General features: G+C 38.9%; 1 protein-coding gene across 7 annotated transcripts; it reads right to left on the minus strand.

Annotated features, from left to right (window-relative positions):
- Positions 1–18,907: 18,907 nt before the first annotated feature.
- LOC101421007 (zinc finger protein 709-like) lies at positions 18,908–229,962 on the minus strand. 7 transcript variants are annotated; one of them, XM_071215939.1, is made up of 10 exons: positions 229,826–229,962; positions 228,033–228,088; positions 227,654–227,696; positions 200,337–200,394; positions 182,360–182,421; positions 162,135–162,220; positions 160,384–160,510; positions 153,596–153,685; positions 152,968–153,059; positions 148,020–152,515 (listed from the first exon to the last, which is right to left on the minus strand). In XM_071215939.1, the coding sequence occupies exons 6-10, from the start codon at positions 162,165–162,167 to the stop codon at positions 150,476–150,478; spliced, it is 2,382 nt and encodes a 793-aa protein (XP_071072040.1). In that variant the 5' UTR covers positions 162,168–162,220; positions 182,360–182,421; positions 200,337–200,394; positions 227,654–227,696; positions 228,033–228,088; positions 229,826–229,962; the 3' UTR covers positions 148,020–150,475. The 7 variants fall into 7 exon arrangements, 6 of the variants coding, with proteins under 6 accessions (XP_071072040.1, XP_071072039.1, XP_071072038.1 ...); XM_071215938.1 differs by lacking the exon at positions 227,654–227,696; XM_071215937.1 differs by lacking the exon at positions 227,654–227,696 and having other exon boundaries at positions 200,337–200,490.
- Between the last annotated feature and the right edge of the window lie 15,853 nt (positions 229,963–245,815).

Consider the following 245,815-nt stretch of genomic DNA (forward strand, 5'->3'; position numbering starts at 1 on the left):
TTATACTCACTGCAATGTATTACCATTAACTTTATTCATTTCCACATATTTACAGGAAACATTACTAAAAACACTACATATATTAAGCATAAGCTCCCCTTTTCCATCAATATTCTGTTTCCTAGGGGAGATCTAAAGGGTATGGGATTTTTCTTGTTGGAGCAATGAAAATGATCTAAAATTGATGTGAACTTTGAATGTTGAAATCACTTCCCCTTTTAAGGCATTCAACTGATGGATAAAGTGTCACTCATTGCTGATGGCAATCTCTCTGACTGACGTAGATGTAATCAGCTATCTATTCATTAAACTCACTGGTGATTAAAGTCCATAAATGTCCATGTATTACAATGAGCCCAGTGCTTGCTTGAACAGACAACTGAGCACAATTACCTGGCTGAGTTGACACATGAGCCTAACCATCACAGTCTCCCCTTTGACAACTCAGCAACCATACACATTATCTTACACCATACTTAGTCTCTAAGTAAAAGCAATAACAGACATGCCTACATATATATTTCCACCTAACAATGTTTAACTCTCCTGCATATGACCGGAAATGCATTGATTCCCTACAGAACAGGGTGCAAGTCCTTGCGTAATAGTCACATCCTTAAATATTATGACACAAAACTAATACAGTGTTTCATATGATAGGGAAAGTTTGGAGAAGAAAACAAAAAAAATTCATTTTGTATACATATGCAATCATACTCATAAAACAAGGAAAATTCATGACTATTACACTCTTCCTTTCTGTAACTGGTCACATGTTTGAAGTTCATATTTATCACTATCTTCTTCCATTATCCATTCTAGCATTCCTATCTCTAAGCCTTTGAATTCCCTCTTCTACTGTATATCAGGGCAAACCAGGCATCTCAACCTCAGATGTACTAGACCATCTTTGGTTCCATGTTTTAGTCAGTCACTCAAACAGTTAGAGACCTTTCTAATCCTTCAAGCAATAGCACTGAACCCAGAATTTCTGCCTAGTGGGACTGTTAGAGGTTTGCAATAATTAACAGGTTGTAGCTCAGTTCCCCCTGATATGCACTGGGGAAAGGTAACCCCCTTCCCCATAAGTCTACATGTCTAAAAGCATGGCACTTCCCCATAGGTTAAGAAAAGAAACCATACAGAGACAGGAGTAAAGGGAGATGGAGACCTTCACTACCTGTGTATCAGAGGAAGATGGAAACCTTCACTATCTTCATATCAGAGGGAGATGAAAATCTTCAGTACCTGCATATCAAAGGGAAATAAGGAAACCCTTTACTCTCTACAGATCAAAGAAACACCCACTCCACCAGCATTCCAAGAAAATGCAACCCCCTCACCCATGACCCTCTAGCCATGCAAGGGAAATTTTTCACTTCTAGGGCTTCCTATTAGCTCCTGCACCTCACTTGGACCCTCCATCCCCTCCCGCTGACTATCATTCCCCACCTTGGAAAGTTCTGTATATATTCAAATCCCCCCCCCCCTTCCAGGAGTGGGCTGAAGTCTGTTCTTCAGACCCCCTCTGTCAGGAGAGCTTCTCAATAAATTCTCTGCCTGTGGTCATATCAGTCTCCGTGTCCCCATGAATGCCATTTTTCTCCAACATTTGGTGCCCAAAATGCAGGACTGGGGTCATATTGAGACTGATTGACTACTGAGGAATCTCCCCTATGCCATAGCTGAATGCCCATCCAACACCGGACATCAAATCTTGGCTGAGTGATTTAAGGATTTCTCCACTGGAGGATCCTGCTGTCCTTCTCTCTCTTTTTCTGTTTTCCAGGACACCCCACTGGGAAAACGTAGTGCTAGATCAGGATCCTCACTATTCCCCAAGGGCCACAGTAAGCAGTATGCCTGCATCCTTGTGGGAAGAATCCTCTTGGTTCCAGAGATGTCTGGCTCCAAGTGCAGGTTCCCATTCCTTGGAGATATCTGACTGATTCAGGGATGCCTGTCTCACTTAGAATCTCCCCCATCCTAAGATCCTTAGCCTCACCCAGGCCACCTAAAATGGAGAATTCAAGTTCGTTCCCCCAAAACCACTTCTCTGGGCTGTCTCCTTCACAACCTTAAACTCTGTACCTGAAAGGAGACATCAGACCCCAAAAACCTCATTTTCTATTCGACCTCTGTGTGGCCACAATACCAATTGAACAATGAAAGTCAATGGTGAAAAAATACACTTTTAACTCCCAAGTTCTCCAAAACTTAAAGAACAGTATCCAGAGCAGTGGCAAACATGCAAGATTCCTTATGCCCAAGGCTTCTCTCATCTTTGTATCTGCCCCTCCCTCCGAACAGAAACCTCTTCAAAAGCTTTCTCTTCCTCCTTTCTGTCCCCTAAATCCCTAAAAACCTCAACTTTGATCCAGCTGATCAGACTCTTCCTGTGCTTCCTCCGTATATTCCTCAGACATCAAGTCCATTCCCACCTTCCTCTTCCTCTGACTCCCCTTCTTCCCCTCTGGTCCTCACAGCCTTCTGCCCGGGCTTTCTCCCTTCCTCATACAAGTGCCAGAGCTGGAGCTTGCCTCCATTCCTCACCCCTCCTTGCCTTCTGTACACAGAAAACCCTTCTTCAAACTCAGATCTCTCCAATAACATCCCTCCTTCACTGCTGTATGCCTCATCAGCACCCCAACTCACTCCATCCTCCTCCAGTGCCCACACATGTCCCTGTGAACCCACTCCCTTCTCCTCATCCACCACCCACTCACACCCAACTCCCCACTCTCCAGAATCCTTATCCAGCTCCTGTCCTCCCTCTCCAGGAAGTGGCTGAGGCAGAAAACACATCCCCTTCTCAAGATGATCTCTCCCAAATCAAACACCTTCTTAAATCCTATTCCTCTGATCCCTCTCAACTTACTAAAACTCAACTCTCCTTAATGATCCTTCCTTAACCTACAATTGCTTGCCTCTTACAAGTAAGCTTTCAGCTGACTTCTAAATCTAAGTATATTCATAAAAGGCAATAATCCAAAATATGTGTGCTAAATATCTATCTACACTGTTAAAGTTTAACTGCATATATTGTGCTCAAATATTCCTAACTTTACTGATTACTAGCAAACTTTGTTTCCAAAACAAGTTTGCATATTACAAGCAATACTAATTCCAAAAAATGAAATTTTGAAGGCAGTAAAAGTAGCCATACCAAAGGAGTATGAATTATGAGTCAAATTAATAAACTTTGTGTTTCTTTCTTCGTGTCATAACTCTTTTTGTGTTTGTCTCTTTGTTCACTGCCAGAGTATATTTTAATACCTCCAGATGATAATATTAATTCCTACAAGAGCTCTATTCAAATGATCAAAAATTAAGCAAGTGCTTATATTAAAAAACAGGTATGAGTTATGAAAATTACATCTTAAATAATAAAATTGCCACAAATCTCTTCATAAAAAAAATGGTTCTTGCCTAGATTAAAATGAAATTTATTTTTCTTCATGGAACAAAATGTAAGATATTTTAAAAAGTGGAAAATTTGTAGGAGTGCTGACTTAAATTTGATGTTTTTTCAAAAAAGTGTGTTTTGTCCTAAGATAAGATGGTTGGTTTTTGTAAAACCAGAATGGAAATATGGAAGACAAAACTTGAATGCATATGGCGAGTTGTAAAAGGAGTTGTGGTAGCATTGAATAAGGGAATGTGTTCTGTGAAGGTGGAGTTTGTCTTAAAATTATGTAACTATATTCTACATGGTTATGAATAGTTATAAAAAGTTTGTAAAAACATTACTTAACTGAAAATATTCAAATGGTTAGTTACAAAAAATCATTATTAAACAGAAACTGAATTGATGATTAATAGCCACCTCAATCTACATATTACAGTAGTAATAAGCAAAAAAATAATTTTAATTCCATTGGAAATCTTAAGTTTTCATAAAATTATTTAAAAAGTAGTTTTTCCTGCACTGCTAAAATAAAATATCTGCTAATTAATGTAATCATGATAATTGCATGTTCTAGAAATTTACTTTGAGACAATTTCCAAAATCATTTTAATAACTTCTGTATGTAGGGTGTATACAATGTGTTTTATTGCTAAGGAAAAAGATAATAATTTTGTCCTAAAATAGAACAACTGGTTTATCTTAAGAGCCTGAAATAGGCAAACAATTTAAACAAGCTACAAAGTCCTGATTGTCTATCACATTCTTAAATGGTGTTTAGTTAAGTAAAACAAAAAACTGTACCCTCTGCTTTAACTGATGAAGTATAGTGTTTTATCATATTATTGGAATACTAAAAACCCTTCATCCCTCATTTAGCTTAGATATTAAAACCATTGTATGTGTTATTCAGAAAAAGTTGTGCCTGGAAATGAAAGCCCTCCTCCCAGCAGGCTCCTTTTAAAACGATAACACTAGCTCAAGCAGTAAGGGGATGAATCTTAACTTAACCTGTAGATTGGATGTAGCCAGTACCAATATTGGCTTTGGGTGGGGTTTGTGGCAAAGGCAACTTTCTAAACAAATGCCACTTGAGTTTTAGTCACAAGTGTAAGAAGAAAACAAAGTGCAAAACAAGAGCAATGAACTGTTATTAGCTGCCCTCTGTGGAGAAGAGAAATCTGTGGAAGAACATCTGGAACAACTGCCAGCAGTGACAGGTAAATGACAATCTTGTCCCTGCCCCCTCCTCTAACATCTCTCTTCGGACTGTTAAGGCAGATGCCTCAAGAAAATCCAGAGCCATACCATTAAAACTCAAAAAGCAGCAGGGTGGCTCACTGAAAAGGCAAACATTGTGGATAACAGACTTTGTACTGCCTAGGCCAGCAGTTCCAATTGCCTGTCTGTCACCAGCAGCTCATGGACATCACCCACAAGTGTCCATTGTTCTCATTCCAATGACTGTAACAATTACCTCATTGGATGAAACATACTGGCCAAGTACAGACTCCAGTAGCAGGATGGCAAGTGGATTACATCAGTTCAGTTCCCTCCCTAACTCAGAAGGGGGCAAGGTATGATTTCAGTGCTGCAGACACTGCAATGGGACTCTTGTAACCTTGTAACAAAATCTTTACAACAATGGACTAAGTTTAAATTACAAGTTAAAGTGCCAGCTGCTCTAAGCCCAAAAGGGGAAGTAATAATAATTTGTTATTGCCTATGCTTCAGACTATATACTGGGAAAAATGTGGTCATTTTGATCACCATAACTGGTCTATGCAGCTGGTTGGGAATCTTAAATATATAAATACATAAAAAATCACTCAAAACACTGTTATGAAACTACAAGTTAATAATTAAATTCTCTTATTCCACCTAAAACTCTGTGTATAAGCCCATCAAATCATGTATCTCATTGTCAACCATTAATGCCATTGCTTAATGTGGAATGTATAATCTTATTCTTTTTCCTCAGATTCCTGGAGACAATAACCTCACAGCCCACCCTAAATTTTCTGATTAATTCCTATCCTTACCACAATTATAACTTTCCTTCTCCTCCTATCAGCAGGACCGCACATCTTCCATGCAATAACTCAGTTTATCCAGACAACCATCCAAAATGTCACCCATGATCATGTCCATGATCTTCTCCTGTTGCAGGAATATAGTGACAGCCGCCAAGCCAGAAGCCAAAATATCGCAACATCAAAAGAGAAACAATAACTAAATCCCAAAATGCCTTTCTGCTCTCCCTCTCCACCCAACCATATCAAAAAATGTTGAGAATTTTAAGTCTCCCCTGCCCTGATAACAGATAACAGATGACTCCAAACCTCTACTCCTGTCCCTAATCCAACAAGATGTATTAAGCATCTGTGCAATCATAAATGAAACGTTGTTTTTACATTAATAGAACTGGTCAGGTAAAAGAAAATTTTAAAAGTCTTGAAAGGAAACATAGAAATTGTTCAGAGAGGCCAAAATAATAACTGGAAATCAATCACGGCTATCCTCATTCCTTTCTTATTTTTCTTCACCCTTGAAATCAATCCTTTTACCCATTATAACACCATTACCAATGGTATTGCTGCTGCTGCTTTTTGGTCCTTGTCTCATACAGCTTCTTGTCTGATTCATACTCTGAATCACACATTCAACAACCCAGGATGTAAATGGTTTCTTTCTGCTGCGTGAACAACAATATCAACCCTTGAGGGACCTGAACCACAGCCCACAGTACAGTTTGGAAGGGAATTTATTTATTTAATTTTTTTGGGGCCAAACAAGCATTCATTCTTTTATTTCAATTTCTTATGCTCTTTCTTTTTTTTTTTCCCATATTTTTTTAAATTTATTTTTACAAATTACATTAAAAAAATACGAGGTCCCAATCAACCCCACCGCCCCCACCCCCCACTCCCCCACATCAACACTCTCTCCCATCATCTTGACACATCCATTGCACCCAGTAAGTACATCTCTGAACATCATTGCACCCGGTAGTCAATGGTCCACATCATAGCCCACACTCTCCCCGTTCCATCCAGTGGGCCCTGGGGGGATCTACAATGTCCTGTAATTGTCTGTGAAGCACCACCCAGGTCAACTCCACGTCCCGAAAACGCCTCCACATCTCATCTCTTCCTCCCATTCCCTACACCCAGCAGCCACCATGGCTACCCTTCCCACACCCATTCCACATTTTCTCTGTGGACATTGGATTGGTTGTGTCCATTGCACATCTATGTCAAGTGGGGGCTTAGATTCCACATGGATACTGGATGCACTCCTCCTGCTTTCAGTTGTAGACACTCTAGGCTCCATGGTGTGGTGGTTGACCTTCTTCAACTCCATGTTAGCTGAGTGGGGTCAGTCCAATAAATCAAAGCGTAGGAGCTGAAGTCTGTTGAGGCTCTGGGCCTGGGTGTCATATTATCAGTCCAGAGATTCAAATCCCCTAAATATATCTTAAACCCCAGCACCAACTACAATTCCAATAAAGTAGCATGCAAGTCTTGTGGGAAGAGATCCCCTCCGAGTCCAATTCAGTTTCATGTAGAAACACCATCTCCAAAGAAGGGCCATCTGCCATGGCAGTGAACCCCATCTGCCATGACCATAGAACCCGTGGGTCTCTTTATCCCTCAAAAGAACCAATACCTGGGGTTGTATCTACTTTATCTGTCTCTTAGACTCTGCTCAGTTGTGCATAAGGGCATTCCTTCTGACAACCTCCAGACTCTTTTTCAGAGACTCATAGCCTTATATTCTCATTTCTCCTTTCCATTTCCCCCTTATATTAGATCAAACAGCATTTTGAAGTCATGTTATTATATGTAGACAGGGATATTCTGCTGATCCGTATTGAACCTTTAATTCAAGGTCATTTTCTAGTTGCATCTTCAGCTGGTATGTGGTAGTGATCCCTCGGTGCCAGGGAGGCTCATCCCCGGGTGTCATGTCCCACGTTGGGGGGAATGCACTGCATCTACATGCTGAGTTTGGCTGTGAGAGTGGCCACATTTGAGTAACATGCAGGCTGTCAGGAGGAAACTCCCCGGCACAGTGCTACTCTAGGCCTTGTTCTTATTGCAGATGTATAGGCTCAAAAGCATAGCCATTAGTATCAGGAACCCACTGTTGGGCCCTCCTTCCTTCCTGGTTCTTGCCGTTGCCCCTGGCGGACTGCCGCTGCTCCCCAGGGTCCATGTCCGTGACCCCCCGGCCAGGCGCCCAGCACCCGCCCCAGCTGTTGTTTTTAATCATTTCCACTATGAGTATATCTAGACATTACTATATACCCTGGGCATATGCCCTGTATAACTCCCTGTCAGCCATATATATCTTATCAATAACATCCTATATCAGTATTCCTCCACTGCCATTGTTGAACCACTCTGTGATCCAAAACTTCCTGTAAAGTGAATCCCAACATAATGTCAGCTTCACAAGAGTCTTAGATCACCGAAATTCATATAGGAAGGGAATTTCTTTACCCCACCCCTTGACAGCAGAAAGTAGCCAGATTGAGCTGACACCCCAAATCCCTTCACCCTCCCATCCTGCCCTGTACTGTATACCCCAATACCCAGGTCTCCCAACATATATATACTGATAAACAAAGTGTTAGGACTGTTAGAAGTTTGCAATAATTAACAAGTTGTAGCTCAGTTTCCCCTGATATGCACTGGGGAAAGGTAACCCCTTCCCCCATAAGCCTACATGTCTAAGGGCATGACACTTCCCCACAGGTTAAAGAAATCACATAGAGATGGGAGTAAAGGGAGATGGAGACCTTCACTACCTGCATATCAGAGGAAGATGGAAACTTTCACTATCTGTATATCAGAGGGAGAAGAAAATCTTCAGTAGCTGCATATCAAAAGGAGATAAAGAAACCCTTTTCTCCCTACAGATCAAAGAAACACCCACTCCTGCAGCATTCCAAGAAAACCCAACTCCATCACCCACTACCCTCTAGCCATACAATGGAAAATTTTCACCTCTAAGGCTTCCTATTTGCCCCTGCACCTCACTCAGACCCTCAACCCTCTCCCACTGACTATCATTTCCCTGCCTTGAAAAGTTCTGTATAAATTCAAATCTACCCTTCCAGAAGTGGGCTGAAGTCTGTTCTTCAGACCCCCTCTGTTTGGAGAGCTTCTCAATAAAATCTCTGCCTTTGGTCATATCAGTCTCCATGGAGACTTATTATTATTCTAGCAATGGAAAAATCATCATTGATATAAAGGCAGTGGCCACCAGAAGTTCTGAGGGGAGGAAGAAGGAAGATTAAGTGTAATATGGTGACATTTTCAGACATTGGGTTTGTCCTGCATGACATCACAGTGGATACCAGCCATTGTATATTTTAAGTTACAAAATTGTGCAGGACAAAGTGTAAAGTATAATGTAAACTTTAGTCCATGGTTATTAGCAATGCTTCAATATGAGTTCATAAATTGCAACAAATGAACCAAACTAATGATGAATGCTGTTAATGTGGGAAAGAAGGGAGGAGGACTAGAGAGGGGGGAATGTGGGACTCCCTTATAATATATTTTTTATTTTTTTATTATTCATTTTTTAAAAATATTACATTTCAAACATAGGAGTTTTGGGTATGTTGCCATCACCAGCTCCACCACATCATCCTCCACTTCCTAATGGGAGTCCATTTATTTGTTGACTGAACTGTAGTATTTTCCCCAACATATTCAAATGCAAACATTAGCTGTAGGTCTCTGGGCTGGGAATAATATGCTATTGTTAGGTATATATACCTTTTGGCAGTTTTGGGACATGATTTATCAAAGCAAAATGTGATGATCCTGAAATCTTTACAACAAATAATTAACTGTTGGACTAAATTTCCGTATCTGCTTGGGGCCTACATTCAAAAAGTTACTCAGATTGGGATAGACAAATCAAGAGAATGGGTGTTTCTGGGTAGACCAAGACCAAAAGTTATTTTCCCATTACTTGTTGGAAGAAGGTGCCACTACTGTCCTGGGGCCACCCTAATGGCCATGCCTTGGTGAGAATGGTCATCTTAAAAGATGAGTTGTAGCAGTGAAAAATTGATCAAAGTATCTGTAACTAAAATCATCTGCAGAGAAGTGGTTTACAAATTGAATTTGAATAAGACCTTGCCTAATATCCAAGAAATACAGTTTGCTTTTCTAAAACTTAAGCAATGATATGTTAATGTTTCTTTTGAGGAAACTTAACAGAAATGGCTATCTTCATTGGACAGTTCTAGGTGGTTATAATATGTAAGGGCATTCTTTAAACATCCAGTAGAACTTGTGTACATCCTGGAGAGCAAACATATCTCTATAATATTGCAGTTATTTCATAGTTTCTTCTATTCAAGAGATGCTGGATCCCTATATTAAGACAATTGCTGTATTTCAGTGTCTGATACAGAAAGAGTGACTCATGCCCAGCTATCAGTACCTGGACAGATGCAACCATTTAAAGAGAAGAGAAAGCCTCATTTATTTTTGCTATTCTTGGATGCCACATGGCAACTGTTAGAGTAATAGCCAGCTGTGTTTGAGTTTTCTAAAACTTCCTCATTGGTCCTATACAACAGTACCCAAATCTCACTGTTAGGCATGTTCCTATTCAACTCTCCTCATCAGTGGATGAAGGAAACCACAAAATTTGCTATAAGTGAAAATATCGAATTGGGTAATTTTTTAAAAAAAGGCTTAAAACTTCATTGGTTTGGGACTGGTGTCTTCAGTTTATAGCAAAGGATCACACCTTTTTCTATAAGGCCTATATATTGGTAAGAGCATGACTTATATACAGAATGGCTCTGTGAAATCTTTTAAATGGATGAAGAAAATCTACAGCTCCACACTAAGAGGACCACTGTCCTCATTCAAAAGTGGACCCCTCAATGACAAAGAACTACTTCCAAGGAGAATCTCCTAATATTAATATTGAGGCCAAAATTGTGGGAAGATGGCATTGGATTAGGTAGGCAGGCTCAATTTTCTCACAAAAACAATGGAGAAAGAGCCAAAAGCTATCCAAAGGACCAACTTTGGGTGTCATTAGACCAGAACATTGCTTCACAGCTCCCATGAGAGTGAGATACAGAGAGATTAAGACCTCAAAACAACAAATGTGAGTTACCAAACTTTCTTGGCATCTGGCATATCCAAGATATTAAATTGGCTAAAACCCCTGGTTCACTGCAGCTGACTAAGAGGGGAACAGGCCTAATCCTCCCTGTCAGCTGTTACAAGGAAAAAGAGAAGGGGTTAGAGAAGCTTTGCTTCAGTGCATTCAACCAGTACAGCCTGCTTTCAGCCCCAGCTTTGGCTAGTCCAAAACAAAGGAAATGAGATTGAAAGAAACACCTTCATGGAAAGCTGCACTGACAAGCACTATCTACAGGCAGATATGGAAATAGCGTGGACAAAACTCCTTTGGTTCTCTCTGTACCTTAACTCCTGGGAGAAAATCTGCACCCCATTAATGAGTCCCTGGCATAAATTTTTTAAAGACTTATTTTATTTATTTATTTCTCCTCCCTTATTGCCTCATACTTGCTGTCTTCTCTCTATGTGTTCTCCTGTGTCTGCTTGTCTTCTCCCCAGGCAACACCAGGAACTGATCCCAGGACCTTTCAGAGTGAGAGAGAGTCACTCCATCTCCTGTGCCACCCTGCTATGTGGTCTGCTCTGTCTCCCATCATCTCTCCTCTGTGTCTCTTTCTTGTTGTTTTATCCTGCCACACCAGCTCTCCATGTGGGCTAGCATTCCTGCATAGCCCAGCATTCCTGTATGGACCAGCACTCTGCATGAGCCAACACTCTGCTCAGACCATCTCTCTGGTCAGGCCAGCTCATCTTTCACCAGGAAGCCCCAGGAACTGAACCCTGGACCTCTCACATGGCAGATGGGAGCCCAGTTGCTTTAGCCACATCTCTTCCCACTGGCACAATTTTCATAACTTAAACTGGGCAATTTTAAAGGCTTAGATTAAGTTGAACTGAATAGCAAAGAAAAGATGTGGAAAAATAAACAATAGGGAAGAGAGAAAAACTGGATATCAGAGTAAATTCACCAACATATTAAAATGCCTAGATATCAGTGAAAAATAACAAGTTAGGAAACAGGATGAGATGGCCAAGCCAAAGGAACAAACCAAAGATCCTGAAGAGATACAGGATATAAGAAAGTTAATCAAAGATAATCACTCAATCCTCCTAAATCAATTCAAAGAATTGAAAGAAAATACGATTAAAGAAAGAAAAGATATTAAGAAGGCACTGTATAAGCATAAAGGACAATTTGAAAGCATGAAAAGGTTTGGAAAAAGACATTATCCAAAAGGGGGAAATGGTAAATACAAATGATTTTTTATAGCTAAGAGATTTCAAAGTGAGTTGGGAGGTCATTCCAGAGGTTACAGTTATGCAAGTCCCATGAGGATCTCATTGACTGCCACAGTAAACATTGTCTTAAGTAACAGGGCTCCTGTGGGCTGTAGAGACATGCAAAAACTATAAGCAGGGCAGACATCTCAGGAATCTGGCACCCTGTCAGTGGGCCTTACTTCAGAATTATTCTCCCCACTGTAACAATGAGACTCATTTATAGAGTCTCTACACATGGCTCTTCTGCACATTTTATTTGAACCCATAATTGGAACTATACTTGATAAATATATGTATCAGAGACTTAAATCGTTAGTCTGTCCATGTGCCAGTTGAGTCCTAAATATCAGCAGAGTTGCAACACCTACTTTCCAGTTCATTGGACTCACCCAAGACAACTAACAAAGAGATGATGGACAATGCCCATTCCAAGGAGGAGAGAGTGTCTGCAACTGCAAACAGTTCTATCCATCTGTCCTATGGGATCTAAGCCCCCTCTCAATTAGAAGCAGAGTGGGCATCACCATCCAAAAAATCCTCAAGATTGAAGAATGAACCCTGGACTAAAGGAGACTTATTATTATTCTAGCAACGGAAAAATCATCATTGATATAAAGGCAGTGGCCACCAGAAGTTCTGAGGGGAGGGATAAGGAAGATTAAGTGTAATATGGTGGCATTTTCAGACATTGGGTTTGTCCTGCATGACATCACAGTGGATACCAGCCATTGTATATTTTAAGTTACAAAATTGTGCAGGACAAAGTGTAAAGTATAATGTAAACTTTAGTCCATGGTTAGTAGCAATGCTTCAATATGAGTTCATAAATTGCAACTAATGAACCAAACTAATGAAGAATGCTGTTAATGTGGGAAAGAAAGGAGGAGGACTAGAGAGGGGGGAATGTGGGAATCCCTTATAATATTTTTTATGAAACATTTATGTAACCTAAAGCTTCTTTAAAAATAAAAATAAAAATAAAGAAGGTGTTATTGGAATGAAAGTCATGAAAGATGCATTTTAAAATACATTAGAGGCACATAAGAGCAGATTTTAATTGCTCAAAGCCAGAATTAGTGATTTCAAAGGTAGAACATTTGAGCTGGAAAAGACAGGAGACAGAAGTAGAAAAGAGTGGAAAAAATGGAACAGTGTCTCAGGGATTTGAATGACAATGTGAAATACACAAACATTCACATTATTGGTTTTCCAGAAGGAGAAGAAAATGGAAAAGTTGTAGAAAGAATATTTAAGAAAATAATGACCAAAGTTTCCTGCCCCATATGAAAGATGTAAATATCAATATCCAAGAAGGACAACATATTCCACACAGAATAAATCTGAATAGACCTACCCTGAGACACCTAATATTCAGAATGAAAAATGTCAGAAATAAACAGAGGATTCTGAAAGAAGTAAGAGAAAAGCAAACAGCACATACAAGAGAACCGTGATAAGATTAAGTGCTGACCTCATCACAAACCATGGAGGACAGAAGGAAGTAGTAGGATATATTTAAGACACTGAAAGAGAAAATGTGCCAGCCAAGAATTTTGTATACAGGAAAACTGTCCTGAAAAAATGAGAATGAGTTCAAAGTTGTATTAGCCAAAGGGATGCTTATGCAAAATACAAGAAATTGGTTGGTTTTTATAAAGGGTATTTATTTGGTGTAGGAGCTTACAGATACCAGGCCATAAAGCATAAGTTAATTCCCTCACCAAAATCTATTTTCACATATGGAGCAAGATGGCTGCTGACATCTGTGAGGGTTCATGGTTCCCAAGTTCCTCTCTTCCAGGGTCTTGCTTCTCTCTGGGTTCAAGGTTCCTCTCTTTCCAGAGTTTGCTTCTTCCTGGGCTCAAGTTTCCTCTGTGAGCTTACTCCCAGGGCTCTAGCTTAAGGCTTCAGCATCAAACTCCAACATCAAAACTCCAACATCAAAAACCCTCCACCCTGTCCTTTGCCATGTCTTTTATCTGTGAGTCCTCACTCCTCGGTGCTCTAACAATGTGGCCCAATCAGAGCCCTAATCATAACTTAATCGGGCCCAGGTACAGACCAGATTACAAACTTAATCCAATATCTAGTTTTGGAATTCATAATCATATCAAACTGTTACAAAAGTCTTCACAGGCAAACAAATATAGATAGAATATGTTACCAAAGGACCGGAATTATTAGAGCTATAAAGGGAGAGTTACAGTCTGAAAGGAAAAAATAAAAACAAAGGCAAGAGATTTTGAGAAGAGTGTAGAAATGAAGATTTTTAGGAAAGGTAAATTAAAGTGTAAAAAGATATATACATACATATGAAAAAAAAAAGCCAAAGAAAAAAATGGGTGAAGTAATGCCTCTATAGTAATAACATTGAATGCTAACATCTTGAACTCACCAATCAAAAGATATAGAGTGACAGAATGGATAAAAATTATGAACCATATATATTTCCTACAAGAAACTCTCCTCAGACAAAAGGACAAAACCAGATAAAATGTGAAAGGTTGGAAAAAGATATTCCATTCAAATACTAACAATAAAGATGGAGTAGTGATACTAATACTGGACAAAATCTATTTTAAATGGAAAACTGTTTACAGGGGTGAAGAAGACCATTATATATTAATAAAAGGGGCATGTAACCAAGAAGAAATAACTATATTAAATATTTATGCACTTAACGCAAGTGCCCCAAGATACATGAGGCACATACTTGCAAAACTGAAGAGAGAAATACATGTCCCTACAAAAATAGTTGAAGATTTAAATACACCACTCTCAGTATTGGATAGAACATCTGGAAAGAGGATAAATAAAGAAACAGACAGCTTGCATAATATGATAAATGAACTTGACCTAACATCTATAGGGCATTGAACACCAAAAGTGCATGATATACTTTCTTTTCAAGCATTCATGGATCCTTCTCCAAGATAAGACAAATGTTGGATGACAAGACAAGTTACAATAAATTTTGTGAAATTAAACAAAACACTTTCTGTGATCATAAAATATGAAGATGGAAATTGATAATGGATGGAAAAAATTTCATAAATATATGAAGATTAAACAACATACTCAAATATTCAGTGGGTCAAAGCAGAAATTGCAAGAGAATTTAGCAAATATCTTGAGATAAGAAAAGGAAGACAGAACATATCAAAATCTATGGGACACAGCAAAGGCAGTGCTGAGAGGGAACTTTCTATCCCTCAATGCTTACACTGAAAAAGAAGAAAGGGCTAAAATTGAAGGTCTAACTGCTATCTGGAGGAACTAGAAAAAGAACAGAAAATTAATCCCTAACCAAGTTGAAGAAAAGAAATATAAAGCTCAGGGCAGAAATAAATGAAATTTAGAAGAACAGTAGAGAGAATCATCAAAACCAAAAGCTGTTTCTTTGAGAAGATCAGCAAAATCGACAAACCCTTAGCTGGACTGACAACAAAGATGAGAGAAGATATAAATTTTAAAATTATAAATGAGAGGAAGGAATTTCCACTGACATCACAGAAATATGAGTGATCATAAAAGAATTTGATGAAGAACAGTATGCCAAAAAACTGGACAATGTAGACATGGTGGAAAAATTCCTAGAAACACTTGAACCACCCACACAGACCCCAGAAGATATAGAAGACCTCAGTAAACCAATATCAAGTGAAGAGATTGAAATAGTCATCAAAATCTTTCCCAAGATGAAAACCTCAGGCCTGGATGGCTTCACAGTAAATTCTACCAATAATGATTGCTTACATCAGTCTTGCTCAAACTCTTCCAAAATGTGAACAGAAAAGAGTATTACCAAACTCATTCTATGAAGCCAACTTCACCCTAGTACTAACCAGATAAAGATACTATGAGAAAAGAAAATTACAGAGCATCTATACTGAATGTAGATGAAACGTTCTCAACACAATATTTGCAAACCGAATCCAAAGCACATTAAAACAATTATATACTATGATCAAGTGGGTTTTATCCCAGTTATTCAAGGGTGGTTCGACACACAAGAAATTTATTAGTATAATAAAAGAAGTTGACAAATTGCAAAAGAAAAATCACATGATATTCTCAATTGATGCATAAAAAGGCACTTGACAAAATACAGCAAACTTTCTTGATAAAAACACTCCAAAAAATAAGAATAAAAGGAAGTTTTCTCAATATGGTAAAGTGTATATATGAAAAACCTATAGCTAGCATTGGACTCGATGAAAGATTGAACTCTTTCCTCCTGAGAACAGGAACAAGAGAAGGATGCACACAGTCACCATTATATTCAATACTGTGCTAGAATTACTAGCTAGAGTAATTAGGCTAGATAAATAAATAAAAGGCACCCAAAATAGGAAAGTAAGAAATAAAACTTCCACAATTCATATATGGTATCATCCTATATCTAGAAAATCCTGAAACATTCACAACAAAGTTACTAGAATTAATAGACAAGTTCAGCAATGTGGCAGGGTGCAAGATTAATAGGAGAAAATTAACAATGTTTCTACAGACTACTGATGTGTAATCTGAGGAGGAAATCAGGAAAAAAATCCATTTATAAAGCAAAAAAATATTTAGGGATAATTATAGCCCAGGACAAAAAGGACTGGTATTTAGAAAACTACAAAACATTGCTAAAAGAAACCTAAGAAGACTTATATAAATAGAAAAACATTCCATGTTTGTGAATTAGAAGACTAAATATTGTCAAGATGTCAATTCTTCCCAAACTGATTTACAGATTCAATGCAATTCCAATAAAAAATCCCAACAGCCTTTTTGCAGAAATTGAAAAGTCAATTATCAAATTTATTTGGAAGGGTAAGGGGCCCCAAATAGCCAAAAATATCTTTAAAAGGAAGCATGAAGTTGTAGGACTCACATTTCCTGACTTTAAAGCATATTACTTAGTTATAGTGGTAAAAACAGCATGGTCCTAGCATAAAGACAGATATATTGACCAATAGAACCAAACTGATAACTCAGAAATAGACCCTCATACATACAGTCAAATGATTTTTTACAAGGCTGTTAAGCCCACCCAGCTGGGTCATAACAGTGTATTCAAGAAATGGTGGTGGGAGAACTGGATAGCCATATCCAAAAGAAAGAAAGACAAAACCTATCACACCTTAGACAAAAATTGACTCAAAATTGAACGAGGACCTAAATATAAATAGTAACATCCATAAAACTCCTACAAGAAAATGCAGGAAAATATTTTCAAGTATTGTGGTAGGTAGTAATTTCTTAAAACTTATACCAAAGGCATGAGCAAATAAAGAAAAGAATAGATAAATGGGACCTCCTCAAAATTCAACACATTTACACCTCAAAGGTCTTTGTCAAAAGGGTGAAAAGTCAGCTGAGTCAATGGGAGAAAGTATTTAGCAATTATATATCCAATAGCCATTTAATAATCATGATATATAAAGAGATCTTACACCTAAACAATAAAAAGACAAACTACCTGGTTGAAAAGGGGACAAAGGACTTGAAAAGGCAATTGTCCAAAGGAGAAATAGAAATGGCAAAGAAACATATGAAAATATGTTCAACATCACTATCAATTAGGGAAATGCAAATCAAAACTCCAATGAATTATCTTCTCATACTTATTTGACTAATCATTATTTAAAAACCAGAAAACTGTAAATGTTGGAAGAATTTGGAGAGATAGGAATGCTTATTCACTTTGGTGGGAATGTACAATGGTACTGCTAATGTGGAGGACTGTTCGGCAGTTACTAAGGAAGTTAAATATTGACTTTTCATGTGATCAGGCAATACCATTGCTAGGTATATTCCTAGAAAAATTGAAAGCAGTGCCATCTACCTACAGATGTTCATAAATGCCTTATTCACAACTGCCAAAATTTGAGAACAACCCAGGTGTTCATGATGAATGGATAAACCAATTGTGGTGTATATACATGATGGAATATTACTCAAATAAATTTGTGAAGCATATGACAATATGGATGAACTGGAGGACATTATGTTGAGTGAAGCAAGCCAGGCACAAAAGGAAAATATTGTATGATTGTGCAATTTGAACTAAATATATTATGTAAAGTCATAGAATTAATGAGTATAGGTCACCAGAAAATAGAATAATGGTACAGAATGGAAAGCTGATGGTTCATCAGAATTGGTTAAAAGGTTGTTTGTCAATCTTTGGAAATTAATGAAAATGGTGAGAGCACATCATGCTGTTCAAGACTAGCAGAGCTATTATATGGGTATGACAGTGTTTGAAAAAGAAAGCCTAAGGACACTTATATTACTAGAAGGAAACATAAAAAAATGTAATGTGGGACTGTATAACATAGTGAAACCTCATGTAAAATATTAATATGAGTGATATTGCATATATAAGACAGTCTTTATAAAATATAAATACAAATAAACTAGACAGAAGGAAATGGAATTGCATATATGTATAGCAGGGGAAAGATAGAGGGATTGAGATGATGAGTTTTCTTTGGTTGGTTGATTTTTTTAGTAGTATTATTACCTGAATAATAGAAGTGTTTTAAAATTGATTGAAATGATGAATGCACAGCTATTTGATTATACCAAATACCATTGATTGTACACTTTTGATGGGCTGGAATAATAGAAATGTTCTAAAACTGATGGAATTGATGAATGCACAGCTATGTGTTTATACCAAATACTGTTGATTGAACACTTTGCATGGGTTTATGCTTTAGTAATATGTACCAATAAAATCAACTGTTTAAAAAAGTGAAACACATATATAAACACTCCACACATAGCTCTCTTGGGTATTCAGATTCTTAACAAGTATCATTCAAATTGTTTTTCTCAGCTGTGTTAGGGTAAAAGGATGAAATTTTCTTAGCTTAATAAAGAGGAAAAGGGAAGCTCTCTCCCTTTCTCCTTCCTTAGATTATCTCCTAGTAGACATAAAAAGTCCAATAACACTGAATTTTTATTTTACACTGCAATGTCTTGGGCCATCGAACCCTTGGAATTGTAAACACATACTTCCAAAAGTAATTCCAGGGTCACTCATGAGTGTCCTAGTTTACCAGGGCTTTGACGACAAATAACACATACTGGTGGGTTTAAGCAAAAGGAATTTATTGCCTTATGATTTTGAAGGCTAGGTACCCTCCATCAAGGTATCCACATGCCATGCTTTCTCTTAGACTCTCTAGTGTTCTGGTGCTAGCTTGCCAGCAATCCTTGGGTTTCTTTAGCTTGTAGATGCAGCTCTGGCTTCTTCTCTGTGTTCCAATTTTTGCTTTTAAGGACTTCAATCCTATTGGATTAAGGTTCAATATCATTCAGTTTGGCTTCTCCTTAATTAATATCATATTCAAATATCCTACTTACAAATGGGTTCACAATCATTCCCTGGGGTTAGGACTTAAAATGTCTTTTGTTGGGAACTAGATTCAATTCCAAGCACTGAGTATACAGGTGACAATCACAAAATGCAATCATTTATCTCCCAAGGAGATAAGAGAAGCTTTCATCGTTCTCATTGTATGAAATTCTGTTCAGACATAGCAATCACTGGCATGCTAACGTACATACATGTAAACTTGATCATTCTTAACCAATAATAAATTGTTTTCTTTCTTTCTTATGTAATGGTATGGGTTTTTTATTTGTAAATGGACTGTTTTATTTCCCCTGCATTTGATAAGAAGGTATGAGTGCAGTGCCTTCAAATCAAACATCACACATATGAGTGATATAGAATCAGAATGTCAGATCCAATGAACATTATTTCAAATCATTCTAATATAAATGTAATCGATTTTACTTTATAGCATTTACTTTTCTTTTTTAAAAATAATACATCATTTTAATTACAAAAACAAAAAACTGAAGCCAGACCCTCTTCAGCAGATGAAGAGCCAGGAGGACAGCATGGAGCAGTATTTTAGGGAATGGATTTCCAAGTCTGTCTAAAAGCATAGTGTTCTTCTGTCACAGCTCTCTGAAGCACATGTAAAACTGGAAATGTTGCTATCTCTGCTGGGTTTCCAAGGTGCAGATCAAGGGCGGTGGCTTGATCACTGCCTTCCACAGACTTTCCCTTCTGGTGGACTAAGTTGACCTGCTTGGCAGGACACCCCAGCAGCACAGGAGTGGCCCTTTACAAGACTATTGTGCAGAGCTGGAGCAGATCAGGATGTGCTTCTGAGGCAGCAGCCCTCAGGAAGAATCTGGGACACTAGAGTACCTCTCATTTTCATTTCCATTTCCTCCTGCAGGGAATCTATGCAGATGAAGCATTCTAGGAATGCAGTTACCAAAATTTTAAGTGTGCCAAAATGTGGTTATCTACTGAGACACTAGTAAATGAGGACTAAATGTAGAATGTTCTGAACATTTGGAAAGAAGCTGTTAATTTCTTTCCTCTGAATTGAAAGTGTTAATTTAGAGATTTGAAGTTCTAATAATTTTATGTGTAAGAATAATAGTTGAAATTCGTAAGTATTTAAAAACCTGTTGAGTCATATTTCCTTCAAATTTTTAAAATATGAAGATAAAAGTAAAATTTTTGGTTTTGATGTCTTTCTGTCATTACAGGTCTCATTCATTTTAGGGGATTTGCAGGCAGAGATACTCCTATTATTACTGTGGTAGAGCTAATTTGTTTTTATTGCTGCACTTATTATGTCTGCATCCATTTTTTCTGTGACCTACTAACAGTTATCCAGTCCATGGTCAGATCAACAATCCAGAGAATCAGACAGCAGAAAAATGAACAAGTTAGTGATTAGTATTTTTCCAGAAACAACTGCTAATTACTCAAAGTCTAGTAGGTTTTCTTGGTTTTCTGGTTACTTTCTGTTCTCTCTAATGGGATTCACCTGATGCAGGTTCAGTGTTTCAAGGATGTACTTTATTAGTTTAGATCACTTTTTCTGGGATTTTAGATCACTGTTTAAAATCATGAGTTTTTGCTTTCACTTCATAGGACTAATTTTAAAATTAAATGCACAGTGAAGTTTAAAGGATTTCTGTAGATAATAAAATTAAACTTAGAAGTGCTTTTAATTTTGAAATTATGGTAAGAATAAGAGGTGATTTTTCAGTTTTCAAAAACAGGGTATTAAAAGCCCACTGCATATTGGAAACAGGCTTTACACAGGAGGCTGCATGCCAATAGCAAGGAATCCCCAAGGTCACATTTCTCTGCTTCTGGAAGTCACAGAAGACCCCAAAGGGCTTATGGGTGTGATTTCTAGAGACTCCTGGATGCTGACCTTCTGGCTGAGAACAGTGGCAGGACTGAGAACAGCCTCCCTCCAAATACAGGTCTCTGTGGGAGGCATTTGGGCTGGACTATGATTATGTCAATATTTCCATTCTGGTAAACTACCCTTGGCATTTTGCGTTGGAAATAATGTAGACCACAAGACAGATCACTTGCACAGAATTCCCTCTTCTCTCAGGTAAGATTACTAACACTAAGGAATCAGAACAGAGAAGAGGAGAAATAAAAATGCACTTCTCAGAACACTGCTGTAGCAGGTTTTTATAGTTGTGAATTCCAAAAATAGATATTGGATTATGTTTGTAAACTGGTCTGTACCTGGGCAAGATTAAATTGTGATTAGGGCTTTGACTGGGCCACATTAGTAAAGTGTTGAGTCTGCACCCCTTGATGGGTGGGGATTCACAGATACAAGGCATGGCAAAGGACAGAGTCGAAGAGTTTTGATGTTGGAGTTTTGATTTGGAGTTTGATGCTGGAGTCTTAAACTGGAGTCCTGGGAAGTAAGCACACAGAGGAAAGAGAAGCATACCCCAGGAAGAGAGGACCTGAGCCATGAGCCATGAGAAGAACACAGAAGAATAGAAATGGCTACTTATGTATGGCAGAAACCCTGGGAAGAGAGACAAAGTCATTTGCCAGATAGTATATAGCTGACCTTGGGAGAGAGGCAAAGCCTAGAGAGCCTCATAGTCTAAAGCTGACCTTGTGAAGAAAACAGAGGACCTGAGCCCAGAGAGAAGCAAGACCTGGAAAGAGAGGAACCTAGGAAGCCTGAGCCCTGGCAGATGTTAGCAGCCATCTTGCTCCAACACATGGAAATAGACATTGTTGAGGGAAGTAACTTAGGCTTTATGGTCTGGTATCTGTAAACTCCTACCCCAAATAAATACCCTTTATGAAAGCCAACAGGCTTCTCACATTTAGCATCAGCATCCCTTTGGCTGACTAATAAAAATTCTATATTTTTATAAAAAGTGAGAAAAGCCACCCACCCAACCCCATTCCTCACTTTTGGCAGCAATATTAAGAGGAGAATGAGTAGAAGACACAGGTGTCATCTTAGTCTGAAACACTGTTATTTTCAAAGTGTTTTGGGATCCTAGCAAAAGTTGGGAGAGGCAAAGCCTAAGCTTTTTACAAAAATGATGTTTAGCTTCATTCTCTCCCCACCCTACTCTCTGTTTAAAAGATAGATGTTTTCAGATTTGGTTTTCTTGCTTAGAGTTTCTGAAATTTCCATCTTGATTAAGATTTTAAATATTTTTATAGTAAAGTGTCCAGGTAGCTTATTTCATTGTCTAAGACAAGGTTTTTTTAAAAAAAATACCATGTTTTACCTTTATGTGTAAAGGAGAGATGTTTCTATTTGAATTATTTGTCTTAAATTTTGTATGATAATGTCTCTGGATTAAAGAGATGGGGATTTTAATTAAAAACTCATCTTGATTAACCCAATGTTTCTTCGAACTTGTTGCCTAGAAAATAAGGATTATTACCAATGAATACAAATAGCATTATTGTCACTAAACATTTTATAGTCCTTGATTGGAAACTAGCTCCAATCCCCTAAAAGTATAGCAACATATCCTGCCACTGAAAATGTAATAGTTCTCCCTATTTCATTTAGCTGCTTTTTTATTACAGATTGTTCAAAATTCATTATTGTTTCCTGATTTGGGAATTTGTTTATACTTTTCTTCCCTCACACATTCATTTCAACTCCATTAGTAATTACTTTATTGATTTACAATTTTTAAAAATATTAAGTACTATGAATACTGTCTTAAAACAGATCTGCCTATTTTTGTATGATAATCATATGATGTAAAATATATTTGTTTTATTTTTGTTGGCCAATTGTTATACCATAATTATTGTGCCACATTTTATTATGCATTATACGAAAAACAACTCTAGCAGCCTTAAATCCTGCACCATGTAAAGCTGCTTGGCAATACTGTTAGCAAGGAGAACATTGTGGTGAAGAAGTAAGTGGCTGTACACTGTGCCAAAGAGAGCTCAGCACTCCACACCCCACTGCCTGTGTATGAAGCCTGTGATGGGGGCATGCCACCTGGTAGCTGATGGTTTTAACTTTATAGTTTGAATTTAAAGATGTATTATATCTTACTGTTATTCTCTGATGAAAATCAAATTTAAAAGCAAAAATGTCCAAATTTTTTTAAGGAAAGGATATTAATTTTTACTAAGAATGAAAACTATTCGATATATTCTTCAAAAAAAATCTACTTTCTCTAGCAGTAACATCAAATTGTTAAAACATGATTTTGAGGGAAAACAAAAACCTTTGTTTCTAAAACTTATTATGACTTGAGTGAAAGTAGGATAATCAGGAAGATAAATTGTTTTGTGCTTCAACAGTTATGAATGTGAAGGAGATTTTGAGTGCTAAATAAAATGTCCACAGGGAAAATAATTCTATAAGCAATTCAACCTCAGTAAAAAAAAATTATCCTTATCAATCCTAATGGGTCTTCATCTGGGAAGTATACCCCTGTCCCGTATTTCTGATGGCATTAGCCCAACCCAGGATCTCACTGCTACAGAGGACATCATCCCAGACAATAGTTTCCAAGCCAAAGAGTTCACTATTGGAGATCACTTACCCCAGCTACCTAAATAATTAGGAATCCCAACTACACCTGAGCTGGGAGAGTCTCACCACCCATGAAAAACCTCAGACACCCTCAAGTTTTCAGTGACTCTTCACACTGTCATGTCCTGTTTTAAAAATTGGGACCCACCAGACTGATTTTCCAGATGGTGTAGCTTGCTTGCCCTGTGACTCAACCTTGTTTGGTGATACCTATAAAATTTGTAATTTAATTTATGGCTCCTCATGCTTGTAATACTAATTTTACCATGTTAAGTACCTGTGGGACCCATTCCAATAAATCCAAATTGCCTCCAAAATTAAGGTTCCACCTAATATTACCTCTCTTGCTAACAGTTAGTCTTACTGAGATATCCATGCTATGTGCTTTCCTGGGTAAAACATGAGAATTCGTGCTATCTATTCATGTACCTCTACTCTCTTTTCCTCCCCCATTGTCATTATTCATCATCCATATTCTCTCCTCAGTCTCTCCCACCCTAACAATACCTGCTATACTTGCCTTCCAAAAGACGACATGGCAAATTAAATCCAAAACTATAACCCTAGTCCTTCGGATATTTACAAAGTTGTTCAATCTATACACACATGAACTGAACTAGGTTCTTATTCATTGAGAAACCACAACTGCTGGATTTGCCATTGTGTGGTTTCCAAACCTTTATCCAGCCCATATCTGCTTCAGAGATGGAAAATATTAGGAGATTAAAACCTCATCCAAACTGCCACCTACCCTGAATCTATGCCCATCTCTTCATGGCAACTGGTAATTGCTGCCATTTTTCCCAATATGTAGCACATGTAAGTGACCTAATGGAAACCTCCACACTCTTTTGGTTAACTTTTATGCCACATTCCCAGGCATGGCTGTCCTGAGGGAATAGGTTTATTTTTGCATATACTTGAGTCAGGAATGAGTCTGAACAAGTCCTAACTCCCACTAACTCCCAGAAGCTTATGATATGTGTCAAGCACCATTAGGGATACTTACAAGGAAATTCCAATTCACAGCTGCACACATGTAAGAGATGGGCATAGAAAAGGTGGCACGAGTATCATCTAAATTTGTGTACTAGTTCAGAGGTCAGTGTGAAGATGGGAGAGATTTGTAGATTTTTTTCACATAAGTGAAAATTAAATGTTAATGTTAAGCAATTTTATTTTCTATACATTATGTCATGACATTATTTCTAAGTATCTTATCATAGATGGATTATTTGAGTAATTTGAGTTAAAAAGAAAATATAACCATTTTCCACATCATTAAATCAGTTTCCAATAAATGTACAAACTTACCTAAGTTCAGATGAACTCACACACTCCAGCATTTGTTGTGGGGGTAAAATGCAAATTCCTAAAATTGTAAAAGAAATAATTTACACTGACCTTATTCTTATACAAAAAATTCATGCCCATTATTAGTCCATTTTGAATAGTGGTACATTATGCATTTTACAAAATTAGGAGAAGAAAAGAAAATGCATGCAACATTCTTATAGTTATCCCTCTATTAACCTTACCCTGCACTCTTGTTACTATTTGATGATATTTCCTTTCACCTGTAAGATATCTTTCAGTATTTCTTGTAGAAGAAGACTTGCAAAAAAAAAAAAAAGAGGTTACATTTAAAATCTCAGAATGTGTTTACTTTATCCTATTTCTTAAAGAAAATCTTCCTGTTTTGAAATAATATTAAATTACAGAAGAAATGTGCACATTGCAAAAATCATTCAGCAGTCCCATGTTCACTTCTACCAGCATCCCCTAATTTTAACATTTCATATAACCATGGTATCTTTTTCAAAAATGAAAAATCAACATTGTTACATAATTACAATACTATGTACTAAACTACAGAATTATTCAGTTTTCACCATATTTTGAATAATGTTCTTTCTGTGGTTCAAGCATTCAATCCAGAATGTGGTGTTGAATCTATTTATGTTTTTTTAATTTCTAAAGAACTTTAGATTACATAAAGTCTACATCTAAAATACAGGGGATTCCCTTATACCCCACCCCCTACACTTTCCCCCATTAACAATATCTTTCATTAGTGTAGTACATTTGTTCCAGTTGATGAACACATTCTGAAGCATTGCTACTAACCATGGACTATAGTTTACATTGTAGTTTTTACTTTGCCCCACTCAATTTTATAGGTTTTGACAAAATTTAGTGTAATGGCCTTCTCCATCATTTCAATATAATGCAATATATTGTCCCCAAATGCATTCATTACAATGTCCGCAAAATGCTTGCATATTATACCTATCCTTCCCTCCCCCTTCAGAAACTCTGGAGGCCACTGCCTTTATATCAATAGCACAAATTCTTCCATTGCTAGAATAATTATACGTCCATAATTGCTTCCCTCCTTATGTTTGTTAATTCCTCAATCTTGAGGATTTGGGGATGGTGATGCTCCCTCTCTTTTTGATGGAGAGAGGGCCTAGAACCCATGGGGAAGAGGGAAGGAATTGTCTTGCTTGCAGTTGTGGATACTCTATTTTTTGGAATTGGTGTTTTCCACCATCATCCATTTCATTGTTCAGGGTAAGTCCAATTAACTGGAGAGATAACAGGTGCTTGTGGGATGAGGGAACATCCAGTGAAAAGTCCCAGATGCATGAAGCATAAAATCCTTAGGGAATAAGTGAAGTTCACTGTGCCTGCAGAGGTGAATGTGAGTCAAGAGTCTTGTGAAGACTGATGCAACAGAGTTGAGAAGGGGCAAGAACAGATGCATTGCACACTATGTAGAGGCTCAGCAAGGCTGCTTAGCACATGAATGTGAAGTAAGGAACAGAATTATTTTCTCCAGATTGGCAGGACAGAGTATCTCAATTTTCTTCCTTATCAAACCCAGAGTTGCCACAGTTATCCACAAGCACGTAACTTAACCTGAGGCTGAGAAGATGCACATAGGTGAACTGAAAGAGTCCAGAAGAAAGGAAAAAGAAATACTCCTACAGACAAAGAGGGACACTTAATAACAATAAAAGATCAAAATATAAAAAAATAAAACAATTGTAATTATATGCCCACTTAGTTCCCAAGTCTCAAAATACCCAACGAATATATCCAACATTGCATAATAGCTAATGGCAGGCTGCATGCCTCCTCTAGAAGCTGCAGGAAGATAGTCAGGCTTGCTAGACCAAGGGGAAGCTGCAGGGCCACAGGGATGATCAGAGAGGGCAGCTGGAGAGGGGTGGCACATCTGGGTAGCAGGGGAGTGGTGCAAAGCTGGGTCATCATTCCAGTGAAAGGGCATCATCTGGGCATCCAGGGAGCAGCAGATCATGGGGTTATTTGGCCAATGATGGGATGCACAAATGGACACCAGGTGAATGGCAGGCTGTGGTGCAATCAGGCCTGTGTAGAGGTGCCCAGACAGGCACTGGGGGAGCAGCAGGCATGGGGAAATTAGGTCAGAGAGGGTGCTCAGATGGGCAGTGGAGGAGCAACTGAAAGTAGGGTAATCTGGCTAGAAACAGGGGAAATAGCCAGAGGTCAGAGGCTTGAGGAGGCCTGTTATTTTTTTCTCTTTCCTCTTCTGGGTACCTATTGAGAGGTGGACCACAGGGTGTTTAATTGGTGGGTATGGGTGGCTAATGAGGAGAATAGCCAAAAGACTGATGAAACAGAGACATTTGTTTCTCATTTATTTTTTCTTTCTTCTTTATTACCTTTTTTTCTTCTTTTTCTTCTCTTATTTTTTTTCTTCCCTTTCCTATATTTCTTCATTTCTGTTTTCCTTTTTTATCTTTTTCTTTTTTCTTCATTATTTACTTTTCTTTCTTTTTTTCTGCCTCCTTTTTTCTTCTTTTATTTTTTCAGTTGAATACAATCAACTCTAAAATTTTAGAAGCAGTGGAACCAAGTGTCCAAGAAGACACTTATCACAAGACTAAACAAAAATAAAACTCTATACAAGAGAGAGAAACACCATCAGAATAAACCCATTAAGATAAACCAACATCTAGACTACACAAAAATTTACAATCCGTACTAAGAAACAGTCAGACATGGTCTAGTCAAATGAACAAAAAAGCAGTAGGGGATACAGAATATGGAACAACTAATCAAAGGTGTCCAAACAAATCTAAATTAATTCAATGAGATAAGGGAAGAGAGAAAGGATATTCAGAATACATCAAGAGAGCTTAATAATTAGGGCACGAAAGGCTTAGAGAAAATGGAAGCCTAGAAATTTATCCTAGGACATCTGAGAGCTAATCTAACTTTTCCCAGAGTGAAGACATCACAGTGTTTTCTTGCTTGTTGACTAATTAACTAATACATTTATTTATTTATGTTATAAAGGATGTGTTGATTGGAGTCAGCCAAGGAGAGGTTATTGCTGACAATTAGTAATGGGATTGGAAGCCCAGTTCAAAGGAATGGGAGAGATTAAGTAGTTCCAGGAAAAGTGAAACATTTACCCCAGAACTTTGCTCTTAATGGAAGGAGACAAAATTTGGTTAATAGTAGTAGAGGAACATACAGTTAAGTGAGGCCATCTCTTATTTTTAAGATGCGTTGTATTTGAGCATGCTACGGTATTGATGAGAAAAACCCAGACCAAGAGACATCAATTTGACCTTGCAATATAGTTCATGAGACATACTGTTCATGGCATGATCTCTCTAGATGTCTATTCACATAAAAGAAAATACGTAATAGATGTTATATGGTGTGGCCATTTGAAATTACTTTATGAGTCTGAAAAAGAGTAAAACTGTATTTGTAAATTAATCTATTCTTCTGGGTGTGATATAGTTTGATAGCATTAAATTCAGTTGAGAGGGCTTGGATTAGATTACTTGTTATGATTATTTTAGAGCAGGGATTCATAGCTAGGGGGACGTGGACCCTGGAGGGGTCTGTGGAAAGATTTCAGGGGGTTCATGAGTGTGGATTAATTTTGAATAATCATAAAATTTAATTTAAGGACATGTCAATGTCATCAAACTATCTGCTGCTGCATTCTGAGAAGGGCCCATCGTTTTAACCTGATTGGCAAAGGGGTCTGTAGAACCCCTACTCTAGGGCATTTTATTGGACTACATCAGTGAGGTGGGACTCAGGTTGAGTCCTCCCCTCCTGGGTCTCATAAAGACAGCCACAAGAAGAGATCTGTCAATATTGATCCTGCCTTGTGACAGAAAGGAGAAGGCTTAAACAGCTGATGCCCCTGCAAGAGATCAGCAATTGGCTTGATAGCTTACAGGTGAATTTGGGAAAAGAGCTCAACAGCCAAGACTGAAATAGGAAGCCCAAAGAGACAAGTATTATGCCATCCTGCAGTTGAAATCAGGAAGAAAGGAGAACAGTTGAGCCTGAGAGAGGAAGCCCAGAGGGATAGGAGAAACCAGGAAGAGATCACCTGCCATCTTGCTTCAAAACATGGCAGCTGAATTTGGTGATAAACTAAATCTTATGCTGCCTTGGCTTGAACTTTTCAGAGTTTTGGGACTTTAAAATTTGCCCTAAATAAATCCCCATTATAAAAGCTAACAGATTTCTGGGATATTGTATCAGCACCCCTTTTGACAAATTAATACATATAGGTTATACCAAAGAACTTTCCTTTGAAATTCCTTCATTTCTGATGAGACTGAATATATCTGTGGCTATTTGCTGATTACTTCCTCTACTGCTCTTTGTGCTCACATCCTTTGCTTTTGTATGCTAGGCTCTGAATGCTTTCACTCTTGTTTTTATGGCATTCATTCAAACAAATAATTCAAGTTTTTTCCACCACCATTAATATTTACCACTTAATTATTTTATGTATGTATAGAGGTATTTGGGAGAAATGTGTGAAAGGTTGTAAATTTTAGGTGGTCAAGTCTATCAGTGTCACGTTATTTTCTTTTTGTCAATTCCTTTTCTAATGTAGAAAGTTTTTCTGCACCCCTTGTGTCAGTGCTTTTTAGTTTTCTTTGTGGGTTTTTGCATTTAAAAGAAATTTATTGAAGTATATCAGTCAAACATAAGCATAAATAAACATGCATAGACAATACAAGTATAGTAATAGCTGTGAACTTATAAAACAAACACACATAACATCTTTGAGGGCTCTCATATCTCACCATACCACCAGTACCTTGCATTCTTGTGAAACATTTTTAAGTCTTGACAAAAGAGCATCCTTAAAATATTACTACTAGCCAAAGTATTTTCTCCCAGCTCATCCTGTTATTATTAATTTTATATCACTTATTCATGAAAATACATATACAATAAGTGTATAGTAAAAGTTGTGAACTTACAAAGCAAACATGAATAACATCATACAGGAGTCCCATATATCAACCCACCACCACCTTGCATTGTTGTGAGACATATGTTACAAATTATGAAAGAATGTTTTCAAAATCTTACTATTTAAATACAGTCCTTATCTTATATTTGGTGTAGTTTCCCCCTACCCACCCTATTATCACTTTTTAAAAGTACTTTTATGACAGAATTTGTGAACTTATAAAACAATCATGCACATGTGCAGAATTCCCTTGCAACACCCCTCTATAAACACACCACATCATCATGGAACATTTGTTACAAGTTATGAGTTAATATCATCAGATTATTACCAGATCCATAGCATATATTTGGCAGATAGTTCCCATACTCCCCCATTATCAACACAGTATATCTTTGGCATTAATGCAAGAATATTACATTATTACTGTTAACCACAGTCATGCAGTAGTAGTTTCCTCATGTTTCTCCACATTCCCACCACCTTGCTATAGTGATATACATCTGCTTGATCTCACAAAGAACATTTGTGAATTTGTACCATCAAACGCAATTCTCATCCACCTCTGGGTTTACTGTGCAATTCAGTGCCTAGATCATTCTCTAGCTTTCTGTCAATTGGTATTTACATCTCTAGACAACCATTTTCAGCCATCTTCCCATTTATAAACCAGCCGTTACTCACTGTGTTTTACCATCAACTCTACATTTCCACATTTTTACAGTAAAGCTAACTAAAACTTCTACATACATTAAACACCAGCAGTGCATCTCAGTCCTCCTCTTCTCTCCTTTAAGAATCCACCACCTACTTCAAGGCCTTGAAGATATTTTTCCTACATTTTCTTCTAGAAACTTGATGGTTCTTGCTTTTTTTAAATTTTTTTTTATTCTTGCTTATATATTTAGGTTCGTTGATCATTTTGAGCTAGTTTTTGTATAAGGTGTGAGATAGGGGTCCTCTTTCCTTCTTTTGGCTATGGATATACAGATCTCTCAATACCGTTTGTTGAATGGACTGTTCTGCCCAAGCTGGGTAGGTTTGACAGGCTAGTCAAAAATAACTTGACCATAGATATGAAGGTCTGTTTCTGGTTCCATTGGTCTATGTGTCTGTATTTATGCCAGCACCATGCTTTTTTAAAAACTGTAGCCAGGTAATATGATTTAAAGACTGGAAAATAGAGTCATCAAACTTTGCTTTTCCTTTTAAAGATGTTTCTGGCTATTCCAGACTGCTTATACTTTCAAAAAAGTTTGATAATCATGTTTTCTATTTATTCAAAAAATTCTGATGGACTTTATTGGACTTGAAATGAATCTATGTGTCAATTTGAGTAGAACTGACATCTTAATGATAGTTAATCTTCCAATCCATGAATATGGAATGTGCTTTCAGTTATACAGGTCTTTTTAAATTTCTTTTAACAATGAGTTGTAACTTTCTGAATACAAGTGCTTTACATTGTTGGTTAAGTTTATTCCTGAATATTGCGGTTTTATCTGTCATATTTTTTCATCACTCTTTTGAGACTTTGTTACTTTTATTGATATAATCTTCATTTCTATACTCTCTTCCAGGCCTCTCTTTCCTGTCTTCTCTTCAGGCTCTAAAACACCCTTTAGTATTTCTTGTAAAGCTGGTCTCTTGATTACAAACTTTCTCAGTTTCTAGTTAGCTGTGAATATTCTAATATTGCCCTCATTTTCGAAAGACAAACTTGCTGGATATAAGATACATGGCTGGAAGTTTTTCTCTTGCAATATCCTAAATATGTCACACCAATGTCTTCTTGCCTCGATGTTTTCTGATGAGAAATTGGCACTTAATCTTATTGGGGATCTCTTATATGTGATACATTGCTTTTCTCTTGCTGCTGTCAGCATTCTCCTTATCTTTGGCATTTGACATTCTGATTACTATGTGTCTTGGAGTTGGTCTATTCAGATTTATTCAGATGAGAGTATGTTGTGGTTTTTGGACATGGATATCTATATCCTTCAATAGGGTTGGAAAATTTCTACCATTGTTTCTTCAAATATTCCTTCTGCCCCTTTTCCCTTCTCTTCTCCTTCTGGGGCATCCATGACACATATGTTTGCACATCACTTTCTGTTATTGCCCTGAGACCTTGTTCAAGTTTTCCATTCTTTTCTTCATCTGTTCTTTTGTATGTTTACTTTCAGAGGCCATTTCTTTAAGTTCACCAATTCTTTCTTCTGCCTTCTCAAATCTGCTATTATATGATTCAAGTGTATTTTTAATTTCATTTATTGCACTTTTCATTTCCATAAGATCTGCTATTTTTCAAATTCTTCTTTGTGCCCATTCAATGTCTTCTTAATATCCATAATATCTTTAACCATCTCATTGAACTGACTAGGGAGATTTGTTTCAACATCTATGATTAGTTGTCTCAACTCCTTTATGTCTTCTGGAGGCTTATCTTTTTCCTTTAACTTTGCCCTAGCTTCCTCTTTCTTGGTGTGGGCTGTATTTTTTTTGTCATTTTGGCATCTGGCTTACTAGAGTATTTATTCTTAGTGCAGTTTCTCCCTTTCATTGGTGGCTCTCTTGCCCTTTCTCCCATGCTGGTCGTGTAGTAGGAGTCAAGGATGTAGTTGGTGCTGTAAGCTGTGGAGGTTCAAACTGCCCTCATTGCTCCAGGGACCCAGGAAACATCTCCCAACTTTCTTCTTTTCCAGGGGTTGGGTCAGAGCCTCAGCTGTGTGTAATAATCCAAGTAATGCAAGACTAGACTGTGGTTGCCCAGGAAGGCTGATAAATCTTCATGCCTCTTTTTTCCCTTGTCTGGGGTGGTGATGTAGCTGCAGGTGTGGGCAGCAGTCTTTGCTGTGCAGGTCCAAAATGACTGCAGTTACCTTGGTAACTTCTGGCTATTCAGTCTGTTCTAGCTGAATATACCTTCGGTTGTCTGGAGAGGATGGTACAGGGCCTGCCAGCCTCCTCCCTGTGAGAGGTGGAGTTGAAACCTAGCCTAGGGGTACAGGCTGATCTGGGTGAAAGAAACCAGTCCCCATAGTCACTATGATTTTCAGTAAGCCCAGCTTCCCGTCTTGTGGGAGTTGGAGTCAAAATGTGGCTGCTGGCCTCTTTTGGATTTGGATAAGCTCAAACTTCAGTTATTCTTAGGGTTATAATTTAGCTTGCTGAATTTACTAATTAGTAGCTGAAATTATTGACCAACCTTCTCTTCCTCCCCTGTTTTTAGGAATTCAAGCTTCAAACTCCAGCCACAGAATAGCTCCTGAGGTGGCTCAAGCCACCAGAGTAGGATGATCACCAGCCTTCATGGTGTGGCCTGTATTTTCCCAGTAAGGCTTGTGCAGGTTCTCCCAGCTTCCTCCCTGCCAGAGATGCGGCTGGGGCTTATGCTAGAGCTGTCTCCAATCTGGATGGAAGAAGCTGGTCCTTACCAACACTGTGATTTTCAGTCTACCCCGCTTCCTTTTGCACCAGAGGCAGAGTTGAAATGGTAGCTACCAGCTCTGTCTAACTTGGACAGGTTCACTCTTTAGCTGTTTTAAGATTGTACTTTAGCCTGCTGAGTTTATTAATCAGTAACTGTAGTTGATGCCCAACCAACTTTTTCTCTCCCATTTTTTGGAAGTGGAACTTCCAATTCCAGCAGCAGAATAGCTACAGAGGCAGCTTTTGCTACCAGTGAAGGACAGGTACAAGCCTCCAGGGATTGGAATGCTCTACTCACAAATCTTCTCTGAGTTGGGCTGTCTCCTTCCATTCTTTCAAGTATGTTGCAGGATGCTCTTCTGGTCTTCTGGAGCCCCCAAAAGCGTACTTTAGTTAGCTCTGGGTGATTATTAACTGCCCTGTAGCACGAGCTGAGTCTAGGGGTCCTTACTTAAGCAGCTCAATCTATTTGTTCTTTTTTTAAAGAATTATTAAATATCTTTTGCAGCTAAGTATTAGCTGCACCTCTACTTGAAAACACTGTGGCAGGGGTTAGAGGGCTGGTGTGGGTGGGAGTGGGGACGGGTTGTGGGGATGAATGCGGGGGTGGGCTTGGTCAAGGTTTTCAGATGCATGGGGTGACTTCTGGTAAGCCTGGGCTGCATCTCACTGGCCTCTGCTCCTCAGATGTTCATGTTCACAGCATTGTCCTTATATACTGAGGTTTAGGGGATGCCAAGTTTGGCACAGGTTTAGAGATGTTAAAGCACCTGGAGATAGTTTTGTGGATTCAAAATTCCATTTGCACATTACCAAGTTTTGTGGATCCAAAATTCCATTTGCACATTACCAGACAGAGCAAAACTTTTTTGGATCTGTTGTGAAACTGAAAGAATACAGCAGTATACTAAAAAGCTTCTTTTTTTGTAGCATTTCTAAAGGTTGCTTATTAAAATATTTGGTGAACAGATATTTATGATACAAATAATTTCTCATTTAAATTTTTGTTTTAGAAAAGTGAAAGTATTGAATGCTTCAACTAATTTAGTCTTCATATTGAACATTGCCTCTATGGATATTTCAAACTGAGACCCTAATAAGCCCATTGGAAGATCTGTGCCCGTGGGTTAGATTTCTTAGCTGTGGGATGCAGTGTAGGTTGGACTAGCTTTGCTCTACCTTGGGTACCTTCTACTGTCAGGATCTTCAGGTTTTTCCCTTTGGCTGCTCAAACACCCCAGTGAAGTCTCCCTTGCCTAGGTGGTCTGGGCCACCAAATTCTAGGAAAAGAATTCTGAGATCTCAATATTAATAGGCAAACTTTCACTTAATACACCCTTATTTTCAGTATTGATCCCCTGCTCTCAACTATGCCTACGGATCCCCAGCTACCATTCCCTTTTTCACCTTCTCCAGAGAATAAATCTCCAGTCTGCTAGTACAGGTATGGTGTGGCCTGCATTGTGGGAGGGGATCCAGAGATTCAATTGCTTCTTTTTTTTCTCTCTCTCTCCTTATTTTTTTAAAATGTTACATTCAAAAAATATAAGAGGTCCCCATATACCCCCCACCCCCTTCACCCCAATTCTCCCACATCAACAACCTCTTTCATCATCATGGCACATTCATTGCATTTGGTGAATACATTTTAGAGCACTACTGCACCACATGGATAATGGCTTACATTGTAGGTTACACTCTCCCCCAGTCTACCCCATGGCAGGACATACAATGTCCAGCCTCTGTCCCTGCAGTACCTCCAGGACAACCCCAAGTCAAGAAAATTCCCCCACATCATATCTCTTCTTCCCTCTCCCTATCCTTAGCAGCTACCATGGCTACTTTCTCCACATCAAGGCTACAATTTCTTCCATTATTAATCACAATAGCTCCATAGTAGAATATCAGTAAGTTCACACTAATCCATACTCTATTCCTCCATCCTGTGGACCCTGGATGGTTTTGTCCACTCCAGAATTTCAATTGATACTCTTGTTTTTATTTTTTTACTCCTTCCTACACCTCCATTTCTAGATGTACTTTGTGCTGCCCATTTCTGAGGCTTTTATTCTGTGATATAAGCTGGATTGCGTTTTAGCCTCTCACATTGAAGTTTAGGGTTCAACTGTCTTGATCTTCTAAATCAGTTACCACTTGCTATTTGCTTTTCATCTTCCAACATTTTATTGCCAATTGTCTCCTTTCCTTTTCTGTGTCCCTGGAAAGTTTATGTCCTTAAAAAATCCCTGTCACTGTCATGTCACTGGAGTTTGGAGAGGGAGCAGAGGCCAGAATCACCTCTAGCTAGTCAACTTTTAATTGGCAGTGTGTCCTCAGTCCCTAGCACAACACATGGTAAGTGCCCAATAAATATTTGTTGGCTGAATAAAGTATAAATTAGCATCATGTTCTTACTTACCTTTGCTAAGGAAATGTTAGAAGCCCTTTAAATTGAAATCTCCTTGGTTAAGATATTTACCATATCGCAGTATGCAACTCACAAGCCCATCTGAATTATATATTAAGCAACATTGTATAGTGAAGAAAGTTGGAGTCTAGGTACTAGGAACCACCAGTGGTCCAGTGACCTTGAACAAGCCACTTCTGTTCTGGAGACTTCTTCACCTCTCCTGTAAAATGGCCTTCTTAAGTGCCTTGCTCCATGCCTAAAGCTTGGGAAACTTTTCTTTGAGGTGTGACTCAACATCAAAGCAACAATTCTTAGAAAATCAATGTTTTATTAAGCTGAAAGTTAGCCTTCACACTTGAATTGCAAAATGATCCCTAATTAATGCTCTTCAGTACAAAATCTGTGTTTAACCTGACTTGATTCTTAGAGATAGCAAAACCATTTTAGTTAAAAGAAACTAACATTAATCAATGAGGATTACTGTGTACCAGTGCCCCTCCTCAGTCAGGCTGGCAGACTGGGAACTTTGGATGTTTTTCAGAATATTTGCAGTATATCTGTCAGTGCAGACCCTGTGCTAAGCCATCCACTTTCACCCCTTCACCTCATCTCTGCCTTGCTTCTGCCCTGGTTCAACCTCAGAACTGATTTGTTGCAATGCATTCAGTAAAGGAGACCAGATGCTAACACAACTCTTTCAGTCTCCAGAGTAGAAATCCAGGCAGCTCCATGAGCAACAATTCCATGTCCCCTAGGTTCACCTCGAGCAGCCCTCACTTTAGCAACCATTCCTTCTGGGCACTGCCAGCGCATGCGGGACCACCAGAGGCGGAAGAGCCTTCCCACCCCCGCACGTGGCTCAGGAGAGGGCGGGGCCTGAGGGATGGCGCCCTAAGTTTCCACCCGCGATGCCCAGCGGCGTGGTACGTGCCACCTCCGTGTTGCTGAGAAGCCGAGTGCCGCGGTAGGCGAGCTGGTGAGCGCCGGCGAGCTGGTGGGTGCTGGCTCCTCCCCCGCCCGCTCCCCTCCCTCCTGTTGCCGAGGTGGAGCCGAGCCTGAGCCTACCCAGCCAGGGTCTTAGCCGCGCGGTGGGCGCAGAGGAGGCGGCTGCTGAGGGGCGCCTGCGGGTGATCAGTCTTGAGGGGGCAGCCGCGATGCTAGGACCCCGCTGAACCTGTCCGGTTCCTCGCACCGGGAGCCTGCCGGATAAGGCGGTCCGAGGCAGGAGGCAGCATGTGGAGCGGTGGGGACCCGGGCAGCTTAGAGGGTGAGGCCTGGAGCACCTCCATGATCTCAGGCATGAGCCGCCCTTCCCAGCCCACCACCGGGCTGGTGACCAGTGCCCTGGGCTGACCATGCTGCACTGCGACCCCGACCACCTGCTCTGCCCCCTCAGCCACCTCAAGGTCACCCAGGTGGTAGGTGCTGGGCGGGGTCCCATATACTGCGCGGGAGGATAGCCAGGCACCTTCACTTCCCATTCTCCCTTCCGAGGCACTGGCCTTGCTGGGCTTGGCCAAGCATAAGCCACGTGGAGCCAGACTCAATCTCCCACACCCCTTCTTTCTCTCAGGGTCCCTAGGTCACCCTCCACCTGTGCTGGGACCACACCCCTGCCTGGAGCTTCAAGGGTGCACTTCCTACCTGAACACCTGCCCCTGGGTCTGCCTCTCCACCCCCACCTTCTTTACCAAGGGCTTGTTTCCATTTTTGGCTTGGTGATGCATGAAACCTGGTGCTGGGCTCCTGTTGTCCCCAGGGCACTAAAAATCTTAGCAATTTGTGGCCTGTTTGTGGGCCCCCACAATCTCCACCCCCACCTCATGGTCTTCGTGTCTGCTTCCAGCACTGTGCACTGGGTCTTGTTTCCTATACAGTGCCTAGGAAAGTGTGGGGCATATGGTAGTCACAACAAATATTTGTGGAATGGAGTATAGCTTAGATGCAGTGAGGGAGCCTAGTCAGCCCACAAAGATTCCAGTTATATTGCAGAGGTTTGATTCTTCCTAATTAACCTAAAGACAAAATAGGCATCCTTGAGCCCATCACCCCAGCACAGTGGCTGGCACAGCCCAATTGGTACTCAGAGCGAAATCACTCTAGGAGGGCAGCCAGTGTTGGAGGTAAGAGAAACAGAGAACATTCTATTGGACTTGTCCATAGTAGAGCCATTTCTCAGGGACTTTGAGCTCTACCCCTGTCTTGTGGTTTTGTAACAGACCTCTCTGGGCATTTGCTTTGTTCTTTTGTGGGCATGGCATGCTCCAGCTCTGATGTCCATCAACAAAACTTCTCAGTGAGAGAAGCCATTTGCAACAAGCTGCAAGGTATGTGCATTTTGCTTCTTCCAAGCATTGGTCATCTTGTGCTTACTTGAGTGCACAGATGAACATGCATTGGGAATAATATAATGTGCTGACACCCTTTAAATAAAGGTCTCAGTGTTTTTAACTTGCAGAATCATAGAATGTTTTATATCTCTCCTGGGTGAAAGGGTAATTTTGAAGGACTCTAAGGAAAGACAAATGGAGGAGGTTATCCCTCTGTGGAATTTTTTTTTTTTAAGATTTCTTTATTTTATTTCTCTTCCTCCCTCCCCCCCCCCCGCCCCCCACCCCCCGCCCCCTGCTCCGTTGTCTGTTCTGTGTCTCTTTGCTGCATGTTTTTCTTTGTCTGCTTCTGTTGTTGTCAGCGACACGGGAATCTGTGTTTCTTTTTGTTGTGTCATCTTGCTGCATCAGCTCTCCATATGTGTGACGCCATTCCTGGGCAGGCTGCACTTTCTTTCACGCTGGGCGGCTCTCCTTACAAGGCACACTCCTTGTGTGTGGGGCTCCCCTATGCGGGGGACACCCCTGCGTGGCAGGGCACTCCTTGCACGCATCAGCATTGCACATGGACCAGCTTCACACAGGCCTGGGGTTTGAACCGCGGACCTCCCATGTGGTAGATGGACGCCCTAACCACTGGGCCAATTCCCCCTCTGTGGAATTTTAAACTGACCTTTTATAATAAGCTGGAATGAGCTTAATGATGTATTGGTTTGGTTGTTAGGTGTTGCTATTAGCAAAAAGAATGGGGGAGAGAGGCCCAGGTGGAATACAGGGCTTTCAGTAAACTTGCTTTGTTTAGGTTGTGGCCTTTTAAAAGTAAATAGAACTTGGCACTGGCAAAGTCGAACCAAACTGTCATATAAAAAATATTGAAAGACAGTAGTTTGTACAAACTGTTACCCGCTCATTGCTGGGAGTTTGTCATTTAAGGCCAGGGATTGAATCCCATGGTTTTCACTCTTGCCTCTTGGTAAGGTACTATTTTGCTGTAGAGCTTTACTTTTCATCTGGAAGAACTTTTGGACCCAGATCCCAAGATCCTGCCTGACTCGGCAAGTTCTATAATCTCTAGAATTTTAAAAGTGAAAGGTTATGCCTGGGTGAGAGAAGAGAAGGGCCCTGCTTAAAGGGTGTGGCAACATAAACAGCGTTTTGTGTGCTTGGCTTTTCAACATTGATAAAAATCAGGGGCTTAAGGGGACAACCTGCATGCCCCTCCCCAGGAAAACTCCAAAAACTGGATTCTAAATTTAAACTGGAAAAGAAAACAAGAAGTCATTATAAAATGTTTCTAAGGTGCTAGTAAGTTGAAAATTGTATCAAGAAATAGAATATTTCTAATTCTAGTGCTGTATCTTTTTAAGAAAATTTTGACATTTTAAAAATTTAAGTTTTTAAAAGATTTTTTGCATGTGTGATTTTTGGCCTATTACAATTTGTTGATCCTTGATATCAAAATGTGTACTGTATACCAGCAGCCTCATCAAGTTCTGAGAGTTCTGAGAGCCTCACCCCAGACCTTCTGAATCATAATAGGTATTTTAACAAGGTTCCTTATGTGATTCACGTGCACCTTAAATCTTGAGAAGTATGGTTCTTTATGTTTTGTGCTAAAAATCTCACATGGATGCTAGCCATCAGCTCTGAGCCGTTTACTAATCAACCTCAAGGCTGAGATTTTTCTGTAAAAGTAGTATGCATCTCCATCGAAGGATTTACAGAGGTTCTTAACCTTTTTTGTTCCATGGACCCCTTTGCCAGTCAGGTGAAAACCACAGACTCCTTACTAAGTCAACACGACGCTGTGTGTTATTTAATAAATATATCACACCTGCACCAAAGATGTTTTTTAATTTAAATTCAAACTCATGGACCCCTTGTTAAGAACCCCTGGGGATTAAAAGGATGAGATAGCATGAAAAAATAACACATAGCTTCTTAAGTAATTGGTGTGTAGTATATGTTATTGATCCCTGTTGCTAATTAATATACTGTCTCTAAAGAAATGTGATGAAAATATCACCCAAATCATTAATATATACTTAAATTAAGGATTCTTTGCTCCCTAGTGATTTAAAAGTTAAATCGATATTTTAAATGGGATGTTATTTGATAGTAAAACTAATCTGAAATATTATGAAAACTAATCAGTGGGATTACATAGATTGTATCTTTAGAAAGTGAAATCCATACTTGTTTCTTAGTTGGGAGGATGTCTATTATGGTTATAATGCATTAAAAAATAGAAATATATTTTTTGTGAAAATGAGTTAAACTACTGATTTAAATGAGCTCCTTCTTATTCATGAATATGAATTCTGTGAGCTTCTTGTTTTTTAGTTCCCATATATGATTTTATGAAATAGTTAATGTAAGTCTTTGGTTTGAAAAATCTAGGTTCTTATGGTTATTTTTATGAGCTCATTGAAAGCAGAGTTTTGCTTTCCAAGGGAGGACTACTATCATATATAGTATGCTAAAAGGACAATGTGAAAAGGGGACAGGCCCTGGATTGGACAAGACTTTCTGAACAACAACATTAATAGCCATCATTTAGTGTGTGCTTACTCTACTCTTGTCCCTTTATGGATGAGGACATTACACAGAAGCTGTAAGTCATTTAAGGTCACATTGCTAGTGGAGGAGCTGGGATTTGAACCCCGACAGTCAGGTTTCAGTATGCTCATCAGTGCCTCTTGAATGCATCATTTTGAATTGTTCCACAAAGCAGTACAGGAGACCCTGAGCCCAAGGGGTTCCTGTGACCTTTGGACGGGCAGCCTGGTGGTGTATGGGTGAGTTTTCAAGCACTGAAGTGATAGAATTACAATGGTTTCCATTTCTCTGTTGGTGTGTAGTGCTCCTAGGTGTGCAGCTCCACAGCCACCAGGCTTGCTGGCTTCTAGTGAAGGAGAGTACAGGCCTACTCAAAAGTACCAGGAGCAGAATCAGCCTTTCATTTTGGAAAGGGCCCTTCAGGGAGCTCTTGTTGCTTCAAATCCAGTTCTTGGATGTCTCCCGTTACCTTCTGCCATTGCATTTGTTCAGGAATTTTTATAACATAAAGCCAGGTAGTAGGAGATGCTTTTAGGATTCAGATGTTAGTTCTCTTGGTTTTGATATCTTTTAATCTCATGTCAGCTTCCTCAATGGTAGAATATAGTAAGCAATGGCTGAGTTTTTAAGGGATTGTAAGGAATAAAGGGTTAATGTTTGGTAGTGGTTACTTAGCTAATTCAGACAAATTAGAATATTTTCATTGCAGGGTTGTGTAATAACATATTTTTTATTTATTAGAAAACTTGTCAGTTTTTCATCTCCAGCCAGTCAATACACAGTCCCTGAGGGGTTACTGCTGGCTGGGGAAGTGCGGGGATGGGTGAGGACACACATTTGATGTAGGTGAGGTTGGGCCTTCACTGCTTTGGATTCTCAGATCCACCATAAAATGGCTTCAGGTAATGTAGGGGTCCCCAAAGTAGTGTGCAGGACTCAACTATAGCCATGTTGCTAGGGAGGATCAATGTACACAGAGATGAGGGTGTGGTCAACCATGTCTGTACCTGCAAGTAAGCAGAAAGGAGCTGATGTCCTGATAAGAAGAAACTCTAAGAAAATCCTCCTCACAGAACTTCTTGCTTGAAGGTCCCTGCTCTGAGAACAGTGACCTAGTTAACTGCTTTAAATAAAGCTTGTGGTGCCAGCTCAGCGCCTTGGCTTTGCCATCAGTTAGCTCTGGCCCACCTGGTCCCCTCTAAACTTGTCTTTGTTTCTGTGTGTCTTTCTTAAGCTCCCGTCACCTCCCCTCAGTTTCTCAGTTCACCCTCACAGGTTGCAGCAAGTGATGCCCAAACAGGGACCTGAGTACAGAGGAAGGTAATGAGAAGGCAAGGAGTCTCCCTGTGAAGAGTGGTAAGTAAAGGGAGGAAGCACTGGGTGTAAAATATGGAGAATCATGGTTTGTTGCAGCATAGTTTGTATCTCCAAATGTTGAAAGCTGTGTTAGCTGATAGAGGTTCAGAAGTGACTACCACACAATTGGGAACATTTTTAGATTTTGTGCAACAGACCTGCCCTTGGTTTCCCGATGAAGGCACCGTAAATGAAGAGACATGGTGGACGGTTGATCAATGCCCTTGGGACCATTACACTGCTGAAGGGCCACAGTGCATGCCAGTGTGCACCTTTACTTTGTGGGGTTTTATAAGGGATTCCTTGGATCCTCTGAGGGAATTGGAATGCAAACCTACGGTTGAAGCTTTAGCATCCACAGTTAATAAAGGGTTAAAGGAGTCCTCTCTGCTGCGAAGGATTCTGAGGAAAAGGGGGAGATTACCATGCCGTTGGGCTCTGGATTAGGAGGGCTACAATGCCAGATGTCTCAATTGTCTGTACAGGATCAGAATTTGTTAGCTGCAGCTCTCCCTTCTGCCCCTGCAATGCCACGCATGAAGCAGAGGCTCCTTTGGTATCCCCACTGTAGCAAGGGCTGCCTACAGCATATCTTGCTGGGGAAGACATCACAGGGTTCCAATTGTTCCCTGTAAGAGCACCCAGACCCTAATAATCCTGGTCAGGTCTTGCGCTCTCATGACCCCATTCCTTTTAAATTGCTGAAGGAGTTAAAATTGGCTTGCAGTACTTATGGTCCTACTTCACCTTTTACCATGTCCCTTTGGAATCTGTGTGTACTGACCCTTTTTGCCCAAAGAACTGGGCAGTTTTTGCTAAAGCCTGTCTTTCTGGGGGGCATTATTTAATATGGAAAATTAATTGGTTTGAGGAATCTAGTGCACAGGCTGACAGCAATGGAGCACGTGGTGTGCCTTTCTCCATGGAAATGCTTACAGGCACAGGCCAATATGACCCTCTCCAACAGCAGTTGCTGTTTGGGCTTCAGGCCTACCAACAAATCAGTCTCTGCACCTTATGTTCCTGGAGACAATCACCCTCACAGGGAGGGAAATCCTTAGAATTATTCAAAATCATGCAGGGACTGGAAGAGCCTTATGCTGACTGTGGCCCACCTTTTTAAGGTGGTAGGGCAAGTGATCACCAATCCTGAAGCTGGGGGCATCATGGTAAAAAAGCTTGTATTTGAAAATGCTAATGCAGCTTGCAAAGTGCTATCAGACCTTATCAAAAAGCTGCCACCATCACCATCACAGACTACATCTGGCTTTGTGCAGATATTGCTCCTTCTGCAGTTTTAGTGACTGCTCTTAAAGCCACCATCCAAAATTCTCAGCTGGTCTGTTTTTAGTGCCAACAACCAGGACATTTTCATTGCAATTGCCCTTCTGCGGCTTTGTATCCTTGCCTTTTGCCATTGTGTCCATAAGCACAAGTACCTAGCGCTTGCCCTTGCTGCCAGTGAGGCAAGCATTGGGCAAATGAATGCCAGTCTAAGACCACTGCATTGGGACAACCTGTACAGCCACCAGGAAATGACTTGTGGGGCCAACCCTGGCCCCACCAAATAGTAGGGGCTCTAACTACCCCACCTATTCTGATCCTGAAGCAACACAGCCTCTGCTTGGAAATAGCCATGCCCAGTTTACTTCCTCCAGTTCCTGATGACAAAGTATCAACAACGTGGAAATCAGTTCCACTGCCTGATGGGTATTTACCCCTGAAATGGGATCTCAGATTGTTCCCACTGGTGTTTGGGGTTTTACACCCCCAACTACCTATGGGCTAATTCTTGGTCTCCTTCCTTTGGCTGTAAAGGGAATAATTGTTCTTCCTTCATTAATCACTCCTACTTATACTGAAGAAATTTGCTTAGTAGTAACTGTTACTTCTATTGTTGCATTACAACCTCATAATGCTCTTGCTCGCCTCACTTTGTTTCCTGGTACTTCAGTTCTTCATCCCTCTGATTGTTCACCAGACGCTTATTGGACTTGGTTAATTCAGGCAGAATGGCCATTACTAATGCTGCATCTAAATGGCAAGGCTTTTGAGGGACTAATAGACACAGGGGCCAATATATCTGTCATCGCCCAGCAGCACTGGCCTGCAACGTGGCTGGTGGAAACAGCATCAGGTACCTTACAAGGGGTGGATACCATGTATCACCCTTTCCATAGTGCCCAACTCATTCAATGGGAAGATGAAGGAGGACATAAATGTTGGTTTCAGCCTTTTGTCCTGCCAGCATTACCTATTAATTTATGGGGACAAGACATTCTTTCTAATCTTGGCCTTTTACGTGTTAGCCTATTGTCTGCTGTCATGCAAATGAAGTTGGAACAGGGCTATGACCCCAAACAGAGCCTGGGAAAACAACAGGGTTTGTTGGAACCTGTGCAAACTCAGACTCATCCTCCTCGATGGGGATTAGGGTGCCCACAGTTCTAGCTGGGGTCACTGATACTTCAGCCCAGCCAACTGCAGCACCCATAGTTTGGCTAGCCAATGAACCTGTCTGGGTGGACCAGTGACCCCTTACACAGGAGAATTTAACTGCTGCAGAAATGCTAGTGAATGATCAGAGACCTGCTGGCCATCTCTGTATAACTTTTAGTCCATGGAATACTCCCATTTTTGTCATTAAAAAGAAATCAGGAAATTGGTGGTTGTTACAAGATCTGCATGTAGTAAATAAAACCATGCAAATTATGGGTCCTTTACAACCTGGACTCCCAACTCCAACCACTATTCCTTTACAATATCACCTTTTGGTACTAGACCTAAAGGATGCCTTTTTCACTATTCCCTTGTACCCTGCCGACCACCCCCATTTTGCCTTTTCCTTGCTGAGCCCTAATTTTCAACAACCTTAACACCAGTTCTGTTGGATCGTACTGTCTCAAGGAATGACCAACAGTCCTGCTTTCTGATAAGCTTTTGTAGCTAAGGTACTAACCCCAAAGCAAGAAAAATGTCCTTCTCCCAAATTATTCACTATATGGATGATATCTTATTGGCTTGTGCAACAGAAGAACAGTTGATTTCATTTTTTGCAGACACCTAACAGCAGCTTATGCAGTGGGGACTGCAAATTGATCCAGAAAAAGTTCAGAAAGACTTCCCTTTCTCTTACTTAGGCCATCTAGTGGAAAAGCTCCAAGAAGTGCCATAAAGGCTGACTATTCATGTGTCACATTTAGCTACTTTGAATGATTTCCAAAAATTGTTAGGGGACATTAATTGGTTGTGACCCTCTTTGGGACTAACCCATTTATTTGACATTCTTCAAGGACACACTGATCCCATGTTCCCACTGACACTGTCACTTGAAGCTGAGCTTGCTCTACATCTCATGGAGCAAAAAATAGCAGACACCCAACTAACATTCCCTGATATTACCTTGCCTGTTGAATACTGATTTGCGCCACTACTTTTTCCCCTACAGGTGTTTGTGGCAATCAATAGGCATTCTGGAGTGGATTCACCTGTCTCATAGTCCACAAAAAAGTATGCTGCCCTATAAAGAAGAGGTTGCCACACTTGTCACTAGGGCCATGCTTATGCAATTCAGTTACTTGGCATGGAACCCCAATGGATTGTTCTTCTGTGCTCAAAAAACAGCTTGATCAGTTGATAATGTTCTCCACCCCTTGGCAGTGTGCACTGGTGCAATTACCAGAACAAGTTAACAATCATTATCCATAACACCCTCTATTATGGTTTCTCTTGTTAACTCCTCTTATGTTTTCCAGTCATACTTCTGACTGTCCCATACCTCATGCACATACTGTCTTTACAGATGGTTCCAGTTTGGGTCAGGCCACCATTGTTTCATCTTCCCTCTCTCACATCTGGCAAGTGCCTTACACTTCTGCTCAGTGAGTGGAGCTCTAGGCGCTTTGTTATGCTCTGCAATATTTTCTGCACAAGCCACTAACATTTATTCGGACAGCACTATGTGATTGGCATAGCCCTGAAAATTGAAACTGCTTATTTAAAAACAATCCCATCTGAAGAGCTTTTTGTTCTGTTCTCTGATTTGCAAACTCTTATCTGCCAATAGTCTCTTCCCTGTTATTTTGGCCATCTATGTGCACACACGTCTTTACCTGGACCCCTGATGGAAGGTAGTGCCCAAGCTGATCATTTAGTAGCCCCCACCTTTGACAGGGTTTCACAAGCCCAATGCTCTTATGCTATGTTACATCAAAATACAAATAGTTTGTGGAAACAATTTCAGCTACCCCGTGAACAAGCCTGGTAGTTTGTAAAGCAATGTACTAACTGTCTTCCTTTCAATTCTGTCCCCACTGTTGGAGTTAATCCCCGTGGCCTGTGCCCCAATCACCTCTGGAAAATGGATGTCACCTATTTTGCCCCTTTTGGCTATGTTCAGTGGGTTCATGTAATTGTAGATACTTACTCCCATTTTCTCCATGCTATCTGCCAAATGGGAGAAAGTGCACGACATGTTATCAACCATTGTTTGCTAGCATTTGCAGTTATAGGTTTGTCCCATCATGTAAAAACTGATAATGCTCCCGCTTATTGCAACCATGCACTGCAATGTTTTTTTTCCTCCTTAGGGTATCTGCCACTCAACTGGCATTCCATACAATTCAACTGGACAAGCAATTGTTGAGAGGACCAAACTCACTCTAAAAATGCAGCTCTTAAAACAAAGAGGGGGGAAATGAGGAGGCAGCAAGGAGTCCACAGCGTCAATTAGCTGCTGCTTTTTCTACCCTTAATTTTTAAAATTGTGATGCTTCAGGGACCCCTGCATCTGAACAGCATTTCACTAGGACCCTGTAGGAGGCAAAAGGGCATGTTATGTGGAAGGATCTCCTTATGGGCCATTGGCATGGTCCTGACCCTGTGTTATTATAGGGCCGAGGTTATTGCTATGTGTTTCCTGAAACAGCAGATCAGCTGCTGTGGGTTCCTGATCATGCAGTCCAGCCAGCCACAACACCAGCAACCCTGCCCTGAGCTGAACCAGAAGTTTCAGAAAACCAAGAAAAGGGCCATCAGGATGCTGGGTAAGGAGGCGGGGTAGTTGTGGCTGCTGCAGTTAACTTGTGCCCAAGCATCTTATTCCTATTGGATGTTTTTTCCCAGGCCTCCCCTATTGCACCCGGCCACTTGGTATGAACCAGAAGTTTCAGAAAACCAAGAAAAGGGCCATCAGGATGCTGGGTAAGGAGGCGGGGTAGTTGTGGTTGCTGCAGTTAACTTGTGCCCAAGCATCTTATTCCTATTGGATGTTTTTTCCCAGGCCTCCCCTATTGCACCCGGCCACTTGGTATGACCCACCTTTGCCTGTGTTTGTCAACGATACTGCCATGATAGCAGGTTCATTGACAGATCGTATCAAACCTCATGTTGTCAACTCATTTAACTACAGTGGCCTCACAGCCAAAGTACCTCTTTGTTTTCCCTCCTGGGAAACTGTGGGTTGTCTACCTACCTAGCAGGAAAATCAGACAGCCGATGGAGGCAGATGTGTAGCCAATGGCGCTGGCCCATGGGATGTCTATAAATATATTCAAACTGTAAACAAATGGGGATTCACTAATGATAATCCAGTGTCCATGCACCATCAGCCCCCATTGCCAATCTGTGCTAAAAGCACTTATTTAAAGTTTAAGCATTTTCCTTCTTGGGTCTCGTGTGCTTATGTCACAGCCTGTACTCATAACATCTCAGGAAGCTTGGTACTTTATATACCTGGGTGTATCATGCAGACCCCCAGCATCCAAACTTTCATTATATGTCTGCTGGAGGTTTTGTTGCTAAAGTCATCACTTCTCCAAAGTTTGTTTTGCAGGATAAGCTGTGGCAGTTGGTTGCTGTGATCCATCATATCAATTTCACAGGTGTTGGGACCGCAGACTGTGGTCTCCAGTTTCGATATGGATTGAAAGCCTGTGTCCCCAGCCTATATGCAGTTTTAGCAGACCATGTAAATATTTCTTTTCAGGGTTTTTACTATGTGGTAGAATGCTCCCTCTATAATCTTACCAACTGCATTACCACTGCTAACTGGGATGATGATCTACTCATTGTCTGACAACCTAGCTTTGTCATGCTCCCAATGACCCTAGATGAGCCCTGGTGTGATGACCCTGGGGAATGAACATTGTAGTTCATTCAGCATGCAGTAGGGTTACACTGCTGTAGAGCCCTCGGCCTGATCATTGCCAACACTGTTGCCCTCATTACCATTATGGCCTCCTCTGTAGCCACCAGTGTGGCCTTAGCAAATAGCATTCAGACAGCTCATTTTGTAAATGATTTGGCTAAAAACACTTTGCCAGCATTAGAAAATCAGGAACATATCAACTGAAAATTGGAAGCAAAGTTAAATGCATTGGAAGAAATGGTCCTTTCTTTGGTAGATCAGTTGGAGACATTGCAGTACCATGTATGGCTACAGTGCCATCCATAGGACACATTTGTTTGGATGACCTCTGTCCAATTCAGTGAAACTTCCTGGAATTGGATGGCAGTGAAACTGCAACTACAAGGGGTATGGAATCATGAAAAAATTAGCATGGATTTAAAACATTTGCACAATGAGATCTTAGCTCTCCCAACTGCTCATCTGGCAGTTAGGGACCCCAAACAATTGGTTGAGAACCTCCTATATACTTTACATGATTTCAATCCTTGGAACCTGTTGCAGCATGGCTTTTGATATTTAGCAGGCCTTATTGTCTGTGTTCTTGTGTTGTGGTGCATGTTTTCTCTATTTTGCAGCCAAACTCACCAAGCACTCTGACATTTGCAAACTGAAATGACATACCTTAAACTCACACAAAAGGCTCAGCATGGCCTCTGATTGCTCTTGTGGCACCCCATGCACAATAGTCTGTAGCTGGCTGGTACTCAATGACAGGAAAGAGTTTCAGAGGAAACCAACCTAAGACAGGCACAGCCAATGTCCAGGCAACAAAGAAAAGGGGGACCTGTAGCGGTTCCTGAAGTAATGTGCGGGACTCAACTATAGCCATATTGCTAGAGATCAATGTGCACAGAGAGGTGAGGGTGTGATCAGCTGTGTCTGTACCTGTGAGTAAGCAGAAAGGAGCTGATGTCCTGATAAGAAGAAACTCTAAGAAAACCCTTCTCAAAGAACCTCATGCCTGATAGCCCCTGTTCTGAGAACAGTGACCTAGTTAGCTGCTTTAAATAAAGCTTGTGGTGCCAGCTCAATTCCTTGGCTCTGCCATCAGCTAGCCCTGGCCCACTTTGTCTCCTCTAAACTTGTCTTTTTTCTGTATGTCTTTCTTAAGCTCCTGTCACCTCCCCTCAGATTCTCTGTTCACAAGGGCAGGTCATGCATGGTAAGTCCCATGTGCCCTTAGGAAGAACTTCATCTTTGGGAGTTGTCTTTCTGATCAGGGATTTGGAATCAAGTAAATCCTAGCCGAAAAGAAAGGTCATAACCAGTCTTCAAGTTTTATGATGATTAAAATAGTAAAATTATCATCCAAGACCTTGGAAAAGGGAGTGTTTTATAAATTGCCCCATTATACCCACTACCCATGGAGACAGTGTATGTGTGGGGGATTGAGGACATGGGCTTTCTGTTCACTTATCATCTGTGAGATTTGGGGAGGTTTGAGGATATCGGCTTTCTATCTCTTATCAGCCATGAGATTTTGGAAAGCTGCTAATTCACTTCAGTCCTCAAGCAGCTCTCTTCACTTGTAAATTGGGGATGATGATAATACTATCTGTGTCTTACAGTGCTCCTGAGAGTTAAATGAGCCTACCTGGACAATCTCCTTTTTTTTTAAAGATTTATTTATTTATTTCTCTCTCCTTCCCCCACCCACCCCTGTTGTCTGTTCTCTGTGTCTATTTTGCTGCATCTTCTTTGTCTGCTTCTGTTGGTGTGAGTGGCTCGGGAATCTGTGTTTCTTTTTGTTGCATCATCTTGTTGTGTCAGCTCTCTGTGTGTGTGGCACCATTCCTGGGCAGGCTGCACTTTCTTTCACAATGGGCGGCTCTCCTTATGGGGTGCACTCCTTGCGTGTGGGGCTCTCCTACGTGGGGGACACCACTTCGTGGCACGGCACTCCTTGCGTGCATCAGCACTACACATGGGCCAGCTGCACATGGGTCAAGGAGGCCCGGGGTTTGAACCGCAGACCTCCCATGTTGTAGACAGATGCCCTAACCACTGGGCCAAGTCCGCCGCCCCCTACCTGCACAATCTTTACCATAGTGTCTTGCATACCAAACTATCAAAACCTCTTTAGGGGTGTAGAATGTATAATATCTCTAGAATTATGCAAATTGAGGAACTGAGGCCTGAGCAGAAAAGAGACTTTTCACTGTGTAACTTTTCCTAACTTTTGAATTTTACACAAAATACGGGTATATTGCATTCAAAATTAACTAAAATATAGCTTGTTATTATCTCTATCTTAATACAGATTAGCCTTAAACCTAATATATTTTCCATAATCATTAATTTTTCATTTGTTATCCTTACTTTGTAATGTGGGTGTCCTCGGGAACAGAAGGGAAGAAGGATTAGATAATACCTCTTGAACAAACTTGAATTTGATACTTTCTTATTCAATAACTTTTCCAGTAAAAACCAGACATTCTACAAATTCATTGAGGAAGAATCTAGAATAAAGACTACCAGGGGATGAAATGGGGGTAGGGAATATGGAATAAAGGCTTATAATAAGGAATGTATTTGGAAAGATAGAAAAGTTTTGGTAATAGATGATATTGATGGTAGAACAACATAGTGAACATAATTAGCATTGAGTTATGTATTTGTGGTTAAAAGAGGGAGGTTTTAGGCTGTATATATGGTAAAGACAAGCAGAAATTAGGCATTCCTCTGATGTAACACAATAGCAGGTGCTTATATTTTTCTTGAAGCAAATGGTAAAGTTGAAAGGATTTTCCCTATTTTATTTACCTATTTATTTACTGGGTCAAATAATTGTGACATAGTAAGTCCCAATATTTTTGTTTGGAAAATAAGATCACTTCTTTCCCAGGGCCCATGCTGTGTGTACAAGTGGAGTAAAAAGAATGGTGAGATGAGATTGGATTCATTAGCAGGTGAGACTTCAGTGGACAGAAAAAAGGATAGCCTGGAAGAGGTGAAGAGTAAGAGAGCAAAACACCCCAGGTATGGGGAGTGGCTGCAGCATCACATGAGGTATCAAGAGCCAATTTAAACTTTGAAGGACTCATTTCATAGGCTTTGACAAATACATTGTGTCTTGTATCTGTCATTGCAGTATCATATAGAACAATTCCAATGTCCTAAAAATGCCCTATAAAACTATAAAACTGTACTGTACAAAGTGAAAACCATAATGTAAACTAAAGACCTTGGTTAGTAGCAATGCTTCAATATTGATCCATCCATTGTAACAAATGTACCTCACTAATGTAAGAGGTTATTATAGGGGGAATTGTGTGAGTGGGTAGGGGGTTTGATGATGGGGATTTAACAAAGGATCTCCTGCAAGGGAAGCAGGTTCACAACCACTGAGCAATATCTACTACCCAATGAGAGTTGGTTTATGCATTTGTTTGTTTCTTTGTTCTAGGTGGTATGGTGGATTGAACCTGGGACTTGTACATGGGAAACATCCTTCACCACTTGAGCTCCCTCCCCTATATTTTTTTAAACTTTTTTTATTTTAAAGGAGCTTTAGATTACAAGAATGTTACATAAAAAATATAAGGGATCCCTACATGCCCCACTTCCTCCCCTTTCCACACTTTCCCACATTAACAACATTCTTCGTTAGTGTGGTACATTTGTTACAATTGGTGAACACAAATTGAAGCATTGCTACTAACCATGTATTATAGTTTACATTCTGTCTTGCACAATTTTGTAGGTTCTGGCAAAATATACAATGGCCTGTATCAATCACTGCAGTGTCATGCAGGACAACTCCAATGTCCTGAAAATGCCCCCATATTACCATATTCTTCCCTCTTCCATCTTTCAGAACCTCTGGTAGCCTCTGCCTTTTTATCAATTTAAGAGTTCTTCCATTGCTAGAATAATAAGTCTATAGGAGAATAGATAATAAGTCTACTTTAGTCCATTGTTCATTCCCCAATCTTGAGAATTTTGGGATGGCGATGCCCACTTTTTCATGTAACTTTTCTGTACTCTAAAACTTCTCTAAAAATAAAGTTTATTCTTAAAAAAATTAAAAAAATAAAAGCAAAACATTAAAAAGAAGAAAAAGAAACCAAGATCTAGTGCTAGGAAGCTCATTGCTATTGGGTTGTCATTGCTTACCTTTCTCTGTGAACAGAACTAAGGAATATGTGAATATTTATACAGTATATGTATATATATCTCTCTATATAAGTATGCACATAAGACAATTACCTCTGTATTCAATTACATATATATCTGAAAAGACAGTCATTGTCAAAGAGAATAACAAAATTGTCTCTTCAAAAACTGAACATTCAGTTAAAGGCCCTTTGCTAACCACTCTGCATAGTCAGTTCAATTAATTTAGGCTGTTTGAAAATTAAAATGTTTAAAGGCATTTCTGGCTCTTTACCAAATTTAAAATATTATCATAGTTATTATTATTTTACTATAATGGCACACATAGAATTTGGTAAAATACATTTACAGAACCTGCTTAGTGAGAATTAGCATGGGGATCTGTATCCTAAATGACCTCCATCTAGATTCTAAGTGTCCCTTTGCCAGTGGTTGAAATGGACCTATAATTGCTCCTTGGGAAAGTTAAGGCACTGTTTCCAGCTGCTCTCCTGGCCATCTCCACATGGAGAGAATGACCTGTTCATGCACATTTTAGTTCATTCTACAAACCCTACCTGAACTAAACTCATGATCAAGGGGTGTGAACTGCCCATAGTTTGCAACATGATATTTGCATTTTGCATAGTTGTCAAAGCAAAACCCCAAATGCTCTCCTGACCAGTACTTATCAAATAAAAGAAGTAGTAGTTATACAGGTTGGTCTAAAGCAAGGCAGCTTTGCATATCACAATCCTTGAAAAAATAATAAAAATTTCCCTCTCACCATCATAATCTGCTTCTTCCCCTTTATTGTTACATTGTTGTTTATATATTATGATAAATGTGCTATAGTCTTTTTTCTCTAGTCCTGCTGGAACCTTTAAAAATCCTTCTTAGGGAAGCGGACTTGGCCCAATGGATAGGGCATCTGCCTACCACATGGGCGGTCCAAGGTTCAAACCCTGGGCCTCCTTGACCCACGTGGAGCTGGCCCATATGCAGTGCTGATGTGTGCAAGGAGTGCCGTGCGATGCAGGGGTGTCTCCACATAGGGGAGCCCCACATGCAAGGAGTGTGTCCCATAAGGAAAGCCACCCAGTGTGAAAGAAAGTGCAGCCTGCCCAAGAATGTCACCACACACATGGAGAGATGACACAGCAAGATGATGCAACAAAAAGAAACACAGATTCCTGGTGCCGCTGATAAGGACAGAAGCTGTCACAGAAGAACACACAGTGAATGGGCACAGAGAGCAGACAACTGGGGGGGAAGGGGAGAGAAATAAAAAAAATAAAATAAATCTTTAAAAAACCCTTCTTAGACCAGATAGCCCATTGGATTCCTGCCTACATGCATATTATTGTGGTCTTTTGTAGTCCTGAATTTATGGAATGGGTAAGCAGAATGAGACTGGAAGCTTGGGGTTTGGAGATGGACATTTCTGATTTGAATCCTACTCTAGTCTGGAATCTTCCTCTTGCCATCAGTGTGACCACTGACACTTCCCCTGAAGGCTCTAAAGCTCAGTTTTCCCTTCCATCTGTAAAATAGGGTAAGATGACTCTTGACAGGGTTACAGAGACTATTAAAGGAATAATTCATGTACAACCCTTAGCACAGTGCCTCAACCAAAGTAATTGCTCAAAATACATTCAAAAACTATTTTAAATTAATTTTTATTGCAACTTGGTGTATTGTCATTGAACTGCCTGGGTTAATACTATATGACGGAGCTCTCCTAGTCACAGTGGAGATGTTGCCAAGAATGTTCATTCATTTGTTTATTCAGCAAGTATTTATGGATGACCTGTTTTGTGCCAGGCATAATTCTACTTGCTAACAATAGAACAATGAAAAAAACAGGAAATAATCACAGTCCTGAAGGAGATTTTATTCTCGGTGGAGGTGGGATATAGAAAATGTATATGGGGAAATGGACTTGGCCCAGTGGATAGGGTATCTGTCTACCACATGGGAGGTCTGCTGTTCAAACCTTGGGCCTCCTTGACCCGTGTGGAACTGGCCCATGCACAGTGCTGATGTGCGCAAGGAGTGCTGTGCCACGCAGGGGTGCCCCCATGTAGGGGAGCCCCATGCACAAGGAGTGTGCCCCACCTGCAAGGAGTGCACCCTGTAAGGAATGCGTCCTATAAGGAGAGCCACACAGCACAAAAGAAGTGCAGCCTGCCCAGGAATGGCACCACACACACAAAGAGCTGACACAGCAAGATGATGTAACAAAAAGAGACACAGATTCCTATGCTGCTGACAACAACAGAAGCAGACAAAGGACAAGCAGCAAATGGACACAGAGAACAGACAACTGGGGCGGGGTGGGGAAGGGGAGAGAAATAAATAAAATAAATCTTCAAAAAAAATGTATATGTAGATTATTTAATACATGAGAAGTTAAGAGTATTATGGAAATAAAGAGAGCAAGGTAGTGAGTGTGGGGAGTGCTGAGGAGGAGAGTATATATGTATATGTGTGTATATATATATATATAGTCTTATTTCTTTTCTTATCTTTAAAGATACATAGGTCACACAAAATGTTATATTAAAAATATGAGATTACCATATACCCCAGCTCCCCACTTCCCCACTCCACCCACATAACAACATCTTTCATTAGTGTGGTACATTCATTGCATTTGCTGAATACTTTTTTTGACCTATTCATTTATTTATTTATTTTTGTTGAATTTTTAAAAAGATAAATAGATCACAAAAAATTGTTACATTAAAAAACATGAGAGTAGCAGACTTGGCTCAATGGACAGGGTGTCTGCCTACCACATGGGAGGTTTGCAGTTCAAAACCCAGGCCTCCTTGACCTGTGTGGAGCTGGCCATGTGCAGTGCTGATGTGTGCAAGGAGTGCCATGCCACATAGGGGAGCCCCACGCTCAAGGAGTGTGCCCCATAAGGAGAGCTGCCCAGCACGAAAGAAAGTGCAGCCTGCCCAAGCGTGGCGCTGCACACATGGAGAGCTGACATAACAAGATGATGCACCAAAAAGAAACACAGATTCCCAGTGCTGCTGATAAGGATAGAAGCAGTCACAGAAAAACACACAGCGAATGGAAACAGAGAGCAGACAACTTGGGGGGAGGTGGGGAGAGAAATAAATTTTAAAAAATAAATCTTTAAATAAATAAAATAAAACCAGTTTGAGTGGAATTTCTCTTTAAAAAAAACATAAGAGGTTCCAATATACCCCACTTCCCACCCCCACCCCCCCCCCCCCCCACTCCTCTCACATCAACATCGCTTTTCATCAGTGAGGCACAGGTGAATATATTTTTTTAACTCAACAATTTTTTGTTTACAATTGTTTTCTCAAAAATTTTTTTCAGTTTTTCTCCCAGCTTTGTTTCACTTCATTTTTTTAACAGCTTTTCTATTGTGTTTTTTAAAAAGATATATTGATCACACAAAATGTTACATTAAAAATATAAGAGTTTCACATATGCCCCACTCCCCACACCCCCAATACTCCCACAACAACAACCTCTTACATCAGAGCGGCACATTCATTGCATTTGATAAATACCTTTTGGAGTACTGCTACACCACATGGATTATAGTTTACATTGTCGTTTACACTCTCCACCAGTCCATTCAGTGGGTTATGGCAGGATTTATAATGTTCTGTGTCTGTCCCTGCATTCAGGGAAACTCCAAGTCCCAAAAATGCCCCCATATCACACCTCTTCTCCCCTCTCCCTGCCCTCATCAACTCCCATGACCACTGTCTCCACATCAATGATACAGTTTCTTCCATTGCTAGAGTCACAATCATTCTGTAGTAGAATACCGGAAAGTCCACTCTAACTCATATTTATTCCTCTATCCTGTGGACCCTGGGATGGTGATGTCCTCTCCACTTCTAAATCAAGAGGGGGCTTAGATACCACATGGCTGATTGATGTGATTCTTCTGCTTGCAGTTTTAGACTCTCTTGGTTCCATGGTGTGGTGGTTGACCATCCCCACCTCCCTGTTAGCTGACCAGGGTAAGTCCAACAAACCAGAGAGTAGATGTTGCACTCTGCTGAGGCTCAGGGCCTAGCTGGCACATGGACATTCCAGAGATTCAAGTCTTCTGGGCATAGACCAACCCCAGGACCAACCACACAATCATTAAAAGTGACAGAAGAGGCATGTGTAGAGAAGTCAAATCTGAGTCTAACTCCATCACACTCAGGAGCACAAATTCCAAAGTAGGGACCACTGGCAAGGCACTGACTCCAGAACCATCTGTGGTGATCATAGGACCTGGGTGTCTCTGTAGCCCTCAGGAGCACCACTACCTGGGATTGTATCTACTTTGGCTGTCTCTGAGATCCCGCTGAGATGTGCGTAAGTGTGAGCCCTCTGATAACCTCTGAACTTATTTTGAAGTCTCTTAGCCATATAAACTCATTTTTCTTTATTATCTCCCCCTTTTTATTCAAGGTTTCTTTCTAGTTGCATCACCAGCTGTTGCTTGGTAGTAATCCCTTGGCACCAGGGAGGCTTATCCCTGGGAGTCAGGTCCCATGCTGGGGGGGAAGATAATGCATTTATATGCTGAGGTTGGCTTACAAAGTGGCCACATTTGAGCAATGTGGAGGCTCTTGGGAGGTAACTCTTAGGCATCCTGCAGCTCTAGGCCAATTTGAAATTTCAAGCACATAGGCTCATAAGTTCATATCAAGGGCCCATCATTGGGCCATCCTTCACTGGTCTTTGCCCTTGCCCTTGGGGGATTGCTGCTGTTCCATTGGGGAATGTGACAGAGCTCCCCAAGGATGAGAACTCAGCACTCCCTCAGTTGTGTGAAACCCTACCCACCATGTCAATACACTATGAACATTTGAACATATCTGTGTACCCTATATGCATGCCCTGGAGAACTGCCACCCACTCAAATATCCCCCATCATTGACACCCCTCAACAGTGGTCCTCCCCTGCCACAGTTTTTCTCCTCTGTGATCGATAACTTCTTCAAAAGTGAAGCCTAATATATTGCCAAATTCAATTAATAGGAAAATGAAATAGTAATGATATGTTTAAAGATTAGAATTAAAATACATAATAATTTAGAAAAACTAAAATAATAAATTGGGATACTAAAAAATGAAAAATATCATAAAATTTTTTTCATGTTTTACCTTTCATCACTATAATGGGTGTTGCCCTGTATGTACAGTGGCAAGGCAATGTATTCCATTTCTTCCTCTTTTTTTCATTATGTCTTCATATAAGTTTTAGGTCACAGTAAAGCCACATATAGAATATATGGGACCTCTGTATACCCAACATCCTCTCCCTTAAAGGTTGTCAAAGAGGGCATCACCAAGAAGGGTCACTTAAATAATATTTGAAGGAAGAATAAGTGAGGTATGCAGATATCTTGGGAAGAGCATCCCATAAAGCCTTTGATGTGGGAGTGTGTTCCTGGTGTTTTATGGGAATAGCAAGGGCACTAGTGGGGCTGGAGAGCAATTGGGTGGTTAGTCAGTGATATAAAAATACAAATGTAAGTAAGGAATGGATTAGGAATTGTGAACCAACAGCAAAGTATAAGTAGATGCCTGGAGTCTTCTTCCCATGGGCCCCATGGAATGTTTACTGGGGTCTGGTCTGTGGGAAAATGTGCTTGAAGACCATGCCTGCAGGCACAGTTAGCTATGGCAAAAGTTTCCCATGCACAAGTTGCACGATTGGCAAGAGTTCTGAGATTCAGAATCCCTTAAAAGGGGAAGCCCCAAAACTGCCAATGGAAGTCTCACCAGGAGAGGACTCACTGCCTGGTATTGTATTTTACCCAGGACCTGGTGTTAGGAGCTGTTGCTAGTACACTCTATCCAGGTGTTTTCTTCCAGTCAGGACTCTGGTTGACTGTTGAACAGGACTTTCCAGCCTTGCGAAATACCAAATATTGAGTTTTCCCCTGGTTTGGTGAGTGTTTGTAAATATACTCTCTCTCTTTCCTTTGTACTTTCAATTTGGTTTAGTGCATTATATTGTGAGTAATCAATAAATGTGACTATTGGATTTTTCACTAATGTGGGATACAGATTGCTAGGCTTTCATGAGCAATTGTACATATACTTTTTATTTATTTATTTATTTTTATTGTATTTTTTGAAGATACATAGATCACAAAAAAAGTTACATTAAAAAATATAAAAGGTTCCCACATACCCCACCCCCTACCCCACCCCACTCCTCCCACGTCAACAACCTCTTTTATCATTATGGCATATTCATTCCATTTGGTGAATACATTTTGGAGCACTGCTGCACTGCATGGATTATAGTTTATATTGTCATTCACACCCACATCCAGTACATTCAGTGAGTTATGGCAGGATATATAATGTCTGACATCTGTCCATGCAATATCATAGGACATCTCCAAGTCTGAAAACTGCCTCCACATCACATCTCTTCTTCCCTCTCCCTGCCCTCAACAACTACCGTGGTCACTTTCTCCAGATGAATGCTACCGTTTCTTCCATTACTAGTCACAATAGTTCTATAGTAGAATAAAAGTAAGTCCACTCTAATCCATATTTTGTAATATACTTTCATCTTTCTTCTTTGTTGTCTAATTAACCCATTTCTCTTTGTTTTATTTTTATTACTCAATTACTGTGATTGTTTGACCTAAATTCTTATAGGTATTCTCCATTTAGCTAAATAAAGCTCTTTTAGTTAATATTCTGAGTTTCTGCCTCTTCCTTCACAGAACATTTTGGTGTAGTCAGCAGGATTCACGCTAAATAAGGCCCTTGATAGTGAAATCATGCTTGTAAAACATCATTTTGCTAAAGAGTTAACTAAGATAATGAAAACTTTATGACAGCAACTCTTCAAATCCCCTACTGCCTACATGATGATGTGGCTGTGGGCTGATGGGGGTTGGTAGAATTAAACCACTGGATGAGTAGAAAAACTTAGCAACATTAATGTTCTCTGTTTTGTTTCCACACTAATTCTAACTGGGCTTGTGTTGCCAGATTGATAAAATTAGCAACTCTGTGAAAGTAAGGAAAAAGAAAAAATGCTAGCAGCTTTGGTATAACTGCAGTTAAAAACATATCACAAAACTGAAAGCCTGTAATGCTTGTGTAAACCATAGAAAAGTTTCAGTGGGATGGTTGTTTGACAATGTTTTAAGTTTTAATCTCCTTTTATTCTGATCCAAATTTTCATCAAGGGGTTAAAAGCAACTTTCAGTTTTGAATCAATAGCTTTCCTGAACTTTGAGCCTAAGTGTACTCCTAAAGAGTAGTAATCCAAAATATACATGTCAAATGTCTGTCTAAACTGCTAAATAAGAGCTTACCTGATGCTGCTCAAGTAATACTAACTGGTTGCTGGTGACTAATAAAAGTGTTTCCAAGAACAAGCTTCCATATTACAGGCAACATGAATTCCAGAAGAAATCTTAAAAACAGTAAGATCAGAGATTTGAAATGAAGGAGGACTTGAAGGCAGCCATAACAAAGGAGAAAGAATAATGGATCAAATTAGTAAACTTTATGTTTCTGTTGGTCTTAATTATTTTTGTGTTTGTCTGTATATATTTTGTCTGTGTATATTCAGTGCCTGTGTATATTTTGATACCTCTGGATGGTAATATTAAATTGATAAATGAAAATTCTTAAAAGAGCTCTATTCATATGGCCAAAAGATTAAATAAGAATTTTCTGCATTTTAAAAAAATTGTTTTTGCCTACATTGAAATCAATAGTTTATTTTTCTTCACAGAATGGGATATGGAATGTGAAACGTAAATGGATATTAAAAGAAGTAAAAGTTTATAGAAGTGTTGACTAAAATTTGATAAATTTGTTTAAAGGAATGTTTTGTCCTAAAATAAGATGGCTGGTTTTTCATAAAAGAAGAATGAAAGTATGTAGGACAAAATCTTGAATGCATATGGCAAGTTGTAGAAGGTATTGTAGAAAGTTGCATTAAGTAAGGGAATGTGTTCTAGGAAGGTGAAATTTGTCTTCAGATAAAGTAACCATAGTCTAAGTGTTCAAATGAATAATTATAAAAGATTATAGAAGCACTGTTTAAAGTGAATTGATAATAATAACAAAAAATAACTTCATAATGGGAAAACCAGTCAGCAGCCAGCCTCCCCTTCCAACTTGCCTCTAAAAGACTGTTTATAGTGTTGCATATTGCTAAGTATTTAAAATGAAGAAAAGTTATGCTTGCATATAACCAAATTAAATAATTGTTCTGACAAATTTGTTTAATTTTGATGTTTAATGGTAATTGTATATTGTAAGAGGTTTGCTTGGAGACAGTTTCCAAGTAATTTGGGTAACTTGAGTATGTAAGGTATATCAAATGTGTTTTTATTTTTAAGGGAAAAGAAAGTAATTTTGTCCTAAGATAAAATGACTGCTTATTAAGACAGAGTAAAATGTGGAACAAAACCTAAATGAATACAGAAAGTGGAGACGGGTCATGGAAAAGGAATTTTTTAGGTTAAAGTTGAGTAAGATTTGATGCATCTATCTATTAAGATTTAAAAGCTTTACTATTAAATAAGATAGTGAAGCAAAACTAAAATTTTGCCCTTTTTATGTTAATGTGACAAAGTTTCTCAAGTCATTAGTCTGTTTTAGTAAAATTTTATAAAGAAATTTTCTCCTAAATACTCCTTATACAAAGAAGAAAGTTGGTTTTATCAAAATAGTTTCTTGTACTTTAACATTATCATTTCCTTGGTTGTTTAGGAGAAACAAGATTAACACTTTTAAAAGCACATAATGGTCAAACCTGACAACTTTTAATGTTTTGCTTTCTCACAGTCAAATCCTAAAAAGTATCTTTTTATTTCAAATTAGTGTGAAAGATTTGTTCTTTCACCGTGAAAAAAATTGAAATAATAAAATGGTTGTATTCATTTAATATAAGTTGAATGAAAGTGCTTAGAAACTGTTACAAAGGAGTTTCTTTAACCCTCTGTTACACAAAGTTGTATGAGTAAAATGCTCATATGAACACTTAAAGAGTGTATAAAATTCCTGGAATTTTAACAATGTTTTGAAAACTATCCAGTTATGTCACTGTAATTTTGTTTTAGAACTTGCTAAGGCTTTCATTAGTATCTCCTTAGGCAAGTCAAGCCCACCCCTTCACCTTCATGTGACAAGCCAAAGGGGGATTTTGCAGTGCTTCCCCAAGACTGTGTGCCTAGCCTAACCACCTTTCCTGTCCTGGTGGCAAATAATCTGGCTGTGTGGAAGAATCCTGTGGCTATAGCTCTACTGATGACATTATGTTAACCAGTAATCCTTCAGAATTAAAAGAAGCATCAGAGACAAAGGTATTTTATCCTGAGAGCTGCCAGGATGGGCAAACAATTTGGACAAGCTACAAAGTTCTGGCTGCTCTGTCAAATTTTTAAATGTTGCTTGGTTGGGTAAGACCAAAACTATACCCTCCACTGTAATTGATAAAGTACAATGTTTTCTCACATTCATGGGGTTTGTAGTATTGTTGGAGTACTGGAGATCCTTCATCCCTCATTTAGTTCATATATTAGTTCATCCCTCATTTAGTTCATATATTAAAACTATATGTGCTACTTGGGAAAGGTCTTTCATGGGAATAGGAGGAACTCCAGCATGTTGCTTTTAAAGAAGTGAAGAAGGCTTTGGCACCAGCTTAAGCAATAAGGGAGTGGAACATTGACTTTTCCTGTGAATTGGATGTGGCCAGCACCAATATTGGCTTTGGGTGCAGTTTGTGGCAGAGGCAACATTTTAAATAAATGCCTCTTGAGTTTTGGTCAAAATTGTGGAAAGGAGGTCAAAGAACAATACAGCCCTTTAGAGAAACAAATATGTTCACCATACCAAGCCCTGTTGCAGGTGAAGGGCTTACCCCAATAGTGTCCAGTAACTCTGACATCTGTGATCCCTATCTAGTGAGTATTGCAAATACCAAAAATGAGACAGGAAAAATGGATTATTGTGAGCCACCCATTATTCAGAAGAAATATGTGGGATGCCTATCAGCAGTGGCAAGTAAATGCCTTTTATGTCCCTGCCCACTCCTCTAATACCCCTCTTGGGATTGTTGGGGCAGATGCCATCATGAAGATCCACAGCCATGCCATTTACACCCAAGAAGCAGCAGAGTAGCTCCACCAGAAAAGCAAGCATCATGGATACCCAGACCTTTTGGTATCTAGCCCAGCAGTTCTAACTGCCTTTCACTCTCCAACAGCTCAAGGACATCACCCATGTGCCCTTCATGCTCACTCCAATGACTGTGACATTGGTCCCCTCCCACTCTCAGAAGGGGCAATGTGTGCTTTCACTGCTGCCAGTACTGCATTGGGACTCTTGTAACCAGCCAACTACCATTTTCTCCTTAGAAAATGAATCCTTACAATAATGAACTAAGTTTAAATTAAACACTATGAGTTGTGGCCCTAGGTCCAGTTAAGATTCTAACAGGAAGACTAGTGCAGGCATTGAGATTACAAGTTAAAATGTCACTACACAGCCCAAATGTGAAATAATAGTAATTTGTTGTTGCCTATGCCTCAAACTATTAAAAATAGGGAAAAATTAGGTCATTCTGATCATGCTACTGGCCTATATAGCTTTGCTGGTTGAGAATCTTAAGCCCATGGGAAATAAATGTTATAAAAAACTGTTATAATGTCACTCTAGCCCTTAGCTACTGATCTGTTATCTGATTGGTTTGTTCAACTGTCTTGGACTTGGAAGAGTTTATTCATTAGATGTCTGCTAGTTTGAAGTCTTATTATTTTTGTTGTCATATAATCTGTAGTTATGGGTTATGTTTTAGATACTTAAATGCAAATCATAGCTCTAATAATGCAACACATTATGTACTTGAATAACTTGTGAAACACATAAATGTATATTGTTGAATGTATATGTAAATCTCTTGTTTTAAGTTTGAAGAATCCTGGGACTGAAAAATGTATTGGGAAAAAATTTAGTTAGTATTGTTCAGAATGGATAAAATGATGACTAAATTTTCTTTTCTCTTTTTCTTTACAGGTCATATGTCTACTCTTTCTATGACATTTGATATGTCTGTTGCTGCCTTTATTTCCAATGACATTTGGGAAACATGTCTGTTGTTTTATACTCTTCTTTTTCCCTTTTATTTTTCTTCTCTTTTCTTTCATTAATTTTTAGCCTATTTAGTTCCCAATTCTTGGGACTGAATGATATAAATATATAAATGTAAGTAAGGAACAGGTTAAAAATTGTGACATTAATTTTTATGCTGTTTGGTTCCCAGCTCTTGAGACTAAATGATATCAAAATATAAATGCAAGTAAGGAATGGGTTAAGAATTGTGAACCAACAACAAAGAATGTCCAGGTGCCTATAGTCTTCTTCCCACAGGCACCAAGGAATGTTAACTGGGGTCTGGTCAGTGGGAGGATGTGCTTGAAGGCCGTGCCTGCAGGCACACAGATAGCTATGTCAAAACTTTCCCATGCACAAGTTGCAAGATTGGCAAGAGTTCTGAGATTCAGAATCCCTTAAAAGGGGAGCTCCAAAACAGCCAGTGGAAGTCTCACCCAGGAGATGACACTCTACCTGGTGTTGTATTTTACCCAGGGAGGGGCTTTTGCTAGTACATTCTACCCAGGTGTTGTTTCCAATCAGGACTCTTGTCGGCTCTTGAACGGGAATTTCCAGCCTTGTGAAAGACCAGATGTTGAGTTTTCCCCTGGTTTTGTGAGTGTTTGTAAATATACGCTCTCTCTTTCCTTCATACAATCTAGTTAGTTTAGTGCATTATATTATGAGTAATCAATAATTGTGATTATTTGACTGTTTGTCAATGTTGGATATAGATTGCTAGTCTTTGGTGAGTGATAGTACATATACTTTCATCTTTCCTCTATGTTATCTAATTAACCTATTTCTCTTTGTTTTATTATTACTCAATTACTGTGATTCCTTAATCTAAATTCTTACAAGTATTCTCCATTTAGCTAAATACTCTTTTTTTAGTTAATATTCTGAGTTTTTGCCTCTTCATTCACAGAAGGTTGAGATTTGGGGTGGAGGAAGGTGAGACTGGGGTGCTGTGGGGAGTAGAGCCAACTTACTCTGGGCCATTTCACCTCACTGTTGCTGAATGAGGCTGGAGTTTTAGCTCCTTGATACACCCAGCTGATACCACACCTACAAAAACAAAGCACCAACTCACACCACATCACTCCAGCTTGTTCCTGCAACTGGAGTGGACATTCAACTGCCTGTTCAGTCCCACTAAGACTTGGGTATTTTTTCCTTTGGAGCTTGAGTGGGTGGGTATTATCAAAACAGTATTTTTGTGCCTTTTCCTTGTCTTTTGGCTGGAGGGGCAAGCCTCTTTTTCTGCAGCAGTTGGTTCTGAGTTCTGGGCCTCTCTAGCACCCTGTTTGGGATAGATGGAAGGCACAAGGAACAGTTTTCATCAATTCCTGAGGCCCTTAGCCGGCTTGAGTTTTTCTTTCCACCCTTTGGTGTCTTCTATGTTTATTGTTATTATGCCCATGTTTTTTGTTGTAAGAGAGAGGACTGGTGAGGAATTTGAGTTTGACATCTTGAATGAGCCAGAATTCTGATAGTTGGATTTATCAAACTGTCACTTTTCAGACTGAAATGGTGTGATGTCTGAATGCCTGAACAACATGCACAATATAGAAGACATGGTCACTAAGGGTATAGCCTTTGTTCCAAGCTAATCTCAATTAGGAAGCACTGTCAATTTCACTCAAATTTCAACTACATTTTCAAGGGCCCAACACTACTAGATGGTGTTGAGGGTCTTGATTTCTTTTCTTGGCTTCTACCTGTAGGATTTCCACTCAGCATTTCTTGTCCTCTCTAGTTTTAGAAAGACCAGGAATGATAACAGTGGATGTAGGGAGGGAGGCGGCCCCTAGCCTAAGCTTTTTTCATGACTTATGAGGGATGTACAGTTGACCACTCAGGGAATTTCTCCAAGATCATCTGCCCTTGGTGCTTGCTTTTTGAAACAAAAGATGCTTCTGGCTATGAGTCTTTTGTTTTTCCAGGACCCAGAAATACCTCTTAAGGTTTTTTGTTACTTACTGCAGAAACTTGCTCCTTTTTTCAAATAGTTTTCATGTCAAATTTTCTAGGGGCTGCTCCAGGATGAACCCTGCCTACATCTATAAAGAAGTACCTACCAGACCCTTTAAACCTGCTGTTTTCTGATTAAAGGTAAAAAACGTTATTTATGTTGTTTCTCAGGAGTCCGATACAAAGCTAATTTTGATCTCAAAGAGGCAACATGATACAGTGATTAGACCCATGTAATATGAAAACAGAAAGCCTGAATTTTTAATTTTTTCTTATGTTTAAGGACACTTTAGATTACATAAATATTATATAAAAATTCAGGAGATTCTCATACACCCCAACCCACCTCCATTTTCCCCCAGTAAAAACTTATTTCATTGGTGAGGTACATTTTTTACAATTGATGAATACATGTTGAAGTATTGCTATTAACCATGGTCTTTAATTTACATCATAGTTAACAGTTTGCACTGCACAATCTTATAGGCTTTGATAAAATACATAATGGCTTGTATGCGCCATTGCAATATCATGCAGCACAATTCTAATAGCCAAGAAATACCCAATGTTACACCCATTCTTCCCTCTCCCCTCAGAACATCTGGTGGCCACTGTCTTTATATCAGTGATAGAAGTTATTCCATTTCTAGAATAATAATGTCTATAATTGAGAAATAAGTCAACTTTAGGCCTTTGTTCATTCCCCAATCCTAAGTATTTTGGGATGGTGATGCCCACTGTTTCTGATTGAAAGTCAGCTTAGATCCCATGGGCAGATGGATGGAACTGTCTTGCTTACAGTTGTGGATACTTTGGTTTATTCTGGATGGGCATTGTCCATCATTATTCTTCTGTTAGTTGTATATCCAGTGAACCAGAGAGTAGATGTTGCAACTCTGCTGAGATTCTGGGCTCATCTGGCATAAAAACAGATGAAGTCTCTGGTACATATAATTAATGAGTATTGTGTAATAAATGGGCCAGAAGATCTGTATGTAAGAAAATTATAAATACATCTAATTCTGATACATTGGGGAAATGAATTATCTTTTATTCCAAAATAAGGCTCACTGATGGGGTGCTGATTTCCTGGGGTTTCTGCCCTATCTCTAGTGTCTAGATATTTCTAGAGCCCCCAAGAGCCTTGCTGTTAGAAGTACTATTTACTGTGGCATTCAGCGAAATCCAGTTGAGACTTGCATATGCATAATCTCTAGAATGACCACCTGATTCACTTTGAAATCTCTTAGCCATAAAAATTCATTTGTAGTTAATATTTCCCCCTTTTCATCAAGGTCTTTTTCCAATTGAACTGCTATTTGCCACTTGGTAATAATCCCTTGGTGCCAGTTAGACTCATCCCTGGGAGTCATTTCCCATTTTGGGGTAAAGTCTTGATATGCTGAGTTTGCCTTAGAGGTCACATTTGAATAACAAGGAGAGTTTCAGGAGATGACTCTTAGACAATGTGTATGCTACATTAAGTCTCAATTCACACGTACAAGGTTCATAAGTACAATCATCAATATCAGGCTCAGCATAATGGTCTGCCCATGTACCTGGGGGATTCTTGCCACTCTATTGGAGACTGTAGCTGGACTTCCTAGGATGGGTATTCAATATTCTTTTGGTTATTGTGTGGTTCTCCACCCACAGAGACAACACCTATTGACTATTTGAACATATTCACATGCCATAGAGCAGAGGTTCTTAAACTTTTTTGTTCCATGGACCCCTTTGCCATTCAGATGAAAACTGCAGGCCCCTTCTCAGAATGCAGTGACAGAGTTTATGACACTCAACATCAGTATGCCTTTAAATTAAATTTTAGGATTACTGAAAATTACATTTTAAATATTTTACATAATTTCATTACCTGATAACCTAACACAACTCAACAACTATTGAAATGGCCATTTTTAGCAAGTATTTAGCATTTTTTAAAGATATGTTATAAGTGTAATGTGATATGAAATGAGTAGCACTGTATTTTATTGCATACATTCTTGAAATAAATGTTAGATTTCAGTTAGAGGTCAGAGAAAATAAAGATAATAAGTTTCTTTTATTAAATTCAAGATCATAGACCACTTGAAATCTTTCCATAGACCCCTTGGGTATCTGTGGACCACTGGTTAAGAATCTCTGACATAGAGGAATGCCCCAGGTACACCTCTCCCCATAAATATATCCCCCAATGCAGTGACCCTCCCCTGCCTCAGTTGTGACCCTACAGCAATCCAAAACCTCCCCCAAAACAAAGCTAAATATTAAGGAAATAAAAATAAATAATTGGATTAAATAAAACACCAAGATAAAAACAAAAAATATAAAATAAAATAAACATTTTTATTGTGTCTTTCATCAGTATAAGATCTGTTGTCTTTTATATACAGTGGCAATCCTTCCATTTATTCCCCCAGTCTCTTATGGGTTTTTTTGTTTTTTGTGTTTTGCTTTATTTTCAAAGAAGCTCTAGGTCACAGAAAAGTCACATAGAAAATATGGGGGGGGGAGGCGGGGTGAGATGGCATTGGAGTAAGTGCAACCATATCATCTCTCTTATAAAATAAGGTCTGAATGTGGACAAAATCCTGCCTGAGTGAGCTGTTTATGGGAACCCACAAAATAGGAGGCTCTGGACATCGATCTGGAGAGAGTACAACAAAAAGAGTGATTGCTCAATGTAAAACTGTGGGTTTCTTGTGCTTGTGACTGAAGCTGTAGGAAGGCTAAGTTCCACCCTTAGTGCAGGAAGCTGGGGCATTCCCCAAAACACACCTTCCCCAGACCCCACATTCCATGAAACATGTGTTCCCTGAACCCATGATCACCAAACCCATGTTCCTGAACCTCAATTTTCCCAAACCTGTCTTTCCCAAACCCCAAAGCCCTGGCATTTTCCAAACCCTGCTGGTCTTGAACAAACTTTGAGAGTGAGAATGTTCTGTTGAAGTGCACAGAGGGGTCCAACAAGTACGATTGTCTGGACCACCCCCCCCCACCCCCTTTTTGAGCTTTGAGGAGAAACTAGGAAAAGGTGAAAGGTAAATCTGCTGAGGCAGCCTGATTTACCCAAATTCCCAGGGATAAGGGAAAATTGGTCTGGGCAGAAGTGGAGTGAGGCAATTAACTAGTCCTGTGCAATAACATAAGGGAGGATAACAGTATGAAGGGCTTGGCAGGCTTCCAAGAGCATACTTAAGGTTTCTGGTAAGGTGTGGGTGCTCTTTCTCAGAGACTTAGAGTCATTATTTTCTGTAGTGAGTTGGTTCACCAGGGTCCCATTTGAATCTCAGAAGAGAACTCTCACATGGGCTTCCTGCTGCCCTGGGAGAGAGGAAAGTGAGGAAGGTAGAGAGGGGGAAAGACAGATTCCTAATCAGTTTATTCAGTTGCAAAGAGTCAATCCTGCCTCAGGAAGGGGATACTTTTTGAAAAGCAGTTCAATCCAGAGGGAGGGTTTGGCTCACTGGAGGAGTTTCAGCCTTGAATGTGCAAGGTCTCTGGTTCATTTCCTGGCTCCTCTTAGAGTAGTGACCCACTGGGATATTAAACATGTAGCTGACACTTTGAGAAAGGGAAAACAGAGACACTATCCTTGTATTAGCTTCCCTTGGGTCCCATATTTTTCCTAAAAAAGATTACTTTTGTTACACATTTTACTCACTAAAACCCACCTCAGAATCTGCAGGGAGAATGCTTCAGGGTAGATGATTGATAAACACCAGCAGCCTGACCAGCTCCACAGGGGTTTAAGAGGGAAGTCTCATTTTTCTTACGGTTTGGTTGACTTCTGGCTTAAGGGCTTGTCTGGTATTTCTTTGTTTGTTTGCTTGTTTTATTGTCTTTCCTTCATCTTTAAACCCCCACATTCTTTTTCTTTTTTTTTCTATTAGGTGCTCCTGGCTTATTTCATTTTAAAATGAACAAAAATGTGTTTATTCTGATAAAAAAGAATGAAGGTGAAATTAACACACTCTCCAATAAACAAAAGCAGAATCTGTTACCACTAGAATTGCCCTTAATGAAAGGCTAAATGGAGGCCTTCAGGCTGAAAGAAAAGACCACTACACAGTATTTTGAAACAATAAGAAGATATAAATATCATTGCTAAAGGTAACTACATAGGTAAAACATCATTTATTATTGTACTTTTTGTTTGTAACTGCTTTTTTCACCAAGACTATCAATAAGAATAATTAACAGAGAAACATATAGATTATGTACAAAACTGTGATCAAAACAAACATTATGAAAAAGCTAAAGAGAAAAGGGAGGCAGGGCAAGGTGGCATCAGACTAAGTACACCCACATCAATTTTCCTCTCCAAAAATGGCAGAATGAGGACAAAATCCTGCCTGAGTGAGCTGTTTTAGGAACTCAGAAAGCAGGAGGCTTCTGCACATCCATCTGGAGAGAGTACAAAAAAAAAAGAGTGATTGCTAATGGTGCTGCTGACAGTGATTCTTGTTTGCTGTGCTACTTTCTCCTTGATTTCCTCTGTTCTGCATGTACTAATTTTGGCTACCAAAGTTATCTCTTTTCCTTCCTACATCTTTCTGTCTTCCACCCTCTGTTGTTGCTCTTATATTCCACCATTCTTGTTTTAGCCCCAATTTTTCTGGCTTATTATTTCTAAGACTTCTATTCTGATTTCAATCTTTTATTAACTCTTTATGTTTTTGTCCTTTCTTTCTCTTTCCCTCTCTCCTGATCATGCTGGCCTTTTAATTCATACTATATTCTCCTCCATATTCAGTTTCCCATCTCATTGTAGGTACTCCACTTTTTTATTCCTGTAACTTTACATAGCTTACATGAGTTTAATATTCATTCTCCTAGTTCTTCTATGGTTCTTCTGCTAATATTTACTATCAATAATACTATTATACTTTTTCTTTTCTTACTTCTTTTGCTTTTCATGGCCCTAATCTTTTTCCTTCAAGGAAACTTAGACAATAACAAGGAAATGAAATAAGAAAAGCCAAGTATCAAAGATAAAACCTAACAAACACAAAAACCACCTAAATAAAACTAGAGACTAGATGGAGAAGTTACTCAACTAAACAAATCCAATCAAAATAAAATGATGACCAGACAGCAACAGAAAATTACAAACCATACTAATAATCAGGAAGACATGGCCCAAACTAAAAACCAGGAAGAGGAGCGGAACATTGAAAAACTAATCAAAGCTCTCCAACAAATATCCTGGACCAACTTAATGAGGTAAAGGAAGAGATTAAGGATATTAAGAAAATACTTGGGGAGTATACTGAAGAAATTGCAAACATACACAAAAAGATAACAGAGGGAAACGGACTTTGGCCCAGTGGTTAGGGCGTCCGTCTACCATATGGGAGGTCCGTGGTTCAAACCCCGGGCCTCCTTGACCCGTGTGGAGCTGGCCATGCGCAGTGCTGATGCGCGCAAGGAGTGCCGTGCCACACAAGGGTGTCCCCCGCGTGGGGGAGCCCCACGCGCAAGGAGTGCGCCCGTGAGGAAAGCCGCCCAGCGTGAAAAGAAAGAGCAGCCTGCCCAGGAATGGTGCCGCCCACACTTCCCGTGCCGCTGACGACAACAGAAGCAGACAAAGAAACAAGACGCAGCAAATAGACACCAAGAACAGACAACCAGGGGAGGGGGGGAAAATAAATAAATAAATAAATCTTTAAAAAAAAAAAAAAAGATAACAGATATAGTGGTGATGAATGGCACAATCAAGAAATAAAAAATACACTGTCAGTAAATAACAGCAGATTTGAAGAGGCAGAGGAAAGAATTAGTGAGATGGAAGACAGTACATGTAAAATCAAACAGATAGAAGAATAGATAGATAAAAAGATAGAAAAAATCCAACAGGGACTTAGGGATTTGAATGAAAACACAAAATGCAAAAATATACATATTATAGGCACCCCAGGAGGAGAAGAGTAGGGAAAGAGGACAGAAAGGGTGTTGGAGGAAATTATGGCAAAAAACTTACCAAACCTATTGAGGGAGATGGATGTACATGTACACAAAGCACAATGCACCCCAAACAATATAAATCACAACAGACCTACACCAAGACATATACTTTTCAAACTATCCAATGCTCAAGACAAAGAGAAAATACTGAAGGCAGCAATTGAAAAAGAGAACCATCACATACAAGGAAAGCTAAGTAAGATTAAGTGCCGATTTCTTATCTGAAACCATGGAGGCAAGAAGGTAGTGGTATGACATAGTCAAGACACTAAAAGGAAAAAAAATTCCAGACAAAAATGCTCTATCTAGCAAAGCTGGCATTTGAAAATGACAAGAGTTCAAAATATTCACACATAAACAGAAACTAAAAGATCATGGCAATAAGAACCTTGCCCTTGAAGAAATAATACAGGGAGTTCTACAGGAAAAAAGAAAAAACAGAGAGACAGAGTTGTAGGAGAGTGTAAGAAAAACTAAAAAGACAAAAAGAGAAATAAAAACAATATATGACATACAAAAAACCTAAGAAAATATGGCTAACATAAGTAATTCCTTGAAATGAATAACATTTAATGTTAATGGATTCAATTCACCTGTCAAGACACACAGGTAGGCAGAATGGATAAGGAAATATAACCCATCTATATGCTGTCTACAAGAAACCCACCTTAGACCCAGGGATTCAAGGAGGTAGAAAGTGAATAGATGGAAAACAATCTTACAAACAATAACAAAAAAAGGACAGGAGTAGCTATACTATTATCAGACAAAATAGACTTTAAATGCAAAACTATTGTGAGAGACAAAGACAGACACTACATATTAGTAAAAGGGGTAATTTTTCAAGAAGAAAGAACAATCATAAACATTTATGCACCTAACCAGGTTACCTCAAAATACATGAGGCAAACACTGAAAAAACTAAGTGGAGGAATAGATGTCTCTACAGTTATAGTGGGGGACTTTAATAGCACCATTATCATCATTAGACAGAACATCTCAACAGAGAATTAATAAGGAAACAAAGAATTTGAATAATATATTAGAGGATATGGACCTAATAGATATATACAGAACACTACACCCAAATACAGTGAATATACTTTCTTCTCAATCAGTCATGGATCATTCTCCAAGACACACTACATGCTAGGCAAGAGAGAAAGTCTCAATGATCTCAGAAAGATTGAAATCATACAAAATACCTTCTCTGACCACAGTGGAATGAAGCTGAAAATCTGCAAGGAATAGAGACCCAGATTAGGCATCATGATATGAAAGTTAAGCAACACACTCTTGGAAAAACAATGGGTCAAAATGGAAATCTCAAAAGAAATCAGTAACTACTTTGAAAGTAATGAAAATGACAACACTATATCAAAAATTATGGGATGCAGCAAAAGCTGTCCTGAGAGAGAAATTCATAGCCATAAATTCATACATTAAAAAAGAAGAAAGAGCTAAAATCAAAGACCTAACTGCATAGTTGGAGGAATTAGTAAAAAAACAACAAACTAACTCCAAAGGAAGAAGAAAGAAGTAACAAAGATCAGAGCACAACTAAATGAAATAGAAAATAAGAAAGCACTAGAAAAAATTAAAACACAAGCTGGCTCTGTGAGAAGATCAATAAAATTGACAAATGCTTAGTTAGACTAATAAAGAAAGAAAAGGGAGGAGATGCAAATACACAAAATAAGAAATGAGAAAGGGGATATCACCACTGACCCCACAGAAATAAAGATTATCATAAGAGCATAATTTGAAAAACAATATGCCAATAAGGTCAATCTAGAGGAAATGGTCAAATTTGTAGAAATGCAAAAGCAGCCTACATTGATGGAAGAAGAAATTGATGATGTCAAAAAACCAATCACAAGTAAAGAGATAGAATCAGTCATTAAAAACCTCCCAACTAAGAAGAGCCCTGAGTCAGATGGCTTCACAGGTGAATTCTATGAAAGATTCCCAAAAGATCTAACACCAGTCTTCCTTAAACTGTTCCAAAAAATCAAAATAGAAGGAACATTGCCTAACTCATTGTATAATTCCAACTTTACCCTAATACCAAAAGCCAAACAAAGACACTACAGAAAAGGAAAATTACAAACCAATCTTTCTCATGAACCCAGATGCTAAAATCCTCAACAAAATAATTGCCAATCATATTAAACAGTATATCAAATGAATTCTAAACCATGACCAAGTGGGTTTCATTCCTGGTATGCAAGGATGGTTCAATATGAGAAAACCAGTCATTGTAATACACCACTCTGTAATAAAGAGATCAAAGGGGAAAAAAATCACAAGATCATATCTATAGATGAAGAAAAAGCATTTCACAAAATACAGCAACATTCTTGATTAAAAACACTGCAAAAGATAGCAATAGAAGGAAACTTTCTGAACATAATAAAGGGTATATATGAAAAACCCACAACTAACATCATTCAGAAAGGTGAAATCCCAAAATCTTTTCCTGTAAAATCAGGAACAAGACTAGGATGCCCACTATCTCTCCTCCTATTTAACATTGTGTTAGAAGTACTTGCTGAAGCACTGAGACAAGAAAAACATAAAAACCTTCCAGATTGGAAAGGAAGAAGTCAAAATTTAACTGTTTACAGATGGCATGATCCTACACAGAGAAAGACCTGAGAAATCTACAGCAAAGCTTCTAGAACTTATTAATGATTTCAGTAAAGTCACAGGTTATAAGATCAATGTTCAAAATTCAGTAGCATTTCTGTAAACCAATAATGAGCAATCTGAGGAGGAAATCAAGAAAAAAGTACAATTAATCAAATAAAGATATCAAATACATAGGAATAAAGTTAATTACAGATGTAAAAGATTTATACACAGAAAACTGCACAACACTGTTAAGGGAAATCAAAGAACACTTAAATAAATGGAAACATAATCTCTCTTCATGGATAGGAAGACAAAATATCATTAAGATGTCTATCCTAACCAAAGTGACCAATAGATTTAACGCAATCCCAGCATTTATAATGAACTGGAAAACCTAGCTATGAAATTTATTTGGAGGAAAAGAGGCAATGAATAGCAAAAGACATGTTGAAAAAGAAAAATGAAATTGGAGGAATCACACGACCTGACTTTAAAACATATTACATTGAGTGGGGAGGTGTACCCTCATCCTAGGGAGGCTTGATATTCTCAAATATAAGGAATCGTGTCTCTTGAGAGAACTGATGGCTCACAATGGGTGAGTACAGTCTAGTGTGTCAAGTCCTCAGCATTGTCACAAGTAACTGTGAATTTGGTCCTTCAAGCAGTGAAGCTTGGTTGTCACTGTGGGCCATGAGGGGAGGAGGGTGAGAGGAAGTGAAAACATGGAAGCAGGGTAACTGGGGGGCAATAGAAGTGTTCAATAAGATGGTGCAACAATAGATAAAGGACATATTAAATTTCACCAAAAGTATATAAAAGTATAAAATGTATAAAAGTCTAACATGAACCATAATGTGATTAAAATTTAGAAAATCATACAGTCTAAAACATAAACCACAATGTAAACCAAAATGGAACCATGTTTGGTAGCTATGTTTCAATATCTGTACAAGAACTGCAGCAGATATAACTTGAACATGTAAAAAGATCATTGCTGATGAAGGGGGGAAAGGACTTGATGTTGGATATATGGGAGTCCCATATATTGTACATATGACTTCACTGTGATCTACAATTTTTTTGAAGAAAGAATCAAAAATTTAAAAAATGGATGTAGGCACTGAGGAAGGAATGAAAGAAATTACCTTGCCACTGTACATACAGGGCAACACATATTAACAGTGATGAAAGGCAAAATGTCAAAAACAAAATTTAATGATATTTTTCAGTTTTTAATACCCCAATTTATTTTTTATTTTGTTTTAGATTCTCTAAATTAGTGTGTATTCTATTTCTAATCTTTAAACCTATCATTACTTTTTCATTTTCCTACTAAATGAATTTGACAATATATTAGACTTCATTTTTTGAACAAGTTTTGGACCACAGAGGGATTCAACTATGGTAGGGGAGGAACAGTGGTGTGGGGTGTTATTGATGGGGGACTCGTGGTGGGGAGGGAGTTATCCAGGGCATGTATATAGGGTATATAAAAATACTCAGTTATCCATTGGGTTATTTCATAATAATTACAGTTACAAATGACAAGTGAGGGAGTGCTGAGTTCTTAGCCAGAGGAGCTCTGTCACATTCCCTGATGGAATAGCAACAATCCCTAAAGTACAAGGGCAAAGTCCAATGAAGAAGGATGGTCCAATGATGAGCCCTTGATACTGATGACTGCCTATGAGCCTGTATGCTTGAAATTTCAACTAGGCCTAAGGTGCAGGGTTACCTCCTGAGAGCCTCCATGTTGCTCAAATGTGGCCACTCTCTAAGCCAAACTCAGCATGTAAGTGCATTACCTTCCCCCCAGCATTGGGTATGTTTCCTGGGGATTAACCTCCCTGGCACTGAGGGATTACTACCAATCACTAACTGGTGATGCAACTAGAAAAAGACCATGAATAAATGGATGAAATGGTAAAGACAAATGAGTTCATATGGCTAAGAGTCTTCATGAGGTCCTCAGAGAGGTCTCACTTATGCACACCACAGTAGGATACCATAGACAGCCAAAGTAGATACAAACTAGGTACTGGTGCTCCTGAGAGCTATTGAGAAACACAGGTTCTATGGTCATGGCAGATGGCTCAGGAGATCAGTGCCTTGTCAGAGGGCCCTACTTTGGAATTTGTGTTTCTGAGTGTATTGGAGTTGGACTCAGATGTCACCTTTCTACACATGCCTCTTCTCTCACTTTTACTGAACCTGTGGTTGATACTATGGTTGGTGTATATTCAGAGGACTTGGCTCTCAGGACATGCCAGCTGGGCCTTGAGCCATAGCAGAGTTGCAAACTCCTACTTTCTGGTTCATTGAACTTACCCAGGTCAATTAACAGGGAGGTGAAGTTGGTCAAACACCACACCAGTGAACCAAGAGTGTCTACAACTGAAAGCAGGAGAATCACATCCATCAACCCTGTGGGATTTAAGTCCATTCTTGATATAGAGGTGGAGTGGGCACCATCCCAGAGTCCTCAGGGTGGAGGAATATAATATGGATTAGAGTGGAATTACTGGTATTCTACTATATAACTATTGTGATTAGTAATGGAAGAAATTGTAACATTAATGTAGAGAAAGTGGCCATGGTACTTGCTGAAGACAGGTAGAGGGAAGAACAGATTGATGAGGGGACATTTTGGGGAGTTGGAGTTGTCCTAAATGATATTGCAGGGACACATGCTGGACATTATATATCCTGCTACAACCCAATGAATGTACTGGGGGAGAATGTAAACTACAATGTAAAGTACAATCCATGTAGTGCAGCAGTGCTCCAAAATGTATCCACCAAGTGCAATGAATGTGCTACAATGATGAAAGAAGTTGTTGATATGGGATTAGTAGGTGGGGTTGGGTGTGGTGCATATGGGAATCTTTTACATTTTTAATGCAACATTTTTTGTGATCTATGTATCTTTTTTAAAAAGGCAATTAAATTTTTAAAATTCCAAAAATAAACTACTACAAAGCTACAGTGGACAAAATGGCGTGGTATTGGCAAAGGATAGACATACTGATTAAAGGAACCGAATTGAGAGTTCTGATATTGATCCTTGCATATACATTCATCTGATATTCAACAAGGCCACCAAGCCTTCTCAACTGGGAGAGAATGGCCTCTTCAATAAATGGTGTTTGGAGACTGAATATCCATATGCAAAAGAATGAAAGAGGATTATCATCTCACACCTTATACTAAAATCAACTCAAGATGAATCAAAGACCTAAATATAAAAGCCAAGACCGTAAAGACCTTAGAAGACAATGCAGGGAAGCATCTACAGGGCCCTGTATTTGGAAATGGATTCATGAACTTCACATCCAAAGCAGTGAAAGAAAAAACAGATAAATGGAACAGCCTCAAAATTAAAGCCTTTTGCTCCTCAAAGGAGTTTATCAAGAAAGTGAAAAGACAACCTACCCAATGGGAGGAAATATTTGGCAACCATATATCTGATAGGAGCTTACTATCCAGCATGTATAAAGAAATCCTATATCTTGAAAATAAAAAGACAAACAAGCCATTTTAAAAAAAAAGACAAGAGATTTGAACAGACCTTTCTCCAAAGAAGATATACAAATGGCTAAAAAGCATATGAAAATATGCTCAACATCACTAGCTATTAGGGAAAGGCAAACCAAAATTACAATGAGATAGCATCTTACACCCATTAGACTGGTGGCTATTAAAAAAACAGAGGACTAAAAGTGTTGGAGAGGATGTGGAGGAATGGGAAACCTTATTCCCTGCCGGTGGGAATGTAGAAGGATCCAGCCATTCTGGAGGACAGTTTGTCGGTTCCTCAAAAAGTAGTTATAGATTATCCATAAAACCCAGTAATTCCACTGCTGGTTATATACCCAGAAAAACTGGGCAGCAATGGGGGGAGCAAGTGAACATGAGAGATTGTTATGTATGTGTTTGAAATTATAATGTTGAGAAAACTCTTTAGAAAAATATAATAAGGAAGGGTTACTGTTAAATGTTTTTTGACTTGGGGCATCTTGCACAGGGTGCACCTGGGGCAGACTTCTAGGAAGTGTGTGTGTGCTCATCTTTTCATAGTTTGTTATATCAGTGGGTGGAGACCCATACAATGGGCAGGAAGGTGTTATGCCCTCATCCTGGGGAACCCTGATGTTCTCAAACAGAGGGGAGTTTGTATCTTGAGAACATGGGTGGTTCCCAAAGGATGAGGGCAGACTTGTGTGTCAAACCTGCAGCATTGTTTCAAGTATATATGAACCTTGTCCTTCAAGCAGTGAATCTTGGTTGTCACTGTGATCCCTGAGGGGATAGGAGAGAGCAATAGAATAGCTGGGAAGGGAAGTGACTGAGGGACAATGGAAGTGTTCTGCATAATCCTGCAAAGCTGTATACAGGTCATATTAAATATCATCCAATTTTATAAAGGTGTATATTAAAAAATGTGAACAATAATGCAACCAAAAATTTATAAAATTGTACAGTCTATAAAATGTAAACCATAACGGAACCATAGTTAATAGCTATGTTTGAAAATCTGTACATCAGCTGCAGCAAATGTAACATCCACATGTAAAAAGATCATTGCTGGGGAAAGGGAAAAGGGTTTGATATTGGGTATTTGAGAGTTCCCTATGTTCTATGTGTGACTTTACTGTGACCTTAAACATTTTTGAAGACATAGCAATAATAAAAAAAGGATGTAGACACTGAGGAAGAAATGGGAGAGATTGCCTTGCCACTGTACATAAAGGGCAATACCTATTGCAGTGATGAAAGGCAAAATGTCAAAAAAAAAATTCTTATACATTTCATTTTTTTGTCTTTATTTATTTTTTAATATATATTTCATTTTTTAATACCCCAGTTTATTTTATACTTTATTTTAGTTTTTCTAAATTATTTTATATTCTATTTCTAATCTTTAAACTTATCATTATCATTTCATTTTCCTATTATATGAATTTGAGAACATATTAGACTTCAATCTTAAAAATTTATTTATATATTTATTTTCCCTCTTCCCCTCCTCCCACCCTGATGTTTTTGCAGGTTGTTTTGTCTTCTCTTCTCATTTTCTCTCCTCTAGGATTGACTGGTGTTTGATCCTGAATACCTCTTATAGGGAGAGGTTCCCTGTCAATTGCACCACATCAGTTCCTAGATTCTGCTGTGCTTCACCTTGACTCTCCCCTTGTCTTTCTTTTGATGCATCGTTATCTTGCTGTGTGACTCACTTGCATGGTACACTGGCTCACCATGCAGGTACTCATGTGGGCACTTGTGTAGGCACTGGCTCACAACATGAGCAGTTGCACATTCCCTGACTTGCCATGTGGGTATGCTTTTTCTTCTTCTTTTTTCACCAGGAGGCCCCAGGGATCAAACTCAGGTCCTCCCATATGGTAGGTAAAAGCTCTATCATTTGAGCCATATCTGCTTCCCTAGACTTCACTTTGAGGAAGTTTTGGATCACAGAGGGGTTCAATTATGGCAGGAGGAACACTGATATGGGGTGTCATTGTGGGGTATGCATGGATGGGAGAGCATTCTCCAGGGCATCTATATAGGGTATATAGATATGTTCAGATAGTTATTAGGTATCGACATAGGGGTTAGAGTTTCACAAGACAACTGAGGGAGTGCTAAGTTCCCATTCTGGGAAATCTGTTGCACTCCCCAATGGAGCACTTGCCCAAGTACAAGGGTAAAGACCAGTGAAGAAGGAAGGTCCAGTGATGGGTCCTTTATACTGATGACTATGCTTATAAGCCCATGTGCTTGAAATTTCAACTAGGCCTAGAGCTGCAGGGTGCCTAAGAGTTACCCCCTGAGAGCCTCCATGTTGCTCAAATGTGGCCACTCTCTAACCCAAACTCACATGTGAATGCATTATCTTCCCCCTAGCGCAGGACATGACTCCCAGGATTGAGCCTCCCTGGCACTGAGGGATTTTTACCAAGCACCAGCTGGTGATTCTACTAGAAAAAGACCTTGAATAAAAGGGGGAAATTGTAAACAGAAATGAGTTTATATGGCTAAGATACTTCAAAATGAGTTGGGATGTTATCAGTGGGGTCATACTTATGCACATTTCAGCAGGGTCTCAGACACAGTCAAAGAAGATACAACCTCAGGTAGTGGTGCTCCTGAGGGCTACAGTGACATCCAGGTCCTATGGTCATAGCAGATGGCTCTGGAGTTCAGTTCCTTGCCAGTGGGCCCTGCTTTGGAATTTGTGCTCCTGAGTGTGATGGATGTGGACTCAGATGTGAGTTCTCTATACTTGCCTCTTCTGTTACTTTTACTGAACTTGTAGATGGTGTTGGGGTTGGTGTATGCTCAGGAGACTTGAATCTCTGGACTGCCCATGTGCCAACTGGTCCCTAAACCTTAGAAGAGTTGAAATACCTGCACTCTGCTTTGTTGGACTTACCCATGTCAGCTAACACAGAGGTAAGGCTGGTCACCTGCCACACCAGGGAACTGAGAGTGTTAACAACTGCAAGACAGAGAATCCCATCTATCAGCCATGTGGAATCTAAGCCCCCTCTCAATTTAGAGGTGAAGTGGACATTGCCATCCCAGTGTCCTTAGGATGGAGGAATAAAATATGGATTAGAGCGGACTTACTGGTATTCTACTCTAGAAATATTGTGACCCTAGCAATGGAAGAAATTATATCATTGATGTGGAGACAGTGGCCACAGGAGTTGCTGAAGGCAGGGAGAGGGAAAAGAGGTGTGATACTGAGGCATTTTCTTGTCTTGGAGTTGTTCTGAATTATATTGCAGGGACAGATGCAATATAATTATAAACTATATATCTTGCCATAACCCCTGAATGGACTAGAAAGGAGTGTAAACTACAACATAAACTATAATCCATGCTGTGTAGCAATGCTCCAAAATGTACTCATCAAATCCAATGAACGTACCACAGCAATGGAAGAAGTTGTGGATTGGTGCATGTGCTTGGCTGAGGAGCCAATGTAGTAAATCTACCATCTGTGGGATTATGTCTGAATGTCTCTAAGTCAGAATCCCTCTCAGGCAGAATGATGGTAGAGCTGCAGAGCCTCAGTTGGCTTCAGATAGCTGGTTCCCCATCATCCCCATTAATGGGCTGTTATGCATACCCATGAATGCAGGGCCCCCCACCAAAGCACTGGGACCTGGTCCAGTGCATAGAGCCCCTTGCCCCAGGAAAAGGGGCATGGTTGGAAAGGGGGCTGCCCCCTCACCCATCATGCACCACATGTTCATGGGGATCCTAATGCTAAACCACTCATAGATGACCTACTTCTGGGTTGGGATTTCATATGTAGCAGAGCAGCTCCCTCACTGGGATCTATTGAAAGTCAGTCCTTGACACAATGGTTTATAAAAAGATAAAAATAATTTTAAAAAATGAAAAGAAGTTGTCAATGTGGGAGGATTGGGGGGTGTGGGGAGTGGTGTATATGGGAACGGCTTATATTTTTTAATTTACCATTTTGTGTGATCTATGTATCTTTAAAAAATAGGGAAATGGACTTGGCTCAATGGATAGAGCATTCGCCTACCACATGGCAGGTCCATGGTTCAAACCCAGGGCCTCCTTAACCCATGTGGAGCTGGCTCCCATGCAGTGCTGATGTGCGCAAGGAGTGCTGTGCCACACAGGAGTGTCCCCCATGTAGGGGAGCCCCACATGCAAGGAGTGTGCCCCATAAGGAGAGCTGCTCAGTGCAAAAGAAATTCCAGCTTGCCCAGGAGTGGCACTGCACACACAGAGAGCTGACACAGCAAGATAACACAACAAAAAGAGACACAGATTCCAGGTGCCGCTGACAAGAGTAGAAGTGGACACAGAAGAACACACAATGAATGGACACAGAGAACAGACAACTGGGGGGGAGGGGAGAGAAATAAAATAAAAATAAATCTTTTAAAAAAATAAATGTTTAAAAAGAAAATACAGAGGATTCCCTATACTAAGTTCCTTCCCTCTCTTCCACACACATCTATTAATAGCATTTTACATGTGCATGCTACGTTTCTTACAAATATTGTACAAATACTGAAACAGTGCTACTAGCCATATTCCATGGTTTACATTAGCGTTTGCATTTTGCAGCATACACTTTTATGGGTTTGGACAAAATTTTTAAAAGTCTGTATCTGTCATTCCAAATTCATGCAGAACAATTCCAATGCCCTAAAAATGGCTTATGTACCATCTATTCTATTCTTCACTTTCCTTCCCCTCAGAACCTATGGCAAACTCTTTCAAATATTGAAGAATAAAGATCATAATTACATGCAATAATATTGAGGGCTTGACATATTGGTCTGTTTTCTTTTATTAGGTAATGCCTATGTTCTTGAGAGATCCTTACCCCTCTAATTGAGAATCTAGTAGGATGCCACAGGATGGGAGATTAATATTTTCTTGTATATTGAGTAGGTCATCACCCACTGTGATAACACACTAAGATAAGATGAATACTTTCATAATTCATAGAAACCTGTGCCCGTTGTGTGAATTATCCTGCATATCCCACAACAGTACGTTATCCTGCCAACAGTACATTCCCACCATTGTCATTTTAACCACAGATCTACAAATCCCCAGAGTTCATCTGTTCCTTTAGCCCTCACCCAGGCCCATGGATAGTCCAACCCAACCCCCACACTATTCACCTCACATTCCAGCACCATTGAACCCAATTACATCACTGCATCACTAACACCATCATCCACTGCCCAACTATCCTTTTCCATCTTATCATAAATTTTGTCCAGTTAAACATCAGCTTACAACCCTCTACTCCTTTTCTGTCTCCTGATAATCTATATTCCATATGCTAACTCTATGAAACAGAGTAGGCATCAACATCTTCAAATCCTCAGAATTGGCGAATGAACAATGGACTAAAGTTGACTTATTATTTTTCCATTATAGACTTATTATTCTAGCAATGGAAGAACTTTTATGATTAATATAAAGGCACTGGCTACCAGACATTCTGAGGGGAGGAAGAGGAAAGAATAGATGTAATATGGGAACATTTTTGTGATATTTGAATAATATTGTATGACATTGCAATGATAGATACATTTTGTCAAAACCTATAAAACTGTGTAGGGCAAAGTGTAAACTATAGTCCATGGTTAATAGCAGTGCTTCAGTATGTGCCTATCAATTGTAACAAATGTACCACACTAATGGAAGTTGTTGTTAATGTGGGAAAGTTTGTGGCAGTTTGAGATTATTAATTCCAAAAGGAGATATTGAATATCTTTGTAAACTTGTCTGTGTTCCATTTGAGGAATTAAGTAAACCAGGAACTTATAAGGCAGGATTGGAAATGCAGTTATGCAGGAAGAACCTGTGGAAATTCTTACTGTCTGAAAGTCTGGAACCCTGCTTCCTGCATGCTAAACCAACAAGCTTTTTGTGACTGCTATATGAACAAAACTACTGTCAGCTTGGACTAAAAGGGACATGGAGGGGAAATATGGAAGGGAAAACAGATTTAGGAGGAAAACCATGGAAACTGAGGTCTGAAACTAAGACATCATCTTGGGCCAAGAGGGAAATCCTACCCATGTGTACAGAGAGGGTGATTTTACCCAGTAGTTGAAGAGGGTAGATATTCCAGTCACTGTCCATGGAGAGTTTTGCCACTCCAGGCTACAGATAGTGTGGAGCACATTCCCCAAGGGTTAGGGAGGGTGAGGCCAACAGCCCATAGGTCTGAAAGGGTTGGCATGTCCCCCATGGATTAGGGATGAGCAGGTCACCAACTTATTTCTCTGATAGTGTTGGGCCTGTATGCCTGAGATTAGGGAGACTGTTTTCACCATACTGTAATAATGGTGTTGAGACTGTACCCCAGAGATTGGGGAATGTATGGTGAAAGCAAGAAAATGACTATTGGATAAACCTGTGGAAAGGCTGGGTCCCCATGATGCCCCATAAAGATGGATTCCAAACTTTGAAATCCAATGGAGTATGCCCTGCATATTTTCAGAACTGTTCTGGTCTTGCCACTTATGTTTTCCTTCTAATTTCTCCTTACTACATTGCAAATGTTAATCCTTTGTCTGTGCCTCTGAATATTGGAGTCAGATAAATGGTGTTGGTTTCACAGGTCTACAGTCAGAGGGGACCTTGCCCTAAAACAAACTGTATTTCTATTAAGTGATTGTGATGTGATTTTGTACATAAAAGTGTTACTGATTTAAGGTTTTTTGAAATATTGTAGAATCTTTTTGGAATTCAGAGGGTGGAGTGTGGCAGTTTGACATTATATATGAATTAGAAAAAAATGTTGATTATGTTTGTAAACTGGTGTTTTCCTCTGGGAGTGATTCCCCTTTGATGGTAATTAAATTCAGAGGTTTCACTTTTACTTTATTAAATCAAGATTGTGGTTTGACTAATGTGACTAATGTTTGAGTTCCTGCCCCCTTTGTGGGCTCTATAAAGGGATGCTCAATCAAGGAGAAACACACAGCAGTAGATACATAGGAAAAGAAGACTACAGTGGATGATCAACAGCTCCATAGACATGGTAGAGGCCCCAGGGAAATAAGCTGTTTGCCTCATAGTTTACAGCTGACCTCATGAAGAGACCAGAGCAACTGAGCTTCACACTCAGCCTACAGCTGGAGATCAGAAGAAGCTGGGTCCATGGAGCCTTAAAAGGAAGAGGAAGGCTGAACCCTCACAGACATTACCCACCATCTTGCTTCAACACATGGCAAAAGACTTTGGGTGAGAACGTACCTCTTATGGTACCTTGGGTGACTCTTTAGGGCCTTGTGACTGCAAGCTTCTACCCCAACATAAATATCCTTTATAAAAGCTAATAGATTTCTGATACTTTTTATCAGCATCACTTTGGCTGACTAAAACAGTGTAAGAGGGGGATGGGGTGTGGTATAAGGGAATCCCTCTCTACATTTTTTTAACATATAATTTTTTAAAGATTTATTTTTATTTATTTCTTCCAACCCCCTAGTTGTTTGCATTTGCTGTGAGTGTTTACTGTCTGCTGGTGTTCTTTTTATAAAGGAGGCAACAGGAACTGAACCAGGGACCTCCCATGTGGGAGGGAGGAGCCTAATTTCTTAAGCCACTTCCTCTCCCTGAATCCCTATATTTTTAATGTAACATTTATATAATCTAAAGTTTCTTTAGAAACAAACAAAAAAACGATAAAAGAAAAATAAGATAAGTGGATGTGGCTCAAGTGATTGAGCTCCTGCCTACAACATGGGAGATCCATGATTTGGTTCCTGGTGCCTCCTAAAGACAGTGAGCTCGCATGATGGGCAGGCATGGCAAACTGACTCAACAAGATGATGCAACAAGAGACACAAGAAGAAAAACATAATGAGAGACACAACAAAGCAGGGAGCAGAGGTTTCAGGTGTCTTCTAAAGAAGAAGAGCACGACAGTGAGCTGATGCAACAGGCAAGCACAGCAAGCTGATGCAACAAGAGACACAAGAGGAAAAATAAAATGAAAGACACAACAAAGCAGGGAATGGAGGTGGCTCCAGTGATTAACCTCTTCTGTTCCACATCAGAGGTCCTGAGTTTGGATCCTAGTGACTCCCAAAATGTTGGAATCGTTGACCTCAAGGGTAGTGGGAATGAAAGACAAAGAAAAGACTGGGATCAGGGGGTCTAAGAGACAGTCTCATTATACAAATTTATTGCTTCAGAGGGGCTTCTATATATACCCCCACATATGTGCAAACAAGCAGCTACATGTAGTTAATCATTAATATTACCTATAACCTACAGAATTCAGTCAACTATTATTTCAAGTTACCCATCCATCCTAAGGAACTAAAAGATCTTATCTTGGATTACAAACTCTAGATGTTTCATATAACTACGAAGTACATATGTTCATTATTCTTGTAGCCCATGACAACTTCGTCCTGCCTGAGTGTTCTTTCCCAACACTCCCAACTGCCGAACTTCTTACATTGCAAGCATTACCAGGGAAACAGCATGTCTTTCCATATGAGATCACTATGACTTAGTTTCCGACACCATAGAAAAAAGGAAGATGAACAGACACAGCAAGTGCAAAACATGAGGGGGTGAAAAGAAATAAGAAATGAAAGTAAATCTTTAAAAACAAAGAAAAATAATGCTTTCCATTTGAGCCCCAACTTTGTGTCCTTCACATTTCTCTTGCTTTTATAGATGAGGAAAAGATGGTTCACAGGCTACTGTGCTCTGCAATGTATATATGGAATAGAAGTTAAGGTTACTCTCTGAAAAAGAAATTTACAAGAAATTTTAAAAGGATAATCTTAGCCATCTATGGTATATTTGTTTTTTTCTTATGCTAACAAATTATCCCAAAAATAGCAATATAAATACACATTTATTACTTCACACAGTCTTTATGGGTCAGAAACCTGGGAATGGGTTAAATGGGTAGTTCTAGCTCAGTATGTCTCAAGAAGAAGTTGGCCAGGGCTGCAGCATTTGAAAGTTCATTTACCCATATTGCAAGTTAGTGCTGTTTGTTGGCAGGAGGCCACAGCTCCTTGCCACATGGCTGTCTCCACAGGGCTGCTTGAGTGACCTCACATGAGAGCTGGCTTCCCCCAGAGCAAATGATCCAAGAGAATGAAGCACAGAGGAAGCCACAATACCTTTTAGACCTACTCCCAGAAGTTCAGCCTTAAGTTAGTCATTAGAAGGCAGCACAAAGTCTAGTCCACATGCAAGGGGGAGGGGAGGAGTAGCCAAGAATTTGTGGGCATATTTTCAAGCCACCATATATGGGAATGTCAATACCAAAGTCATCTTGGTTATATGATCAAGCAGTTTGGGGAATCCTTGACACTACATTGAAATGTGTCCATCATCAAGCAAGGTGAAATCTCCATAAGGACACTGTGTTCTGTTTGAAGAAAGAACATGTTAACAGAAGGGGGCTAGATTCCAAGGCATAAATGGAAGGAAGGCCCAGAAAGCATGAGTTTTTGATAAAAGTACAGGCATACTTGGTGTTAGATAGGACCTATCATGTCTGGATGAACTATCTGACAAGATCATACATTTCCTTTGGGTAGGGGATACCCTCAGCAAAAATTGTTTACCAGTGCCCCTAGGCAGTAGACATGAGAATTTCAGTAAATATAAAGAAACAATTCATTTACTATCAACTACTTGATAATTTTGGAGAGTGATTTCTGTGAGTCACTCTTTTTATAACAAAACAATTTTATTGATACATATTAATAAAGCATACAATTCATCCATAATGTATAATCAAGCTGGTGCCTTTAGAATACCTCCTCTTGACAGTCATTCAATAAGCATTTACACAGTACTCCCTGGGTACCAGTTACAGTCATGTACTGTCTGTGTTCTCTTGGTGCTTAGAGCTGGGGTGGTGGTAGGGATCAGCATGATGACCTGGAAAATGATGGTACAGAGATGAGGACTGCTGCTATGAGACCATGGAATGGTACCCATTCCAGAGGGATATAATTCCAGGTGGTCTTCTGGGAGGAGATGATGCCAGAAGAAACTCACCAGGAATTGTCCAGTTGGTGGAATGGATGTGTTGGGAAGAGCATGCCTGACTCGTGGGCCATGTGAAAATAGGTGTGCTAGGTCAGGGAATGATGTTGGGCTGTCATGTGTGGGAAAAGGCACCGCTTTTCTCTGCTTGGTCAATCCCCAACTCCACTCACAGGACCTTCAGCCCACTCATGCACCACCCTGCACCCAGGTCCTCAGCTCCCTTCTTGGAGAAAGCATACATCCTGGTTGCACTCCAGGAGTTGAGTTCTGTCATTTATACAAAAGTCATCTGAAGACCAAACTCTATCATGGGGTTAGGTAGAGCACTAGTCTCCAGGCTAGTGTCTTGGAAAGCCTGGTCCCAAGGAGCTTGCTGAGCTTGGGTACAGAATCTAGGAAAAGTGAGGCTGCTCCTCCTGTCCTCTGCCAAGTGAATCTTGCCCCAGGCAAAGGCCTCCATCTCCAGATCTCCACTGGGGTCCACTTCTAGGAGCTTCTTTCTGCTCCATCTTGCAATCTCCTTGAATGTAGGGCCTGCAATTTTGCAATGTTCCTGTTGCACATGTCCCATCAGGTCAGGGGCAGCAAGCCCTGGAAAATTCTTCCTGGCTGTGAACTATAGGTCATCAAACCACCCTTGGATCACCAATCAGGAATAACACAACATCAGTCCTCTACAGGCTCTGCTGTGTCCTCCTGATGAACATTGCATCTGCCCACAATGTGGACTCCAGTGCTGACAAAAGAGCAAACATCAGTGCACAGAGAAGAATGGATAGGGACTGGCACAATCTTTTCCATTGGTGGCCAACGGGACGGTGCCTACCTTCCCAGGGGGAATAGATTGCACCTATCCTTGTATTTCATATCTCCATTCCAGTGAAATTGATTAACCTCTACCCTCAAGAACAAGAACTGGGACAAGGCAACTGATCCCTAACTCCTGCCTCATCTACTTGCCAGGCAGACAAATTCACCATGGGTCTCCACAATCCCTCTGGTTCTTGGACAATGAGACCCCCACCCACCTCCTCCAATACTGAGCACACACTACCATCTGCAGCACAGTGGAACTGGGATGATGAGGAAGCAGGTGACAGGGTGCAGGGACAGGTGCCTGTGCTCATCTCTGGCTCTGCCTCCCACTGACCAAGGAAACTGGGCTCTGACTCTGAGTCACCAGCTTTAGATTCCTCATCCTGAAATGGGGACAATAACCCTCTGCATAGAGTCATTCCCCAGGTATAGGGATGGAGGCCCAAGAAGGAAAAGGTCTGCCCATATAAATCAAGTCATAGTGGCATAGGCATCTCTAGAAGAGGGTGAGGTCAGGGGGCCACAAACAGGTGCTTCTGAGGATTCAACTTTGAGTATTTCTTGAATTTGACTTAGAGTATTTGCTTTGTTTCATTTTTTGTAGTTGTTTTGGATATTTATTAAATATTGTCTTTTTTAAGCCTTTTTTTCTATGTCTATAATTTTCCCTCCAATCTCTTGTCATTTCTTTTTTATGTAAAAATCTCTACTTCTTTATATCACCTGCCTACAGTTTGTGGTTTCTTTGCTTTCAAGCTTTCAGACACCCTAATTGCCTCTCCTTCCACTTCCTCAGATGCTGGTAGTCAATGTGCCTTGTCACCTAGATAGTATACAGGTGTTGTTGGTGGGTTTTGGTGATGCCAAGCTAGTTTTGTTTGCTTCTATGGAACACAAGGATATTTTAAGTTATGTTGCTACAGTAACTATTATCACAACCATTTTTCCCTGGGTTGTCTTTTCCTGCCTCTCTTCCACCACTCACATTCACACAAATACTGACCAGCCACAACCAGCCCTCAGTCATTGTTTGAATGAAAAATATCCTTCTCGAAAGACTTCTGGTCCACTCTTCCTTCAAAGAGGGAGGTTAGAACCCAGCATTACTAGTTCTTCTTTGGCCTTCTCTCCTGGTTAGAGGAGGAAAATTTGTGAAGTAGTTTTAAGTAATGGTTTGTTCATATTACTTCCCCTTTTGTTTTGTTTTTGTTTTTGTTTATTTTTGGTCCCTCACCAGCTGGGCATAGTTCCCTACCCTTGATGATTTAGTTGCCCTGATGGAACAAACTTTTTTTATTTTGGGGGAGTGAATACTCCCTACCATATAGGTGACAGGTGACTCTCCCTTTCCCTACCAAACTTTCCTCTTAGCGAAATTCCCCTTCCTTCCACTTGAAGTGTTTTGCTCACCTGTAATCCTATTATGTATCTGAGTGTGTGTGTGTATATGGAGGGAGTGGGATTCTTTACAAATTTCTGTGGTTTGTGGCTTTTTCTTCCATACATTAGTTCCCACCACCGCATGTCCAGAGGCCATTGCCTGGCATTATCGCATGCTGGGATCATTGGGGGAGGGTAGTGAGGCTCATCACTGTTCTTTGTTTTGGAGATTCTTATGTTTGCATCAGTAGTCCACCCTTACAGATAGCTGAGTATTCCCCTTGCTCCATGGCTGCTGGTGTAAAATGAACTTTATCTCACCATTGGTAAACAGTAATAATAAACCCAATTAAAAAAAAAAAAAAAAGGAAAAAAAGAAAAATATCCTTCTCACTTATATCCATCAAAAATATTTCCTGCCTATATTTCAATGCCTTGCTACATGTCATAATTTCCTGGAAGCCTTCCAAGATATGTGTCCTCAGGCAAGGCTGCTTGTCTATTTAATGAGTTCCCACACAACTCAGATGGAAATGCCTCTGATAGAGCACCTATCATGCCAAGAACTGTCCTGCCTGTTTCCCCACTGGACTGTTAGCATCTCAAAGCAAGAACCAGAATCATTTTTCCTGTTAGCACAGTGACTGGTCCAGGACTCAGATCAAAGCAGGTACTAAGTAAAGCTCATCTTAAATGATTAGATTTTCCTCTATCCTGGTAGATCTGTTCAGACCTAATTTGTGGCAAAATTAATATTGTTCTTACCTTAAAGTTTAAAGCCCCTTATGCATCACCAGAGTCTTTTTCACACTGCACAGTCACCTTTCCTTTGTTATTATGGTCCATTTTCAGACTTGCTTAAGCACTGTACTCTCTGCAATTTCCATTTGCCTATTTGTTTGCTATGTGATAGATTTACACCCATCAGTCTGTAAAGTAATCAAGGGCAGAGGCCAAGATTTACCTTCTCTGTTTTCCTATCTGTGGCCCCAATTTCTGGCATAGAACAAGCACTCAGGAAAGGTCGGTTGCCGGAGAAATAAAATGAGAGAAATACTTTTCTCTATTCCTCTTGGGGATCTGCTGGGGACTGTCCCTTTACACATTTGGTCCCCAAGGTCCCTGGCCAGAATTAGTATTTTTTGAATTAATATTAAAAAAATAAATAAAGACAAAAAAAGGGAAAAAAATAAAGGGTATTTATATGGGGGATGAGCTTACAGATATCAGGTCTTAAAGCATAAGTTACTTCCCTCACCAAAGTCTATTTCCACATATTGGAGCAAGATGGCTGCCAACATCTTTGAGGATTAAGGCTTCCTGGGTTCCTCTGGGCTCAGGGCCTCTGTTTTCTCCACAAGGTCAGCTGTAGACTATAATGCTCTCCAGACTTTCCCTCTCTCCAAAGGTCAGCTGTAGACTATCAGGCAACCAGCTGTACAGTCCTAGTGCTTTATAATTTATAAATTGCTTTGTAAATCCACTGTATGCTCTTAATTGAAGGGCCTTGTGAGAAGAGTAACTCATTCAAAATAACACAGTACATAAAGAACCAAAACTTAATTCCCTGCCTGGAATAGAAACAGAACTTAATATGATATTCAAGTATAGGGCTTGCTATTTACAAAAAAATAAATATTACCCCTACCCAGTAGTTAATTTTGAAATCTTTTATACAAAAAATTCTATGATCTTCTCATACCCTCAAACATATCATAAAAAAATAATCCCTGTCTCATGCGGTCCCATAAACCCAAGGAAGCAGTGGCTAGTGGCTCATGCTGGGTTTGAGATTGACATTCATGGGCCTTGCTGGGCTCTTTCTCCCTCATTTGTTGGACATTTGATTGGGTGTAAACAGCCTCTTCCTTCTTTCCCAGGGGTGAAGGACTAGGGCAGGAAAGCATTCACTACTGGAAGTTCCAGATGATAGAATGTTTGGTCCAGCCTGAGAAAGGCTAAAGTGTGGTAAGGCAATGATGGGATCCCTGGGAACATCATGGGTGGGCATTCATGAGCCCAAGGAGGGTGCAGTGTCTCCAAAATCAATGAGTGGTCCATTGGAGCCCAGGTCAGCATGCCAAGAGGCAGGGTCATGCCAGGCAGCAGAAGTTTGGGGGTAAAACTAGAGTGAAGGGTAGACACAGACTGGCTGGTTGTGAAAGAAGTGCTCACCTGGCTTGACATATTATGGTTGTGGTTAACTAATCCACCTGATGAACTACACTCAGGAATGGTGACCCTTAAGCTGACAGAATGAGGTCCTCCTAGTAGTTGCCCATTGGAAACTTGAACCCCTTCTTATTCCTCTGAAAAATGGTTGATTGAGTTCCTTTATTGATTTTGGTCCCCATGGTCAGAAGGAAATGATAGTCTCCTGATAAGTCCATTACATAGAAGACATTGGCACTCTCAGGGATCTTTGGCTCTGGTGGAGATGAACAGAGGTACAATTAGATGTGTTACCAGGGCCTCAAACTATCCAACCTCTTCTGGCCCCCATTAGGGCCAGTGTTCTTGGAGGATGAGCTCTGGAGTTCAGTTACCACCCAGATGCTTGATGAGGATGGAACCAAGAAAATGGCTATTGAGTAAGCCTGTGGAAAGGGTGGGCCACCATTAGGCCTTAGGGAGAAGTCTTACAAATGACTCTCAGGCTTTGGAATCTAATGGAGTATGCCCTGCAGTTTTTCAGAACTGTTGGTGATAAGTGACTCATGTTTCCCTCCCAAATTCTCCTTGTGGTAATGCAGATGTTTATCCTATGTTTGTCCCTTTATACATTGGAAACAGATAAATCATTCTGTAGGATTCACAGATCTACAGCCAGGAGGGAGTTTGCACCAAGGCAAAATGTATTTCTATAAACTGATTGTGACATGATTTAGTACTTCTTAGCCTTGCTACTGATTTAAGGTTTATTTTTAATATGTAATTTCTTTTTGGAATTCAGAGCGTGGAGTGTAGCCATTTGATAATATTTATTAATTCCACAGAAAAATATTCATTATGTTTGTAAACTGATCTGTTCCTCTGGGCATGATATGCTTCAAATTGTATTAAATTCAAGGTTTTATATTTACTTGATTAAATCAAGATTAGGGCTTTGATTTTTTTTAAATTAATTTCTCTCCCCTTCCTTCCCCACATTGTTTTCTCTCTCTGTGTCCATTCACTGTGTGTTCTGTGTCCGCTTGCATTCTTGTCAGTGGCACTGGGAATCTGTGTCTCTTTATGTTGAATCATCTTGCTGTGTCAGCTTTCCATGTGTGTGGTGCCAATCCTGGGCATGCTACACTTTTTTTGTGTGGGGAGGCTCTCCTTGCTTCGTGTACTCCTTGTGCATGGGGCTCCCCTGTGCAGGGGACACCCCTGCATGGCATGGCACTCCTTGTGTGCATCAGCATTGCATGGGCCAGCTCACCTCATGTATCAGGAGGCCCTGGGTTTGAACCTGGACCTGCCCTATGGTAGCAGATGCTCTTAAATCCGTTGAGCCAAACCACTTCCCATGGCTTTGCTTTGACCACATCAGTAGGATGTAACTCAGTTTGAGTCTCTGCCCCCTTGGTGGGCTATATAAATGGACACTCACTCAAAAACACACACAGAAAAAGATACAGAAGAGAAGAGAGCTTAATCATTTGGTCCTACCATGTGACAGGAGAAGTCTTGAACAGCTAAAGCCTCAGGGAAAGAGACAAGCCCCATGCTAGAAGCTGGTCCCATGGAGCCCTAAGAGGAAATAAGGAAACAGAACCCTCAAGGACATCACCCAAAATCTTTCTTCAACAAGTGGCAAATGACTGTGTGTAAAATCAACCTTAACTTGGACTCTTTAGGGCCTTGTATCAGTAAGATTTTACACAAATAAATAAATACCCTATATAGAAGCCAACAGATTTCTGATATTTTGTATCAGCACCCCTTTGGCTGACTAATATAGAACTCTAAATGGAATTCACTCCCTGAATTAAGGGCTTCCTTGGGACAGGTGGTGGGGGGGAGATATGTGCAAGACACTGACCACTACCCTTTTGGCAGGTCTGTGTCAGATAGCTTCATTCCGGGGAGTTCTATGTAGTACTGGGGCCACCCACCTCCCTGCTGCTCTCTCCAACAAGCCTCTTGACTTAGTTTGTTCCTTTGTAATTGATTGCATGAGCCTGTAGTCCTCTTGATTGTCCTTCTTCAAGCTGTCCTTCTCCATGGCTTTGCAGGTCATGGCTGGAGCCCTATCTTGTCAGGTCAGCTGGGGAGTGTCAGAGGACAGGCCATCAGGACTAGGGCCCTCAAGTCAGTCTCCTCAAGAGCAGTGATGGAATGCCTTTGTAGCTGTGTCAGCACTGAGGAAAAGACTTTTAGCTTCCAGTCAGGGCTGGATTAATAGGGGACTCACTGACTTCTGATGCTTCCCTGGAATGAGGAAGCTCTTCTCCAACCATTTGAACTCCCATCTCCTATAAGAACTGTCCCCTCTGTCTCACAGTCCCTCTCCAGAGGACTGAGACCTCTCCCTTGAATTCCTGGCCTGCACAGCTCCTATGGTCTTCAAGAGCCCCAAAGACACAGGTCCAACATAAAGGACAGTGTTGGAGATGAATGTGGAAGACTGGACTGGTGTCTGTCTCTTCCTGCCACCAAACCAGGCATTTCTTTGCCCAGGGAATATGCTCTCTGGAACAAGCCCCACCAGGATGACAATATGAATGAATCCCAAGAATAGACATCTAGACCCATCTTGAATATCAAGAGGGAGGAGCAACTGGATACCCATGGGCCTACTAAATGTTGGACCTTGCTGTGGCAGGTGACAGATATCACCTGTCTCACCCCAAGTGCCTTGGCACAGGCAGAATTTTGATCATATAATTCACAGTTTAGTTACCACCCCCTAGCTCCAGGTGGCCAGAGAAGTGCAGAGCTGGGTGGGTGTGTAACATAGCATATCAGTCAGTGTGTGTGGGAGGTGATTGTGTGGTTTGATCTTCGATCTATCCAGGATCAGGTCTCCTCACTGACATGACCTCGAGGCAGCCACTTCTCTCTGCAGCTGAATGTCAGCAGCAAACCCTCTCTGGCTCCCCTGCTCTGTCCCACATAGTGGATGTGAACTAGCCTCTATCTCCTTTCTGAACTCCCTCATTTCTCCCCACCCCAGTAATTTCTCCTCTGGCCTCCTTACTGCTCCTCAGGTGGTCCAGGTGCATGCTGTGCTAGGGAATTTCTAAGCCATCTCTTCCCTTCTCAGTTCTCTGGGGCTGCCAAAGTGAGGTTTTCCAAGGCTCTCTGACCTCAACATGAAAGCTTCAGATTTCTATCCACCAGTCTCAAACCTGACCACCTTTGAGCCAACAGTCTGCTTCTGGATCTGATTGTCTGTCCTCTCCAAACTACTAGCATATCAGCTCCAAAAGGACAGGTGGGTACTTATCAATCAATCCTCATTCACTCACCGACCCAGTTAGGAGCCCCAGGACTGCCACCTTCCTGGGTCACCAGGATGCTCTTGTTATTGTTGCTGTTGACCATGTCCAGGCTGATGCAGATAATGCAGAAGTCACTCATCTTTCTCTTATAGAGCAGCCCAAAGCCTGAATTTCTGGGGGGGTTCAGAGTGGCCCAGGTATGGCATGGGCTGAAGAGGAGGATGTACTGGTAGAGGCTGAGGTGACACTGGACAACTCTAGGCATGAAAGCGGGTCAATTTCTCAAACTATGAGAGACAGCAGGATCAGGAGAAGCCATGGAGCCTGGAGGAGACCCAAGACTGATTGTCTCCAGTGGGCTTCAAGAAGTTATCTTTCAAAGTGGGAATCCTCCACCCCTTTTTTGTGTGTGTGAGCACTGGGAAAGGATGACCAGGGGACAGGTCTGCAGGAAGAAGTTATGGGCAGGCACCTTTTTCTTCTGCCAATCAGGGGATATGGGGTCTAATCTCATGTGGATTGCCTGATCTTGGTTGGAGGCATTGGTAACATATGAGGGTAGTGAGGCAGCTGCATCCCCACTGGTGAGGTCAGAACCACACTGGAGCTGGACATGGGAGTGGGAAGTGGCACTAATGCTGGGCATGGTGCTGGGTCTCTGGAAGCTGGAAGGAATCGTGGAACACCCAAATCCTCCATCAGGACTCCATCCACACTCCCATGCTCCCACTGCCCTCTGGGCTTAGGAGCCCTTGCCATGTACTCCCTCAATCCACAGGAGACATGGGCACCAGCCTCTGGAGAAATCACTATCATCCAATTTCTTTGAGGGAAAACAAGGCCTAGAATGATGGGGGACTTCATCCTGTCACAGAGCTGGTAGGGGGTGGATCAGGAACCCTGACACTAAACTGCCAATTCCCTGAGCCCTCTTTTAGCCCAAAGCAACATCTAGCCCTAAGGCAGCCACACTTGCCCACCGTGGACTGGGAACACATCTGGGAAGTTTTTGGCCTGGAGTGTGTTGTTGGCTGGCAAGACAGGTGGTAGCTACAGGGCAGATGTCTGATGAAAGACAACCAGAAACCACATCTCAGGGTTCCCTCCCAGAATCACACCCCAGCAATTCCCTCCCAGAGTCTCATCTGAAGGAGAAGTTCCAGAGCCCCAAGGGACTCCAGGCCACAGGTTGGAGAATGCTGGCTGCAGACTCTCTGGCCCTGGATGAAAGGTAGAGTGTGCCCAGCTTTTGCCCACTTTCTGCCCTGCCCTTATCTCTCAGTCTCATTGATCTGCTCCAATTCCCCAAACCAGGACCAAAATTATTCATCAGGTAATAGGTGGACATATGTGCAGTTTGAATGTAGGACCTTGATCTGAGAAAGGACCTGGTATTCCTGGGATGGGGGGGGGGGTTGATAGATATGAAGCCTATGTTGGTCTGCTGACCAGGACAGGGACTGCTGCCTATGTTGGGGTTTTTGCTCATATGGGGCCCCCTCCTCACCTGCTATCTCATCCAATACTTATCTGTTCTCAGAAGAGGGGACATACAGCTTCTCCTCCAGGAAAATGTCCCTGGTGCTACCTCCTACCCCACCTCAGAGTGGCAGGTCTACCTCATCTCTCTGAATAAAACTCTCCCCTTTATAAAGTAGAATGCAGATGGAGCAGTGAAATGTCCTGATCAGATAGGTCTTTGATTCCCCCTCAACCTGCCCCCCGTCCTTGCAGTGATGCTCACAGCTAGCTACTCACCTTCCTCCTTTTTTAAAATAATAGATCATTCTTTCCTGTAATACAGACAACCCAGTTTCATCAGAAGAGGTCCCTCAGGCCATGATCAGCTCCACTCACCCATAATCATGTGTACTACTGGGAGGACCCACCTAGAGACAGGCCAGAACTACCAGAACTAAGATCTATTCAGATTTGGGGCACTAGAGGAGGAGGACCTTGGGCAGAGGTTAAGGGAACATCCATTCAACCCTCTGTAGTGACAGAGGAAGAGACTATGGGATCCAGGATGAAGAGATTACTTGGCCAATCCCACACTTTCCAGCCATGGAGGGTGTCAACCTCACTCTCCCAAGGCCATACCTGATCCAGAGGCCATGCCCAGCTCAGCCAGAGCCTCATTCAGTTGTGCAGTCAAAAGGGGATGCATCTGTTTACTCATCAGGAAACTGGACATGATACCTCCAACTCATAGAAGTGACATGAGGCCCTAATGGACCATGTGTTTCCAGGGCTGAGAGCTCAGGGCTCTGGAAGGTGTTCTTTCTCCAAAGCCTCTTGTTCCTAACTCCACCCCACCCAAACCCAAGGCCGACTCACATCTACATAGTCCTGGAGAGATGAGTCAAGCATGGCCAGTTCCTTGAGAAATGTTCCCAGGTAAGAAACAGTGCCCTGTATGACAGTAAGTCACATCAGGTGGGGAAACTCTTCAGACACAGACTCACACACCCCACCCAGATATCCCACTGGGAGCTTCTTGAATCTTCACCACTTCACTCCTAGTAGCCTTCAAGCCCCAATGTCCCAAATATCACTTCTAGTTACATAGAAAGTGGAGTGCACTTGATGTTTTGGGTGCCAGCCTTGCCCTGCTCCATCATGGCTTCAAGCACACTGCACCTCAGAGAGCAACCTTCTGCTTCTCAATGGGCCAGGCCCATGAAAAGCCTTCATTAGCTCTATCTCTATCATTAGACTGCTAAGATCTACTAAATAATTGGGGGATATGAGGCCTTCAGAATTAGAAACTTGCCACTGTCATCAGGTTGGAGAATGGTGAATCTGTGATTTAGACACAAGTCATTGTACCCCAATTCAGGGAATGGCTAAGTTGGGGAGAACAGATTCCAGAGAAGATCTCCACAGCTCCACTATGCTGAGCAAAGTTCCTCATTACATTCATCAGTGTCAACTTTTCTGCCACCAGCTTAGGAGGGAATATCAGGTAGTGAGCCTTCACTCATTCAACTCAATCTCCAGTGTCTCAGATGAGGAGCAAGAAGACTCTTGAGGTGAAAGTAGGGCCTGGTATGGATTTCAGATCCCAAGGTTCCAGGGGAGGTGGCATTGGAGCTACTTCCAGTTCTGATACTGGTACTACTGGTTGTGAAAGAACTAGCTGCATCTCTGTATTTGGCAATGACACAACTTCTGGAGTTGATGTTGAGATGGGGATAGAGTTGCCTCCAGCTCTTGACTTGGTGCTTCTGCTGATGACTCCAGATTAGAAGCCTTCAATAATTGAACCTCTGGAGGTAGCAGGGGAGGTGGCACCAGAGCTTCAGCCAGTTATGTAAATGATGTTGCAACTAGTTATGACACAGTCTCCACCTCTGGAGCCAGCAATACATATGGAAGTAGCACTGGAGGTAGTGTCAAAAGTGCCTGCAACTCTTCAGTAGGCCTGATGTCTGGAGCCAGATATGGACATGGCTCTGGAGGTAGCACATAAACGGTTAATAATCCTGGGTCTGACACATAGCAGGAAAAGGAAAAAGATGCAACCAAAAGATTGGCTTCCTATTGGTCTTCCCAAATATAGGAATGATTGCACTGTCTTTATCAGTAGCCCAACCCAAACATGCCACCCCCAGGAAGTCTTTCCAGATTGCAAAATCACAGGTTAGTGGTCTGAATTACTCTTTACTTTGGGCACAAAGGCAACCTCTGGAGGTTCCTCCTTGTGTGATCCAGCCCCATCCCCTTCCCTGCAGGTTAATGTGCACTCAGCCCCAGGACTCCCCATCCTTTGTCTCTGTCTCACTGAGCTACAAATGTTCCAGCTGAGAAAGGAGAAACTTGAGCACTGCTATCCAGGGCAGACCATGGCAGGCTCACCTGCACAAAGGCTACCACCTGCTTAAAGCAGGGATAGTCTGGGGCCTGGATGAACTTCTCCAGGTATATAACCTGCCAGGCACACAGGGTGCAGGAGATGGTGCTGAGGGAGGGTGAGCAGCAGAGTGAGAGGAATGGCCATTGCTGCCACATGGCCCTCTGATGACCACCCTCCCATGGCAGGGTCCGATGTCAGAGAAACCAGACATACTTCTCTGTCTCCCCTGAACCCCTACCCACTGAAACATAACCTCTATGAGGACAGGGAGTTATTCTATTTCCTCTGCTAATTGCACAGCACTGGCACACAATTTCAGCTCCAAAAAAATCTGGCCGATGAGGGACAAGAGCAGTCTTCCTGCCATAGACTGTTTTGGTCCTTTCTAGCCCCTTAATCAGTTATTCTTACACTGAGGTCACACCTCTTTCTGTGCAATCCATGTTTGGGACTTATCTTGCTCCTGACACCAACCCCAGCACCCCTAGCAGCTAGGTTCACAGGACTGAGTATTGAAGCTGAATTGTGAATGGCTGTCTCACCACACCTCTGGATCTGGGTCCCTAATGTGCAGTGAGGTGGAGAGGCAAGCAGATCGGGAATAGAGCCTGGGTGGGCCTGGAGCATCCCAGGGTGTCCTCTGCACCCTGTGTACTAGAAAACTTCCATAAATCTCTTTGCATTCTGTTTTACTGCAGGGAATTCTCTCCCAGTCTCTGTTTTCCAGTGGGAATCACAGGATTCAAGGTTCTGTTCCTTTCTTCCTGTCACTGGCCCAACACTCCACATTCTGTCTGGGAAGGAGATCCTCAGTCCTCAAACAAAGCTCCCTCACTTTTTCAGACATTCCTGGCATCCTCCAGCCTCATCACCAAAAGTATGGTCATCTCCATATCTGGAGGAGACATTAGGGGGCCACCTGTGTATACCTGGGTGCATCTCCTGTTGCTATTGTCTAGTGGTGCTGTCTAACTACTTGACTAGAAGGGAATTCCAGGTGTGCAAAGACTTTTCCAACTTTGTTCAGTAAATTCAGCTAAGTGCCTTAGAAACTGCCTTCACATAAGACACACTTCCTAGATATTTGTGGAATGAAGGAGACCTGAGCTGCACCATCATCAAAAAGAAAGGGCAGGAAGTGGATGTGGCTCAACTGATAGAGCAACTGTCTACCATATGGAGGGTCAGGGTTCTATCCCCGGGGTCTCTTGACCCATGTGGTGAGCTGGCCCATGCACAGTGCTGCCATGTGAAAGGAGTGCTGTGTCACACAACTTGGAAGGGTGCCCCATGCACAAGGCTCCCACAAGGAGAGCCACCCCGCTTGAAAAAAGCACAGCCCACCCAGGAGTGGTGCTGCACAGAGAGCTGACTCAGGAAGATGATGCAACAAAAAAAAAGAGACACAGTTTCCCAGTTCCACTGGATAATGCAAGGGGACACAGAAAAATACACAGCAAATGGACACAGAGAGCAGACTATGGAGGGGGGGGCGGAGGAAATAAATAAAATAAATCTTAAAAAAAAAAAAAAAAGAAATGGGGCCCCTAGCTCCTCTTCTAGCTGCCAGCAATCCCGCTTCAGGGTTTTTCAAGTATGGGACCCACATAGGTGGACTCTCAAACCTCCTTTCAATGGGAATTTGGGATTCCAAAAGTCACTTTGAGGCTGAGCTTCTCCAGGTGGAGAGGAATTTACCACACATGGACAGGCCATCCCCCAGTACACTCTTTCTGCAGAGCAGTGACAGGGAAGCACCTTAAAAGGCTTAGCTCATTTAGTCTTGACAAGGACCCCATAGGGTTTGTGGGAACATGGTCAATGGGTTTGGCAGATAAGGCTCAGCTCTCACTAAAACAATGGAGAAAGAGCCAAAGGGTGCCCTGGTGACTTGCTTTGGGATTCAGCAGACCAGCACACTGTTAACTCCCAAGGGAGTGAGGAAGAAAAATGTCAAAACAGCAAGCTGTGAGTTATTAAACCTCCCAGCAACAGGGAAGGGCTCCCCTCCCCCACCCCCAAGATATTAGTGAGGGTAAAACTGGTGAGTTGTATCTACCTGAGAGGAAAGCAAGCATCTTCCTCCTTGCCAGGTCCTTTGGATATATATAGAAAGAGACAGTGCCCTGAGTCATCTAGGAGGGCACTGGAAAGAAAAAGAAGCCAAGGGAAAACTGTGAGTTTCTCACCCCTGTAGCTGGAAGTGGTACATACATAGTGCCCTCAGGATAAAGATTCTAGGAGAACTGCTGGCTCCCAGCTTTGAATGGTGTGTGACAGCAGATTCCCTGGGAGGAACAAGGGTCTGGAAGGGTGGAGAGTGGTTTCTTTGCAGTGAGTTTAGCCAGCCCAATCCCCTTAAATATCAGAAGGGACTCTGAATCAACAGGGATAGGAGAGGGAGATCTCCTCTGGCAGGCTGTCAAGCCTAGCTGCCTAGATAAAGAGTGGATTTAAATCAGAGAGGAGGCAGAGACAGGCAACTGATCAACGGGACTCTGGTAGACTGAAAGGAATCTAATCTTCATGAGGGAAAGGGGCAGATAGCTGCCTGAAAGGCTTACTAACCTAAGGAGACATATTAGTTCAATGGAAGAATTCCTACTGAGCATATACAAGGTCCCTCATTTGATTTCCAGCTCTTCTTTGAGACGTGATCCACCATTATCAGGCATCCAGTTGAAACTTTATGACAGGGAACATAGAGACATTCTCTAGTATTAGCTTTTCTGGGAAGTCTAATTTTTTTCTAAAAGGTTGATTTTTTATTTTCCTTATTTTACCCACTAAAATCTGTTCAAAACCTACAGAGGGCAGGCTGCAGGGTGATTGATTGATGAATACCAGCAGCTGGAGAAGATGCTTAGGGGTCTAAGAGAGCAAGCTGTTTTTCCGTGTTTATTTCTGTTTTGTTTTTTTAATCTCATTCTTTCTTCTTTTTAAAGACAAGTTGCTGATGTCTTGTTAGTTGAGTTTCCCCTTCCTTTGTTTCTGTTTGTTTTTTCTTTTGTTTATTGATTTTCTCTAGATAGGATATTTCTTTTCTTTCATTTTGTATCTTATATTTTCTGTTGTTTGTTCATTCCACCTCTTTTTGTTTGGTTTTCAAATTTCTTGTTTTTATTTCTCTCTCTTTTTTTTCTGATTACTTTCCTTTTTACTTTTTCTCTTTTCTTTTTTCTTTTCTCCTTTCATATTTTAAGCCTTTTAATATATTCTCTCTGTATTTTCTATTCTGTTTCTTATTACATTGTATCTATTACACTTTTCTAAACTTATTTCTCTATACTTAGCATAGCCAAGAACCTAAACAAAATCCGGTGACAGTATGAATAGCTATACTAATATTGGAAAAAAATAGATTTTAAATTCAAAACTATTGTAAGAGACAAAAAAGATGGACACAAAATATTAATAAAAGTGGTAATCTATCAAGAAGGAAGAACAATCATAAATATTTATGCACCTAGCTAGGGTGCCTCAAAATACACAAGGCAAATACTGAAAAAATTAAGTGGAGAAATAGATGCCTCTACAATTATAGTGAGGGACTTTAATATACCCATTAACACCAATAGACAGAACATCTCAACAAAAAATCAATAACAAAACAAAGACTTTGAATAATACATTAGAGGATCTGACCTTATAGACATATACAGAACATTGCACCCAAACACAGTGGAATATATATTCTTCTCAGGTGCACATGGAACATTCTCCAGGATAGACCACGTGCTAGCCCAAAGAACAACACTCAATGAATTCAGAAAGATTGAACTTATACAAGTAATTTCAATGTCCAAAATAGAATGAAAATGGAAATCTGTAAGGGACAGAGAACCAGATTAGGCACAACAACATGGAAGTTAAACAACACACTCTTAGATAAACAGTGGGTCAAGTAGGAAATCTCAATAGTAATCAGTAACTACCTTGCAGTGAATGAAAATGACAACCCAACCTATTAAAACCTATGGGATGCAGCAAAAGGAAATTCTTAATCATATTTGCCTATATTAAAAAAAATAAAGAGCTAAAATCAAAGACTTAACTAGCACCTGGAGGAATTAGAAAAAGAACAACAAACTAACCTCAAGGGAAGTAGAGAGAAGAAAATAACAGACTAGAGCAGATTCAAATGAAATTGAAAATAAGAAAGCACTAGAATAAACAAAACCAAAAGATGGTTTTTTGAGAAGACTGATAAAATTGACAAACCACTAGCTAGACTAACAAAGAAAAAGAGAAGATGCAAATATATAAAATAAGAAGTGAGGAAGAGGATGTCACCACTGACCCCATAGAAATAAAAAGTATCATAAGAGGATATTTTGAAAAATTATATACCAACAAGGTGGATAATTTAGAGTAAACAGACAAATTCCTAGAAATATTTGAGTAGCCTACATTGATGAAAGAAGAAATTGATGGACTCAACAGACCAATCACAAATAATGAGAATTGGTCACAAAAACCTCCCAACTAAGATCACGGGACCAGATGACTTCACACAGGAAATTCTTCCAAACATTCCTGAAAAAACTAACACCAATCCTGCTTAAACTTTTCCAAAAAATGAAGTGGAGGAAACATTGCCTACCTTATTCCATGGTGCCAACATCACCCTTATATCAAAATCAAAGCTGTCACAAGAAAAGAATATCATAGATCAATTTCTTTAAAGAACACTGATGCTAAAATACTCAACAAATACTTGATAATCATATTCAACATCACATCAAACAAATTATACACCATGACCAAGTGGGTTTTAATCCCTGATATGCAAGGATGGTTCAACATAAGAAAATCAATGTACCATACCACATAAACAGATTGAAAGGAAAAAATTACGTGATCGTGTGTACAAATGCAGAAAAGCACTAGAGAAATTTTAGCACCCTGTCTTGATAAAAACACCACAAAAGATAGGAATAGAATGAAACTTCTTCAACCTGACAAAATATGTATATATAAAACCAATAGGTAACATCATATTCAACAGTTACATTCTAAAGGATTTCCCTGTAAGATTGGGAACAAGACAAGGATGCCCACTTTCATTGCTCTTATGTAACATTGTGTTAAAAGTAGTTGCTCAAGCACTTAGGCAAGAAAAGTTATAAAAGGCATCTAAATTGGAAAGAAAGAACTAAAAATTTCACTCTTTGTAGATGACATTATCCCGTGTGTAGAAAGCCTTGAGAAATCTACAACAAAACTTCTAGAGCTTATAAATGAATTCAGTAAAGTTGCAAGTTACAGATCAATTTGCAAAAATCAGTAGTATTTCTGTACACCATTATCAAGCAATCTGAGGATGAAATCAGGGGGAAAGACCCCTTTTTACAATAACAACCAAAAGAATCAAATACCTAGGAATAAAATTTTTAAAAAGATGTAAAAGTCTTATATGCAGAAAACTACGCAGCACTGTTAAAGGAAATAAAAGAAGAATTAAATGTATTGAAGAATATGCCCTGTTTATGGATAGGAATACTAAAGCTCATTAAGATGTCAATCCTACCCAAACTTATTTACAGACTTAATGCAATCCCAGTAAAAATTACCACAGCAATTTTTATGGAATTGGAAAAGCTAACAATGAAATTTATTTGGAAGGACAAGGGGCCCTGAAGAGTCAAAGACATACTGTAAAAGAAAAAAGCAATCAGAGGAATTTCACTACCTGACCTTAAAATATACTTCAACCCTACAGTTGTCAAAACTGCATGGTATTGGCATGGGATAGACATACTGACCAGTGGAACTGAAGTGAGATTTCTTATATAGCTCCTCAAATATACAGTCTATTGATATATCAGGAAGCCACCAAGGCAACTCAAATTGGAAAGAATGGTCTCTTTAACATAGTACTTGGAGAACTGGGTATCCATATCCAAAAGATTGAGAGACAACACCATCCCTTACCTTGTACAAAAATTATCTCAACATGCATTAAAGATCTAAATATAAAAGCCAAGACCATAAAGGCCTTGGAAGTTAATGTAGGGAAGCAGCGACAGGATCTTGTAATAGAAAAAGATTTCATGAGCTTCACATTCAAAGCATGAGCAATGAAATTGTTAAAAATGGATAAATGCGATGTCCTGAAAATTAAAAACTTTTGCACCTTGAAGGAGTTTGTCAAGAAAGTGAAAAGACAGCCTACTCAATGGGAGAAAATATTTGGTAACCATTTCTATGACAGGAGGCTCATATCTAGCATATATAAAGAAATCCTACATCTCAGAAATAAAGTCAACCCATTTAAAAAATAGGCAAGTAATTTGAATAGGCACATTTTCAAAGACGAAACACAAATGGCTAAAAAGACAGGAAAAAATGCTCAACATCACCAGATATTAGGGAAATGCAAATCAAAAGTTCAATGAGATATCATCTTATACCCATTAGACTGACAGCTATTAAAAAACAGAGGCCTGATGGGGTTAACTACCAGGTCAGATGGCCCCTCGGAAATGGTGTTTATGTGTGATGAATCTGGACTCAGATGGGATCTTCCTTCATAAGACTTTCATGCTAATGTGCTGGAGGTGCAGTTAATGTTGGGGTTTAAGATATATTTAGGGGATTTGAATCTCTGGACTGGCAAGGTGATAGCCAGGTCCTGAGCCTCAACAGACTCCAGCACCTACAATCTGATTTATTGGACTTACCACACTCAGCTAAGATGGAGTTGAAGAAGGACAACCACCACACCATGGAGCCTAGAGTGATTACAACTGAAAGTGGGAGGATTGCATCCAGCATCCATGTGGAATCTGAGCCTCCTCTTGACATAGAGGTGCAATGGACACAACCAATCCAATGTCCACATAGAAGAGGTGGCATTGGATTGGGAAAAGTGGACATGGTGGCTGATGGGTATGGGGAAAGGCAGGAAGAGATGAGAGGTGGAGGCGTCTTTGGGACATGGAGCTGCCCTGGATGGTGCTTCAGAGGCAATCACCGGACATTGTAAATCCTCACAGGGCCCACTGGATGGAATGGAGGAGAGTATGGGCCATGATGTGGACCATTGACTATGAGGTGCAGAGGTGCCCAAAGATGTACTTACCAAATGCAATGGATGTGTCATGATGATGGGAACGAGTGTTGCTCAGGGGGGGGGAGGGGGAGAGGTGGGGTGGGGGGGGTGGGGTTGAATGGGACCTCACATATATATTTTTAATGTAATATTATTACAAAGTCAATTAAAAAAAATGGAAAAAAAAATTCAAAAAAAAAAAAAACAAAAACAAAAAACAGAGGCCTTCAAGTGTTGGCGAGGATGTGGAGGAATGGGAACCCTCATCCTCTCTGGTGGGAGTGTAGAATGGTGCAGCCATTGTGGAGGACAGGTTGGCAATTCCTCAGAAGATTAAAAGTAGAATGCCCATATGATCCAGCCATCCCATTGCTGGGTATATATCCAGAAGAATTGAAAGCAAGTATTTGAATAGATATATGCACACTAATGTTTATCGTGGCTTTATTACAATAGCCAAATTTTGGAATTAACCCAAATGCCCTTCAACAGATGAATGGATAAACAAATTTTGGTATATACATACAACAGAATATTAAGCCAGCTGTAAGAAAGAATGTAGTATTAATGCACAGGATAACATGGATGAATCTTGAGAACCTTATGTTGAATGAAACAAGTCGGGCACTGAAGGACAAATATTTCATGACCTCACTAATAAGAATTAAGCAAGTTAGCAGACTTACAGAGCTAGAGTCTGGAGGCTAGGTTTACAGGAAACAGAAAAGTAGAAGAAGGTTGTGAGCCAATGACCATATGGGCAAAATATGTGATAAGGTGGAAGTGTGTAGTGCAGGTGTTGACAGGGGCACAGTGATACTATTCAGTTGGGTGGAGCAGGTTTGTAGGGGTGAGCAGTGTGGGTGGGACTCTCCTCGGAACTGGGGATAGGGTTGGGGGAGGGGACAGGTGAACACTGGGGATTGGCAAGTATGTGGTTGAAACTACAATGTTAGGAATGCACTCTTGGCAATATTGCAAGGGAAGGTTACTGGCTTAGGGTGTTGGATGTGGAGGGCATTCAAGAGAAGGCACAGCTGGGGCGGGCTTCCAGGGAGTATGTGAATGTTCATCTTGTCATAATATGTTATATCAGCGGGAGGAGACACACATAATGAGTGGGAAGTTGTGCCTCCTGGGGAGGCACACTATGTTCTCAAGTAGAGGGATGGGAGTCTCTCAAGAGCATGGGTAGTGGGTAATAGGGGAGGACAGACCAGTGTGAGCCCTCAGTGTTGTTGCAAGTAACTATGGAATCTTGTCCTTCAAAGAGTGAAGCCTGGTGCTTGCTAATGGGTCCCAAGGGGAGGTGGAGGGAGTAATAGATGGAACAGGAGGCATTTGGGGGCAATGGAAGTGTTCTAAATGATCTTGAAATGATGGATACAGGCCATGTTAAATTTCATCAAAATTTATAAAAGTGTATGGTCCAAAATGTAAACCATAACGTATACCATTGACCATGATTGGTTGTTATGTTTCAATATTTGTACATTAGTTGTAATAAATGCATCATCCACATATAAAATGTTATTAATAGTGAAAGGGGGAAAAGGGGGGGAATGATGAGTATATAGGAGTCCCGTTTATACTGTACATGACTTTTCTGTAACCTAAAACTGCTTTGAAGACAGAATGAAAAAAGTAAGACACTAGGGGAACAAATGAAAAAAATTTACTTTACATACAAGACAACAGATCTTACAGTGATGAAAGGCAAAATGTAAAAAAAAAATTAAATATTTTCCATTATTTTTTATTATCCCAAAATTTTTTTATTAAAAAAATTATTAAAATTATTTTAAAAAATTTTTTATGTATTTTCTTTCTTATTTTTAAAACTATCATTCTTATTTCCATTTCTTATTCATTGTGTTTGGCTGTTTTATTGGCTCCATTTTCCAAGAAGTTTTGGATCACAGAAGGATTACAGCTGTGGCAGGGGAGGATCATTGGTGCAGGTTGTCAGTGATGGGGGATATACATGAGAGGAAGTTCACTTGGGCACATATATAAGGCAAATAAATGTGTACAAATGTTCATGGTGCATTGTCACAGTGGGTGGAGATTCACACAATAATTGAAAGAATATAAAATTCACATCCTGGGTACCTCTGCCACATTCTCTATTGGAATAGCAAGAATCCTCCAAGTACAGGGGCCAAGAATAGTGAAGGAGATGGTCCATTGATGGGCCCTTGATGTGGATGTCTGTGCTCATGAACCTTTAGTTTTGATATTGAAACTTAGCCTAATATTATAGGGTGTCTCAGAGTTACCTCCTGAGAGCTTCATTATTGCACAAATGTGACCTCTCTGTAAGCCAAACTCAGCATATAAATCCAATAACTTCCCCACAGCATGGGCCATGACTTCCAAGTATGAGCCTACCCAGCACCAAAGGGTTGCTACCAAGCACCAACTAGCAATGCAACTGGAAAGAGACCTTGGCCAAGGTGAAAAGGTAAAGACAAATGAGTTTATAAGGCTAAGAGATTTCAAAGTGAGTTGGGAGGTCATTCCAGAGGCTATGTTTGTGCACATCTCAGCAGGATCTCATTGACAGCCAAAGTACATCCCCATGGAGTGGGGCACTTGAGGGCTCTGGAGACATCCAGACACTATAGTCAGTGCAGAGGCCTCGGGAATTTGGTCCCTTGCCAGTGGGCCCTACTTTGGAATTTATGGTCCCCAGTGTGACAGAGTTGGACTCACTTTTGTTTTCCTTACACATGGCTGTACTGTTTCTTCTATTTGAATCTATAATTAGTACTAGAATTGGTAAGTGTACATCCAAATACCCCAGTTCACCACACTCACCCAGGACAACTAAGAAGATGATTGACAACAACTATACCAAGAAATAGATAGACATACCAAGGAACTTCAAACGAGAGTCCCATCCATTAGTCATATGGGATCAAAGCTCCCTCTCAATTAGAGAGGAAATGGGCATCACTATTTCAGAATCCTCAAGACTGGAAAATGAACTATGCACTAAAGTAGACTTATTGGTATTCTACTATAGACTTATTTTGGTTCTACCAATAGAAGATATTATATCATTGATGTGGATTCAGTGGCCACTGGAGGTTCTGTGAGCAAGGAGAGGGAAAACAAGTGTAATATGGGTCATTTTCAGGACTTGGGAATCATCCTGAATGAAATTCTAATGACAGACACAGACCATTATATATTTTGCCATAACTTACAGGATATTGTGGGAGAGAGGGCAAAGTACAATGTAAACTATTGTCCATGCTTAGTGGCAATGCTTCATAATGTGTTCATCAATTGCAAAGAATGTACCACACTAATGAATGATGTTTTTAATGTGGGAGAATATGGGAGGTGTGAGGAGTGGGGCATACAGGAACCCTCTATATATATTTATGTAACATTTATGTACACTAAGTATCTTTTTTTAAAAAGATTAAAAATTTATAAAAAGAACCCAAGGAAATTTATTTTTTTGCCACCATTTCACATTTTAGAAGAGCAAACTCAGGCTAGAGGCTGCAGTGATGTTACCAGACACACAGCTGGTGGGTGGCAGAGGTATCACTGTGGTGGAGGAGCAGGTACTAACCTTATAAACAGCTGGTCCAGCACATGTTTGAAGGAGTTGTAGACCCAGTAATTTGTCAGGAAGATGTACAGATAGGCTAGGTCACCCTCCAGGATGGCAGACACTAGAGGTTCCTCAAGCTTCTCCTAGGTGCCCACCTGTCAGTGTGCACCTGGCTGTTCTGGGCCCTCATTAGTGCTAATTTGTTTCCACACTGGGAGGAGAAAGAGCAGGAATACATGTTCAGCATTTTCCCCATGAGCATGGGGAGTGCAGACTTGTGTAGCTCCTGCCCTCTCTGCCCTGAGGCAAGAAGTGGGACAGCAGTGCTTTCACCAGAAGAAGTTCCATGCCTCAAAATTTGAACTGACATTTGGGAATTATTAAATTATTAGATCCTTCCTGTCATTCTGTTAATTGATGAGCAATGGGACCTCCCTGCTTCACTGCCTGGAAAGACCATGATCCCCATGAATCCTCACAAATCATCGATTTCCTTAGTTAAGGAATCCTCAAGTGGCTGCTCAGGGTCACACACATCAGAATTCATAATCATTCACACTGGGACCACATGATTTTCTCTCAGTTTAATGGGAAGTGTGGTCTGCTCCAGGCATAGAGGGAAAGGGTCTGCTTCCATCTCATCCTCACCACTTTGGAGGCAGTACACAAAGAAGTCAGGATTATAAGAACTCCTTTGATTTCCAAGCAACACACTGATTTTTCTGTCTTTTTCATTAATGGGAATTCTGAGAATTTGTACCATGGCGATCTCTGCTTTGGCAAACAGGCAAATGTCAGGAGTTTCCAGGTGAGAGAAGAATCCTCTAGAGCACAGAATATGAACTGAAGGCTCAGAGAAGAGCAAATACAAATGGCTGGTTGGTGGGTAGGCCTCCACCTCTCAAGGGAAAATTGCAATTCAATGCACTCCAGTGGTGACATTTTCCATCTGACACCAGATTGGCAAGAATGAAAGAGAATGTTAACATCCAGGCCTGGGGGATGCATGGAACTGAACCATTGCAGTCTTTTGTAAGTCCTAGGCTCAAACTGTTAAATATACCTATGCAAGTGTGTGATCCAGCCATCACATTCCTGGCATTCTGTCCTGGCAGACAGGGAGGGGGAACAGGTCAATAGGACACGTGTAAGATGTTCCCTGCAGCACTGCAGAAATGGCACTAAAAAGGAGTTCCTTCAAGATTTCAGAGGAGGTTGAGACTGAACCACTACTATATGCAGCATCCCTTCTAGAATATTAATTCAGCTAAAGGAGGCCACAATTTTTGACTTGGAAAGTTAAAAATGATGTGGTATGTGAGTGTGCATTTTTCAGACTCTGATGTTATGAAGTGAGCCTCTTTATAAAATAAGCCCCTTTCTTTAAGAGTCAAAACCACCCTTGAGATATGAATATCTGTATGACTTAGTGAAGGTGTGAAGGCCACTCCATTCAAGTGCTCCAGGGGACACCTGGGCTCAAGGAGTGACAATTTAAAAAGCAAAAAATGCATGGTAACCTTGGCTTCAGTGACATCTGAAACAATATTGACATCTCTTTTCAGATACTCCTACAAATGTGTGAAAAGTGCCTTAACACCTGACCAAGAAAAGGGCTTTCCAGAGTGCTAGGGTGGGTGACATATGGAGGCTCAGAAACATTTAGGAGTGGGACTGTGTGCTACACAATGGCAAATCCATGGGAAGGTTCTGCAGAAGGTGCCAGGTAGAATCCAAGTCCTCTGTCTTCCCCAGTTCTCTCAGGAACCTGGTGTGGAGATGCCACCCAACATGTTTTCACCTGCAAGCAGCACTGGCCTGGACCCTTGAACTTCTTGCCAATGTCCTGCATGAATCTCTGTAAACACAGTGCCCAGTAGCCAGGCAGGCAGTGTCAGAAGGGTGTGACCCAGATCAGGCACAGATTATGGCTGTTCCCTCTCCCACCACCACTTGTCTTCCCACCAGCCACCCATAAACTGAGATGTGAATCCAAAGGGCAAATTATTTTTCCAAACCCTGACAACCTGCTCCTGCCCAAAATGGTCCGATTTCTCATGCTTACCACACATTGAAAGGAGGGGGGATATTGGGCTGCCTGGGTAGGGTGAAAGTTGTGGCACAACCTGATCTGGATGATGGTGGGCCATGCTATTACCTTTGGGAACATCCTGGCTAATGACCAGTGGCTTAATGGTTGAGGACTGGGCCAACATCTACATCAATGAAAAAAGGTCTTATTCCCAGTATTCCTCAGGCCAGTAGTTTTGGAACTAGGAAAGCAACAGGGGAATATCTTGCCCTCTTGAGCATCTCTGCCTAAATGAGCTCAGTAGGGAGTTTTCCATAGAAGCTTGGTGCCTGGTTACAAGGGTTCAGTTATGTTGGGCTCACTTCAAGGAAGTGAGTTCACCACCATTACCTGACAACACGCAGTGGGGAAGATCTCTATGAAGGCCCTTCAGGACTGATGGCTCCTCATCCTCCTCAACCATATATTCCTGTAAATTGGACAGAGTTTCACCAACATATCCCTACCCACAGTTACCTGAGAAGACCTGGGTGCAGAGAAGACACCTGGCATGGAGAGACAGCTGGATACAAACCTGCTAGTACTTATTATCAGTTTTGTGACTATGTTGCTGTCATTTTACCTCTCAGTGCCTCCCCAGTCTTCCCAATGACACAATGGGGAAAATTCTAGCTTCTATTTCCTGCGTCCTCAAATGTATGTGAGGCAATTACCATAAGAGTCACGGGGTTATGCCTCTATAAGTAAAAGAAACTCAGAGGTTTAAGAATTATAAGAAGGAGTGTTTCATAACATGGAATACCATGCATCACAGGGCTGGCTGCTGGCTATGTGATCCATCATTCCTGTGGCTTTCATTCACATGAGCACTGTTGTTTTCCTATTCAGGTTTTCAAATTCTTTTTTGTGCTAGTTCACTGTTTTCTTGATGTTCTTTATCTCTTTAGCCATACGTTCTTTCAACTCATTAATTTGATTTTGAAAATTTGTATGAGTCTTTTTGATTATTTTTCTTAAATCCTGTGTGTCATCTGGGACTTTGACATATTCCTTTGGTTGAGCCACTTTTTCCATTTTCTTTTTTAAAATATATATATTATTCATTTTAAAAAGACACTTAGACTACATAAAATGTTACATAATAATATAAGGGATTCCCATATGTGTCCAGCTCCCCACACCTCCCACTTTCGCCCACATTAACAACTTCTTTCATTAGTGTGGTATATTCATTGCAATTGATGAACACATTTTGGAGCATTGCCACTAAGCATGGATTATAGCTTATATTGTAGGTTACACTCTCTCCCACCCAATTATGTAGGTTAAGTCAGTGTATGTAATGGCCTCTATCTGTCTTTGCAATGTTATTCAGGAAAACTGAAAGTCCTGAAAATAACCCCATATTACACCTCTATTTCCCTCTCCCTGACTTCAGCGCCTCCAGTGACCACAATCTCCATATCAATGATATAATTTCTTTCATTCATAGAATTACAATAAGTATATAGTAGAATACCAGTAAGTCCACTCTAGTCCATATTTTATTCCCCAATCCTGAGGATTCTGGGATGGTGATGCCCACTCCCCCTCTAATTGAGAAGGGGGCTTTGATCCCATATGGCTGATGGATGGGACTTTCTTGCTTGCAGTTGTAGACACTCTCAGTTCCTTGGTGTGGAGGTTGTCCATCCTCACCTCCTTGTTAGTTGTGATTCCAATGAACAGGAGAGTAGGTGAGGCAATTTCACTGAGGCTCAGGGCCCAGCTGGCACAGGGACAACCCAGATATTTAAGTCTCTTGTACATATACCCGCCAACTACAGCACTAAATATAGGTTCAAATAAAAGAGACAGAAGAGGCAGTGTAGAGAATTCACATCTGAGTCCATCTCTGTCACACTTAGGAGCACAAACTCCACAGTAGGGTCCACTGGCAAGGCACTAAATTCCAGAGCAAACTGCCATGACCAGAAGACCTGTGTGTCTACAGAGCCCTTGGGAGCCTCACTCTTTGGGGCAGTATCTACTTTGGCTGTCTAGGAGAGCCTGTTAAGATGTGATGACCTCCAAACTCACTTTGAAGTCTCTTAGCCATATAAACCCAGTTGTCTTTATGTTTATCCCATTGTATTCAAGGTATTTTCCCCCTTGAATCACCAGCTGGTGTTTGATAGTAATCCTTTGGTACCAGGGAGGCTTATCCACAGGAGTCATGTCTATGTTGGGGGCGGGGAGGTAATGCATTTATATGCTGAGTTTGGCTTAGAGAGAGACCACATTTGAGTAATATGGAGGCTTTCAGGAGGTAACTCTTAGGCACCTTTCAACACTAGTCTAAGTTGCAGTTTCAAGTGCAAAGGCTCATATGCATCGTCATCAATATCAAGGCCCATTGATGGGTCATCCTTCATCACTAGTCAATGCCCCTGTACTTGGGGGATTGCTGCTGTTCTACTAGAGAATGTGGCAGAGTTCTCCAGCATGGAAATTCAGTATTCTTTCAATTGTGTGAATCTATACCCACTGTGGTGGTGCCCCATGAATATTTGAACACATTTATATGTCTTATAAATTTATGCCCAGGTGAACTTCTTCCCATGTATCCCCCATCACTGACACTCCAGACCAATGATCCTCCCCTGCCATAGTTGTAACTCTTCTGTGACACAAAACTTTAAAAATGAAGCCAAAAATATCACCAAATTCAATTAATAGGAAAATGAAATAATATAGGTTTAAACATAAGAAATGAAATATATAATTTAGAAAAACTAAAACCAAAGTATAGTGAAAAATAAAGAAAAATGGGATATTAAAATGAAAAATAATTTTAAAAAATTAAAAATTTTTTTGATGTTTTTCCTTTCATCACTGTAATATCTGTTGTCCTGTATTTACAGTGGCATTTTCTTTCATTTCATCCCCAGTGTCTTACATTTTTCTCATATTGTCTTCAAATAAATTTTAGGTCACAGTAAAGTCACATACAGAATATAGGGTTTTCCCTTACATCCAATATCCTTCCCCTCTTCCCCCTTCCCATTAATAATCTTTTTACGTGTGGATGGTACATTTGTTAATACTAATGTAAAAATATTGAAACATAGGTACTATGGCCAATGGTTTACATTATGTTTATATTTTAGACCATACATTTAAAAAAAAAATTATTGCAATATATTACTCATTGGGAATGTGGAGAAGCATGGGAAAAGTACAGCTGGAGTGACCTATGGACTGTGATTAGTAGTAATAATATAATATTCTTGCATCTATGTAAAAGATGTATGGTGTTGATACTGAGGAAGTATGGAAAATGTGAGCCAAATGTACCCTATGGACTTGGTAACAATCATTGTGGAGTGTTGATGGAGGGGTGTTGTTTGGGAATTCTGCACATGTGCATGATTATTTTATAAGTTTACAACTTCTGTCATAAAAAAGTATTTAAAAAATAATAATTGGGTGGGTTTGGGGAAAAACACACCAAATGTAAGATAAGGACTGTGATTAATAGTAAGATTTTGACAGTGTTCTTTCATAGTTTGGAACAAATGTCTCATGACAATGCAAGGTGTTGGTGAAAGACTGATGTATGGGACCCCTGTAGGATGTTATGCATGTTTGCTTTTTAAGTAGACCATACACTTTTATAAATTTTTAATGAAATTTACCATGGTCTCTATCCATCATTGCAAGATCATGCAGAACATTTCTATTGCCTCATATATACCTCATCTTTGATTTATTCTATTCCTCCCCCCTTCCCTTGGGGCTCATGTCAACCATTCCTTGAAGGACAAGAGTCACAGATACTTGCAACAATGCTGAGAGCTTGACACACTAGTCTGTCCCCCTTATTAGGAACCACCCATGTTCTCAAGAGACATCCTCCCCTCTGTTTGAGAACATATGAGGCCTCCTCAGGATGGGAGTCTCCCTCCTCTTATGCAACACATTATGACAAAATGATCACTTGCATATTTTCCAAAAGACTGTCCCGGGTATGCCCTGCCCCACACCCTAAACAAGTAACCTTTCCTTTCATATTGCCAAAAAAGGTTTCTCTACATTGTAGTTTCAACCATGTACCCAACAATCCAGTGTTCGCCTGCTCCCTCCCTCAACTCTCCCCCGTTCCATATAGCATCCAACCCATCCTCCTCACCCTACACCCCTGCCAAGTTTGCACTGCCCAACCCAAAAGCATCCCTATATCCCTGTCATATCCTTTCATTGCACAACTATTCACTTCTACCTTATCATAGATTTTTCCTATATGGGCATTAGCTCACAGAATTTTCCTCCCTTTCTATTTCCTGTAACCCTTTCTTCCAGATTCTAGCTCTCTCTGAATCTGCTTGATTTGCTTAATTCATATCAGAGAGGTCATGTAATATTTGTCCTTCAGTGCCTAGCTTGTTTCACTCAACATAAGGTCCTCGAGATTCATCCATGGTATTCCGTGTGTTAGTACTGCATTCCTTCTTAGAACTGTAATATTCTGTTGTATGTATATTGAGCCATTTCTTCCATTTTCTTGCTATGTCTTGTAATTTTTTCATGGATGTCTAGGCATCTGATTATGATGGTGAGTTTTCTTTGATGCTCACATTTCTCTCTTTCAAAGGATTTTAGGAGCAGGAGGCTCTGTGTTACTGCTGTTCTTGAATTCTTGGTTCAGTATGTTCTGGGTCTTTAGGATTGTCACTGTTAGTTGATCAAATCTAGGCCCTGGAAACAGTCATGGGTTGCAGACCCCCTTCCAAGGCCTTGGGGAGGGAGGTTGTGTAGGCCACAGAAAAAGCCTCTTTTATTTACTTTTAATTTCCCCACATGCACTTCCTTGGTTGGTCAGCAGAATGGCACTTTTTGGCAGCCCTCTTAGTTCAAAGTCTGGTTGGAGTGTGTTCTCAGAAGTTGCTCTCAAATCTTTGCTGGCAGCCTCCACTCTTTTTCCGGTTAGGAAATAATTCCACTCCTTTCTGCATTCTCAGTGAATAGTCCTGGCTAGTTGGGAGGGTGATGGAGAGGATTGGATGTCTTTAGTCCCATGCTAGCTCCCAAGGCAAACAATGGTTGGCCCCCTCCCAGCCTGGAAGGGCTCATGGGACACAGCAGACCAAATATAGGTTGAAAGGTTGAGTCAGCCTTAAGGCTTAAGAATAGGGCAACTACCCATGCTGGGCCCTCAGCCACATCTCATATATAACACTATGCATCCCCCAAGCATTTGCCTGCTTGGTGACCTAGGTTTCCATCTCTGTGCCCACATGAGCAATAGCCTTTCTCCCAAAATAGCTTTCCTTTCCCAGGATCATTAATACTTTTTCTTTTAACCTTGTAACCCTATTTTTACTCAAACCATTTTCTCAAGGTCTGTGTTTTTGAAAACCTGTACCTAAGGCATTTATGATTTATTGAATGACTGTCCAAAATCAATTATTTATTGTTCAAAAAATTGTTTTGGTATTTACAAGTATATGTATTTGGACTTCTTTAAAAAGGAAAAAAAAAAACTGTTCCAGTTTTGCAATAGAAAGTCCCCTTAAATAATTAAAAAAACTATTCACTGGTAAACCAGTGAATGTGGTATCATAGCCATTAAAAAATATCAGTTTAGTCATGCTTCCTTTTCTTAATTTTAGCAAGTTTGATTTCTGCTGCTCATAGTGTATTTTTAGTTATTGTTGGTTAGGTTACCTCAAGTAGAAGTCAATGTATATGATGCCCACAAAATGGCAGGGCTGAAGGGCTTTCCCCTTGCAGGGGACCCAGAGTCAAGTGAGCTGTATCTGGGGTGCTGATTCACTGGATACAGAGTTCATAGTCAGCCCATGATAGAACTGGTCACCAACACAGCCCCATCCCAGGCAGTACCTCTGGGCATGGACTAAGGATTTAGGGTTCATGAGGGATAAGGACAGGCTGAGGCAGGATGACAGACTCAGTTCCCTCATGTATCAGATATTTATGAAGCTCCTAGTGTGTGCCCATCCTGAGCCATCAGTAACAAAACCCTTCTATGACTTCTTAGAGTTGCAGTGGGAGGCAGCAGAGGGGAGAGACTGTGAAGTATAACAGACTTTGCTGAAGAAAGGGAGAGTTGGTCAGACCAGAGATGGAGAAAATCCTACAATAGAGGCTTTTCCAGCTCCATACTGAAGTCTAGGCCTTCACTGCCAGCACAGTCCAAGTGGGGTTAGGGATGGGAGATGCTGCCCACTGGTCAGGCAGGTGCAGGCACAGGAGTTCAGTGGTATTGACAAACATCCCAGGGGACTCAAATCTGAAATATTTAAGAACCACATTCCCACAAAACCTTGGGTGGACCTCATGGGCTCCATGCATCCCCAAGAGTGTGCATATCATTTTGTGGATGGATTTTTCTGCAGAGAGTGATGATACAGTTGATAATAGTCTGTAAAGGGAATGTATCCAAACCAAGGTGCTGCATTCAGCTCACAATAGGTTGGCTTGAAGACAAGTCAACACAGAAGTAAAGGCAGAGACACAAGAGCAGAGACAAACCTGGGACCAGGGGACTCACAGCTTCTGGAACTGAGAGCCTCAACCCTAGTTTTCCCATCACATTTATTGGGAAACTACCAAGCAGCGGTTTGCTCTCTGAACTGCAACATCATTTACAATAACAGGGAACAACTGCAACAGTTACAATAGAACAGGTGTAACATTTACAATAAGAAACAGGTAAGTCAGTTTCCCACATTTCCCCCTTTTTGTTTTTGCAAAGTCTACACAAATGATGTTTCACTGATTAACAAAGCTTCCTGCATGATATTTTCACTTTTAGGTTTGAACAATACTTTTTTTACCCCCAATATACTCAGTCCCAGAATTGTTCAAACTTAAAACAAGAGATTTACATCAAGACACATTTATATATCACTTTACAGTTCATCAAATCACTTAAGTATACTATATGTTTCATTATTAAAGTTCTGATTAGTATTCAAGCATTTTATACACAATCCATAACTACCATAGATTATACAACAACAAACAATAAGACTTCCAACTAGCAGACATTTAATGGCTAAACTTTCATTTCTCATAGGCCTAAAATTTCCTACCAGCAAGGCTATATAGGCCAGTACTTGATAAAAAATGACCTCATTTTCCCCAAATTGCATAGCTTGAGGCATAGGCAATGACAAATTCTTACTTCCCCATTTTGGGCTGTGGGGCAGCTGGAAGTTTATCACGTAATTTCAATGCCTTCCTTGGTCCTGCTCTTAGCCTCTTCTCTGGACCCGGGGCCACAACTCAGTGCTGAATATAAACTTAGTCCGTCATTGTGAGGACTCATTTTTCAGGCAGAAAACAATAGCTGGCTTGTTCTAAGAGTCCCAGTGCAGGGTCTGTAGCAGTGAAAGCATATTTTTCTCCTTCCAGGAGCAGGAGGGTGCTGATGTCCCAGTCATTGATGTGAGCATTAAGGCCACAAGCTGTTGGTAAATAGCAGGCAGCAGGAACTGCTGCACTAGGTACCCCAAGGTCTAGTACTCACGATGTTCACTTTTCCGGTGGAGCCACTCTGCTTCCTCTCAGGTCCCAATTTCATGGCTCTGGATCTTCATGAGGTATCTGCCTCAACAGTCCTGAGAACGGTGTTAGAGGAGTGGGCAGGGACATGACAGACAGTTGCCTGTCACTGCTGGCAGGTGTCCCAGATGTTCTTTCACAGATCTCTCCCCCATGGAGAGTGATTCACAACAGTCTATTATTTCCATCTTGTTTTTAGTACTTGCAATCCACCCCTAAATAGGGATGGCAGTCTTTAGAGTAACCAGACACTATTGGGTTAAGCCTTTCACTTTCAGCAGGGCTTCCTATGCTGTACACAATTACATTTTTATATTGTACTTATAGCCCCTTCCCACAATTGTGACTAAAACCCAAGGGGTACTCAAATTAGAATCTTGCCTTTGCCACATATCCCTCCCAAAGCCAATATTGGTACTGGCCTCATCCAATTCACAGACTAGGTCAATATCAACCTTCTTCTTTGCTTTGAAAAAAAAAAAGCCTGCTGAAGGTCCTCCTACTCCCATGAAGGACCTTTCCTAATTAACACATCTCAGTGAGGGATAAAACATTTTTAGTATTCCAACAAAATAACAAATTCTTTTAACATGAGAAAACATGGTACTTTATCAATTACAGCAGAGAGTCTAGTTTTGTCTTACCCAACCAAACAACATTTAAAAATTTGATAGAGTAGCAGGAACTTTAGAGCTTGTCTCAATTGTTTGCCTCTCCCAGACTTTTAAAATACCACTGTTTCTCATGTTTCTCAGTAGGGTCACTGACACAGGTTTCTTCTATGCAGCAGAATATATTGCCATCAGGCCAGGGCAGAAATCCTTAAAGAACTGCAAAAGTCCATTGTTTTTTTTTTAAAAAGATTGATTGACTGATTGATTGATTTAATTTCTCTCCCCTTCCCCCCACCCCCATCAGCTCTCCGTGTGGGCGGCACCATTCTTAGGCTTCTTAGGCAGGCTGCACTTTCTTTCGTGCTGGGCGGCTCTCCTTACGGGGCGCACTCCTTGCGCGTGGGGCTCCCCTACACGAGGACACCCCTGCGTAGCAGGGCACTGCTTGCGCGCATCAGCACTGAGCATGGGCCAGCTCCACATGGGTCAAGGAAACCCAGGGTTTGAACCGCAGACCTCCCATGTGGTAGACAGACGCCCTAACCATTGGGCCAAGTTCGCTTCCCCAAAAGTCCATTGTTGACCTTTTCACATAATTTTTGCACTTTTTGTATTCATTCAGATTTGTTTTACTTTTACAAAACACATTATCACAATGAATGCTACCACAATACTTTTACAACTTGCTATATGCATCCTAGTTCTGTTCTGCATATCTCTATTTTCTGATTTTATAAAACTAAACATTTTATTTTAGGACAAAATACACCTTATTAAATTTCAGTTAGCATTCCCACAAACTTTTTACCTTTTTCAATATTTGCTTAACTTTTACATCTTTCATTTTATCCTATGAAGAAAAATAATTTATCTCAATTTAAGCAAGAAATATATTTCTGAAGAGACTTACAGTAATTCTATTAATCAACTATATACATATTCTACAACTACAGGGATCTCATTAACATTTCAAACTTAGGTAATAATATAAGCGCTTATTTAATTTTTTGGCCACTTGAATAGAGCTCTTTGAGAAGTTTTTATTTATTTATACCATCCAGAGATATTAAAACATACATTGACATTGAACAAACAGACAAACAGAAAAACAATTACAACACACCAACTGAAACAAAGTTTACAATTTGACTCATAATTCTTACTTTTCTGATATAGCTTTTTTTTTAAAGCTCTCCATCATTTCACATCTTAGATTTTACTGCTTTTAGGATTTCTTCTGGAATCATATTGCCTGTAACATGCAAACTTTTTCTTGGAAACACTTATTAGTAATCAGCAACCAGTTAGGATAACCTGAGCAACATAAATGCACTTAAGCTCTTATTTAGCAGTTTAGACAGACAGTTAACATGTCTTTTTTTGATTACTACTCTTTAAGACTACACTAAGACTTGAAGTTCAGGAGGAAGCTATTGATTCAAAACTGAAAATTCCTTTTAACACCTTGATAAAAATTTTGTACTGATTTTATTAATTTGGCTAAATAGACCCCATCAGAATTAGCACAAAAACAAAACAATCTCTCCTTGATAGTCACAATCAATTACTCCTGTATGCTAACTCCCTGTGACATAAGACTGCTTCTCTCGAGAAGTCCAACCATGCCAATCAGTAAAGGTCGCTTTATTCCCATTTTTACATGGATGGGGGTGTCTCTTGGAAGCAGAATAACAGGTTCTGCCATAAGGATATCTACAGCTGCAGTTCCTGTTGTGGCAGGGTATAAATCCAAGGCACTGCAACTGTGGAGGAGAATTGGGGAGTGCCAGGATTGCTCTGCTGAACCAGGAAAGTCCCCTCTTTGAGCAGGACCAGGAGTGGGCTGGTTGGAAGTTTCCCCAACAAGGGGGTGCCATTCTTATGATAATTAGAATGACATAGGCTAGACCCATGATTTCCTTTATCACAGCATAGACACAGCTCAGGTTGTTTCAGAGCAGAAATATTCTAAGCAGCATTGTTTTTCCCTCATAACTTTTGACAGTCTTTTCTTATGTGACCAATTTTTCCACAATTAAAACATTTTCCACAGAACCTTGTATTGATTTTCATCCCTACCATAGCCTGAGCCATCATTGTAGCATGGTAGCTCTCTGTCCCTACATTCTGGCACAATTTAATATATCCAGTCAAATCCACTTTACCTTTCAAAATCCCAATAGCTTTCTGACAATCCTGATTGGCATTTTCATAAACCATTAGCTGCAAAATAGTATCAGCAGCTTCTAAATTATTGACCTGTTTTTCGATAGCCTCTTGTAACTAAGCAATAAAGTCAGGGTAAGGTTCTTTAGGTCCTTGTAATATTTTTTGAAATGACACCAGAGGCTGGCCTTTAGCCTCAATTTTTTCCCATGCCCTTAAGGCAACAGCAGGGAGCCTGTGCAATGGCTTGATCATCCATTGTTAATTGCTGTTCTACTCCTGCCCAATCCCCCACCCCCACTAACTGATCCAAGGAAATGGGGATATTATGGGCTCTATTATGAGCAGCCTGAGTCTCTTCATGATCTGTCCACCAGGTTTTGAATTGTAAAAACTCTCCAGACCCTAGGGTGATGTGTGCCAATGTGGACCAGTCAGCCAGAATTAGCCTAGAGCCTTCAATAAGACCATGCACTGCACCATAGGTAAAAGGAGAATTTGGACCATATTGTTGCATTGCTGCTTTAATCTCTTTTAAAATTTTAAATGGGAAGGGTTCATGAGTGAACTCGTAAACTCCATTCTAGTTTTGAGGGTCAACTCCAGGAGCTACTCTTTCTCATATGGTAACTGGAAAGGCCATTTGAAGTTCCTCCAAGTCACCCTCCCTTCAAGCCTGTAAAATGCCCTCTTGTAAAGTTGACAACTTTGGCTGAGCATCTCTGGATATAGGAGGGGGAGGAGGTGTCGGTGGGGAGGAAAATGACTTTCTAAAGTCAGCTAATGAAGGAGCTGAAGGCAAAACTTCAGATTTAGTATCATCAAAAAATTCAGTAGGAGAAACTTCCTCACATTCTCTATTTTCATTTTTCTCTCCCTCATCCTCTGTTTGTAAGGGTTCTAAAATAGATTTAACAATAGTCAAAGTGGTTTCTATAATCTGTAAGAGTTCTAAAATATGAGGCTCACAGGCCTTGGCTCCTCCTGCTTTAAGGAGCTCTTTTAGGAGACAGACATATGGGTATATTTTGTTGAACTGTCTCCGCTTCCCATCGTAACCCTGCTAAAATAACCAAGAGTGTCCTTACTCACTGAGGACTTGTAAGGCCTTCCAAAAACTCAGGGATCTGCACCATAATAACACCGTTAGTTTCCCTCAAAGTGATTCTTCTTCCCCTGGAGCCCCACGTTGGGTGCCACTTGCTGCATTCAGCTCAAAATAGGTTGGCTTGATGGGAAGGCAATGCAGAAATAAAGGTAGAGACACAAGAGCAGAGACAAACCTGGGACCAGGAGACTCACAGATTCTGGAACTGAGAGCTTCAACCCTAGTTTTCCCATCACATTTATTGGGAAACTACCAAGCAGCTGTTTGCTATCCAAACTGCAACATCTTTTACAATAACAGGGAACAACTGCAACATCTACAATAGAACAGGTGTAACATTTACAATAAGAAACAGGTAAGTCAGTTTCCCACAACACCAAGGCAAAGAACATGATGCTTCATCTACTCATGGGGGTCTGGCTAATTCACCATCTCTCCACGACCAGCCCTGGGAGGACTTTCCTGAAAGCAGTCACCTTTGTGACTTTCTTTGCCACACCATCATTAGGCAAACAGTCCAACTGGAGTCCACTTCTTTCTCTCATTTCCCCAGTAGCCATCCTTTGCCAATATCAGTGCTGCCTGGTCATGAGAAATGAGTTAACTTTTGCAAAGCATGGTTCCAGGGACCACAGGCATCTGTTGACCTCGCCATCACTCATGGGAGAAGATATACAGGATGTGATGGTATGCAGCTGGATGATTCAAGCTGTTGTCAGGATAAAGTTGGACCTGAATTCCATCATTTTCCTCTGGGCCTCCAGACCTAGTCGTACACCCAGATCATTGTAACTTAGTGCCCAACCCAAACAGCCTTAGTGTGCTGCTTGAGGAGATGCTGGCTCCTGCACTGAGGTCCAACTCATGAGGTCTCCCTCACAACAGGGTCAGGGGCTAGATGACCCACCTGTGTTCAATGTCTTGGTGGTAGGGGCAATTAGGCACTCATTCTGTCTCAGTTGTATGACCCAAAGTTTGGGTCCCCAGGTTTTTGGGATTCCCTTTATCCCAAGTGGCTCTCAGCAGGTCTGTTGGAGGTGGTCTCTTGAGGCAGGAGGGTCATGGTTGTCTTCATCACTGGGCAGCACATCGATGCTCTGCTTCCTCATTACTGTGAATATTCTTCTGTTACCTGCTTCAGGGTAGATGAGTTGAATATAAAATTCTTATGTGGGGTGTCTGAGTATGAGCCAGTAAATTCTAGGATGGGGTCTCAGTGATGATGGGGTTTGTTAGGAAATTGTACATAGTGAAAGTCTATAGAGATGAACATGATTATGAAGAACATCAATCAATCCTATACCAAACTGATGTCCTTAACCAGTGTGTTCACTGACCCTCTCAAAGTGTACACAAAGTTGGGTGCATGCCAATGCATGTTTTTTGGAGAGAGAATGTTCATAACTTTCACCACATTTTCATACAGAAGTTAACTTTCTCCTCCATCTCTTTTACATAATCCCATTTTACATAATCACATTTCAACTCCCCCAGTTTTTTTAAACTTCACTAAAGATAACTGCCTTGAAATGTCCTAGGTTTCAATTTAGAAATTTCCAGTAATATCAGGGGAGTTAAGCTGGGTTCACAAACCCCTAGAAATGATTGAGCTCAGTCTAGGACAACATGAATCCTCCCAAGACAAAAACACCTATATTTCTTTGGGGAGGTAATGTAAGAATAGCAGTCTTTCAAAGGATCTTCTGACCCAAAATGTTTATGATCCACAGGTCCCTGGAATGGTCTGTCCTTAGAAGATGTTCACCCTGAGAGGATTATGACTGGCCCACAAAATTTTGCAAGGTCATTCAGAGGTAGGAACCAAAGAGAAAGCAGCAGAAAATGCCATCACCAAGCCCAGAGCTATAGCTTTTTAAAAGGAATAGCTGGCTATTTTCACATGCAACCTATTATGAACACTGACAATAAAATCGTGTAGATCATTAGACTCACATAACTGTCCTTGGCCTATCCCTAATCTACAAACCCAAAATAGAAACTATGGAAAGACAGCCTTTCTGTTAATGCCTAAATTAGTAGGAGGAAGAGATCTGGAACCAGTGCTGGGATTGCATGTGGTAAGTGAGACTGGGTTTAACAAGTACAACTTGGGAAGCAGACTTGGCCCAGCAGATATGGTATCCGTCTACCACATGGGAGGACCACGGTTCAAACTCCGGGCCTCCTTGACCCATGTGGAGCTGGCCCATGTGTAGTGCTGATGTATGCAAGGAGTGCCCAGCCATGCAGGGGAGTCGCCCATGTAGGGGAGCCCCACATGCAAGGAGTGCACCCCATAAGGAAAGCCGCCCAGCATGAAAGAAAGTGCAGCCTGCCCAGGAATGGCGCTGCACACATGGAGAGCTGACACAGCAAGATGACACAACAAAAAGAAACACAGATTCCTGTGCCGCTGACAACAGAAGCAGATAAAAAGAACATGCAGCAAATGGACACAGAGAACAGACAACTAGGGTGAGGGGAAGGGGAGAAAAATAAATAAAATAAATCTTAAAAAAAAAACAAGTACAAGTTGAGGAAATCAAGAGCCCCATGAAAAATACTTTTGATGGGATCATCAGTAGACTGCACCTGGTGAACTCATAGCCAGTGTGCTGGAAACAAACCAGTAGAAACTTCCCAAACAAAAGGCAGAGAGAAAAAAGTGAAAGCAATTGTAAACACTATCCAAGAACTGTGGGAAAATTACAAAAGGTGTGACATAATTGTAGTGGACATAATTGAAGAAGAGATAAGCAGAGAAAATGTATGATACATTAATGCCTGAGTATTGTACAAAATTAGTGCCAGATACCATCAATAAATCTAGGATGCTCAGAGAAGCCCAGGAAAGATAAATATATATATTTAAAAACCTACAATTGGGAAACGGACTTTGGCCCAGTGGTTAGGGCGTCCGTCTACCACATGAGAGGCCCGCGGTTCAAGCCCCGGGCCTCCTTGATCCTTGTGGAGCTGGCCCATGCGCAGTGCTGATGCGCGCAAGGAGTGCCGTGCCACACAGGGGTGTCCCCCGCGTAGGGGAGCCCCACGCGCAAGGAGTGCACCCATAAGGAGAGCCGCCCAGCGCGAAGGAGGGAGCAGCCTGCCGAGGAATGGTGCCGCCCACACTTCCCGTGCCGCTGACGACAACAGGAGCGGACAAAGAAACAAGACGCAGCAAAAAGACACAGAAAACAGACAACCGGGGGAGGGGAGGGGAATTAAATAAATAAAAATAAATCTTTAAAAACAAAAACAAAAACAAAAAAAAACCTACAATTAACAAAAGAAGAAAAAAGAATTAAAAAACCTTACCCGTAGCCATATCATACCCAAACCAAATGTTACATAGACAAATAATAAATATTGAAAGGAGTCAGAGGAAAGTGTAAGAGCAAACAAACCCACAACATCAAATTCCAGTTACCTAGGGAGGAGTAAGGCTGAGAATGAGATTGGACTTCTCTTCTAAAGTCATATAAAAAGGAAAGAGAAGAGTGAAATAATTCAAATGTTGAAAGAAAATATATCAATGGAGAATTCTGTACCCAGGGAAATGAACCATCAAAGGTGAAGGTGAAATAAAGATTTTCTTAGGCATACAAAAACTGGGACAATCAGTTGATAGTAGGCCTGTCTTTAAAGAAATGTTGAAGGAAGTTTTTCAGAGAAGGAAATTGATATAGGGTAGAATGTCAACTATAGAAAAAGGAGAAAGAGTGTTAAGAGGCAGTAAACGAAAGTAAAATAAAATGTTTTTACATCTAATTCATTTAACAGATAACAGTTTATTCAAAATAATTACAGCAACTGTATTATGATGTTAGCAGGAAGGGGCAAATGGGAATACTCTGTTTTAAATTACCTAAGACATGATATAGTAATCTTTACATTTCTTAGATATTTATAGATGCATATTGTAAACTCTAGGACAACCACTAAAATAAAAAAAACTGATGTATAATTGATAGGCTGAGCATGAGAGAAAATGGAATCATATATAATGCTCAATTACATCAGTGGAGGTAGAAAAATAATGGAAAAAGAGAGTGAACATCACCAACCCCAAATCCTCAAGATTGGAGAATGAACAATGGACTAAAGTGGACTTATTATTATTCTATTATAGACTTACTATTCTAGCAATGGAAGAACTTTTATCATTGATATAAAGGCAGTGGCCACCAAGATTCTGAGGGGAGGGAGAGGGAAGCATAGGTGTAACACAGGGAGCAGTTTTGGGATACTGGAATTATCCTGCATGACATTGCAATGATGGATACAGGCTATTATACATTTTGTCATAACCGATAAAATTGTGCTGGGTAGAGTGTAAACTATAATGTAAACTATTTTCCACATTTAGAAGCAACGATTCAATATGTGTTCATCAATTGTAACAAATGTATCACACTAACAAAAGATACTATTAATGTGGAAAACTGTGGGAGGGGGGTGGGTTGGGGTATATGGGAATCTCCTATATTTTTATGTAATATTTATGTAACTTAAAGCTTCTTTAGAAGTAAAAATTTATTTTAAAAATTAATTTAAAAAGAACAATGGTAATAAATAGAAAACAGTTAAATATAGAGTACACATTAGCACAATTATACTAATGACTTAAAATGTCACTGTGCTCACCCACCATTCAAATGCAGATACTATCAGAGTGTATTAAAAAAAATACTATATTTTGTCTATAAGAACTTCATTTTCAATGTAAAGTCAAAAAATGAAAATAAAGGAGTGGAGAAAGCAATATCCTATAAACACTATTGCAAAGTATGCTTGAGTATCAATTTCAGATAAAGCTGACATCAAAACAATGAAAATTATCAGGGATGTAAAAAAATACTACCTAATGATAAAGGAATCAATTCTCTAAGGGACATAATGATCCTTAATGTGTGTGCCCCTACCAACAGGTCACCCATATACTGTACTTGAATAGGACACTTGACTAAAGAAGGTAAAAACGACCAATAAAGTCATGCAAAATTGTTCACAATGGTTTCCCTAAGGAAAACACAAGTAAAACTTAACGGGATACCAATACACATCCACTAAAGTGCCTACAACAGGGAAGCGAACTTGGCCCAATGGATAGGGCATTCTCCTACCACATGGGAGGTACATGTTTCAAATCCTGGGCCTCCTTGACCCGTGTGGAGCTACTGATGTGCACAAGGAGTGCTGTGCCATGCAAGGGTGTCCCCCACATAGGGGAGCCCCATGCACAAGTAGTGCACCCTGTAAGGAGAGCTGCCCAGTATGAAAGACAGTGCAGCCTGCCCAAGAATGGTGCTGCACATATGGAGAGCTGACCCAACAAGATGATGCAACAAAAAAAGAAACACGGATTCCCAGTGCTGCTGATAAGGATAGAAGCGGTTACAGAAGAACATGCAGTGAATGGACAGAGAGAGCAGACAACTGAGGGGTGGGGTGAAGGGGAGAGAAATAAAAAAATAAATATTTTTTTAAAAAGTGCCTACCATAAACAAAGAAAATTTGTCATATCAAATTTTGGCAATGATATGGAGAGGCAAGAACCCTAATACATTGCTGAGAGAAGTTGAAAATAATACAACCACTTTGGAAATTATTTGGCAGTTTCTTAAAATTGAAACAAATACTTTGTAATTCAACAAGTCTCTCCTAGTTATTTACTCAAGGAAAAAAAATTGTTTCACAAAAATTTGTAACCTGAATGTTCACAGCATCTTTATTTTTAATACTCAAAAAGGGAGGTTTATTAAACATCCATCAACAGGAATATGAATAAACAATTAGCCATATAATAGAATACTATTTAGGAAATAAATGGGATAAACATGATATACACACAACAAAATGGTTCTCATTATAATTATGCCCAGTGAAAGAACCATCCTAATCTATATCAAGAGATTTAATTGACCCGAAATTCTAAAATTTATTAAAGATATTATAACATTGATTATCTATTGGTGGGGAGGGAAGAGGGACTGTTTTAACTTGAAAAGAGAAGGAGGGAACTTTTCAGTGATGGAATTTATCTTCATAAGTATGCATGCAGTAGTCAAAACTTTGCAAGTATGGAATGTACATATCAGTATTTTTTAAAAAAACCTTAATAGGGAAAGAAAGGGAAATGAAAAGAAAAGGCAAGAGTAAAACATCGTTGTTAACTACTAAAATATATTTTAAGGAATTCTTTTTACATGCCTTCCCCATACAACAAAGTAAACCCATAATATAGTAAACATTGATCTTGATGGTATTTTTCATACATACTGCTATGAGCTATTTCTTTAACGTAGTTACTCTTATGTTAAAATTGTAAGTTCAAATTAATAGAATAAAATACCAAAGTTAAATACCACAGACCTGGAGCTAGGGAGAGAGGTCTGCACTGCAGACAAAACCAAAGGGCCAGACACTGTGTGGGATGGTTGAATGCTTGGTAGAGGGTGGGGACACAGGGAAGCTCTTGAATTTGTTGGTCACTCTGACAACCTCCTTTCTTTCCACCCACACAACACAAAAGTGCATCCCCCTATGTTCCTGAACAAGCCTAGATCCTCAGGATAGAACCAAGGATACAATAGACCCAGGCCTTCCCTGAAGGAATTCATGTCAATACAGTGGGAAAATATGGACAGTTCTTGATTGCTTGGTGATAAAGTATATGAAGGAAAAGTCCAGGCCACAGTGAATATTCAGGAAAAGGAATGGGACTTAGTCATGTAAGTCCCAATTGAGGTGACATTTAAGCTTAGACCTAAAGGACATGAGGGGACTACAGAGGTAAGGAGTAGAATGTTCTGAGCAGAGGAAAGAATATGTTGAAATATTCAAGCCAAGAAGAGCTCCCCACTGGCTGAGAACCATGAAAAAGTTATTGAAGCAGAAGAGCATGTCCTTAATCAGTGACCTTGCAGATGCAAGGAAGTGTAGAGGTCATGATAAGGATTGATGATTTCCTTCAAAGAGCAAAGTGGAATAACTGTTGTATTTAAAATTAGGGATTCTCCCTATTTCTCTGTTGGCTCCATTTTGTGCGTGTCTCTCTATCTGTGGATCCCAAGTCTTAATTCAGGTTCATTATATATATATATTGAGTCTTTATCTCCCCACCTCTATCTGGGACCCTCCATCTCCTTCTCTAAGGTTTTTCACTCTTCTCCTTTTTCTTTGTTTTTCTCTGTCTACAGGCCTCTTCTTAGACAACTTCATTCATATCCCAGCAGGAAGGTATGTGGGTCATGAATGAAATCTTGCATGGGAGCTTGAGAATGCATTTTTTCGACATGCTCTGGCTCAACAAGAACCGTAGAGTATCCTCTATACTTTGGTTTTGCATGCTCTGGTGGGTTCTTCCCAGATGAGGTAAGTGATGGAGAGAGTTGGGTGGAAATGGGATACCACTGGTCTTCCTCCTCACCCATCCTTGTAAATTCCCCATATTTTCATTAAAGAAGTGAAAGTTGTTGAGGAGTGGGTCTCAAGGACTCACAGATCAGTCTCTTCCTTACCACTGTTGAAAGATTCCATTTAGCACCTAATGCCTGTCATAGAAACATGAAGGACTTTTATCCATTGGTCAACAGTCCTTTAGAGAAGGTTTCTTTATATTTTACTGAAACTTAATTTTTTTATTTAAAAATTTAATTGAACTATATCTTTTATGAATGAACAAACACAAACAATTAAGTGTACAATTAATGTGAACTTACAAAACAAACATGCATATCATCATATAGGGTTCCCATATATCAATCCACAATCAATACCCTGTATTTTTATGAAATATTTGTTAAAAACTATGAAAGAACACCTGAAACTTAATTCTTAAGCATGGATAGTCTTCATATATTGTCTGGGCTGTTATTACTATGGTATTGTTGTAGACGTCGGGAGAGGTTCATTTATTTATGTATAGAAAGGCCAGGACTCAGGAATAATTTTGGGAAGGAGAAAGGATTTATATACGACCAGCCAGGCTTAGAGCTTCTCATTCAAAATCCAAGTCCTGAATAGAATTTTGGGTCCTTTTTATATAGACGATATAAGGGTGGGGAGTCAAATGGTGCTTCTATGAAAGAAAAGAGTTTTGTTAGTTAAGTGTTTGAGTACCAGATAGGTTTTGAATTAACATATCTTCCACATGCCAGGTGAGCTTGAATTAGCATATCCCCCACATTCCAGGTAAGCTTGGATTAACATCTTGCCCATATTCCATCTGGATGCAACTTTGAATATACATTTAGTCTAGATCCTTTTTGAACATTCAAAGCCTATAGGGCTTATATTAATTAATTGGATTTCTAGACACACTTGGATACAGAATTAGATAAATTTGAATTCATGCACAGGCTATATTATATCTCCCCTTTGAAGCCAAGCTTAAGTTTATTTAAGCTTTGGCATCACTATTGTCAGAGTCTCTCCAGGCTGACTGGTATGTATATAGAGTTCGCATTGCTAAATTGTTTTCCTCGGACTGGAGTCATTGCCATGATTACCAAGGGCAGGTCTGTAGCTTCTCACTGTCCTACACACACAGCTCAGGACACATACAGCTCAGATTATCTACAAAGAGAGGAACAGCCTCCCACCCATAGCCCACATCATTTTCCCCCCTTATGCCAACTTAACTTGCTAAGCATTGGCATAATTATTGTTGGAGTTATGAAGTGAGTGGCTGTTTATTGTTTTCATTGATTACTCCACTTATCAATTTCTCAGTGAGTACCTAAAGACAAAGTTCCTGGGTAGCATCCGGGGTTTATCCTGTTTTCAGAAGAAGTTTTCTCCCTGGACAGTAGAATCCTGGGGGTTGGCCCTCCCAGCAGTCATTCTTGGGATTATTGGTATTTATGTGGATTTCTTGCCAGGCTCCAGATCCATCTATTAATTTTATTTTACCCTTCTAGAGTTTACACCTTTAATCTTAAAAGGGTGCTGAAGGAAAATGATCTCTTTTCTGTAACTACTTCCTGCTGGTCATAGGTTGTAGTTCTTACCTAAGAAGGTGTAAAAACTTGTTATTTTATTTTGACTGGAGGAAGATGGATCTGGCATTCTGTACAAAGCTGGATGAAGTTTTCATATGGTTAATAAGATGTTCATTTAGAAAGAAACAAACTTAATTAAATTTTGGAATACCTGTTTTTTAAAAGAGGACATTGGATTACAGAGGCAGAAATGTTAGGTGCTTATAAAGATGGCACCCTTTTTCAAAAGTTGGTGGAGAACAGTATATATATATATATGTATATATATATTTAAAGTTATTTATTTTCAAAGAGAAATTATAATAGATAACAGTATTAGGTACGTAGCTTTGTTTTGAAGATGCATTCCAGGCTGTTTAATGATTCATGTGCTTTGTCAGGTGCTTCTGGTGAACTGGCACCTTTTGGGAAGTTAGTTTCATTCAGGATTAGTGCACCAAGTTGGAAATTCCCTTAGTTTTAGCTGCGGTAGTGATCAGAACTACAGAATAACGTTTTTTACATTTTAGTTTTTGTTGGAGATTTGGACCCGAAGGGTATTGGGAATGAAAAAGAGAGAAAAAGAGAGAGAGTGAAACAAAGAGAGAAAGAGAAAGAGCTGGGATCAGGACGTCTGCGAGTAATGACTCCTCAGACAACTTTTTTTTTACATGTGGAATAATATATACTCAAACTATTGAGATAACAAGCAGCGTAACTACACATTAACAAGACTCATAAATTAAAGAACTTATCTCAAAGAACAAAGATTTAGTATTCCTTTCAAACTACAAAGTGTGTTTGCTCGTATTTCCCCTGCCCCAGACAGCTCCATCCTGTTGACGCAAAAGGCTTAATTGCTGCATCCCTATGTTAAAAGTGTAGCCATGGAAACAGCACATCTCCTTTGCAAGACCATCATGCCTCAGTTTCCAACAGGTTTTAATTGAATAATTTCTGATGATTTTGAGAGATGGTGACCCATCACTGGCAAGCAAGCCTTGTTTTGCACACAGTAGACTACAGTAGAGTGGTAGGGTGGCTGAGCCTGGCACCAATTAACCAGCTACCTGCAAGCCCCTGGTGGCCCCATTGTTTTCAGCTAAGACTGCCACCTTACTTTATAGACATGTTTATTAACTATTTAGAAAATGAGGTTACCAGGAATTTAACATGTCTAATGTACTTTTGTACCCAATCCAGAATAGAAAAGATAACATAATTTTTAGGCATATATTTAGATCAGGATAAAAGTACAGCACTTAATATTAATTAATATATTAATAAATGCATGAGGATTCAGAGTTGCAATTAATAGTTTTAAGTTTCAGGTTTGTAATACTTTACATGTTATCTCTGCATGGGAGCAGGCCATAATGCCAATTGTTTAAGTTTTACTTACAGTATCCTGGTAATCATGGCTCCACTTAGCATGCTCTTCACACAGTGAACAAGTGGCAGCATCCTTGCTCCTAGAGAGAAGCCAAGAAGGTAGGTTCCAGTATTTCACTGGCCTGGTGCATAGTGCTCTCTGGCACTAAGGAACAGTGCCAGACTGGAGGCAATATCCACTGTACACTTGGCTGTACCGAGCAATCATTGGCTGCTGCAGGATCTTGAAGCTGCAATGTAGCTTCCATCAACTTTAGGAGCACAACCAGGGATGTGATGTAGCAAATATTTCTATTTGAGGAGTCTGTGACCAGCCTAGTCAATAACTCATGTGGAAAGGCAACCTGTGATGTATTCAAGGCCCAGTTTGAATGTACAAGAGAGTTTGACAATGTTAAAGTTTATCCCTTGATTTTATATATATTTCAAAACATTTTTAATGCAAACATTATATATCAAATGACTTTATTTTTTTACACTTTTACCATGAAGATATTAGCAGGCATTTTACCTTAGTAGTAGAAGAAAAAAACTCAACAAATATTTTTCATTGTTAAAATGAAAACAAAAGATTCCCAATAGAATTAAGGTAACTTTTCATTACCATTTACTTAAATATGCACATTGCGGTGACCTTCAGACTGGTTTTATTATCATGAAGTTATTCTTTGCCATCAATACCAATCCAGGTTTTTAGATAACAATGGCTTCTAGAACTAGAACCTTTTAAATGCCTGTTTGGAAGATTTTTTTTTTTTTTTACAAACTTTTACAATTGACCACAATTATAGACAGGCAAATTTACTCCAGATTACAATTAGCAACCAGTGGAATTTACCCCCATGCATTTAAGAGAGAGCAGTTTTTCACTAAATTTAATTTCATTAAACAAGAGCTTACAGTTCCCATTATTTTAACGATTCAACACATACAATGTTAACTTATTAACCTGGTATTTTATAAACCTAAGACAATATTTAAGCTAAACAAGTTGAAACTGTTATTGATTAAACAAACTATGTTGTTTTCCATTTTTTCCAGGGGCTTAAAACCTTTTGTTTTGATAATGATAAACCTGAATAATTTCAAAAGCATACTAACTTTTAGACTTTGGAATATAAAGCAATTATTTAACCTGTTTTAATTGTAATTTAATAAGGATTTTATAGCTTTTTAAAGTTCTTTGTATTTAGATTTTACAGGACTTTTTATACCATTTAGTTTAATTTGGGTTTTAGAAATATATGTATTACTTATATAACTGCATATTTAACCTTAAGAAATTGAGCAAATAGGCAGACATGAATAGTTTGATACAGAAACACCATTTAGTTATTTAAAACCCCTTTTTCTTTGCTGGTTAATTAAAAATGTTGTTCCCTCACTGACTTTTCTAGTTACATTGCTGTTTGGAGGGAACCTGGCAAGCATTTAGGTTTTTGTTCAGACTTGAAAGAAACTGGGAAGCTTTTACTCATTTTTTTCCCTCTGAGACAGCCTGAACAATGGGGGGGGGGGGGGGGGAGGCTTCTTCAGTAAGGCCTGGTACCCCAGGAAGAGTATTGCTTATTCCTGGAAAACCTGGCAACAGTTATTTCTGATTTCTGGTGGAAATGGCCAATCAGAATTCATTTATATTATTTTAAAGGTCAAGGAAAAAAGACAGTTTTTCCTTTAAAAGGGTAGAGAGGAAATGAAAAGACCAAAAATATTAAAATGGCACAAAAGTGATATGCATAAGCCCCCCCCTTTTTTTTTTCTAATTTAACTATAAGGTTTTAAAGTTTAATTATTAAGTTGAATTGTTAAGGGGTGGGCCAGATTTCAAGGAATCACAAGTAAATGCAGTCTACAATTACCATTGCAATAGTTGAAGACCAGGGGCAAATTAACCATGAAACAACTATAGGATAGGTTTGAGTAACAAGCACCAATATTACAAGAAGCATCAGACAAACCTGAAGCAGCCACAAACAAAGGCAAATCAATTCAATATTACCATCACAATAGCCGAAATCCAGGTTATATTCACTCTGTTGTAATAGCCCCAGCTACCAACTTATATATATATACATAAGGGAACTTATACAATGATTCTAATTCTTAGCTATAGTTCTTAGTATGTTTTTACCTTAAGATGAATTGGACACCTTAATTAAGTTACAAGAACCTTATTAGAAACAACCCAACGTAGTCCTCCTGTTTTTTTAGTAACTGAATAAATTTCATCTGTGGCCTATGCATTTAATTCATCAGTAAGACAGCATTGGCATTTAAAGATTCATTTTAAGTTACCTTTTACCATGATTTTTTTAGGCACAAGCAAAGTGAAAGAAGGTAAACACAATTAAGTACAGATTAAAATCGAATTCCATATCTTACCATTTTAAGGAACTCCCTGACCCTAATTGATAGCACATGGGATATCATTTGTTACTATTTACACCTTTTGTAGGCACAATTGAGTTTAAATTGAGAAATTGATGTTTAATTTTTTTCAATTTTTAAGGAGACATGATGAATTTTTAAGGAGACAATTTTTAAGGGTTTTCAGATTCATCTTTTTTTTTTCTTTTTTTCTGCAGTATCTCACGACCTTTACTGCTGACTGCTCCCAGCCAAACCATTAAAAGAGCTATCAAGTGATTAGTGGTTTATTGTTTTCAAGCAATAGCCTCCTTCCTTTAGACCAAGGTATTTTACCAGTTTACAGGTTTAAACATTTCAAAGTATTTCTACATAGACTTACAAAGAGAGAGATTTCCTTTACCTCCCCACTTCCAGGTAGATCAGTGATTTGATTGGAATATGGCTTATGAATAGAAGACACGGATTCACTTGAAAGGAGCAAGCCACTCCCCCTTCCCAGCTCTCCTCTTTTGTTATGCATCCTCCCAAAGGAAGGAGGGGAGATAAGGTGATGGTAGCAAGTTCCAGTCTAGTAAAATGGCTTGAAGGAACTTTACAAATTTGGTACCTTTCCCAGGGACCCCCACCCTGGCAGGGCTATGGTTCAAGTCACTGGCTTCATCAGCCACCCTGACTGGGACAGCTCCAATAAACTTGGGTGCATGGCACAGAAATCAACATAATCCCCAAGCTTGGGCAAATGGGGCGGACCCAGAGAGGCAAGACAGCAGAGCATGTGCACATACATTCAGATGCCACAGTTTTGCTTTAAAGTACAATGAATTCACTCCATTGCCAATGGCAAGGGAGGGTTCCAGCTTAACCAGATTTTACCACTTTACATAATTACACAATTCTAACACTAGCATTTAGCAGACAGAAGCACAAAACTTATCGATCTGACTAAAAATTTTTATACATATTTTCTTCAGCAAGGCTGCCCCTGCAGCCATTACAAGCTTTTAGAAAGCGAGAACACTTAACATTAACATCTGAACAGGATTTCCTGCTTATGCTTGCTGCCTATAAAGTGAACTCATTTGCAATTCAGTACCATAACAAAAGATTCCAGCTGGACCTTTTCAATTTAACTCTACACCCAGATCAAGCTTCACTAGAAAGCCGATTAATTTTCTTGTAACCAAGTTTTTAAAAATCCAGACCAATTTCCAGGACATTAGGACTTAAACCTACAAACATCCTTTTTTATTATAATCAAGCCTTCACTACCTCAGTGGAGACAAGATGAGAACCAGATACTAACATGCAGTTAGGCAAACCTAAACACCAGGCTTTTCCCTTTCTTTCCTTTACTTTCAGACCTGGAGGAGATGGCTTCCCCCCAAATATCTGGAGGTAACAGGGTCTCTCCTGGGAGGTAATCATGCTCCCTATCCTAGCAATTAAAGCTAGGGTTTTACTGACACTACGCTCCCTGGGGGAGTCTTACCTTTTTCCATGTTTAGGGTCTTTTTCATTCCCAGAATTTTTTCCAGACCTTTCACTGCCCATGATTTTCATTGAGAAGATTCTGGTGGAGCCCACATGTTTTCTGGATTAAATGTTATCTAAGGGAACCCAGATCGGGGTTCATCTGAGTCCTCCTGGCTCCCTTGGGATCTGGAAGGAGTAGCAAAATGCAACCTTCTCTGGTCTTCATTTTGACCAGATGAGCCCCCAAATGTTGTAGACATTGAGAGAGGTTCAATGATGTGTATATAGAAAGGTCAGGACTCAGGAATAATTTTGGGAAGGGGAAACGATTTATTTATGAGTGGCCAGGTTCAGAACTTCTCATTCAAAATCCGAGCCCTGAATAGAATTTTGGGTCCTTTTTATATAGATGATATAAGGGTGGGGAGTCAAATGGTACTTCTATGAGCGAGAATGACTTTTCTTTGTTAGTTGTTTGTCTGAGTACCAGACAGGTTTTGAATTAACATACCCCCCCCCATGCCAGGTGAGCTTAAATTAGCATATCCCCCACATTCCATCTGGATGCAACTTTGAAAACACATTTAATCTAGATTCTTTTTGAACATTCAAAGCCTATAGGATCTATATTACTTAATTGGATTTCTAGGCACACTTGGATACAGAATTAGATAAATTTGAATTCATGCACAGGCTATATTAGTATAAGCCAAAGAAACTCATTCTGACACAACAAGAAAAATTTATGAAAAGAAGGAATGAGTCTCTCACATGCACACACACACAAAACTGAGGCAATAGGCCCTGGAATTCATGGGAGCTTGGCTTAATGGGTCAAAAGTAAAGAATTTAGGAGTTGACAAAAATATTGGCCAGTAAATGACAGCAAAGCATAAACTAACTGTTGGTGCAATTCTGACAGATTTGCGAGCAGAGGTGAAGACTCACAGCAGAAAACATTCAAGTGTCACAGGTAGGACGGAGCCCACAGAAGGGAATTACAGCAAAATGAAACCTCCAAAACTCCTGAAGAAGAGATCTAGGCAATGTCTCAGACTCAGCACAATGGGAAACCTCTGGGTCAGAAAGCTTCAAGTTGTCAGAGGCCTGGGCCTTTCCAAATGCAGAATTTTAACATCAGTGGGCATGGAATGCTGAGTGCAGTTCTGCAGGGCATGCAAACGAGGTCATAATTAACTGGCTAAAAATGGCTTATTTGGGATATTTTAAAATAATAATTGTAGGTGTTAAGATTTGAGTTTAGGTCCCAGAGATTTTCTCTGGAGAAGTAAACTACACAAGAGTGACATGATCCTTCTAATAGAATATCCCAAAGAATCCACAAGAAAACTATTAGAACTAGTTAAATAATTTGGCAAAGTTGCAGGCTACAAGATTAACATACAAAAATCAGCTGTGATTTTATACTCCAAGAATGAAAAGTCCACAAAGAAAAAAAAAATTTCTTTTTTAATTCCAGTCGCTCATAGAAGAGAATAACAGCTAGGAATTACTTTGACCAAGTAGCTGAAGAATTTGTACAATGAAATGTATAAAACACAGCTGAAATAAATTACTATTAAGATGGCAATACTACACAAAGCAATCAATGCAATACCTGTCAAAATCCCTGCAAGGCTTTAGCAGAAATGAAAAATCTGATCCTTAAATTCATATGGAATTACAACAAACCCTGTGTAGCAGATTCATATTATTGGTGAATTCCAAAAAGAAATATTGGATTATGTTTGTAAACTGATCTTCTTCTATGGGCATATTAGATTATATTGGATTCATAGGTTTACTTGATTAAGTAATTATGTTAACCTCTTGTGCCAGTAGGGCAATGAGTCTCCACCCCTTGGTGGGTGGGGACTCACAGATAAAAGGCATGGCAAAGGACAGAGCTGAGGATTCTTAATGTTAGAGTTCTGATGTTGGAGTTTGATGCTGAAGCTGCAGTCCTGGGAAGCAAGGAACCCTGAACCCAGAGATAAGAAAGAACCTGGAAGGGAGGAACCCAGGAAGCCTGAACTCTCACAGATGTTGGCAGTCATCTTGCACCAAAATGTGAAAACAGACTTTGGTGAGGGAAGTAACTTATACCTTATGACCTGGTATCTGTAAGCAACTAACCCAAATAAATATCCTTTATAAAAACAAATCAATTTCTGGTATTTTGCACCCCTTTGGCTGACTAATACAGAATTTGGTAGCGAGTAGTGGGGAAGTGCTTTTGCAATTACTGAAATGCTGGAATGGTTTTATAAATGGGTAAGGGGTATATTTTAGAAGAATTGTGAGATGCTTGATGGAAAAGGCCTAGATTGCTTTGAAGAAACTGTTGATATCAATATGGATACTAAAGAGACTTTTTATGATGCCTTAAAAATAAATGATGAAACTTATTGGAAACTGGGGGAAAGGCAATCTGTGTTTTAAAGTTGCAGAGAACTTAGCAAGATTAACCCCTGGTGTTTTATGGAAAGCAAAATTTTAAAATGGCAAGCCTGGGCATTTAACTGAAGAAATTTCCAAAGAAAACACAGAGAATGTGGCTTGGCTTCTGCTTGCAGCTTATAGCAAAATGCTAGGTGAGAGAGATATGCTGAGGACTGAACTGTCAGGCACAAAGAAAACAGAAACAGATTCTGGAAACTCCAAGCCTCTGGAAATCAAGCTCCCAGGTGAAAGTGCACCATTGGAGGACTTAACTAAACCTGAAACTTATAAATCAGGATTGAAGATGGTTATGTTGGAAAGACTTGTGGAAAGTCTTCCTGTCTGATGGCTTGAATGCTGCTTCCTGTGTGGTAAACCAAAAGGCTTTTGAGAGAGCTATATGAACAAAACCACTGTCAGCCTGAAATAAAAGGGACATGGAAGGGAGAGATTGAAGGGGAAATGACTTCAAGAGGAAAATCATGGGAGATCTGGAATTGGGACATTACCTTGGGACAGGAGAGGAATCCCACCCATGTGTACAGAGAGGGTGAGTTTGCCCCAGCAGTTGAGGGCAGATGTTCCTGTCTGATGTTCTGTGAGAGTTTTGTTGCCCCAGGGTACAGAGAGGGTGGAGCACAATCTCCAAAGATTAGGGCTGTTAAGGTCAGCACCCCACAGATCTGAGGGGGTGGACCTGTCCCCCAAAGGTTAGGGAAGGCCAGGTGGTCAACTCATTGTTCTGAGAGGGTTGAGCCTGTATGCCAAAGATTAGGGGGAATATTGTCTTCACATCATTATACTAGGATGGTTAAGACTCTAACCCAAAGATTGGATAAGGTGTGGCAATCACCACAATACTCCTGGAGGGAGAGGCCTGGAGCATGGTTGACATCCAGGTGCTTGATGAGGGTGGAACCAAGAAAATGGCCATAGGGCAAACCACTGGAAAGGGTGGGTCCCCATATGGCCCAAAGGAGAAGAAACCATCTTCTTAAGAATGGCTCTCAGTTTTTGAAATTGAATGGAGGATGCCCTGTAGGTTTACTGAAAGGTAGATGACCCAAGAATCTTGTTTTCCCCCCAATGCCTACTTACTGTAATGAAAATGTTTATCCTTTGTCTGTCCATTTGTGTATTGGAAGTAGATGAATTGTTTTGTAAGTTTCAGAGGTCTATTGCAGGTGGACTTTGCCCCAGAACAAACTGTATTTCTTTAAATTTACTGTAATATGATTTAGTATTTGCATTGTAATTCATTTATGGTTTTTTTTTTAATTTGAATATTGTAATGTCTTTTTGGAATTCAGAGGGTGGAGTGTATTGAGGTGCTAAAAGATAAAAAAAAGAAGAAAACTTCCAGCCAAGAATTCTCTATCCAGCAAAGCTTGAATTCAGAAAAGATGCAAAGATCAACATATTCACAGAAAAACAGAAATTAGAGTATTTCACAATAAAAAAAGCCTGCATATCAAGAAATACTAAAGAGAATTCTGCAGGTTGAAATATAAAACCAGGAAAGAGAAAGAGGGAAGAGAGTGTAAGAAAAACTAAAATTGTAAAAAGAGAAATAACACCAATATATGGCATACAGAAACCCAAATATAATATAGTTAATGAAGGTATTCATTGTTAGTAATAATACTGAATGTTATTGGCTTAAACTCTCCAATCAAGAGACACAGACTGACAGAATAGATAAGGAAATATGACCCATTGATATGCTGTCTACATGAAATTCACCTTAGACACAGTGCTGAAAGGGGCCTGAAAGTGAATGGTTGGAAAAGAATTTTAAATGCAAAAAAAAAAAAAAAAAATAGAGGGGTAGCTATATTAATAACAGACAAAATAGATTTTAAATGCAAAACTGTTGGAAGAGACAGATAAGGCCACTAAATATTAATAAAGATGATAATCTAAGAAGAAAGAAGAGACATGAACATTTATGCACCTAAAAGGACTCGTAAAAATATATGTGGCAAATATTGTAAAAACTAAGTGAAGAAATAGATGCTTCTACAATTATAGTGGGGGATGTTAATACACCATTATCAACATTAGACAGAACATCTCAACAGAGAATCAATAGAGAAAAAAAGACCTTGAATAATTCATTAGAGGATCTGGACCTATTATATACAAAACATTATCTCCAAATACATCCTGATATACTTTCTTCTCAAGTGCACATGGATCATTCTCCAGGATAGATAACATGGTAAGCCCTAGGAAAAATCTCTACAAATTAAGAATGATTGAAATTATATAAAGTACTTTTTCTGACCACAATGGAATGAGCTAGAAATTAATAAAGGGAAGAGAGGCATATTAGGTACAAAAATATGGAATTTAAACAAGACACTCTTAGACAATCAGTGGGTCAAGGAGGATATTGCAAAAAATCAGTAACTAACTTGAAACTAATGAAAATGACAACACAATGTATCAATTCATGGGATGCAGCAAAATCTGTACTTAGAGGGAAATTCATAGCCATAAATACCTATAATAAAAAAGGAAGAGCTAAAATCAAAGACCTAACTGCACACCTGAAGGCACTAGAGAAATGACAACAAACAGACCCCAGAGAAGTATAAAGAAGGAAATATCAATAAGAAAGATTAGAGCAGAGCTAAATGAAATTGAAAATGAGAAAGCACTAGAAAAAATAAACAAAACCAAAAGCTGCTTATTAGAGAAGATTAATAAAATTGACAAATCCTTAGCTAGACTAAGGATTTTTTTTTTCTTAGCTAAAGAGAGAAAAGATCAAAATACATAAATATAAAAATTGAGGAAGGGATATCACCACAAATACCACAGAAATAGAGTATCAGAAGGGGATACTTTAAAAAATTGTATGTCTAGAAGATGGATAATTTTGAGGGAATGGAAAAATTCCTAAAAACCCACAAGCAGCCTGCACTGATTAAAAAAAGAAATTCATGAACTGACCAGATCAATCACAGGCAATGAGATTGAAGTAGTCATCAAATATCTCCAAATAAGAAGCCTGGACCAAATGGTTTCACAGGTGAATTCTACCTAACACTCCAGAAGAAAATTACACCAATGCTGCTTAAATTCTTCCAAAGAATAGAAGGGAACATTACCTAACTCATTCTGATGACAGCATCACCCTATTACCAAAGCCAAAGATGCCACAAGAAAGGAAAACTATAGACCAATCTCTCAATTGAACTTAGATGCTAAACTCCTCAACAAGATATTTGCTAATCATATTCTACAACATATCAAATGAATTAATGAATTATACACCACGGTCAAATGGGCTTCATACCTGGTTTGCAAGGAAGGTTTGACATAAGAAAATCAATGTAATAAACCCACATAAACAGATGAAAAGAAAAAATCGAATGATCCTCTCATTTTATGCAGAAAAAGCATTCAACAAAACCTTTACTGATAAAAACGTTTAAAAAAATAGGAATAGAAGGAAACCATCAATCTCAAAAATGGCCTTTATGAAAAACACACAGCTAACATCATATTAAATGGTGAAATCCTAAAAGCATTCCCTCTAGCATCTAGAATGAGGTAAAAATGCCCAATGCCACTTTATTATTTAATATTCTGTTAGAATTACTTGCTTAAGGACCTGGGCAAGAAAAATATATAAAAGTCTTCCAAGTTGAAAAGGAAAAAGTAAAACTTTCACTATTTGCAGACAACATAATCCTATACCTTGAAATCCCTGAGAAAGCTGCAGCAGAGTTTCTAGAGTTTAAAAATATATGCACTAAAGTGGCAGGATATAAGATTAACATAAAAAAATCAGTAGCAAATTTCTGTACACAAATAATGAGCAATCTGAGGAGGAAATGAAGAAAAAAAATCCCATTTATAATAGCAACAGAAAGAATCAAATACCTAGGAATAAATTCTACTAAAGATATAAATGACTTGTACACAGAAAAGTACACAACAGTTTTTTAAAGTAAATCAAAGAAAACCTAAATAAATGGAAGAACATTCCCTGTTTATGGATAGGAAGACTAAATATCATAAATATTTCTATCCTAACCCAAACTGATTTACAGATTTAAAGCAATTCCAAATAAAAAACTCTGAAGATTATTTGGAAGGACAAGGGTCCCTGAACAGCCAAAGACATATTGAAAAAGAAAAATGAAATCAGAGAAATCACGTTACTTGACCTTAAAACATACTATAAAGCTACAATGGTCAAAACTGCATAGTACTGGCACAAGGACAGACATACTGACCAATCGAACTGAATTGAGAGTTCCAAAATAGATGCTTGCATATACAGTCAACAGATACTCAAGAAGGCCACCAAGTCAACTCAACTGGGAGAGAATGTCCTCTTCAACAAATGGTTCTTAAAGAACTGGGTATCTATACACAAAAGAATGAGAGAGGAACACCATCCTTTAACTTTATACATAAATTAACTCAAGATGGATAAAAGATCTAAATACAAGAACCAAGACAATGAAGAATTTGGAATGTAATGTCAGGAAGCATCTACAAGATCTTATATTGGGAAATGCTTTGATGAAGTTTACACCCAAAACACAAGCAACAAAAGAAAATATAAATAGGACCTCCTCAAAATGTAAAACACCACAAAGAAATTTATCAAGAAAGTAAAAAGGCAGACTATCAAATGGGAGAAAATATTTGGTAACCATATATCTGATAGGGGCCTAATAGCCAGCATATATAAAGAAATCCTACACTTAAAAAAAGAAAAAAAGACAATCCATTTTAAAAATGGTGAAGGCTTTTGATGAGACATTTCTCCAGAGAAGAAATTCAAATGGCTAAAAATCAAATGAAAAGATGCTCAGCATCCCTAGCTGTTAGGGAAAAGCAAATCAAACATACAGGGAGACATCATTTTACACACATTAGACTGGCATCTTTTAAAAAAAAACAAGGATTCCAAGTGCTGGAGAGGATGTACAGGAATGGGAAAAATTATCAACTGGTGGTTGGAAGGCAGAATGATGCAACCATTCTGGAGGACAGTCTAGCGCATTTCCTCAGGAAGCTACTATTGAACTGCCATATGATCCAGCAATCCCACTGCTGGGTACATACCCAGAAGAATTGAAAGCAAGGATATGAACAGATATTTGTGCACCAATGTTCATAGCATCATTATTCACTATTGCCAAAAGTTGGAAACAACCTTAATGTCCATGAACAGATGAAGGGATAAGCAAATTTAGTATATACATACAATGGAATATAACTCAACTGTAAGAAGGAATGCAGTATTAACACATAGGATAATATGAATGAACATGAAGACCTTATGTTGAGTGAAGCAAGCAAGGCCCTGATAGATATTAGATGCACTTTCTGACATGAATTAGGCAAATTGAGCAGACTCCCAAAGCTAAAGTATGGAAAATAGGTTTACAGACAGAAAGAGAATAGAGCATTGTAAGCCAATACCCATATTGGAAAAATCTATAAGGTAGAAGGGTGTAGTTGTACCTTGCATGAACATGACAGTGGTGCAGTGATGCTATTGGTTTGCGCAGTGCTGGCCTGTGAATGTTGTAGGGTCAGTGTTGTTATGCTGTCCATGGAACTAAGGGAGTGAATGAACTGTCAGGATCTGCACGTATGTGATTTAAACTACAATGTTACAATTTTTGTGTGTGTGTGGCTAATATGGCAGGCAAGGGTTAATGGTGTGGGAGGCATGTAGGACAGAGGGCACCTGGGAAAGACTTCTAGGGAGTGAGTGTTCATCATGTCATAGTGCATTGTATCAGTGGGTGGAGACCCACACAATAATAAGATATTGGATTACCTTTCTGGGGAGTACTGCTGTGTTCTCAAATAGGGGTAGGGGTCTCTCAAGAACATAGGCAGTGCCTAATAGGGGAGGACAGGCCAGTATGTCAAGCATCAATGTTGTGGCAAGAAAATATAAATCTTGTGCTTCAAGGAGTGAAGTCTGGTGGTTTCTGTGGGTCCAAAGGGGAGTGGAAGGGAGGAAAAGAATAGATGGAACATAGGGAATTTTGGGGTTATTGGAATTGCTCTGCACGATCTTGCAATAACGGACACAGGCCATGTTAAATTCCACCAAATTTTATAAAAGTGTATGTTCCAAAATATAAGCAATAATGTAAACCATCGGGCATGATTAGTAGCAATGTTTTGATATTTGAACATCAATGGTGCAAAATGTAAATGTTATTCATAGGGGAAAGAAGGAAATGGGGAAGTTGTTGGGTATATCGAAATCCCTTATATTCTTTATGTGACTTTTCTGTAACTGAAAGCTTCTTTGAAGATAAAATGAAAAACTTTAGACACTGGGGGAATTAATGGAAGAAAATGTCACTGTACATGTAAGACAACATATCTGACAGTGATGAAAGACATATGGTAATTTTTAAAAATTGTTTTTATTTCTTTTATTATTTCAAATTCTTTTTGCATTTTTTGCCATTTTTTAAAACTATCACTTTCATAGTAATTTTATTTGGTTATATTGTTGGCTTCATTTTTGAAGAAGTTTTGGATGACTAAAGTATTACAGATATGGCAGAGGAGGATCTTTGGTGCAGGGTGCATGGGAGGAAGTTCACCTGAGGCATACTTATAAGATACATGAATGAGTTCCAAGGCTCATGGGGCATTGTCATGATGGGTGGAGATCCACTCAATAACTGAAAGAATATCCAATTCCCATACTGAGAAGTTCTTCCACATTCTCTAATGGGACAGCAAGAATCCTCAAAGTATGGGGGCATTGACTCATGAAGTAGGATGGACCATTGACAAGCCCTTGATATTGATGACAGCACTTATGACTCTTTTCTTTTGAAATTGAAAGTTAACCTATTGGTCTAGGCTGCCTAAGAGTTACCTCCTGAGAGCCTCCTTTTTGTTCAAATGTGGCCTCCCTCTAAGCCAAAGTCAGTATATAATGCATTACATTCCCCCAACATGAGATATGACTTCCAGGGATAAGCCTCCCTGGCACTGGGGGATTACTACCAAGGATCAACTCACAATGCAACTCAAAAATAACCTTGACCAGGAGGAAGAGGTAAGCACATATGTTTATATGGCTAAGAGACTTCAAAATGAGTTGGAAGTTCATCCCAGAGATTAGGCTTATGCATATCTCAGCAGGATCCCATTGACTGCCCAGTAGATACTGCCTTAAATAGAGAGGCTGCTAAAGGCTCTAGAGGCATCCATACACTATTGACAGGGCAGACAGCTCAGGGGTTTGGTGCACAGCCAAGGGGACCTATTTTGAAATTTATGCTCCCCAGTGTGACAGAGTTGGACTGTCATGGTTTCCTTACACATGACTCTTCTGCCCTTTTTGAACTTAAGAGTAATATTAAAGTTTACAGGTCTATGTCCAAGAGACTTAAATCTTCATTCTTTCATGTGTCATTGGGCCCTGAATCTCAATAGAGTTGCAGCACCTATTCATCACTTCTTTGGACACACCCAGGACAACTAACAAGATGAAGATGGACAAACACCATCCAAAGGAACAGAGAGTCTACAACTGGAAGTCTTTCCCATCCATCTGCCTGATGGGACATAAATCCCCTCTCAATTAGAGGTGGAGTGGGCATCAGCATCTCAGAATCCTTAGTATTAGGTAATGATCAATGAACTAAAGAACACTTACTGTTATTCTAGTAAAGATATTGTTATTCTAGAAACGGAAGAACTTTTATCATTGATGTGGAAGCAGTGGCTTATGAGGTTTGAGTGGAGGGAGATATAAAAATTAGTATAATATGGGGTATTTTGGGGACATTGGAATTATCTTAAAAGATGTTGCAATGACAGAGAGAGGCCTTAAAAATCTTGTCATAACTTACAAAATTGTGCAGTTTAAACTATAATGAAAACTATAATCCACATTAGTGGCAATGATCCAATTTGTGTTAATCAATTGAAACAAATGTACCACACTAATGAAGGATGCTGTTAATATGGGAATGTGTGGGAGGGGTAGGGAGTGGGGCTTATGGGATTCCCCTTTTTCATTTATCATTTATGTAATCTAAGTATGTTTAAAAAATGATTTTCAAAACAAAAAAAGTTAGACCACTCTCACACCATATACAAATATAAAGTCAAAATTGCATGGTTCATTTCTTTAATATACAAATATAAATCAATTCATGAAATGAAATTAGATTAGTTATATAAGGTTGTGACATGATAGATTGGAGGTGATTGTTAAGGGCTGTAGAGTTTTTCTTTATGGAGTAATGAAATTGTTCTAAAACAATTTTGGTGATGAAGGCCCATTTCAATTATACTAAGACCCACTGATTACACACTTAAGATAGATTGTATGTGTCTGTATCTCAATTAAACTTCTTTAAAGTAAATAAAATATGCAAGAATAGGTAAAAAGAACAGCTATGTACAGCAGGAGAATCAGAGATTGAGAGTTGGAGAACTTTTGTTTGTTTTCCTGTTTTATTATAGTTGAAATAATGAAAAATATTCTAATAATGATTGAAGTGATGAATGCACAACTATGTGATTATGCCAAAATACCAGTGACTCCACATTTTGGATGGATTGCATGCTTTCCTAGTATGAGTATCCATAAAATTGATTTAATAAAAAACCTTAGCTGTAAAATGTACATATTTGCATGCTCTGGATCTTAAAGTTTTAATAATTAATGTCAAGGACAGGATTTCCAAATGTCAACCATCATAATGTCATAGCCGATGGGCATGGAATGTTTTGGAATCTAGCAGATATTTTATTATTAGCAAGATGATTATAGCAGTGTGTTTTTCCTGGGTGTGTCCTACCGGGAAATTAGTGATGGGGAGGGGGAATGATCTGGACCTCTGCCTGGCACAGTGAACTACTGTGTGCATGAATCTCACACCCACTGATAAAGATTCTAGTCCTGGAGATGTAGTCTTGCTATATCTAATATTAGGAACAAAGTGATGCTATCTGCTCCTCCCCTTCAGATATTTAATCAGTGACCTAGGAAATGCAACCAGAGAACTACATTCATTTCTGTGGAAAAGAATTCAATATCACAGATTTCACACATTATTGTATCCCCAAACTTAAAAATTTCCAGTTGATATCCACAAAACTCCCATCAGACATACAATCATTTCCCCCAACCCCTCAAACAATATCCATCACAGAGACAAAATTACTAATGTACACAAACTCCCCAATCTCTGAATAAATGATTTTTCATGATTTTTCTTTGCATTCTCCACACTGAAATTTTGGAAATCCCTCGTGTGGTTTCATCCTCCTAATAAAGTCTTCTTATTTAGTGTTTTGTGGTTATTCTTAAACTGTGCTTCCTTTAGCACACTAAGGCTTAGCTTTGACTGAGAGTGCACAGTAATTAAAGACCTAGTGTTTTTCTCTTTTGGAATTCACTCATTTAATTTAAAGGATAAATTGGGAATTAAGGCAATCCCATATTGAGTACAGATGTAGAATTCCTCACATGTGATTTCTCTCATTAGCTTATCAGTTAGAGTGCTAGGAGACCTCTCCAAACCCAATTATATTTACATTACGTGTTTTCTCACATATTATATCATTTATCTACTAAGGGCTTTGGTAGATAAATGACATGCATATGGATTCTTATCAGTATGAATGTCATTAGTTATCTGAAGTAGTATGGATGACTATAGGATCTTTATAACACATTTAAAATGGTGCTTCTTTAGAATGTGAGTTCTCATGTATATTTTAAGGTTAAATCTATGGCAGAAGTCTCTTAAATGTCCAAAAGATTTATAGTGTGAGTTGTTACATTTAAAATAAGAATACTGACCGATGTTCTCAAATTGTTGACATTCATAGGGATTCTATTCATTTGAGTAACCTCCTATTGTCGAAGTCTAGACAACTTAAGGTTTTCTCATACATATATTATGATATCTGTCCAGCGTGAATTCCGTCATGTTGCCTGACAGCAAAAACACAGGTGAAAGCTTTCCTACATAGACAACATTCATTGGGTTTTTCTACAGCTTGAGTTCTCATATGGTGTTTAAAAGTAAAAAAATGACTGAAGGTTATGATATAAATGACATTTATAGGATTTCTCTCCAGTGTAAGTTCTCTCATGTCATCAAAGATGAGAATGTTGACTGGGAGCTTTCCTGAATTGATGACATTCATAGGATTTCTTCCAGTGTAAGTTGTCTCGTGTCATCTAAAATTAGAATAATTACTGAATACTTTCTTCCATTGGTGACACTCAAACTTTATCTCCAGCATGAGTTCTTTCATGTTTTATCATGGAAGAGGGGTGAATGAAGCCTTTCCCACAAATATGGCATTCATAGTATTTCTCTCCAGTCTGAGTTCTTTCATGATGTTGAAGAAGGGAATTTCAACTGAAAGCTTCTCTGCAGAGATGTCATTCATGGGGTTCTTCTTCAGTGTGAGTTTTTTTCTGATATTATTAGGGAAGTAACTGAATTTTTTCCCACAAAGATGACATTCATAGGGCTTGTCACCAGTGTGAGATCTCTCATGTTTAGCATAAGCATATTAACTGAAGGCTTTCCCACATAGATGACATTCATAGTTTCTCTCCACTGTGAATTTTCTCATGTTGCCTTAGATTAGAGGATTGAATGAAGGCTTTCCCACAAAAATGACACTCATATGGTTTCTCTCCTGTGTGAGTTCTCAGGTGTACTATAAGGGAAGAGGAGTGACTGAAGGCTTTCCCACAAATATGGCACTGATGGGGTTTCTCTCCAGTGTGAATTCTCTGATGACTTTTTAGGTAAGAGGCAAGCCTGAAGGTTTTCCCACAAAGATGACATTCATACGTTTCTCTAGTGTGAGCTATCAGATGTTTTTTTAGGGAAGAGGATTGACTGAGGACTTTTCCACAAAGATGACACCTATAGGGCTCCTTTCCAGTGTGAGTATTTTCATGATATTTAAGGGAAGTGGAGGTAGTGAAGGCTTTCCCACATAGATGGCATTCATATGGTTTTTCCCCTGTGTGAGATCTCTCATGTTGTTTTAAGTGAGAGGATTGAATGAAGGTTTTCCCACAAAGGTGGCATCCATAGGGTTTCTCTCCTGTGTGACTTCGCTGATGGATTTGTAAGGAAGAGTATTTACTGAAGACTTTCCCACAAAGATGGCATTCATGGCTTTTCTCTCCAGTGTGAGTTTTCAGGTGCACTAAAAGGGAAGAGGAATGCCTGAAGGTTTTCACACAAATATGGCATTCATGAGGTTTTTCTCCAGTGTGAATTCTCTGGTGGATTTCTAGGGAAGGTGCGTGCCTGAAGGCTCTCCCACAAAGATGACATTTATACATTTTTTCTCCAGTGTGAGTAATCAGATGTCTTTTTAGGGAAGAGGATTGAATGAAGGCTTTCCCACAAAGATGACACTTATAGGGTTGCACTCCAGTGTGGGTACTTTCATGATATTTAAGGGAAGAGGATGTAGTGAAGGCTTTCCCACAAAGATGGCATTCATGGGGTTTCTCTCCAGTGTGAGTTCTCTGATGCCTTTTTAGGGCTGAGGAATAATTGAAGGCTTTCACACAAAGATGACATTGATATGGTTTCTCTCCAGTGTGAATTCTCAGATGTACTACAAGGTAAGAGGAGTGACTGAAGGCTTTCCCACAAATATGGCATGCATGGGGTTTCTCTCCACTATGAATTCTCTGGTGGATTTTTAGGGAAGAGGTTTGCCTGAAGGCTTTCCCACAAATACGACATTGATATGGTTTCTCTCCAGTGTGAGTTCTCATATGTATTCTAAGGTAAGAGGAGTGACTGAAGGTTTTCCCACAAATATGGCATGCATAGGGTTTCTCTCCACTGTGAATTCTCTGGTGGATTTTTAGGGAAAAGGTTTGCCTGAAGGCTTTCCCACAAAGATGACATTCATATGGTTTCTCTCCAGTGTGAGTTCTCAGATGTACTATAAGGTAAGAGGAGTGACTGAAGGCTTTCCCACAAACATGACATTTATGTGTCTTCTCTCCAGTATGAGTTATCTGATGTTTTTTGAGGGAAGAGGAGTGACGGAAGGCTTTCCCACAAAGATGACATTCATGGGTCTTTTCTACAGTGTGCGTACTCTCATGATATAGAAGGGAAGAGGATGCAGTGAAGGCTTTCCCACAAAGATGACATTCATACATTTTCTCTCCAGTGTGAGTTCTCTGATGACTTTTTAGGGAAGAGGAGTGAGTGAAGGCTTTCCTACAAAGATGGCAATCCTGTCGTTTCTCTTCAGTTCTCTCAAGTTGTTGAAGATGGCAATGTTGACTGAAAACTTTCCCACATAGGTGACATTCATGGTATTTCTCTCCAATGGAAATTCCATTGTATTGTCTATGGTCAGAGCATTGCATACAATTTTTAGCACTTTGGAAACATTCATATGATTTATTTCTAGGGTTAATACGCTCATGTTGATTAAAGGATGAATGATCACTGAGGATGGTTGGAGGTGGTTTGTTGAAATAGGAATTCTTTGTCTTGTGTATTGTTTCACTGAGTTGTTTCACTGTGAACATGTGAGAGGAATCTTCTTGCAAATAACTACATTTAAAGGAATTCTTTTGGTTGTGAGATCTCTGCTGTGGGGAATGAGATGTGAGATTGTAAAACACTTTTCCATAAAAATTAATTTCTTTATCTCCCTATATATGAAACCTAGATTAATCCACTAGTGACAGACTCCAATTAAAATACTTGCAATATTGTTTTCATATATTCATTATTCTATTTCATACTCAAATATTCTCTATTATAAGAATCTAATTGCAAAGGTATCTGATAAATTTTGCGCTTCAGTATGTTTCAAAGATTATGTAAATGAAACATGTTTATGGAATTCATTTTAGATATGAACTCAGGTAAGAGTTTGTGTTTAGGTTAATTTTTACTTTAATTCAAACTATCACAGATTGTTGCTAGATTAGCACTTAAACCTGACATGAATTACAGTTTCATTATTTTACTGAATTCCTAATTCACTCCATCCCTAGGAATCTATTTGGAATACTAGGATTTACAAAATTAGGCTCACCAATTCCATGATTTTAGAAGAGTCTTTCCTAAAGGTAGATTGGTTGAATATCATTTCTATCATTTCACAGGTTTTAAAAGCACTTTTCCTCTCTGTAGTAATGGAAAAGAAAAAAAACCAAATAGTTAGAATAGCACTGGGGGGACACAAATTTTGGAAAATTCCAAGTACCTCTTTCAGCATGATTCCCACACTCACAATTAGCTGGGGAATACTGAATTGAGTACTCCATGGATAAGAAAACATTATAGGACATTACAATCAGAAAAGATTTTTAGGCATGGAATATTAGAAAAAAGAATTTGGGATGTTAGGAAGTAAAAAAGAGGGAAAATATTCCAAGAATAGGACCAAGACAAGGATCATTATATGAAGGTTTAATTGCAGTAACAAATGAATATACCTTTCACAATGCCAATGACACTTGATTAAGTTTGAGTAATATATGGAATATACATATGTGACTAAAATTTCCCCAATACCCTCCACTACATTTTAGAAATCAAAACTCATATAAGGAAACAAAAAAATCATAATTCACTTAAGGAATTCTGAAGTTACAATAATGAAGCACATACTGCCTATATCATGAGACCCCTTTTCTAATTCACAGGTCCTTAGAGCTCACCTGAATTCTGGTATTGAGGAAATCCTATTCCTTTTCTCCAAACATCTTGTTCCAACTGTAAAATCAAATCTGCTTCGGAGACTTGATATCCTGTTTATATTTTAAAAAGTTACCTGGATTTTAAATTGTGATAGTAACAGCGCAAAATCATGATGTACATGGCAGGTTACCAAAGAGGTAAGGTAAGCACTGAAGGTCAGCAATGCAACAAAACCCAGAAATCAGATAATTGATAATATTTCAAGAGAAATTAAATGCTTCAACTTTTGCCTATTTCAATGAGGACCACTGGTTATTTTCACCCATGCACTAGTACAAAGAGAAACTGCTAATCAACTATATTCTAAATGGGGAGGAATCTATGTTCCCAAAGTGATTGAATATTATGTTCAAAAATAATCCTATTAATATAAATACCAAAAGAATGATCTAAATTCTATATGGAAAAAGATACATGCAATGAATTTACCACTGAAACCTCGTCATAGCCCTTAGAGCAGTCAATTATTTATCCACAATTATTTATCCATTCAAAATTATTCATTAGGTTCTCAGCACAGCACTGAGTATTGGAAATTGAGGATCAAGAAAGACATTGAGCTGTGGTCAAAAATATTGGGGTGAACTATATATAAATAAAAAATAAGGAAAAAACCCATTTAGGCACTTTCATATTTTATAACACAATATAAATATATTAAAATTATAAAATTAAAAAATATAATGGAAAAAGATTATACGATATGGAGAATGTTGTGGGATAATAGCTTGAATTTGAACATGGGAACCTGGCTTGAAGTTGAGACATTTCCATAATGCAGATAAAAAGTGTGGGCTTAGGAACACTGGCCTTGACTAGACAGAATGCTTCTGGGTCAGCACGAAAATTGTTTGTGGGTGGAGACAATCTGAACTTTGTTATGGCCTGCTCCCTAGCATTGTAGGGGCTACAGCTTTAATAACAAGCAACCTTGAAAATAAACATAGATAACTACTGCTCTGTAATTTCTAATAATTACGATGTGGAAACTAGGGTTGAGTCTCTCAGTTCCAGAAACTGTTGAGTTCCCTGGTTCCTTCTTTCTGTTCTCTTGGTGCCCTTCTTTCTGTTCTTTTATTTCTTCAGTTCTGCATTGCCTTCCCTTCATGAAAACCTATTGCTGAACTGGTCTCAACCACTGGTGCCTGAACAGGAACTCAAGGGGAAAAAGAATTGCTTTGAGCAAAACTAAAGGTGTTGTCATGGTACAGAACCCCGAGTGATTTAGAAGACCTTCCAAGTCCTCAGTAAGGACACTCTCAGGTATTTTATGAGGATTACAATGAGAAACAGAGACAGTTCACCCATATGTCTGTCTCCTAAAACAACTCCTCAAGGCAAGAGGAGCTGAGGCCAGTGAGTCTTGTATTTTAGAACTCTTACAGGTTATAGAAAAATATTGCTTATAGTTCCCAGCAATAGGAAGTTTAGAATTAGGAGATTAGGAAAGAGCAGAAAAGAGTTCGAAAATTACATGTACAAGGTATTTTGCTCCTCTTACTATTTGGCCCCCTTGGACTACTATTAAATCTGTTTGGATACTAAATCTAAAGTTTTGCCTTCAGGTCCTTCATTAACTGACTTTAGAAAGCCACTTTTCCCTCCAGTGACACCTCCTCCTCCCATACCTGGAGATTCTCAGCCAAAATTGTCAGTTTTACAACAGGGCATCTTGAAGGCCAGAACAGAGGGAAATCATGTTGAGCTGCTTGTGCAAGGAGAGGTTAACTCACAAATACAATGTCCTGTGCAGGCAAAAGTGCTAAATAAGACCCTTGTTAGTAAAATCATGCTTGTAAGAAAACTCTCTGTTAAAGTGTTGACTAAGATAAAGAAAATATTCTGGCAGCAACTGTGTAAACCCCCTGCTGCCTATATGATAATGTGGCTGTGGGTTAGTGGGGGCTAATAGAATTAAGCTTCTGGAAGAGGAGGAAAAAATGGCAACACTGGTGTTCTGTTTTGTTTCCATACTGATTCTGACTGGGCCTATTTAGCCAAATTAATAATATTAGTACAAAATTTTTATCAAGTTGTTAAAAGGAATTTTTGGTTTTGAATCAATAGCTTACTCCTGAACTTCAAGTCTTATTGTAGTCTTCAAGAGTAGTAATCCAAAAAATGTGTGTTAACTGTCTGTCTAAACTGCTAAATAAGAGCTTAACTGCATTTATGCTGCTCAAGTTATTCTAGCGGATTGCTGATTACTAATAAGTGTTTCCAAGAACAAGCTTGCATGTTTCAGGCAACATGGATTCTAGAAGAAATCTTAAAAGCAGTAAAATCTAAGATGTGAAATGATGGAGAACTTAAAAACAGCTATACCAGAAAAGTAAGAATTATGAGTCAAATTGTAAACTTTATGTTTCTGTTGGTGTGTTCTAATTGTTTTGTGTTTGTCCAGTTTCTCAATGTCAGTGTATATTTTGATACCTCCAGATGGTAATGTTAATAAATAAAAATTTCTAAAAGAGCTCTATTCAAATGGCCAAAAATTAAATAAGTGCTTATACTAATAAATTTAAATGTTAATAAGATCTCTACAATGATAAAAATTGTAAGTCTTGATTAACAAAATTACTATAAGTCTCATCGTAAAGAATAGTTCTTACCTAAATTGAAATGAACAGTTTATTTTTCTTCACAGGATAAAATGAAGGAGTAAAACTTAAATGAATATTAAAGAAGGTAAAAAGTTTGTGGGAGTGCTGATTGAAATTTAATAAGTTGTTCAAAAACGTTGTGTTTTTTCCTAAAATAAGATGACTGGTTTCCATAAAATCAGAAAGTCCTGTCCATATGCAGGACAGGACTTGAATGCATATGGCAAGTTGTAGACAGTATTATGATAACATTAAGTAAGGGAATGCATTCTGTGAAGGTGAAATTTGTCTTAAAATAATATAATTATAGTCTGTATGGTTATAAATAATTATAAGAAGTTTATGGAAGGATTGTTTGAATTAAAGTGTTTACAGGGCTAATTCCAAGAAGTCACTATTAAACAGAAACTGAATCAATAATAACAAAAAGTAATTTTATAACAGGAAAAGTTGTTGGCAGCCAGCCTCCCTTGCCAACTTGTTTCTAAAGACTGTTTCTAGTATTACATGCTACTGGGTATTTAAAATAAAGTTATTGTTGCATATAACCAAACTAAATCATTATTTTTAAAAGTTTTAGTGTTAACGGTAATTGTATGTTGTAAGAAGTTTGCTTGGAGACAGTTTCCAAAATCATTTTGGTAACTTATGTATGTAGGATATATAAAATGTGTTTTTATTATTAAAGGAACAGAAAATAATTTTGCCCTAAGATAAAATGATTGTTTATTAAGAAAGAGTAAAATGTGGGACAAAACCTGAATGAATATTGAAAGTGTAGAAGGTTCATGGAAAAGGAATTTCTATGGTTAATGTTGAGTAAGATTTGATGGGTCTATCTATAAAGTTTTGAAAGCTTCAGTATCAAATAGTATATTGATTCAAAGTTAAATTTTTGTTTTTTCTCAAAGTTTCTCAAGTTATGAGTCTATTTTAGTAGAAGTTTATAGAGTTTTTCTCCTGAATAATCAGTATACTAAGAAAGTCTGTTTTATCAAAATAGCTTCTTATACTTTAACCTTATCACTTCCTTGGTTTTTTATGAAGAAGCAAGTCTCATCACTTTTAAAGGAACATAATGTTCAAACCTGCTTTCTCAAAGTCAGATCCTGAAAAGTATCTTTTTATTTCAAACTACTGCAAAATATTTGTTCTTTTGCCTTGAAAAAATTAAAGTAATAAAATAGTTACATTCCTTTGAATTAGAAAGTGTTTAAAAGTGTTATAAAATTAAAAGGATTCTCTAACCCTCTGTAAATTAAAGTTGTATGAATAAAAAGTTCATGTGAATTCTTAAAGATGTATAAAACTCCTGGAAATTTACCAATGTTTCAGCATAATATTAGACAAAAATACAATGTTGTTGATCATGGTTGTAATTATTTAACAGTATGTATCATAGAAACAACCTCTTATCGTAAGTTAAAGTAATAACACTGCTGTATGCAGCAGTCCCAAATATTGCTGGTTTGTTGCAAAAAATTAATATCCAACTGTGTCACTATCACTTTGTTTTAAAACATGCCAAGACTCTCTTTTGTATTTCCTTAGGCAAGTCAAACCAGCTCATATTCTACTACCTGTAGAAAAGTCAACAATGGATTTTTGCAGTGCTTCCCCAAGGCTGTGTGCATAGCCCAGCCATCTTCCCTGGCCTGATGGCAAAGAATCTGGCTGCATAGAAGAAATCTGTGACTGAAACCCTACTGATGACATTACATTAACCAGAAATCCTTTTTTCAGAATTAAAAGAAACATCAGAAACAATAGTATCTTACCTTAAGACCTAAAATAGGCAAACAATTGGGACAGGCTGCAAGGTCCCTGCTGCTCTACCAAATTCGTAAATGTTGTTTGGTTGGGTAAGACAAAACTATATCCTCTGCTGTAACTGATAAAGTACAATGTTTTCTCATGTTAATGTAGTTTGTAATATTGTTGGAATACTAAAAATCTTTCATCCTCACTTAGCTCAAATATTAAAACCATTATACATGTAAATTGGAAAAGGTCCTTCATGGGAGTAGGAGGACCCCCAGCAGGCTGCTTTAAAAAATGAAAAAAGAAGAAGGTGGACATTGACTTAGCTTGTGAAATGGATGTGGCCAGCACCAATACTGGCTTTGGGTGGAATCTGTGGCAAAGGCAAAATTCTAAACAAATACCCCTTGGGTTTTACTCAAAACACTGGGAAGGGACCAAAAGTACAATATAAAAATAAAATAAAAAAAGCAATTGTGTGCGGCATAAGAAGCGCTGCTGAAAGTGAAAGATTTAACCCGATAGTGTCTGGTCACTCTGAAGACTGCCATCCCTATCTAGGGGTGGATTGCAAATACTAAAAACAAGAAGAAACAATGGACTGTTGTGACTCACCCTCTAGGGGAAAGATTGTGGAAGAAAATCTGAGATACCTGCCAGCAGTTACAGGTAAATGTCATGTCCCTGCCCACTCCTCTAACACCCCTTTCAGGACTACTGAGGCAGATGTCTTCATGAAGATCCAGAGCCCTACCATTGAAACCTAAGAAGAAGCAGAGTGGATCCACTGGAAAGGCAAACATCATGAGTATCAAACCTTGTGGTGCCTAGCCCAGCAGTTCTGACTGCCTGTTACTTGCCAACAGCTCATGGACTTCACCCATGAGTGTCCTTCATGCTCACTCCAATGACTATGACATCGAACCCCTCCTGCTCTTGGGAGGGATCAGGTATGCTTTCACTGCTACAGACACTGCATTAGGACTCTTATAACAAGACAGCTACTATTTGCTGACTAGAAAATGAATTGGCACAACAATGGACTAAGTTTAAATTCAACACTGAATTGTGGCCCCAGGTCCAGTGAAGATGTTAAGAGCCGGACCAATGAAACATTGAAATTATAAATTAAACTTCCAGCTGCCCCACAGCCCAAGATGGGGGAGTAACCATAATTTGTCACTGCCTATGTCTCAAACTGCACAAATTGGGGAAAATGAGGTCATTTTTGCTCGAGTACTGGCCTATATAGCCTTGCTAGTTGGGAATCTTAAACCCATGAAAAATGAAAATCTATTCATTAAATGTCTGCTAGTTGGAAGTCTTATTGTTCATTGTTGTATAATCTACTACAGTTATAGATTATGTATAAAATGCAGTTTTGAGCTTGGAGAAGAATTGCAAACTGTAAATATGTGCTGATGTCTACAATGTGATTGGAATATAACTAGTTTTTGTGTGACACCCTACGTATATAATAGCAGTGATATTCCTTAGGAATCAGTGCAATGTCATTTGTGTGGCCATAGAGACAATTTAAGCTTAGATATTTCTCAATTACAAACCCAAGTAACAAACATTCAACATGCTCATTTGCAATTGCTTCCAACTTCACAAACTATGATAGGAATTGTGGATGGCTTAAGATCCCTGAGCCATATGATATGGATCAAGAGTTGGAGAGGGGGGTCTTCTAGGAGGTATATTATCTGTTCCTGTCTGTTTTGTAAGTATTTAGTCCTCAGATGCATGCAACAACCCCTCCAGGGTATAAAGCAGCAAGAAATCACCAAATCTGCCTTCACTGCTGTGTAAAAACAAAAAGGGGGAAATATGGGAGAATAGCTTGAATTTGAACATGGCAACCTGGCTTGAAGTTGAGACATTTCCATAATGCAGATAAAAAGTGTGGGCTTAGGAACACCGGCCTTGACTAGACAGAACACTGTTTGGTCAGCATGAAAATTGTTTGCATGTGGAGACGTTTGTACATTGTTATGGCCTGCTCCCTAGCATTGTAGGGGCTACAGCTTTAATAACAAGCAGACTTGAAAATAAACATAGATAACTACTGCTCTGTAATTTCTAATAAATGCAATGTGGAAACTAGGTTTGAGGCTCTCAGTTCCAGAAACTGTTGAGTCCCCTGGTCCCATCTTTAATTTCTCTCTTGTGTCTTTCTTTCTGTCCTTTTATTTCTTCAGTTCTGCATCACCTTCCCTTCATGCAATTGCTGAGCTGGTCTCAGCAGAATGTATTTGAATAAATGGAAGATGATTTGTAATAAATACATTGGTATTTATACATAAATATATGTATATATACATAGACAGTAGATAGATAAACGGTAGATATAGATGGTAGAAAAATTTTAAGGATCTCACCTACTGAGATCAGGTTATTGATATTCTCTAGCATGACTTCCCTGAACAGCTTTTGCTGGGATGTGTCTAACAGGTTCCACTCTTCTTGGGTGAAGTCTACAGTCACATCCTTGAAGGTCACATACTCCTAAAACATCACAGAAATTTGTGTTCACACAGCAGGATCCTAAGCAATGTTCTGAGTGTGATGTAGAAAATAGCACTAAAGAAACAGTGCATATACAACTCAAAATGTGTATGTGGATCCACTAACAACATTATCAATGCTGATTTGTCAACTACCTTTCAGATGCACTCAGACACATACACACTCTGAATACATAATACCACATTGTAAAAGAATATCATATGACATGGGATGTTATATACAACTGGAAATTTCCCAATTAACTTCTAATTACGTCTTCTTTCTGCTGATTATAAGGTTTTCATTCAAGCTTCAAAGGTAAATATATCTTTCCAAATAATTCTAAGTAAATTTACAGAATTATTGTAAGGCAAGCTATATACACATTTCATTTAAAAAAAAATGAGGATGCTTAGATTACTCCTCTATACAGATGAACTCAATTTCCTCTCATTTGTAAAATCATTTAAGAAAAGGCTATGCATTTTGACAAATGCAAGTTAATGTGTGAATTACTTTCTATCTAAATTCAATTCACAGGTCTATTTATTCACTACAATGGCAGTGAAACTTGAAGAAATATCCAGAATTCTGCTAAAATGTATAGATATCAAATCAATAAGTCCTGCCTTCCTCAGTGCTATATAACCCAGGTATTCATTGTAATATATAAACACAGATGGTTCAGGGTCATGAGCCAGGGATTGCTGAGACAGTTGTACTGATTCACGGCATTAGACTAACAATTCCTGTGGAAGGATACTTTCCAATCTCAACTTTTTCTGGCATCTACAAATACCAGTTTTCATTGTCTCACTTTTATCTTCGTCTCATTTATGTGTGAAGGATTAAAAGAATCCTGTTCATTGCTTCTGGTCTCTCCAAATCTTCAAAAATATTCACAGAGAAATAAATTTTATATTACTTGTTATAAAGTTCCTGAAACCACAGCCACAGTGAAGGAAAAATTAATTCCTATACACACTTGCCTTAGAAAATTGAAGTTAGGAAATTTGAACAATAGTGATAAGGTGAATTTTAGTTTTCTTTTAAAAAAATATTTCAAAATGTGAAAATATATTCCATCAAAATTTTAAGAAAATTAAAGTTGGGGAAAATAAATAATTTCTCATTTCCTTTAATTTGCTAACCTTCTCATGCTTCTGGCAATTATTCCTACCCTACACCACAGTACCTGAAATGCTGGATTGACTCCACATCTGAAAACTCAGCCTCTTTTCTGACTATAAACTTCTCTTCTTGTTCATCTCTGTCACTTCTATTCATGAAATGCCAGGGTCAACCTCAGGCACTAACATTATCAATGAATTCATTATTTATCCAATGAGGCCATGGGATGTGTGAGGAAAAGAAAGTATCTGTCATCTTTTCAGAGAATACTGTCTTTATGGAAGCTGGAGCCAACTCTTGTAATTACCCTGGAAGACTACTCATTCATCAGCCCCTAACTTACCACAATTACTAGAGTCCTGTATAAACTTAAATTTAAGCTCAGATCCTTAAAATGCTCTTGAATACACTTGAAATATTCAAACCAACAGGAGAAATTTTTCCATCTGCTGGCAACAGAGGTGCAATTTCAGTAAAAGAATTTCTTACTCACCTGTGATTTCATTGTAACTACTTTAGCTGTCATCTATCTTCTTTTGGATTTGAAATCACAACCAAACAAGCAGAAGGTAAGCAAAGCTGAGAATGGAAAAAGAAGACTTAAGATTCAAGTCTTGATGACAACTTTCAGGTCCAGCCATCATGAATGCTTCACCCAGAAGTATATCTAATCCAATCAACAAAAGGAAATAAGCAGAGGACTCTCCTTTCCCAGGGTCAAGATCCTGGATGTCTTGCCTTCTCTGGCTAATGAAGATGATGTGATTACCTCCATTGTACAGATATGAACATGAAAATCCATGAATTATATTCATTAATTAACCCATATTGTTCAGAAACTCTTAATTCATTCTGATTCCGAAACAGAGGAACCCCTAACCAAAATCACCTCTGGAACTATGTCCTCACCACAAGAGGAAACAGACTGGAATTTCTCAGTTTTACTGTTATTTACAATAGCATTGGTTCTCTTACATGCATTTGTGTCTTCTGGATTTTCACTTCCTTCCTCCTCTACCATGAACCTGAAGTTTTGTCCTAACACACCTTAATTCTTCCATATGTGATGTCTATCAATGCACACTCCTTACCACTAAGTTCTACATCTCACCATGATGTTTTTAGAAATCAACTAAGAAACTTAAGTATATATATTATTGAAAATAAAATAAAAATTTTGAAAAAAGAATGTATCTATTATGGGGTTGATCAGATCTAGGATTAACTTGGGCATCTGTATCTCAAGTTCAGGAAGAAAATGACTGTATTCAACATATTTGGAGAATTACATATTTTTAATAACTTAATCTTTACAGTAACCCAGCTGATAAATTTAATTTATTCATTTAACAAATGTTCCAAATAAAGGTTCAGAGTGCTGAAGTAATACAAAAAACTTATGTGGCCAGATAAGACACAGCTAGATTTAAATTTTTTTCTTCCAATACCCCAAATGCAAATATCTTCAGGGTTATATATAAAACTTAGGTATTACATGGAATGTCACCTCTCATTTAAATAATCAGATACCCTATGGTTAAAACTTCCTCTTCCTATAGTTTGTTACAATGAAACCCATGCACAGGTTCTCCTGTCACAAAGACACTGTCATTGTATTAAACCCAGTTCCAAACATTAGCTTCTACCTCATATAATCTTTACTGCCAGATTTATGCAAAGCATATATATTTCAGCATACAATTCCTGAGAACTATATTTACCATATGTTTCAATAAATACCTTAGAATTTTCCACATCTGCCCACATAGGAGGTGATTCTAATTTCCCATCATGTTTACTACTACTTGTAACACAACACATTATTAAGGTCTCCCTTTATGACAATATACAGAATCACAACTCCTACTGTTTTCAAATATATCTGGGAAATAGACTACATTTTGATAATTGAGTTATTCTTTCATCTTCCATAATCACTTCAAGTCCCATAGTTTGAGTACCACATATCCTCACATTTCATATTACTTTTACCAGATGAGATTAACATCATACTAAGCTCAATGATGTAATTTTTAAAAATTTACCTCAAATTAACACCATGTCTAGTTATTTCTGAATTCATACCCATTAGTTACTCCATCTCTCTCATTGAAGAGTCTGGTCACCTGATTAAGTTAATGTCTCCAATTAAATTCTTGTCTTTCCTATTTCTTTTTGAAATCTCTCCTATCACAATCAGTCTCCTTATCATTTCACCTGATAGTTTTTCTTCTATTATGAACCCAAATGCCCCACACCTATTTAATCTCATACCTGATTTCCTTTTCCTTCTTTCACAATCTACATGAGTACTTTTACACTTTTCTCACACAGCCTTAAAAGGTGAGTTAATAACATCACAGACTAACTCCTAAGTAAATCATGCTACTATCTCCAATAAGCTCCCCATGGATAAATCAAGTATATTGGCTTCAATCTATAACTTGGAAGAAAAATTGGGCCTTTTAGAACTTTCACCTTCTTATAATCCTTGGACATCTCAGGCCCCTGAATGTATACAAGTTATTCTAGCCACTCCTTCATCTTGTGTTCTGCATGGCACAACTCAAACAATATTATTAGAACATTTCAAGGATGAATTGTAGGTCCTTTTCACTCCCATTTCTGTACACTATCATGACAATCTCAGACATCTACTTAATTGCTTCAATTTATTCCACTGTTGGCTCTAAAATGAAAGTGTACATCTCTATTTTCATAGAGAGAGGCAAAAAAGTCAAATATAACTCAGGACATTTTCACCACAATGATCTTAGAAATCTAAAATAAAATCTCTTCTTCTGAAGCTTACTCTCTGATTAACCTAGATGTTAATCAAGACTAATATAATCAAGGTATGCCACTTTAACAAAAATCTTCCCTTCAAATTAAGTAATTTTAAGTTAGGACTCCTCCAGGCATCCAAGGATTGGATAAGAATTTGTCACTCAGAAAAACACAAATACATTCATGTTGGCTAACCATCATTTCCATGGAAATCCCCTCAAACAGTTTCCCATGTGATACTCATGTTCCTTCAGTCTGTTTTGTCGTTTCCTCAGAGATCTCTTCATTGAGCCCCAACATAAGGTATTGTTTGCCCTTCCAATAGCGTATATTACAACACTACTATTCCTTCAGGTCCCTCATATAATTTTTCTTTGTACATTTATTTTTGGTTCATATTTTCATCTCTCCCCCTGGTTCAACTGCATAAACCCTTCCTTGAATGGTAATAGAAAATGATCAAATAATTATAAATCCAGAAATATTGTATATACACAATAAGTTAACCTGACCTCACATGGCCTGGGCCCAACTGTCTACAGTCAAATTAAATACATTCTGACTTTAAAAAGTCATTTACAAAATAAACTAGGACCTCTTGCCTGGTTAAAATTCTCTCCCTTATTCATGAGAACCCAAATGGTCTGAGAATGCAAGGAATTCAAGTCTTAATGAGGCTGTTTTCTCAACATGTGTATTCAGAGCCTCATTCTTTCCAGAACAAGGATCATTTTGACGACAAACTCTCTTTCTATATGGTTGATAACATCATCAGTCTTATGACTGATTAATACACATCTTAACTTAGACGTTAGTCAAGATAAATCTACTCAGGGCATACCTTGTGTCATTCACTTTCTTCTAAAACTTTCAAAACCAACCTTCCTGCTTTCTGAAAGATACCCCACACTTTTGTGGATTTTGGTTGACCTGGGTAAGTACTCTATACCAAGAAGATTCTTACTAATCTGTATCTGAGAACTGAAATCTACGAATATTTTCTCAGACATCCATGTGAGTCAATAAAGTAGAAATATTTGTGCTGAAAGAAATACAAGGAAAATATTAATAGTACAAGAGTTTGTATATTTTACTTTAAAGCAAGGGAAAGACTATCCAGTATAGGTCTCATTATGCAAATTTGTCTTCAAACTTCAAAATATTAGGGTTTCCCAAAAGTAATGATTAAGTTTCATTGCTGATTTTCCTATGAATAATTTGGGTTTAAATTTTTTTAAACTAAAATTATTATCAATGTATACTTGTATATGTTTTAACAGTACATTCAGTTTATTTTGAGTTTTAATAAAGCTTACAATTTTAGTAGCACTAAATAATTACTAGCACCATCAAAGAATCTGCTCCAGAAAACATATTTCCTTTATGACCATTTAGATGCATTACTGTAATCAGAGCTACATCCTGTATTTTAAGGCACTAGGCCTATTGTATATAATTAAGCATGATGCACTGATTTCTATCAGAATGTCTAGTCTGTAACATATGGTTCTATAATCTATCCCCAAGATGAGTGGTTCCCATTAGTATGGATCTTTATGAAAAAGAAGGCAATGTCACATTTCTCAAAAAAGAAAAAAAAGAAAAAAAATATAACTTTGAGCAGGAATTAGCAGAACAATATGCTTATTTTCTTTTTTAAAAAAATCTTCAAGGCATATACAAGAGCAAGTAATGGTAGCAACGTGATAATCTTGATCAATACTCAATGGACCATGGATTTTATTGCACAAATTAAAACCTATTGGCAGTCCAGTAAACCATGGCAATAAGGGAGCAAATAAACAAAAGCAGAACATGAACATAAGAACTAAATCTAAAGCATTCACAGATAATATGTCAGTCATTTCCACTTATTTTTTCTAGGGTAAGCCAATTAATGAAAGAAATTAAGGGCAGTAATCCTCTGCTTCTCTCTCACAATCTTTATTTTTCATTTCACTCTCCCTAGAGAAGGCTTGAGTCAAAGGTCTTTTGCAAAGGGTGTGGAGGTTAGAAGTCATTCCCTGACTATGATCTCACTTTGCCTAGTATTAATGATCTCTCCAGTTAGTAGCAATCATAAGAGTTGATTATCAAATTACTCAGATATATCTTGAAATATAAAAGAATAAATTATTTCTGTAGAGAAATTAAGCAATGTATTTCCATTTTAGGCACTGGTATTTATAAACAAATATATTTTAACATTTTAAAAATTCACTCTACTGAAATAAAAACAATAACATTTACTTAATTTGTATCATGCATTTTAGGTAACCAATTATTCCATTTTCATAGTTTTCTTATATAGTCCTATGTATTTTCAGCCTAGTTTCTGTAGCAAGATTTAAATGTACGTGAAACCTATCAAGTACCATAGAGTACAAATAAAGTATGTAGGAAAGCACACAGAACTGTACAGTTTGATATTAATCTATTAGTTTTTCTTTTTAAAGAAAAAATGTAAACATGTAATGCTTTATGCAATATATTATCTTTATCACTATGAGAATGTTAACAAGAGAAAACTCTAGAGAAACTCCCCACCACATTCCCAGAGAGCTCAAATTAATGGTTAATTTTCTCGTTGGACCTTGAATACCCCTGTGAAATGGATGGGGCCAGCACCAATATTGGCTTTGGGTATGGTTTGTGACAAAGGAAACATTATAAATACCCCTTGGGTTTTAGTCATAATTCTGGGAAGGGTCAAAGTAAAATATAACCCCTTAGAAAAGCAACTATATGTAGCATACCAAACCCTGTTGCAAGTGATTGGCTTAACCCAATGATGTCCAGTCACTCTGAAGACTGCCATCCTTATCCAGTGCAGACTGCAAATATTAAAAATGAGACAGAAACAATGGACTGTCATGGGGTGCCCTCTGTTGGGGAGAGATCTGTGGAACAACATCAGGGGTGCTTGCCAGCAACAGCAGGTAACTCTATCATGTCCCTGCCCATTCCTCTAACAGCCCTACTGGGACTACTGAGGCAGATGCCCTCACAAAGATCCAGAGCCATATCACTGAGACCCAAGCAGCAGCAGAGTGGCTCCATAGGAAAATGGACATTGTGGAAAATGAACCCTGTGGTAGCACTTCTAGCTGCCAGTTACTTGCCAAGACCTAGTGAACATCACTCATGGGTGTCCATTGTGCACAGTAAAATGAGTACAGAGTCAGTCTCCCACTGCTCTCAGAAGTGACAAGGTATGCTTTCACTGGTGCAGACACTGCATCTGGACTCTTGTAACCAGTCAGGTATTATTTGCTGCCTAGAAAGTGTAAGTCTCCTATATGGGACTCCAGTCCACATTGATAGTGACCAAGAAACTGTTTAGAAGTCACCTCATGCAGTTTTAGAGTATGGATCAGGATATTTTCTGGGATTTTTCTTTAAAAATATGATTGTCCTTTTAATGAAACAGATAAAAGATAAGGCATCCTTACAACAATGGACTAAGTTCAAATTCAGCACTGTGGGCTGCGGCTGCAGCTCCAGTTAAGATGCGAACAGCAGGACCAATGCAGGCACTGAGGTGATGAGTTAAAGTGCCAGCCACCCTACAGGCCAAAAGGGGAAGTAATAATAATTTGTTGCTGCCCATGTCTCAAATTATACAAACTGAGGGGAAAATGAGGTAATTTTGACCATGCTATTGGCCTATGCCACACTGGTTGGGAATCTTTAGTCCATGGAGGATAAAAGTCACCTAAAACATTGCTATAAAACCACCATTAATAATCTGAGGTCTTCTATTGCCACTGAAACTCTGTGTGTCTATGAGAACTCTTCTCATGCTTAAACTGATGTTTTATGTCACAAAAGGAGACAAAACATTTGGAAAAAGAATAATGTATTATATTAGAAACCTCCTCATAAAGCCCCTCTACCTGGTACTTTGTTGTCTACTAATGCACACATTGCTTGCATATTGTTAAGTCAGCAAAATCTGTCCCTGTCTGTGTGAAACAACAAAAGGAAATTTGCAATATGTACACATTAGTACCTCAACAATTGGAAGCAAGCTTTTAATCTGTTACTTTTCACTTTATTGCTGTTGTGGTATTTGGCTACAGTGCTCCAATGCTCTAATCACTCAGATATCACAGAGAGCTGGTGGGTAGATTGTACAATGGAAAGGGTATTGGGGTGGAGTATAGGGTAAATAGAAGGAATGTCCTTTTCTTGAATTGCCTGCAGAAGGGCCAGGAGGGAGAGGATCATATTGGCAGATGGCAGGGGAGAACCTGGCACCAAGAGTGCAATTAATCTGCTAGAGAAGAATGTTAATTGCTTGAACCCTTGATTTACTCTTCTGGGAAACACACATAGGTAAGCATTCACTGTTAATCATTCCACAGGTTATGTATTAACTAGCCCCCTTCTTTGTGCTGTCCAGCTTATATAAGCTTTGCTTCCCCACAGTATGGGTACAGTGCTGCTTAATGGTTGTAGTTGGGACATGTGAGTAAATAAAATGTCATGGCTGCTACTGGCCTTATGGCTCCCATGTGGATTCTTTGGAATATCAAAAGTATTATCAGCCTTCCCAGGCATGACCCTTCTGCATTACAGTAAATCATAATGTGTGGTCATGGTTAGTAACAATGTTTCAATATTTGTACCTCAATTGTAACAAATGTACCATCCATTTGTAAAATATTTTTAATAAAGGAGAGGGGGGAAATGGGACATTGTTGGGTATGTAGGAATCCCCTATATAATCTATATGACTTTACTGTAACCTAAAGCTTTTTAAAGATAAAATGGAAATAAGACATTGGCGAATACATGGAAGAAAATATCACTTTACTACAAGACAACGGACCTATCAGTGATGGAAGACACAATGTACACAAATTTTATTATTTCAAATTAGTTTTAATTTTGTTGTATTTTATTTTTTAAAGCTATCATTGTTTCATTTGCTTATTAATTTTATTTGGTTTTGCTGGCTTCATTTTTGGAGTCTTTTATATCACAGAAGGGTCACAGCTGGGGCAGGGGAGGATCATTAATGCAGGCTGTTGGTAATGGGGTAGATGCATGTATAGGGGTTCACCGGGGGCATGCCTCTAAGGCTTATGGATATGTTCAAGTGTTCATGGTGCATGGCCACAGTCAGCGATCCAGACAATAACTGCAAGAATACTGAATTCCCATCTTGGAAAGTTCTGCTACATTCTCTAATTGGACACCAAGAATCTCCTGAGTACAATGTCAGTGCCAAGTGAAGGAGAGAGCGGTATGCTAGGCCCTTGGTATGGATGATTGTACTTAGAAACCTTTTCCTGTAAAATAGCCTAGTATAATATATTGCCTGAGTAACCTCCTGAAAGCTTTCTTGCTACTCAGTTATGGTCTCTTTAACCCATCTCAGCATATAAATACACTACCTTACCCCAGTGAAGGACATGAGTCCTGGGGGTGGGCCTTCCTGATACCAAGGGATTATTTTTTTTAAAATTATTTTTATTTTTTATTTTTTATTTTTTTTATTGACTTTGTAATAATATTACATTAAAAATATATATGTGAGGTCCCATTCAACCCCACCCCCCCACCCCCCCTCGCCCCCCCAACAACACTCGTTCCCATCATCATGACACATCCATTGGATTTGGTAAGTACATCTTTGGGCACCTCTACACCTCATAGACAATGGTCCACATCATGGCCCATACTCTCCTCCATTCCATCCAGTGGGCCCTGTGAGGATTTACAATGTCCGGTGATTACCTCTGAAGCACCATCCAGGGCAGCTCCATGTCCCAAAGACGCCTCCACCTCTCATCTCTTCCTGCCTTTCCCCATACCCATCGTCCACCATGTCCACTTTTCCCAATCCAATGCCACCTCTTCTATGTGGACATTGGATTGGTTGTGTCCATTGCACCTCTATGTCAAGAGGAGGCTCAGATTCCACATGGATGCTGGATGCAATCCTCCCATTTTCAGTTGTAATCACTCTAGGCTCCATGGTGTGGTGGTTGTCCTTCTTCAACTCCATCTTAGCTGAGTGTGGTAAGTCCAATAAATCAGATTGTAGGTGCTGGAGTCTGTTGAGGCTCAGGACCTGGCTATCACATTGTCAGTCTAGAGATTCAAATCCCCTAAATATATCTTAAACCCTAACATTAACTGCACCTCCAGCACATTAGCATGAAAGTCTTATGAAGGGAGATCCCATCTGAGTCCAGATTCATCACACATAAACACCATTTCCAAAGAGGGGCCATCTGACCTGGTAGTTAACCCCATCGGCCATGACCATAACTCCCATGGGTCTCTTTAGCCCTCAAAGGAACCAATATCTGGGGGTTGTATCTGCTTTATCTGTCTCTCTGACTCTGCTCAGTTGTGCATGAGGGCAATCCTTCTGCCAGCCTCCAGACTCTTTTTTAGAAACTCGTAGCCATATAAACTCATTTCTCCTTTCCATTTCCCCCTTACTTTAGGTCAAACAGCATTTTAAAGTCATGTTATTTTATGTAGACATGGATATTCTGCTGATCCGCATTGAACCTTCCGTATAAGGTCCTTTTCCAGTTGCATCATCAGTTGGTAGTTGATAGTGGTCCCTCGTTGCCAGGGAGGCTCATCCCCAGGTGTCATGTCCCACGCTGGGGGGAAGGCATTGCATTTACATGCTGAGTTTGGCTTTGAGACTGGCCACATTTGAGTAACATGAAGGCTGACAGGAGGAAATTCCCAGGCACAATGTTGCTCTAGGCCTTGTTCTTATTTTAGGTTTATCAGCTCACAAGCATAGTCATTAGCATCAGGGGCTCACTGTTGAACCCTCACTCCCTCCCGGTCCCCGCCGCTGTACCTGGGAGACTGTCGCTGCTCCCCTAGGGACCATGACAGAGCACCACTGGCCAGGAACCCAGTACCCCCCCTGCTGTGGTTTTTAATTGTTGCCACTATGAGTATATCCAAACATTACCATGCACCCTGGACATATGTTCTGTACAGCTCATCAAGGGATTATTAGCAAGCAAAAACTAGCAATACATCTGGAAAAAGACCTTAACAAGGGGAAATGGTAAAAACAAATGAATTTTATGCCTAAGAGATTTCAAAGCGAGTCTGGAGGTCATTCCAGAGGTTATGTTCATGGACTTGTCAGCTGAAGCTCATTAACTACAACAGTAAACAGAGCCACAGATAGTGAGGCTCCTGAGGGCTCTAAGACACACTGATGATATAATCAGGCACACAGCTCAGGAATGTGGAAACCTTTTAATGGGCCTTACTTTGGAATTTATGCTCCCCAGTATAGTGGAGTCAGACTCATGTATAGTTTCCCTACATAAGCATTTTCTGCCTCTTCTATTTGAACCTGTAATTAGTAATGCAGTTCATAAATATGTGTCCAAGAGACTTAAATCTTTGGTCTGACCATGTGCCAGTTGATCCCTGAATCTCATCAGGGTTGCAATACCTATGCTCAAGTCTTTTGGACTCACTCAGGATAAATGACAAAGAGATGATGATGGGCTAAACCCATCCCAAGGAACAGAGAGTGTCTGCAACTACAAAGCAAGAGTTCCATCCATCTACCCCATAGCTTCTAAGGTCCTTCTCAAATAGAGGTAGAGTGGGCATCACCATCCCAAAATTTTCAGGATTGGGGAATGAACAATGGGCTAAATTAGACATTATTATTCTACTATAGACTTATTACTTTAGCAATGGGAGAACTTTTATCATTGATGTGGAAGCAGTGGCCACAAAAGGTTCAGAGTACAGGGAGAGGGAAGTATAGATGTAATATAGGGGTATTTTTGCAAAACTGGAATTGTCCTGCATGACATTACGATGATGGATACAGGCCATTATATATTTTTTCATAACCTACAAAATTGTGTGGGACATAGTGTAAACTATAATGTAAACTAGAGACGATGTTTGGGAACAATGCTTCAATATATGTTCATCAATTTTGCAACTGTGCCAACTAATGAATGATGCCATTAATCCGGGGAAGTTTGGGAGGCGGGCGTATGGGTATTCCCTATATTTTTATGTAGCATTTATGTAATCTAAAGCTTCTTTAAAAATAAAAATATATATATACAAATCACAAAAAAGCAAAAAACCTGAGTTTTGACAAAGTTGTCAAGCCTTCCCAGCTGGACAAGAACAGTCTGCAAAACAAATGATGCTGGGGACACTGGATAGCCATATCTAAAAGAAAGAAAGAGGACCTCTGTCTCAAACCTTACACCACCAGTTATTTTAATAAAAGGAAATTTATTGTCATACCTATTAGTATAGGATTATATATCTCACAAGATTTTCCCAGTGATATTTGCAAACTATATTCAGATTTTAAAAATCCACTAAAATTAGAAAATTAATAAAGTGAAATACTTTAATTCCATTCATATTTGAATTAAAATTCTTTGTAAGAAACTATAAACATTCATAATACCCTATTGTAATAATTTTTAAATTGAACCTACAAAAACAAATAAATCAGCTTCTCACTTTACCTGAGAAGTAGTAATAATAAAATGTCAGGAGGCAGACTTGGCCCAATGGATAGGGCGTCTGCCTACCACATGGGAGGTCCATGGTTCAAACCCCGAGCCTCCTTGACCCCTGTGGAGCTGGCCAATGCACAGTGCTGATGCACGCAAGGAGTGCTGTGCCATGCAGGGGTGTCCCCCACGTAGGGGAGCCCCACACGCAAGGAGTACGCGCTGTAAGGAGAGCCGCCCAGCATGAAAGAAAGTGCAGCCTGCCCAAGAATGGTGCTGCACACATGGAGAGCTGACACAACAAGATGACGCAACAAAAAGAAACACAGATTCCCGGTGCCGCTGATAAGGATAGAAGCAGTCACAGAAGAACATGCAGCGAATGGACACAGAGAGCAGAAAACTAGGGGGGGGGGGGGGGTTTGTAAGGGGAGAGAAATAAATAAAAAGTAAATTTAAAAAAATAAAATGTCATGGAAAATACTGTGGTCTCTTCACTAACTCTGCCTTCCTACATGCACCATATCACTAACCTGTTTCATTTTTGTTACATTAATGTTAATCAGAAATGTTCATATTTCTTCATCTTCACATTACTTTCAAAATTTAATTGATACATTTTAATAAAACAAAATTCCATCCTAAATGTGCAATCAGTGATATTTGGTATAATGCATAGTTTTGCATTCATCAATTTAATCAGGTTTAGAGTATTTTTGTTATTCCAGGAAAAGTAAAAAACAAAACTCAATACCTCTCAATCTCTCTATGCTTCCCCTTCTGTATATACTTGCTATTGTTTCCTTCTCTCTAGCATATTTGTATTTCTATTTTATAAAACAGTGATATATATGCAATATTAAGCCTATTTGTATTTTACATGAGTTTTCACTATGTTATAGAGATGAATGCTACATTTTTAACACTGCTTCTAGTATCACACATGTCAGATTTTCTCTTTTGCCCACTCTCATACCCATATAACAGCTCTACTAGTCACAAACACCATGAAATGCTTTCACCATTGCCATTCACTAACAAAGATTCTTAAAACACCTTTTAACCACTTTTGTACAGATTAACCCTCAACTTTCCATTCTCTACCCTTATTCTATTTTATGGTAATCTATATTCTAATTAATTCCAAGAGTTTACATAATATATTTAGTTCACAATAGCACAATCATACAGTATTTGCCCTTTTGTGTCTCGCTGGCTTCAATTAATGTCCTCCAGGTTCATCAATGTGAGCATGTGCTTCATGACTTCAGTTTTCCTACAGCTGCATAATATTCCATCTTGTATTTACAACACAGTTTGGATATCTATTCATCAGTTAATGCACACCTGGATTATTTCAATCTTTTGGAAATCATGAATAACACCATTATGAACATTGTTGTGTAGATGTCTGCTCATGATACTGCACTCCATTTCCCTGGGTATGTACCTAGTAATGGTATTGCTGTGTCACATGGCAAGTCTATACTTACCTTCCTTAGGAAGTGCTAAACACTCCTCCACAGAGGCTATACCATTCTACACTCCCCCAAAAGTTAATAAGTGTTCCTATCTTTCCACATACTCTTCAATATTTACAGTTCTCTGAATTTTAATAGGGGCCAGTCTAATAGGTGTGAAATGATATCTCATATTTTTGAAGGGCATTTCCCTAATCACTAGTGATATTGAACATTTTTTCAGTGATTCTTTGCCATTTGTATTTCTTCTTTGGGTAACTGCCTTTTCAAATCTTTTGCCCCCTTTTTAAGGGGTAGTTTTGTGTCTTATTGTTGAATTGTATCATGGATATTAAAACTAAATCAGATATGTGATTGCCAAATATTTTCTCCCATTGAGTTGGCTGGATTTTCACCTGTTGACAAAGTCTTTTGAGGTACGAAAGTGTTTAATTCTGAGGAGGTCCCATTTACCTACTTTTTTTTGTTGTTGTTGCTTAAGCTTTTAGTAGTAAGGTTTAAGAAACTACCACTTACCACAGTATCTTGAAGATACTTTCCTACATTTTCTTCTAGGTATTTTATGGTTGCTGATTTTATATTTAGGTTATTGATACATTTAGAGTTAATTATTTTTGAGTGTGAGATAGGGGTCCTCATCTTTCTTTTGGATATGGATATCAAGTTGTCTCAGCATCACTTGTTTTAGAGACAGTTCTGGCCCAGCTAGTTGGGCTTAACAGTCTTGTCAAAAATCACTTGACTGTAGATGTGAGGGTCTATTTCTGAGCTATCAGTTTAGTTCTACTGGTCAATCTGTCTGTCTTCATTTCAGTATCATGCTCCTTTTACCCTTTAGCTGAGTAATATGCTTTAAAGTCAGGAAGTAAGAGTACACCAAATTCATTCTTCCTTCATAAAACATTTTTGACTTTTCAGGGACTCTTTCCCTCCAAATAAATATGGTAATTGGCTTTCTGATTCCTGCAAAAAATGCTGTTGGAATTTTTATTGAGATCATGTTGAATCTATAAATAATTTTGGGTAGCACTAACCTCTTAATTATATTTATTCCTCCAATCCATGAACATGAAATGTTCTCCCATTCATTTAAGGCTTCTTTTGTTTATTTTAGCAATGTTTTACAGTTTTCTGAATATAGATCCTGTATGTGCTTGATTTAGTTTATTCCTAAATATTTTATTGGTTTAGTCACTGTTATAATAGAATTTTTTCTGATTTCCTTCTCAGATTTCACATTGGCAGTGTATAGAAATACTATTGATTTTTTGCATATTAATCTTGTATCCCAACAGTCTGCTGAATTAATCTTTAGTTATGGATTTTTCAGGATTTTCTAGATATAGTACATATCCTTAACAGATTGTGAAAGTTTTACTTTTATTACCCTTCCTATCTGGGGGACTTTTATTTCTTTATCTAGCCTTACTGCTCTAGCTAGACCTTCTAGCACCACATTGAATAACACTAGTGACCATAGGCACCCTTGCCTTATTGCTGACCTCAGCAGGAAAGCTTTAAGAATTTTGACATTGAGTACAATGCTAACTGTGGGTTTTTTCTATATTTATTTTAACTTACAAAGTTTCCTTCTATCCCAATCTTTTGAAGTGTTTTTAACAAGAAATGAGGCTGTGTTTCATTAAATGCCTTTTCTGCATCAATTGAGAGGATCATGTGATTTTTCATCTTCAACTTTTGTGGTTTATATAGTGACACATTTTCTTGGGTTGAACCACACTTACATACCTGGGACAAAACCCACTAGCTTATGGTGTAAAATTCTTTCAGTGTGCTTTTGGATTCTGTTTTCAAGTACATTGTTGAGAATTTTTACATCTATGTTCATTAGAAATGTTGGTGTGTAGTTTTCATTTTTTGTAGTATGTTTTTCTGGCTTTTGTATTAGGGTATTGTTGGCCTCAGAAAATGTGTCTGGTACCTTTTTTCCTGTTTAGATTTCTGGAAGAGCTTAAGCAAGATTGGTATTAGATTGCCTATGAATGAATGGTAGACTCCATCTGTGAAGACACCTGGTCCTGAGATTTTCATCTTTGAAAATCTTTTTTTTTTGAGGTACCAGGAGCCAAGGATTGAACACAGAACCTTATATGTGGGAAGCTCTTGCTCAACTGCTTAAACCACATCTGCTCCCCTTTGGAAGTTTTTTGATGACTGTTTCAATTTTTTCACTTGTGATTGGTTTGTTGAGGTCTTCTACTTCTCCTAGGGAACAATCCAGGTCGGTTTCTATCTATAATCAATTTCTCCCAGTACGAAAGGAAAAGAGAAATAAGGCCAACTTTACAAAATGCGCCTTAAACCAAAATAGATGAAATAATCTTAACCTAAAATATTACACAAACATAGTCCTAAACCAGGACCCAGTTAAGATGGCAGAGACAGGTAATCACATAAGACTTAAACCTTTATACCTAGAGGTTCAAATCCTCTTCTTAAATCATGTATATAATTAACATCCTATGTTTAATTATTCCAATTCTTCTAGCAGTAGCTTTTCTAACACTACTAGAATGAAAAATCCTAGGCTATATGCAATTATGCAAAGGCCCAAACATCATAGGACCATATGGACTACTACAGCCAATCGCAGATGCCATTAAACTATTTATTAAAGAACCATTATGACCATCCACATCATCAAAACTTATATTTACTTTAGCCCCTACACAAGCACTAATCCTCGCACTATCACTTTGAATTCCTATCCCCATACCACACCCACTAGTTAATTTAAATTTAGGAGTACTATTCATCCTACCCATATCAAGCCTAGCAGTCTATTCAATGTTATGATCAGGATGAGCATCAAACTCTAAATATGCCCTAATTGGAGCCCTGCGAGCAGTAGCACAAACAATTTCATATGAAGTAACCCTTGCCATCATCCTACTATCAATCATAATAACAAATGGCTCATTCACTTTATCTGCCCTAACAACAACACAAGAACACATATGATTAATCTTCCCCCTCCGACCACTAGCAATAGTATGATTTATCTCAACACTAGCAGAAACCAACCGAGCCCCATTTGACCTTACAGAAGGAGAATCAGAACTAGTTATCTGGGTTCAACATTGAATACGCAGCAGGACCATTTGCCCTATTCTTCCTAGCTGAATACGCCAACATTATTATGATAAACGCACTAACAACTATCCTATTTTTTGGTGCCCTACATAATCCATTATTCCCAGAACTACATACCCTAAATAAATTACAAAAACCCTGATCCTCACCATAACATTCCTATGAGTACGAGCATCCTACCCCTGCTTCCGTTATGACCAACGAACACACTTACTATGAAAAAGCTTTCTCCCACTAACACTAACACTATGTATATTTCATGTATCAGCTCCAGTAACATTTGCAGGAGTACCACCACACATATAGGAATATGTCTGACAAAAGAATTACTTTGATAGAGTAAAACATAGAGGTTCAAACCCTATTATTCCTAGCGTCACAGGAATTGAACCTTCACCTGAGAATTCAAAAATCTCCATGCTACACAACACTCTAAGTAAGGTCAGCTGATAAAGCTATCGGGCCCATACCCCGAAAATGTAGGTTCATAACCTTCCCATACTAATAAATCCTATAATTTTCATTATCATTATATCCACCCTAATTTCAGGAACAATCATCACCATAATCAGCTCCCATTAATTATTGATTTGAATAGGCTTAGAAATAAATATATTCTCAATAATTCCTATTATCATAATCAAATCACACCCACAGTCAACAGAAGCTGCTACCAAATATTTTATAACACAAGCAGCAGCGTCTATACTCCTAATAATAGCCATAATTATCAACTTATATTACTCCAGACAATGAACAATCAATCATAAAATCACTTAACCCTATTACATCATATATAATAACCATTGCACTACTCATAAAACTAGGACTAGCTCCATTTCATTTCTGAGTACCAGAAGTAGCACAAGGTACTCAACTAATATCAGGGATAATTCTCCTTACATGACAAAAACTAGCCCCAATAGTAATCCTCTATCAAATTCATTCATCCCTAAACCTAAGCCTTATATTAACCCTAGCCATTCTCTCTATCATGATTAGAGGATGAGGAGGACTAAACCAAACACAACTATGAAAAATCATAGCCTACTCATCCATCACACATATAGAATGAATAACAGCTATCATCATATATAACACATCACTAATAGTATTAAATCTAGTAATTTACCTAATAATAACAATCATAATATTTACTCTTTATAAACACCGCATCAACAACCACACTATCTTTATCACTCATGTGAAACAACACACCAATCTTAACAACAGTCCTAACAACCCTACTATCACTTGGAGGCCTACCCCCATTATCAGGCTTTACACCAAAATGAATAATTATTCAAGAAATAACAAAAAACAATATACTCCTACTACCAACAATCATAGCTATTCTAGCATTACTAAACCTCTACTTCCATATACGACTGATTTACTCAACATCACTCACCCTATTCCCAACCACCAACAATACCAAAATAAAATGAAAACACAAATCACAAAAATTCATCCCCCTATCACCAACATTAATCACACTTTCCACAATACTAATTCCCCTAACACCAAAAATATTAATTTTAAATTAGGGATTTAAGTTAAGCAAGACCAAGAGCCTTCAAAGCCCTTAGCAAGTATAAATTACTTAGTCCCTGACCTAAGGATTGCAAGATTCAATTCCACATCTCCTGAATGCAAATCAGACACTTTAATTAAGCTAAATTCTCCCTAGATTGATGGGTTCCAACCCCACCAAATTTAGTTAACAGCTAAATACCATAATCACCTGGCTTCAATCTACTTCTCCTGCCTTTAAAAAGGAAGAAAAAAAGGCGGGAGAAAAGCACCGGCAGAGTTTGAAGCTGCTTCTCTGAACTTGCAATTCAAATATTCTTCAAGGCTTATTTACTGGTAAAAAAAGGACTTCACCTTTGTCTTTAGATTTACAGTCTAATGCTTACTCAGCCATTTTACCTATGTTCATCACCTGTTGACTATTTTCAACCAACCACAAAGTTATCGGAACCCTTTACTTGCTATTTGGTGCTTGAGCCACAATAGTTGGTACTGCCTTAAGCCTATTAATTTGTGCCAAACTAGGACAACCAGGCACATTACCAGGAGATTACCATATCTACAGTGTAATCGTTACCGCCCACGCATTTGTCATAATCTTCTTTATAGTTATACCAATTATGATTGGAAGCTTCGGGAACTGATTAGTCCCACTAATAATTGGTGCATCTGAGCCTTCCCACGAATAAATAACATAAGCTTCTGACTACTACCTCCTTCATTTCTACTTCTATTAGCCTCCTCCATAGTAGAAGCTGGAGCAGGAACAGGCTGAACAGTCTATCCTCCATTAGCAGGAAACCTAGCCCACGCAGGCGCATCCGTAGACCTCACAATCTTCTCCCTTCGTCTTGCAGGAGTATCATCCATCCTAGGGGCTATTAATTTCATTACCACTATTATTAATATAAACCCCCACCATAACACAATATCAAACACCATTATTTGTCTGATCAGCAGTAGTAACAGCAGTTCTCCTTTTACTATCTCTCCCAGTCCTAGCTGCTGGCATTACTATACTCTTAACAGACCAAAACCTTAATACCACATTCTTTGACCCAGCAGGCAGAGGAGACCCAATTTATATCAACACCTATTTTGATTTTTCGGACATCCAGAAGTATACATTCTAATTTTACCGGGATTTGGTATAATCTCCCACACATTCACTTACTACTCAGGAAAAAAAGAACCATTCGGTTATATGGGCATAATATGAGCCATAATATCAATTGGTTTTCTAGGATTCATCGTATGAGCTCACCACATGTTTACACTAGGAATAGATGTTGACACACAAGCCTATTTTATATCAGCCACAATAATCATTGCTATCCCAACAGGAGTAAAAGTATTTAGCTGACTAGCTTCCCTACATGGTGGTAATGTCAAATGATCACCAGCAATACTTTGAGCACTAGGATTCATTTTCCTATTTACAGTAGGAGGCCTCACAGGAATTGTACTAGCCAATTCATTTCTAGACATTGTACTACATGACACATACTATGTAGTAGCTCATTTCCAAGACGTCCTATCTATAGGAGCCGTATTCGCCATTATAGGGGGATTTGTTCACTGATTTCCACTATTGTCAGGATACACTTTAAACCTAACATGAGCAAAAATTCATTTTATCATCATATTTGTTGGGGTTAACCTAACATTCTTTCCCCAACATTCCCTAGGCCTATCTGGAATACCACGGCGCTATTCAGATTATCCTGATGCATACACAATATGAAACACTGTGTCATCAATAGGATCATTCATTTCACTAACAGCAGTAATACTTATAATCTTCATAATCTGAGAAGCATTTGCATCAAAACGAGAAGTAGACATAGTAGAATTAACACCCACTAACATCGAATGACTTCATGGATATCCACCACTGTATCACACATTCAAAGAACCTGCCCTCATAAAAGTGTAATCAAGAAAGGAAGGAATTGAACCCCCGAAAACTAGTTTCAAGCCAGTCCCATAGCCTCTATGACTCTCTCAATAAGGTATTAATAAAACAATTATATAACTTTGTCAAAGTTAAATTATAGGTTAAAATCCTTTATACCTTTATGCCCTACCCATTACAATTAGGATTCTAAGACTCAACATCACCAATTACAGAACTACACTTCCACGACCACACACTCATAATTGTTTTCCTAATTAGCTCCCTAGTTCTAAATATTACACTAATATTAACAACGAAATTAACCCACACAAGCACAATAGACACACAGGAGGTAGAAACAGTATGAACCATCCCACCTGTTATTCTAATCCTAATCGCACCACCTTCATTACAAATCTTATATATAATAGACGAAATTAATAACCCACTATTAACCATTAAAGCCATAAGACACCAATGATACTGAAGCTATGAGTATACAGACTATGAAGACTTAAACTCTGACTCCTATATAATTCCAACATCAGACCTTAAACCAGGAGAACTACGACTACTAGAAGTTGATAATCGACTTGTCTTACCAATAGAACTATGAATCCGTATATTAATTTCATTTGAAGACATACTCCACTCATGAGCCATCCCATCCCTAGGATTAAAAACAGACGCAATCCCAGGACGTCTAAACCAAGCCACATTAATAGCCACATGACCCAGGACTATACTATGGTCAATGTTCAGAAATCTGTGGATCAAACCTTAGCTTCAGGCCAATTGTACTTGAACTAGTTCACCTAAAACACTTCGAAAACTGATCAACATCAATACTTTAAATTCCTTGAGGTGCTATAATAGCATTAACCTTTTAAGTTAAAGACTGAGAGTGTAATAAATCTCTCCTCAATGAATGCCTCAACTAGACACATCCACATGATTTATCACAATTACATCAATACTACTATCACTATTTATTCTAATACAATTAAAATTTATTAAATATAGCTCCTTTACACCCCCACACCCAACAACAATAGAAAAACTAAAACACCTAACCCCTTGAGAAACAAAATGAATAAAAACCTATTTACCTCATTGGCTGCCCCTACCATAATAGGCCTGCCAATCGTAATACTAATTATTATATTCCCAAGTATTCTAGTCTCTTCTCCTAAACGCATAATTACTAACCAAGTTGTATCCATCCAACAATGGCTGATTAACATTATTATAAAACAAATAATGAACACCCACAACAATAAAGGACGTACATGAACACTCATATTAGTATCACTCATTACATTTATCTACCAACCTGCTAGGCTTATTACCACACACATTTACCCAGCTCTTTCACAAAAAAAAAAACAGCAGAGAAGGGGCAAAATCATACCCAATTGAGTTGTTTCGGGAATCCACACCGCAGGAGGCTTCAGGGCCTTGATCTGGAGGGAGCTGGACAAAGAAATAAAGAGCACAAGGGAAAACCATGAGTTTCTTATCTGGTGCCTGGAAAAAGTATGCAGCTAAGCCCCATCTTCCAGGCAAATTATTCTCCATGGACCACCTATCTCTCACCAGCCAGCTGAGCATGAGGGAGTATTCATGAGGAGGAAGACGGTTCTGGCAAAGGGTGGAGAGTGGTTTCTTTAATGAGAGTTTGAACACCTGAACCCCCTTGAATCTCAGGGAAAAAAAAAACAGTGAGCACTGAGGTGGGCCCAGGGAGAGAGGGGAAGGGAATCTGCTCAGGGCTGTCACACCCAGCTGCCCTGTGTTAGAGGAAATTGATCAGGGACAGAGTAGAGCCAGGCAAATAACTGGCCCAATTGCTGAAAACTTGCCTCAGGGAAAGGGGAGCAGGAAGAGCCCAGTAAGCTTTCAATAGCCTATTTAGTCCATACAGCTGCTATAGTGCAGTAGGAGAATTACTGTCTTGCAAATAGAAGGTTACTGGTTAAAGTCCCAATATCACCTAGGAGAAGGGATCCAGGGACAATCAAGGCACACAGCTAACATCTGACGATAGGGAAGTTACACAGACTGAGTTTCTAATGTTTAGCACTGAGGGTTTTTTGGGGGTGTTTTTTCTTTCTTTTACCTTTATTTTATTCACTAAACCTGGATACATCACCTGTGGAGGGTAGGCTGCAGGGTGACTAATTGAGGAGCACTAGCAGCTTGAGAAGCTCTCTAGGGGGGGCTAAGAGGGAAGGCTGTTTTTCATGGTTGCTTCTTTGTTGCTGTTTTGTTTCTTGTTTTTCCCTTTGTTTCCTCTTTTAAGTTTACTTATTCTTTTACCTACTTTATTTCTCTACTTTCATTCATTTTTCTGTCTTGTGACTTCTACTGCTTTTCTTCAATTTCACCATTTCTTGTTTGGCCTTCATTTTTACTTTTTCTCTCTCATCCTTTCTTTTTCTTTCCTTCTATTCACTTATATTTGTGCAGCATTTTAACTTATTCTAATTCTCAATATACCTTGTTTCTTTTTTATTTTCTACTCATCTGTCCAGCCTTTTAATTCATTCTATTTTTCTGTCTATTCTCTTATTTTTTCTATTCCACATCTTTTTATTCTTATTCCTTTGTATGTTTTATGATTTTTCAGTCATATTAGTTTCCTAGCTCTTGAACTATTCCTCTTCTACCTGTTTTACATTATATTGCCATTTCTCTTTTTCTTGTATCTCTCTTCTTTTCTCTGGTCCTAATATTTTTTTTTCTCCAAGGAACAAAGACAACTGCAAGGATATAGAATGAGAGGAATCAAGAATCAAAAATTAACCTTACCACACAAAAAGAAAATATTATCCTAGAGTAGTAAGAGAAGCTAACCAACCAAATAAGCCCATCATGATAAACAGACACCCACACACCAAGAAAAAATTACAAGATACACTAAAAAACAGGAAGACATGATCCAGTCAAACAAAGTAAAAAACAGGAGAAGATGCACAATGTGGAACAACTAATCAAGGTTGTCCAAATGAATGTGAAGAATCAACTTAATGAAATGATGGAAGAGGATATTAGAGAAGATGCTGGGGGAACAAACTCAAGAAATTATAAACATAAATTTAAAAAATAACAGACCTGATGGTGATGAATGGCACAATACAAGAAATCAAAAATACACTGGGAGCACATAAAAGCAGAATTTAACAGGCAGAAGAAAGAATCAGCAATGTTGAAGACAGTACAGCTGAAATCAGGCAATAAAACAGACAGATTAAAAGATAGAAAAAAATCTAGTAGGGAATTAGGGATATGAATGACAGCATGAAATATACAAACATATGCATTATAGGAATCCAAGAGGGAGAAGGGAAAGGGGGCAGAAGGACTAATAGAGGAAATAGTGGATAAAGACACCTCAACATGATTGAGGGACATTGATGTGCATGTCTAGGAAGCACAGACAACTCAAACAGTATAAACATTGACAGGCCTACTCCAAGACATATATTTGCCAAATCGTCCAATTTTCAAGACTAAGAGAGACTACTGAAAGCAGCAAGAGAAAACAGATCCATCACTTTCAAGGGAAACTCAATAAATTAAGTGCTACTTTCTTATCTGAAAACATGGAGGCAAGAAAGCAGGGGTATAACATAGTTAGGGTGCTAAAAAAAAAAACCTTCCAGGCAAGAATTCTCTATCCAGGAAAAGTGACATTCAAAAATGAGTTAGAGTTCAAAGTATTCACAGGTATATGGAAGAGAGTATGTCAGTAAGAAAGCTGGCTTTCAAGAAATACTAAAGGGAGCTCTACAGGTTGAAAGAAAAAAACAAAAGAGTTGGAGGATAATGTAAGAATAACAAAAAGATAAAAAGAGAAATAAAAACAACATATGGCATATATATACCTAAGGAAAATATGGTTAATGAAAGTAATTCCTTGACAGTAATAACATTGAATGTTAATGGATAAAACTCTACAATCAAGAGACACAGACTGGCAGAATGGATTAGGAGATATGACCATCTATATGCTGTTTACAAGAAACTCCCCTTAGACCTAGGGACACAAGTAGGCTGAAACTGAATGGTTAGAAAACAATTTTACATGTAAACTATAATCTGAAAAGAACAGGAGTAGCAATACTAATATTAGAGAAATTAGATGTTAAATCCAATATTATTGTAAGAGACAAAGAAGGACCCTATATATTAATAAAAGGGGCAATCTATCAAGATGAAAGAATAATCATAAACATTTATGTACCTCCTCAGAACACCTCAAAATAACTGAGACAAACATTAGAAAAACTAAGAGGAGAAATAGATGCCTCTAAAATTTTAGTAGGGGACTTTTAAACACCATTTTCACCATTAGACAGAACACGTCCACAGAGGATTTGTAAAGAAACGGAGACGCTGAACAATATAATAGAGGATCTGGACTTAATAGACTTACACAGAACATTACACCCAAATACACTGGGATATACATGTGTCTCAAGTGCACATGGAACATTCTCCTGAAGAGACCACATGCTAGGTGACAGAACAACTCAGTAAGTTCAGAAAGATTGAAATTATACAAAGTAATTTCTCTGACCACAATGGAATAAAGCTGAAAATCAGTAAGGGACAAGAAAAGAGATGGGCACAAAGATATGGAAGTTAACACATTCTTAGACAATCAGTGGGACAAGAAGGAAATCACAAAAGAAATCAATAACTACATTGAAACAAAAGAAAATGACAAGAGATTTTGATGTAGAGACTTTCGGGAAGATGGTGGGCTAGAAAGACAGAGGACTCTTGCCTCCTCTAGAAAAATATCTAGAGTAAGGCATAAACAGCCTGGAAAAAGATCTAGGATTTAGGACATCAGGTGAAGGCTGGGCACCACTCAGTGGAGAGAGGGAAAAAGGAGGGGAATTGCATCAACAGAGCTGTGAGTAGAGACCAGCCGTTGCTGTTGGTGGCACACTCTTCCACCCTTAAGACATATTAAGAACCCAAGCCTCTCGGCTTGTGGCTCCAAAGGGGCTCCAGAGATCTAGCACCCCAGGAAAGGCGAGAGAGAAGGACATAGCTTAAGTCTGACCAGATTCTGACCCACAAATTTGGTGTGCTGTGTCCAAGCCCTTCCAGGCCAGGAGGGGCCATGGCATTTTTTGCTTTGGGAGCCAGCAAGGAGCTAAAGATATAGGGCCCTCTGAATCATCTCTACTAACCAAGATTGATTGTTGAGGACCCAGAGGGGAGTGGAATTTTCCTACCTGTAAGAAGGAAGAGTGCTGCCAAAGGCTACAAAATGGTTTATGAGAAAGTTTGAATTACAAAGGCTCTTAGTCTCCAGGAAGGAAGATTTATCACATTGAGTCTTTCTGTGTTGTAACAAATACACTCTGACCAGGCATGGAACTGAGAGCTGCCAAAGAGCACTATCTTCTGGAAGAACAAGGAAGGATAAGTGAGAATATTAAAAATAAGTAAGAGGTTATTTCAGGCCTCTGTAGATTACCTCCCCGAGGCCCTAGGAAGTGGGTCTGGAGAAAATTACTGGATCCAGATTGAGTATTACAGGAACAATCCTAACAATCCAGGTTGAACCAAGAATCAAAGAGTAGTGATAATACACAGTCACCGACCACTAAATCCCTACAAAACAGAAAGAAATTGAGTATCTGAGTAAACAACATCCTAAACAAAGACCTAGACATCAGCAAATGGAAGACATGGCCCAGAATAAGGTATACACCAAAGACCTAGAAGAGACACAGGATTTGAGAGAACTAATTAGCAAGATGTGTACAAATTTCCAAAATCAAATTAATTAGTTGAAAGATAATTTGTATAAAGAAATAAATGACATTATATATCCTGCCATAACCTACAGAGTTGAGAGTGATTATAAACTACAATGTAAAGTATAATCAAGGCTTAGTGATAATGCTCCAAAATGTGTTTATCAGTTGCAATGAATGTACACACTAATGAATGATGTTGCCAAATGCAGAAAAATATGGGAGGCATGGGATGTGGGGCATATGGGAATCCCCTATATATTCTATGTAATATTTTTGCAACCTAAGTATCTTTAAAATATATATATTTTTTAAAAATAAAAAAGGAGACATTGAATGAGTACAAAGAAGAATTTGAAATCCTGAACAGAAAATTAACAGAGCTCATGGGAGTGAAAGACACAATTACTGAGATCAAAAACAGAAGGCTCAAAATGATAGAAGAAAGAATTAGCGAGACAGAAGGCTGAGCAGCTAAAATTGAAGAGAGAAAAAAATGGAAAAAACAGAGCAGGAGCTCAGAAAGTTGAATGATAATATGAAACAACAAACATGTCATGGGAATTCCAGAAAGAGAAGAGAAGGGAAAGGGGGTAGAAAGAGTATTTGAGGAAATCATATGTTACTGCCTCCCTCCACCCCTCCTCCCCGCTGTTGTTATCTTCCCCTTCCAGCCGTTGCTGTCTTCCCCGCCAGTCCCGACCACATTGCCCACACATAATCTGCCTCCTTCCTTAGCTACCGCTTACCTCATAACCACCCGCCCACTTCCCCCTATCCACTGCCGCCCCGTAGCTAACCCGCCCTAGCTCCTACCCCTCCCTTTACCCAACCCTATATAACCAAGTGTACTTCCGCAATAAAGCAGACCTGTTCCTGCGCTCAGGCGGTCTCCGTGGTTCTTTCCTAACCGCGCGTCCCCCACGCCTGGAGAACAGGTGCTTCTTACGGGAGTACCTCCGCCGGTGGTGTTACAGGAGCGAGCCCTCCCCTGACCTCTGGCGCGTTGGGTCAGGCTATCGCGCCACGCAACAATCATATTAGAAAACTTCCAAAATCTCATAAAAGAACTGAATGTACATGTTCAAGAAGTGCACCCAATCAGAATAAATCCAAATAGACTTACTCCAAGACACATACCACTCAGAATGTCAAATGTCAAAAATGAGAAAATTCTTAAGAGTACCAAGGGAGAAGCAAACAACCACATACAATGGATGCCCAGAAAGACTTAGCACATATTTCTGTTCAGAAACCATGGCAGAAAGAAAAGAGTGGAATGATACAACTAGGATATTGAAGGAGAAAAACTGGCAGCTGACAATTCTTTATCCAGGGAAATTGTCCTTGAAAAATGAAAGACTATAAAATATTAAACAATAACTAAGCGAGTTGGCAAAAAAGAATCCATCTTTGCAGGAAATATTTTAAAAAGCCTTAGAACCTGAAATAAAAAGGAGAGACCTGGAGGAGAGTATAGAAGAAAGAATAGAGAAAGGATAACCAAAAGAGTAGAGACAGAACTATGATATGGCATATCAAAACCAAGGAATAAAATAGAGAAAATAATGCATTTACAGTAATATCAATTGAATGTGAATGGATTAAACTCCCTTATCTAAAGACACAGGCTGACAGAATGGAAAAAAAAAAAAAATGAAACAAAACAAAACAAAAAACATGAGCTCTCCATACGCTGCTTACAGGAAATTCACCTTTGACCCATGGATACAAAGAGGCTGGAAGAGAAAGGTTGGAAAAAGATACTCCACACAAATTGTAGCCAAAAAAGAGCAGGGGCTATGCTAACATCAGACAAAAGACTTTCAATGCAAAAAAGTTATAAGACACAGAATGTCATTATACATTACTACTAATAAAATGGACAATACACCAGGAAGACAGAACAGCCATAAATATCTATGCACCTAACCATGGTGCTCCAAATTACATCTGACAAACCCTGGCAAAACTGAATGGAGAAAAAGACATATCTACAGTAATCATAGGCGACTTCAACACCACCTCACATCATTAGATAGAACTAGACAGAAGATCAACAAGGAAACAGAGAACTTGAACAATATGATAAATGAGTTAGACCTAACAGACATAGACAGAACACTGCATCCAAACTCAACAGATTATACATTCTTCTCAAGTGCCCATTGATCTTTCTCCAGTACAGAACCCATGTTAGGGCACAATGAAGCTCTCAATAAATATAAGAAGACTGAAATTACAAAAAGCACTTTTTTCAGATCATAATGGAATGAAACTGGAAATCAATAATAGGAAAAAAGTAAATTTGCAAATATGTAGAGTCTGAACAACACACTACTAAATAATCAGTGTTAAAGAAGAAATTGCAAGTGAAATCAGTAAGTAAATGGAAACAAATTAAAATGAGGACACAACTTACAAGCGAAGGCAGTCTTCAGAGGGAAATATACGGACCTACACACCTATATTACAAAAGAAAAGGCAGGGAGAAGGAAAAAGAGGTGTGATATTGGGGCCTTTTCAGGACCTGGAGTTGTCCTGAATGATACTGCAGAGACAGATGCAGGACATTATATATCCTGCAATTACCCACTGAATGGACTGGGAGAGAACATAAACTGTAATCCATGCTGTGTCACAATGCTCCAAAATGTACAAATCAAATGCAATGAATGTACCACACTAATGAAAGAAGTTGATGTGGGAGGTATAGGGGGTGTGGGGAGTAGGGTAGACGGGAGCCTCTTATATTTTTTAATGTAACATTTTGTGTGATCTATGTATCTTTAAAATATGAAAAAAAGGGAAATGTTATGTTATCACAATAAAATTTTTAGAAAAGCATAAAAAAAAGAACTAAATCAAAGATATAAATTAATAACTAGAGAAACTAGAAAAAAAATCAAATCAATCCCAAAGCAAGTAGAAGGAAATAAGTAATAAAGATTTGAGCAGAAATACAGGAAATTGAGAACAAAAAAATACAATAGACAATATCAACAAAATCAAAAGTTGGTTCTTTGAGAAGATCAATAAAATGTACAAACCTCTAGGTACACTAACAAAGAAAAAGAAAGATGATGCAAATAAATACAGAATGAAAGGGGAAAGTAAAAACTGATCCCACAAAAATAAAAACAATCATAAGAGGATATTATGAGAAACTGTATTATGCCAACAAACAGAAAACCTAGATGAAGTGGAGAAATTCATAGAAATGGACAAACAACCTACACTGATGCTACAAGTCATATAAGAACTTAACAAGGTGAGCCAAGATGGCATCCGAGTGAATACACCCTCATCATCTCTCCTGCAGAGGAACAGATGGGTATGGATGGAATCTTGCTAGATGGGCTGTTTCAGAAACCTACAAAGTAGGAGGTGTCTGGACACTGATCTGGAGAGACTGCAACAAAAGTAATGCTTGCTTAGGGTAAAACTACAGGTTTCAAACATTGAAGTAGGAGGCTGTGGGAAGGCAAAAGCCTTCTCCCTAAGGCTGAGGGTTGCAGCATTCCCTGAAAACTGCTGGTTGCATGGCAGCATTCCCAAGCCCCATGTATCCCAAATGCACGATCCCCAGGCCCATGTTCCTTGAACTCCCTTTACCAACATTCCACAGAAACACGTACCCTGAGTCTGCATTATTCTGAGTCTCCGTTTCCCAAACACAGCACCCCCTGAAATCCAGCATTTGCATAGCCCTCTGATCTTAGAGGAACTCCAGGAATGGGAGGGTTTTGGTGGGAGGTGCAGAGGGGCCTGAGGAGTGCAGGTTCAAATTTCTGGTACCCCACTTTAATTTTTGAGCTTGAAGGAGCATAGCAGCTGGCTTGGGGAGAGACTAGGAAGAAAGGAGAGGTGAATCTGCTGAGAGAGCCCAATTTACCTAAATGCCCTGGGATAAGAAACATGGTCTGGAAGAAGGAGGAGTCAGATAATTAACTAGACCCCATGTAGTACACCTAAGGGAGAGGGACAGTAGGATGTATTTTACAGGCTTCCAATAGCATATTTAGTGTTCCTGGCAAGGTGTGGGTGCTCTCTCTCAAGAAATTAAGAGTCATTATTTTCTGTGGTGAGTTGGTTCACCAGGGACCCATTTGAATCTCCTACAGGACCCCTCACAAAGCCTTCCTGCTGCCCTGGGAGAGAGGGAAGTGAGGAAGGGAAAAAGGGGGAAGGTTAGACTCCTAAGCAGTTTATTCAATCGCAGAGGATTCTTTGCTTGAGGCCTTGTCTGGTCTTTTTTGTTGGTTTGTTTTCATGTTTTCCCTTCCTCTTTATCCCCCCATGGCCCTTTTTTCTTTTCTTTTCTTTTTTGTTTTTCTTGCTTGCTTCCCGCCCACCCCCCCCCCCTTATTTTTTTCTTTTTCCTTTCTTTATATTAGGAGCTGCAGGAAGCATTTCTTATTTCCTGTGTTTCCTCATCCTCAATTTCCTCTTTTCTGTGTGTACTGATTTTGGCTACCAATGCTATCCCCTTTCCTTTACAACTTTCTATCCTCCATCATTTATTGTTTCTCTTACATTCCACCTCATTTTGTTTAGCCCCCAATTTTTTTTGACTTCTCATTTCTAATACTTCTTTCTGTTTTCTATCTTTTATTCACTCTTTATACTATTGTCCTTTCTTTTCTCTTTCTCTTTTTCCTGACCACACTGGCTTTTTTTTTTTTTTTTTAAGATTTATTTTTATTTATTTGATTCCCCTCCCCTCCCCCGGTTGTCTGTTCTCTGTGTCTTTTTGCTGCGTCTTGTTTCTTTGTCCGCTTCTGTTGTCATCAGCAGCACGGGAAGTGTGGGCGGCGCCATTCCTGGGCAGGCTGCTCTCTCCTTCGCGCTGGGCGGCTCTCCTTACGGGTGCACTCCTTGCGCGTGAGCTCCCCTACGCGGGGGACACCCCTGTGTGGCACGGCATTCCTTGCGCGCATCAGCACTGTGCATGGGCCAGCTCCACACGGGTCAAGGAGGCCTGGGGCTTGAACCGCGGACCTCCCATGTGGTAGACGGACGCCCTAACCACTGGGCCAAAGTCCGTTTCCCCACACTGGCCTTTTAAGTCATAGTATATTCCTCCCCATATTCAATTTACTATCTCATTATAAGTATTTCACTTTCTTTACTGTTATAACTCTACACAGCTTACAAGAGTTTAATATCCATTCTCCTAGATCTTACATGGTACTTCTGTTAACATTTACTATCAATACTAGTACTATACTTTTTCTTTTCTTACCCCTTTTGCTTTCTCTGGCCCTTATATTTACCTTCAAGGGAACTTACACAACAACAAGGAAAAGGAATAAGAAGGACAAAGTGTCAAAGAGAAGACTTAATATGAACACAAAAACAACACCTAAATAAACCATGAGACCAGACAGAGAAGCTAATCAACTGAATAAACCCATCAAGATAAAATGATGACCAGACAGCAACAAAAAACTACAAGGCATACCAACAATCAGGAAAACATTGCCCAATCCAATGAATGAACTAAAAAAACAAAGAGAAGAGTGGAACATCAAAAAACTAATCAAAGCTCTCAGAACATATATCATGGGCTAATTAAATGAAGTGAAGGAAGAGATTAAGGATATTAAGAAAACACTTGGAGAGCATACAGAAGAAATTGTAATCATACAGGAAAAGATAACAGATATGATGGTGATGATCAGGACAACTCAAGAAATAAAAAATACACTCAGCAAATAACAAGATTTGAAGAGGCAGAGGAAAGAATTAGTGATGTGGAAGACAGAACAATGAAATCAAACAGATAGTAGAACTGATGGTTAAAAAGACAGAAAAAATCCAGCAGGGACTTAGGGACCTGAATGACAGTGCAAAACTCAAAAACATATGCATTATAGGCATCCCAGAAGAAGAAGAGAAGGAAAGAGGACAGAAGGACTGTTGGAGGAAATAATGGCTGAAAACTTCCCAAACCTATTGAGGGATATGGATGTACATGTCCAAGAAGTACAGCACACCCCAAACAGCATAAATCCCATCATGCCTACTTGCTAATCTAATTCAAAAACACATTATAACCAATTATACACCATGACCAAGTGGGTTTCATTCCTGGTATGCAAGGATGGTTCGACATAAGAAAATTAATTAATATAATACACCACATAAAATAGATTTAAGGAAAAAAATCACATGATCATATATATGGATGCAGAAAAAGCATTTAACAAAATATAGTATCCTTTCTTGATAAAAACAGTGCAAATATCGGAATAGAAGGAAATGTTCTGAACATGATAAAGGGTATATATTAAAAACCCACATTTACATCATTAACAATGGTGAAATTTATAAAATGTTTCCCCCTAAGATCAGGGACAAGACAAGGATGCCCATTATCACCCTTTCTATTTAACGTTGTAGAAGTACGTGATCGAGCACTAAGGCAAGAACCAGACATAAAAGGCATCCAAACTGGAAAGGAAGAAGTCAAAATTTCACTATTTGCAAATGACAAGATCCTATATATAGAAAGCCCTAAGAAGCCTACAATAAAGCTTCTAGAATTTACAAATAAGGGTAGTAAAGCTGGAGGTTATAAGATCAATGCATAAAAATCACTAGCATTTCTGTACACCAATAATGAGCAAACTGCTATGGAAATTGAGAAACAAATAACATTTACAATAGGAAATAAAAAAATCAAACATATGGGTATAAACTTAACTAAAGATGTAAAAGACTTATACACAGAAAACTACACAACACTCTTCAAAGAAATCAAAGAAGACCTAAGTAAATGGAAGAATATTCCTTGTTCATGGATAGGAAGACTAAATATTATTAAGATGTCTATCCTACCAAAACTGATCTACAGATTTAATGCAACCCCAATGAAAATCAACAGAGAATCTTTTAATAAACTAGAAATACTAACTATGAAACTTATTTGGAAAGAAAAGAGGCCATGAGTAGCCAAAGACATATTGAAAAAGAAAAATGAAATTGGAGGATTCACACTACCTGACTTCAAACATACTACAAAGCTACAGTAGTGAAAATGGCATAGTACTGGCACAAAGATAGACACACAGATCAATGGGATCAAATGAAAGTTCTGATATAGATCCTCATATATATAGTCATAGGGTATTTGACAAGGCCACCAAACCACTCAACTGGAGCAAATGGCATCTTTAAAAATGGTGCCTGGAGAACTGGATATCCATATGCAAAAGAATGAAAGAGGATTATCATCTCACAAGTTATACAAAAATCAACAAGATGGATCAAAGACCTAAATATATGACCCAAGATCATAAAGACCTTGGAAAACAATGTAGGAAAGTATCTACAGGGCCTTATAATAGGAAATGGCTTCATGAACTTCACACCCAAAGCACAAGCAGAGAAAGAACAAATAGATATATGGCACTTCCTCAAAATTAAAGACCTTTCACCTCAGAAGAGTGTGTCACGAAAGTGAAAAGACAGTCTAGCCAATGGGAGAAAATATCTGGTGACCATATATCTGATATGAGACTAATCCTGCATATCTAAAGAACTCCTGTATCTCGAAAATAAAAAGACAAACAACTCATTTAAAAAATGGGCAGAGATATGAACGGACACTTCTCCAAAGAAGAAATACAAATGGCTAAAAAGCACATGAAAAAAATGCTCAAAAACACAAGCTATTAGGAAAATGTAAATCAAAACTACAATGAGATATCAGCTTACTTCCATAAGACTGGCAGTTATCAAAAAAAACAGAAGACTACAAGTGTTGGAGCGGATGTGGAGGAATGGGAACACTCATTCACTACTGGTGGGAATGCAGAAGGGTCCAGTGGTTTCTCAAAAAAACTAGCTATAGATTTGCCATAGGACCCAGCAATTCCACTGCTGGGTATATAGCCAGAAGAACTGAAAACAAGGACACAAGCCGATATATGCACACCAATGCTCATAGCAGCATTATTCACTATTGCTGAGTGTTGGACTCAACCCAAATGCCCATCAACAGATGAATGGATAAATAAAATGTAGTATATATATATACAATGGAATACTACTCAACTATAAGAAGGAATACAGTACAAACACATGGGATAACATGGATGAATCTTGAGGACCTTATTTTGAGTGAAGCAAGTCAGGCATTTAAGGACAAATACTGCATGACCTCTCTGATATGAAATAAGTAAACCCAGCTGTCTCAGAGAGCTAGAGACTGGATGATAGGCTACAAGGAAGTTGGGGGGGCGGTGGGGAGAAGGTTGTGAGCTGATGCTGACATGGGTGAAATCTATGATAAGCTGGAGGTAAGTATTTATACAGGGAAGGGATAAGATGGGGGCATAGGGATAACTTTGGGTGGGGCTTTGTGTGCTTGAGGGGGGCTAGGATTGGGAGGATGAGTCAGATGGCCCAAGGAATTTGGGGGAGGGTTGGGGGAACAGTTGAACATGGGAGATTTTCAGGTATGTGGTTTAAAATTTAATGTTAAGAAAATGCTAAGAAATATAATAAGAATTACCTGTTTAAGGTGCCTAAGGAGAGTCATCTGGCACAGGGGCAGGCTTCTAGGGAGTGTGTACTCATATTGTCAGAGTGTGTTATATCATTGGCTGGAGACCCATACAATGAGTGTGAAACTGTACCCACATCCTGGGGAGTCCTGGTGTTCTCAAGCAGAGAGAACTGTTTCTCTTTTAAGAGAACTGGTGGCTCCAAATGGGTTAGGGAGTCTATATGTCAAGCCTTCAACAGTGTCGCAAGTATCTGTGAATCTGGCCCTTCAAGTAATGAAGATTGATTGTCACCATGGGAATTGAGGGGAGAGGGAGAGAGGAATAGAATAGATGGAATTAGGATAAATGGGGGCAATGGAAATGTTCCACAAGATCATGCAATGATGAATATAAGACATATTAAATTACAACAAAAATGTATAAAAGTCTATTGGCTAAAATGTAAACCATAATGTAAAATATAAGGTAACTAAAAATTTAGAAAATTGTCCAGTCTAAAGTATAAACTGTAATGTAAACTAAAATGGAACTGCTTGTAAGCTGTTTCAATATCTGTACATCAGCTGCAGCAAATATAACATGAACATGTAAAAAGATCATTATTGGGGAATGGGGAAAATGGTTTGATGTTGGATGTATGGGAGTCCCCTATAGTGTATATGTGTTACTATGATCCAAAACTTTTGAGGAGACAAAATTTAAAATTAGGAAAAAAACAGAATGTAGACACTGAGGAAGAAATTAAAGAAACTGCCTTGCCACTGTACATACAGGGCAACTCCTTTTGCAGTGATGAAAGGCAAAACATCAAAAACAAAGCTTTATAATATTTTCATTTTTAATACTATTTATTTTTACTTTTTTTACTTTTTCTAAATTAGTTTGTATTCTCATTCTAATCTTTAAAACCATTACTATATTTCATTTTCCTATTAATTGAATTTGGCAATATATTAGGCTTCATTTTTGAAAAAGTTTTAGGCCACAGAGAAGTTCAACTATGGCAGGGCAGGTACACTGGTGTGGGGTGTTATTGATGGGGGGGCACATGGTTGGGAGGGAGTTCTTCAGGGCATATATGTAGGGTACATAAAAATGTTTGGATATATGATGGGTATTTTCATAATAGTTACAGCTAGAAATGACGACTGATGGAGTGCTGAGTTCCTCCTCAGGGAAGCTCTATCATCTTCCCCAATAAACAGCAACAATACCCCAAGTGCAATGGCAAAGACCAAAGAAGAAGGATGGTCCAACAATGAGCCCCTGATACTGATGACTATGCTTAAGAGCCTGTGTGCCTGAACTATGAACTAGGCCTAGAGCTATAAGGTGCCAAAGAGTTACCTCCTGAGAGCCTCCATGTTGCTCAAATGTGGCCACTCTATAAGCCAATCTCAGCATGTAAATTCATTACCTTCCCCCCAGTGTGGGACATGACTCCCAGGGATGAGCCTCCCTGCTGCCAAGGGATTACTACTAATCACTAAATGGTGATGCAACTAGAAAGAGACCTTGAATAAAAGTGTCAACTCTGACCAGCAGAATATCTCAGCCTACATGTAGGATGTTTTAAAAATTGCTTTTTTACCTTGAAAAATGGAGGAAATGGCAAAGATAAATTAGCTTATATGGCTAAGAGTCATCAAAAAGTTGGGAGGTCAACAGAGGGGTCTCACTTATGCACAACTCAGCAGGACTTCAGAAACAGCCAAAGTAGATACAAGCCCAGGTACTGATTCTCCTGAGGGCTACAGAGACTCACAGGTTCTATGGTCATTGCAGTTGGCTCGAGAGTCCAGTGCCCTGTCAGTGGGCCCTAGTTTGGAATTTGTGTTTCTGAGTGTGATGGAGTTGGACTCAGATGTGAACTTTCTACATATGCCTCTTATATCACTATTATTGAACCTATGGTTGGCACCAGGGTTGGTGTATACCCAGGAGACTTGAATCCCAGGACTGGCCATGTACCAGCTATGCCCTGAGTCTCAGCAGTTGCAACTCCTACCCTGTGGTTCATTGGACTTACCCAGGTCAGCTAACAGGGAGGTGAAGATGATCAACCATCACACCAGGGCAAGAGAGCGCCTACAACTCCAAGCAGGAGAATCACATCCACCGACCATGTGGGATCTAAGCCCCCTCTCAATATAGAGGTGGAGTGGACATCACTATTCCAGGGTCCACAGGATGGAGGAATAAAATGTGGATTAGAGTGGACTTACTGGTATTCTATGATAGAACTAGAGTGACTAGTAATGGAAGAAACTGTAGCACTGATGTGGAGAAACTGGCCACAGTAGTTGCTGAAGGCAGAGAGAAGGAAGAAGAGATGAGATGTGGGGACATTTTCAGGACTTGGAGCTCTCCTAAATGACATTGCAGGGACAGATGCTGGACATTTTATATTCTGCTATAACCCACTGAATGGACTGGGGGAGAGTGTAAACTACAATAGAAACTATAATCCATGCAGTGCAGCAGTGCTCCAAAAATATTCACCAAATGCAAACAGTGTTCCTTAATGATGAAAGACGTCATTGATGTGAGAGGAATAGGGTGAGGGAGGGTGGGGAGTATATCAAAACCTCTTACCTTTTTTAATCTAACATTTTTTGTGATTAAAAAATACAATTAAAAAATTGATGGGGTGGGGGTGGGGAGTGTGTATATGGGAACCTCATGATTTTTAATGTAATGTTTTGTGTGATCTATTAACTTTTAAAAAGATAATTAAAAAATAAATCATAATCATAATAAAGGACTTAACAAACCATCCACATTTAATGAGATTGAATTCATCAACCAAAAATCTCCCAACAAATTAAAGTCCAGGACCACATGGCTTAACAAGGGAATTATATCAAGAATTTTGAAAGGCGTTAACAAAAGAAATAAAAGAATTATTTGGAAGGGCAAAAGGTCCCGAATTGCCAATGACATATTGAAAAAGAAAATGAAATTGGAGGAATCACACTACCAGAGTTTAAAACATACTACAAAGCTACAGTGGTCAAAACTGTATTGCACTGGCACAAGGACAGACATATAAACAAATGGAACTGAACTAAGAATTGTGATATAGATCCTTGCATATACTGTCATCTGATATTTGACAAGGCCACCAAGCACACTCAATTGGGTGAGAATGGCCTCTTCAACAAATGTTGTTTGGAGAACTGGATATACATATCCAAAGAATGAGAGAGGAACACAGTCTCACACCTTATAAAAAAATCAAGTGAAGATGAATAAAAGATCTAAATATAGTACCAAAATCATAAAGACCATGGAAGATAATGTAGGGAAGCATCTAAAGAACCTTGTAATAGGAAATGGTTTCAGAACTTCACACCCAAAGCATGAGCAGTGAAAGAAAAAGTAAATGGGATCTCCTAAAAATTAAAACCTTTTGCACATTAATGAAGTTTGTCAAGAAAATGAAGATAGCCTACCCAATGGGAGAAAATATTTGGTAACCAAATGTCTGATAGAAGTCTAATTTCCAGCATATATAAAGAAATCCAACAGCTCAAAAATACAAAAAGATAAGCAACCCGTTTAAAAAATGGGCAAGTGATTTGAATAGACACTTATCCAAAGAAATACTACTTGCTAAAATGCAGATGAAAAGTTGCTCAACATCTCTACCTGTTAGGGAAATGCAAAGCAATACTAAAGAGAGATAATATCTTACATCTGATAGACTGTCAGGTATTAAAAAAAAAAAAAAAACAGAGAACTACACTTGTTGGAGAGGATATGGAGGAATAGGAAGGCTCATCCACTGTTGGTGGGAATGGAAAATGGCACAGTCATTGTTGAAGACAGTTTAGCATTTCTTCAGAAAGCTAAATATAGCAATCCCACTGCTGGGTACATACCCAGAAGAATGGAAAGCAGGGACATGAATAGATAAATGCACACTAATGTTCAGAACAGCATTACTCACTATTGCCCAAAGATGGAAACAACCCAAATTTCCATCAGCAGATGAATGGATAAACAAATTGTGATATATGCATACAATGGAATATTACTCAGCTGTAAGAAGGAATGCACTTTTAACACGTGGGATAATATGGATGAATCTTGAAGATCTTATCAAGCCAGGCATTGAAGGACAAATATTACATACTTCACTGATATGATAAAAACATACTGAGCAGACTCATAAGGCTAGTGTCTGGAAGATAGGTTTACATGAGACAGAAAGGCAGAATAAGGTTGTGAGCCAATGCCCATATAGGTTAAATCTATGAAAAGGTAGAAGGATGTAGTTGTGCAGTGGACTTGCATGACTAGTGGTGCAGTGATGCTATTGGGTTTGGCAGGGCTTGTTTGTGAGGTGGGAGTGGGGAGAGGGTGGGTTGGGCTGTCTATGGAACTGGGGGAAGGTTTGGAGGAGATGAATTTGGGTTTTGTGGTACGTGGTTGAAACTAAAATGTTGGGAATGTTCCTTTGGCAAATATGGCAGGGAAGGCTTACTGGTTTAGGGTGCTAGATTTGGGAGACATGTGGGACAGGGTGCACCTACAGCAGGCCCATAGGGACTGAGTGTTCAGCTTGTCATAGTAGTTTGTATCAGTGAGTGGAGACCCACATAATTCCTCCCACATAATTCCTATCCTGGGACTTCTGCTATGCTTTCAAATAGAGGGGCAGGGTCTCTTGAGAGCATGGAAAGTGCCTGATAGGGGAGGAACGACCAGCATGTCAAAAACTCAGTGCTATCATGTAACCTATTGTGGCGTGGAATTCTTTGAAACAGCGTGCCAACTTTGATCAGGCTCAAGGGAGTTTCATTGCCTTCATTATTTTATAATTCTGCGTGTAACATTGAGGCTCCAGTGTGGGGTGTAAAGGGTCAATAAGCTAATTACGCACCTTCTGATGTCTTCGCCAGTTGTAGGAGAATCTTACCTGTGTTGAGATTTCACAAACAATAAGAGTTGTAAAATACCACCTATATGAAAAAGCCTAGAGTATGTGATGGCATAGAGTTTTCATTAGCTTATCACAATATTCACAATGGAGAATTATATTACATGGTAGCAAAGTAGGCATTTTTATGTGTTGCTTATATTTTACCTCAAATTAAACTGTAGATATAGGGTAATAAATAAAGTCCATCCATGCCTTTCACACACTAAAAAAAAAAAAAAAAAAAAAAAAACTCAGTGCTGTTGCAAGTAGCTATCAATCTTTTTCTTCAAGTAGTGAAGCTTTGTGGTTGCCATGGGTCCTGAAAGGAGAGGGGAGGGAAGAAGAGAATAGATGAAACATGGAGCAATTTGGGGGTGATGGAATTGTACTACATGATCTTGCAATGACAGATACAGATCATTTTAAATTTCATCAAAATTTTAAAAAGTGTATTGGCAAAAATGTAAACCTTAATTTAAGTCATTGATGATGGTTGGCAACAATGTTTCAATATTTATATATCATTTTGAGAAATGTACCATCCACGTGTAAAAGGTTTTTAATAGGGGAGAGGGGAAATGGGGTAGTATCTTGCGTATATGGGAATCCCCTATATTGTTTAAGTTACTTTTCTGTAACCCAAAGCTTCTTTGGAGAAAAAATGAAAAAAATAAGACTTAGGGGAATAAAAGGAAGAATATATCACTGTACATACAAGACAACAGATCTTACAGTGTTGAAAGACAATGTCACATTTTAATATTATTTTCCTTATTTTTATTTTCAAAATTTTTGTATTTTATTTCTTGTATTTAAAACTATCATTAATTTAGTTTATTTCTAATTGTATTTGGGTCTTTATTTGGCTTCATTTTAATTATTTATTTATTTATTCCCCGCCCCTACAGACTGTTTTCCTGTTTGCTCTCTGTGTCCGTTCATTGTGCACTCTTCTGTGTTTTTTTGTTGTTGTTGTTGTTTTGCTTTTCTCCCTTTTTGTTGGATCACCTTGCTGAGTCGGCTCTCTGCAGCACTTGTGAGCCAGGCGGCACTCCACAGCACTTGCGGGCCCAGTGGCCCTCCACAGTGTGCAGGTGAACCTACCTTCACAAGGAGGCCCTGGGACATGAACCCAGGGCCTCTCATATGGTAGACGGAAGCCCAACTGGTTGAGCCACAGCTGCTTCCCTGGCTTCATTGTTTTTAACTTTTTAAAAATTATTTTTTAGCACCTCTTTTTTTTAAAGTTACATAGATAACATAAAATGTTACATTAAAAAAATGTAAGATGTTCCCATATACCTCACACCCCCTATTCCTCACGTATCAGCAACTTCAGTAGTGTGGTACATTCATTGCTTTTGATGAATACATTTTGGAGCACCGTTACACAGCATGGATTATACTTTATAGTTTACACTCCTGCCCATTCAGTGGGTTATGACAGGATATATAATGTCCTCCATCTGTCCCTGCAATATCATTCAGGACAACTCCAAGTCCTGAAAATACCCCCATATCACACCTCTTTCTCCCTCTCCCTGCCTTCAGCAACTCCCATGGCCACTGTCTCCACAACAAGGACACAATTTCTTCCATTGCTAGAGTCACAATAATTCTATAGTAAAATATCTAAGTCCACTCTAATCCATATTTTATTCCTCCATTCTGAGGACCCTACAATGGCAATGCCACTCCACATCTAAATTGCAAGGGGGCTTAGACCCCCATGGCTGATGGATGGGATCCTCCTGCTGACAGTTGTAGACTCTTTCGGTTCCTTGGTGTGGTGGTTGACCATCCTCACCTCCTTCTTAGCTGACCTTGGCAAGTCCAATGAACTGAGAGTAGGTGTTTCAACAGTGCTAAGGTTCAGGGCCCAGCTGTCATATGGACAGTCCAGAGATTAAAGTTTCCTGAGCATACACCAATCCCTGCGCCAACCACAGGTTCAGTAAAAGTGACAGAAGAGGCATGTATAGTAGATTCAACCCAAGGTAGTGGTGCTCCTGAAGGTTATGGAGACACCCAGGTCCTACAGTTATGGCAGATGGCCTTGTTGGCTTCATTTTTGAAGACCATTTGGATCATAGAAGGGTTACAACTATGAAAAGAGAGGATAATTGGTATGAAGTGTCAGTGATAGTGGATACACGAGAGAAGGTTAACCTTAGGCATACCTATGAAGTACTTAAATATTTTCAAGTGTTCATAAGGCATTGTCACAGTGGGTGGAGATTCACAAAATAACAGAAAGAATATCAAATTTCCATCCTTGAGAGCTCTGACACATTCTCTAATGGGAGAGCAAGAATCCCCTGAGTACAGGGTCACAGACTAGTGAAGGATGGTCCATTGATGGGACCCTGATATTGATGAATGTTCTCATGAACCTTTGCTTTTGAACTTGCAAGTTATCCAAGTATCATACAGTGCCTAAGAATTACCTTCTGAGATCCTCCGTGTTGTTCAAACATCGTCTCTCAATAAGCCAAACTCGGTATAAAAATGCATTATATTTCCCCTTGCATAGGTTTAGACTCCCAGGGATGAAATTCCCTGGCACCAAGGAATTACTACCAAACTCCAACTAGCAACATAACTAGAAAAAGCTAGAAAAGGGGGAAAAGGTAAAGACAAATGAGTTTATATGAGTAAGAGACTTCAAAGTGAGCTGGGAGGTCATTCAGGTTACACTTATTAATGTCTCAGCAGTATCTCAATGATGGTGAAACTAAATACTACTTGAAATAGCAGGGTTCCTGAGGGCTCTGGAGACATTCAGACACTATAGGAAGGGCAGACAGTGCAGTAGTTTGATGCCCTGCCAGTGGGCCTTAATTTGGAATTTATGCTTCCCACTGATTAGAATGGACTCTGTTGTGGTTCCCCCCCATGGCTCTTCTGCTCCTTCTATTTGAACCTATAGTTAATCCTACAGTTGAGAGATGTTTGTCCAAGAGACTTAAATCTTTGGACTGTCCAAGTGCCAGCTGGGCCCTGAATCTCAACAGAGTTGCATCACCTACTCACCAGCTGTTTGTATACACCCAGGGCAACAAGGAGCAATGGAAAATGACCATTCCAAGGAACAGGAAGAGTATGCAACTGCAAGCAACATGGTTCCATCCATCTGTCCCAGGGGATCTAAGGCCCTCTCAGTTCAAGGTGGAGTGGGCACCATCATCCCCAAATCCTTAGGATTGGGGAATGAATGATGAACTAGAGTAGATTACTGGTATTTTATAATATAGTTAAAAACAAAATCCCTAAAAGAAATAAATAAAGACCTAAACAAATACAAAGATATTCTGTGCTCATGGATTGGAGGACTAAATATTATGATAATGTCAATCCTACCCAAAGAGATTTATAGTTTCAATGCAATACCAATCAAAATAACAACAAGCCACTCCACAGAAATAGAAAAGGCAATTACCAAATTCATTTGGATGGGTAAGTCCACTGAAATAGCCAAAAGCATTCTAAAAAGGAAGAGTGAGTGACATGGGAGGAATTTCACTACCTTACCCTGAAACATATTACATAGCTAGGTGGTTAAAACAGCATGGTACTGGTATGAAGATAGACATGTTGTTCAGTGGAATAGAAATGAGAATCCATAAATAAACCATCACCTCTGTGGCCAACTGATTTTTGACAAACCTGCCAAGTCCAAGTTAATGGACAAAAATTCTCTTAAAAAATAGTGCTGGGAGAAATGGATATCCATAACCCAAAGAATGAAAGAGAACCCCTATCTCACTCCTTAGAGAAGAATCAACTCAAAATGGATTTGACACCTAAATATAAAATAGGGTCATGAAACTACTAGAAAAAACTGTAGTGAAATATTTAAAGAACTTTTGGTAGGTGGTGGTTTCTTGGGCCTTACACCCAAAGCATATGCAACAAAAGAAAAATAGATAAATCAGACCTCCTCAAAATTAATTGCTTTTTTACCTCAAAGTTGCAAAAGGGTAAAAAGCAGCCAACTTGATGGGAAAAAAATTTGGCAATTTTAAGTCCAATAAGGGTTTAAATATCCATTATATATAAAGAGATGTTACAACTCAACAATAAAAAGATAAGTGGCCCAAATTTTAAAATGGCAAAGGACTTGAATAAACACTTGATCAAAGAAGAAACACAAATGGCAAAAAGCACATGGAAAAAATGTTCAACAGCAAAATGATTAGGGAAACACAAACCAAAACTACAATGAGATATCATTTCACATGTAGAATGGCAACTGTTAAGACAGAGTAGAGGGGATGTGGAAAATCAAGTAAACTTATTCACTGTTGGTGGGAATGTAGAACTGTACAATCACTGAGGAGGCCTGTTTAGCACTTCCTAAAAAAAAACTGAATATAGATTTGTCATGTGACCCTGGAATACTATTAACTGGATATATACCCAGAAGAACTGAGATCACTGACACGAACAGACATCTGCACACCAGTGTTCACAGCAACATTATTCATGATTGCCAAAAGTTGGAAACCCAGGTATCCATCAACCAATGAATGGATTAACAAACTGTGGTATATTCACATGATGGGATATTATGCACCTGTAGGAAGAAATGGAAGTCATAAAGCATATGACACATGGGTGAACTTTATGTTGAGTGAAGCAAGCCAGACATAAGAGGACAATATGTATGAACTAAATATATTATGAAACATATTATATGATTCCATTTATATAAAATGCAAATATAAATAAATTTATAAAGATGAAAGTAGATTCATGGCTCTGTAGGACTGGGGAAGGAATGCTAAGGAATATGGACTTTTTCTGTTTGAAGCAATGAAATTATAAACTTTTCGTTATGATGAATGCACAATATGATTATACTAAAAGACATTGATTATACACTTTGGATACACACATGACATGTGAATACATCTCAATAAAACAGCTGAGTAAATAAAAACTCTGCAGGATTAGCCAGAAATAGTCATTTATTATTATTGAAACAATGAAAATGCTCTAAAAATGAGTGAAGTGATAAATGCACCACTATGAGATTACACCAAATATCATTGCTTGCATGCTTTAGATGAACTGTATCCTTTATTAATATGTACCAATAAAACTGATTTTAAAAATATAGTATACTGTGAACAAGTGTATGCTAACTAGACAATGCAGATGAAATGGAAAAATTCCTAGGAATATACAAACCAACTACACTGACCCTTAAAAAAAATAGGAGACCTAAACACACCAATCACAAGTAGAGAGATTGAAACCATCATTAAAGAACCACCCAAAATGAAAAGCCCAGGACCAGATGGTTTCACACGTGAGTTCTACAAAGAATTCAAAGAAGATTTAATACCAAAGTTACTCAAGCTCTTCCATAAAAGTGAAAAAGAAGAAACATTATTCAACTCATTCTATTAAGCCAGTATCACCCCAGTACCAAAGCCAGATAATGATATTACAAAAAGAAAATTACAGAACCATTTCCTTAGTGAAAATGGATCCAAAAATTCTCAACAAAATACCTGCTAACTGAATACAATAACACATTAAAAGAATTATTCTTTATTATCAAGTGGCTTGTATACCAGGTATGCAAGAATGGTTCAACATAAGAAAATCAACTAGTGTAACATACCATATTAATAAATCAAAGAAGAAAAGTCCCATCAATTTATCAATTGATATAGGAAAGGCATTTGACAAAGGAAAGCATCCTTTCTTGATAAAAATACTACAAAAGATAGGAATTGTAGGAAACTTTCTCAACATGATAAAGGCCATGTTTGAAAACCCAAAACTAATATTGTACTCAAAGGAGAAAGCGTGAAAACTTTCCCACTGAGATCAGGAACAAGACTAGGATGTCTCGGCACCACTGTTGTTGAATATAGTGCTAGATGCCCTAGCTAGAACAAGCAGGCAGGAAGAAGAAATAAAAGTCATCCAAATTGGAAAGGAAGAAGTAAAATTTTCACTATTTGCAGAAGATATAGTCTTACATAATAATCATGAAAAATCTACAACAAAGCTGCTATACCTATTAAACTATTTCAGTAGAGTGGCAAGATACAAGATGAATACAGAAAAATCTGTGATTTTTCTATACACTAATAATGTATAATATGAGCAGGAATTCAGGGGAAAAATTCATTTAGAATAGCATCTAAAAGAATCAAATATTTAGGAATAAGCTTAACCAAGGATGTAGAGCACTTGTATTCAGAAAACTACAATGTGTTGGTAAAATAAATTTATAAAGACCAAAATAATTGGAAGAAAATTCCATGCTCATGGATTGGGAAGACTTGTTATTATTAAGATATCAATTCTACACAAATTGTTTACAGATTCAGCGCAATCATGAAAAGCTTCCATCTATTGTAAACAAATAGAAAACATAATTATCAAATTTATTTGGAAGGCTGAGTAGCCTCACGTTGCCAGAAACATCTTAAAAATTAAAAGTAAAGTTGGAGGAATTTCACCTTGGACTTTGAATCATATTACCCAGCTATGGTGCTAAAAAAAAAACAGCATAGTACTGGTGTGAAGATAGACATACAGACCAATGGAACCAAACGGGTGGTTCAGAAACAGACAATCCCTTATCATGGGATTTTTGACAAGACTGTTAAAGCCACCCAGTAGAGCTAGAACCAAAAACCTCCTACAAGAAATTGTAGGAAACATCTTCAAGACCTGGTAGTATGAGGTGGATTCTTTAATCTTATACTAACATCATGAGCTACAAAGGAAAATGGGATAAAGGAGACCTCTTCAAACTTAAAAACACTTTTTATTGTATTTTTTTATTTAATTGCCTTTAAAATTTTACATTAAAAATATAAGAGGTTCCAATATACACCACACTCCACCCCACCCCACTTCTCCCACATCAACAACTTCTTTCTTGATTCAAAGGAATTTGCGAAGAAATTGAAAATGTAGCCCACTCAGTGGGAAAAAAATATTTGGAAGCACATATCTGAGTAAAGGTTATTAGGAGATAAGAAGAGAGTTAAGGTGTACTGATGCTTAGTGTATGTGGAGGTTTTGATTAATTTGACTATATATGTGTAGAAATGGATAGAGTTGATGTTAACAGATAGTGAGTAGACCTTATGCTGCAGGTTGATAAATGGGATTGAGGCTGAAAAGGGTATTTTTGGGATATAAATGTGAATTGAAAGAAAACTCTCAAATAATCTAGGGACTGAATAACATAGTGAACCCAGAGGTGGATGAGAATTGTGGTTAATAGTAAAAATACAAGATGTCCTTCCATGAAATAAAAAAATTGTACATCACAAGCAGCACAGGAAAAATACAATTAATGTAACATATGGACTATGGACTAATATGGACTATGGACTAATATTCTTGTATCATTGCAAAGATGTACTGTGTTCATAATGGGGGGAAGGACAAAATATAAAAAATGAATACTATAGACCACAGTTAGTGGTAATAGTCTCATGACATTATCTCATAATTTGTAATAAATGTTCCACAACAATATAGCATTGTGGATAGTTGTTGTATGGAAATTCCATACATGTTCATGATTGTTTTGTAATTTCACAAATCTCTAATACAAATATTTTAGAACAAGAAATAAAATTATCTCTATTCTGAGATGACATGATCTTATACGAAGAAAAATCCTATAGCAGCCACACAAACACATTTATTTACATTCCTGCACACACACACCTGAACTATTAGAGCTAATAAATAAATGTAGTAAAGATGCAGGGTAAAAGAGTAACATACATAAGTCAGTTGTATTTAGGCAAACAAATTGTGAGGAATCCAAAAAGAAAATTAGGTAAAAATTAATTTTCAGAAACAGCAAAAATAATAAAATTGTTATGAATAATTTTAAGCAAAACATGCAAGATTTGTATAATGTCTATAAAATATTGTTGAAAGATATTAAAGAGAACCTAAATAAATGGAAAGACATCCCATTTAATGGAAAGGCAGATTTAATATAGTTAAGGTAGCAATTCTACCTCCAAAATATCTAGAGATACAAAGAATGCCTATCAAAATCTCATAGCCCATTTAAAAAATGAATAAACCAAAAGCAAAGAAGCAAACAAGGAATTCTGCACCTCTCAGTGAAAGAACTCTACTAATGATAGAAGGAATTAATGTACAACTATGTGATTATACCAAATAGTACTGACTGTATACTTCAGATGTATTTTATGCTTTACTATTAATAATATGCATCAATAAAGTTGATGTTTTTTAGAAAAGTATACGCGCTTACCCTTGAAATCATAAAATTATAAAAAGGCCTTAATAGATGAAATTATAATGAAAGAGAACAAAACTAGAAAATATTCAATTATATATTTCAAAACATAATACAAACCTACATTTATTAAAATAGTGTGATACTGGTATAAATAGACTTGATAGTTCAGAAATGAACCTATATATAGTCAATTTATTTTCAACATACATGGCACCACAGTCTTGCACTCAGAAAAGAATAGTATCTTCACCGTATGGTGGTGGAACAACTGAACATGCACACGCAAAGCATCCATTTTGATCCTTGCCTTAAAATATTTACAAATAAGTCATTTGGAGAGGTAAATGTAAGAGCAAAAGTATACCACTCGTATACGTAAATATAGGGGTAATTCTTCATTACTTTGGTTGTGGCAATTGATGCTTAGATATGACATTAAAGTTACTAGAAACAAAAATAGACGATTTGTTTTCCAAAAAAAATCTTTTTAATCAAAGGACACCCTATTAAGACAGTGAAAATATATCCCAAATAAAGGAAAAAGTACTTTCCAAACATATATCTGAGAAGGGTCTAATATTCCCGAAGGTGTATCATTTAAAAAATCTCTTACGCTTTAGCATAAAAACAAATAATCTAAGTAAAAATGGGCAAACTATTTGAATAGAAATTTTTTCAAGGTATATATGCAACTAGATAAACACGTGAAATACTGCTCAATACCTGCAGTTATTAGGAATATGGAAATCAACACGAAAATGTGAAATCACTTCAAACCGGCTGGGATGGTTGCACTTTTTGAAAATCTAAAATAATTGTTGGTGAGGATGTGGAGAAATTGGGATCCTCATACATAGCTGGTAGATAACTACAGTGGTATGACCCCATGGAAAATATTTATGCAGTTCCTCAATAAGGTATACACAGAATTAGCTGATGACCTAGCAGTTCTCTTCCCTGACAGTGAAAAAAAGATATTCAAGTAATTGTGTATAAATGTTCATGTTAGTATTATGTACAGTAACACATAGAAACACGCCAAATTTCTATCACCTATTAAATGGATAACCAAAAGGAGTAATATCCATACACTGGAATTTTGTTCAGTCACAAAATGGAATGAAGTAATGGTATAAGTTCCAACATGGAAAAGACTTGAAAACACGCTAAGTCTTTCCAATACGTAGGCCAGGTACAAAAGATCACATTTTTAAGACTCCATTTATATACACTATCCAGAATTGGCAAATCACTGGAGGCAGAAAGATAATTAATGGTTGATAGGGATTGAGGGGGTTGAGAAATGTGGAGTCACTTCTTTTGGGTCTATGAGATTTCCTTTGGAGTTGATAAAAAAGTGAAATTAGATAAAGGTGATGTACATGGTGAATGTACTAAATGTCGCTGACTGTACTTTTAAAATGGTTAAATTTATGCTATGTCAATCTCACCTCAATAAAACTTGTACAGATAAAGTACAGAAAGGGTATGAGATTTTATTCAAAGAAATTCAATTTTCTCTAGAATATAAAACATATATATTTTATGTGGGCATTGCCATCGAGGGTCCTCAGGATGGAGGAATAAAATATGTATGAGAGTGGACTTAACTGGTACTCTACTATAGAGTTATTGTGACTCTAGCAATGGAAGAAATTATACATTGATGTGGAGAAAGTGGCCATGGGAGTTGTTAAGGCAGGGAGAGGGAAAAAGAGGTGTGATATGGGAGAATTTTTGGGACTTGGAGTTGTCCTGAATGCTATTATAGGGACAGGTGCAGGACATTATATATCCTGCCATAACCCAGTGAATAAACTGGGACAGAATATACACTACAATGTAAACTATTATCCATGCTGCGTAGCAGTGCTCCAAAATGTATTCATCAATTTCAATGAATGTACCACACACTAATGAAGTTGTTGATGTGGGAAAAGTGGGGGGTGTGCAGAGTGGGGCATTTGGGAACCTCCTATATTTCTTAATGTAACATTTTGTGTGATCTACATATCTTTAAAAAAAAGAAAGATAAAAAAATACTGCTAAAACTATAGCTTCTACCTACAGTGCTTTTCTAGTCCCAGTGCCCTTGTTCCTTCAGACCCAGAGGCTTAATGGTTTCCTGTGCTGATTTCCTTTAAACCTTCCAAAAACCATTTACTTATTCCTTTCATTAAACTCTTCTCAATCACTTCATTTCAGGTTGTTATCTGTTTCCTGACAGGACACTTACTGATATAACCACTAATCATTAAGAAAAAGATTAATAAATGGACTATATTTAAAAATATATTTTATTGTGTAAATGTGAGCATAAAAATTATTTTCTAAATTTTAATGAACATTTATTTTCTCATATTTATTTTAATGCATAAATGATACAATATTCATAATATGATCAAATAAAATTGGCAAATTAAGAAGAAACCCTAGAAATCCTCTCAAATATTTGTATAATTCAATTGTGAATGAAATGTCAATAAAATTATGACCTGCAATGTTATATACTATAGTCTTTACATAATTTCCACTTATAAAAATATAAAATTGGCTTACAATATTCTTTCAGATAATTAGTAACATATTCATCCTATTCTAGAGATAACTATGTAGGTTCTACCCTATGATTACCATCATCCATTCTTCATCCTAGTAAGCTTGAATTTTTATCACATGATTAAGTGAGTTGAAATGTTCATATTTATTCAACTTCCATTTATTTGTTGCAGATCTGAGAATTTCAAATTTTTATCTATAAAGAACCATGCAAGGCAGGGCAAGATGGCGTCTGAGTGAGTATACCCTTGTCATCTCTCCTGCAAAAATCCAGGTGAGTGGGGACAGAATCCTCATGAAGTAAGCAGTTTTAGGAACTGACAAAGCAGGAGATATCTGGACATTGATTTGGAGAGACTGCAACAAAAGTAGTGCTTGTTCAAGTTAAAATCATGAGTTTCAGACACTGAAGACGGAAGCTGTGGGAAGGCTAAGCCCCTCCCCTAAGGTAGATAGCCACAGCATTCCCTGCACACCACCGGTTGCACTGCAGCGTTCCTGAGACCTGTGGGCCCCAAACACACAATGACCGAACCCATGTTCCCTGAACCTCAAGTTCCCCAAGCCCTGCATTCTGCGTAACCTCATTCCCCAAACCCACGTACCCAAGCCAACATTCTCCCAAGACTGCTTTCCCCAAACCCAGCACTCCCAGAAGTCCAGCATTCCCCTAGCCCTCCAGTCTCAGACAAATCCAAGAGTGGGAGGATTTTGGTGAGGGATGCAGAGGGGCCCAAGGACTGTGGGTTCAATTTTCTGGCCCCTGTTTTATCAAGCTTGGAGGAGCATACCAGCTGGCTTGCGGAGAGGCTAGGAAGAAAGGAGAGGTGAATCTGCTGAGTCTGATTTTTACCTAAATATCCTGGAAGAGGGAAACTTGGTCTGGGAAAAGGTGGAGTCAGAAAATTAACTAGTCCTCTGTAGTATACCTAAGGGAGGCAGACATTAGGACATGCGTTGTAAGCTGCCAATAGCAAATCTGGGGTTCCTGGCAAGGTTTGGGTGCTCTCTCAAGGAAACTGAGAGTTGTTATTTTCAGTGTTGAGTTCATACACCAGGGTCCCATTTGAATCTCACACAGCCTTTCTGCTGCCCGGGAAGAGAGAAAGTCAGGAAGGGAGAAAGGGGGAAGGATAGACTCTGAAGCAGTTTATTTGATTGGAAAAAGGATTCCTTGTTGGAGGCCTTGTCTGGTCTTTTTGTTGTTTTTTTTGTCTTTCCTTCCTAATTAATCCCCCATGACCCTTTTTTTTCTTACTTTTTTTTTTCTTTTTTCTATTAGGTGTTGCAGGAAGTCTTTCATATTTGCTGTGCTTCCTCATTCTTAATTTCCTCTTTTCTATGTAGACTGATTTTGGTTACCAGAACTATCGCCTTTCCTTAACATCTTTCTATCTTCTGTCATCTATTGTTCCTCTTACATCCCACCTTTGTTTAGTCCCCAATTTTTCTGACTTTTTATTTCTAACATCTCTATTCTATTTTGTATTTTTATTAATTCTTTATGTTGTTGTCCTTTCTTTTCTCTTTCCCTCTTTCCTGACCACACCAGCCTTTTAATTTATACTATATTCTTCCCAATATTCAGTTTACCATCTCATTGTAAGTACTCTACTTTTTTACTGTTATAACTCTACAGAGCTTACATGAGTTTAATATCTATTATCCTAGATCTCACATGGTTCCTCTGCTAACATTTACTATTAATACTAATATTATATGTTCTCTTTTCTTATTCCTTTTGCTTTCCTTGACTCTGATATTTTCCTTCAAGGGAACTTAGACAACAACAAGGAAACAGAATAAGAAGGACAAAGGGTCAAAGAAGACTTAACATGAACACAAAACAACAACTAAATAAACCCCAAGACTAGACAGAGAAGCTAATCAACTGAATAAACCCATCAAGATAAAATGATGAACAGACATCAAGAAAAAATTACAAACCATACTACTACTCAGGAAAACTAGGCCAAAGTCAATGAACAAACTAAAAATCAGGAAGAAAAGCAGAACATCAGACAATTAATCAAAGCTCTCAAAACATATATCATGAACCAAATTAATGAAGTAAAGGAAGAGATTAAGGATATTAAGAAAACACTTGGAGAGCATACAGAAGAAATTACATACATACACAAAAAGATAATAGATATGATGGTGATGAACAGCACAATCCAAGAAATCAAAAATACAGTCTCAGCAAATAACAGCACATTAGAAGAGGCAGAGGAGAGAATTAATGATGTGGAAGACAGAACAGTGAAATCAAACAGATAGTAAAATTGATTGATAAAAAGATAGAAAAAATCGGGCAGGGATTTAGGGACCTGAATGACAACATAAAATGTACAAACATATGCAATATATGCATCCCAGAAGGAGAAGAGAAGGAAAAGGGGACAGTAGGGCTGTTCGAGGAAATAATGGCTGAAAACTTCCCAAATCTATTGAGGGAGATGGATATATGTGCCTAGGAAGCAAAATGCACCACAAACAGCATAAATCCCAACAGGTCTATCCCAAGACATATACTTGTCAAATTACCCAATGCTCAAGACAAAGAGAAAATCCTGAAAACAGCAAGAGAAAAGAGAACCATCACATACAACGGAGGCTCCATAAAATTAAGTGCTGATTTCTCATCTGAAACTATGGAGGCAAGAAGGTAGTGACATGACACAGTCAAGGTACTAAAGAAAAAAATTTCCAACCAAGAATAGTCTATCCAGCAAAGCTGACACTCAAAAATGATGGAGAGTTGAAAATATTGACAAATAAACAGAAACTAAGAGAGTATGTCAACAAGAAACCTACCCTTCAAGAAATATTAAAGGAGTTCTGGAGGAGGAAAGAAAAAAACAGAAGAGAAAGAAATGGAGGAGAGTGTAAGAACACTAAAAAGACCAAAAGAAAGAGAGAGAGAAAAAAAGAACATATCACAAGCGGGAATCCAAAGAAAGATGGCTAATATAAGTAATTCTCTGAGAGTAATAACACTAAATGTCAATGTATTAAACTCACCTGTCAAGAGAAACAGATTCGAAGAATGGACAAGGAAATATGACCATTCTAACTACTGTGTACAAGAAACACGTCTTTGACCCAGGGATTCACGGAGGTTGAAAGTGAATGGTTGGGAAACGACCTTACAAACAATAACCAAAAAAGGGCAGGAAGAACTATATTAATATTGAACAAAATATACTTTAAATGCAAAACTATTTTGAGAGACAAAGATGGACACTGCATATTAGTGAAAGGGGTAATCTTTCAAAAAGAAAGAACAACCAAAAACATTTATGCTCCTAACCAGGGTGCCTCCAAATACTTGAGGCAAACACTTGAAAAATTAAGTGAAGGCATAGATGCCCCTACAATTATAGTGGGGAACTTTAACACTACTATGAACACTGGACAGAACATCTCAACAGAGAATCATTAAAGAAACAAAGACTTTGGGAAACGGACTTTGGCCCAGTGGTTAGGGCGTCCGTCTACCATATGGGAGGTCCGCGGTTCAAACCCCTGGCCTCCTTGACCCGTGTGGAGCTGGCCAAGCGCAGTGCTGATGCGCGCAAGGAGTGCCGTGCCACGCAAGGGTGTCCCCCGCATGGGGGAGCCCCACGCGCAAGGAGTGCGCCCGTGAGGAAAGTCGCCCAGCGTGAAAAGAAAGAGCAGCCTGCCCAGAAATGGCGCCGCCCACACTTCCTGAGCCGCTGACGACAAGGGAAGCGGACAAAGAAACAAGACGCAGCAAATAGACACCAAGAACAGACAACCAGGGGAGGGGGGGGGAATTAAATAAATAAATAAATCTTTAAAAAAAAAAAAGAAACAAAGACTTTGAACAATATATTAGAGAAGCAGGACCTAATAGTCACATACAGAACATTACATCCAAATACAGCAGGATATACATTTTTCTCAAGTGCATATGAATTGTTCTCCAAGGTAGATGACATGCTAGGTTGCAGAGAAAGTCTCAATGGATTCAGAAAGATTGAAATCATATAAAATAATTTCTCTGACCACAGTGGAATGATGCTGGAAATCTGCAAGGGTCAGAGACACAGATCTGGCACCAAGATATGCAAGTTAAATAACACACTCTTGGATAAACAGTGTGTTGAGGAAATCTCAAAATAAATCAGTAACTATCTTGAAACTATTTAAAATGATAACAAAACATATCAAAACTTAGGGGATGCAGCAAAACCTGTACTGAGATAGAAATTCATAGCCATAAATTCATACATTAAAAAAGAGCTAAAACTGAAGATCTAACTGCACACTTGGAGGAATTAATAAAAAAACAAACAAACAGAAAAAAACAAATAAACCCTAACAGGAAAAAAAGATAGAAATAACAAAGAACAAAGCAGAACTAAATGACATAGAAAATGAGAAAGCAATGGAATAATAAAACAAAGAGCTGGTCTTTTGAATGGATCAATAAAACTGACAAACCCTTAACTAGACTAACAAATACACATAATAATAAAAGAGATAGGGGATATCACTACTGATCCAACAGAAATAAAGACTATCATAAGAGGATACTTTGAAAAACTACATACAGGCTGACAAGGACAATTTAGAGGAAATGAATAAATTCCTAGAAACACATAGGCAGCCTACACTGATGAAAGAGGAAACTGATGATCTTAACAAACCAATCACCAGTAAAGAGATAAAATCAGTCATTAAAAACCTCCCAACTAAGAAGAGCCCTGGGACAGAGGGCTTCACAAGCAAATTCTACCAAACATTCTGGAAAGAGCTAACATCAATCTTGCTTAAAACTCTTCTAAAAAATCAAAATAGAAGGAACATTGTCCAACTCATTCTATGATGCCAACATTACCCTAATACCAAAGTCAAAGAGACTACCGCAAGAAAGGAAAATTACAGACCAATCACTCTAATGAACCAACATGTGAAAATCCTAAAAAAAAATTACTTGCTAATTGTATTCAACAACACATTAAATGAATCATACACCATGACCAACTAGGTTTCATTTGTGGTATTCAAGGATGGTTCAACACAAGAAAATCAATTAATGCAATACAACACATGAACAGATCAAAGAAAAAGAATCACATGATCATATCTTTAGATGCAGAAAAAGCATTTGATAAAATACAGCACCCTTTCTTGACTAAAACACTGCAAAAGATAGAAATAGAAGGAAATTTTCTGAACATGATAAAGGGTATATACGAAAAACCCACAACTAACATCATTTGCAATGGTGAAATCCTAAAATCTTACCTTCTAAGATCAGGAACAACACAAGAATGCCCACTATCACCTCTCCTATTTAATATTGTGTTAGAAGTACTTGCTCAAGCACTAAGGCAAGAACCAGATATAAAAGGCATTCAAATTGGAAAGGAAGAAGTCAAAATTTCACTATTTACAGACGACATGATCCTATACATAAAAAGCCATGAGAAACCTGCAACAAAGCTTCTAGAACTTATGAGTTCAGTAAAGTCACAGGTTATAAGATCAATGTGCAAAAGTCAGGAGCATTTCTGTACACCAATAATGAGCAATCTGAGGAGGAAATCAAGAAAAAATACCATTTACAATAGTAAATTAAAAAATCAAACACATGGGAATAAATTTAACTAAAGATGTAAAAGATTTTATACACAGAAAACTACACAACATTGTTCAAGAAAATCATATGAGACTGAAGTAAGTGGAAGAATATTCCCTGATCATGGATAGGAGACAAAATATCATTAAAATGTCTATCCTATCCAAATTAATCTACAGATTCAATGCAATCCCAATAAAAATCAACATAGCGTTTTTTAATGAACTAGAAAAACTATGAAAATTATTTGAAAAGGAAAGAGGCCCTGAATAGCCAAAGACATTCAAAAAGAAAAAAGGAATTGGAGGAATCACAGTACCTGACTTCAAAACATACTACAAAGCTACAGTTGTAAAAACAGCATATTATTACAAGAACAGACATACTGGAATTAAGAGTTCTGATATGATTCTCATATATATATATAAAGTTATCTGATATTTGACAAGGCCACCAAGCCCACTCAACTTGGGGAGAAAGGCCTCTTCAACAAATAGTGCTTGGAGAACTCAATATCCACATGTAAAAGAATGAAAGAGGATTACCATCTCACACCTTATAGAAAAATCAACTCAAGATGGATCAAAGACCTAAATATAAGAGCCAATACTAAAAGACCTTGGAAAACAATGTAGGGAAGCATATACAGGAACTTTTAATAGGAAATGGCTCCATGATCTTCACACCCAAAGCATGAGCAGCAAAAGATAAAATAGATAAATGAGACCTCCTCAAAATTAAAGCCTTTTGCACCTCAAAGTAGTTTGTCAAGAAAGTTAAAAGAGAGCCTACACAATGGGAGAAAATATTTGGTAACCATATACCTGATAGGAGACTTATTTCCTGCATATATAAAGAACTCCAATGTCTTGAAATTAAAAAGACAAACAACCCATCTGAAAAATGGGCAAAAGATTTGAACAGACACTTCTCCATAGAAGAAATACAAATGGCTAAAAACCACATGAAAATATGCTCAAAATCACTTGCTATTGGGGAAATGCAAATCAAAACTACAGTGAGATACCATCTTATGACCATAACACTGGCGGCTATCAAAAAAAAAGAAGACTACAAGTGTTGGAGAGGATGTGGAGGAATGGGAACACTCATCCATTGCTAGTGGGAATGCAGAAGGATACAGCCATTCGGAGGACAGTTTGGCAGTTTCTCAAAACACTAGCTATAGATTTGCCATAGGACCCAGCAATTCCACTGCTGGGTATATACCCAGAAGAACAGAAAACAAGGACATAAACCGATATTTGCACACCAATGTTCATAGTAGCATTATTCACTGCTGGCAAAAGTAGGAATCCACCCAAATGCCCATCAACAGATAAATGGATAAATAAAATGTGCTATATACATATATTGGAATACTACTCAGGTATAAGAAGGAATACAGTACAAACACACGGGTTAACATGGATGAATCTTGAGGACCATATATTGAGTGAACAAGCCAGGCATTGAAGGACAAATACTACATGACCTCTCTGATATGAAAGAAGCAAAGCAAGTGCTGAGTTCCCAGCCAGGGGAGCAGTCACATTCCCCAATGGAATAGCAACAACCCAAGTACAAAAGTAAAGACCATTAAAAAAAGAAGGGTCCAATGATGAGCCCTTGATACTGATGACTATGCTTATGAGCCTGCATGCTTGAAATCTGAAGTAGGCCTAGAGCTGCAGGGTGCCCAAGAGTTACATCCTGAGAGTCTCCATGTTGCTCAAATGTGGCCACTCTCTAAGTCAAACGCTGCATTTAAATGCATTACCTTCCCCTCAGCTAGAGACTGGATGATAGGCTTACAGGAAATTGGGGGGGGGGGTGTGTGTGGGGAGAAATGAAGGTTGTGAGCTGGTGCCTACATGGATGTTATCTGTGATAAAGTGGAGGTAAGTATTTGTACAGGGAAGGGATAAGATGGGGCATAGGGGTACTCTTGGGTGGGGCTTTATAGGCTTGAGGGCGGCTAGGGTTGGGAGGATGGGTAGATGACCCAGAGAATTACAGGGTTGAGGGGAAGAGTGGAATATGGGAGATTGTGGATGAAACTATAATGTTGAGAAAACTCTTTATAAAATATAATAGGGTTTACCTGTTTAAGGTGCATAAGAGAGTGCATCTGGCACAGGGGCAGGCTTCTAGGGAGTGTGTGAGTTTGCTCATACTGTCATAGTGTGTTATATTGGGTGGAGACCCATACAATGAGTGGGAAGTTGTACCCACATCCTGGGGAGGTCTAATGTCCTCAAACAGAGGGAATTGTTTCTCTGGAGAAAATTGGTGGCTTCCAATACGGGAAGACAGTCTAGTATGTTTAAGCCCTCACCATTGTTGCAAGTATCTGTGAATCTGGTCCTTCAATCAGTGAAGCTTGGCTGTCAATGTGAACTCTGAGGAGAGTGGGAGGGAGAAACAGAAGAGATGGAGGCAGGGTAACTCGGGGGCAATGGAAGTGTTCCACAAGATCATGCAGTGATAGATATAGGACATGTTAAATTTCACCAAAAATGTATAAAAGTCTATAGGATAAAATGTAAACCATAATGTAAACCATAATGTAACTAAAAATTTAGAAAATTGAACAGTCTAAAATATAAACCATAATGTAACCCGAAATGGAACCATGTTTCATAGCTATGTTTCAATATCTGTATAACAGCTATAGCAAATACAAAATGAACATGTAAAAAGATCATTGCTGGTAAGGGGGAAAAGGGTTAGATGCTGGATATATGGGAATCCCCTATATTGTATATATGATTTTACTGTGATCTAAAATTTTATGAAGACAAAATTAAAAATTAAAAAAAAAAAGGATGTAGACACTGAGGAAGAAATGAAAGAAACTGCCTTTCTACTGTATATACAGGGCAACACCTATTACAGTGATGAAAGGCAAAACATCAGAAACAATGTTTTATGATATTTTTCATGTTTTAGTATCCCAATTAATTTTTACTTTTAGTTTTTCTAAATTACTATGTATTCTATTTCTAATCTCTAGACCTATTATTACTATTTCATTTTCTGAATAATGAATTTGGCAATATATTAGGCTTCATTTTTGAAGAAGTTTTGGTCTACAGAGAGGTTCAAGTATGGCAGGGGAGGAACAATGGTGTGGGGTGTTATTGATGGGGAACACATTGTTAGGAGGGCGTTTTCCACAGCATGTATATAGGGTATATACAAATGTTTGGATATCCTTTTGGTATTTTCATAGTAGTTACAGTTATAAATGACAACTTAGGGAGTGCCGAGTTCCTAGCCAGGGGAGCACTGTCATTTTCCCCAGTGGAACAGCAACAATCCCCCAAGTGTAAAGGAAAAGAAATGAAGAAGAATGGTCCAATGATGCACCCTTCATACTGATGACTATGCTTATGAGCCTGTGTGCCTGAAATATGCACTAGGCCTAGAGCTGTAGGGTGCCTAAGAGTTACCTCCTGGGAGCCTCCATGTTGCTCAAATGTGGCCACTTTCTAAGCCAAACAGCATTTAAACGCATTACCTTCCCCTCAGTGTAGGACATGGCTACTGGTAATGAGCCTCCCTGGCACTGAGAGATTACTACCAATCACCAGCTGGTGATGAAAACAGAAAAATGCCTTGAATAAAAGGGGGAAATGGTAAAGACAAATGAGATTATATGACTAAGTCTTCAAAAAAGAGTTGAGAAGTCATCAGAGGGGTCGCGCTTACACATGCCTCAAGAGGATCCCAGAGACAAAGTAGATACAACCCCAGGTACCAGTACTCCTGAAGGCTGAGACACACAGGTTCTATGATCATGGCAGATGGCTCTGAAGTTCAGTGCTTTGTCAGTTGGCCCTACTTTGGAATTTGTGTTCCTGAGTGTGATGGAGTTGGACTCAGATGTGACGTTTCTACACATGTGTCTTTTGACACTTTTACTGAACCTGTTTTTGGCACTGGGGTTGGTGTATACCCAGGAGACTTGCATCTCTGGACTGGCCATGTGCCAGCTGGGCCCTGAGCCTAAGCAGAGTTGCAGCTCCTACACTCCCATTCATTGGGCTTACCCAGGTCAGCTAACAAGGAGTTGAAAATGGTCAACCACCACACCAGAGCAGAGAGTGCCTACAATTCCAAGCAGGAGAATGAAATCCATCAACCATGAGTGATCTAAGCCCCATCTCGATATACAGGTGGAGTTGACATTACTATCCCAGGGTTCACAGAATGGAGGAATAAAATATAGATTAGAGTGGACTTACTGGTAATCTACTATAGAACTATTGTGACTAGTAATGGAAGAAACTGTAGCATTGGCCTGGAGAAAGTGGCCATGGTAGTTGCTGAGGGCAGGGAGACAGAAGAGATATGATGTGGGGGCATTTTCAGGACATTTCAGGAACAGATGCTGGACATTATATATCTTATCATAACCCACTGCATGTACTGGGGGGGGGGGGGGAGGGGGAGAGTGTAAACTACAATCCATGCAGTAGAGCAGTGCTCCAAAATGTATTAACCAAATGCAATGAATGTCCCATGATGATGAAAGAGGTTGTTGATATGGGAGGAGTGGGGGTGTGGGGTATTTGGGAACCTCTTATATTTTTTAATGTAACAGCTTTTGTGATCTATGTATCTTCAAATAAATACAATGAAAAATGCTCCAAAAGAAAAAGAAAAAGGAAAAAGGCCCATGTGTTAGCATCCCTAATCAATCTCTAGGACCTGGAATATTTCTTAGCACACATAATTCAACCAAAAAAAAAAATTATGAATGATGAAATGAAGGAATTTTCATAATTTTTATTCACAACATCCTTACATATTCAACATCATCTGAGAGATATAGTTTTGAACTTTTCTCCACTGAACAGGAACAGTATGTGTTCCAGAGAATGAAGTACTGACTAGGTTTTTGTGTTTTTAATTTTCTTTTTTAAAGATATATAGATCACACAAAATGTTACACTAAAAAATATACTCCACTCCACTCCCCACCCCATCCACTCAACAACCTCTTTCATCAGTGTGGCACATTCAGGGTGCAACTCCCTGGAATATAGACCTTATGTGGTTGAACTGATTTTAAAAGGTATGCAAAAATAGAGGTTATATTCACTTTAAGAAGAAACTAGACAAGGAAATAATTTGGGAAGAGAGGAAAGTGCTGCTTCCTTTTGTAACCTAAGAACGTAGTTGACCTCATCATTTCTTCCAGTTTTGGAGTTCTGGTGAGTCCTCCAAACAACAGATGTAAGCAGGCCACATTTATTTGCACTTTTATAAGTCCTGAGTATATTCAGACTTTTTTATTCTAAAGAAATATTTTCCTTTTTTTAAAAAAAAGATTTATTTCTCTTCTTCCCCACCCCCCCCCACCCCCCCCCCCCCCCGTTGTCTGTTCTCTGTGTCTATATGCTGCGTCTTCTTTGTCCACTTCTGTTGTTGTCAGCGGCATGGGAATTTGTTTCTTTTTGTTGCGTCATCTTGTTGTGTCAGCAATCCGCGTGTGCAGCGCCATTCCTGGGCAGGCTGCACTTTCTTTTGCGCTGGGTGGCTCTCCTTACGGAGCGCACTCCTTACGCGTGGGGCTCCCCTACGTGGGGGACACCCCTGCATGGCACAGCACTCCTTGCACGCATCAGCACTGCGAATGGGCCAGCTGCACATGGGTCAAGGAGGCCGGGTGTTTGAACCACGGGCCTCCCATGTGGTAGACAGACGCCCTAACTACTGGGCCAAGTTTGCCGCCTCCATTTTTATTGTATTCACTTTTGCCTCACCATTCTCATTTACTATTTATAAGTATTTGTATCCCTTACTCATTTTATTGAAACTATTTCATTACTTTCAATTGTGTTGTCGAAGATTCTAGGTTTTTTGTGTTCAGTATTATAAGCAAAAAACATGCGACTATTAAACTTACTCAAATTTAAATAAAACTAAAAATTCAGTGCTTTAGAAGCACTAAACAAGTTTTAAGTGCCCAATAGCTATTTGTGGCTAGTGGCTTCTATAATGAATTATGCAGATATAGAGTGCTACCTTCATTGCAGAAAGAACTATTAGGAATCTTCACCTGAGTCTTAGATATTTCTCCTATTTTTTCCATCTACAAATGAATTACTTTTGCATCTGTATCTACTTTTATGTCTCCATTCCAATAATCTTTAATTTTATTTCTTTTGACTTTTTAGTGTAGGTGCTTATATCATTTAATGATTATTTTAATTTACGTATTTTACACAATACAAACCCAATAATTATCTCAGAAATATTGGTTTAGATTTGTAACTCTATTATTTATATGTGATGTATTCAACTATTATTGCTATTTTTCATAATGTACTTTCTAATCATGCCAAGGAGTCTTTGGAATTTGTATTCACCATTGTGACAGAGCTGGAATCATCTGTGGTTTCCCTACACATGGCTGTTCTACCCCTTCTATTTGAAGCTATAGTATTATACTTAATAGGTATATGTCCAAGACACTTAAATCATTGATCTGTCCACATGCCAGTTGGGCCCTGAATCTTAGATTTGGAAGACCTACTCTCCAGTACAACAAGGTGATGATGATTGACAACAAATATCCCAAGGAACAGAGTCTGCAACTGCAAGTAAGATAGTTCCATCCATCTGCCTTAGGGGATCTAAGTTCCCTTTCATTTAAAGGCAGAGTGGGCATCACCATCCCAAAATCCTGAAGATTGGGGAATAAACAATGAACTAAAATAGACTTACTATTATTCTACTATAAACTTATTATTATTCTAAATAAAAATACCTATGTCTTTGGAATTATCAATACTAAGTAGAATATAAGCATACAATTTTATCTAGTTTGGTGTGTTGTTCCTAAATTTATGCAGTGTTCTAATAAAATAATACAGCATTATATCTACTAGATCCTTAAGATGATCAAAAAATGTAAACTGAGTTTGAAGGAGGTTGGGTTGAAGGCAGTTTAAAACATTTATTTGGTAACAAATATGTAAATCATGCAGAGTGTTTTGTTAAGGGAATGGAAAAGCATTTTGTCTAAAAGGAAAATGACAAGTTTTTACAGAATGATAAAAAGGAATATGAAGGACAATGTGAATAGATACAGAAAGTTGTAGGTTTTCTGAAAAGGGATTTTATCTCTCATGGTCATGGGTGTTAAGATTTGATAGGTTTATAAGATTTGTAAGAGATTCCTTAGACAATAACTTCATGCAAAATTAGTATTTGATTTTCTTTCCTTTAAAATGACAAAGTGTGCCTGGATTACTGGTCTGCTCTTAATTAGAAATAAAAGGTTTTTCTAAAACATCTGAATAACCTGCTTAGAGGGAAAGATTTTGTATCTTATCAGAAAAATCTCCTGTGCTATATATCCTTTATATACACATAATTTAATTGCTTTAGAAAATGTCTTCTCACTATTGAAAATAAGTCTTTTTATCTCCATGCTACTGCCTCTCTTTATTTTTAAAATATTATGGTGTCACTTTCATTAAGGAACTAAATATTGCTTCAGGTTCCCGTGATCCTATTTACCAAAGTGTGAAAACCTGTCAACTTTTGACAGCTTCCTTTCAAATATTGAACCATAAATAATTCTTCTTGATCTCAAACTCTTATTGGGATTTTCCAGAAGGTCCTTAGAAAATCACAAAGGATTTTTCTCTTTCACCTTGTAAAAAGCAAGGTGATAAACTAGTTTGTTTTTTTATATCTTATCAGTTGCATAGGAAGTGTTATGAAATTAAAAATGATTTTGTAACTTCCTGTTGGCTACATTATAGGATAAAATGTTATCAATATAATTATTTCAGAAATTATATAAAGTTCTTAGAGACTTGTCTATATCCTCAGTGTCCACCAATTGTCCAAGTACTGATAAGTCTGATATTAGACAGTAGTATCATTAGTCATAAGTTCAGATGTTCTTAAAATAATGTTTTGTGACCTATCATCTGACTGTCCACTTTTATAAAACAGCAATAAGTTAACCATGGACATTTTAAGTTTTCTGTCATTTAGAGAGAGTTTTTTATGCTGATGCTTCCCTGAAAATATTTGCAATCAGCTACAGGCCAGTGTGCTTCATCTTCAACATAAAGGGCTCTCTCAGAGACCTATGGAAAGGACTATGCCAAGCTATTTGAGTCACCAGCTTCTAATGACATTCCTTTAATAACTTTGAGAGCATACCACTGCACTGAGTGAATTTTATGAAGATGCTGATAGGTTCCTGAGATTGATAACAGAAGATCTAATGAAACACAGATTAATTACTTAAGGCTAAATGAACTGGTAAAGAATCATCATAGTTTTCTTTGGATTTCTGCTAATATTTTATCATTCTATTTTCTCTATATAAGGAATCCCTAACTGAATTAAGGTACCTATAATTCATAAAACATTCATCTTTATCTCCTTGCCTGACCCCTCTGGATTTGAAAACTCTTACAGGATATTCCTAAATTTACGTTATTATAATTATTTTCATAGATTCAATCACATCTATTCTCACTGTTAACAGGAAATAATGGGAGTAAAAGTTTATATAATCAAGTCTTAGGGGTGCTAATTCATGAACACTGAGGAAACTCCAAATCTGTTGCATATTAGAGCCCCTACCTTGATGCAGTTGTCTGTTCTTATCCAAATTGTGTTAAAGATTCAGCAGAAAACTGTCAAATTAAATATAGCTTCAGCAAACTTAATTCTGAGCAGACTTTAGATTTTTCTTCCAGAACACTGACTTCTTAAGTGACCCTTCTACTTGACCTCTTAAACTTCACCTAAAATGCTACAATGTTATTGAACCTGCTACTCTGCTATCTTTATCCAATCAGGGGATATCCCAAGACTGTAAATTTTTAACTTCAAAATTAATGACTTCATATATGCTCTTATGATCAAAGCAATGTCATTCTATTTGTTAATGCTTCTTATGTTAGAATTGTTAATTGTACATTCTAAACAGGCTATACCACATACTGATCGAATAAGGTAGCCATCCATAATTTTTTTTCCACAATTTTCATGCAAAAGGATGAACTCTGTGCTCTTACCCAACCCAGCTATCTATCAGAAGGAAATTCTGTTAACATCTATAGCAAGGGTTCTTTTTTTCCATGGACCCCTTTGCCAGTCAGGAAAAAACCACAGACCCCTTCCTTCTCAGAAGGTAGTGACAAATAAATTTTATAACAGTCAACATTGGCATGTCTTTAAATTAAAATTTTCAATTCAAGTTTACAGACCCCTTGAAATCTTTCCCGAGTTTAAAACCCTGATCTATAGTGATTTCAGCATGTTATGGAAGCAAAGAAGGTTCCTCACTTCTGGTTATGCCAATTGAAAATTGTGGACCAGTAAATTATCTCCTTTCTACCAATTTATTTCCATCTACTGTTGCCATCAAGATAAAGGCTTAAACAAAAAGATCTGAGCCCAAATATTCTTTTTCATGCAAAAACAGCCACTAATAAAACAGCAATAATTGTAACTGTCTAAATTAACTGAAGAACCTAGCCTTTGCTGGCCCAAATTTTAGGTTTGGCCCTCTGTTTACACATAGCATTCCTTTCAGGAAATTCACATTCTCCCAACATAAAATCGTTACTAGCAAACCTACCTGTGAAAATAAATTGAGAATTGATCACTTGTTGTCACACCATGATATCACCGAATTTGAAAATCCTTAATGCATTATGCCAAAGATTATCCTCAACAAGTAAAGGACACCTTTCCCATCCCACACAACAGACACTCCATTAATCATAATTTGCCACCAGTAAAATGGTTCTACTAGAAATAACACAGACAAAAGACAGTCCTAGATCTTTCTTAAAAGGAACCCTGCCAAATTCTCCTAACTTCTGGTAATACAACTTAACTACGGTGTGTTGAGACATGGGTTCACATTACTCAACTAAAAAATAATCTATCAGACTCCTGGACAAACTATGGAGAATTAAAAATAAAATGATCTGGAAAAGAAGAAGAAAATGTCACAAAGGAGAATACTTATTCTAAGGTGACAGATCAAGTTCTAACATAAAAATGTCCTCACATGAACTCTACCTTACTAATACTTACAATACATAAAATCTCTATATTTCCCTATGCTTTGTCCTTGCACTGACCTGGAAAGACAATGCTATTGTCTACTACTCCAGGGACATTTCAAAGTCTGTAAGGTTACAGACTTTGGAATTGTCAACATAAACCCTGATCTATGCATATTGCAAGGGACCACATTGTTCTACTGAAAACAAATTTTGTTCTTATCACAAATGCTTCAGTCTCTTTGGATCAGACAGCACCCTTTGTTTCATATCAAATATGAACACTTGACCCAAGGTCTTCTTTACTCTGCTTTAAGCTTTCTTGGATCTATAACCCTGTAACCAGAAATTAAGAATTAACAAAAGTTTATGATTACTGACTCATTATATTGTTTTTTTCCATTATATTATCAGTATATTATAGAATAGCCCAAAGATAATACCTGAAATTACTAAGACTGTCTAGGTCAACCTCATCCCTCTTTATGGTTGTTGTAAACTAGGCTCATCCTTGTGTATACTTACTATTAAGACAGTTATTCCAGTCTGACTTAACCTTTGTTTACACATATTTCAAAATTATTCTCACCTTTGTGTATACTTACTACCATGGTCTTTATTCTAGACTAAACTTTGGTTTGTTTATGGTTATTTGAAAACTAGCATGTGTATATTTGCAATTGTGATTATAACTACACTATCTTTCCCTGTGTAATCCAAAAATCCCTAAACTCCTCACAATCAAGAAGGCAGACTTTTGAGCCATGGCTAGACCTATGATCTCTTTTCTATCCTAGCAAATAACTTTTCACACTTGGAACCAAAATAACTCAGGATTTGATCTTTAAAGTGTATTGGAAGGAAAGAACCTGCTTCTGCTCAGTATCAACCACACTATAGATACAATTTGTTGAGAGTATTATAAAGATATCATAAGAGTTTAGAAAACTTACAATTAATAGTCCACATGCCTCCACAAACTACAAGTTACCTTAACAATGCATATCCACCTTCAGGTCTAAGGTCCTGATATGCTAAAAATTCATGAAACAAATAAATTTTGATCAGTTCTTCACTTGAACTCTCAATAACACAGACCTTTGAGTACTAAGGACAAATGATAGTGTTCCTAGTAATGAATTTATAAACAACATCACTTGACTGTAGTTACATTGTTTTGTCAGGCAAGAGTTTTATTGTGGAAGTTTTATCATATATTTGCCTGGGCAATAAATTACCTTAATAACTGATAAATGTCTGGGAAATGTGCATTTGGACTCCTCACAGTCCCTTAGGAATTTAGAATAAATCTGAAACTTCTCAGTGCAATACTCCCTTCAATCTATAGTCTCAGGCAAAACAGGACTTACCAAGGAAATTAATGATTCTGGCTTTGCCTCTTTTGACAGATCGCTGCTACCTTGGCCTGGGGTTAACAGAAATGAAAACAGGATTAGATATTTATCAATCACAAAAGGAGAAATTACTGAATCTAATGCTAGAGCTAGAGCTGCATAGCATGTTATTGGATTTATTAAACTTGTTTTAGACTATAGCATTGTCAAAATTGTTACTTATTAGCTGAATCAAGGAGGCATTTTAGCCATTGCCAAACCACCTATTGTCCTTGGGTACACACTTCTGGGGAAGTTGAGACACAACTGCATGAAATAATTCAATAGACCACATGGTTTAAAAAGTTAAGGCCTGGGGAAGCAGCTGTGGCTCAATCAGCTGGGCTTCTGTCTACCACATGGGAAGCTCTGGGTCCCAGGGCCTCCTTGTAAAGGCAGAGCTGGCCCATGCACCATGGAGAGCTGAGGACCCCGGCACCAAGGAGAGCTGGTGCAGGACGACGACGCAACAAAAGGGAGCCAAACAGATACTGGAAAAGCACACAGCAAATGGACACAGAGAAGAGACAGCAAAAGAAAAGGAACAAGCCTCAAGGGGAGAGAATAAATAAATAAATAAATCTTTTTTTAAAAAAGTTAAGGCCTTTCTCAAGACCATGATTTGATAATCTTGATTTCAGTTGGGCCAAATCACAGGTCCTGGGCTTAAGAGTATACTATGATGCAGGCAGTTGGGACTTGTATGACTTTATGGTCTCCCTGGTGTACTGTTTTCTCTCAAGGGTTTTGAATGCGTGTCCCTACTTGTGATTACTTTATGTCTGGGATCACTTGACCAGCAAATGATTTCTTTATGTATGGGATGACATAAAAATGATGATCATGGGAAAACTGGCATCATGACCATCTATGAACCCAAGATTCAGTTAGACATAATTGAAAATGGGTTCAACACCTTACATTTTTATCACAACCCTCAATGGCTGAAAGCCAGATGAAACTGGGGGAAATTGTTAAATGAATTCAGTAGGCCTTAGATGGAGTCCTTCATGCTAAGCCCTACATCAGCAAACTGAAGCTTAACTTAGTTTCTAGCTCTTCCAAGTGCTCCTTTCTCCAGGACCTCAAACATAACAACCTACCCTAACATGCCAGATTATTTCCTCTCCTCCTTCTCCAGGAGTCTTAATCTGTTCTGTTTGTTTTTGTGCAGAAATTTGTCCCCAGCTCCTATGATTTGTTTTACTTCTCTTCCTCACTCAGTGACCCCATTTCCTTTACACTTTTCATTTCTGGGACTCTCCTGTATAGCAGCAGTTTAGTTCAACCCTCCCCCTCCATTTTTCTCTGTGAGGATTTTCTGCCAAAAGTTTCTTTCCTACTAGTTTATTCTACCTCTGAGAGTCAGACAGGGTCATTCAAGAAAGGTGGGACCCCCCAGAAAAGTCCGTTCTGCATTAAGGGAATTCCACCTACAGTAACTGGACTGACTGAGTGCACCGCTCGGCTGTAGCCATTCTGCTGCGATTTTACTTCCCACCCTCCTAAAATGGGGGCCCTTGTTTTCAGCACCCCTCAGCAGCTGATTTTTTTTTTTTTTTTTTTGCAGCGCTGGGTCTCTGTGGGCTTCTTTCTCTGTACCTGGATATGAGTGAGGTTATAACTCACTGCTGTCAGTTCCAAAACCTTTTTCCCTGGTAAGAGGGATCCAGGCTGCTTGCTGCCTCCGGAAAACTCCCAAGTTTTGCACGGGACCCACCGAGAGGGAAGGCAAGAGGACCTGTAGGTAGCGCATGGAAGTTTCCTACCTGAAATCCTTCTCTTCCTTCAATCAGCATTTGCTGAGTCCTCCAGTCGCTCTACCTTTCCCAGAGTATTGGGAAGGCTTTTTCCAGGGTACGGCCTCCGTCGCTGTTTGATGACGTCGCCCCATCGCCATTGATTTTTTTTTTTTTTTTAAAGATACCGGAGATTGAAGTTTCCATCTCCTACGTGGGACTCACGTGTTCAACCACTTGAGGTACATCAACTCCCTCATTGATTTTTTTCTAACTTTATCTCAACTTCAAAAAATAAAATAATAGACAAAAGGCAGCTTAACAATTTAACATGTCTATAGAATAAGGTGGCAGTCTCAGCCAGGCTCATCAACTTATTATTCTACTGTACTCTACTGTATAGCAAAAATGAGGCTTGCTTGCTAATAATGAGTCACCTATTGAACAAGTCAAAATTACCAGAAATTGTACAATTAAAACCAAAATGTAAAAAACCTTTATTCTGTAGTTCTGATCACTCCCACAGCTAAAAACTAAGAAAATTTCCAACTTGGTATACTAATCCTGAATGAAACCAATTGCCCAAGGGGTGCCAGTTCACCAGGAGCATCTGACAGAGCACATGAGTGCCAATCATTAAACAGCTTGAAATGTGTCTTCAAACAAAGCTAAGTATCTATTGCAATTTCTCTCTAAAAATAAATAACTTAAGAAAAAAAATATATATATATACTGTTCCCACCAGCTTTTAAAAAGGAGTGCCATCTTTATAAGCACCTAACCTTGTCTACCTCTATAATCCAATGTCCTCTTTTAAAAATGGATTTTCCAAATTTTTTAATTAAGTTTGTTTCTTTCAGAATGAAATCTTATTAACCATATGAAAACTTCATCCAACTTCATACAGAATGCCAGATCCATCTTCCTCCAGTTAAAATAAGAGTTTTACACCTTGTTAGGCAATGACTACAGCCCATGGCCAGCAGGAAGCAGTTACAGAAAAGCGATCATCTCCCTTCAGCACCCCTTTTAGATTAAAGGCGTAAACTCTTTAAGGGTAAAATAAAATTAATAGATGGATCTGGACCCTGACTGGAAATCCATGTGAGTGCCGGTGGCCCCAAGATGACTACAGGGGGGACCCCCACCCCAGGATTCTGCTGTCCAGAATAAAAACTTCTAAACTTCTAAAAACAAAGTCCTGAATGCTACATTAAAGATTGATAAATAATCAAAACAACAAACAGCCATCCACCTCATAGCTCCAACAATAATTATGCCAAAGTGTAGCAAGTTAAACTTTGGCAAAGGTGGGAAGTGATGTGGGCTATGGGCAGGAGGCTCTTTGTCTCTTCAGAGATAACCTAAGCTGTCTTAAGAGGCTGCAGTCCTGCCCTTGGTGACCATGGCAATGACTCCAGTCCCAGGAAACAGTTTAACAATGCAAGGTCTATAAACTTTAAGTATTCAGGGGAAATGCAAACAAAATATGCTAAAAGCTTGTCTAGACTGTCTGAAGTCCATGCTAAAAGCTTACCTAAGATGTAGAAGATATATATGCTAATTCAAGCCTATTGAGAACTGAAACAAAAGGACCATTTAACCTTCCTCTCTGTATAAAAGAAACTCAAAAGTCTTGTTTGGACTTTCGGGCTTGGGTTTACAACAGGAAGCTGCCAAGTCCGGCTGGCCGTCAATAAACCATTTTTCCTTCTCAAAATCATTCCTGAGTCCTGGCCTCTCTATACGCAAATAATTGAACCTCTCTCAAATTCTACAACAAGTTAACACTAAAAACAACCTCAATTATTTCCCCAGTGTTCAGAAAGATATGTAAATGGCTCCCCCTACTCCCGGGGATTCAACCATGCCAGCAGGCGGGGCGGCAGGACACATCAGCTCTGCCACAACCGCTGCTTCTCAGGCTGAGTCCTCCTGCAGCCGCGGCGCTCCAGGCGCCTTCGCTCTCCCTGGCCCTGTCCTCAGTTGCCCGTCTCCTTGACTTGCCCAGGCTTCTCGACCCTCCACAGAGAAGACCGGAAGAAGGCTCAGAAGCTGAACCACAACTAGCTCACTCTGTATGCGCTGCTGAGGGAGGACAACAAGTGATGTGGGCTATGGGTGGAAGGCTGTTCGTTTTTTGTAGATATCCTAAGCTGTATGTGTCCTGACTTGTGGGTGTGGGACAGTGAGAGGCTGCAACCCTGCCCTTGGTGACCATGGCAATGACTCCAGCCCCAGGCGGTAATTTAGCAATGCAAACTGTATAAACTTTAAATATTCAGGGAAAGTGCAAACCAAATGTGCTAAAAGCTTATCTAGAATGTATAAAGTCCATGCTGAAAGCTTACCTAGGATGTGGAAGATATATGCTAATTCAAGCCTATTGAGCACCAAAACAAAGAACCATTTGGCCCTTCCTCTGTATAAAAAGAACTCAAAAATCTTGTTCAGGGCTTGGATTTTGGAATGAGAGGCTCCGAGTCTGGCCAGTCATAAATAAATCATTTTTACTTCCCAGAAATTATTCCTGAGCCCTGGCCTTACTATACAGAAATAGTTGAACCTGTTGACTTCTACAACACAAGGACTATGCTGACTTTGAGGCCAAAGGGATTGGCAATGTCCCAGGCCTCAGTGGGGGCCTCCAGCGCTGGGGACCTTCCCACCCCTTGCGGCCCAGGTGGCCCAGTGGGCTGTGTCTCACTGGCCCCAGGCTAGACAGGAGGGAGGGCGGGTGGGCTCTGGGCTCCTCAGATCCACTCTCACCTCCACAGGAGGCGGCAAGGAGGTCAGGTCCGTGAGCATCGTCACTGGTTCCAGCCCCCACTCCTGTCCTGCTAAGGGGCAGAGCTGGTGCCCACGGTTCAAAGTTTAGACTTTGTCTAAGCTCGGGCACTCACTGGTCCATGGCCCAAGCTGGGCTGGATGTGGAACATGGCTGGGGCAGTGCTTAGGGTTAAAGGTTGCTCTCTTCCCAGCTCTGCTCACTGGAAGCTTCATGGGTGCCCTGCCTAGGCCCTCCAGTGACCCTGTCCTTCCTCTCTGTGCTCAGATGCTTGGTTTTCCAGGGGGAGCCCTACCGCCTGCCTACCTGTCAGCTCCCTGAAAAAGGATGGTGGTCTTTTTGGTGGGTTAGAATTTTATTGAATAAAATAATTGGTGAGGGGTCAGTAGTAGTAGTAGTAGTAGTATTGTTTTTACCTTTAAATATTAGCCAGAATGAAAGAGAAGTCCATTACTTGAGTCTCTTCAACAGTGGACTTATTTTACTGAAAAATGGAAGGAGAATATGTGGAGACTGGGTTGTGTGCTTCATAATTGTGAAGGTTCATTTATTGAGTCTTCAAAAGTCATTCCCCTAGTCTTTTAATCCAGATGTTTCAGGGTGATGGGGAACATGGAAAGACCAGCAAATTCCATGGGCATGTGCACATTCCCACACATGATTTCCTGTGAAATGGTCCCCTTAATCAGAAGCAATGCAGTGTGGAATGGCATGGCAGTAGATAAGACATTTGGTAAGTCCACTGATGACAGCTTTGGAAGAAGCTAGCATGCAAGAAATGTGAGCCCATATCCAGAGTATGTGTCTATTCCAGGTAAAACAAATCACTTCCACTTCCATGATAGAAGTGGTCCAATGCCATCAACCTGCTACCACTTAGTAAACTGGTCACCTTGAGGAATGGTGCCATATCATGGGCAGCATAAGGGGGCACTCAGCAGTGGCTGTAGCCAAGTTAGCCTTGGTGTGGGGAAGTCCATGTTGCTGAGCCCATGCATAACCTCCATCCCTAACTCAATGACCACTTTGTTCATGAGTCCACTGGGCAATGACAGGAGTGGCTGGGGAAAGAGACTGAGCATTAGCCACAGAGTGTGTCATCTTATCCACTTGATTATTAAAATCTTCCTCTGTTGAAGTCACCCTTTGGTGGGAATTCACATGAGACACAAATATTTTCATGGTTTTTGCCCACTCAGAAATGTCTATCCACAAAACTCTTCCCCAGACTCTTTGTCAAAAATTTTCCAATCATGTTCATTCCAAGCCCCTGTCATTCCAGCCAGACCATTGGTAACAGCCCATGAATCAATGTACAAATGAATCTCTGGCCATTTCTTCTTCCAAGCAAAATGAATACCAAGGTGTGCTTGTCAAAGTTCTGCCCACTGGGAGGATTTGCCTTCACCACTATCCTTCGGTGATGTCCCAGAAAAGGGCTACAGTGCTGCATATGCCCATTTTGGATGGTATCTGCATATCACGCAGAACCATCTGTAAACCAGGTCTGAGTTTTTTCATCCTCAGTCAACTGATTGTATGGGACTCCCTAAGAGGTCCCTAAGAGGTCAAAGCTATGGACAGGGAAAGAGAAGGTAATATGGCAGGGGTATTTTGGTTATTTCCTCATATATATTACTTGTGCCTTCAGGACCCACTCAAGCCCTATCTCATATATACCACTTCCATTTTATTATGGAGAGCTGTGCACATCCAAGTTTATGATTTGGTGGGTCAGACAAAGCCCATCTCATAATAGGCAACTCAGGTCTCATGGTAACTTGATGGCCGGTGGTTAAGTGTTCAGTCTTTACTAAGGCCCAGTAGCAGGCCAAAAGCTGTTTATCAAAATGAAAGTAGTTATCTGCAGAGGATGGCAGGGCTTTGCTCCAAAATCCTGAGGGTCTGCATTCGGGGCCTGCCAAAGGCTCTAGATACCAACCTTAAATGCCACTGAAACTTCCAGCACTATTGGATCTGCTGGGCCATATGGCTAAAGTGATAGTGCAGCTTGCACAGCAGCCTGGACCTATCACAGAACCTCCTCTTGTTCCAGGCCCCAATCAAAATTAGTAGCTTTCCTGGTCACTTGGTAAATGGGCCTGAGTACCACACCCATATGAGGAATGTGTTCTCTCCAAAATCCTAAGAGATGAACTAAGTGTTGTGCCTGTTTTTTGGTCATAGGAGAAGTCAGATGTAACAGGTTATCCTTCACTTTAGAGGGATATATTGACATGCCCCACACTACTGGACACCTAGGAATTTCACTGAGCTGGAAGGACTCTGTATTTTAAATTTATTGCCCATCTTCTCTCATGCAAATGCCTTACCAATAAGTCTAGAGCTACTTCTTGCTCACTAGGAACTATCAACATAATATCATCAATATAATGGACCAGTGTGATGTCTTATGGGAGGGAGATACAATCAAGGTCTTTGTGGACAATATTATGACATAGGGCTGGAGAGTTGCTATACCACTGATGTAGGACAGTGAAGGTATATACTGCTGGCCTTGCCAGCTGAAAGCAAACTGTTCCTGGTGTGTGGAAAACAAAGGCATGTTTCCATGGAAGCAAGTTATTTCCTTGACCACCAAGTCATGCTGTATCCATAGCTATACGTGCAGGTCATAAATCTAGCAAGGAGATGTGTACATTCAGGTGGAATGAGGACTAGGTAGAACGGGGCAACCTGGGCAACAAGATTTATGGGTATGCTTTCTCAACAATATAATAGAACATTGAAATTTTGTACTTTGAATTATAATCATAGATTTTGATCCATTATGTTACACATGTTGAGGTAATGGGAATAGTTAGCTACGATAGTTGCAGGTTCTCATGATTGCTTGGGGTATATAAAGAAGCCCCTGAGATTAATAAACTTGTCTGATGACAAGATCCCCTGATCCCAATCTCTCTTTATCTTTCATTCCTGATACCCTTTGGGTCCACAGCTCTGATACTGGTGGTCCTTACTAATGGCAACTGAGAGAAAAGCACTTGCCAGATTGACAGATGCATACCAGGTACCAGGGTATGTGTTGATTTGCTCAAGCAATGATACCACATCTGGGAGAGCAGTTGTAATTGGAGTCACCACCTGGTTAAGTTTACAATAATCTCTGTCATCCTCCAATATCCATCTGTGTTCTGCACAGGCGAAATAGGATAGATAAAAGGCGATGTGGTGGGAATCACCACCACTGCACTCTTCAAATTCTTGATGGTGTCACTAATCTCTGCAATCCCTCTAGGAGTCTAGTATTGTTTTTCATTTACTATTTTGCTATGTAGGGGCAGTTTTAGTGGCTTCCATTTGGCCTTTTCAAACATAACAGTCCTTACTCTGCAAGTCAGGGATCCAATGTGGGGATTCTGCCTATTACTGAGTCTGTCTATTCCAATTATGCATTCTGGAACTGGGTAAATAACCACACGATGAGTTCAGGGACCCACACGATCAACTGTAAGATGGACCTGAGCTAAAACTTCTTTAAGCACCTGACTTCCATAAGCTCCTACTCTGACTGGTAGATCATACTGATGTTTTAGATCTCTTTTAATTAATGTCACTTCTGAGCCAGTGTCTAATAATCCCCAAAGTATCTGATCATTTCCTTTTCCCCAATGCACAGTTTCTCTGATAAAAGGCCATAGGTCTCCTTGGGGAAAGGTGGGAGGAAGATTAACAGTATTAATTTTTAGCACTTTAACAGGATCCTTTCCCAAGGGGACCTGGCCTTCGCATTCAAGGTTCTCTGGGGTGTAAACTGTTTCAAGTCTGGGAATTAATTAAGGGGCTGTGATTCCCTGCATCTGTAATTTAAGTTAGGGTTTTGTTCACTCGACCTAGAACTCTTCTGTTTATACAGATCCAGAAGAAATTTAGTAGACTACCCATCTATTTCACGTCTAGGTACTCCATGATGTATTAGTTAGTGCCATAACTGTATATGACTCAGACTATTTTGAGTGCTGCTTTGAATCTGCCTTTTGTTGTGGTTACCATGTCCACCTTTTCTTTGGTGATTAACTGCTGATACTTGACTTTTTGCCAGACTGAGATCCTATCATCCCCATAATGTTTAAAGTTTCTCATTCCATTACAACCCTCCCTTCAGTAATACCTGTACTACAGAGAAGAGAAACCACAGCAGTTTTTAGGGAAGACAGAGTTAATCTTACAAATTTATTCCTCACAGTCCTGGTTAAAAGTGGGTCCTCTGGATTTTCCTCAAGTGGATGAGCAGGTCTCAAAGGATAAATCTATTATAGCATTCCAATTTCTCTATGCCTTTGAATTCCTGGTTCTACTGTGTTATCAGGCAAATGGAACATCTCAACCTCAGATATCCTAGGCCATCTTTTGGTCCATGTTTCAATCTGCCACTGAAACAAATTGTTAAGAGCTCTTTCTAACTGCTCGAGCTATAGTATTAAATCGAAGATTTCTGCTGAGTGGGTCCATATCAATACATTCTGCCTGATTCAACTTAATATTCCTTCCACCATTATCCTATACCCTTAGTATCCTTGCCCACACTTATTCCCCTGAATTCAGTCTCTATCAGTTGGAACACTCATGCAGTTCTTTCAGAATATACCTTACTTCCTCATGGGTCACACTTTGAATTTCACCTTTGGAGGTTTGCGATTTTAGTCTATTAATAGGTCTTGAAGACAAGAGAGGTGGTGGGGGTGGGTAAGGATAAGGATTAGAAATGATTCACAAGCTACTGACCTCAGGGAATTCCTTTGCATTTTCTTCTGATGAGTCAGGATAAATCTCTCCAGGCAGGGGTTGTAAAGTAGATTCCTTAGGGCAGACTGGAGGCTGGCCAGTGCATGCTTGAGTTTGGCTTGTACCTGCTTCAGGGCTGGGAGGAGGTCCAGACTTCCTGGGGCAGTCTGGGGGCTGTGTGGTACAAGGTTGACAAGGTGTTGTATTCACAGGGCAGAAAATCACAGACTTATTTGGTAAAGTCTCAGCAGAATTTAGGGTTCCAATGTCCCCACCAATATTTTCACCATCCTATATGTCTCCATCCCAGTCCTCTGGGTTCTACTCCTTTCCAATCAATGCCTTCCCTTTAACTGCAGAAACCCTGAGAGGTTGAGAGTTTAGTTTCCTTTTTACTCCACTACTCATACAATGAGAGTTGAGTATGGTTCTCAGATATTTCAAGCCTCTGACTATAGGAAACAAGATTTTCTGTCAGAGCACACATAGTAACTTCTGCATCATTCTTGCAGAGTTTAAGTTTCAAATTTGAAGACTTTAACCCATATCTTATCTTTGTAATAGTATCCAGAACATCTAAGAGGAACCAACCATCATCTTTATACCTTTGGATTCCACAAAATTCTGTTAAGGTGTTGAAAACACTGTCACTCAGATCCTTACTTCTTAAAGCATGAAAGTAGGGGAATCCAGTGATGATAGTTTGTGTATCTCTATTGCCAAGACATGCCATGGATTGTTAGTGGCCTCTTCATTATTGGAAAGGGAGTCATTAGTATCTTTCAGTCCAATTAGATAGCCAATTGCAAAACTCCCAGAACACCTCAAACATCCCATGTTTAAGACTCTGTTCCTCCAGGACCACTCCCAGTACCAAGATGCATTAGTCAGCATTCTCCTGGGAAAACAGTATCAACAGTAGATAACTACCAAGACTTTCATGTGACCATTGGGTTGCACAATACAGGTCTGCAGGCAGGCTGCAAACCAGGGCCTTTAACGTAAGTCAAATGAAGGTCCTTGATGAGTTTCCATGAGGCATTGGCTGCCCAAAGATGAGCTGGAAAATTCTCTCTAAATCCTGAAATCACTTCCCCTTGTAAGGCATTCAACTGATTGGCTAAAGCAGCACTCACTGCTGATGGTGATCTCCTTGACTGATGTAAATGTAATCAGCTATCTGTGAAGTAAAGTCACTGAAGACTAAAGTCCATAAACGCCCTTGTATTACAATTAGCCCAGTGCTTGCTTGACCAAAAATGGACTTAATTACCTGGCTGAGTTGACATATTAGCCTAACTGTCACACCAACAAATGACTAATAAACAGATTATATCCATAATCAAAATGCTCACAACAAAGAATAGTTCAGGACAACATGGATTCACAGGAAAATGTTAACAAACACTTAAAGGAGACTTAACTTTAATTCTGCTCAAAGTCTTCCAAAAAACTGAAGAGGAAGGGAAAGCTGCAGCAAATATAATATTAATGTATAAAAAGATCATTGCTGGGGAAGGGAAAAGGGTTTGATATTGGATATGTGGGAGTACCATATATTGTATATGTGAATTATTGTGATCTAAAACTTATGTGAAGACTAAATAATTAGAAAAAAAATGGATGTAGACACTAACTCATTCTATGAGGCCAGAGTTACCTTCATAGTTATGCAGATAAAAATAACACAAGAAAGGAAAATACAGACCAAAATTTCATTAATTTAGAAGTAAAAATTCTCAACAAAATACTAGTAAATTGAATCCAGCAGAATCTTAAAAGCATTATACACAATGATGAAGTGGTAATCATCCATGATAGGAGAAAATCAATTAATGTAATCTACCACACTAACAGAATGAGAGAAAATACCTACATGATCATCTCAATAAAGGCAGAGAATGTATTTGACAAAATACAGCACCCTCTGAAGATAAAGAACACTTAGAAAACTAGGCAGAGAAAGAAACTTCCTCTACATGAAAAGGGCATATATGAAAAGCCTACATCTAGCGTCCTACTTAATGGTGAAAGAATGAAAGCCTTCTATCTAAGATCAGGAACAAGACAAGGATGAGCACTGAATCCACTGTTATTCAACATTGTACTAAGTTCTTGTCAGAGTCATTAAGCAAGAAAAAAAAAATAAGGGCATCCAAATTGGAAAGGAAAAGATAAAATATTCCCTATTTGAATTTGATAAATCCTATATATAAGAAATCCTGAAAAATCTACAACAAAATTCCTAGAACTAATACATGAATCCAGCACGTTGGCAGGGTAGAAAATCAACAACCAAAAATATGCAGTGTTTCTATACATAATGAGCAACTGGACGGAGTGAACAGAAGAAATTCAGAGTTACAGATTATAAAAAATAAAATGTGAAAGAATAAATATAACCAAGTGTATAAAGGACTTCTAAACAGAATACAACAAACCATTGCTAAAGGAAATTTTAAAAAATCTAAATAAATTGAAGGTATTCTATGTTTATGGGTTGGATATCATCCTGATGTCAGGACTACCCAAAACAATTTGTAGATTTAATGTATTCCCAATTAAAATTCAATAAGTTTCTTTGCAAAAATGGAAAGGAAAATCATAAAAATTATTAAGGTGAATGGCTCAGTAGCTCAAGCCATCTTGTAAAAGAAATAGGTTTGAGGACACACATTTTCCAACCTTAAAAGAGTTAGAATGAATGTACAGCAATCAAAAGACCATAGTAATGCCACAATGACAGACATATAGAACAATGGCATAGAATTGAGAACTCAGTCACATCAACAAAATGTGAATAACTAGGTCACCATGAGTAAAAATGTATGTAGAGACTTCTAGGAAAATGGCAGTGAAGTAGGAGGCAGAATCTGACACTCTCACACCAAAAAAAGTGGCTAGAAGGCAGGGACCTGTCTAAAGGAGTTCCTTTGGATTTATAGAGAAAAGAAAGGTTCTCTGAGTTATTTGGTGGGTACTGGAAAGATAAAGAAGCCAAAAGAAACCATGAGTTGCTTGCACCTGTGGCTGGAAACAGCACACATATCCCCACCCTCAGATCAAGGAGCACTGGTGGAACTCTTGGCTCACTGCTGCCAATGGGCTGGGAAGGGGCATTTCCTGGAAGAGGGGTCTCACAGAGGGAGGGTGGGCAGTCATTTCTTTGCAGTGAGTTTAGCCAGCTGAGCCCCCTTTGCATTTCAGAAGGGACCCTGGCCCAAAGGGAAGAGTGGAGGGGTATCTACTCAGGCATGTTGTGATGCACAGCCGCCAAGGGAAAGAGAGGAGCTACAGTAGAGAGGGGTTGAGACAGATACCTAATCAGTGGGACTCTAGCAAATTGTAAACTATAACACCTGGGGGAAAAGGGCAGAGAGGCTTCTGAAGCCTAGTTAACCTAAGGAGACAATTTAGCTCAGTGGAGGAATTGCTGCCTTGCATATATGAGGGTCCTGGTTTGATTCCCTGGTCTCCTTAGTGAAGTGGAGAAATGATTAACCAGGTTATCTGGTATCCAGATGATATCTTATGACAGGAAACATGAAGACATTCTTTTTATTTTAGGTTTTCTTGGATCTGTTATTTTTTAAAAGGTACCTTTTCTTTTTTTCCTTATTTTATCTGCTAAAACTCCATGCATTACCTGCAGAGTGCAGGCTGCAGGGTGATTCATTGATGAACACCAACAGCTAGAGAAAACAAAAAAATTTCCAGTCAAGAATTCTCTATCCAGTAAAGCTGGCATTCAAAATTGAGGGTTAGATCAACATATTCACAGATAAACAGAAATGAGGAGTGTTTGACAATAAAAATACCCCTGCATATCCAGAAATACTAAAGGGAATTCTGCAGGTTAGAATATAAAACCAGGAAAGAGAGTGGGAGGAGAGTGTAAGAAAAACTAAACGATAAAAAGATATAACACCAATATATGGCATATAGAAACCCAAATACAATATGGCTAATGAGGGAATTCCTTGATAATAATAACATTGAATGTTAATGGCTTAAGCTCTCCAATCAAGAGACACAGATTGGCAGAATGGATAAGGAAATATGACTGATTGATATTATGTCTATGAGAAACTCACCTTAGACAATGAAAGTGAATCATTGGAAAAGAATTTTACATGAAAAAAAAATAGGGGGGTCACTATACTAATATTGGTCAAAATAGGTTTTAAATGCAAAATGGTTGTAAGAGACAAATAAGGCCACTAAGTATTAATAGAGGATTATCTATGAAGAAGAAAGAACAATTATGAACATTTACACACCTAAACAGGGCTCCTAAAAATACATGTGGCAAATATTGTAAAAACTAAGTGAAGAAATAGATGCCTCTACAATTATAGTGGGGGATGTTAATACACCATTATCAACACTAGACAGACTATCTCAACAGAGAATCAATAGAGAAACAAAGGCCTTGAATAATACATTAGAGGATCTGGGCCTAATATATACAAAACATTATACCCCAATACATCCAGATATACATTCTTCTCAAGGGCACATGGATCATTCTCCAGGATAGATAACATGGTGAGCCCTAGGTAAAAGCTCTACAAATTAAGAATGATTGAAATTATACAAAGTACTTTCTCTGACCACAAAAGAATGAGCTGGGAATCAATAAGGGGAAGAGAGGCATACTAGTCACAAAAATATAGAATTTAAACAACACAATCTTAGACAATCAGTGGGTCAAGGAGAATATTGCAAAACATCAGTAACTACCTTGAAATTAATGAAAATGACAACACAATGTATCAAAACTTATAGGATGCAACAAAATCTGTACTTAGAGGGAAATTCACAGCCATAAATACCTCTATTAAAAAAGAGCTAAAATCAAAGACCTAACTGCACACCTGACAGGATTAGAAAAAGTAAAACAAACCCCATAAGAAGTATAAAGAAGGAACTATTAATAAGAAAGATTAGAGCAGAGCTAAATGAAATTGAAAATGAGAAAGCACTAGAATAAAACCAAAAACTACTTCTTTGAGAAGAGTAATAAAATTGACAAACTCTTAGCTAGACTAATAAAGAATAAAAGAGAAAAGATCCAAATACATAAAATAAAAACTGAGGAAAGGATGTCACCACAAATACCACAGAAATAGAGTATCATAAGGGGACACTTTAAAAAATTGTATGCCAGCAAGATGGATAATTTAGAGGGAATGGAAAAATTCCTAAAAACCCACAAGCAGCCTACATTGATGAACAGAGAAATTCATGAACTGACCAGATCAATCACAGGCAATGAAATTGAACTAGTCATCAAAAAACCTCCAAATAAGAAGAGGCCTGGCCCAGACGGTTCACAGGTGAATTCTAACACTCCAGAAAAAAATAACACCAATGCTGCTTAAATTCTTCCAAAAAAATAGAAGTAAAGGGAATATTGCCTAATTCATTCTGATGCCAACACCACCCTATTACCAAAGCCAAAGATGCCACAAAAAAGGAAAACTATAGACCAATCTCTCAAATGAACTTAGATGCTAAAATCCTCAACAAGATATTTGCTAATCATATTCTACAACATATCAAATGAATTAATGAATTATACACCATGGTCAAATGGGCTTCATCCCTGGGGTGCAAGGATGGTTCAACATAAGAAAATCGATGTAATACACCACATAAGCAGATCAAAAGAAAAAAATCAAATGATCATCTCAATTCATGCAGAAAAAGCATTCAACAAAACACAATAACCTTTACTGATAAAAACTTTAAAAAAATAGGAATAGAAGGAAACTTCATCAAGCTCAAAAACGGCCTTTATGAAAAACACACAGCTAACATCATATTAAGTGGTGAAATCCTAAAAGCTTCCCTCTAAGATCTAGAAGGAGATAAAAATGCCCATTGTCACTTGCTTATTTAACATTGTTAGAATTACTTGCTCAAGGACCTGGGCAAGAAAAATACATAAAAGTCTTCCAAGTTGAAAAGGAAAAAGTAAAATTTTCACTATTTGCAGATGACATAGTCCTATACCTTGAAAACCCTGAGAAAGCTGCAGCAGAGCTTCCAGAGTTTATAAATGTATGCCCTAACGTGGCAGGACATAAGATTAATGTCCAAAAATCAGTAGGATTTTTGTATACAAATAATGGACAAACTAAGGAAGAAATGAAGAAAAAAAAAAAACCATTTATAATAGCAACAGAAAGAATCAAATACCTAGGAATAAATTCTACTAAAGATGTAAATGACTTGTACACAGAAAACTATACAACACTTTTTAAAAGTAAATCAAAGATCCAAATAAATGGAAGAACATTCCCTGTTTATGGATAGGAACACCAAACATCATAAAGATGTCTATTCTATTCAAACTGACTTACAGATTTAAAGCAATCCCAAATAAAAACTCTGAAGATTATTTGGAAGGACAAGGGGCCCTGAATAGCCTAAGACATATTTTAAAAGAAAGATAAAATCAGACAGATCACATAACCTGACCTTAAAACATGCTTCAAAACAACACTGGTCAAAACTGTGTAGTATTGGCACAAGGATAATGGAACTGAATTTACAGTTCCAAAATAGATCTGTGTATATACAGTCAACAGATATCTGAGAAGGTCACAAAGTCAGCACAACTGGGAGAGAATTTCTTCAACAAAGGATGCTTAAACAACTGGGTATCTATACACAAAAGAATGAGAGAAGAACACCATCCTTTAACATTATACAAAAATTAACTCCAAATGGATAAAAGATCTAAATATAAGAATCAAGACAATGAATAAATAACTTGGAAAGTAATGTAGGGAAGCATCTACAAGATCTTGTATTGGGAAATGGTTCTGTATGATCTTGCAATAATGGATACAGGCCATCTTAAATTTCATCAAAATTTATAAAAGTATATGTTCCAAAATGTAAACAATAATGTAAACCATTGGCCATTAGTAGCAATGTTTTAATATTTGCACAGTTGTCACAAATGTACCATTAAGATGTAAAATGATATTAATAGGGGAAAGGGGGAAATGGGGAGGTTGTTGGGTATATGGGAATCCCCTATATTCTTTACGTGACTTTTCAGTAACTGAAAGCTTCTTTGAAGACAAAATGAAAAAATAAGACACTGGAGGAATTAATGGAAGGAAATGTCACTGTACATGCAAAACAACATATCTGACAGTACTGAAAGACATAATGCCAATTTTTAAAAATTGTTATTTCCTTTATTATTTCAAATTATTTTTAACTGTATTTTTGACAGTTTTTAAAACTATCATTATTATTTTCATATTAATTTTATTTGGTTTCATTTTTGAACAAATTTTGGATTCCTGAAATATTAGTTGTGGCAGGGGAGGATCTTCAGTGCAGGGTGTCAGTCATGAGGATGCATGGGAAGATCACCTGAGGCATATTTATAAGATATATGAATAAGTTCCAATGTTTAGGGGACATTGTCATGATGGGTGGAGATCCCCTCAATAACTGAAAGAATATCCAATTCCCATACTGAGGAGTTCTTCCACATTCTCTAATAGCACAGCAAGAATCCTCAAAGTACAGGGGCATTGACTCATGAAGTAGGATGGACCATTGACAGGCCTTTGGTATTGACGACTGTATTTATGAACCTTTGCTTTTGAAATTGAAAGTTAACTTAGTGTTCTTGGTTGCCTAAGAGTTACCTCCTGAGAGCTTCATTTTTGCTCAAATGTGGCTTCCCTCTAAGCCAAAATCAACATATAAATGCATTACATTCCCCCAGCATGAGACACGATTTCTTGGAATGAGCCTCCCTGGCACTGAGGGATTAGAAGCAAGCATCAACTAGCAATGCAACTCAAAAAAGACCTTGACCAGAAGGAGGAAATGGTAAACACATGTTTATATGGCTAAGAGACTTCAAAATGAGTTGGGAGTTCATCCCAGAGATTAGGCTTATGCAGATCTCAGCAGGATCCCATTGACTGCCCCAGTAGATACTGCCTCAAAGAGGGGCTATGGAGGGCTCCGGAGACATCCATACACTATTGACAAGACAGCTCAGGAATTCGATGCACAGCCATTTGAAATTTATGCTTCCTAAAACAGAATTGGTCTATTATAGTTTCCTTACACATGGTTCTTCTGCCCCTTCTATTTGAACTTACAAGTAGTATTAAAGTTGACAGGTCTATGTCCAAGAGACTTAAATCTTTGGGCTTTCCACATGTCAGCTGGGTCCTGAATCTCAATAGGGTTGCAACACCTATTCATCACTTCTTTGGACACACCCAGGACAACAAACAAGATGAAGATGGACAAACACCATCCCAAGGAAGAGAGTCTGCAACTGGAAGCAAGTCTTCCCCATCCATCTACCTGATGGGACATAAGTCCCCTCTCAATTAGAGGTGGAGTGAGCATCAGCATTCTAGAATCCTCAGTATTGGGAAATGATCAATGGACTAGAGAACACTTACTGATATTCTACTAAACACTAATTCCTA

Source organism: Dasypus novemcinctus, chromosome 6 (assembly GCF_030445035.2).
Source record: "Dasypus novemcinctus isolate mDasNov1 chromosome 6, mDasNov1.1.hap2, whole genome shotgun sequence".
Taxonomy (NCBI): Eukaryota; Metazoa; Chordata; class Mammalia; order Cingulata; family Dasypodidae; genus Dasypus; species Dasypus novemcinctus.

Bases quoted from the DNA above. Each gene is read 5' to 3' on its own strand.
- LOC101421007 (XM_012528564.4), bottom strand. From the start codon at position 162,167: ATGACAGCTAAAGTAGTTACAATGAAATCACAG. The intron at 153,686-160,383 runs GTGAGATCCTTA...AAATATAAACAG, and splicing joins CAATAACCTGATCTCAGTAG to GATATCAAGTCTCCGAAGCA. The intron at 153,060-153,595 runs GTGAGCTCTAAG...CCATTACTACAG, and splicing joins TCCTCAATACCAGAATTCAG to AGAGGAAAAGTGCTTTTAAA.